Source organism: Balearica regulorum, chromosome Z (assembly GCF_011004875.1).
Source record: "Balearica regulorum gibbericeps isolate bBalReg1 chromosome Z, bBalReg1.pri, whole genome shotgun sequence".
Taxonomy (NCBI): Eukaryota; Metazoa; Chordata; class Aves; order Gruiformes; family Gruidae; genus Balearica; species Balearica regulorum.
The window spans coordinates 37,703,228-37,991,585 of NC_046220.1; the positions used below are offsets into that span (position 1 = coordinate 37,703,228).

General features: G+C 43.7%; 1 protein-coding gene and 3 long non-coding RNA genes across 6 annotated transcripts; 1 reads left to right on the forward strand and 3 right to left on the reverse strand.

The window, feature by feature from the left end:
* The first annotated feature begins 47,600 nt into the window (after positions 1-47,600).
* On the forward strand, positions 47,601-185,341 carry LOC142599521 (uncharacterized). Its single transcript, XR_012833082.1, has 3 exons — positions 47,601-47,742; positions 185,063-185,124; positions 185,215-185,341. It is a non-coding gene; the product is annotated as an uncharacterized LOC142599521 (long non-coding RNA).
* Positions 49,462-90,242, reverse strand: LOC142599522 (uncharacterized). 2 transcript variants are annotated; one of them, XR_012833085.1, is made up of 4 exons: positions 89,804-90,242; positions 85,024-85,146; positions 50,798-50,919; positions 49,462-49,588 (listed from the first exon to the last, which is right to left on the reverse strand). It is a non-coding gene; the product is annotated as an uncharacterized LOC142599522 (long non-coding RNA). The 2 variants fall into 2 exon arrangements; XR_012833083.1 differs by lacking the exon at positions 85,024-85,146.
* A 31,162-nt stretch (positions 185,342-216,503) lies between the features above and the next one.
* Positions 216,504-251,766, reverse strand: LOC142599591 (uncharacterized). Of its 2 annotated transcripts, none has more exons than XR_012833168.1 (3): positions 251,607-251,766; positions 250,350-250,474; positions 216,504-216,615 (listed from the first exon to the last, which is right to left on the reverse strand). It is a non-coding gene; the product is annotated as an uncharacterized LOC142599591 (long non-coding RNA). The 2 variants fall into 2 exon arrangements; XR_012833167.1 differs by lacking the exon at positions 216,504-216,615 and adding an exon at positions 246,040-249,488.
* A 3,619-nt stretch (positions 251,767-255,385) lies between these two features.
* GADD45G (growth arrest and DNA damage inducible gamma) lies at positions 255,386-257,144 on the reverse strand. The gene is made up of 4 exons (XM_075740402.1): positions 256,978-257,144; positions 256,756-256,857; positions 256,438-256,651; positions 255,386-256,060 (listed from the first exon to the last, which is right to left on the reverse strand). Exons 1-4 carry the CDS (start codon positions 257,127-257,129, stop codon positions 255,950-255,952), a joined length of 579 nt encoding a protein of 192 aa, XP_075596517.1. The 5' UTR covers positions 257,130-257,144; the 3' UTR covers positions 255,386-255,949.
* Between the last annotated feature and the right edge of the window lie 31,214 nt (positions 257,145-288,358).

A 288,358-nucleotide genomic window follows, 5' to 3' on the forward strand; every position in this document is an offset into this window, starting at 1 on the left:
CATAATGCATGTGTTAAGGGAAACAATATAACATGATAATTGTTCAGAGATCCTCAGGTGTACAAGGAGACTTTAAGTCAAGGAAGAGACTGAAACTGTGTCCTGAGATGTTCTTATCTAACAGTCACCCAGAAAAAATATCTAGGTGGTACCACAGCAGCTTTGCCTGTTGTTATGCCAGTGTTGGATATGCAATGCTTATGCAGCTGTCAATAGTGAAGCAACCTGTTACAGCTATTGGCAAACTCTGGGTTCTCATTACACTCACACAACTCTCTATGTTAAGTCCTCACAACAAGGGAAAGGCCTTCATTTTTATTATATTCAAAATGCATTTTGAAGTCTTTTCTCTTGTTGTGGTTAAACCACAGCTTCTGCAAGGTGGTCTTCAGTTCAGAGGATGTTAACTCGGATGCCAATACATGACAGAAACATACAATACGTGGTAATGCCAACACATGACAAAACATACATTTTGTATGCTAACAACATACAAAGCGAACAGGAAAGTACAAAATAATTCTTTTTAAAGATCAGGGATGTTGGAAGTACATGCATATCTGCACTCCTCTTCACATCCCAGCAGTGCTGGGAATCTGAGCAGGCACCTGCTGCTTCCCTCCACCTGTTCCCAGCTGAGTGTCTGCTGTGACTCAGGTCACTGCTTGCAGGGTTTCAACTGCAATAGAAATTTCCACAGTCTCGTACAATGCCCCATCAACACTCCTTGGCTGTTCCCTCCTTTTTAGAAATATAAGATCCAGAGATGCTCCTCTAATATGAAACTCCTCCATCTCGGGGCCATCCTGAACTAGTCCAGCTCACCAATGAGCCTCTTCTGGGGTCCTAATTTTACCCACTGACATGAAAATCAGTCTAAGCAGGGCCACTCACTTTCCTCTTTCCCTACGTCATGAAAGGCTTTCATCTTCACAAGCTGTCATCCTAACGATCTAGACTCAGAGCTCATTGACTCATTAATTGTGTTTAATAGGTTGTATCTAGTGTACTTCCTGCACCATTTGAGACAACAAAAATTAAAAATTAAAAAAAAAAAAACCAAACACCAAGTCATGTCCATGATTTTAACGGGTGATTTTAAAAATGTGAACATGAGATGACCTCTCAACTTTTTCCCCCTCAATGTGTTTTCAGCAAAACATTCAATCTATTTCAAACAGAATGTCAGAGTTCTTGATTTTAACCTGTATTTTGTTATTGTTGCTGTTAGAAAACCAGATATTTATTCCTGACAAATTTTATTCCAGTCACTATTAGGCTGTCTATTGAAGCACACCACAGATACTGCCCACACAGTACCTCTTCAGCAAGAAAATTAAGGCAAAAGCTTGTAATAACTTGCCTGACTATGAAAGTACATGGTGTGTCTGGATTAAAATCAAGTCCTTCTTAAGCAATTGACAAATTATAGCTAAATCCCAAGTTGATAGCTCCATTAAAAAGAAAGTTAGGCTTTAAGGATTTATAAACATCAAAAGTTAAAAAGAAAAGTAGTACACAGAAAGCTGAAATTTGAGAGAAACATGGCACTGTAGACAAATGTAAGTACAGTATCCACAAATTTTGCCTAGTGTTTGTCACCAACGGTTTCTAATCTAATTGCTAGTTTTAAAACACATAGGTCTAAAACATTTCCAGCGGTGTAATCTTTTCCATCCCATTCTGCCCCTGTGATCAGCAGTGCTACAGACAAATGTTATGGACACCGACAAGCAGCCAGGTCTGTTCCTTTGTCAGTAACACAGACAGTGGGATCAAGTGCACCTTCAGCAAGTTTACTGACGACACCAAGCTGTGTGGTGCAGTTGACACGCTGGAGGGAAGGGATGCCATCCAGAGGGACCTTGACAGGCTGGAGAGGTGGGCCTGTGCAAACCGCATGAAGTTCAACAAGGCCAAGTGCAAGGTCCTGCACGTGGGTTGGCGTAATCCCAAGCACGACTGTAGGCTGGACGAGGAATGGATTGAAAGCAGCCATGAGGAGAAGGACTTGGGGGTATTGATTGATGAGAAGCTCAACATGAGCCGGCAGTGTGCGCTTGCAGTCCAGAAAGCCAACCGTGTCCTGGGCTGCATCAAAAGAGGTGTGACCAGCACGTTGAGGGAGGTGATCCTGCCCCTCTACTCCACTCTTGTGAGACCCCACCTGGAGTACTGTGTCCAGCTCTGGGGGCCCCAGCACGAGAAAGACATGGAGCTGTTGGAGCGAGTCCAGAGGAGGGCCATGAAGCTGATCGGAGGGCTGGAGCACCTCTCTCATGAGGACAGGGTGAGAGAGTTGGGCTTGTTCAGCCTGGAGAAGAGAAGGCTCTGGGGGGATCTAATTGTGGCTTACCAGTACCTGAAGGGGCTTACAGGAAAGATGGTGAGGGACTGTTTATCAGGGAGTGTAGTGACAGGACAAGGGGTAATGTGTTTAAGCTGAAGGAGGGTCAATTTAGATTACATATTAGAAAGAAATTCTTTACTGTGAGGGTCGTGAGGCACTGGAACAGGTTGCCCAGAGAGGCTGTGGAGGCCCCATCCCTGGAAGTGTTCAAGGCCAGGTTGGATGGGGCTTTGGGCAACCTGGTCTAGTGGAGGGTGTCCCTGCCCATGGCAGGGGGGTTGGAACTAGATGATCTTTAAGGCCCCTTCCAACCCAAACCATTCTGTGATTCTATGATTCTTTGCTGCAGAGACTCTTTGCAGCATCAGAATCAATGAAGCTTGTGACTTGAAATCCACATTTAAAGCCACATTAACTACAGCTATTCAGACCACTTTTAAAACTGGTACTTGTCATTAACCTGTACCTGTCTCTAGATAAATTGTAAAACCAATCCCTTTTAATGCAACTGGTACTAAATGAGAGATGCTCAACGTCATGTGAAAACACTCTCTCCTACAAGGGTTCAACTCGTGTCTTGGCCAGCTGCATGAAGACATAACGTTAAAAAAGCTTAACTGAGCTTTTTCTGAACTTCAGGGTATGATCCTGGTTGGTGCAGATATCACCTGAACTCCGCTTTTCCTGTTTATCTATTTCTCTTAAACTGGTTTTACTGTCCTCAATTTCATGCAGCTCTGGTTATAAAATTATTTTTTTGCCTTTAATTCGGAGCAACACACTTGTAAAGAGAAAATATGCTAGTAAAGGAAAGTTTGGGGATATTAGGAAAGGCTAGCTGTTATTTCAATTGATTAGTTTCATTGCTCATGTCATTTATGTCCTTCGCTTTGCAGTGGGAGGTGTTTTATTTCCTTGTGCAATACTGAGGTGTGAGCTTATATTTCAGTGCCCTTTGAAATGCTAAATCAAGACACTGGTTTATGGGGCTTTACTTTGGTTGCCAGTTTTTTTCTGTGCTCTTTTCATAATAATACAACTCTGGAAAATATTTAATCTGTCCCTCCAGGATGGCTGGAGTAAACAAAACCCACTAGAAATGTGGATAGTACCATTGAAAACCAGTGACACACAGAGGAGCCCAGGAGGACATCTCCTAGGAGCACAAGAAATGCCATGCTGGAACAGACTGCCACCCATTCTGGTGCAGTCAGGAGGAGCAGTTTTATAAACCAGCAAAAAGTATATCTGATTGACATATATTGTCCTGCTCTCTGAAGTTTGGAAAAAGAGGAATCATCCTGAAGGTTTACCTCAGCTCACCATTAGTGAGCATGTTTTGAAACTCAAGAAGAGACAAACCTGTCCTTTCACCTCAAATAACAAATAGAGGAATATTCACTAAGTTCCATTTCTGCTCCTTTTTACACACTCAAGGCTTTACAGTAAATGTAGCTATATTTCATCTCTCCTTAAGCTACATATATTTAAAATCTAAAGTTTCATCTGGTCAGTTTCTGGGTTTATTGGTTACTCTCTATTTCAGTAAATATTCTATTCCTCTTCAAATTTTTTTTTTTTTTTTTTTTTTTTTTTTTTTTTTGAAGATGATATCTTCAGCAGCAGTCTGTGAAATTCAGTACCCTGCAGCAGTCATTTACCAGACACAGATTTTTCATTTAATGGATACTAAAAGTGGAATGACTGAGTCTAAAAGTCAGACTTACTGGTCAGGTGTTAATGACAGAGCAGCTCCAGGGAGCCCAGCAAGTTTGAATATCACTTTAGTTTATGTGCCTCATTACAAAACTAGGGGCTAGTAGCCTTAGGCACTCTGTTCAAAATACAGAAGCTAACATACATGATTGGTTCTCAGTGTTTTCACTTTAATGTCACCAAAAATTCACAGGTTTGAATAAAAATCACAAAGTACAGAAGGGTATTTCCAAAAAGTAATATCTCTTTCTGTCTCTTTTCTAGTCTGCATAGAAAATAATAGTATCTTTTATCTCTCAGTGTTAAAGTCTCCCAAACCCTCTTCATGCTTCCAAATTCTGACATAAGCTGAGCTGGTTCCTGATAAACTGACAGTCAAGAGGCCAGGACAAGGATCATGCTGTCATTGATCCTTTTCTCTAATGAAAAATGTAAAGAGTAAAAAAAAATGTGGTAAGAGATAGATTTTACTTTTCTTGCTTTTGCTACTGCTATAGTGACACCTGCTGTCCTATTCTAAAACATGATAAAAGTGGCAGCCTCACAATATAAGAACCTTCACATAATAATTCTAGTTAATCGTAATATTTCTCCAACGTACATTATGCAGTCTGTCTCACATAAACTGCCACATTTTCACGTTTCCTATCCGGACTGAGAAATTGTTGGGGAACGTAACAATAGCAGAGTGCTTTCCCTGCCTACCTGTGAGTCCCATGTATTGCTGAAAGCTGCACCCATGTTTACTGCAAGGTAAATGATACAGTAGATGCTATGGTTATAATATACAACTACTATGATTATGGCAGACACCTACACTGAGATATGGCTAAAATGAAAAATACTGTTTCACACAGATGCAATAAATAGCTCAGTTCCTCATCACGTTTGCTATGGTATCAGCCACAAGAAGATCCTCAAGAGTTTGCATCTTCTGCATCTTAAACTGAGTTAATATTCCTTTAACAGCCACTTTTATTGCAAAACCCCTAGAGCACTGGATGGTAGAAAACATGTACATCATTTTTATCACACTGGAGTACAGAAAAGAGTGAAGTAGTGGCCACATTAAAAACAAACAAACAGAAAAAGCAAACAAAAACTGACAAAAAAACACAAAACACAAAAAAAACCCCAAACCGAAACAAAACAAAAAAGTGCTGATGGCTGTATGAAGCCCAGAGTTAGCCTAATGAGCCTATATATCTAAATATGGAACCAAAACCCAAGGTCTCTACCAGTTTGACAAAATGAGTAGATTTTGGCTGCTACTCAAGCAACACAATATTGCATACTATCCGCATTTTTGAATCCTTCATGGCCTGATCATCACTGTTATACAACCCTAAATCAGACATGCTGAGTTGGCAGTTCAGGCTATAATGCCAGTTCAATTCATCTATGCGTTCCACATACCAATGGCAATATACTGCCACCTTCTACACTGAACTACATTAAGAACCATTTTAATTGTTTTAATGGAGTAGAAGATAAAAAAAACCAAACCCAGCAGATCCCAAGGGCAAGATAAATCCTCATCTACTTCTGTCATTTGGTAAGAGGCTTCACTTAAAGTGAGTGGGGAAAGGAGCAGACGGTTCTCCATTGTGGCAGTATGTAATCAGTACATATGCTGTAAGCATTCTGGTAATCTAATAGAAGAGGAAATGTGCAGGCACACAAACATATATTTATGCCATCAATTGGCTGAAGTGAGAATAATACCTCATGTCCTTGAGCAATGGCGTAACCCATTGAAGAGGGAAGGATGAGCATCCCTGGCAGTAAGACCCTGCCCAGATCTCTGGAGAACTGAAGTTCTATCAGAACAAAATTAAAAAAAAAAAAATTAACTGATGCTGAGTTTGAGACTTGCCAAGAGCAGAAGCAGAAGCCTACCCAGGGCTAGCATTTTAATGGACCATGGCCTTGAAGTCAGGCAGTCTCAGCAGCATTTAACAATGAAACTATGCAAAATTCATCACAAAAAACGTCCTGTAGTCACCTCCATCCTACGCAGAAGCATATGCCTCAATATGGCTGGGTCCTATGCTGATACCCAGTGGCTCTAGGGCCCAATGCCCACCCACTCCATCCGCCACCGCACACTGCCACCCCCAAAACTAGCATAACCCAACTACAGCAAGACGTCTGTCCCATGCGCACCTCTAGGCTTAGACAGAAAAACACCTGTGTAGCCTCAGGTGATGGACAGGTCTTCTAGGAGCCTGGAGAAGGGATGTCCCACCAGAGGCCACCCCATGCGGCTAGGCCCTTGCCCATGAGTCTGAGCAGGGGGCAGAACCATTAGGGCTGCTAAGTGCACCCAAGGTCCTGACATAGACTAGCTGTCAAGGAGGTCTTGCCTCAACACATAACATCACACATGTTCACTTCCACACCACCACCACTGAATCTCTTGAATGGGTATATGCCATATTCATGCACAGAGGGCAGATTTTGCACAGGCAGTCAGTTGTCCTTCCCCACTCAGCCAAGGAGATGCTGCAGACACAAGTATTGATGTACGAAGTTGAGGTAACTGTCAGCTTATTCTGTAATGTCAGATTTTGAACATGTAAATGACAGTAAGTTGAAAAATGGGTGATTTTTCAGGATTTCATAGAATGCAGTAAAGCCGTTCAGGTAGTGTATTGGGTCTGGCTGCGATGGAGTTAATTCTCCCCATAGCAGCCCTCACAGTGCTGTGCTGTGCACTGATAGCCAGCAAGGTGTTGGTAACACACCGGTGTTTTGGCCGCTGCCAAGCAGTGCTGGCACAGCACCAAGGCTGGCTCTCCAACATTCCCCCCTAACCATTGCTCACCCTCTTGGGGGTGGGCAAGATCCTGGGAAGGGACACAGCCAGGACAGCTGGTCCAAACTGACCAAAGGGATATTCCATACCATGTGACCTCTGCTCAGCAATAAAAGCTGAGAGAAAGGAGGAGGAGGGCTGGGCATTCATTATTTATGACATTTGTCTTCTGGAGCAACCATTACACGTACTGAAGCCCTACTTCCCAGGAAGTGGCTGGACATGGCCTGCTGATGGGAAGTAGAGAATAAATCTTTTAGTTTTCCTTTGCTTCTGAGTGTGGTCTTTGCTTTTGCTTTATTAAGCTGCCTTTATCTTGACCCATGAGGTTTTTTCCATCTTATTTTTCTCCCCACCCTGTCCTGCAGGGAGGGCAGTGATAGAGCAGCTTGGTGGGCACCTAGCCTCCAGCCAAGTCAATCCACCACAGATAGGTATTTGATTCATACAAAGCCCAACACACATTTTTGTACCCTTGATGAAGCAAGTTCACCATTCTCAGCACAATACTGAGCAGAATGAACGGCAACAGTTAGTAAGCTAAATAAACTCCAGGGGTAGCAAAGATTCCAACACTGAAAGGATTAAGTCTTAAAATTTAGCTATTTCAGATATTACTGAAGTCTCACTAACACAAAAACAAAAGAGAATTTGTGTTGTACTTTTCCTGAAAATTAATAAATTCAATTAGTTCCGATTCTAGTTCAGTATCTTTTTTGAATACAGACTAGAGACTGGTAAGACCTTATCTGAATTGAAGTTTCGGTGCAAGAGAATAGGAAATTAATCACTGGAAAGAAAAACATCAACAGGAGTCTAGAAATAAGTAAATGAGAAGAAAAAAAGACCCAATACTGAAAGCATTATAACAATTAACCTGGAACTATTAATGCTGCCTGAATATAAAATCTGATGTTCAGACATTAATTTTATACTTTTTAAATTTCATTTTGAAACTGTTTAATAAGTACCCAGCTATACAAATATATCAGCATTAACAAATAAACAATTTAAATGTTTTTAAAGATCTCATATAATGCACTTATATTCATTAAATATTTCATATTTAAAATTAGAATAGATATTTTAAAAAATCCAGGGAGACAAAGTCCAGGGACATGCACAGGGCACCTAGATCCTGATAGTGACAGTAATAATACACTGAAATGCATTGATACAAAATAGATGTGTTCCCAACACCGTGTAAAATGTACCTTCTGAAGTATCTTTACAGCACATGCAGTAATAGTCCAATTTTGTTAGGAAGTGTAGATGTTCCTTGCATGAGATCACAGCTACCTGAAAGATCCATCTTTAGAAGGGTGTGCTTTTTTAATAGTGTAGAGCATTCATTCTCCAGAAGAGAATGTCCCTTGCCTGCAGAATGTTATCCATATACAAAGAGATATACAGATATACTCTCCATTTGCATGGGAATAACAAATGCTGAAAACAATGGCTGAAGAAAGTGTTTTCTTTGTGAGGTGTTGCATCCACTGTGCCTGAACTCTCTCAGAAAATAAATTGCTTGGTTCTTTGAACTCCTTTTAATTAAGTAGAATTCCCTGAGGTTTGGCACATACTGAGATAAGCAGAACTCTCAGTTATATATGCTGCTGAATCTCTGGATAGGTTGTAAAATCACAAAGTGTTTCTGAAGACAACAGAAAATTCTAATAACTTAAACTTCCAGGGAAATACATAACACTGATGTTTTTATGCACTGTAAGTGGGAAAGTAATATTTATTCTCATTTTACAGATAAATATTTTTAAAGTGCCTCTAGTTGTATCCAAAGAATGAGTGACATGCTATGGTACAAAACCATTATCAAGTTAGAGTACAAGGAGGCTTGTTCTCATGGACATATCCCACCAAGATATTTGCTACCAAGTCCATCATTTGCACTGATATGTTAGGGTGACCTCTATAGAAAACTGGCAACACAGAGATCACGGACTTAACAGAACCTATATATATGATGCAATGTGCAGAGGTAAACATAAATATATTAGTTTTGTATCAATGGAGAAGGCAAGACTGGGCAAAGATATAATCCATTAAAATAAAGTATCTTTTAACCCAGAGACCCATGTGAAAAGGAACCGTTAGCATCATTTGTATAGCTCACATCTGCTGACTAATTTTGAGGTGAAGGGGGACACACAACTAGCTTCCAAAATATTTCAGTTATAGTAGAACCATAAAATCATCTGCATCTGTATACAAACACCAAAACTGTATGAAGAGGTAAATGGAAATGGCAACCGGCCAGAACCTAGGGCAAGGCTTGTTGGTACTGCTTGCAGACTCTGAGTCTGCTGTTAGCTATAAGCTAGAACTTTACGCTAGTTCTGTTTTTTCCTAATTCTTTAAGTAAAAGCTTGACCTCAAAAGGCCTTCAGAGCTGTTACATGAAGTTTTTCCTTCAGCAATGTTCAAACCTATCAGGAGCTGGGAGATGAAGTGAACCAGGCGAAGCTGAAAATGCTCTCTCTCTCTCTGCATCTCTGTAGAGGCAGCAGATTCAACCATTATGTGCAGTGACCTCTCAGTGACTTGGCCTTCTGGGCTTAGGGAGCACCTTTGCTGAATCTGCACCCACAAACTATCAATGTAGGGGATTGCCTTGGACAACACTGGGTCTGGATACTCTGATAAGCACAAATTAGTACAAGTTTTGTAAGAAGCAAAGGGAACTAACATCCTACAGGTCTGGGGAAACCCTTGGTATAACACATGCCAGAAGAAATAGATTCTAGGTCTTTTCTCACCATTTTGCAACAGGTGTCTCATTTGCAATCTCACTGGCAATCACGTAGTAACTTTGTCAACTGCAGCAATTTTGAAGGCATCAAAATAAAGGTACAGATTGTGTCTAGATTTCCCAGCTGTGGAACAATCTTTCTGAAGACATTAAGGAAATTCAAAGTCTTATGGTCAAACACTTTTCTTTGAGAAAGCATTTCCAATGATGCAAACATGACTTATTCTCAAATCTCTACCAATCTTCTCATGCCAGCACCCAAACAATGCAAACACAAAACCAGAATTTTACTTATGCTAATTTTTTAGCATAAGCCTTACTCTTACAGGCCAGTGTATCAACATACTGTTCTCATCTATTTCCAGTCTTTTCAGTGTGATATATTTAGCCTTTCTTGTTTAAAAATGTTACATGCAACCTTTGTTCGCTCCCTAGAAGAAGAACACCCACCTGTCATTTAAAACTGGAGGAGCAGGGGTACATAGGCATCTAGACTCTACTGAAATCAATGCTAGTTCAGTGCCTGTATACTCTTGTGCGTCTGACCACCTTCTTGTTCCTCCTTTCATTCACAGCTGAAAGTAAAATTGGGTGCAAAAGAATAAAAAGACTAAAGACAAAATTTCTTATTTGAATGATGGTGGAAGAATTTGAACTCTACAGAAAATCAGAAGTCTTGGGAGCTCAGGGTAGTTTGACAAGCAAGGCACACCTCGTAGCTACTAACTCTTCTCAGCTTTTCTGCCATACGAGATCATGCTCAATATGGAAATTATATGAAAAGTTGTGCCAGATGTGGATGTTTTTATGCTAAGCAACCTACTCACTCTCTTCCTTTCTTGGTATCAGCTCCACAAGAGCCACGTCTTTACAAATGGAAACAACTTAATATAAAAAAAAAGTTCTATCAGCAAGAAGTATCCACTTTTCTTCATATTCTTCATGGGGAAGCCAAGAAACTGGAGTGGCATTTTTACGGCCACCTAGTAGGAATCAAACTGTATGCTAGCACTTGACTACCCATCTTGAGGAACCCATTAGGCTACGGTATTTTTTGTGAATCACAGAAAAAGCCTTAAATAATTAGCACACCAAATATCTGACTTGGGGAATATCACTGGGGTGCATGAATTATATCTAAAGGCAGCAACAAGGTTCTACCAAGCAACAAGAAAGTGCAACAACAAAGGTGAGTAATGGCAGAGTGCACAATCAGTGCTTCAGTGGTGAACCCTCACACCAAAGGTAGAGAACTTAGACTAGTCTAAGACTTCTGCTTTATGCTCTTCACCTTCTTTATCTCATTGTATGACATGCGGGCAGTGTATCTCAAGCCCTGCTATCTCACAGAAATCCTTGAATAACATGCAGAACAGGAAAAACCATGTGACAAGAGGGAAATCTACTGAGAGCAGAGGAATACAGACATCACGGAAGGCTTCACAGCAGCACCAGGGACAGGATGAGCTCAGAAGTAATCTGGAACTTCAGAGTCTGGCAGGAACCACTTAGTGCCTGAGCCATAGCAGCATGTTGTCTGTAACGTCAGCTCTGTCAAAAACTTTGCTTGAGCCATGGAAAGGTACAGCTTCCCACATCTTATTTCCCCTGATAAATTAAATGGTTAACAAAACAAGATCGTTGATACATTGAAACGACCTAACAACAGTACGAACAGAGGCAAAGAACAAAATCCCACAGATTTCCTACTGCCAAAGTTGTAGCCATAGCTTAGAGCAACACATCAAAAGTAATATTAATGCAACTGAAAGACCATACCAAGCCTACCACCTGCTCTGTATTTCCCCAGGAAATGCAGGCTGGTGTTCATAGTTCTGAGCAAAGCTCCGAGTGGATGGAAAAGAAACAACTGAACAGATGTAAAATACATAAGATAACAAAAGAGCTCCTTGATCCACTGAAGGAGGGGGAGGAATATGCTTTATATCTGTAGATATAAAAAGCCCGTCCAGAGGGGTTACTTCTAAATTAAGTGCTGATATTTAATCAAATTATAAATCTGTTTTCAGTCTTTGTGAATCCCCTTCCATGGGGTCACCCACAGCTTGCTGAAGCTACCCAAGATCTAGGAAGGAGAACCAACATGCCATGTCGCAGCCTCTCTACTCATCAGCTGCAGCTGTGACTGGAAGAGTGATGCACAGTACTGCTAGTCAATTTCTCTCTTTTCTCCCCATCAGAAATGTAATCTTATGAGGGTTTTTTTGAAGTGTTTCAGTTTTTAACAAAACATGAAAGTGCTGGTGAACATCAAAATATTGTATTGCCCATTTCAATTGTTTTCACCTACATAGACCTACCCATTAGTATCTCCTGCAGAAATGTCCATTTCAACTAAATTTCTAGGCTTTTGCCAGAAAAAAATGTGAGCAGAAACGTTTTTAAACAAGTTATAAAGTATTGCTTTAGGACTTCAAGCTGTTCCCTTCACAAGCTGAAACTTGTATGTGGCTGCCAAGCTCTTCCTTTCCTGATTTCAGAGAGAGTCCTCTTTGTGCCTCTGCAGTCCTGATGACAATTAGTATTTTCCCTTCCAGACATTTTTACACAGAAGCTCAGTATTACTTTTGAATTCCTCCCACACAGTCAGGGCATCTGGAAAGGTGGAGATCAACCCTTTTTTCATCTAACTCTCAAGAATTTCCATTAAAACATATAGAGTAGTTAGCCAAAGAGAGCCTTTGATCTCTTGCTCTATCAGCTGCCTACCAAAGAGCCTCACTTTGGCAGGAAGGCATCAAGTGATTTGTCAAATATTATTTTACTGTTGGGTCTACATCAACAACAAAGGAATGTACAAAGTTAACCACCAATTCTATGACAAACACTTCTGCAGTGGGGTTTCTTTTCCTTAGGAGTGAAAAATATTTAAAACACTTTTCAGCTAGGAAAGATTCACTTCTGTAATACAAAGAATAAAATAGAATTAATGCCAAGTTTCCAACCTAAAATGAAGATCTGACTAGAACAAGGATAATTTTTAAATACTCTCTATTTTTATAAAGGCTGCAACAGGAAGTAAGATCTACTGTAAGAACAGGGATGGATGAGATTTTTTAAAACATTCAACTGGATGTTCAACATTGAAACATCAGCACAATATAGGTATTTCAGTCAATCGCAACAAGGGCATTTTGTAGGCTTTTAAAGGCAAGTCTGGAAGTATGGATAGAGATGTCAAATGCTTAAGCTACAGTGGAGACTGAGAGAGATCTGAAAGCAAGGTGGCTGGAAAATACTGTGCTGAACAGACACTGTGTTTCCTGACTTCATGTTCTCACAACAGTTTGGTAGTGCCTGGCAGTACCTAGAAATGTAATTACTGCTGGGAAGACATATTTTTTTTCTGGGAATCTGAATCACACACTCTTCAGTCAGCAATATTTCAGAAAGTAACCTGAAAAAAACACATCACTGCTGAGATATTATCAGCTGAGAAACAGTGATTTTCCTAGAGCACTGATGCAGTTATTACAGCTTCTGGAAACAGGAAGAGAGAATGAATGTTTTCTGGAAGCCGTGTGAGATAGATAGACTCAAGTTCTGCTGCTAGCATTATTACTAGGAAAGATTTTCTGTAAACAACAATGTGTTCAGATTAATAAGAAACTTCTAATCAACAAAATGGCTAATGATGTTCCACTTATGTTTTGGGTTTGGTAGAAGGGACCAAATACTCAGGGATTTGTCATTAGCAACTGTGATCCTCCCTCCCATCACCAACCCTCCCCTCATTTTTATCCAGCCTGTAGAAAAATGTCTGCTATGGGCTCCTAAAATGTCTGTGTGACATGAATGACTCCACTCCGGTTTATATTGTTATCACTGCTGTATTATTATCAGTTTCATACCAAGATACTTGATTTCCTTCTACCCACCCACTTTTCCTCATCATTTGTCATTCCTCAAGCTAAATATCTCGGTTTGTGACCTTGGAAAGCATTTGCCTCAAACTGCAACAGGTAAGCAGAAACAAACAGCAGTAACAGGGTTCAACCCTTAAAGATGCTGACACAGCCATCATAGAGAGTAAGCAGAAGCCTGAATTTCTTAAGACATGATGGGGATAAGGAATAACAGACATCTGGTCGTGCCACAGTAGAAGGTCAGCTTGAAATATGTCGTGCAAGTACTTCTATTAGGAGTCAGCAAATACATTAGCATCATTTCATCCTTCAGAGACCTGTAACAGAAGAAATTCCTTTTTTTTTATGAAGAACAACACACCATCTGACATAAAAAGCTATATTGTTTCTGTCTAAGGTTCTCACAGGAAAACAGTAACTATTCAGTTAATACAATGAAGAAAAAAAAGTTCAGTGATGCTTCTTGTGCTGTATAAGCTCCTGCTTTAATGAATATTGCCAAATTACGTATCTCCCTAAAGTCCTGTCTTTACCTCTGTCAGTTAAGACTGTTTGTAGATTTCACTTTCTAGTTTCTTGCAGATATTTTTAAACTTCTGTGTAATAAGCCTATGAGGAGGCAATGGGAATGTCCCTTTTAATCTGTAGGATGTGAGGCTTATCATGACATAACTGATGAAGACTCTATCATGAGCAGGATATATGGCCAAAGTGCAACAGGACAGGTTTTTTCTTATTTCACTCATCACATTCCCAAATTTATAACACTGAAGAAAACAGTCTAGTTGCAACAGTGCAACGGTATTTAAAGAACTAGCTTCCAAAATATTTCATCTACAATAGAACCAGCAAATTTTCTGCATCTGTATGCAAACACCAAAACAGTATGAAGAGGTAAGTAGAAATGGCAACTCTTCCTGCTCATTTGTCTGTTTCTTTTGAGAGAGATCAGCTTTAGGTTTTCAGATGTACTTATACGTATAGTCCTTTGAGTTTCCAGTTTTGAGAGTTTTTGAAAGATAACATGCCAGATGTCAAGTGATGCACCTGGAAAGCCTAAATAAACCCACAGGACACAATCCAAGAAGTGCTGAGGACTACCAACCCAGGATTATCTACAGATGCTCCATGTCTCAGAGACTTGCAACCCCTCTTTCCACATCTCCCTTCACTTGATCAGAGTGGTAACCCCACCTTGCGTACACTTTAGTTCCTCAGAAAAAAAACCAAACAGAATTGCATACAAGCTGGGAAGAAATGTAAGGTTTACTTTCTCGTTCTCCTTAGATCAAATATTCAAAGAAAATCAGTGCTGGAGTACTCCTTAACTACAAAGATCTCTTAAAGAAATTTAAGAGACTCAAAGATTTCTTAAAGAAATTTATCTTCATGCCAGAACCAAAGCCCAGCAAAGAAATTTAAGAGACTCAAAGATTTCTTAAAGAAATTTATCTTCATGCCAGAACCAAAGCCCAGCAATAAATCCGCAGCCATAGTGCCCGTAATCACTAGATGGCAGAAAAGCTCAAATGTTAAACCTACATGTGGTTCCTGCACTATAGAACAGGCAGAAAATACTGCTAATAAAATGCAGTATTCTGTGTGCATATTCCATGGACGCTGATTTCTCCCATACTGTTTGCTCTCAGTTCAGATGGATGACTGAAGAGTATTCATTTGCAGGGACATCTTATTTAAATTTCTGAAACAGTACCTGTTAGTGGCAAAGAGACCCAGGAATCTGAAAGAAATCAACAGCAGTGAGATATAGTGGACTGTTTCACAGAATAGTTAGCAAACTGCAGTAGCCACCAGTTTATTTTAAATCTGGATGAACATAGTGTCTTCACTGTTAAATCACTTAAGAAAAGACTGTCATATTATGATTGTATACCAGTGTTTTGACACAGTTTAGCGGCAATACAATGTCCCAGTGTCCTTGTCCAGCTTTACAGAAATGCTTCCACATCTCCCAAGATCTAAGTATAAAGTGAGATTCAGAAAGTAGGGTGTCACTGAATTCACCACAAGTAATACCTATATATACACACATAAATAACCAAAAGGTGTATCTCACAACCTTGTGTGCCTCTTCTCACAGTAGATTCCAAATTTAATCCCTTCTTATGCTGTGCTTCAGGCTTCTGCTTACTCTCTATGATGGCTGTGTCAGCATCTTTAAGGGTTGAACCCTGTTACTGCTGTTTGTTTCTGCTTACCTGTTGCAGTTTGAGGCAAATGCTTTCCAAGGTCACAAACCGAGATATTTAGCTTGAGGAATGACAAATGATGAGGAAAAGTGGGTGGGTAGAAGGAAATCAAGTATCTTGGTATGAAACTGATAATAATACAGCAGTGATAACAATATAAACTGGAGTGGAGTCATTCATGTCACACAGACATTTTAGGAGCCCATAGCAGACATTTTTCTACAGGCTGGATAAAAATGAGGGGAGGGTTGGTGTATGGGAGGGAGGGTTACATTTGCTAAAGAGTAGTAAACTTTCCAAATGCAAAAGCCTAGTTCTCCCATAGTGCCTGTCATAGCTGAGCTCTGTGTCAGTGACCATCTTCCCTTCTGGTAATGTTAAAAGCCAGTGCCAATGATACTCCCAGCTTGGATTTCCCAGCTCTCTACAAGCTGAGCCCTTCAGTCCAGGATGCAAAGTCTTCAGCAAGAGCCAAAGCAGGCTGCCTTCTTACCTTGTACATTGCATTAAACAAACCTAAAGTCTAGGAGTACAGTGTAGGTGTGATCACAAAAATCATGGGGCAAGGTCCTGTATGAGCAAACCCTGGGATGTCTTCTCCCCAGACTAGCAGTAAATGATAAGGGAGGGGTAAATGATGGAGGGAAGGGGATGGGGCATTCACCAACCAGCAGTCCCAGGGGACCTAAGACCAAAAAGCTGCAGTCGCAGAGGCCTCCAAGACATTTTGTTTTCATTTTGTCTAAACATTTCTAATAGAAAAGTCTAAACATTAGCAAATGTTCATGTTAGGAGACATAATACTCATATTTATGGATAGCAGTGAAGAATTTTAAATTTCCAGTTTCTAATTCTAATTCTAAAATACTGCCCTTTTATTGAATCAAATCACAGAGCCAGGCATACCCAGGATTTTGTGGGGCTCTTCCTGAGGGCAAGTAGACAGAGAGGTCCCTAACTTCTTCACCCGCCCGGCCACCCCCCCAGCACTGCTGGCGGGTCCCAGCGCCCGTCCCCGCCGGCCCGGGCAGGCAGCCAGCAGGCTGCAGCAGAGCCCAGGGTTGTCCCCGGGTTCCCTTGCTGCCTGGGCAGGGAGCCAGAAGGTGGAGACACTCCACCACGGTCACAGCCCCAACCCGCCTGCGGGGGCCGGGCAGCTGCAGCGCGGCTGGGGAGCGGCAGGGCTGTGAACGGGCACGGCGGTGTGCGGGGTGCGGAGGGGAGGGGGAGACACATGCACACACCGCACCCCCACCCCCCCCCCACACCACACACACACACTCTCTGCCCCCCCACACCTCCTACACAACACGCACCCCCACACCACACACACACCAGACACCACACACCCATACACACTACACACGACACACACCGCCCGCATCCCCCCCACCCTCCCCACACACGCCCCTACACACACACCCCAACGAACACACACACACGACACACACACCACCCGCATACACACACCTCCCCACATCCCTCCCCCACATGACACACATCACACACAGCCCCACACACCCCCAACACACACCACACACAACACACACACAACACACCCCCGCACCACACACAAAACCCAAAAACCCATACCACACACACACCACACACACACCACACATGCATCACACACCACACACCACCGACACCACCCACACGCATCACACACCACACACACAACCCACACATGCCACACACCCCCCACACCCCTACACACACACCCCCCCCACGACACACCACACACATCGCACACACACACCACCCACATACGCACACCTCCCCACATCCCTCCCCCCACATGACACACACCACATACACACCACACACACTATACACTCATACACACACACAAGACACGCACCATGCACACCACACACATGCACTCCACACAGGACTCATGCTTAAAAGCCAATAAATACACTTGATTAGCTATCAGTACAGAATAGAACTGAGAAAGTTATTCAGAATGCTCAATTTGTTCTGCAGTTTTCACTGCCTTTCTGTTTGTGAAAATAGTTCAGAACATCATTTACAGTTTCATCTTTCATGACCAAATGACTATGAATACTTACAAGAATTCACATGAAGTGATGGGTTTTTCTATCAATTGATTAAATAAGTTTTAGAAATTACAGTCTGAAGTTTAAATTACACATTCCACAACTAACCAGCAAACTGAAATTTACTTAATTTCAAGCTTGCTTTGAAGCTTTGAAATCTGCTTTTGGCGACTTAAGCTTAATTTTGCATAAACATTTCTTCTAAACAAGCACTCTTTGCAAATGAACCTAGAGATGAGCCAACACAGATGATAAAGACCCCATCTCGTGCATTTTCCTTCCACCTTGAACATAAAGCATGCCTGAGTCACCAGTCAGTAAGGTGGGGATATCTGTGCACACTGATCTTAAAGAGCAATATAAAACTCTTTCTGCAGATTCTGAACAGGCTTTAGGTAAAACTATTTTTTTCTGTAGCAATTTATTTTGCTTCCACCAGACTTACTCCTCTCAATTTGGCTCATGCTGCAGAAGTCGCAGAGATCATAAAGTGGGGCGAGAGGAGTGCCAGCGAGGGACACTACCAGGGTAGGCTGGCAACATCCAAGGGCTGGAAAGGGAAAGGGGGGGAAGCAGACGAATGTGCCCAAGGAAGGTGCTCCAGGGCTGTCGGTGGGGATCCGGAGGTGAAAACACAGACAGGCCGGTGCACCCCCCAGCACCAAGCCCTTCTGCGCTGGCACTCCTCACTACCTGGAAAGCAGCTGGTGGAGCTTAGCGGCATGAGGAACAGGCACTACCTTTTGCTGCTGTGTGCACTTTAATGATCCTGCCTTTTAAGGCCAGCAGCTTGCCTTCAGGAGCTTAGAGGAGGTTTTGAAAAGGGAAGAGAGTCCTGGATTATACTCTCACTGTCTCTGCTAAAAAGGTCAAACTGCTCTCACAATCTCAAAATTATTCCCAAAATTACCATCAGCCCCTGCTCTCTGGTATACAGGGCAAGGGGGGCAGGGGGGGGGGGCGGGCGGGAGAATTGTTTTTATAATAATTTTTCATTGATTGCTGCCTTAAAATGTGTGTATACATATAATCTATCAAACTGTCAGCAGCCTGCAATACAAATCATTGTATACTGTCCTCAGAAATATTTTCCACTAAATGTTCATCTACATTTGTTTACCTTTAGTACTATTTCTCTGCATTGTGATGATGCTGTTCAGCTACATATTGCAGCTGAAGGACTTAAAACAAAGAGGGTGGAGGAGAAGAAAGCATCTCAGATGGGAGAGCCAAGCCCATTAAAAGCATTTTTCTGAGACATCCGCATAATACTAATCAGTGTGGGGTTAGCTGGACAGAAAATGTACCTCTCTTGAAGACATTTCAATATTCACTTTAAAAAGACCCAGGCAATGAGAAGTGTGGAACAAAAGCATATTTGTCTGGGAACTTCAGCATTTTCTCCCAGCAATAATTGGAATAGATAGAAAATTACGTTACCAAAACTTTCTGTGCATGAGTCAAATGTTCACAGCTCCTTGTCAAAGGAACTGACATCACTTATTTGCAGAATGATAAAGCCATGCAGAAGTCAAAAGATTAATTTTCTTTTCATATCAGGCAAACTTTTGCTGCCAATTATACTAGAGTGAATGAAAGTAAAATCACTGCCCTTTTAGAAGTTATGCCACATTTGTCATGGTGAATGAAGGTCCTATGATGGCTTTTCTTTACTGACTGTTTAGCACCATCGATTCCATAATGAGCCAAATTTCTGCAAGTTCAGTCAATTCTGCTAGGTCTTGTAACTGAGGTATACTCAATGCCTGTGTGTTTTGTAAAATGTTAAGTCCAAAACAGAGGAAATAGCGAAGAATTTTCTTTAGGCAAGCAAAGTGCAGCTGGCAGACACAGGGGAGAGGCCCTGAATTATTCCTCTTCATTTTGAGGATGGTTTCCTTGGCTACTTAAAGGAATGTAACAACTTTTCTGGGCATATGCAAGGAACAAAGTGCCACTCCTGTTAGGAACCAGGCTCTTCCACCAACCGAAAACAAACCTTCTGACAATGAACAATGGAAACACGCTGCTTGTTTGAAATATCAAACTTTCCTAAATGATAGACCAGGGCATGCAGCGAGGTAATCCTCCTGCAGTCCCCAAAGGCATCGAAGTTGGTTGGTGTTCACATCAACTCCTCAAAAATGTATAATATTGTTTGCAAGCAAAAACTTCCACCAGCTATGTGATCCACTTGTTTAGGTGCTCTGGATTGCCCTGCCCTCCCTGTACAGTTCCCAGCAGTTGCTTGATGGTGATCAAAATGAAGCTTGCAAATGTTCACTGTTAAACTCACCGGCTGCTGCCTTTTCCAGACCACTCTGAAATTTTTTTTTATTATTATTATTATTTTTTATTCAATACAGCTTACAGGAGGCAAAAAGGGAGCCTGTAAGACGGGAGAGAGGGAGGACTGTAGTACAAGGCTACAGCCACACACATGTGCCTTCTAGTCACATCAATCTGATTGCAAGGTCCACTTGTACTGGCTGCAGCACAGCAGCCCCAGCTTTTATCTTTCTACAGGAGCCATGAATCAGGGATGGGATGTTGCTTCATTGCAGATCAGAACATGCAAACTGGTTTTGCCCCATGGATTAATACAGCAGAAAGGTGGAAACAGCGTTGACGGTCACTCAGTGTAAGCCTGGCTTCTGTAGGTCCCAACTCCAGGGCTTTACAAGTCCACCCCTACCTTGCTATTACACATGCTTTTAAGGCCCCAGTTGTTTGCCTGTTTCTGAACAATATAATTAAATTCATTACCCCAGTGCTCTGCATCACATCTGAATCAGATATATACCAGTTTTACCTGCACACAAGTAAAACCTATTTATGCAAAATGAGGGCATGGGGATTGTTTTATCAATTTTGTTTTGAAACATACTGTATGTACTCTATCCACATCCACACACAAGAAAAGCAATACAACTTGCAGCCCAGACTCAGGGTTTTGCACTGACTTAACTATCTCCATTTAGAAATAAACTGAACTGAGTCTATCCAGATGTCAGGTTTCTGTTGCCATTACACTGGTATATAAAATAGTTGTGTGTCAGGAAAAGGTACATCCAGGATAAAGCCTTTTACAATTTGTGCACAGAACAAGAGCAGCCTCTGTGACATAAGATGATGTACAAATATTCCAGATACCACCACTTAGGTAGCAAAAATATCTCTGTGGAAAGGAAGCATAAACGGGCTAACCATCTTTCAGCCTGAAGCACGCACTAATTTTGCCTGTTCGTATTCACTGGTTCTGCAGTCTGAGCAATGAGAGGAGAGGGAGAAACACGTACTGGAAGAACACAGGATTCACGCCAGAGGGAAAGTCTGCTCCACTCCAGCACAGGGACATTTCATCACTTTTTCAAAGTGTACCTGGTGGCTCAGCATCAGAAACAAGTGGTTTGTGAGCCAGGCACAAGTTAGCAAAGACAGCGGAGCCTGCTTTCCTCAGATGCCTCCTTTCTGCGTTCCCCTGAGACAGCCTGATGTGCAAACCTCTCCGGGTATTATTGTTGTGAGTCAGTCAAGCAGTCACTGCGTGTCATTCAGTGCACCAGCTGTCGCTGCACAATAGCATTCATTCCACTGAACAATAAATTAAATCTCCCCCGAGTGCTAGCTGTAGTCTGCTCTGAGGCTTACTATCACATAACACGTGTTACTCCGCTCTCCGCACACCGCACGCAGGAATTCAAGGCTGGTGCTGCAGACACAGGGATTCTCACTTGAAATCGCTCATGAAATGCAGGTTTCCTTCACCCCACTCCACTTTAAATAGCAAATTTGTTAGGACTCTGTGGTAGAGGATGAGCTTGCAGGCACATGGATGGAGAGGTGCAGAGCAAAGGTAACTCTGTTGAAAGTTCTTGCTGAAGCTGCTCTGCAGGAGGTGGTGACTGGCAGCTCTGCACTGTCTCTGCTTCCTGGGGACCTGTTAAGAAAAGAGCCACATTTTATGGGAGAAGCGATAGAGGCATATTTTCGCCTCATCCTTTGTTCTGCAAGGGAAAACTTCTTTCTTGCATCAAGGGCTGTGACATTTCTCACTTAAAAACCCCAACGGTGCTGAGAATTTTAAATGTCTGAGATGAAGCACAAAAGTATATATCTGGAGTGGTTAATCATCACTTCTAGGTGATTCTAAATGCTCACTGCCCTCTTCTCCACTCCTTTCTTCTTGCCAGGCCGTTTCTTACTACTTTTCCTGGACTTGTATGAGGCATCCAAAGCTCCACTCCGTTTTCTTAACCCAAAGCAAGCTCTCCGCTCTTCAGCCTTAGGCACCACTTTGGCCTCTTGAACTATGACTGGCTGCCCACGATTAGCATCTTCATCCCTAGATCACAAACTCTTTTATTCATATTTAGCATGGCTTGAAGATCCCCATGATTAGAAATTTGTTATGAGGCATCATCCAAAATTGGGAAACAGAAGACAACCACCAGGTAGCAATAGTCCTTTTGAGATATATTAAAAAAAAAAAAAAAAAAAAGAGAACTTTAAATTTTTGGGGGGAAAAAAAAGAGCAGCCACTGTTTTCAACTTTTTTTGTCTCAAAACAACAGGCACTGAAATAGCCAACATTCCTGTGGGATGGAAGTACAGTTTCTGATCAGCTCTGCAAGCCAGCAACCATCAGGAGCAACTATGCAGACTGTAAGAGGCCTCAGAAGGACCAGATTGTGTTCAGTTTCCTGCAAATTGTTTCACTTTTAGAGGTATTACTCAACTTTCTGTGTCTATTAGCCTTGAATTCAGCCTCCTCAAGAGCAACAAAACCATCCTCCTTTGTTCAGCACTTTACACTGTTTACTGGCTACTGTCCCAAACAATAACCAGAATGTTGAAATAATTAAGTTCATTGCAAAGTACTTGAAAAATTACCACAGGCCACTGTGCAAGTGATCACTGGCTGAAATCCGAGCTTTCCATGCATGCTTGCATATCTGATTCAAGACAAAACATGTTCAAGTAGGGCATATTGTGGTCTTATAAAAACACAACTCCTTGAGTTTGTGAAAAACAAAATCAAAACAAAAATAAACCAATCTGAGAATGTTCATGTGTCTGTTTTCTTTTATCCAAAACATGGTACTTCAGTTTAAGTTTTGGGGATTGGTTATTTCAATTAGTAAAAATCATTTGGAAGAGCTAGGACGATAAACTATTAATGCTATTAGACAGATCTGTTATCTAATCATCTGCAGGCATTTTGCTAGCTCTGCTGTTTAATAAAATATTTAACATGAAGCAATCCCTAACATGAGATAGAAACGTACAATAAATTAATCTGTTATTTCCAGCCGGTTTGAACTGTGAGAGAGGAAAAGTGAGCAATTTTTCAAAGACCCCATATTTTATATTTAAATTAACTATTACATGTAGGCCAGATCAATTTATTTTGCTGTAAGGGAAAGCTAGCCTCTAGCACCAGAAGTGGAACTGCTTCTGGGATTTGGATTTGTAAATCTGTTAAATCTTTTCAACATGGTATCTTGTATCATCCACTGCTCTTGAATTATTCCATCCCAACCTCCGGCACATCCTGTTCCGCTATCGCCAGAAGAATAAACCAGTATACTCCAGAGAGTTCAGGGGCATAGGCTTTTTTTTCCCCTTCCCTTTGTAAATGCTCCATATCGACACGTTACCAGACATGCTGCTGCATGTAAATCTGGAGGCTGGTTTGAAATTTATACTCCTCACCTTCAATACAGCTAAGTTAACTTTTATGATTGCTTTTCATGACTCCTCTGACAGGCTCAGCTAATTTGCCAGGCCCACAGCCCCAGAGAGCGTCAGAGGAGGAACGCTTTGCCCAAGGCAAGAGCAATGTGATGCAGTGACAGCCCAGCGAGGGTCCCTGGGGTCGTGGGACGATGCAGGCAGAGACGATGGAGCTGGGGCCGGCAACTGCTGCTGCTGGAGAGAAGAAGGGTGGTGCTGCCAGTCCCAGACAAGGTGGCACAAACCAAAGACAATTTCAGCAGCCTGGGTGCCCCATCTCCAGACAACTGTCTCTTTCCTCGCAGCCATGTGCTCTGTGTCAGCCTGAGCTGCGTGCTGCTTGATTACTCTCCTACCAGCAAGCACGTGGAGGGATTTTTGCGGGAGAGTAAGGACAATAAATAGGATGAAAGGGAGGATGTTGAAAACCCACTGGAAGCTGTGTCTTGGTATGATCAACACAATCAGCTGCCACATCAGGTTGCCAGGCTTGCCAAAACCCTCCCAGCGTGCTCCCGCTGCACACACAGCCCCTCTGAGCCTCCGGAAGGCCAAACCCTGCTGCAGCGGCGATGGGGGCTTCTGGGGCACTGTGAGATGGATGGCAGGAGCTTACCATCCTTCCAGAGCCCCTTTCCTTTTCCCTCTGGTTGGCAGGGCTCTCTCTGCAGCTCCAAGCTCAGCCCTGTCCCTGAGGCTCGGGGGTCTCCTTGCACCTAAGAGACCCCTGAGATTCCTGGCCCTCCCCATGCACAGGTGCAGCTCAATCCTCCCTTCCAGCCTGGCAGCCTGGGTAGGACTGCATGCCTGGAGACTTTCTGTGGGCAACCTCTGCTCCTTGAGACAGGTTCATAAATGGCCTTAGAGATGGACTTCAAAATACTCTTCAGAGGAAATTATGAAAGTAGCATGAACACCCATAGTTTAATCTACCAGTATGACTCTGATCACAGTGATTTTTTTTGTCAATGTATTGATAAGCCATTATCCAGCTTAGGCAGCTGATTGTCCAAAAGCTTATTTATAGAATACCCCTTAGAAGAGGCAATGAGAGAAACGCATACACTGCAGTCAGGGTGGTAAAACTGTGTCAGGTTAGTGCTAAGATTTTCACATTGGTGGGACCCATCAATAGATAGGAAAAGGAGTGGGAAGTGTCAGAATTTACTGGTATATAAGTTATTGTGTTTAAACAGAGTTACAGAAAATTGGCCAGAACTTCAGAAGGCTGCATCAAAGCTAAATATACAGACCACATAATGGCAGATGACATTTAGCACTGATGAATGTGAATTAATGCATATTGGAGGAAATGCTTTGCTCAGACTACTGAGTCCTAAGCTATTTGTAAAGATTCAGGGAAAAAAAAAATCTTCCCTTTCTATGGACAGTGCAACAGAGAGATTGTTAAAAAGATGGTAAAAATAAAATAAATTAAAAAATGGATTATAGTTTCATTATATTTCATCAGTGTGCCAAAATTTCACCTGAGGTAAAGTTTTGTTCCATCCATTAGGATTTTAACAAAAGCAAAACTTTCAAAGATACAAAAAAAATACTGAAATGCTTAGGATGATTTAGCTGGAAAAGAGATGAGCTGGAGGCCATTTAAGGGCATATGGTTGAGAAGTGTTTTCAAGGAGGTAATCCACATACATTTCCTACTTCTGCATTTCCAGGTAGAAGTAGAACTTCAGTTATTTACCTATTTTGCAAAAAAATGATGGGTTTGTTTGGGATTAGTTTTTTTTCTTCTTCTTTTTTCTTTTTTTCTGATGTTTCCATTATTCATTGCGATGAAGTCAAAACCTTCTGGAAAGCAAAAGTAACCAAGCTGAAAATATCCAGTCCTCTCATGGGTTGGTACAGGGACAGAGAAGATCTATGTGCAGAGGGCCAGTCCATTTAGCTGAAACCACAGGCCCCAGGCAAATCTTTTTTTCTAGCAATCCAGCAGTGTCAAGATAAATGATATCTCTCATTCTCTTTGGTTTTGACCAGAAATTTCTCATGGCACTTGAGAGACTTGTTCTGCTAAAACTGCCATGTCCCTTTCCCAAAATAAGGAAAGGGTTTTGACAGACTGATGTTGAGTGCTGTGATTTTTGCATCAAAAAATTCCTGACCAGATCTCATAACTACAAAAGAGAGAATGCCACATTGCTGTACTTGTAAGTGAATGCACTTAAAGGAAAATACTCCATTTGCATTTGGGGCCAGACTTTTCTCAATGGTGCCCAGTGACAGGACAAGCGGCAATGGGCACAAACGGGAACACAGGAAATTCCTTCTCAATATGAGGAAAAACTTCTTTATTCTGAGGGTGAAAGAGAGGTGGCAGAGTCTCCTTCCCTGGAGATATTCAAAACCCGCCTGGATGCGATCCTGTGCAACCTGCTCCAGTGCATTGGACTGGATGATCCCCAGAGGTCCCTTCCAACCCCTACCATTCTGTGATTCTGTGCATAATAAACTATTAGCCAAGGAAATTCTAGAAATACTTTCAAGACCAAGAGCTAAGGGGAAAGATGGTGTCCCTATTGACATGATCTGTACAGGTTCCAGGATATCAGAAATTGATATAAGATCTCCTCTACTCTCAGGTACCCAAGAGCTGCAGTCCTAGCACAGCTTTGTTCAGCAGTTTGGCATCAGAGGTTTGTAACTGCAGCTTCTCCCCATGTCAAAAAGCAGATTTTTACAGTTATTTAGAATTAGCTTCTTCCCTTGCTATGTTCTTCTTGCCTACTACTTCTGTGAGACAGCTTGCACTGAGTTGCAGCAGAGCACCACAGGCAAAGCTACATAATTAATACACTAGAAAATTAATTAACCTAGTGCTCAGTGAAGAGATTTGTTCTCGGTAACATGATTCTGAATAATCACTTATCTCTTGCTTTCATTGAGTGAGCAGTTTGCAAGCATCAGCAGCTATTGCAGGCAGTTACATCACTGATCTGTCATTCTTTCACGGCCATACCATATGGACAATAATAACTTAAATGGAGCCTAGCAGATGTTAAGGACACAGTGCATGGCTGGGAATGCACAGATAGGCCCAGTGTGTTTGCATTAATTGAGATGTTTTATGCTAAATACTAATACTAAAAAATATTTGTATATACCAACATATATGTAGTGAAAATCTGCGTTTATGCTTAGTTAGAGTGATGAAGAAAGCAGATGGCTCACAAAACAATATTTCTAAGGAGTTAATTGATTTTCTGAGACTGACTGCCTTTCTAAAACACAGGGAGAAAAATGATTAAAAAAAAATTTTGAATCAGTTAGATTAGCAAGAAGTTTTGTGTGTAGATACCCCAAAAGGGGGAAGAGATCCTGTTTAAACTCAAAGTACATAAAAATTAGAATATTTATTTTCCTGACCTCTGCAAAATATGTTCCATCATTTGTTTAGGGAACAGAAGAGACACTGGTCTGCTGCTCAATAAATATACACTGAGGAAAACAAGAAACTAACATTTGTTTAATGACTGTGATTTTTCAGTACTAGCATGCATGAGGAGGGGTGCCTGAGCACCTCCCTCAGTCACCAGAACTGTCCCCAAACAGCACCTTCTCCTCCTCCTTCTAGGGTCCTGGGAACAAGGGAAGTGCCACAAGAAAGACTGGGTCCACAGATCATCTCTTCAGTAACAGTGCAAACACCCCGTCCCTCTCCTTTCCTCTTGTTTACTCTATGAAATGTGGGGGAAAAAATAAAGATGGTGGCTGGGTGCTTCACAAAAGGAAGTGAAAACTTTCAAAAGCAAACAGGAAACTTCACGCTGCAATGAAGCCAGCACAATTTTACATATATGCACACACGCGCGCGCACACACACAAGCACCTTTCACAGCTCGCAAAGACTAGTGCTTGTCTGACTTGACCCTTGGGCTGGCCCAGTACCTCCATTTTTGTGACTAACACAAATTCAAGAGCGTTCTCTGAATTCTGAGAAAATTCTTCTGCCTGTGAACTTTTCCTCCTGGGCTAAAGTACTCTGCACAGTTACTCCATAGTGTCAGGGTTACGAGGGTTATTCTACTTCCTCATAAAGTTAAAAAGAGTTAGGGTAATTGTTCTATTTTCCACCTGCAAGCTCATTTTTACACTAGTTTCACCTGTTTCTCTTCATATTGAGAGCAGTGAAAAAAAAGCTTTTTTCTACTAAAGTTGAACTTGGCCATACAACCTGAAGTCAGTATAATAAATTTGCAATGCAGAAGCAGAAATTGTGTACATTAGTCAAAAAGGAAAAAAATGCTGTATTGGACCAGTGAAACTTTGGCAACAAAATAAAATGCTGAACTGTTCATCATGCAAAATATCAGGTTGAGTTGTGTGAGGAAGGAAGGAAGGAAGGAAGGAAGGAAGGAAGGAAGGAAGGAAGGAAGGAAGGAAGGAAGGAAGGAAGGAAGGAAGGAAGGAAGGAAGGAAGGAGCTACCACACTAAAACTGTTCCAAGATAACGCAAGTAGGAGGGAAAGCAAGAGCTTTTGCTGTACTGGCAAGGTTACAAATGCGGGGAGAAGGACTGCTACCACTCTGTCCATATGAGTGGGTTCTACATATCTTTGAGTTTGGTAAAATGGTTCACCAATGGAGTCCAAATACTAAAAACAGAGAAGTAGAGCATTTCAGAAAGCACTAAGGAGATGGGCTGGATAGAAGGCAATGACATCAGGTATTTTAAGTGAAGCAGCTACTGAAACCTGTTGAATATGTATTTTTACTAAAGTTTTGTATTGATTCCAAACCCCCCAAAACCCCAAAATACCCTGCTGCCTTGTGACACAGCGAAAATTCAGTACTTTTGAGAAGAATGTCTCGCACTTGTGGACAGACCTTGAGAGCACAAGCAATTGATTTCCCAGCACCAGAATGCAAGCAAAATGGGCCTCAAGGAAGGCATTTATGTCTTTAACAGTACCACTGTATCCTAAGAGTTGTTCATTTCCCTCCCCTCAAGTATAATCAAAATGTCAGTTCTCCCCAGGAAACCTACCCCTCTTTGGAAAGAAACCTGATCATTATAGGAGCCTGAAGTCATGTTGTACACATGAGGTCAGCAGTATAGTAACATGTGCTTCCCTTCATAGCTTCAGCTTTGAGCTAAACTCAAGAAATGCATATACACCAAAACACAGCTTTATCATTCCATCTCCATGGAGGCCAAAATAAACAGAAGGATATACTGCCGAAACCCCCAAGCACTGTCAATACACAAATATATTGCAGTCATACACAAATATACATATACAAGCAACCAACGTGTTGCCTAAACATAGCAGAATCAGTGCACTGGAGCTTCCCACAATTAAGCCAGCCAGTATGTCTCATAGCAAAAATTCACAAACATTAGTTGCCCCCACCCCACCTTGTGAAAATACATGTAACAAATCACTTTGTGATTTGCAAGTCAGGGAGAAAGAGTGATTATGTACAAAGTTCTGGCCTCAAATCTATGAGAGTTTGGAGCTGAGTGGTTTTACCTCTGAAAAGAGGCAGAGCGCCCACTTCCCACATCCCCAATCCGTAACCTAATGATCCAGGGCAAGCTTCAGCTGTATTTTTCTCACAGAAAGGTCTCCTAATTGCTCAGACCTGCTATCAACTTGGTACAGCACCATAAAGAATTACAACACAAATGTTGTTTCGAGCAAAACTGAAGAAACTCTTCTCCCTGTTTTTCTGCTTCCTCCACAGATCACAGTAGATATGTTCAAACCAGATCTATCCCTTCTCATTGTATCTTTGCCCTTTTCCACTGATTAAAAAGGTAGGGACACTCAGGCATTCAACTGAAGTCGGTAAGAGCAGAGTGTGGTTAATTTTCTCCCCAAGGGAGGACAGGAAGAGGAGTGGAAGGAGGGATGCCCCCTCATGCCTCTGTCACACCACTGCCCTGCAGCAGCATGACTAAGGGGCTGTGGGGGAGAACAGCAAAGTGATGCTGCTGTCTTCACTGGCTTGTTCATATTGTCCTCTTCCTTTTCCAGCCGGTGACTTGCAACCTGTAATTTTGTGAGCAATCTGGGTGTTCCCAGCTCTCTCCTCCATGTACTTTCAGGGTAATTAGTCAGCTGTTCCAGCCTTCCCTCTTCCCGGAGGATCAGCACTACCTAATGAGCTAAGAAGGAGGCAGAATACTGCACTAATGACATTTGCTGAGGATTTTAAGAAGAGAGGAGTTAAGGACGAGAAACAAGAGTATGAAAGCACTTACAGAGGCCCAATGTAAGTCATCATGACTCATCAGTACCTACATGAAAAGAGCAGTGGCAAACTGAAACACAGAAAAAGAGCATCTTCAGGTCAGAATCTGCTTCCCACTTGCAGCAAACAAACAGATGAAAAGACAGGAGGCTATCATTGATTTTAATTAAAGGCTCAGTTATGAGCAAAACATCAGGCCTTTATTAAATGAAACAGAAAGGCTGCTGCCTACCTGAGCAGATCTGTGCTCCTCTGTGCATCAAGAACGCAGTTCAGGGCTTTCAAAAGAACTCATCTTGTTGAGGACTGAGCTATTTTTGAAGAAAAAACCGCAAAATCCAGCTGTTACTAGTGCTGCTGAAGTTATCGCATGCTTTACAAAATGCTCTACAACTCATCAGAGTTGTGCAAGGATTAAAGAGAGTGCAGTGGAGATGCCATCGAAGTCTGTGATCCTTTCAGAGGAGGCTGCTGCCTCTCCTTGCAGGCCACAGGCCTACCCACACTGTTTCAGGAAAACTGCTGTTTCATGGTTTTTAAAGCCTGAAAGCTGAACTGTTATAAAGTCTAACCCCACAAAAAAGTGTGATCTGTTCCCCAACATTTTCCCTTTTCCAATATGCATCATGTTATGTCAAGACTCATAGAGAAAGTTAATTCCACTAGATAGCTCTGGTTCTATTTAGATACCCTTAACTAAAGCATATATGCAAAGAAGGAAACGTGGGTTTAAAACTGGGCAGATTGGGAGGTGTGGAGGTGGTAAGAAGAGTGCAGTGCTGTGATGTGGTAAGAACCTCCAGTTTTCACTTGTATCTCTAGAAGCACGATGAAATTATTCTACTTCATTTGGGTACTGGGAACCTGACAGACTCATTAGAAGAGTTCAAAACTCACTCAGAACCACATTTCTGCGCAATTGACTCGAATAGTTGGTAATGTAAAAAAAAGCAAGCAAAAGGCCACAAAAATGCTCACATAACCTATGACAAATGGCTACATAATTATTATCAGTTCCATGCCCTTCATTTTGTGTGTAACTGAAGATACATGTGCTACCTGTTGGTTTTACCTCTTTTACTCCCTACGTCCTCTGAGTCACATGAATTACTAGTTATTAAGTTGTCAAAACACCTTTTTAAAAATTGAGACTATTTTTAGAACTAGTTATGATTTTTCAAATGGCATGATAGGCATTTTTCAGCACAGCTTACAGTAAGAGACTCTGTCTAACTATATATAGGCCTTTGGCAAGTGTTTAAACCAGCAAACATAATCTGCAAAAGGTCTGAGTAGGAAGAAACATTCCAAGAAGCCTTGCTTAGAGCTAACAGTTTTAGAGGATTCAGGAAAGCTTTTGACAACAGGAAGTGGATTTGTAAGTCAAGTCTTATTTCCTCCACCATATAGGACAGGGACATCAAAGTAAGTCTCCACAGGAAAATCACATGGTTGATGTTAGAAGGAAAGTCTATCTTTTATCTATAGCTCTTTTCCTATGAGCTCCTTTCTTTTAGCTTTCATAGAAGGATTCAGTCAGCAGCATCACGCAGCATCCCACTGATTTCTCATAGAAAGCCAAATTGTGTTAGTTTGCAAAAGTCTTTACTGAAAGCATTTACCCTGTGGTCTTTCTTCAAAGCTATGGGAGATACTTCAACTCTTCCTTGCCATGAACTGTCCGGCCATTCTGCTCCATCACCAGGTACAGATTGGGTCAGCACTTTGATTTCTATCATTTGAGCTCTACAGCTCCAGCCCCACGCTGCGAACTCACGGAGTAGAATGTCTGACCAGCGGTTCTTGCCATGGTTTGATGCCAAATGGCTTTGCCTTTCCCTCTATTTGTTTTCAGTAAGTGTTTTGTGGTTTTTTGTTCATTTGCGGGAGGGAACAATGAGATTTTATGCCTAGTGAAGATAATTTCACAAGCTGTATGCCTTCATGGCAGGAAAGTTAAGAGCTCTCTGAAGGACACAACAAGCATGGTACATACTGGCTTAAAATATTGGATGCTCAGTTCCCATACAGCTAGAACAACAGCATCTACTGCTAGGTTACAGCCATGAAGGCAGTATTGCAAGAAAGACCTACGAACTTACATAGCAGTACAGGAAACCTCAGTCACTAACTGAACATCTTTGCCAAGTGATTTGTTAGCAAGCCTTAGCATCCCTGATGGGACAAGGAAGAGGTGGGGAGCTACCCATTGGCAAGGCTCCTTCCTTCCCAAGGTACCTGTCATTGTGACAAGGTGTCAAACCCAAGTTACACATTCCCTGAATGCCTGAACTTGGACACCAAGCAAGGTTATTCCCTGCTAGAGCCCCTGACCTGGTGACTATTGAGATAGCTGCCCAGAGTAATGGCCCTCCAGCTCCTCTCTGATGGTGGATCCAGGCATCAGCACCCCACTGCCCTTCACAGCTGTCTAGTGTGGTCCCCAGACTGGATTTTTTAAGAACAATATACTTGCGCCTCATAGTGTATGTGGGGCTTGGCTACTTGCCATAATTTCTGGGGGAAAAAAAAAAGACAATTCTGAATTTGTTATATTATTTTTAATATTGTGAATGAGGCACAATTTTCATCCAATTATATTTCTGTTATAAAAGTCAAAGTGGGAAAGTCAAAGTGCTCCCCCTTTCCCTTATCCTGGTAAATATTTATTATGCCTTAATAAATGTCAAGCCTGTGAAATGGAGTGAGATCAGGAGGCTTTTATTTCAAATATGTTTTAAGAGCTGCTGATTTCCCATTCTTGCTAAAAATCTCTCTCTTTAGCAATTGTATTTGGACCGATTCTGCAAGCATATAAGCACAACTGTAATGTGCAAACAAGGAGCTCCATCTTGTGCAGTACAGTGATCAATCCCACTGCTTGCTGGACTGCAGCCTTATTTTGTAGGTCAACAGCTCCACTTCAGAGACCTGTTTTTACTGCAGATTTCTCACGGGCACAACACACATGGGTTTCCTGTGCATGCCAGATGTGCACCCTATTAGAAGGGCAAATCCTACTTCTTTTTGTTTTTCCAGCCTATCTGTGCACAACTTAATTCTCACAGGTAACAGGCAGGCATATGCATTAAAAGAGAAAATCAGCTAGTGCTTAAAAAGTTCTCTGAAGATATTAATAAATAAATCATAACTAATATTTATGTGGAATGCAAATAGCTATAGCACTCAGGCTCCTTTCTCAGGTAAACACAAACTTTAGCTCTACACAATGTTCCTGAATTGTATTTTCATTGGGAATGGAGAGCTCCAAATTCTCTGCAGAGCAGGCCTTTCAGCAGCTAGTCTGAATTGCACAGGAATCGTTCTGCTGAGTGAGTTTTAAAAGAGTACAAGGTGCTGTTGAGATAAGCATCTGAACTTTCTGGTGATTCTTTGAAACCTATCCAAACTTCTTGAGATTATGAAACTAGACTGAAAATAGAGTAGCTACACAGTTTTTTGTGAGTTGTTTCTGTTTCTTCCTGCTTCAGGCAAAACCAGAAAACCCATGAAAACAACAATTATCTCAGGCAAGCCTGCCAAGTTTTCTGTTTTTCCCAGGAGCTTGCTGCTTTTTGTCCCTTTATATGGGTCTAGTGGAAACCCCAGCTACACGCTGCTGCTTCTAATGACAGGCTTTACAATTGGCATGGGAGGGCAGATGCAGCCATGATTCCACATGTGATCAGATAATGATTTCTGCACTCTGGAAAACAGCAATACATCACCACAACAGTCAAAGAGTTGCTGTCAGGTTCAAATTGGTCAAATTAATAAGAAACAGAACTTTTTATTTAGGGGATGTGAACCTGATTACTTTAGGGGATGTGAACCTGATTACTTTATGATTCTGTGAATACTATGCTTTTCTAAGCAAGTTTTCTTGTTTGAGTGGTTTCTTAATACTTTTGACTCCTGCGTCTCTGTGGGAAATATCTACACGGATTATTAAAATAGGAAAATTGACTTCCCTCCATATGAGGATAAGCAATTCCAAGCCAGGGAAGACAAAGGTCAACATAAAGGCAGCACAGACCATCTGGGGACACAGTCCTTGTGCTTTTAAAAACATAATTAAATAAAGAGCCTCTCATCTCAATGCTCTTTTCACTTCCAACCACAGATGAGGTAAAACAAAAGGCAGATAACTGTTGTTTAGTTTTGCTGCTGCTTCTTCATCTTAAGTGACTGTTTGAGATGGTCAGCTGACCAAACTAGTGTTAATGTTTTACCTCTGGTCAACCTGGGAAAGCCAATGCCCTGAGATTTTAATGTTGTCTGTTTGCTTTTAACTAGTGCTTGACTGAGGCTGAGAAGCCTAGAGATGTGTAAAATACTGTATTTCTGTGCCATGTGTCCTAAGAACACCATGTGTCTTTTTGAAAATCAGTAGAGTTTGACCTGACTGTTACCACGTCTGTGCAGAAACCAGGACTTCCCTTTCCCCAACCAGCCATTTTCTCTCTGAGTGCAAGATTGTGTTTGTGGCCAGGCTTGTGGTAAGATAAACCTGCTTTAGCAGGGGGGTTGGACTAAATGATCTCCAGCGGTCCCTTCCAACCCCTGCTGTTCTGTGATTCTGTGACTTGGGGTAATGATCTAGACACTTTGTCTTCTTTGGATGAGTATTTAAGGCTAGATTCACTCTAGCTCAACTAAATTGCTGATTTTCCTAAATTCTTGACTCTCACTTGAGCTTTTACTGCCCTTGGTAACATCACATCCATATCCAACGTTGTTGCAATGTGACCACTTGTTGCAGCAATGAAACTGCTGTTCACGTCTGTGCTGTTAGGTCTTACTCATAATACTAAGAAATAATACCAAAACCAGACTATCCTACAGCAGTCTGGAGAACGACAGCCAAAAAAATTTCTGGTATAGAAGAAGTGGCCTGTCAGGGAGGCACTCAGGAGTCAACTTTCTTAAGTAATAAATTCGGAACATGCATGCTAGGTTGTGGGTGTACAACCAAATGTAGCTTAGCAGATGGTTTAATAATTGAGCAGGTTGGTTACAATATAATTGCTTCAAGTTCCCTCTTTAAAATCAAGGTGAAAATGTTTTGATTCACAGCTGGTGCGTGCATGATGATGGCAACAAGCAGTAAGTCATTAAGCTACAGATACTTGGTTGTATTGATTGCCTGCGTCCTACTGCTCAGAGCCTGCGTGGAGGTGCAGTGAGATAGGGGAGTGAGTTTGCAGTGTCCTAGGTGGGTGCTCTGTACTGTTTCCCAGCTGCACATATATAGTGACCACCATGCCTGAATTTGTCAGAGTGCAGAGAAGTACTTCACACAAAGGCATATTTACCGCACCTTAATAGTATCTGTAAGCGATCCCAGAAGAGACTTGCTAAAAAAATTCAGTCTAGTATACTTAACATCGCTTCGCTTAGGAAAGGCTTCATACACTAAAGTAGCGACAACCTGCCGTTTGGAAAAGAGGGTAAATAAATATCATGTGCATTTGAACAATCTGAAAAAAACCCCATATGATCATAGTTGATATTAAGCATCATCCATAGGCAGTGTCTCAGTGAGATGCGTATGATATAGCTGCATTAATACTGATTCTTTTCTTGCGTTATGAGCAAAGCACATCATATGCACATATTCAGACCTCATCTCCAGTCAGGTTATTATCCTTAGGTTTTGATTGTGGATAAGAATGGCCAAACTCTTACCATTTTAATTTGTACTATGTATTCTCCTCTGTTCATCCCACATATAGTGCAAAAATAGCTGAAATATCAGATTTTAATGTGCATTTGTACCAACTCTCCCAGAAATTACTGAGCTTTTGTTCAAGATTACTTTGTCACTAATGAATATAAAATTGCATTGGAACATGGGAATACACAAGCATAGTCCCAGGTAGTGCAGAATGGTGTGGCTTTGAAAGGGTACAATATGATCCTTCTTCAGGAAAATGAGCTGAGCATGAAATCATATGTAGACTTCAACCATCTCCCTTCTGCCTCTTTCTTTGGAGTTTGTCTCTCATCACTTAACCTTGTAGTGATTCTGCATTCTCCAAGTGCAAGGACTGCATTTTTATCCAGTCATACCTCCAGGTTAAGGAAAGGGAATATTTATTCTACATGCTCACATCCATTTTAATATTTGTAAAGGATAACAACAATCTTTCTCTGAATTAATATTTTTAAATCTACCAAAGTACAAGCCTATTAAGTAGCTTCCCACAAATGAGGATGGCAAGCAGACAGATAGGCAGTTACCCCAGAGGAGGCTTGTCCTCAGTGTTACCAACATCTGCTCCTTTCCTAGAAAACAACCCACATACAACAAGAGCTCTAGCTCACCTGCCTGTGCTCACCAAGATCAACACAAATTCAGATGAGCAGGAACTCCTACATTTAAATACATAACCTTTAACTGTGAGCTAACTCATATCAGCAACCCAAATGCAGGTTTGGGAGACCCAGCTCTAGCAAAAAAAAAAAAAAAAAAGAAATCATCCTTCTCATTTCTACATTTCAGAAGCCCACATTCAGTATGATCTGCTCCACTACTCTGTGCAGCAATATTCACTTTAACACATATGCTATACTGGTGCTTTTCCTGAAGACCCACCTGATTCTTGTGAAATTATCATCAGAGGCAATTAACACATCCTGATAGCTGCCTGCACAGTGTGTTGGTTGTAGAGACTGAATTATCCATTCATCCTAGAAAGGGTCTTGCTGGGAGAGACCAAGGAGCAGTGACAAGGCAGCATGCAACAGCATGGAGTGTCAACCTGTTGTGCATCTTCTGTGGGCAGAGAGACTCCAGTCTCCACGATATTCAGTCCAGGGATTTTCAAGTACATTCAATGTACATTCAGATGAATACGGAATTAAAAATATTATGAAGATATGCCCATTAAGACTTTGTTTGAAGAGTCAATTTATTTTTTTTCTGAGAAGAATTCAAAGTCTACCATTCAACATAATGTCTCTTAAAAAGCATTAAGAAGGGTCTACCACAAAATATGCTGTCTACTAATACACACTGTGCCCCATTGCACTTAAGTATTGGATGTTTGCTCTTTGAGCATCAACTCAGTATGTCAAAGTCTTATTGTTCCCCAAATGTATTTTTCCTTTATTGAGTACATCTGTATTATTGATGTTTTTTATATATTTTGATAATACTGCCTCTGTGGTCAAGGGAGGTATTTATGTACTCCCACAGCACAGTGAGCAGCTTCCCAATGAATCACTTTCGTCCCTTCCTTTGAAATGCCAAAGAATGATTATGACAGCACTGGGAAGGTGATGAATTCAATTTATCCTTCCTGTTCAAGGCTGCACAGTAAATCGTGTTACAGTTAGTCACCATAGTGGGGAGCTGGTAAGCACGTGAGGATTTTATGCAATTACTACCTCTCTTTCATTGTACTTCATATCCTCTGAATGTCAGTATACTGTCTTTTCAAAAGAATTCAAGCCTTTTTAAAATACTTCCATCACTTCCTCTTCTTTTCACCCTGACGAAATTACTTTGCACTGATCATTTGTGTTTAGCATAGATTACACAGGCCCATATTATGAGAGGGTTTCTAATTAACCATGCTGTTACATTGTACAGCTTTATATTACTTCAAAAGATCCTTTTGTGCAGCATCATTACCTGTAAATCTCTGCAAAATAATCACTAAAAGATTTTAGTCTGTCATAGCATGGAAGGGGAACTCTTAATTTTTTAACAATCATGTTGGTATTTAACCTAAATATGAAGTAGGCAAGTCAAGCAGCTGAGATAACGCTTAGTAGAAATTGTTTCAAAGACAAGCAATTTCTACATTGCTTTTTAATTAATTGCATTTTCTTTAGGCTATCCCTTCCTATAGTCCTGTAACAATTTGTCCTGGTTTTCGACTAGGATAGAGTTAATTATCACAAGAAGCTGGGAGGACACACAGCCAGGACAGCTGATTGAAACTAGCGAAAGGGATGTTTGATACCATATGACATCATGCTCAGTATATAAGGGGAGGGAGCTGACTGGGGAGGAGGTGTCACTGCTTAGTGGGTGGAGAGCAGGGTTGGGGGGACCCGGGACTGGGCATCGTGTTCCAGGCAGTGAGCAAATTGCACCGTGTATCACCCACTTTGTATATTCTTTTCTAAGTACTACTGTTGTTATTTTTCTCTCCCTTTGCTGTCCCAGTAAACTGTCCTTATCCCAACCCATGAGTTTTACCCTTTTCTTCCGATTCTTCCCCCAGGAGGGGGGAGAAGTGAGCGAGTGGCCATGTGGTGCTCAGCTGCCGGCTGGGGCTAAACCATGACAGCCCTTTTTGGCACCAAATGTGGGGCACAAAGGGTTGAGATAACGACAGATCTGATCAGAGCATGTTAAAATAAATTTGTCATATGCATTTATTGTATTAGTTAAATAGTCACTGGTCACAATGGTATTTTGTTTGTTCACATGGCTGTGTTACGTAAATCCTCACTTGCTGTATGTGTTCCCTCTGCCTCTGGGAGAGGGGTCAGAATTCTCATTTTGCTGCACTGTGTAATATTGTCTTATGATATGATCACATCACTGGCCATGAGGTTAAGCTGGGGTGTGGCATTGCTGTCATGCCTGTACCTTGGATGACATCTCTCAGAATTTATTAATAATCACACCCAATCTATAGGAAAGATGGTGGGACACTTTCTCCCACTCTTTCACCTCCCCTTTTCCCTTTTGGCTGGTTACAGAAGCTTTTGAGAATTTTGAATACCCTTGGGATGTCCAGGCCAGCAACCTCCTATAGCTATGTCTCCTGAATGTGTTTCAGGTCTTGTTTAGGGTTACAAAAAATGGTTTTAAGAATACCACCCAGAGATCTGCTCTGAGGCTGGATAGTCATGGGTGGCATGGCATGTGGGAGAACATGGGCAGGTATCTAGAGAACTTCTCACACACAATGGTTTGGAACTTCACTCCCGAACAACTACAGGACCCTGACAAAGTGATAGAATATTTGAAAGGAAAATGTTGTGGCTGTTCCCAAGAGGCACAACTTACTGCACTGTGCTGGGCCCTGGCCAGAACCTACCAGACACTTCTCGAAAGTAGGCAGCACCCTCAGGGGGAGGAGAGGGAAAATAGCGACAGGCACTGTGGCTACTCCAACTCCAGCGACAGGCACTGTGGCTACTCAAACCCCGATGACTGGCACTGCAGCTGAACCAAAAAAAACAACCTGTGCTGATATCAGTCACCCCTGTATAGAAGAAGAAATACACAAAAAAATCAGTTTGCTTAGTAAGGGATGATGATGAACCAGGACCATCACGAGAACAGGAGGAAGAGGCAGAACCAGAGGTGATCACCTGATCCCTGTCCCTGAGTGAGCTGTGAGATAAATAAAAGGATTTCAGCCACTGTCCAGGTGAGCAAATCATCACCTGGCTACTCTGATGCTGGGATAGTGGGGCCAGTAGCCTGGAATCAGAAGGCAGGGAAGCCAAGCAGCTGGGATCCCTGTCTAGGGAAGGGGTCATTGACAAGGAGATTGGGAAAAAGACACAAGCCCTCAGCCTCTGGAGGTGACTTCTGTCAGGCCTGAGGGAAAGGTATCCCTTCAGTGAAGATGGTGTATGTCAGCCAGGCAAATGTACCAGCATGATGAGAGGTATCCAGTACATGAGGGAACTGGCCGTGCAGGAGATGGTTTATTATGACCCGGACAACACGCAGTTACCCACAGATCCAGATGAAGTCCAATGCACACAACCCATGTGGTGGAAGTTTGTAAGGAGCGCATCATTGTCGTACACCAACTCATTGGCAGTAATGGACTGGGAAGGCGAAGAGGCACTGACAGTGGATGAAGTGGCTGGCCGACTCTGGCAATACAAAGAAAGTCTTTCTTCCTCCCTCATCTCAGCTGTGGAGAAACTGCCCCAGAAGGTCCAGCAACTCAAAGAGAGTACGTCCTATTCCCAACCTGTATGGAGCTATTAGGAGTAAGTGTTCCCCTGCTCAACAGAGAGGATATAGAGGGTACACACCATGAGGCACCCTGTGGTTCTACCTGTATGATCACATAGAGGACATAAGGAAGTGGGATGGAAAAGCCACCTTGACTCCAGAGGCATGAGTACGTGAGATGCAAGGAAAAACAATCACAAAAGGGGATTCTTCCAGGAAAAATGCCACTCCAGTTTCCAGCAGGCAGTTTGCCAGAGCGAGTGGAGGGCTTGATCACACTTAGGAGCTTCTTGAAGGGACTTCTAAGTCATTTTTACAAGAAGTGAGTAATTAATACAGACCGTGAAAGTGAGGCCTCATGATCCTTCTGGCTTTTTGGGTTATAAGCATGTGGATCAGGCTGCTCAGATTGAAGTTGCTCAGGTGGTTCTGGACCGGCAACATAAGGGTGAATTATTTATAGTTCGGTGGGCCCATGACACCTCTGGCCATCAAGGAAGAGATGCAACGTATAGATGGGCTCATGATTGAGGGGTAGATTTAACCATGGGCACTATCGCACGGGTTATCTGTGAATGTGAAGCATGTGCTGCAATTAAACCCTCTCTGCTATGGAGGACAATGGCTGAAATATAAATACAGAGAGGCCTGGAAGACTGATTTTATCACACTCCCACAAACCCACCAAGGCAAGCGCCATGTGCTTACAATGGTGAAAGCAGCCACAGATGGCTCGAAACATATCCCATGCCACCGCCTGGAACACTATTCTGGGTCTTGAAAAGCAAGTCTTGTGGTGACACGGCACCCCAGAAAGAACTGAGTCAGACAAGACTCATTTCCGAAACAACCTCACAGACAGCTGGGCCAAAGAGTGTGGCACTGAGTGGGTGTATCGCATCCCCTGTTGTGCACGAGCCTCTGGGAAAATCGAACAATACAATGGACTGCTAAAGACTACACTGAGAGCAATGGGTGGTGGGACCCTCAAACATGGGGATACACATTTAGCAAAGGTCAGCTGGTTAGTTCAAACTAGGGGGTCTACCAACAGAGCTGGCCCTGCCCGATCAAAACTTCTACGTACTGTAGAAGGGGATAAAGTTCCTGTAGTGCACATGAAGACTATGTTGAGGAAGACGGTCTGGGTTATCCCTGCTTTGGGCAAAGGCAAACCCATCCATGGGATTGCTTTTGCTCAGGGACATGGGTGCACTTGGTGGGTGATGCAGAAGGATGGGGAAGTCTGATGTGTACCTCAAGGGGATCTGATTTTGGGTGAGAATAGCCAATAAATTAAATTCTATGAAGTCAATTGCTAAATAACCCTGCCATTCCATGTCATCACTACTTCAATTGCTATAGGCTGTATCAATGATATTACAGTAAGAATCACCCAAATTAATGAAGAATTACTTTGATGACACTGAGCAAGGTGCAGCAATGATGGAACTAGAACTGGTTTCAGCAACCGTGCCCAGCAACTTCCTTGAAATCAACATCTTCAACGCACATACTGTGGGCATGGGGCCACGCCAGACACACCAGCCACAAGCTCTGGATGCAGCGTGCAAGAATCCAGCAGCACACATGATTGTGCCTGCCCTGAGAGACTGTTATGACAGATGGAGCCCAAAGTCATGTTCTAAATGAACTCAATGAACATTTTAGAGGGATGGCCTGTAGAGTAAGGGAATGGGGGGTGTGTGGGGTGGGTGTGGCGGGGTGTGTGTGTGTGTGTGTCTCAAAGAGAGGAAAAGTGGTGGTGATTAATTGGACACTGTAGGATCTGGGCATGATGTAGATGGTATAGAATAAGGGGTGGGCGATGTCCTGGTTTTCAGCTAGGATAATTTTCACAAGAAGCTGGGAGGGGACACAGCCAGGACAGCTGACCCAAACTTGGCAAAGCGATATTCAATACCATATGACATCATGCTCAGTATATAAGTGGGGGGGGAGCTGGCTGGGGAGGAGAGGTCACTGCTGAGGGATGGGCTAGGCATCAGGTTTCAGGGCAGTGAGCAAATTGCATTGTGTATCACCTGCTTTGTATATTCCTTTATTAATATTGTTGTCTTCCTTTTCTGTCCTAGTAAACTGCCCTTATCCCAACCCATGTGTTTTACCTTTTTCTTCCAATTCTCATTCCCATCACATGGGGGGATTGGGGAGGAGTGAGTGAGCGGCCACATGGTGCTTAGCTGCAGGCTGGGTCTAAACCACGACACAATTCCAGGTAGTAACACTTTCAAAGTGATGTGCTAGGATGCAAGCTCCAACTTGTAGTTTCCGGAACAACCCAGAAACCATGAATGTCAGCATTCATGAGTAATTGTGAACCAACTGACATTGGGTATTGTGTCAAGTCTAAGACAAGGACAGTTGCCTCAGCTCCTATTTAGTAAAAATATTAATGATGACAATGATGATGTCAATGAAGAAGAAGAAGAAGAAAATGATGATGATGATGATGATGATTGATGATGATGCCTAGTGATCTAGAGTAGTAAATTCACAATTGAAATCCAAAACAGGCAGCAGGCTAATAAATCAAATTACATTGCAGAGAATTAAATGCCAGCAGCATAGCACAGCTCAGTGCAGATGAACAGGAAGCAGTGACCATTGATTTGGGATATACCGCAGGGATTCCTACATGAACTTTCTACTTTTGCAGCTGTGCTACCAATTAAAGTTCAACTGAGGAGAAGATACAGCACAGTGACCTTTTGCAGATGTGAAACATGCTGTGAGTGGTAATAAAGACTGAGGATAAGAGATCGTTATGGCAAATTGCTGAATTGAATGACATTGCATCACATTCATAATCCAAATATATATTGTGGAGGCAGAGTGCCAGAAGAAGATACTAATCCAAACCAGAAAACTCAATTTTGTAGTAAACACTTAGAAGATCTAAAAAAAGGAACTATAGAGGTCTATGACTTATTAGTGAACCTTTGAGGTAGACGAAGTCACATTACTGAAAGCTACGTAACATGTGCATGTTATTAATGATCAGTATTAAATACAAGGTGAGAAAAAAGCAGCTCAGTGAACCAAAGTTGATCGCTGAGCCAAGTTCACATATCAATATCCACACATACTTAAGTGGTCACTCAGACTCACATTTTTACCTCAGTGTTTTCCCTTAATACTGAAATATTAGTTATGTGCTGAAATCACTTCTTTAAGTTTATATTCAGTTTAAAAACTGGAATCACATATGTGCCAATATTGTATGTGCCTATAATCTGTATGGAATGTATGTGTTCAAAGTTGTCATGGTTTTACCCCAGCCAGCAGCTGAGCCCCATGCAGCCACTCGCTCACTCCTCCCAGCAGGATGGGGGAGACAATCGGAAGAGTGAGTGAGAAAACTCATGGGTTGAGATAAAGACAGTTTAATAAATAAACCAAAAGCCATGTGTGCAAGCAAAGCAAAACAAGGAATTCATTCACCACTTCCCATCAGCAGGCAGGTGTTCAGCCTTGAGTTGATGGACTGTGACCTGGGGATGAGTCCATGTGGGAGCAGAACACCCCAAAGCATCTGTGGTGGTGAATAAGTCCACATCAGAGCAGGTATATCTTGAAGCATTTGTGGCCATGGTTATGTCTGTGCCACAGCAGGTACACCTCTGGAGGGATCGTGGCCCAAGGATAAGTCCACACTGGAAAAGGTACACCTCAAAGCATCTGTAGCTGTGGATAAGTCCATTTGCAGCAGGCACACCTTGAAGCATCAGTGGCTGTGCATGAGGTCATGCCGAAGCACCTCAAAGCACATGGCCATGGATGAGCCAATGACAGAGCATGTTTATTTCTAGGGGTGGATAATGTCCTGGTTTCAGCTGAGATAATTTTCTTCATAGTAGCTACTATGGGGCTATGTTTTGGATTTGTGCTGAAAACAGTGTTGATAATATAGCGATGTTTTTGTTATGTAGGCATGTTTTTGCTACTGCTGAGCAGTGCTTACACAGAGCCAAGGCCTTTTCTGCTTCTCACCTCGCCCCACCAGTGGGATGGCTGGGGGTGCACAAGGTGTTGGGAGGGGACACAGCTGGGACAGCTACCCCAACTGACCAAAGGGATATTCCATACCATATGATGTTATGCTCAGCATATAAGGGGCTTGAGGAAGAGGAAGAAAGGAGGGGGGGGGCAGCATTTGGAGTGATGGCGTTTGTCTTCCCAAGTAACCATTACACGTGATGGAGCCCTGCTGTCCTGGAGATGGCTGAACGCCTGCCTGCCCATGGGAAGTGGGAAATTGATTCCTTGTTTTGCTTTGCTTGTGTGCACGGCTTTTGCTTTACTTATGCAACTGTCTTATCTCAACCCATGACTTTTCTCACTTTCACTCTTCCAGTTCTCTCCCCCATCCCGCCGGGGCGGGGAGTGAGTGAGCGGCTGCAGGGGGCTTAGCTGCTGGCTGGGGCAAAACCACAACAAAAGTAGACTGAAGAAGCTATGCAATGAGCATGAGTTCTTTTGATCTGATTTTTACTGTTGTAATGCTAAAATTGCAGTCTCATTCATGTTGAAAATCGACTGTCCAAACCAGTGCATAATACCGATATTTCTTTGTTTTGCTTTTTTCCCCCCTTTTTTTCTCTTTATTATAGAAATTCATTAAGGTTTCTAAGCAATTAGGGCAAGATTAGGTACTTCTTGATGTTACACTAATTCTTGCTTAACTATAAAAATGGTAATATATACATCTGTTTGCAATGTAAGAGGTTCAGGTAGCATTCTCAATAAAGCACAAACGTTGACTTTCTCTCTTTCTGCTCAAGAACTAGGTGGGAAGTTCTGTTTGGAAAAGAAGCCATACTTTGCCTAAAGTGATGGTATCCCCTAAAGGGACCTTGTTTATTTGAATCACAAGAGCATCTGGAGACAGGAACAAGGAAGAGTATGTGTCGTGGTTTTACCCCAGCCGGCAGCTGAGTACCACGCAGCCGCTCGTTCACTCCCCCCCATCAGGATGGGAAAGAGAATTGGAAGAGTTAAAGTGAGAAAACTCGTGGGTTGAGATAAAGACAGTTTAATAGGTAAAGCAAAAGCCGCGTGCACAAGCAAGGCAAAGCAAGGAATTCATTCACCACTTCCCATGGGCAGGCAGGTGTTCAGCCATCTCCAGGAAAGCAGGGCTCTGTCACGCGTAACGGTGACTTGGAAAGACAAACGCCGTTGCTCCGAACGCCGCCGCCCCCCCCCCTCCCCCCTTCCTCCAAGCTCCTTATAAACTGAGCATGACGTCATATAGTATGGAATACCCCTTTGGTCAGTTTGGGTCACCTGTCCTGTCTGTGTCTCCTCCCAACTTCTCATCCACCCCCAGCCATCCCGCTGGCAGGGCAGTGCAAGAAGCAGAAAAGGCCTTGGCCCCGTGTAAACACTGCTCAACAATAAGTCCATAGAACAAAAACATCTCTATATTATCAATGCTGTCTCCAGCACAAATCCAAAACGTATCCCCGCACTAGCTACTATGAAGAAAAATCAATCCTCTCAGCTGAAACCAGGACAGTATGCTAGTGCCTCAGCAGGCAGGGCCACTATACAGACTTTACTGCCTAGATTTTGCCATGGGCAGCAAGGAAGTGAGGCTCCACCACTAGCTGAAGCACGCTGAAATTTTGACAAAGTGCATTCCCAGAGGCCCTATCCCAGCACGAGCAGTCATCAGCTTTGCAGTGGTTTGCAAACTTTTGCAAAAGTTATTTTAATGGTGGGAATAAGTGGAAAGGTAGGTTACAACTCCATCATCAGCTATGGTTTCTCTTATTTTTGCAGCAGTCTAAGAGAAAGCAAGAGAAGGTGTTTGTGTGCCAAGTCTCTCCGATACGATGGCATTGCAGCCTGCCCATTTCATTCCTTGCAAGGAGTTTTCTTCATTTTTTGTTGCAGTGATAACTGATGAAGAGCTGTGGCAATGATCAAACAACTTGGCTCCTTTAATGATGAAATGCAGGCTCTTTCAGATCTGAGGGCTTCTCTCAGGTACGAAATCTGTGAGTATAGCTTGCCTGTTAGAAAAATCTCTCTGGAAACAGCCTTGCCCTGTCTCCCCATTGATTTGCCTGGGAGCTCAGGCAGAGTCATGAGTCAGATAAAACACCATACTAAATGTCTTCCAACTGACTCTGGAAAGTCTAGTATGGTAAGTTAATTCCAAAATAAAGCACTTCAGATTATCCTTTGGATGTTTTTGAAAGTAAATATGTTCCTACCTGCAATCATTGGCTTCATGATAAGTGCTTTTCTGGGGCTTGATACATTGTCCTGTCTTCTCTGGCTTCACAAATAAGCTTCAGATTAATACAGCTGAGGTAAAGAAGCTAGCATATATACTTGGGTATATCTGATGTCTGAACTGTTCTAGCTGATGTACACAGTTCATATTTTCTAAGATCATGTTTGTCAAATAGTGATGTTCACAAAAATGTATGAATCCATAGTCTTACTATTTCTTTTGTAATGAACAATAAATTACTGGAGAAAAAAGTGGGGGGTTTTGATTTCTATGGAGGACCATGAATGCAAATTCTTTCTCTGAAAGTATAATAGATGTTTTCATCTTTATCTCCTTTTTTTTTTAGATCAATTTCAATGAAATTGAAAGAGAAGGACAGCTAGGAAATCATACTAGTATGATTTATACACACACACACACACACACACATATATATATATATATAAAGTCCAGCTGTGGTGTGTGTGTATATATATATATATAAAGTTCAGCTGTGGAAAAGGAGGGGACAACATTACTTGAGTTCAATTGCTAGCTTCTGTTAATGCTAAAGGTGGTTGCAACTGTGACACAAACACAATGACTGCACTATGCGGATAGAATCAGCAACCTTATGTATACTGTCAAAACACTGCTGTATTGACAACGCTCAAATATCAAGTAGAAAATCTGCTTTTGGGGTTGACATCATTCCTGAAAATATTTACACATTGATGATTTGAATGTGCACAAATCACAGGGAACAAGCTCTCTCTGCCTCAGATCCCATCAAGAGTAACCTCCACTGAGGAGAAGGAATATATTTTCAAGTTTAAAGAGTCATTACATTTTGAGTGACAGATTTCAAAGCCAGCAACGAGTCATACAAAAATTTAAGTAAAGCTTAATTGGTTAGCATTTTTTTTAAGTCTTTGTAGATGTTGGTACTCATTGGTCTCAAATTCAGTAGCTCATTTTTCATGCTTTGGAGCAAAACCTTCTTCCAGTATTGGAGTTGCATCTTAAAAGGGGCAGACTCTGTGATGTTCAGTACTGAAAGCCACAGCCCCGTGTTAAGTGCATGGCTATATAAACCTAGAGAAACAGGTTTACAATGCTCCTGGATTTTTTCTGCTTTGATCCAATTGCTATCTAAAGCAGGTTTAGTGCAACCATATATGGAGCAAGGAGCTCGTGGTGGGCTCCACAGGAAGACATTCACCTACCGTTGTTCTGTGAAGATATTGGGGCATGAATCTCCTGGATTCAATGTTGTGTTGGGTTTGTGTGGCAAGGTTTTGGTAGTGGGTGGGGGCATGGGCTATAGGGGTGGCTCCTGTGAGGAGCTTCTAGAAGCTTCCACAGTGTCTGGTAGAGCCAATGCCAGCCAGCCCCAAGATGGGCCCGCCCCTGGCCAAGGCCAAGCCAATCAGCGCCTCTGTGATAACATATTTAAGAAGGTGGGAAGTTTTTTTACATCCGGAGGGGGAAGTGCGGAGATGTAACATCAAGGTCAGTGCAGGAGGAGGGGGGAGGAGGAGGCGCTCCAGACACCGGAGCAGAGATCCCCCTGCAGCCCGTGGTGAAAACCATGGTGAAGCAGGCTGTTCCCCTGCAGCCCATGGAGGACCGATGAGGGGGTGTAGAGATTCCACCTGCAGCCCGTGGAGGACCCTACGCTGGAGCAGGTGGAGGTACCCGAGGGAGGCTGTGGCCTGTGGGAAGCCTGGGCTGAAGCAAGTCCCTGGCCGGACCGGTAGACCCGTGAAGAGGGGAGCCCACGCCAGGGCAGGTTTTGGTGGCAGGACTTGTGACCCCGTGGGAGACCCATGCTGGAACAGTTTTCTCCTAAAGGTCTGCACCCCATGGAAGAGACCACGCCGGAGCAGTTCGGGAAGGACTGTAGCCCGTGGGAGAGACTCCATTTTGGAGCAGGGGAAGGATGAGAGGAGTCCTCCCGCCGAGGACAACGAAGCGGCAGAAACAACGTGCGCTGCACTGACCGCAACCCCCATCCCCCTCCCCCCATTCCCTTCCCCCCCCCCCGCCACTGAGGGGGGGGAGGAGGTTGAAGCCGGGAGTGAAGTTGAGCCCGGGAAGGGGGGAGGGGTGGGGGAGGTGTTTTAAGGCTTGATGTTACTTGTTTTTTTTTTCATTGCTCTATTCTGTTTAGTAATAAATTAGATGAATCCCTCTTTCTAAGTTCAGTTTTGTTTTGCTCGTGATGATAATTAGCTCTCCCTGTCCTTATCTCGACCCGAGCCTTTTGTTAACTTCTCCTCCCCATCATGCTGGGGAAGGAGTGAGTGAGCGGCCGCGTGGCGCTCAGCTGCCGGCTGGGCCTAAACCACGACAAATGTTCATTCAGTGTTATGTCCAAGCATTTTTTTGATGTCCAAGTTACTGAAGAGAGGATCTAGATCATTCCTGGGAAGGCAGGTGGGCATGGAAAATTACAGCAGGTCCAATTTCACTCAAGGCAAGGGGTCTGTAGTGAAAGGCAGCAGTATTATGGCAGGTCACCCACCTGGGTTCCCAGTTCCAATGTCAGGAAAGAGGCTGGGACAGTTCCCCCTACACCGTATTTTCTCTGATAAACAGAGATGACACACTATTGTTATTTTCCCAACTGAATTTTTCAGCATTACAGTGTTTACTGCTCCTCTTTACAAACATAACATGCAGGAAAGTAACTGAGAGGACCAATAGGGAAATTATAAGAAAAAGGTATGTTTTGAAAACTCTTCCAAGCAATATAACATGAACTTAGTATTTTTATGTTGGAAGAATTTAAGATAGACACAAAGTTTTTCCACAAAGAGGATGTTGAGTTTGGGAAAGGGTGGCTCTAGTCCTTGGTCATCACAAGAGATGCTAAATGCCTTAAGCAAATCACAGCACAGCATGTGGTTGTATAACCCAAGGGACGCCGGTATGCTGTTGCCACAAAGGCTCCACAGATCTGGGAATACATCAGACCATCTAAGGACCACTGTTGTTTCTATGGCCCTGACAATGTGGGAAGAGGCTGATAGGAGTTGACTTTGGTAGAGAATCACAAAAGCATCCTCCAAAACCAATGCTTAGAAAAAGTGTCAGATTTCTGAGTATGGTAAACAGTGATCTGGGTGGGACTGATCATCTAGGAAAGGAGCAGATGGCACTGGGGAATCCTGGCAGACACAAGATCACATGCTAATGAGTCTTTTAAAAACAAGAAGGGGACTGGGAATGGGCAGATGGAGCAGTCCAAAGACTGGGAGTAATATGGGCAAAGGGGGCTTCATTTTAATTACTAATTTTTTAATTGAGAGTATTACAAACATGAATCAGGTGGGACTGGGCAGCTGTGAAAAGACATCTGGGACAGGATAAAGGATGGCAGAGATTTGGGAAGAAAAAGAGGGGCACTGCTTTGTGAGGGCGCTTGACAGCACCACGTCGTATCTGCCCAGGTCTGGAAGCCAGCTGGGGACTTCTCTGTTTCGAAGACGCTTCGTTTATCCCCTGGGTGAGTATCCTGGGCCAAGTATAGATAGGGCCACTCAGACAATGCTTCTCTTCTGCATGTGTCACGGAGCCGTCAGTGCCATCCTCCATGCAAATGCTACGCACATGGTTTCCATGCGCTGCAGCCTCTGTAAAAAATGAGTACAGAAGCAAAGGTGAAGTTAGGATCATGTTCTCTTTATGCTTTTCAACTACTCATGTTAAAATATTGCATTCCAGATGTTATTTAAACATTTGAAAATGTTCTATTTTAACATCTTGTTTAATATTCAGTAGAAAAGACCTGTCATTATTTATATAGTACCTTTACTTCCCATGTTTATTTAGAGTTTTAAGCATTTTAAACCAAATATAGTGATCTGCTGTGTCAGCCACACTGACAGACATTAAAACTGAAACTAGTCATGTACTTAAAAAAACTGTAGGTTTGTTTTACGTGTGACTAGAGGATAATCTTCTTAAAAGACAGAAAATGAATCAGGTCAAAATATGTTGGCCATCATGGACAACAAAGGACTTTAATGTGATCTTTCATGAGTTCTTAATTGAAATATAAATGGCTCTAAAAATCAAGATGCTTGTTAATATATAGCATATTTCTGTAGAGTTACACCCTGCTGCTCATTTTAAGAGTGTATAATAAACACATTATAAAGATGGCAAATAATGTGGGGGGTTTTTTCTTAACCATATTCTTTTTCTCACTGCTCATAGTAAGTGTAAAATCAGAATAAGGTGATTTTTAGAACATCATTCTAACATGATTTCCATGAAGCAAAGTGTAGCCAGAGACTTCAGAACTCTGCAGTCGGCAGCAGTTGTGCTGCACAGGCTGATGCATCTATAGATTTTTTATAGACGTATATAGTTATGCACATACAGAAAGTAAGAGAGAGTACCCAGTTACTGTTACCTTCTGAAGGGAGCCTTATGAATCAGTTCAGACCACTTAAGCTGAAATTTTGACACGAGCAATTCCTTTTGCGCTCAAACAGTAGTGATAAACATTTTCAGCCATGCAGAGTAAAATGGTGCTGATCCTTTGACTATCAATAGATTCCTAACAGTTTATTGCAGCTAGGGACTATGCTTGTTGCTGATGCTATCACCTTTGGCGGTAATATAGCTTCTCTTTATTTAAAAAAATTTGCATTTATAACATATGCAGTAGGAAGTAGCAACTCAGTCACTGCAAGGTGACACAGAGTTTGTGTCCCAACCTGAAACTCCTTTATAAAATATTTAAGCAGTTGCACTTAAGAGGGATAAATTCTGGGCCTCCTTAATGAGAGATTTGCAAATTACTCCAGTGAGGTCACGATTTGCTCAAAACCTACCATTTGAACCATGTGGTCAAATGGATGCACTAAGTTCTCTGCTCTTCGATTTTGACTGAGTGTTGACATCTTGCTGTTCCATCACTTTCCAACCCATTAAGCTCAGGATGTTACAAAAAGGACTGAGAGCAGAAAAAGTGAGAAGTGTAAAGAAAGTTGATGTTCAGTTTTCTCTGGATTTTATAGTACATTTTGTGAAAAGGACAATGGGATCAATGCCTTCTAATAATTCCTGTTCCATCTTGACCCTTGAAAACTAAACATAAAACAACTAAGGACAGTTTTATTCACATAGATGCAGAGTACATGTGGTCCTGGAAGAACTGACACACACACGAGCTCATGGGCTCTCCAATTTCTTCTAGCTGGCTGTGGCATCCTACCTGCAACTTTGTCTTACACAAACACGTCGGGCATGGAGGATTCATGCCTAGTTAGGTCCTATGGCTTAACTGCAGTTTTCAGAAGGGGTCACAAAAATTAAAGTGGCAGCCATAATACCATCACGTGAGATGAAAGTGCATCAGCTGTTTGGCCCTGATGCTACAGGACGTACCACCGACTGCAATGGAAGTCATGTTTTTGTACAAGTCCTTCACCAATTACTCATACTATTTATGAATCTATGAATTTGTCTGGAGTCAAGGCCCAGTTACTGCAAACAAAAATGCAAATATGTCTACAACATTAAAAAAAAAAAAAAATCCTTCCCTAAGGTCACTCTTCATCAAAATGTTTAAAAAAAATCGTTTTCAAAAAATAAAAAAAAATCAAAAAAAAGGGAGCATCAGATGCCTTCTTAAAATCATACATGAAACTCTTAACAGTAGCAACAATCAACACAGATCTCTCAAATCCCACTTGGTCTTTCCTTTCATTTAGCAATTATTTTCTCTCACCAAAAAACTCCATTTTGGTTATGATCGCTCAAGTACTTCTGCATTTACCTGCAGTTCTGTGCAGATCACAACCCTCTAGCTTGCCTTTGGGATATTATGAGAGACAGTGTCAAAACTTGCACTTAGAGTCTGTCACGGTGTATTGGGTCTGGCTGAGATGGAGTAAATTTTCCCTATAGCAGCCCTCACAGCGCTGTGCTGTGCACTGGTAGCCAGCAAGGTGTTGATAACACACTGGTGTTTCAAGGTGTTGGTAACACACCGGTGTTTTGGCCGCTGCTGAGCAGTGCTGGCACAGCACCAAGGCTGGCTCTCCAACATTCCCCCTCACCAGTAGGCTGGGGGTGGGCAAGATCTTGGGAGGGGACACAGCTGGGAAAGCTGGCCCAAACTGACCAAAGGGATATTCCATACCACATGACATCTGCTCAGCAATAAAAGCTGAGAGAAAGGAGGAGGAAGGGGGAGCACCCGGTATTCACTACATTTGTCTTCTGGAGCAATCACTACGCATACTGAAGCCCTGCTTCCCAGGAAGCGGCCAGACATGGCCTGCTGATGGGAAGTAGAGAATAAATCTTTCGTTTTCCTTTGCTTCTGAGTGTGGCCTTTGCTTTTGCTTTATTAAGCTGCCTTTATCTTGACTGACAAGTTTTTTTCCGTCTTATTTTTCTCCCCTCTCTGTCCTGCTGAGGAGGGCAGTGATAGACCGGGTTGGTGGGCACCTAGCCTCCAGCCAAGTCAACCCACCACACACAGCTATAGGTTCTCACAAGCGCACAAGCCCCGTAACATATCACAATTTTGAAAATTTCATGCTATCTATTATTTATGACTTCATTATGTTATAGGTATTCCTGCGCTATTATTTGTTCCACTGCTTTTCAGAAAAAAACTTCTCTGGAAGTCTAGCCTTCAGTTTGTAAAGAACACTTTCAAATTGCCTCTTGCATTTATAAATATTAAATATGCAAAACCTGCAAGAAAATTAGTGGAAAGTTTATGGAAAACTAATAGCAAATCCTGATTTTATGGTGTTAGACTGCTCAACAATAACTCTTTCTAAGGATTAATTTCTTCAAAGCAGTCTTGTTATTTTTGTTTATATTACAGAAATTGGCTTATTAATTTTTTTTCAAGCAGAGACCAAGTTTATTTTTGCAATTACACAGCTGCCAACATAATGTTCTTTTGGTTAGGCAACTTTTTTTAGAACTGGATTTTATATGAAGCTGTTTTGGGTTTTTTCATGGTAATAGTTGTGTGTTCCTATTTTAAGCCAAATTTACTTTTCTAACCAAAGAAAGATCTCATCCATTTGAATTAGAGTCACCTCAGAGATGTTATAAGAATAAATAACATTAACTTTTATTCACAAGGAACAGCAAAATACACAGAGCAGCTACAGCAGGTAAATATGGTCTTTGGACTGCTTTTACAAAAAAATCTTTCTCTAAATAGGTGACAATACAAGGTAGATCCACATGCTATCTAGGTCACATGAGGTAAAGGGTTTGCTCAGTCATGCTCCACATCCCAAGTGAAGCAATAATGTGGAAATTCAATAAACCTTTTTTTGACAAGGCTGAGTTAATGTTGCCCTGACCAAACACAAGTGTCCCACTTTGGGGCAAAAGAATGCCTATCTCAGCAGCACTAAGCAAAAATGCATTAGGAATTAAAAACCTGTCAAGATGACATGAGAAGTTGCCTTTCATAGATAAAAAGGAAAAATGTGGGACTGATTTTATTTGGTTAAATTTCACTGGAGGAAATTCCTTTTTATTTCACTGCTCTCTGTGATTTCATAGAATCATAGAATGGTTTGGGTTGGAAGGGACCTTAAAGATCATTTGCTTTGAACCCCCTTGCCATGGGCAGGGACACCTTCCACTAGACCAGGTTGCTCAACGCCCCATCCAATTTACTTTCTAGATGAGGAGAAATTTACATGGACTCCAGTGAGAGTCTTTGTCTGATTTAAGTCACCTAGGGGCTTCACAGTGTATTTGCCTGATTTTTCCATCTTCTTCTCCCTTCCTCCATTCTATTACTATATTTCTTCTACAGTATAATGTCATGCACCAATAGCAATACAGTAATCAAGCTGCACAGTTCAGACCACTGTTTCTACTGAACCAGAGCTGTGCCTGGATGAAGACTCCAGGAAATCCTGAATCCTGACATTTTCTCAGCAGTAAATTTGCAGTGGCCTTTCTTAGACATCAGTTTCTTTAGTCCTGCTCTTGTCTGCCCTTCTCTACCGGATGCTTAGCTTTAAGGTACAAGGAAGTTCATTCTCTGGCTGTCTGGTCTTTTTGCAGGCTGCAGAAGGGAGCCCTACCAGGGGTGGTAGCGTCTGCCCGGAGGGAACAGTCTGTGATTGTGGGCACTTCAGAAATGCCACAGAAGACTCGGAGAGCATTGTGTCTCCTCCCCTACTAGGAACTGAGATCCTCTTTCACAAGAAGAGTACTAAGTATGTTCCCTCACTCAGCTGGCCCAGACACACAGCAGAACCAAACAAGAGGTTATGCTGCAGTCAACAGTCTAGAGACATAGCTGTTTAATGCTAAGTCATGTTTCTTTTGCTTTGCATTTTCAGCACAGCTCTTGTGGAAAAGTTCTCACTTGTGTCCTGGGACCTGTTTACCTTCTCACATAACACATGCATGAAATTGCATGAATTATTGGTTTTCCATATCTGTAATGATAGGTACATGTAGTGCAATTCTGAATACTGAAAAAAGGAGAGTGGTAAGTGGGAACACCATGCTCCAGGAAAGAGAAGGAGCAAAAAAGGCAATGGAAAAGAAAATTTGCTATCAGTATTTATCTGGCACCAAGTGCTGAATTCTAGTTGATAGCTATCATCTTTAATGACCATTGTCTTTAACTGTTGAAGAGAAACACGATGCTTTCATATTGTCTCAAACAGAAAAATGCATGAAAAGGACTAAACTGAGAAACTTGTCAGTATCTTATTTAACCATCAGTAGCAGCATCACTTGAATTATTTAACCTATTTTTAGATCCAGTGTAATATTAGTAAAATCAAATGCATTAAATTTGTGACTGCAAATAAGATTTTAAGAAGGAAAAAAGGTTTTGTGGGAGTAAGAAAAGTTTGGGTTTAGCGTAACTGATAGCAGCTGGCACAGGGCTCTTCTGCCATTCGCACTTGTCTCTCTTAAATCACTTCCCTATGATGGCTACAAAAGCATTAGTAATACGTGACTGAAAACAGTCCTATGGAAACCTCATGCTGGGCCCTGATACACTGTAGATTGTTGTCAAGTCCCCATGAGTCATCAGAGGTATGTAAACTCTCACTCTTTCAAGTGCAATTGTAATACATCCAAGTAATTCAAAGAACCTAAACATCAGAGCAGGTAACTTAAAATGTCCTACCAAAGCCTTCCTTTCAGAAATCAAGAGTGTATTGTGCAGAGGCACTATATTCATGAATTCAGCTAACATCTCAGCTGCACTCATGCCAGGTTCAACAGGAACTCCCCCGCACATTAATGGGAAGGTTACTATGACTTATCGTATAAGTTGTATTAAGGAGTAAATCGCTCTAGCGAGTGCTAGGCGATTATGCTGGGAGGGCAGTCAGTTTGTACATGCCAGAACACAATGCAGAGCTTTGCTTACAGCAAACCAAAGGTTGTCATCTGTATCAGATAAACACGTACGTGAGATTTTCTAAGCATTGAAATAAAAGCTCATCTTAAGTCTCTCTAAACCAGGTGAAAGACATCTGGTTACTCAGCTCAGAAAAAGAAAAGGCCTATGAACCAGTCAAATATTATCACAGCACAAACAGTATCTCTCACACCAAGCAGAGAATGGTCCCGATGCACACGGGAGGCTGCCACCTCCCCTTCCTTGCTCAGAATCCATCGTAACACACTCCTGACACACACCATGGCCTTTTTTGGGGTCACGAGTTTGTGAAGTGCTAAATTCCTATTACTCTAACTTGGCTTTGACATTGCCAGGCTGTTGATACACAATACCTGCTCCAGCACACTAGCTAGTCAGCATGGCACCGTCCTTATCATTGCTTGTTTACTATAATCCCGGGCAGGGTTTAGCTGGTTGCAAACATTTGTTTTCATAAAACATTGGACAGATATGTCTGCCTCTCTATATCTGTCTCTTTTAGGTTTTGGAAGTAAATTCTGCCTCCCTGGAAATTCAATTTATAAGCGACAAAGAGATTTTCTTGCTTGATCTGTCAAATTGGGCAGTTTCAGTTTCTCATTTTTTGGACTTTATGTCTCATGAGACTTTAAGATAGGTGATAATTTAAGGTTTATCTCTGCATAGAAAGACTCCTGGAATATATCAGCTGACCTGAATGAACTCACTCTCAGACACATGCAGGGGAATCTCACTTCCGGTAACACCATACAGAGGGATGCACGAAATGTGACAACATCTCTTTAATTTTACTATGAAAGATGACTTTATTGCATTACTAATGCCCAAGTATATCTTACTGACAAGCAGTAGCATCACACATAGTCATATATTTGACTAAGGAGATTGTAATTTATAAAATAATATTGCTACTGTGCCTTTAATATTTCTTCAAGTCCTCTGTTTTTGCCGCCAGTACTCAAATACTCCTGAAATGTCTGTGGTGGGATGATTTGCTATGCTTTGCCAGCGCAGGAAAAGAATTTGAAGAAGGCTTTTTGGCACAGATTCAAGATAAAAGCATGTTTCTTATATGCAGTGTCTCAATTCCTTGAATGATTAACAAACCACATTTAGCATATGCTTCTGATGCTTTGAATATCTTTCCAAAGATGTGGTCATAACATTTTTCATACTCTTAGGAAATAATGAAGGAATTAAATCTAGTGAAAACTGCTGTATTGGATTCCTTTATTTTCAACAAGATCGAACCTGCTCCCTTGCAATTTCAGATGTCTTGAAAAATGTAATTATGGCTATATATCTGAGAATAAGGCAAGACATTCTAAAGGCAATACTACTAATAGTATCATGTAAAACTTGCAGTGCTATTTTCAGTCACATTATGTATTGTAATAAATGGAACCATACATAGTACACCAGGATTTTTACTTTATAAAAAACCAGTGTGACTTCAAATCCAGCCAACTACAAAAATAAAGGAGGAAAAAATATTTTAAAACTCTGCATATACATAGATCCCTAAGCTTGCTGGTTTTGGGGTTTTTTTTTCCTTGTAAACTCCCCTTGGTAGGTATTAAATAGAATCAAGCATGTGCAAACCTTAAATTTAGCTCATCAGCTATCACAACAGCTGAACTGCTCCACAGATGGGCAGGTGCTGTTGACAATATACACATTTCTGTGCTCAGAGCTATGCTTGTGGAAAGCGTATACTGTACATTCCAGCTTCATGATGACACAGCTGTACCCCAGGATAAGCATTTCTGCACTGCGGATGTCCCTCATCTGTCAGGACTGCTGATGCCAGCGAGCCATGGTTAGAGCTGGCGTTGTCACCGGCAGAAACGCAAGATGGGGTGATACGTTCCCTTACAGGGGACTGGTGTTTCTACGCGCACAGCCTCGCCATTCCTGACAAACCGCAGGTCATAAAATCCATAAATGAATGGATAAAGTTCATAGAGATGTCCAGAATTTTCCATTATGGCCCTGGCATGAATTATGACAACTTTTCTCAGGCAGTTAGCTAAGCTTGCTGCTCTTCGCTGCTTAGGCTTGCCATATCTAAAACAGGAGACAAGAACATAAGTCATTTTATACAGGAAGAAGTGTACAGAGGAACAAATGGTAATTTTACAGGAGAGTCATGACAGCAGGAGGAAAAGGCGCACAAGTTCTGACATAGCAAAGCACAAGTGACACATGTCAGCTGGACATCTCTGCATGAGCTGCACTTCTGAACTGGCTGATGTCGTCAGCATATCATCACTATCATGACTGCTGCTCCACAGACATCTGGATGAATCTAGTCCTAGGTCTTCCAGCACTTCAAGGACCGAGTCATCTAGATAAAGGGTACACCCTCTCACCATGAGTCAGCTCACTTGCCCTTTCCAAGCCCTCAGCTTCTCAATTTGTCTTTGAGCAAAGTTAGTTTTGCCTCACCATAGTCCCAAGGAAGTGGATACCATTGTGCAGGAGTCTCCATCAGGAATTTAGGTCATCATGTCTCCACTAGGACTGGTCCCTCCTGCCAGAGCACACCTCTTGAGCCTGCCACCCTGTGGAGATGGCTCTCAGCTCTTCATTGCAGTAGTCATTTCACCTTCCAGTCAGCGGAAGGCAGGGAAAATCGCACTCTTAAAAGTGTTACATGACATCTGCCATGGCTGGTCATTATTTCCTTCTCATATCGGCTAAGTAAGGAGTCTTCTCCACTTAACACTCAAAAATTGTATCAGAGGAACATATTCAGTGGACAAAAAACAACAGCAGAAAGTTTCAAAGAGGCTGTGGGAAATGGACCATATGGAGAAGGGAAAAGGCCTTTTGGGTGAGTGGGAAGCAAGGAGGGAATGCTGCATGTGAGGAGGCTATCCCCATCGCAGAGCCAGTGCTCAGCAGCAGGAACAGCAGCAGTCTTGCCTGCTTAAGCAGGGTAGTCAAGGGAAAGAAACTCTGGATCCTGTTTACAGCTGAACCAGTTGCTACGAAGGACTTGATGTTCTTCATCCTGGCTCCAGGATATTAAAATAGTCTCACAGCTGTATTAAAAAAAAAGACTGACAAGACCTGAATATTGGAAAAATACAAGTTGGTCATGGGTTGTAGGGAGGAGAAGGGTGAGTTACATGAAGTTGTGGCTCCCAAGGTGTCTCCAGCATGGAGCACCCATGCAATGCTGTTCTCAAACACAGCTGGTCTGAGCAGCTGGGAGCTGGAAGAGGCTCCAAGAGGACAATAGTTAAGGTAGGAAACATTAAGTAGGAGTGCTGAAGGATTTTTTTTTTTTTTGGTTATGTGTTTGGAGGAGGTAGAGAGTGTCTGGTACTGAATAACCTCCATAGACCACTTAAACTGTCCAAGGCCTCCTCTAACAGGCAGTTCGTTCCTCTTTGCTTTGGCTTGATGTCTCCCAAGTTTCGGGTGCTTTTTCTTTCATTATAGCTTCTGGCAATAACACGCTCATTTGACAAAAGGGAAAAGAGTTCAGGGTGGTGTTTGACATCAGACAGTGAAATGGAAGAGAATAACCCTGAACTTAGAAACTGACTGTAAAGAAGGCAAATGTATTTACAAGGCTCTGGTTTGCACATACACCTGAGCCTGGTGCTGGAAAATTAGATATCAAAACAATTTTTTATTGTAGAATTGGCATTCAATCTCTAAATTGCTCCTCTAAAAACATCTCTCATAATCTAACATTTGGTGAAATGCAGCCAAACTGCAGGTAGTTTATCTTCCCTGTAGGTGAAATGAATAAATCATACAGAAATGTCTGCAGCATTACCTATGGGAAAAAAAATAAATCTGCTTTTCAAATAAGATAGGTTTATTCTTCTGTGGTAATCACAAAAATAAATTTCTGACCACACACACACACTCATTGAATTCAATGACACATCAAGATGGTGACTGCGCTATTGAGTGCAAAATGTCATGGGAACTGGAGCAAGTAAAAGTGCTAGATCATTTTACGTCTGAGATAACTCTACGCAATTGCAATCCAGCAGTATTACATTAACTCTACTGTACTTGGAATGGGTTATATCTTGGTTGTCTCTTCACACTGCTAACCCAAGTAGTAGCACAACTGTGCCCTACATTGAAGTCCAAAACTGACACTTAGTAGGGTTGCGGGGAGTTTAAGGCCATTTATTAGCTTTTATTGGAGGAAATTTTAAAATTAATCTTTTTTCACCAGTTCCACCCTTTCCTCACTTCTGCATTTCACTCAGTTCAAGTTGTGTCCTAGATCACTCCTAGCACTGAAGTCAAACAGAGTCTTCCTATTGCTGTTAACGGGCACTGCAACTGACCCTGCTAGTCAAGCAGTCACCATAAGGGGTGAGGACAGCCCAGGCAATAGGAAATCTTCCCTCTTTTGGTAGCCATTGGGCACATGGTGATGTTCACATGCTGCAGCACAGCCCCCCAGAAAAGCTGTTGGGGCTCTGCGGGAGCCTTGGGCAGCCTGAGCAGGGCCAAGGCTGGTGAGCTCAGGCTATTCAGGAAGACAAGGGCAGCAAGGAATGGGGTTTGCTGCCTCTCTGCCTCCCTGGTGGAGCTACTTGGCAGCAGGTGCAAGTCTCCTTTGAGACAAGCATTGGGAACAGACTACCTATGCAATCAAAGACAGCTACAGTTTTATCTACCCAAATGTCAAGATTTTTTCTCTGATGAGTATTGCATCCTATTTCTTTTCTAAATGCAATACCTAGGTAACTCTTACCAAGTGTTCCTCTTACTGTTGCTGTATAATTTCACAAAAATATTCATCCATTAGAAATTGCCAAAATATAGGTAATCCACAGGATGCTTTTCTTTAAATACAGGCACAAATACATCTGCACATACTTACATAAGCACAGTCCCAACAATTCTTTAAGTATACCTGAGGAACTTTGAACCCATGGTAACTAATCCGTTCTGGGATTTGCACTAGCACTATGGTACAAATTGCAATACCAGCCTAATCTCAGTGAGGTCCATAATCACTTTGAAAGAAGTTGTACATGTGTTGTATATGTCATGTGTTTTAAATTATAAGGGAGTTAAAAATGGAATAGAGAACATCCTGGACAATTGCTGATTTTTCATGCATGTGTTGACTGAATAACTTGCACTGGAAGAGCTAATAGGAAAATATTTGATTCTACACGGCTTAGTGGTTTACTGTTCTTCAGGAGCAAGAGAAGTTTAAGTGAGATCAATGTATCAGAATACTCTTTGCAGATTTATTTTATCTTTTAGTCTGAGACTGCAGTAAAAGAAGGCTGTTATTGGTGTGCTTTGGAAGATACTGTTTCAGAGGATCAGTTTTGGCCAAAGCAGTAGTACTTGACGCGTTAAAACAACCCCTAACAACTAAGCAGCTGGCTTTTCTGTAAATTTAGTTATTGATCCCTCAGTCTTAGCAAACTAGAACAGCTGTTGCAATAGTGGAATTGCAACATAAGTACTGCTGTGGTATGTGCTTCCAAAGCTGCTTTGCTCCACACTTAATTTTTATTAAGTAAGTAAACTGTTTCTTATGGAAGTTGATGTCAAGTTGAAAATATTGGAAAATTATTTTTATCCATGCCTACCTCCAGCAAAACACTTAGGCATATGCCTAACTATAAGCAAGTGGATAGTCTCACCAATTCCAATAAATGGGGTTGCTCAGTGAGCCTAAAGAACTTTGTGGATCAATTCTGTAGCTTGTGATAGGTATAACACTGCAATGTGTCCTATACTGCTGACAGTATATCGCAAATCAGAAATGAAGGGTCTGTGTGCAAGAGGGAAAGGGTATCTTACTTCTGTGTCAGGTAGGCATGGCAGCTGCTGTATGATTCCTGACATTCCACTGCACACTGGATAGAAACTTTAGATGCGCATGCACATACATCTCTATACTTGTTAGTTGCACAGGACCTGCATTTGCTTTCCTCCAACCAACCAGATCCAGAAGACAAGACCAGGACAGACTGAGAATGATTGAGCCCTTCAAGCTTTCCCTGCAGGTTGACTTGAGGCAGAATTACTCTACCTAGGAACAAGTCATGCAATACATGCAGTACACTCCAGAAATTATTTAAAACAGCTCACTGTCATTTCAAGAGGGTTTTGGTGTTCAGAAGACACCTGCCCAAATTTTACTCCCATTATTGCAATAAAGTGCCAAGGTCCCTCTCAGCATAAACATCCCTGCTGCACAGACCTTGCACAAAGGCAAGGCACATCTGGGAGTGCAGCAAGAGAAGGACAAACAAGAACAGGAGCGCAGTAATAGTATCACAGTATCAGAAAAAAACAGTGGTGGAAATACGGTCATGAGGTCATGCCACTATTCGTCCTCTCACTCTGTCCCAAGGCTGCCCCAAACATATGTAGACTATTCCTCACTGCTGTTTGTCCAACTCGTTCTGTAAAACCTCCAGATGAAGACACCACAGTCTCCCCAAGCGAGTTGTTCCAGTCCTGCGCTGTCCTGGACAGGGAAGACAGACCGTTCCCTTGTATTTTACAGCAGCCTTTTACGTATTTCAAGACCAGTTACATGTATTAGATTAGCCAAGAATCTTGATTCTGACTGAACTATTGGTTGGTGTTTCAGGCAGTTATTGATTGCTGGCTCATGTCCTGTTTATTTTCAAACACTCTCCTATCTTCTTTTAACTTGATGTGATCCCTGACTGTAGCCAAGGGTTCAGGACTTGCACATTCAACTCACCTAATTGCTCATACCCTTCTGTTCTCCCATATACACACATTCAGGCAGGAGCAGCAGCGTACGTGGAGCTGCCAGATGTCGGTCCAGAGGATCCACCAGGGTCCTCATCACCCATGGAGGGTCCAGAGGAAATTCAGCTCAACTTCAGACACCCATCCATTTACATTGATGCCTTTTCTTTTTCCTAAGCAATCCCACTGCAACGGGAGTCTTGGGAAACAGTCATTCTCCTTCTCGAAAGCCTGCAGAAAACTTCAACCATCACTTGGGCTGACACCAACGTCCGTATGAAGTCGGTGGGATACGGTAGGAGCACCGTGACTCTCAGACACCATTGGCAGGGTGCCAGAGCACCAAGACATTGAGACAGGAATAAGGAAAGCTGGGCCGGTTGGGACCCTCAGCTGCGGATCAGCCTTGGGGCCCAGCCTTTCATGTGCAGCCGCGGGGTTTACTGGTGAAGAGAAAAAGGGAAAAAAATGTATAATCTTAAAATATCTTAGGAAACAGTGGTTTTGTGTGACGTTCAGTAAAATATAGAGTTATGAAATGTTACTGCTGAGGTTAGGCACACAAGTACGTTCAAGGCTCTGTGCATTTGAGGTATGACGCAGTCGACCAGTTAAGCAAGTTCTTCTTTTTTCCCCAGGGAAATGAACAGAGAAAAAATAAAAATTAAAAAAAAAAAAAAGTTGGGTAAGAATCCCCAATACACTGACATTTCCTTACCTTCAAATAGTCAAGTGAAGAACCCTACATAGCAGTCTCTGAAGGTGTTTTCTTAAGGCAGTTTAGGTACGTATAACATTTCAAAAAGCTGCATTACAGAGGTTACACAGTTAAATCCAGACTTTGCTGGAACAATCTTTTACTTTTCAGATGATTGTTTTTAAGAATTTTCCAGTGACGGTTGATAATCTTCAGATACAATGCTGTCCAAAACCAGATCCTCAGGCAAAATATGATTAATGGGAAATTTTCTAGTGGCTTTATCAACACTTTTCAGGCCCCAGATGGAGAGGGTACACCTGCTGTTGTGCAGCCACATGCCAAACCTCAGATCATCCTCCACTGGCTCCTGCTTCCCTTCCATGAGGAGAAACATATTCCACAAGCCACTCCCACTTCTGCTGTCTCCTGCCTTCCTTCTTTCCCAGGATTCACACCTCACCTATCCCATCAGGAAATTTCCTCCTCTTCTTCAAAGGCAGCACCAGCAGAGGGAGCATTTAGAGCACCCAGCGACAAGCCCTCCCTGCTCTGGCCATGCCTTCAACTCATAGTAAGGAATCACACCTTGAAGCTTCAGGACAGAGCCTGGACGGTGCAATTCTGTCAAAAATTCATCAGCCAAACTAATCGTCACCATGTAGCTAAGCTTCGGAAAAAATTAGAGGAGACCTCATGAGATGCATCCCTGATACAAGGGGGGCCCTTGCTTTCACATAACTAATCTCTTCTCCAATGCGTAGTCTTGTCTACACTGGTAAGATTTTGATTCTATGTGGTAAAAATATACCTTCCCCATCTTATTCTGGGGAACAGCAACAACATTTTCAGTTGGAAATTATCTGAAAAGGAAGCCAAATTCAGCAAGGCATCTGTTTTGGAAAAGTTACTTCTTTCAATCAGAAATTGTGCAGATCCTAAAATTTCAACCCAAAGCGTGGCAAAACCATGGGTAACTAAGTTTCATGAAAGGAGCATGGACAGCGTCCTGTATAGGTGAACACTAGATTGTAATGGCACTCATTATCTCAAACAAAAGCCGGAAGAGAAGCCTGTTATTCTGCAGAACCCTGGCTTCAGCACTCAGAGGCTTTTTATATGTATCTTTTACATGTGCAGAAGATCTTCAGATGGTTTAAAGAGTTCTTTGGACCATCACTTATTCTGAATTGCACTGCATATATGTTGACCTGAGTGACCAACCAGATGGTAGTGATTTGCCACAGAAAACAGCATACACAAACCAGGTGATTATTCAGAGTGATCCCTTAAGAATTTAGAATGTAGAAACAAATAGCAAGCTATTTCCTTGCACACATTTTCCACAGTCACCACTTGAGCAGGTCAAAGCTGATCGGAGATGGCACATCTCTGTGCTCACACTCACCACCAGCTGCAGATTTTGCCATCTGGTTTCTACCACTCACTCTTGTGCATCGAGCAAGCTTGCTGCTTTCAGCCAGTCTCTGCTACGACACAGTCAGTGCTCTGACCTTTCCAAGGTCAACCAAGAAGCTATTGAGCAAAAATTGTGGCTTCCAGAGTTTTCACTTACTATTATTATTATTATTATTACTATTATTATTAAAAAGGGGATCATTTGTTGCTTTCCTTTAGCCTCCTTCAATGGAATAGTCTGTCAAATGAATGGAAACCACTAGGGCTTTACAGGATGATAATATTATAAAAGCTACTAAATAGAAGGCATAAAGGTCTATATTATGGATATAGGGAAATGATCAGTGTTCAGAAAACCTGAATTACTGCATTTGGAAATATCTAAAAAACACATGACAAGAACTAAAATGTGGTATGCAGTTGTTTTGGTCCTCTCTACAAAGTACGCATGAGCACACCTTCCACCTGCAATTGTCTCATATATATGTGCACCAAATAGACATCACAGGAATAGAGAAAATCCTATTCCTGTGCACAAATTAGTATGAAAAAAATGAGTAAAGGCATTAGTTGTTCTAAATTGAACGTATAACCCTTAAATTTATACAGCTGCTTTGCTTAATGTATAAAATTGCCTTTTAATGTAGCTGTTAGCTGAAGTCAGTGGTATTTTGATGCATTCAGGAAGTTAAATATCCATTTCCTTAAATTTCTGTATGTTTACCCAACAGCATAGCCATCTTCTCAAGTTCTATTTAAAACCGTGTATTCTTTATTTCTCTTTTTAACTGAATTATTTCAAACGCTGTGCATTGTGAAGTGCACAAACCGAGGAGGACTTCCTCCTCTCTCTCATGCTGAAGCTGGTAGAAGCTAAGATTTTTGAAAGGCAGTTCTTTGACTGGATGTGTGATACAGCTGTCTTTTTGACTATGCTGGCCTCTGGCCATTACTGGGAGAAAGTAGAACTGTGAGCCGAGTTCTTTGTAGTGAAATTTGCACCAAGGATAGCTGTCCACATGCATGCAGAACAATTCCAGGCTCAGCTGACGTACTTCTCTTCTATATTGTTTTGTACAAGCATGTTCTCAGACGTATATTACTTTGCTTTGTTATGTAGGACAAACTTTGCCTAACCTGGTACAACCCTGGGTCAAGTTTGCTATGCCAGCTGGCTTTCAATTTCAATGCTTGAATTAATGGTTCTTTAAACATTGACTGAGGGACTAGCACAGGAAAGAATATTTAACTCTATGGAGCAGCACATGATTATTATATGGACACTACCAGTTCAGTTCATCTGATATATAAGTCTGTGTAATGCAGCTACCATTGACAAGATAGGCGTTCATAGGCAAACCCTAGAACACTTCAGTACAACGAACTAAAAATAAATCTAGTGAATAAATTATAAACCACCTTAAGAAACCACCTCCTGAAATGTGCAGATAAATCTAAAACATACAGATGAAGAATACTTGAATCTTGACACAAATTAGACAAGTGGCGAATGTGTGCAATATTCATTACATATAATTACAATGACGTACTACTTCCCTGAAAAGTCAAAGCCAGGCGTACAAAACAAGACACAGGAAAGGCAGGCTGGGGACGGAAAATAGAAACCCAGGAAATTAGCTTTGATAATTCATACACATCTATGTTACATTATTATGGAATAACCAACTCCTTAAATAGCTCCAGGTTTCAGGAGCGCTCTGACGTGCCATCATTGTCAGCTCCCAGGGAAAACTGTGGTCTCAGGAAAGTGGGAGGTGGATGGCTGAGGCAGGCTGGATATCAGAGTAACTAAAGGAGCCTAGATTTAATACGTGGCTTATTCACTGCTGCCTTTGGTTTGACTGAAGAGTACATTTTTAATAAATGTGCAAGAACATAGTAATTTATCTTTGCAGATGATCTGGACAAACAGAGGTACGCTGTCATTTAAAATGTTCTTTAAAATCGATTATTACACCAATAACTTACCTCAGTACAAGGGGATATTGTATTAGTACTGGTAATTATCTGGAAATTTGGTGGAGGAAAAGAAAGCAGCCCAGTTCTTCTCTACCTTAAATTGGTTTAAAACAGCAATAACCGATCGAGATGGTCTTGTAGTGATGTAAAAGTGGTGTAATAATATGTACGAATGTGCAGCACAAAGGCAATCCATTTTGCTTAGGACTGTCATTCAAGGACAGGAAAAATAGAGCAGAATGGAACATTGTAACCAAAATTGTTAAGATAATCACCCTGCGATAACAGAAAACGTCTCCAAACTGAGCTCAAGCCAAGAATGAAAACTGTATTTCCAAGCTCGAAGGTGCTATAACACCCTGGCGATTTAAGACGCTCCATTTCGGGGGGGTGGGCAGGTACGACGGGTAAGAGAGGCGTGTCCCGGCTGCGGGACCATCCTCTCTTTGCCCCAGCAGCGCTCCTGCCCTTACCCCCCCTCCCCGCATGTGCCAGCAGCGGCGGGAGCCGGCCCGGGGCAGCGCGGCAGGGGCACGCCGCTGGCGGGAAGCCTCCTGGCCTGGCAGCGCGTCGGGGTTTCCCGGGCTGGCTTTACTGGAAGGGCGGCCTGCAGGGAGGGAGGGGGCGGCGGGGACCGGGGTTTCTGCGCGAAGGTCGCCTGGCTTCTCCGAAGGGCGCGTCCCGTCACCAGCCTTCGACGAATTCGGGATGGGGTTCGGCGAGGCGAGGAGGGCAGAAGGAGGAGCCGGGCCGGCGGGGGCGGAAGGAGGAAGCTGCGCGGCGTGTCGTGCGGCCTCGGAGAGAAAATGGTCAGCGGGGGCGCAGCGGAGGTGCGGAAGACCTGGCTTCACCGAGCACAGCAAGCCTCGGTGCCCCGGGGAGCAGGGAGAGCCTCGGCCACCAAAGAAAGGCACTGCAGAGAGCAGAGTGGCATGAAGACAGAATTTCGTCCCTGATGCATGAAGGAGATTTATTGGTGAGGACAGGCTGGCTTTAAACAAACGCATCCCTGAAAGAGGTCTCACAAAGGGAATGTTTCAATATTTAAAAGATTGCCAAGATGCATTTCCTGGCAGTGGTAGCTGGGGAAAGGATTCCCACAGTTCAGAGGCACCTGCACTCTTCATGGGGATCCTGCATGCAGCGGGGACCACAGGTGCCCTAACACACCTAGCAGCCCCGTGGCAAAGCTGGACACGTAGGGAACACCATGTGTGTGGCACATGCTTAGGAACGAAACAATGGCAAGGTCACGCATACCTCCTCGAGATCTGTGAGATCGTGGTGAAATACTGGAAGTACAAAACTAGTCTTAAGAGATGTGATTTCCAAGCAAGTGAATATTTTGTTAAGCAATGTGTGATGACAGCATTTCCCAAGTGGAATCAGGATGGTGCACACTTGCTTTTGGTCATTTTTTCTGTTACTTTAATTTTATAACTACTTTCTGCTTTTTAAAGTATTGCCAAAATATACCACCATTCAACCTTAAAGAGTTTATCTGCTTTTAATATTTGTGTTTCTGTGGTTGTGTGCACTTCACAGTAATGCAGAGTTATCAGCACACACTCAGCTGTACACCCTGTGACCACAAACCCACCCTGTTCTGTTCCCTCTGCAGAGTGGCAGGGTGCCTGTCCAGCCAGCGCAGGCTCCTGTCTGTCCCAGTGGGGCATCAGGACGTGGAAGGCAAGAAACCACCCAGGAAACAAATGCAGAAATACTTCCCAGTGCCTGAGCAGGAGCATTTGGGTGTGCGCTGGGCATCTCTCTCTCCTTGACTCCGAAGGGATCATGCCACTGGAATAGCAACTAGACTTGAAACGGTGACCAACATTGGGCTTAGACTAGACCACAGGCATTCATTTACTGTATAATAGAATGAAAAGCAGGCATAGAAGTATATTGGGGTTTATTGCTTTCTTAACAGGGTTACACTAACACTGATAAACATCAGTCCATTCATCTGAACAGGCAAACCAGGAAACCATCAAAAGAGGGACTCCAGCCTAATTCTTCTTTATGAAGACATATTCCTTCCCCCCCAGCCCTTTACATGCCCCACCGAGCGTGGACAAAACTTTTCAAAACGATGATAAAAGAATTTCAAGTTCTGTATCTGCTTTTATTTAGCAAATACTTACCAGGCTACTTCAGATATTTTGAAGAGGCATTTTTGTTTTCTTTTTTAGCAGACAAGTTGCAGAATCTACTAGTATAAATGTAGTGATCAGTGATTTGATACACCAGAAAACAGTCAATGCAGTTTAAACGTAAGCATAGAACTTAGGCAATTGTCTTAATCAATGTAAGTATCTATACGAGGTTTCTTGTTACTCTGAAGAACTGGAACTGGCACCTGCAGAAAAGATGAACCACGTCTGATTTACGCAAGACAGCATTCCAAGATTGCTATTCTGACTGCTGGCCCAAAACACTGCCTTTCCGATGATACGCTGTGGGCTCCATTGTTCAAGTTGCTAAAAGTACTTCCAGAGAGTATCTCTACTTGTACCAAAACCATTTTGATAGCAGAGTTGATAGTTGCAGACGATGATGCTGTGGTGTGCCTATGAGGGACTTTATCAGAGATATCCTCTGAGAAACCGACCAATGGAAATTGCAAGAAAGAGCTTATTTCCTTTGCACATTCTGGACTCATTTTGTCACAAAGGGACAAATAATGTTGGCTTGTACGGACACGGATAGATTCTGAGCTCTCTTCCCAAGACAGTTTTCCTCAACTGAACATGTTAATCCTAACTTAGAATTACAGCCGACAGAATAATTTATTATAATTAGCATTTTTTTTCCCCACGGCTGTAGTAACCCAGTTTCTGATTTTTTATATTAATTCTTTTTCCATAACACTTCCAGAGCAGATCCATGACTCTACATAAATAATTCTTGGCAAGCAGCGCTTACCACATACACAGTGTTTTCCCTGTTGTATAATCTATATTCTTAATACAAAAGTTGTTAATTTTCAGTGGACAAAAGCCATGATATTGTTTTCATATCCCAGTGAACATAACTCTAAAGAGATTATTTCGGATGTTGTGCACAGGCACGTTGCAAATAAGACAGGATTCAGACTTACGGCAAAAATACACGTTTAGACATCCGAAATGTGTTACACGTGAATATTCTCAAATTTGTTTAGAATGCGTTCTCCCCATTAGCACTGCTGCCAGGAAACTTGTTTGTTAGAATATTTGCAATGATATTACATAAAAGGAAGGCAAACACAGCCAAAACAAGTCTATTTTTATGTGATCAAATATTCATGGAAATTTTCTGCTGTGTTAATGAAAACCCCTTTATTCTGTTCTGAGACGATTTTCTAGATCCACACATATTATTTCTGCCAAGTCATGTTGTGTCCACCTGTAATACAGCAGTATGGAAGAAGCAGAGGAAAAGTCATGTTTATTTGCACTTTTGGTGCGACTCAGCCAGGTCTCCAAGGTAAGGTACCATCCCTCTACAGAGCAGCTTTGTACAAGTAATAAATGTTTACTAATGACAAACTATGACAGACCTGGCATGCATTTTGATAAATGATTAGATTTTCTAATTAAAAAAAAATGTTGCAAAATCTATTCTAGACATTAGGAGCATTCAGGATAGATCTATGCATTGAAGCTGAAGATGATAAAAATTAACAAAGTTACTATGAAGTTGCAAAAGCAGCTAGTTTTAGAAGACACAGCAATGGGGAAGGTTTGAAGGAGAATGACAATGCTGGAATTCCTTAAGAATTTTGGCACCACTCTTGTTTGAAACTTTCAATAATACTAATAATATTCAAAAATTAGGACTGTGTGGAGGAAACCTGATGATGACATAACTTGATGCAATGAGGTATGCTGTGATGATGACAGAAGGCATTGACAAGGCAGGTGAGAACCAGGATATCATACAGAAAGAACTTTTGAGAAGAAAAAATTGTAAAAGCAGGATGAAATTCAATAGGTGAAAATGGGAAGTCAGGCACAGGGGATTAATGACAGCATTGTGCTGCAATGTAATGACCTTTCATTGGAAATGATTCAGAAAGAGATGGGTACATCTTAGCCCACAGGAAGATTGCTGTGAGGCAGGCATAACACAGGCACAGACAAACAAGGTGGCACCAGGATGCACTAGATGTAGCATTACCACCAGAAACAGGGAAGGTCATGCCACTTTACAATTCCTTATCTGGGTTACAATGCATATCTGAGTCCCCCATGCTCAGGGGGAGTGAAGTGGGATAATGAGGGAAATTAGGAGTGTGTTGGGTTTGTGTGGCAAGGTTTTGGTAGTGGGTGGGGGCATGGGCTATAGGGGTGGCTCCTGTGAGGAGCTTCTAGAAGCTTCCACAGTGTCTGGTAGAGCCAATGCCAGCCAGCCCCAAGATGGGCCCGCCCCTGGCCAAGGCCAAGCCAATCAGCGCCTCTGTGATAACACATTTAAGAAGGTGGGAAGTTTTTTTACATCCGGAGGGGGAAGTGCGGAGATGTAACATCAAGGTCAGTGCAGGAGGAGGGGGGAGGAGGAGGAGGCGGAGGCGCTCCAGACACCGGAGCAGAGATCCCCCTGCAGCCCGTGGTGAAGACCATGGTGAAGCAGGCTGTTCCCCTGCAGCCCATGGAGGACCGGTGAGGGGGTGTAGAGATTCCACCTGCAGCCCGTGGAGGACCCTACGCTGGAGCAGGTGGAGGTACCCGAGGGAGGCTGTGGCCTGTGGGAAGCCCGGGCTGAAGCAAGTCCCTGGCCGGACCGGTAGACCCGTGGAGAGGGGAGCCCATGCCAGGGCAGGTTTTGGTGGCAGGACTTGTGACCCCGTGGGAGACCCATGCTGGAACAGTTTTCTCCTAAAGGTCTGCACCCCATGGAAGAGACCACGCCGGAGCAGTTCGGGAAGGACTGTAGCCCGTGGGAGAGACTCCATTTTGGAGCAGGGGAAGGATGAGAGGAGTCCTCCCGCCGAGGACAACGAAGCGGCAGAAACAACGTGCGCTGCACTGACCGCAACCCCCATCCCCCTCCCCCCATTCCCCCCCCCCCCCGCCACTGAGGGGGGGAGGAGGTTTGAAGCCGGGAGTGAAGTTGAGCCCGGGAAGGGGGGAGGGGTGGGGGAGGTGTTTTAAGGCTTGATGTTACTTGTTTTTTTTTCATTGCTCTATTCTGTTTAGTAATAAATTAGATGAATCCCTCTTTCTAAGTTCAGTTTGTTTTGCTCGTGATGATAATTAGCTCTCCCTGTCCTTATCTCGACCCGAGCCTTTTGTTAACTTCTCCTCCCCATCATGCTGGGGAAGGAGTGAGTGAGCGGCCGCGTGGCGCTCAGCTGCCGGCTGGGCCTAAACCACGACAAGGAGTCTCTGTTATCACCTGGCCCTAGAAAAGATTGGCTTTGCACATTATTGAAACAAAAGTTGAAGGGGGTTCTCTGGATTGTTCTCTGCAAATGCATGAGAAGGAGTACACTTGGCACAGGGACCACATTATGAATGATCAGACCCACTGGTTTATGGAACAACCTAGCAGCTCCAACAGGGCTGGGGTGTCTCTGATTCAGAGGACTTTTATCTTCCTATTTACATAGTGGCAAACTTCGCTCTTCTGTCAAAGTGTTCACACTGATGGTTTTCAACAGAAGCAATGCTGGTGTGCTGTTCAATGGTAGGGTGGCACATCACACCACCTATGTATTGGTTCCCTTTGGAATTTCCTGATGGGTCATGAGAAGAAGTGTTTGCTGGTTTGGGCAGTGGTCACTGCCTGCATAGCTATTCTGTTTCCAGTGGTGATCAGGAGGATGCTGGATGGATGGATCCAGCCCATGGACTGTGTTGAGTTAGTGCGCTATCAGAGTACCATATATACCCACTCCATACCCTTTACTGTGTTGTGTTGCATTCAAATGTGGGGAATCATTTGTATGAATAGAGCAGAAACCTAAGAATACACACAGTGAGGAATTAATACCTAAGAAATAGAAGAGAAGATGTACAGTTGACCAGCCAATGGCAGTTGTAGTGAGTCAGTGGCAATGTCATTAAATAATAGCTTCTGACAATTGGTAATAACCACACCACAGACCATGTGCATGTCTTGCCCGTTACAGCCATCCCGGGTTCTATGGCACACCTCTGCCCTCTCCCAGCCTCATCCCCCGTGTTGCCTCTCTGAATAGCATTAACAATGTCTCTCCAGCAGCTTGGGAGGCTCTAGAGCCTTCCCTCTTCCCAGGAAGCAGACAAGCTGGGCAGTGAAGCCAGGAGAGCAGTTTTCCAGTGAAGGGAAGCATGGCCATGCCTGCTGGCCATGGAGCCTCAGCAGCGGAGCTTGGGACAGGGTCTCAGGAGGACAGGGGACAGTGGCACACAGGAAGCTCTGCATGCCTATGTTCTTCACTGCTGTGTGGCTCACTCTTGCCATACTGCTTTTATTTTACCAGGAGAGGCATTTTACCATTTACCATTTTACCAGAGCTGCTTCATTCTTCAAGAGGCCATGCTCTGTAAGCATTCCTGCACAAGAGAAAAAAAATCTGGGAAAAACAAGTTGCCTTCTCTGCCACATATTTGAAGTTATCCAAAACATGAGGACGGGATTCTGGAAATGCACAACCAGGATGCAGCCAGAATATTGGACATTTTTTGGAAAGAAAGTCATGTGGCATGACATCCCTGGGATGTCACTGAGCCAGTGGAGCTGTCACCTGGCTAACACAGGACAAATGAATGCACGTTATAGCCCCAAAAGGATAGCTCACACATTCCAGGTTGTAATAGAAAGCTCAGCTTGCAAAAGTAATGCAGGAATCAAGTAGCTGGCAGCAGGTTCATCCCTCAGAGGTAGAAGAGTGAGAAATGGGTATAATTATGGACTGTAAGTGCTTACAAGAGGCAGGCAATTGCTAACAGCCTTTGCATGCTGGGAGGGCTAAGAGGTAAGCATTTATACCTCCACACAGTAATTACACCCAGTCCTTTCTGCCTTGCCATGAAGGAGCTGCGCCACAGCCAGCTCAGATCTCACCACATAAACCAAAATGCATTTTCGAAAAGGTTTGAGAAGAAGTGATTAGACACGTCACGCCTCTAAGCTGCCTTACCTTCTACCTTACCTCTACCCACCTGTAGAGGATGATGCTGCCTGTATTTTTGGATTTACCCTCAAGTGTTGTGCCATTTGTACAACCAGTCCACATAGCTTTTGCTGATGCTTTTTCCATTCCAATTTTCAGATGTCTTTTGGAATAGGGTGGGAGAAGTCCTTAAGAGCAAATTTTAAAATTTTCCTCAACACTTAAAAAGCCCTCCACATTTGTAAATACAAGCATAGGGATATTAAAGCATTTGGCTTTCCAGGCAAACATCACACAAATGTAGGTATTCCTGTCAGTGTTGTACGTACAGCTACCATTTACGAACCAGGTTAGGCATCAGCCACACAACACCACATCAGATACAGTTTTAGGAAGAGTTTTTGAACCCTTGACCTAAAAAAGAGCTGATGAATCTGTAAGATATTTACAGAAAGCAGTACAAACCAGAAGCTTTCTCTGAGCTCTTAAAAGCCATCCATGTTAGGGAATTCTGTCACAGATTTCTCTAAACTGGCTTCCTAAAAGCTCCTTGAAAAACCTACTTTTCCCCTTCTATCTCCATTTCATAGTTATATATATTTTATTCAAAAATATTTTTCTTGAAGATACAGCACTTTGTTAACACAAAGAGGTTTTGCAAGCTTGTATCAATATTGGTATCAGTTAAATGCTTTCTGACTCCAGGATGTAATTTCCATGGGGGGGGGGAAGCATGTGCCTGAACTGTTTTATGGAAAAGAACAACAAAAGCTAATGTAAACATCTCAAAAATCATTCCAAATTGCTCTTCTCAGGCAAGCTTTAGCAATTTCTCCAGCTCCCATCACCACAGCATTCACAAAAAACACTCCACCAGGATTCAGCTTTGCAAACAGATAAAGAAGCTGAACTAGGTCACATTTAGCAGCTCACCACCTTGACAGTGTCTCTTTATATTTAATCACTCAAGTCCCACATCCAACTTCTCACAACTACAAGAGTTTATTTACATGAAGCCAGCAAACAGTATCTCCATCACTGGTACACATGAGGCTGTGCCACTCATAAATGACTCTAAGGTAGAGAAGGTGACATATTTGCTTGAGAATAAGCATCACATTAATTAAAGATGCTCCCAAGGGAACAAAACATAAGCCACAGCAATTGAACTGAGCAGCCTGTGCCCCTGTTGTTCAGGAGTCTCTGGAGAAAAGCCAAATGAAGTATAATTAATATGCCTGGGAACTCATAAGCAAACAAGAGGGGCAGGGTAGGGAGTGGGATTTCTGTGTCCTTTACATGTAGGTTTATCTGAGTTGATAGCTAATAAATACTTTTGGGAGTGCTTATCTGTTGAAAATGATTTTTCCTTCTGCAGCAATGTTTCTCCAGAGACAAGTTGTGCCGTGCAAGAAGCAGAAGGATCTTTTTTTCTTAAAAGCAGTGGTGCCAAAAATATACTACCACAGACATTTTCAAGCTGAAATAAGGAAGGTTTACTGACTAAAGACTGAATGTGCCTGAAATGGAGATGTACTTTGTACTGAAGTCTTCCCAATGGTGGTTATAGCATTTATCAGTGCTAGAATAATGGGGAGATATTAAGTCACACAGTACAACACTCTATATACATATTATAAGGACTAGTGCACAGCACTCAGGTTTACAAGCCAATAAAGTATTCACAAATATTAATCCACAGCTGAACTGGAGCCTTACCAAGCCAAACTGTAACGTTATTTCTTATCCCCATCACATTACACAGCAGGCAAAGCCAGAAATAAATAGATGATAATTTGGAGTAGCTTCCTGTTTAACAGTCATTTAGCCCTGTCCTTCCAGCCAGGTGAATAGGAAGTATCTTGAGTCATTAGCATGAGACAGCAATCTCCCTAATTTCCCCTCTCCAGTTCCTTTCTCAAATCCTGCTGTTCTCCATGCTCTTGGAGAAGGATCTGTGACAAATTCAGTATCTACTGCAAATGTGATGGGGAGCCTGAATCTATAAGGAATTACATCTGTAAATCCCATTTGGTAAAGCCATACCATTGAGCCCATGAGCAGTCCCTGACGAGAGAGGGAGAGCATTAAAAGTGTACAAGTCCGTGCATATGTTTTTCAAGCCAGACCAGATAGGCAAAGGGATAGAGATGAGCAAGCTTTTCCTATCTGGTCTCTCACTTTGTGTTTCAAAACAAACCCTGACATCAGCCCTTTCAACAATGTAAAAACTAGTGAGTGAAAAAGTAGCTGCTTCATTTCAACCCTGGTGTGCAGGCACTTGCTTTTAAATCATAACATTTAGACAGCTGATTAGTAATTAATATTATTGTCATGCTACTAATATTTTAGTAAAGACAGTAACTGAATATGATGAAAGTAATAGTGTGTCCTGTATTGATTGAAAGTAATCATCTGATCAATTAAATAATTTGCCTAGCAGAAGACTTGCTTTTACAATCTGAGCTAGGATCAAATTCAAAATCAAAACTCATTCAAGTTAAATGACAGGCATTGTTGGTGGAAGAGGGAAGAAACATGGGAATAAAAGACAGCTGAGTGTGTTCTCCATTCTTAGGGTACAGCAATTGTTCCAAATATTCCTTTGAAGTTTGAGATCGAGTGTTGGTTGGCCAAAAAGACCTTCTCACCACAACTGGAACATAAAAGAATTTTATCTTTCAGTGTTACCTATTCCAAGTTTAATTAAACTTCATTCAGCTATGGTATGGCTTAACTCCCCTGTGTCTCAGCTCTGACAGTAATATGACAAAAATACCATTGTATCAGCACTAAATGGAAGAGAGTGAAGTGGCATCAAAGTTTCAGAACAAAGGAATAAGGGTGTCTAGTTTGTTGTATTTAAGCTGAGAAGTACCAGGACTGATCCTGCATCTACTGAGACTTGTATAATCACTGGTTTAGTGTCAGTGACATGATTAAAACAAACTGGTGGAGGACCGAAAACCACTATGGGACCCTAACTATGTTGCAGTCAGGACTGCAAAACGGAAAGCACAAAAATGTGCCAGGGGCTGTGAGTGCAGGATAAGATTGCTAGCGTGCATGCTAGTAACTTCCACCAAGCAGTTCCCAGTAGGGTAGGCAATATAAAATTTTCTACCACAAGGCTGAGGGCAAAGTAAATTTTCTTTGCAGTAGCAAAATCTAAATTTGCCAGTGTAGCAGAACTGCTGGTTCTGGAAGGAAGGAAATGGGTTTCAAGGTGGTTTGGAGACTGGTGGGTGGAAGGAGTCAGTAATGCTTTAATGACTGAAGATGGGGAGAGTGTAGTCAAGTGCAGGTTTGGGGGCTTTGAGAAGTGAGGAGTTTCGAATAGAGTAAGGAACTGGAAAAGATCAGTGGAATGTGAAGGGACTGGGAATGGGTTTCTCTCTGTGCTCTTTCATGAGCTGCCCCCTTCTTTAATCCCATCTGCCTCCATCCCAGCCCTAGCTGCTCCCTCCAGGCCCCCAAAAATGTTTTGGCCTGTGTCATCCCTGCTCCCACTGCCTCTGGGATATGTGCCCTTCCCTCTGCAGAAACTCCTGTTCAGCCACTGTAGGCCACTGACACACAAATGACTCATGAAGGTGTGATACAAGATGCTAAACATGAAGTCCTTAAACATTGCCAGCCAGGCACTCCTTATGAAGACACTTAATCCTTTTTCTGTCATGGATGTGAGCAACAAATTCAAGGCCTCAGGAAGAAGCTTTGCTGATACCCAGTAAATCCATGTCTATTTGGCGTAAGAATGATTGTGGAAATCACAAGGAAGAAGAAGCTGTCCTGTTTCTCCATACATGCATAGCATCGCACATGGAGCAAGAGAGCAACCCCAGCATGTCCAATGACTGACACCAGTGTCTGCACAATTTCTTCTGTGTCTTAAAATGCAGTGGGGAAGTCAAGAGTTACCTGGGCTAAACATCAGCCTTTAGAGCTCAGACAAGCAGAGGCTGAAGAAGAATAGAAAGAAAGCAGTTAAAGAAAACACTTGCAAGCCTGAGTGATGCAGAGAGAACACACGGAGGAGACAGAGGAGAGTAGGGAAAGGGATCTGCCTCAAAGGAGGGGTGAGAGAAAACAGTGGGGGACCCCCCACCTCTGCCCAGCACACACACACACACACCCCCCCCCACCAGGGACCAGCTGGAGCAGTTAAACAGACCCTCTGAGCGTGCTGAATATGCCCTTCACGCAGAAACGGGGTATTTCATTGCATGGGGCCAGTGGGCATTTATTATTTGTTTTCTGCCACGTAACCTACATCAGCTATGGTCTCACTGTGCACTGTGCTGCGCTGGCACTGAGGGGACAAGAGCCTGGCAAGACAGTTCAGCAGACAGCACCACTCTGTGTGCCAGTACTGGGTCCAGCCTTAGACTGATGGCAGGGATTTAGGCTACCACCAGACTATTACTGCATTTCTGCTTCAGCGAGTTCCTCCTGAGGGGTAAGGTCTTCAAGATCCCCATCAAGTCACCACAGTCTCTGTCTCTTAGATGTAAAGCTGTGCAAGCCTGAAGAGCACTATTAGAAAATTATGGGGCAATGCTATGCATGTGTACCTTTCCTTTTAAACATAAACAATGGTTCTTTTTATGCACACAAAAAATATTATATATGTTTAAAGAACAAAAAGGAACTCAGAAAATTATGTGCAAAAGCAAAGAAAATAGAAGAAAAATTCTGGAACAATAAACATTTTCACAGATTACCAACGGCAAATAGCCAATTTACATTTACAGTATTTGTGCATAAAGAGGTGAAAAAGTAGCAAAGGCAGAATAAATAAATTAACATTGCAGAGGAATGAAAACCACCTTTCTTAGTTCAAGCAGCTTGCCAAGGCCAGTCCCACACTTTGTGTTCCGGAGGACATGATCAACTGTTTAAAGCAGCAGTTTTACCTGAGAAAATGTCTGAATCACTTACGGTTTTGATTATAAGCTAAAACTTCTGGCTGGATGCTTCAGTTGAAGAAGAAAGAGCAGTGTCCTTCACACTACAAGGCATGAGGCCATTGTACGATGCTATTGTGTGTGAGGTGGCACAATATGCTTATGATATCTGTGGCCTGAAAATTGAAGGCCTATTTCAGAAGAACAGGTTATTTCCTATCTACTCTCCCAATAAGAATGTTAAGAAGAGAGTTTTGTTGTTATCAAAATTTCATGTGTATCCTGCAGAGTCTTGCACCTACTTTCCTATTAAGTTCCACAGAAACCTATTTAGCTTTAAATTGTGATGTATTATTCAAAGAAAAGGTATCATATGTTCTTTCCCTTGACCTTAGTATCTTCAGCAGAACAGAGAATAGATACTTCATCAAAAATTTGCTTCTCGTGAAATTGAACTAATAAATCAATTATTTGTAAACGTGCACCACTGTCTCCTTGCAATGAGTAATCTGTCACATATTTTGCAGTACCAAGCTCTCTCATTTCCCATTCGCTCAAGTGCACTAAAAGGGATTGTGACCATACTTTTTAATAAGAATTAATGGTAATGTTTTCTTTATATTCTGATATTATTTTCCTGTACTGTACTTATTCTGCACTAGTAAATGGTGCAGAAAGAAAAATCTGTATTTCCTATAAGACAAACTTTCCTATTTCTGGTCCTTTGGGGAATATAAAATGGTAGTTCTCTCACCCAAAAGTAGCTACCTAAGTACTCATGAAGAATTTTTAAAGGCAGTTCAAGAAAGATGGTACTAGTCCTTTAATTTGTTTCATTCGTTCCATTTAATTTGCTTTTCTGACAAATACTACAATTTTCCTTGAGTTACTGAATGCACTGATTTCCTGGTCAGCTATGCTTTCCACAGGCTTTTTGTCTCACTGAGTGAATAGCAAAAGTAGCACTTACTGCAGTAGTAAATACATAATTTAACATGTTTTCAGTGGCTGCTAAGCACTTAAATACCTTTGGAAATTCAAACTAATAACTAAATCTGACAGAAGGCTTTGACTCTGCCTATGCTGCACAATGAAAGTGGTGCAGAACTCCCCTCTTCAATGCATGGGCAGCTGTGCAAGGTTGCCAGAACAGGTCCAGATGCAAAGGAGCTGTACTTAGGAGATGTGGTGCCCAAGACAACAGACTCTGCAGAGAAGACTGTGTGAACACAGGTACCTGCTTCTAGATCTGAGCTAGCTCTGTCCAACCACAAGACCTTTCTCATCAGTGTCTCTGATATCATGAAAGGAATCAGACCTGCATGCAAAACCAGCTGCACGGTGTTTGCTTTTCCCATGTTGATACCCTCCCTGCAGACACAGAGGAATATGTCCCGAGGGCTGAAATTTCGATCCTGAAAACCTAGCCTCTACTGTTCCCCAATGCTGGGCACGTTTATCTGTTTGACTCAAAGTTCCCCAGGCACTAAGTGCATCTGAGGAGGAAAACCGCTCTGAGCATCTCTTTGTCTATCTCCTGTTCAACTCCAATGAAGAACCAAACCCCCAAGCAGATGTGCTTCAATGCTTCCAGGTAAGCCTTAAACACACGTTCCCCATACCCACCAACCTGGACTGCACCACTCAGAAAATGGAGTGAGGTTTTACAGGGAAAATAAAGATGATGTGATTCTGATCTTATAGCTAATGGTCCAGTATCTAGATTACCTGCCAAATTCCCTTGTTCCAGAGGAACAGCCCAACCATTGGGCTAAATAATAATGCTCTCAATTTGCCAGCCCAGTTAATCTTGTGTTCTTGCTGCAGAACGGCATTATTTCAACAGGGAAGACCTCTCCAAACAAAAATGTCCCACCAACTGTAAGTTGCCAGAGAGGAGCTGCTCTGGAGCCTGCCCGGCCCGCAGGGAGCGGCATATCGCGGCGCTCGGGGGTTTCCTCAGGTGTGGAAGCGCCGGGGAGCGGAGAGACCCGCCGGGAGCCGGCAGCTCTGGCGGGAGGCGCTGACGAGGCCCGGGCGTTGCCAGAGCAACCGCGCCCACCCCCCGCGCCTGCGCAAGGCCGCCCTCGGGCGCGCCGGGGTCTCACACGCTGCAAACGGAGGGCCCGGGCTCCCTCCCCGCTCAGGAGGTGAGTGCCGTCGGCGGTCATCACCCTCTCGGAAGGAGCTTCGCAGAAAGCTCCGTCCTCTGCGCTCGCCAGAACGGATGGGGCAACCCAGAGGGAGCTCCCACGAAAACATGCAGCCGCCCAGGTCTCAGGCTGCAGGGAGAGCCAGAGCCCGTCGGTGGGAATGGGTGGCAGTGGTGAGAACAGCTGTGTGAGGGGTGACCAGGCGGACGATCTGCTCGGGCTGGTGGCAGAGCTACCAGAGGAAGTGGACAGGTTAAGGAGCATCAGGGAGGCTGAGAAAGAGATAGACTGGTGGAGCTGTGCTCAGCCCTCTCCGAGACAAAAACAGGGGTGGCCACCAGACAAAACCCAAGATCAAGAGGACCCTGTATCCTCGCCCTGCCAGGATGAAGGCAGTAGCTTAAAGGAAAGGAGCTCAGGGCAGCAGGCAAACCTCCTCCTTGCCCACGTCGCCCTCCCAAGTGCCTCTGTACAACAGGTACGAGGCTCTGGATGTGGAAGGCCAGTCAGTGGGTGACAGTCCATGTACACCAGAGCCAAGGTCAGAAAGGCCCATCTCCCCCCTGTAACCTGACCACCTCCACGAGGAAGAAAAGGCAGGTTACAGTTGTAGGTGACTCCCTTCTGAGCAGAACAGAGGGTCCGATAGGCCAGGCAGACCCTCCTCTTGGGGAAGTCTGCTGCCTCCCTGGGGCCTGGCTGAAGGACAACACTAGGAAACTTCCTAGCCTGGTATGGCCCTTGGGCTATAACTCACTACTGCTCTTCCATGCGGCTGGTGATGAAGCCGCAATGTATAGTCCAAGAGCGATCAAAAGAGGCTTCAGGGCCTTGGGAAGGTTGGTGAGGGAATCGGGTGCACAGGTTATTTTTCCTCTCTCCTTCCAGTTGTGGGCAGTAACACTGGGAGAAACAGACAGACCCAGTCCATTAATACGTGACTCTGTGGCTGGTGTCATCACCATGATTTTGGGTTTTTCAATAATGGGATGGCCTACACGGCACCAAGCTTGCTGGCATCGGATGGGATTCACCTTTCTCAAAGGGGAAAGAGGGTCTTTGCCCAGGAGCTTGTGGGGCTTATTGACAGAGCTTTAAACTAGGCTTGCAGGGGAAGGGGAATAAAGTCAGGCTTGCCTGTGACAAGGTGTGGGATGAGATGCCAAGAGGTGCTAGTGAGGGCTCTCGGCCTGTTGCTCAGAGACGTGCTGGATACACTGCAGCACACTTGAAGTCTTACGGAGATGAGCCAGGTGCTCCTGAGGTAATAGGAGCCAGCAAGAAAACACTGTAAATACCTCAGAGGAATTTCAGCCACTCCAATCAGTAAGTCAGCTTCATTGGGGGGGGGCAACTGAAATGCCTCTGTGCAAATGCACATAGCGTGGGCAGTTAGAGGACTTAGAGACGTCCGCATGCCTGCAGGGCTATGACGTTATTGGCATTACGGAGATGTGGTGGGATGGCTCCTATGACTGGAGTGTTGGAGTGGAAGGATAAAGGCTTTTTAGGATGGACAGGCAGGGGAGACAAGGGGGGGGGGGTCTCGCCCTCTATGTCAATGACCAGCTGGAGTGCATGGAGCTCCACCTGGGGGTGGGTGAGGAGCCGACAAAGAGCTTATGGGTCAAGATTAATGGCGGGCAGGGACAGGGGACACTATAGTGGGGGTCTGATACAGGCCACCTGACCAGCAAGACCAAGTGGATGAGGCCATCTGTAGACAGATAAGAGCAGCCTCACGCTCACAACCCCTGGTCCTCATGGGGAACTTCAGCAACCCCAGTATCTGCTGGAGGGGCAAGACAGCCAGGCACAAGCAGTCCAGGAAGTTCCTGGAATGAGTTGATGATAACTTCCTACTCCAAGTGATTGAGAAGCCAATGAGGACAGGTGCCATGCTGGACCTTGTTCTCACCAACAAGGAGGAGCTGGTGCAGAACATGAAGCTCAAGGGCAGCCTTGGCTGCTATGACCATGAAATGGTGGAGTTCAAGATCCTCAGGGCAGCAGGGAGGGTGCACAGCAAGCTCGCTGCCCTGTACTTCAGGAGAGCAGGCTTTGGCCTCTTCAGGGACCTGCTTGGTAGAGTACCATGGGACCAAGTCCTGGAGGGAAGAGGGGCCCAAGATGGCTGGTTAATATTCAGAGATCATCTCCTCCAAGCTCTGGAGCGATGCATCCCAACAGAGGGGAAGTCAGGCAAAAACACCAGGAGGTCTGCATGGATGAACAAGGAGCTCTTGAATAAACTCAAACACAAGAAGGAAGCCTACAGAGGCTGAAAGCAAGGGCAGGTAGCCTGGGAGGAATTCTCCAAGCAGCCAGGGATCAGGTTAGGAAAGCTAAAGCCCTCATAGAAGTAAATCTGGCCAGTGACATCAAGGGCAACAAGAAAAGCTTGTATAGGTTCATCACATTAGTGATAAAAGGAAGACTAGGGAAAGTGTGGGCCCTCTCTGAAATGATATGGGAGACCTGGTTACCTGGGATATGGAAAAGGCTGAGGTACTCAACGACTTTTTTATCTCAGTCTTCACCAGCAAGTGGTCAAGCCACACCATCCAAGTCACAGAAGGCAAAGGACTGGGCAAGCGAGGAACCGCCCACTGTAGGAGAACATCAGGTTCGAGATCACCTAAGGAATATGAAGGTGCACAAGTCCATGGGACCTGATGAGATGCATCCACCGGTCCTGAGGGAACTGGTGGATGAACTTGTTAAGCCAGTCTCCACCGTATTTGAGAAGTTGTGGATGCCCCCTCCCTGGAAGTGTTCAAGGCTAGGTTGGATGGGGCTTAGAGCAACCTGGTGTAGTGGAGGGTGTCTCTTCTCATGGCAGCAGGGGTGGAACTAGATGATCTTTAAGGTCCCTTCCAGCCCAAACCATTCTGTGATTCTCTGATTTTAACTGATAGTTTGAACACTGTCCTGGCTGATGAGAAGATCAGTGTGGCTTTGGTTGGAAAGAGGAAATGAATGCAGGTCTCCCATTTTTAGACTAAATGTTTTAACTATCAGGGTAGTCTATAAATATTGAGTAATGATTTCCCACTTTGTTCTGCAAAGAAATAGTGGCCTCTGCTCAGTTGATTAAAATAATGGGTAAAGGTGATTACACATGGGAGGAGGCTCAGGTCTGTGAATCCCAAGATGACAAATGTGAACCAATTTCAGGGAGCTTCAAGCTACCCTTCCTTCCTTTAGTAAATCCCTAATGAGTTTGCAGGACTTTGAGAACCCCTTTTGAGGTATCCAGCTTTGCCCACAAGTGACCTACTTCAGGACCAAGCTCGTTCACCATTTCTTTCTTTCATACCCTCAGTAGCCCTGTACCACACTGATTATTCAGTAAGTAAGTAATAGTGTTAATTTAAGGGTGCAACTGTGCCACAGTGGGTGAGACCAGAGGCAATCACAGACAGCATCTGTCTTTGGCAATGGTCAGAAGAAGGTGCCTGTGGGGAAAGAAAGAGCAGACAAGGCGTGTATGGGGCTTTCCCCCCATACTCTCGCAGACTACAACACTGTGTGGCTTGGGTATTTATTGAAATAGAGCTGTTTCCTATGTATTTAGTAACTTGTGGTAGATTCACCTTCGTGAGTCTGTCCAGCGCCCCTTCAGTAGGGATGCCATATATTATAAACCAAAGTGCTCTATGGCTAGTGAAGTATATTCACTTGTTTTAAAGAGTTCAGAGAGCCCTGCTCTTCAAGTCTGGAGTGATGTGCACATTTAAAGGCACACCAGTCCAGACAAAATCTATGAAATCTGAGGTAAACTTCTCATACATTCATTATACTTTTTGTATAAAATGTTTAAGCCATGGAAGTCTGACACAGATCTGATAAAACTCAAGTATGTAAGTGCTGGAGACTTTTACAAAGCCCAAAAATGAGAGCACTTCTGTTGCTCTCTTCATCTGAAAACTGTTTACTTGCAAAGTCCTTTCTTGCCTTTGGTGGCATATTTGCTCCCTCTAGACTGCAGTAATCTGGGGGATTAGCTACACATGAAACACAGAAGACCTATTATGATTAGCTTGACATGTTGGTCTATATTCCCTGGACAAAAGTCATCATCTTTGATATTCTCTTGGATTTTCCTAAACTTTTGTCTTTCACATTAGAACTGGAGTAAAACTCAGCTGAAGGTTTCCATCCTTTTGGAGTCAATTATGTGTATACTGTTTCATTAACAAGATTTGTAAAAATAAACACAGGTCTTAAACAAGAATTCACTTTAGTCAGTTCCCTCTGAATAAAATTCTACAACTTAAATAAACGCTGTAGTCTCTGAAGACTGTAGACAGAGTATCAGAAGAGGTATTTGTTTAAGAGGGATGTTACTATCTTTGACTTTCTTCTGGAACAAACCTTCACACTGAACACCCAAGACGTTACCCCTGTTGGTAAAACATCACTAGGGGTGCTGAAGTAAAGAAGAATGAAGTGTGCTCTTAAAAATTAGCTGACTTGCTCTGGAAAAATATATATAATATCCTCTAAATCAAATCATAGTAACTTTCATGTATTGAGGGATTTTTTCCATCAAAATTAAACCCTAGAATTCCACAGTTTTTTAAATGATGCTTTCTTAGCAAACCAGCAGCATAACACAATAGCATCATTCATATGTGTCTGGTACGTTTAGCTTAAGCCTCATATGCAATTGCCTTATTAAATTACCTGGTGCTCTGTGGTATTTTGCTTAGCTTTGCCATAGTAGAGAACCAATGCAGCTGTTCCTTCAGTCTCAAAATTCATGCTTCTTTTTTTTTTTTCTTTTTTTAAGCTTTGCTGACTGCAAGCCTGGTGAGTGATACAAACAGTACAAACAATCAGACCAAGACTGTAAGAAACAAGTGCCTGAAAATTAGGCCTACATTTTCATCTACATGCTGGGCCTCACTTCAAATGTCCAGGAGCAAAGGCATTTGTGATTATATTTTTCATGACAACAAAATAAATCTAGGAAGCTGATGGCTACAGTGAAAATACGTTGTTTTCTTCCTCAAAGCAATAAAAAGCACATCTTTTTTTTTTTTTCCTAAAACATAAAAAGGTTTGAAGAATTATTATAGAAAAATAGTAGCTATGCTTTAAAAACACTGTCTACAGTATCTAATGAGGACTTGAATATATTTTCTGGTTTTTAGATTAATGCACGTACCAGCTTTAAGCAGATCTGTAACAGAAGCCACGAAGTTGTCCAGCAACATCCATGAATTTGGCTAGCAGAGGCAGGGTATAAGCAAAGGAATGACCTGCTATCAGGTAAGCAAGTTTATAGGTGAACGTCACTTCAGTTACTACAGAAAACCTCCCTGGTGCTTGCCCTAGCAGGCACAAATTACTTTGCAAGTTTATCTGAATTCCTGGTTGACCAGATGCGCAAGGCTTTCTTGGTTATCAGCTGCATGCCTCTTTCTGTGACTCATTTTGTTCGTATGCTACACGGCTCGCACACTGCAAGATGTGTAGGCAGTATTTTACTACAGCATGTATTTTGGCACACTGAGATGCTCCTAAAACAATCACTGTAGTTGACAGCCAGACACGTGCGCGAACTTCCCCCCTTCCCTGGTGCAGTGGCCAAAACGAACAAAGCCCTATGCTAGACCCAAGGACCTCTTGGAGAACAGGTGTGCCATGCGGGGCTATCCTGGCTGCCCATAAAAGGCGCCTCTTGGCCTGGCATTTGCCCCCTACATGGAGAAGCACAACATGTGTGGGTGATATCCAAACACACAGAAAGTGAGTTAATGCCACTATTATCCCAACAGATGGGCATAACTCCGAGCTGATCAGAGGCTGTGTTTGGACGTAGTTGCCAGCAGTAGTATGCCCAACTGGGAGAGTCAAAAGTGTCTGTCAGTTTTGAGCTTTCATGCTTCTAGTTAAAGACATGCCCTGCTGCTAATCTTGCTTTTTCCAAACTAGATTACATTTAAGGCATTCAAATGCCTCTCCCATGGCTTTGCAAAAACATTCCTTATCCCAGGCCTAAAACATCAGGCATAACAGTGCCAGGCCAATGTGTGATCACAGCCCCTGGGCCATCTTTTTATTCTTTTCTCCCCTCATAAGCTCAGCAGGATATGTAGCTGGGATGATCCTCAGTCTTCTCTACTAACAGAAATTGCAGGCCAGTTTGCCTAATACTTACATGGATGTGTACAGCAGAGTAGACTTGTTGGCATTCAAATGCCAAGGATGTGCCACACCTCTATACCTGACGAGAAGGTGGGATATAGCAGCATGACAGCAAAATGATAGACACGATTATATGACTGTTGATTGCTTTGGTGCTGCACAACAGAGTAATGAGATGCTTGTGATTCAAACTTCTGCAGTGTCCAGTTGGACACCTGCTTTGCCTGAGGTCTCATTCTGCAGCCAAAACACTGCTACATGTCCATCTCTGACTTCCAACATCCGTAGCTGGCCCAGGCAGTCATTTCTGCCAGCCTTGGTGATATGACCTCCGAAAGGTTGTAGCTCCCAGCAGAAAGAAAACTGATGGCACTTGACTGTACATAGAGCTGTGTGACATAATCTTCCCTTTCTGTTATGGATTTTGTCCATTGCTACTGTTTTTACACATCATTGGATTTTACCTTTGATCTTTTACCAGCAGCAGCTGCCCTTAAAGATGATTCATTAATGAAAACCTCTCTGAAGTAAATGTCACTCTTTTCCCTAGCGTGTGATAAAAAAATCATTGTCTCAGTCACAGAAGCCCCAGCCTACCCACAGGCCCCAATGACTCGATCCCAAATGACAAATCTAGGAGCCTGTCATCTTGTAGTTGTTTCCAGCTGTTTATTCCTGAATGGCTATTTTCCCTGAAACGTTTGTCATCTTTTCTATGAAAGTCATCTCCTTTTTAGCAGGGTCTTTTTTTGATTTGAAAGAAATTCTTTGAAAGATATTATAGCACGAAATTAAGAGCACGTATATACTTGGAAACATCTCGTAGTGACATCAGACTTTTTTTTTTTGCAGAAAGCTCTTGGCAGATGACATTCACTGCAATTAAAATTGTAGCTCAAATGTTTCATGCATTAAACTGAGTTGAAACAAACCTCCTTTATTTTAAGCAGAGCTTCTCTGTAAATTTACATTAACCGTGTGTACATTAGGCAATTTTACTGCTTTCAAAATATACTAGTTGTACTTCAAATTCATTCCCACTAGCACAAACCATTAAGTACTTTCCAATTAAAATGAGCAAAAGCTGAATCTAGCAATTCTCCCTAGCAAAAACAGCCAAAAAAGCAATAAAAATCTCATCTCTGGATGTAAAAAATACATGCTTTTTTCACCTAGTTGTGTTCACTACTGTCTTGATTTTTTTGTAACTTCCTACTAAATTACTCAATGGGGAAACTCAACACAGCCATTTTTGTGAGGACGGATCATAAAATGAAATCGTTCTGAGAGAAACACAGATTATACACAGGATTTGAGATAAAAACTTTTAAATAAACTGATAGCAAAAAGGAAGATAATATTTCCAGGTACAAAAATTATGGTGTTGAGGTTGCTGGTAAAGGAAGTCATTTCCAAACACTCCTAAATAACTGCTGAGGTGGGGGAAAAATAACCCAAAACAAAGCAAACAGCTATGGAAACAGGCTTACACCCTTTCTGAGTATCAATAAATGCTAGGGCCTAGTTTTTGCATAATTTAGTGCATGCTCTGCATTACAAACATCAGGTGCCCAGTCTGTGCCTGTGCCCCATGAAAGCCCAATATTCACTCATTTCATTTCAGAAAGGGAAGGAAAAAAGTTGAATTTTGGTCTCTGACAGCTGCATGTGAGGCATTTCAGCAGATACTGCAAGCATCCAGGAAACTGAAGGTGGGAGGAAAAGGCTTCAGAGGATCACAAAGGCTGTTCGCTGTCACTGCTGCAGAGCGATGCTGCAGCACGCCACTGTTCACACCATCAACCAGTCCTGGGGCATGTTCGCATGTCCTCTGAGTCGGTCAGTCCACATGCCCAGTCATCACAGCAGAGGAATCAGAGGATGGCTGCAGCAGCTGATATATAAGCAAGTCTCTAAAAGCTGACACAGAACCCAGTTATGTCAACGTAGCCAGAAAAAGGGGTTACCCTGTTTCCAATGGTGATTGAATTGCACACAGTTATTCTCTTCAGAGAACATTTAGCTAATCCATTGCTTTATTTTGAAGACCAATTATGTAAATATTCATGGAAATATAGTGATGGAGTTGGTTTTTTGCAGGCTTGAAAACTGGAGCTATAGATAATGAACCATCAAAACACTATAGTACAAAAGTCTGAATAACTAATAAATACTTTAAAATAATTCTAGAGTACTTGCTACATGTATATATTTCTATTTTGCAGTTATGGTGTGTATATACATAAAAGAATGCATGGTTCTTTCCAACATTGCTTTAGAATACACTCACACAAAATTTTACTAATATATGACAAAATTTTATAATGAACCACAAGCATCTGCATTGATTTAGATACATAGTCCAATAAAATTCCCCACATTCTTAAAAGGAGAATTAAATAGTGTGAAATCCATTCAAAGAGCGGAGTGCTCTTATCTCTATAGCTGGATTTACACATGCAGGAAACCTGTCTCTGACAAAAGGTCTGGAAGGGAATACCTGTTCGGAAAGGCCTGACATTAAACTTTCTGCAAGGATGGGGAGAGGGGCTGGCAGGTAGCTGAGTTAATCTGTAGCTAAGTAGTTTCCAGTTAATAAAAATATTCCCTTGCTGCTTCTTAGTGTTAACACCAGCCCCCAAGAGAGCTATCACTTCCATTCAGCCACAAGTCCCATCCGTGCTCTTCGCTCCCTCCTGCAAGAGCAAATACAGCCTGCTTTATCCCCTCCCTGCTAAATAGAGACATTGAAAGAGATCACTTCTGCCCATTTTTATTAAATAAGAACTCAGTTATAGAGGTCATACCCTTTTCCTCAAAATGCTAATCCCCCAGGCTCTTATCACCTTGTTAAATGTTTAATGTTGTGAGCGTGCCCTGGTGAAAGCTGGGTCAGGTCAGCAACCTCCCTTGTGGGGGAAGAGGCCAGTTTCAGAGATGTAATGTACATCCCCCAAAGACTGCAGGGGAGGAGGAGGAGGCAAAACAGCTGCTAATCTGCCATAGCAGGGTGACAGCACATTCTCCTGGTACATATTCATCTTCGTTTTCACAGTTCCACTCACTTTGTTTTCTTGTGTGTATGTACATCATTTGCTAACTTACCCCAAGAAAACTAAACAGGCAGCTCTATAGAATATAATGTGTTTGCCTTGTGTGTACAAGTAAGATCAGACTTTTGGCTCATAAATAGGCAAAAACTCACAGAGACACTGTCAGCACAACCCTGGTTTTGATGCTGAAAGGGACAGAGGATCTTTCAAAGAGCTGGAGTCCCCACGGTGTGGCTCTGGTCATACAAAGGCAAACTTACCTCAGGTTGCTGAGGGCCATGTTCAGTTGAGTTCTGAGTACTCCCAAGGATGAAGAGTCCGCAACCTGGGCAACATTTGCCAGTGTTTGTCCACCTTCATGGTGGGGGAAAAAACCCCAACATCTGATCAGAATTTTCCCTGTTGCAGCTTGTGTCTCTTGTCCCTTTTCCTAACACCGCACACCTTGGCTAACATGAGAGAAAAGAAAAAGCCCAGAGCCACACTGTGAATGAGACTGAAATGGGGCAGCCATAGGAAGTTAAGGCTGCAGAAGGAATTCTCCCATGAGGGATTTCCAGTCTGGGAAAACCTGCAGTGCCTCATCTGAGGCTCATCTGAAGGTTAGGGATTCATATGCCTTCTCCTACTAGTTTCCCAGGGAGTTGTTTACTTTTTTTTTTAATAGTCCAACTGCACCTCCTTCACTGACCTACGGAGAACAAATTATTTGTAACCTTCCTGACACAATGAAAAATGAAGCTACATTAACTAGAGGCAGTCACTATGTGATGACCACAATATTTACATTGGATTCTTTCATTGACCCTACTTTGTCAAAGGTACATTAATTACTTGAAACTTGCATCATATAAGTCAACATGAACATGCAGGTCAAGATAAAGCCTTGAGAATGTTATACTTCTTTCATGTTGCAATGTACTTCTATTCCTGGGAATTACTCTACAACACATTGTGGGGTAAAAAGCTAAGCTGCAGAAATCTACAATGCCAGTAGTGGAGTGTTTTATGAGAAGGCAATCTGAGTATCTTAAACACAAAGAACTCCATAATGCTATTGTCCAAACAGATCTTCAGGAAAGCAACAGAAGTGATATTTCAGATCAAGTCTGTGAAACAGTAACCAATTTAAACACTGATTAGAAATTAATGTGAAACATTTCTTTAAAAAAAAAATTGTCCAGGTTTGATGCTTGATTTTTCTTCATATTTCAGACATAGGTAAGGCAGAGCATGTCTGATGCAACAGCTTCTTAATGCAGAATCCAGAGTTCACTCTCCTGGAGGAAACATAACCAAATGTGTGTTCATTCGTAAGAACACAATAATGCCAATATAACCAGGTAATGTGACATAAGCTGATCTCACTTTATTAGTATATTATATTTAACTGTCACTGAAAACCGCTAGGCAGTGGGTTCCTGCACTGAAGATCAGAGGTCTGTTAGCCTCTAATCACTGCCACGGACTGTAACACACATATTTAATAGCCTGGGTTTAGTCTGGACATTGTTTAAATGAGAAATCTCAGCTCCGATGAGTCATCCTCTGCTGTGAGGATGCAGATGCTCCACCCCTTGTGCCACCTTGGCCTCTGGAAGCATGCTGCTATCAAACCAAACTCGCCAAGCCCATCAGCTCCGTGTTGGCACGTTCTGCAGTGGAACAGAGGATCGTGATTTACAGGGGCTTTCCTGAACTGGGAAAATGCCAGGGTCACAGAGACATCCACCAGCAGCTGGCAACAGTCACAAGAGTGGCTGACAAGAACTGCACGGGGCCTGGAGCTGTAGCAGGAGATGTAAATGTGGTGTAACTGCCACTGGAACAGAAGGCTCCAGGGAGACCTTATAGCAGCCTTCTAGGACCAAAAGGGAGCCTATAGAAAAGATGGGAAGAGACTCTCTATCAAGGAGTCTAGTGATAGGACAAGGGGTCACAGTTTTAAACTGTGACCTTTTTAGAATTAGGTTAGATAACTAGGAAAAAATTCTTTACTGTGAGAGTGGTGAGACACCCTCATCAGTTTTTCAGGCCCTTCCTTCTCAATGTGAAGCTAGATGGTTACTAGCTGTGCTGACCCATAAAGCATGAGAAACATAAGATACTCCCTTAGTCAGATATTTAATCTATAGTGCTGACTGCATGGTGAGAAAGAAGGCGATATCATCTGCAGATGCGGCCAAGCTCCTCTGCAATGTCCCAGGAGAGCTGCAATGCAACAGGCTTATCTCCAGCACAATTTACTTACTACCAGAAAAGGAGGAAACAGAGACAATTCAAGCCCTAAGTTACCACTATCTAAACTTCCTACTCACCAAATCTCTTTATTGCCTTTTGCTTAAGGAAGATCATATACTCATTATGGTGCCCTAAAACATTATTAAAGTGAATTATTTTGCACAGTGGGAAGAGCCTGGCATCATTGTAGGCAAGAGCTACTTTGGGAGGCAGAAAAGAGGCTGCAGTGGGTCATCACTGTGCTATACAGACACCAAAGAAAAACACCAAGAGCAGAAAGAAGTATTTAAACTAAAGGAAGAAACTAGTAGGGAGAAAGAAAAGGGGAATACAATCTATCCAGCAATAAAACTGAGGCTGACAACTCAAAGAAGCTGGCTAACCACAACAGCACTCACAACCTGAGGTGTAAGGGGGGGCAAAACCAATGATAATTCTACAGTTGGAACCAGATCAGTTCAGGAGAGGGTACTGCCTTGCACGCTTGCCTATGAACTTGATGGGCAGGGAGAGTTTCTTCCAGCCCCCTGTTCTATGCAGTATCCCTGGCATAAAAATATGTACAAATGACCATTTGTAAAGGTATTCTCTGCTTGCGGGATGCTGCATAGTAAAAGAATATTCTACATATGGGCTTTAATCACAGTGGCTAAATACTTCTATAGTGCATACGACCCTTTTATATCAAGGCTTACTGGATCCCAGCTTCTGGATTTTTTCCCTTCAAGCCACCTTCTACAAAGTTCTTGTTGGAAGTGCTTGTTTATGTATTCAGGTACCTCTTAGTAATCATAATCTGATTTCCAATCTTGTAAAATAGAAATTTCTGATTATCAAATGCATTTAGATAAGCATAAAAGGGCAATGTGACAAGCAAAGCAAATTGCAACAGAGCCAGGACAAGCACTTGTTCTGAGTAACCTGCACTGCTACTGCCAACAGGACAACATTTTGTACTAGGACATTACTGAAACCAGTCCAAGTTCCCCAGTTGTTCTAAGGGCAATTTGTTTAAGCAGGAAAGCAGTACATCAGGAATACTAGGGAGAGGAAAAATATTACAGCCTTAAGCTTCCAATATGAGAGGTCGACCAGTCTTTTCAGAGTCGACGGCACGTACTATCTATCTGAAGGGCATAAAATTGTAAGGTAGTACACCTTAATCAAAGGAAGGAGACAAAGTCTGAAAAGTTCAAACAGATCACGCAGTATCAGTTGAAATCATGCCACTGTTTTCTGATGGCCCAGGAGTCCAATAAAAAGTAGAACCAGATGTTTCCTGAAGAATCAAACTTTAAGAAACAGTATCCTCTCCCCACTCTATGCAGCTATCTTTGTTATTTTCAGGATGACATTACTCAGTCAAAACTTACTTTCTTTATTACTCCTTTTCTTATTTTAACCGAAACCAAGCCTGATTTCTGGCTACAAAGCTGTGCATTATTTTCCACATTTTTAAAATGGAGGAACAATTTATTTCCTTAATCCTCTTTGAAAACTTCAGTTACAGAAGAATCCTGAATAGTTATGAGAACTGCATGTATGGCAACTTTCCCAGTAGACAATATTGCTGATCCCCAAGGACCTGGACCTCAAATTCTATGCACATTTTTCCTTTGCAAAACTTCACTGAAATGTAGCAAGTGCTTGCAAATTACAGCAAGAATAACAATTGCCCATCCTCTGCATGGCACTATCACACAACAAACCTAAAAAATGTATCATTGTGATCACTGCACAACAATATCATAAAGATGTGAGGATGCCAATACATTGTTTCAGAGCCCCATTAAAAGTTATCAAACTCAAAGAGAAGATGATTATCAGAAAGGGCATAATGTTATTCCCAAAGAACGAATAAGAAAAGGTTCAAAGAACCAAGGAATGGTTGATGTTGGGAGGGCACTCTGGAAGCCACATTATCAGACATTGTTCATGCTCAAGCAGGGCCACAAAGAGCTGTTTGCAAAAGACCACGTCCAGGCAGCTTTGAAGATCTCCAAGAATGGAGGCTGCAGCAGCTCTCTGGGCGACCTGTGCCTGAGAAATGCCAGCGCCAAGGCTGCCTGTGGAAGAGTGGGAAGAAAGCCTGCGCTCGAGGGCAGCAGCATGGCCACCTTTCCCTGGCACTTTGGGCACCTCTCCCATTTGCCATGATCATGTAAAGATTATCGAGAGCGGCCTCACCATCACGTCAGCCATCTCCCTCAGCACTTGTGGGTGCATCCCCTCCGTGCCCGTGGACTTAGGTGCGTCTGCTTTGCTCTAACTGTCTCTGAGCTGGGCCTCTTCGACCAAGGGTGCATCTTCGTTGCTCCAAGACTGTCCCTGGGACCCGGGATTTCTCACGGCCAGTCTTGCTTGTGAAGACCAAGGCAAAGGTGCAATTCAGTACCTCAGCCTTTTCCATGTGCTGCATCAGCAGGTCTCCTGCCTCATTCAGCAATGGGCCCACATTTTCTCTTTGCTACTTGTGGATTCAGAGAAGCCCTTCTTGTTGCATTTGGCCTCCCTCCCCAGGTTCAGCTCCAGGTGGGCTTGCAAACCTTCTGGCAAGACTCCTGGGCAGCCCAGCACACCACTCGCCACCTTTGCCACAGGGGCACGGTGCTTCCACTTTCACTTCTGGGTCAGTGCCTGTGCGTTTACATCCATTGCCAATGGGATGTTACAACAGAAAAGGATAGGATAGGAATAGAGCAGAGCAGAGCAGAGCAGCTTAAAGCAGAGCTCAGCTCCACGCAGCCGCTCGCTCACTCCCCTCTGGCGGGAATCAGAAGAGTGAAAGTGAGGGAACTCGTGGGTTGAGATAAAGGCGGTTTAATAGGTAAAGCAAAAGCAGCGCACACGAGCAAAGCACAAGAAGGAATTCATTCACCACTTTGCACCGGCAGGCAGGTGTTCAGCCATCTCCAGGAAAGCAAGGCTCAACTAGACAAACCCCATGCCCCCGGCCGCTTGGCATCCATGTGCCCAGCATCTGCCAAAGAGGGGTCCTTTCCAAGCGGAGCAGAAGAAATGCCAGCGCCAAGGCTGCCTCTGGAAGAGCGGGAAGAAAGCCTGCGCTCCAGGGCAGCAGCAGCATGGCCACCTTTCCCTGGCTGCTTTCCAGCCGGGCAGCCCGCCGCATGTGCTGGGGCCTGGGCTCGTCCCTCCCCAGGGGCAGGACTTTGCGCTTCCCCTTGTTGAACCTCTTGGGGTGTAGAAGGGCCGACCCCTCCAGGTTCACATCCCACCCTCCCAGCAAGAAAGCCAAAAGGGGTGAGGAGAGCAACGCCACCTGCACCGTTAGCAACACGGAGACTTTTCCTGCAGTTTTCATGCTTTGCTTTTATTGGGATGTTTGGATTTGGGGGTCTGGAAGTCCCTGAGGGCTGGCGCAGGCCCCGGCTGAAGGCACAGTCCTGGTCTGGCCGTCCCACGAGGCACCCTCTGGGGTCACCGACGCGGTGCCGGCTTCTTGCTCTCTGGGGAGCCCGCCGAGCTGCCGGCCCTCCTCTTTGGGGGTCGCCGTGGCCCATCAGGGGAGCCTTCACTGCCCCGGCTGGAAGTGGAGGGCCTGGGCACAGCCAACTGCTCAGCCGGAGTGCGGGCACGAACCGGCTGGGTGAGGCCCGGCGCCCGGCTATAAGCAGCGAGGAGCGCCTGGTCACAATCCATCGCTAGGTGACATCACATTCCAACGCTTGGAGACATCTCGGTCCATCCCTCGGTGACATTAGAACCCCCTGGTTGCTCGGGGACTCGGTGAAATCAAAAGCCAATGTCCTCAGCCGCTCCTCATAGGACATGCCTTCCAGCCCTTCCACCAGCTTTGTTGCCGTCCTCTGGACGCATTCAAGCACCTTAACAACCTCCTTAAATTGTGGGGCCCAGAACCGCACACAACACTCAAGGTGAAGCTGCGCCAACACTGCATACTGCGGGATGCTCCCCTCTTTTGAGCAGCTGCTTATGCTGTGCTTGATGCACCCCAGGATGCAGTTTGCCCTCCCGGCTGCCAGGGCAGACTGCTGACGCACACTGAGCCTGGCGTCCCAGAGCCGCTTAGGCCCAGTCCCAGAGCTACGGCATCCATAAGTCGGCAGAAGTGAAAACTGGTGGGATGAGCCCTGTGACTGGTGTGCCAGGATGGACAGTTGTCGGCTCCTCAGGAGAGATAGGCAAGAGAGTTTTTGAATACCCGTATAAGGAAAAAGATTGCACAGGTCATCTGCCCAGTGCTGTACTTGGGCAGAGTGTCTCATCAACAGTCTCTTACTACAGCTATTAGAACAATGAGAGTCTAATCTGATGATCAGGGAAAACATTCTGAACAACCCACAAACCTGGAAAATGCCACAAGTATTCTTCCAGTTCCTTGGGCTTTTGACTAGCCACGGAACACCTTTTTCCCTGTTCCTATTTTAAATAAAAATTCTAAAAATTTTGTTTTCATCACAATAGTGTTTTCTGTGTTCTGAAATTTTGCTTAGACTATGCAGAATTTTAGGATAAAATGCTCTCTGTTAAGAAACCCAAATAAGCGGCAGTGTTGCTGACAGAGTGTTATTGAAAATATCGAAGTCACCATTCCACCATTATAGAGAGAGGAATCTACAGGACAGAAAGATAGAAATGGGAGCCAAGAGGCAGAATTTCCCAATCTAGAATAGAGAAAAGCACTATACTTAAAGATTATCAGCCTCAGTGAGAGTGAGATTTTTTTTTTAACGATGGGTATAGTGACAGACTATAATGCCAAGTGTAGGTAACATATGTCATTGGCACTTGATTGCGGTTTAAATCTTGAAAGAGAGAGAGAGAGAGAGAGAGAGATGACAATAAAAAAAACCAAAACACTTCATTTTGAGCAAATGTATTTATGTTTGGTTCCAACACATTTGACTTATTGTCTATAAATCAAGTGCACAGTAAGAATGCAGCAAGGACAAGAATTATCATCTAAAAACTGGTGTTTATGCATTACAGTTCCTGCATTTGTATCCTAGTGGCTTTATAGTGTTTCATAGCAATTAGCTCTTAATTTGCTTTTATGTTGATAGACAGTACAGGAACACCAGCAGCAAATACACAATATTCTAATCCTCAGCCTTTTTTTTTCTTTTTTGTCCAGAGTTAATCTCCGAAAAAATACTTTCTAGATAATGAAGTATCCACTGCAGACCCACAGTATTTCTGCTGAAATGGCCTCTTGTCTTAATTACATTTTATAAAATGGTTATAAGTCCTGTTATCTGGTGGCGTATCGTTTTAAAATAACACAGTGATTACTTTCAGGTAAAGCTTTGCAAAAGGCTTGTTCTCTGGTTATTGATAAAGCTTGTCAAAATGATTATCAGTCTAAGAGACAGTTAAAATAAGTTCACTCTCTGCTGGCGCTTCTTCTTGCCCCCAGCTCAGCAAGTTGTGTAAGCGTTGCCCCCGGGGTGGTGCCCCAGAGAAGGTGCCCTCTCGTGCAGCTGAGGCAGGAGGGAGGTCTGGCAGGGCAAGATGCAGAACCAAGCACGCAGCTCCTGCGGGAGAGGTGCCGTGGTCCAGTGCTGGGGAAGGTCCTTGGGCACACACTACCTAAGACCTCCTCTTTCATTTCAGACCTTTCCTCTGTCAAACACAGCCTAGGGCTTGCTGTGGCACTTGGCACCACAGTCTGGGTTGCACTAGCCTGAAAAATTTGAGAGAAAGACATGGTCTATCTGTGTCCAGCAGCCTGCAAAAGGTTACATTTAGGGGAAAAAAATTCACTTTTCTGTTCACTACAAAGAAGTCCTGTATGTTCACTTCTGCAGGATGCATTATTTACATTCAGAAACCAGCTGTCTTTCATGAAAGAAAAAATCATAATGATCACTATAGTGACCATTTATCTAAGACACTTAGATGTACAGACCCAAATGTTTTTCAAGACCTTCCTGCCTTTTGCAGCATTTGGGAATTACCCTGCAGCAGGTTTCTCTCCTCAACTTCTGCAGTGCCTGTCCTCCCAAACTGCTGCTTCTCTCTTCCGTATATCAGTGCTCACTGGTTTCCACACTAGTCCTGGAGTTTCAAAGGGCGTCCCATTTCCTAACTACCCTCTGTCTTTGAGTTTGCTTCTTGGAAAGCCCCTCAGCAGCAGGGCCAGATGAAATGCAGGCAGAGCAGGCAGATGCCTGGGGTAGCAAGCCGCCTGTTTTGCCCACCTGAGCAGGAGTGGGGAACAGCTGCCTGAGCAGTGTGAGTGTGTGTGCGGCACAGGGGAACCCAGCCCTGATGATTGCCCCCACAACATCAAGGGCTCTTGGCCCATGGCCGAGGGAGGGTGCAGGGGCGCAAGATGGCAGGGCACACCTGAAACCCCACTATTGCCCTTTTTGTTTCTCCTGGCCTGTAGCATGGGTGACCTGTCCCATGGCAGCCCAGCACTCCCTCTTTCCTTGTCCGGTGCAAATCTGGAGGTAGCAGCCTTCTCCCAGACAGCGCTCGCAGCAGCCGCCCAAGAGGTCCAGGGAGTTGGGAGGTCGCAGTGCATCTGTGGGAGGAAGATGGTGGTAAGCAGAAGCAGGAGGTGAGCAATTTCCAGTGGGGATGGGACAGGCAGCTGTGTGGGCTGGAGAAGAAATTTGCTGGGGATGATTTGAGAGATACTCTCCTACCCTCAGGCAGAAGTGCTCCAGCCCCTGCTGACCTGACAGCCTCCTCCCTTAGCGCCAAGCCAACTTTGCTGCTCTGCTGAAGGCTGGAGTGAGTTACTCTGGGCTCTTCCCCAGCAACCAAATTCAGCTGCACCTGCATGGCCCTGTCCCAGGGACGCCCTCTGTGTGCCACTCCCCCCGACATCTTTGGTGTTTGGCTGGGTAATTTTGACAGGAAGCTGGGAGGGGACACAGCCAGGACCGCTGACCCAAACTAGCCAAAGGGATATTGCATACCGTATGGTGTCACACTTGGTATATGGTGGGAGGGGAGCTTGCTGGGGAGGGGGCATTGCTGCTCAGGGACGGGCTGGACATCATGTTCCGGGTGATGAGCAAATTGCATTGTGTATCACACCCTTTGTACATTCGGTTGTAAGTATTGCTGTTGTTATTTTCCTCTTCCTTTGCTATCCTATTTTTAAACTTTCCTTGTCCCAATCCATGAGTTTTACCTTTTTCTTCTGATTTTCCTTCCCATCCCACCGGCAGGGGAGGAGTAAGCAAGCGACCGCATGGTGCTCAGCTGCCAGTTGGGGCTAAACCACGAGACCCAGCCATCACCTTTTGTACCTGACACAAAGATAAGCTCTAAAAGCAGGATTTTTAGATCTGTTATACTTGCTTTCTACCCGCTTCATCTCATGTTTCTCTTTCTCTCTCTGCTTACAAACAGGCTGCCCTTTCACTTATGGAAGTGGAATAATGCCACCAACATTTCTGGAGATACATGATCTATCCAGCCACGATTGTCCAATTGTTGTGGACTTGGTTGCCACTCAGTATTTCATTTGTACATAAGCTACATAGATAATTCAACTGATACAAAGTAGCAGGAAATAACAATAAAATATTCTTTGAAACATATTACAGAGCTATTGTCTGTGCCAACATCTTTAGAATTAGAGTCCCAAATAGATGTTTCCTGTTCTTTAACTTCAATTCTCATCACCATTTTGCAAGCATTTACCTGTAACAGGTTATTTTGCTTTATTACAGAAGATGGCAGTGATACAAGGAAAATTAAAACCCAAGATGATTCTATCTTCACACCAAGATAGAGCATTACAAAAACAGGAAAGAAGTAATCATGTTGGTGTTTGTTTCATTCTATAGCATGAATTATTTTGAAAATACACCAAAAAATGGCTACACCTTTTCCAGAAAAAACTCTCTTGATCATCAGCAAGATGTGTTGAATTCAACCTGTACCCTGAGCCCAGACAGCATAATCATATCAGTTGTGCATCTAGGGCTTCCACACACCTCTGAATCTTTTTGAAACTTTCTCCAAAGCTCTGAGGTCCCTGTGAGTTCATATCTCATGGCAGAGCCACCAGTCCCCCTCACTGGGTTGCCAGTTGCCTGTTCCTTCTCCAGGCTACAGAGATATTGCAACATCAGGAAAGCCTATGAGTCACCACTGGTACAGTGGGACCAGCTCCGGGGATGTTTGGCTGACCTGCTGGACCGCATGGCCACATCAAGATGACTGGGGTAGACTTTGGGATGGCACAGACCTCCCTGGGGTCCTTCTTTTGGGTGCTTTTGTCAGTAGTCAGATCTGGGGTGGAAGTGTTTGTCCTATTCCTGTCACTTTGGTAACAACTGCAGTACCACAAAAAAAAAAAAAAAGGTGTTTTATTTTTTTCTTTGGTCACCACCTTCTATAAGGACTTCTCGTCTGAGTGCCCTGTTGCAGCTGAAAGGTGGTTTGTTGCAACTCAAAACTTAAAAACCCACTCCAGTTTATCCCACTTATTCTCAAGATATTTGTTCTGTGTTCTTTACATTTATCTAAAATAAAGTAAATCTAAGCAAAAATAGCTATCTGCCAGCACAATGCAAATGAAGACTTAAGAGACACCTCTGCTGCGTTAACCGGCAGCTAGCCTGCTTCCTTCCCCATAATACCTTGCAGATTTTCTTTGATGTTGTCAGGTATTTGACTGAGATACAGAGCATATGTTTTATCCTGTTTTGTTGTTCTGCACACACTCTTGTGTTCATCCCCCCATCTTTTCATTTCCAGCTTATGGATAAACACAATCTGCTAAATATTTGCAAAACCAAAATACTTACATAATTAAAAGCTAAGTGCCTGTGACCTTTCTACTTTGTTTTCTCAAGTACTGTCAAGTGCTGTCACATTTTCATTGCTTTCTTCAAGGCCTTTTTAAAAATAGGACAAAACTCAGCTGCCAAGATGTGTTTCTAGGACACTTAGCAAGACATTATTGTTTTATACCTGACGTGTTACACTGCCTCTAGTTTTTCTATAGCATCCTTTCAGGCTGTTCCTTACACATTCTAAGGGATACCCATTCTGCCAAAACACTTACAATCAGAGCTAATTGGAAGACTAATTTGCTCTAGACAATTTTCAGTTGAACTCTATACAAGAATCCTCTCCTGTTATTTTTGGACCAGGTTTGTTAAATATTGGTTAAAAATGGAATCATTAGTTTGGAAAAACACTGTCAGACACATACTTTTCTCTAACAGCCTAAGTTTAGAAGCCCTATTAGAGTATTAAAGCCATTCTTTTCTGTTTGTACTTTCACCAAGTAGATCTAAGTTTGAAATACCAAGAAGCACACATATTATCTTGATTAGATCCTCAAAGTGATGGGGAATTAGACATTAAAAAGCATTTGAAGGTGTTGGTTAAAATGCCTTCTTCAGTAGATAATACAAATAGCTTCAATAGACTTAGGGCAGTAATACACTTTTCATCTGAAGCCATTTCCAATTTCATGTTATAGCAGATTTTATTGGTCATAAATTCATGGAGTTTACTCTGCACAGAGAGGCCTAACCTGGCTAGAGGGAGGTGAGAAAGTGAAGTAACAGAAGTCATGTCCTCAGGGCCCAAACGCATCCCTGTGTCCGCAGGCCAGTGTGCTGGGCTGCACCAGAGGTAAGCAGCCCCTTGGTGAGGCAAAAGGTTGGACACATCCTCCTTCATTTTGCCTCTCTGATGTATTATTTGCTACATAATCAGTATCCTGGATTTGCCAGAGAATAGTGCATCACTATTCATCTCACAGCAACACACACCCAAAAAGGACATTTTTTTCTGTTGAGTATATTTGTTGGAATATTAATATCACTGATGAGGAACAGCAACAAGCATTCTTCCCCTGTGGTTGCTCAAGGCAAATTCCTCCTGTATCTGTGAAAATTGGCTGAAGTAAGTTTTGTGTGTTGAAGAAAGACAAATCATAACAATTCATCACCAAGTAGGACATTTTCTAATAAAGTATGTTTTGCCGAGCTCTGCATCACTCTCTGTCTGGCAATCCTGCCATGAACAGCATGTGCCATCCAGGAGGAATGCAGTGCCCCTTCTCAGGGCACAAGGATTAACTTGCCACCTTGGGAAGTGGTGCTGAGCACTACTTATGGCATCGAACAGGAGGCTCCCAATTTAGACAGTATGGGAGTTGATCTGACAAAAATCTGAACTAATCTTGCATTTATCTTCCTATGTGTTACATTTTTAGTTTGGTAAATACCAAAATATTTTAATAGCTTTGACTATAAAAGCCAAGCAAAATGATGCAGTTACTGTAAATCAAAATGCAAGTATTCCTCATCTTGTTCAACTAAATCTGATCCAGTATTTTGCATGCTTATGCATAGCTGTGTTAGGTAGGGTTACTTATTTTTTCTTAATTCTTTCTTTTTGTTTTATCCAAAGTCCTCTATAAAGCTTCATTAGATTTGGTCAATGCCAGAAATTTTAATAAATGCAGACTGTTAAGTTTGCCAATGAGAAATAAATCTAAAATCACACTGTAATAGTGGTACCACGGGACCTTGGAAGGAACTGAAAAACAAAATTTCCCAAGGGCACACCTGTTGAGACACAGAGAGTTAAGCTTCCTAAGCAGGAACTGTTGACCGCTGGTGGGGGGTCTTCAAAGGCGAAAGTGCAGTAGCACTGCCAAAGCCAAGCGCAGTCTGGAAGTCAGACCTTTCTGCAACACACTGCACCAGGCCACTGCAACAGTTTGCTTCCCAATGATGCTGCAGGCAGTCCAAGTACCAGCTCAGGCCAAAGTATGGCTGGCTCTCTATGTGTATTTGAGTGTGAATAAACAGCCCCTGTCTGTATTTAAATTTGTAAATTAAAGTCTACAATAGATCATTCTTTCAGAAATATTATGTCAAGAATTTTTTTCTTGAAGGACTCGATCAAAGTATCTTGAAACACCTTCTGAAATCAATACTTCCTGTATGTTTCTTAACCCTGTGAAATACTGATACTGGCATATGGAAACAGATATTCTCATGACAGGAGCTGGTCTCTGTCCTTGTATATACAGTCATATACAGTCATATTTTCAGCTCTGCTGCATATTGAAAGCGCTGCTCTGCCTTCACTATGGTTGGCTTTAACTTTTTGAAGCATGCTCTTGCCCTGTTAACACTTTAATTTGCTACTCAATTTGCTACTTAGAGCTGAGACTAGGTATTGATTTTTTCTTTGGACTTTATTTGTTCTGAAGGATGTTTTGAACAAACCCAGACCTGGAAGGAAAAACCCAAAGTAGGTTTGGGTCCTGGGAACATCTCGCTGTCCCCCTCCTCTTCACATGCTTATGGAACAGCAGAGAAGTAGGGTACAGAGACAGAGAAGGAGAAAAACATACACTATACAAATTCAATTGGGCTTGTGTTTATATTCTGCCCTACTGAACAACTCCCAGCTCTGGTAACTCATTTCCTTCTTGAAGGGTGGAAATTACCCAGTAACAGCAAGAGTGAAAGGGTGGATCATTTTTTTACTGCCTCACAACAAGCCACTTGAGTGATTTGAAATTACTAGGTCACAGTCTCTGGACTGAAACACTCCAAGAATCCTGTCTTTTTGTTTGAAACAGGAATTAAAATCTCAGACAATTATTAAATCACGGGAATCCTGATCCCTCAGACAGTAGCTAAGCCACAGCATGCTAACTACAGAAAGCTGGATACAACCAATGTGAACATGAAACACTAGTTTTGTATCTATCAGTTCCTGTGTGGAGTCTATTTCTAGCTTTCTTTTATAGTGTTTTATATATTAACATTTTGCCTAAAAATAAACCAGCATATTGTTTTCAGGGGGTATATAGGGACACCAACTTTTTTCTTACAGTTACAGTGAAAAAAAAAAGAACATGAGTAACAATCATAGTCTAACAATAGCAATCGAAATCAGTAGCCAGTGATGTGTTGATATTTCAAGTTTGTTGATTCAGTGGATTCTATTTTGTCATTTGGTGAATGGGCTTTTTAATTGATATTGTTTGTTGCTCAAATAAAAGCTGCTTGTTATATGCGGCTTTGGCCTAAACGGCTTTGGAAGAAAAGAAATCAAGATTATTCACGTCACAAATTACACTTTCTTTTTGTCTTGGTTGTACAGTATATAGCAGGAACTGGCTGAAATATCTAATCTTTGTTATCAGAGGCAATAAGGTTATCTGCACTCCACAGTTAATCTCTTCTTTGCAGACCTCTCTCCAGTCACCATTGTCATGCTACAAATACCGGTCCTGATCCTCCCCAGGCTGTTTACTAACCTGTGCAGAAGGCTCTCCTGTCATTTAGCCTGTACTTATCTCTTTGTGCCCCCTATCACCCCTTCTTGATAGCCCAGATGTCCTTCAAGTCTCTAATAAGCTAAAAATGGCCTAAAATGCAATAGAGGAGTGATTCCAAAAGCAGGGGCAGATTTCTTCCTGTCTCCAAGTGTCCTCGAACTCAAGTTATGCCTCCCACTACAGAAAAGGAAAAAACAAAAAAAAAAAAAGGAAAAATCAGTTACATTTACAAATAATCTCACATGGCACTTTTTCATTGTTTCTTCTCATGAGCAGGACGGTGCGGCAAGACTCCTAAGTCCAAAGCCAAAAAGGGCAACATTCTCCTTTCAGATGTTCCCAAACCCACAGCTGAGAGAGCTCTCTCATGTGCAGATCTCCTGTGGACAGTAACAAGGGGTGCTTCACATGCAATAGGTGTAAAAACACACTGTCAGAATCACCTTATAGCTCAGACAAGAGTATCCTCCTGATTAACAGAAATATTTGCAGCAGCTGCACCTGAGTGCCTCTTGGGATCCTTAGCAATTACAGCATACCCAACCCACGACATGGATAACACAGATCGCAGATAAAGAGGAAATCAAACTTCGTTATAACTTAATGGGAAAACAGCTGGGGAGTTAAGAAGCACCCAAACATTTCTGCTCTACAGATGTGTGCTCTGGGCCCGCTGGTCCTACAGTGGCAACAACCCACTACAGCAACTTGCAAGTGATACGCTAACGATGGTGGCAGTGGTAAGCGAAAGTTATTTCAGTTTTTCCCCACTCCTATGGTCCAGTGCATGGGACATCAGCATACGGGAACTAGAGGAGGTCACCTAATTCTCCTGCAGGTAAGACAAGCCACAATCTTATCTGCGTACTGTAGTACAACTGAGACTCAAACTTCAGTGAGAAATACAGAAATGCACTATTCCCCGAGCTTGTTAAAGATTGTCACATATGCAAACACACGCTCTGCCTTCTTCTATCAGTCAGCTCATTTATTTTCCTGTTTCATAATTTGTACATACCAGACAGGATAAATTGACCTGCAAGTTTCCACAGACATAATGCATGACTATCTGATTCAGACTCATCTGGGACACCAATAAGGTCTGACTGAGGAAGTGATTATTTCTAACACTGAACCTGGTTTTTTTTCCTCCCCTTCCCTTTCATTGCAATGTGTTTTGCTTTTTTATTTAAAGAACACAGCTTGAAAGTGGGGCAAAGACAGATGAACGGTTCTGCATTAGAGTGGAGCTGTATTCAATAAGAAACTGTCCCTTATAAGAAGCTGTTGTGGGATAATCTTTCTTTCTAAGGAATCTTCAAAATATTTTTAACTTGAATGTCTGTTTTTTAAAGGAGTCCTGGAAAATTCAGAGAGTCAAGAATGCCCTGGTGTAACTGCACACGAGTGAGCAGATTTGTACTGGCAGCAAAGCTGACTGCTGGGCATAGTATATTTGGTATAGGTTGACAGATGAATTATGATCTAATTGACACTTTTTATTGGTGAATATTTAGTACTTATGTCTAGTGAAAGTACAGCTGCAACATATTAAGTGTCTCCATCCCTTTCAATAAATTTCTGTCACGGTGCAGGCATATTTATCCTATGGATAAATAAAAGGAAAGTACACAATAAGCCTAATCAATTTTAGAAAATGGTAAATTGCTGTGACTCCAGTATGAAAAGCAGGGATGCATTCACAATCAAGTATGTATGTAACGTATGAATAGTCTGTGTATACTGGAATAGCAGCAGTAACTATACATAAAGCCAACAATTAAGAGATTTATATCTCCAATCTATTCCAAAATGGGTCTCTATAAAGGGCTCAAGCACTTTTGCATAGTCACTGCAAAGAAGGAAATTGTGTTAAGAAGTCTTCAGTGGAAAAATTACTTAAATAAAATTGCAGGCATTTAAAAAAAAACAGTTTGCATTATCAGTGAGATAGATATCCTGAAAATATGAAGTATGGTACCTATATCTCAGAAGGGGAGGTAAACAACCTGAAAATCTATATGCCTGTTACCCCATCTTCACCAACATGCTACATTTTGAGATGAAAATGAAATGAAATAAGTGTAGAGGCATGGAAAATGGGGCAGGGAAAAAAATCATTAGGCCAAAGTTTCACCATGCCAGACTAACCTGATTTGTCTAACAAGATTAATGAGAATGCAGCAAGTCTAATGTACCTTGACTGTGTAAAACTTTTGTTATAAGAAAGCAGTTAAACTGAAGAAGACAGAGATGAGAAGAACTTGCACAGTAAGAGAGATTGAACTGAGCAATGGCAGCTGGTGATTTTGAACATACCAAGTTGCAAGTTGCAAGTTGAGTTTCTAAACGATGACTGAACCATCATATCCTATTTGTACTCTCAATGCCAATGAAAGAAACGATGCTGTTTGCACTCCCATCTCAAGTCCTTCTACACCCTCCTTCATAGAATCATAGAATGGTTTGGGTTGGAAGGCAAGTCCTGCTTGACTAATCTGATCTCCTTCTATGACAAGGTGACCCACTTAGTGGAAGAGGGAGAGGCTGTGGATGTTGTCTACCTGGACTTTAGTAAAGCCTTTGACACTGTTTCCTACAGCATTCTCCTAGAGAAACTGGCTGCTCATGGTTTGGGCAGGCATGCTCTTCGCTGGGTGAAAAACTGGCTGGATGGCTGGGCCCAAAGAGTTGTGGTGAATGGAGTTAAATGCAGTTGGTGGTGAATGGAGTTAAATCCACTTGGTGGCCAGTCACAAGTGGTGTTCCCCAGGGCTCAGTACTGGGGCCAGTTCTCTTTAATATCTTTATCAACGATCTGGACGAGGGGATTGAGTCCACCCTCACTAAATTTGCAGATGACACCAAGCTGGGTGGGAGTGTTGATCTGCTTGAGGGTAGGAAGGCTCTACAGAGGGATCTGGACAGGCTGAGGCCAACTCAATGAGCTTCAACAAGGCTCAGTGCCGGGTCCTGCACTTGGGTTACAACAACCCCATGCAGCGCTACAGGCTTGGGGAAGAGTGGCTGGAAAGCCGCCCAGTGGAAAAGGACCTGGGTGTATGTCGTGGTTTTACCCCAGCTGGCAGCTGAGCACCACGCAGCTGCTCGTTCACTCCCCCCCCATCGGGATGGGGGAGAGAATTGGAAAAGTTAAAGTGAGAAAACTCATGGGTTGAGATACAGACAGTTTCATAGGGAAAGCAAAAGCCATGTGCACAAGCAAAGCAAGGAATTCATTCACCACTTCCCATGGGCAGGCAGGTGTTCAGCCATCTCCAGGACAGCAGGGCTCCGTCACACGTAACGGTTACTTGGGAAGACAAACATCATCACTCCGAACGCTGCTGCCCCCCCCACCCCACCCCCGCCTCTTCCTCTTCCCCCCAAGCTCCTTATAAATTGAGCATGATGTCATATGTTATGGAATATCCCTTTGGTCAGTTTGCGTCACCTGTCCTGTCTGTGTCTCCTCCCAACTTCTTGTCCACCCCCAGCCATCCCGCTGGCAGGGCAGTGTGAGAAGCAGAAAAGGCCTTGGCTCTGTGTAAGCACTGCTCAACAATAAGTCCATAGAACAAAAACATCTCTATATTATCAATGCTGCTTCCAGCACAAATCCAAAACATATCCCCATACTAGCTACTATGAAGAAAATTAACCCTCTCAGCTGAAACCAGGACATTACGCTGGTTGACAGCCGGCTGAATATGAGCCAGCAGTGTGCCCATGTGGCCAAGAAGGCCAACAGCATCCTGGCTTGCATCAGAAACAGGGTGGCCAGCAGGACTAGGGAAGTGATTGTCCCCTGTACTCAGCACTGGTGAGGCTGCACCTTAAGTACTGTGTTCAGTTTTGGGCCCCTCAGTACCAGAAAAATATTCAGGTGCTGGAGCATGTCTAAAGAAGAGAAAGAAAGCTGATGAAGGGTCTTATGAGGAACAGCTGAGGGAACTGGAGTTGTTTAGCCTGGAGAAAAGGAGGCTGAGGGGAGACCTTATTGCTCTCTACAACTACCTGAAAGGAGGTTGTAGCCAGGTGGGTGTCAGTTTCTTCTCCCAGGTAACAAGTGATAGGACAAGAGGAAACAGCCTCAAGTTGTGCCAGGGGAGGTTTAGATCAGATATGAGGGAAAAATTTCCACCGAAAGCATTGTGAAGCGCTGGAACAGGCTGCCCAGGGAAGTGGTTGAGTCACCACCCCTGGAGGTTTTTAAAAGACATATAGATGTGATGCTTCAGGACATGGTGTAGTGGTGGACTTGGCAAGGTTAGGTTAACTTGGACTTGATGATCCAACCTAAACGATTCTGTGATTCTAAAGATGGATGTTCTTTGAAACTGTCAGGTTATGAATGGGAACTCACACACCATAGCATTAGGAACTGAATGAAGACCCAGAAAGTTAGATAGGCTAGTTATCATTTCCATTACTAAAAAATGGCTGATTAAATACATGTATTAGTACTGATATAAGAACTTGGCATTTACATAATAAAGTGAGAAAGGAAATATGGAGTCTGTTGCTTATGAACACAGAAAAATATTCCAGATAAATATAAATGCAGAAAAGTTAATCACTCACAGCAGAGAAAGTTTATTTTGTGATTTCACCACTCTGTTGTACAACATTCACAAAAAGAAGTGAGCAGATGTTATGCAGAATGTAATGACACCAACACGCCCAGAAATGGAAGGAAGCCAAAAATAAGACAAGGCCTCTGGATGTTTCATTCACCAACACTGCTATAAAATACTTTTTGAAAATAATTTCAAAACAGTACTAAGCCATGTCTAGAAGTTGGCATGGAAAGAGGCACATGATCAACAGAGAAACAGAATAGGAGCATCTGTTCCAATGTCTTCTACAACTGAAGTATTTCTGTGTTCTCCATCCAAGAGCTTGCCTTTCATCTAAGAAAAGCCCTCATTGCCATAGATTCTGTAATTGTTTTCCAGTGAGTAAGACAAGGTGCAGAAACTAAGTTACTTCTCTTGAATAAGCCCTTGGAGGACTCATTCCTAATCCTGCCAGGCCTGACTCTTCTCCAGTGCCACAAGGTCTACTGGAACCACTACTGAGGAAAGGTGTTTGATGGGCTCCAGAGCAACCCACTACCATGTTAGATGTTGAGATGTTAGTCAGGCATCCCAGAAACTTCAGATGGTCACACCAGAACAGACATTTACATTCCTTTCCTTTCATAGTACAATTTGATTCAGTACCTATCAGCAGACTTGCAACTGGTGTGCCAGTAGTGTGCACATATGTGACATTTGCATAACAGCGAACCTGTCAGATGTACAATAGGCAAGTGTGCATGGATCCTCAGAGCTGCACTCACAGTACAAAGTACTGAAATTCTACTCAGACTCCACACTGGAAGATCACCTGAGGTTCCTTCTCTATGCAGTCCTGTGCTGTCACTCTTACAGAGAAACTATCTTATAAAAAATGGGAGAAGGGGGTGTAATGTAGCTGATTAGTAAGCTTACTTTATATTATATACAGTTTGACAGGACATAGAAGAATCCGGATTCAACTGCCCAGTTTCTACATTCTTAAAAGCAGGTAACAAAAGAGAAAACCAGAAAGAGTCTTAGGTGAAACTAGACAATTTTGTATATCAAAAGGAGCACCAGTTTGCCCCACTTATTTCTGTGAGGACTATAATAACCCTAGCCCTTTCACCTCCAGCAGTGTTAAACCCTGAGATGCTGTCAGACTTATTAGCTGGCACTGTCAAATATTGTGAGCATTCAAGGACACACTCCAGAGAAATTGCTGACAACAGTACACACGTTCCAACAACAGCCAGGCTAGACATCTCTGCCGGGGATTACTCTGTGTTTAGGTGACTCACACACCCAGGAAAACCATAGCAATGAAAATACAACAAATAGTATCATAGAATCATATAATGGTTTGGGTTGGAAAGAACCTCAAAGATCATCTAGTTCCAACCCCCCTGCCATGGCCAGGGACACCCTCCACTAGACCACGTTGCCCAAAGACCCATCCAACCTGGTCTTGAACACTTCCAGGGAGAGGGCCTCCACAATCTCTCTGGGCAACCTATTCCAGTACCTCACCACTCTAACAGTAAAGAATTTCTTCCTAACATCTCATCTAAATCGACCCTCCTTCAGCTTAAACCCATTACCCCTTGTCCTGTCACTACACTCCCTGATAAACAGTCCCTCACCATCTTTCCTGTAGGCCCCTTCAGGTACTGGTAAGCCACAAGTAGATCTCCCCGGAGCCTTCTCTTCTCCAGGCTGAACAAGCCCAACTCTCTCAGCCTGTCCTCATAGGAGAGGTGCTCCAGCCCTCCGATCATCTTCATGGTCCTCCTCTGGACTCGCTCCAACAGCTCCATGTCTCTCCTGTACTGCGGCCCCCAGAGCTGGACACAGTACTCCAGGTGGAGTCTCACAAGAGTGGAGTAGAGGGGCAGGATCACCTCCCTCAACCTGCTGGTCACACCTCTTTTGAGGCAGCCAAGGATATGGCTTTCTGGGCTGCAAGCGCACACTGCCGGCTCATGTTGAGCTTCTCATCAATCAATACCCCCCAAATCCTTCTCCTCATGGCTGCTTTCAACCCATTCCTCGTCCAGCCTATAGTTGTGCTTGGGATTGCACTGACCCACATGCAAGACCTTGCACTTGGCCTTGTTGAACTTCATGCGGTTTGCATGGACCCACCTCTCCAGCCTGTCAAGGTCCCTCTGGATGGCATCCCTTCCCTCCAGCGTGTCGACCACACCACACAGCTTGGTGTCGTCGGCAAAGTTGCTGAGGGTGCACTTGATCCCACTGTCCATGTCACTGACAAAGATGTTAAACAGTGCCGGTCCCAGTACCGACCCCTGAGGAGCACCACTTGGCACTGTTCTCCACTTGGACATTGAACCATTGACCACCGAGTGGTCCATCCGTCAAATCCATGTCTCTCCAATTTAGAGACAAGGATGTTGTGCGGGACAGTGTCAAATGCCTTGCACAAGTCCAGGTAGATGACATCAGTTGCCCTTCCCTTATCCACCGATGCTGTAACCCCATCATAGAAGGCCACCAAGTTTGTCAGGCACGATTTGTCCTTACTGAAGCCATGTTGGCTGTCACCAATCACCTCCTTATTTTCCATGTGCCTGAGCACAGTCTCCAGGAGGGTCTGCTCCATAATCTTGCCAGGCACAGAGGTGAGACTGACTGGCCTATAGTTCCCTGGGTGTTCCTTTTTTCCCTTCTTAAAAATGGGGGTTATGTTTCCCCTTTTCCAGTCAGTGGGAAGTTCACCAGACTGCCAGGACTTCTCAAATATGATGGAGAGTGGCCTGGCCACTTCATCCGCCCATTTTCTCAAGACCCATGGATGCAATTCATCAGGTCCCATGGACTTGTGCACCTTCAGGTTCCTTAGATATTCTCGAACGTGATTTTCTTCTACAGCGGGCAGTTTTGCATCCTCGCAGTCTCTGCCTTTGCCTTCTGTGACCTGGGCAGTGTGGCTCAAGCACTTGCCAGTGAAGACTGAGGCAAAGAAGTCATTGAGTACCTCAGCCTTCTCCATATCCTGGGTAACCAGGTCACCCATTTCATTCCGGAAGGGACCCACATTCTCCCTCGTCCTCCTTTTCTCACTAACATACCTATAGAAGCTTTTCTTGTTGTCCTTGACATCCCTGGCCAGATTTATTTCTGTCAGGGCTTTGGCTTTCCTAACCTGCTTCCTGGCTGCTCGGACAGTTTCTCTGTATTCCTCCCAGGCTACCTGCCCTTGCTTCCGCCCTCTGTAGGCTTCCTTTTTTTTCTTTACTTTGCCCAGGAGCTCCTTGTTCATCCACGGGGGCCTCTTGGTGGTTTTAGCTTGACTTCCTCTTTGTTGGGATGCATCGCTCCTGAGCTTGGAGGAGGTGACCCTTGAATATTAGCCAGCTGTCTCAGGCCCCTCTTCCTTCCAGGGCTTTGTCCCATGGTATTCTACCAAGCAGATCCCTGAAGAGGCCAAAGTCTGCTCTCCTGAAGTCCAGAATAGCAAACTTGCTGTGCGCCCTCCTTGCTGCCCTGAGGATCCTGAACTCCACCATTTCGTGGTCACTGCAGCCAAGGCTGTCCTTGAGCTTCACATCCCCTACCAGGCCCTCCTTATTGGTGAGAATAAAGTCCAGCATGGCACCTCTCCTCGTGGGCTCCTCTATCACTTGGAGGAGAAAGTTGTCATCAACACATTCCAGGAACTTCCTGGATTGCTTGCACTCAGCTGTGTTGTCCCTCCAACAGATGTCGGGGTGGTTGAAGTCCCCCATAAGGACCAGGGCTTGTGAGCGTGAGGCTGCTCCTATCTGTCTATAGAGGGCTTCATCTGCTCGGTCGCCCTGGTCAGGTGGCCTGTAGCAGACCCCCACTATGATGTCCCCTGCCCCAGCCCTCCCTTTAATCCTGACCCATAGGCTCTCAGTTGGCTCCTCATCCATCCCCAGGTGGAGCTCCATGCACTCCAGCTGGTGACTGACATAGAGGGCGATGCCCCCTCCTCGCCTGTCCTGCCTGTCCTTCCTAAAGAGCCTGTACCCTTCTAACCCTACACTCCAGACATAGCAGCTGTCCCACCACATCTCTGTAATGCCAATAAGGTCATAGCCTTGCAGGCACACACAGGTCTCCAGCTCCTCTTGTTTATTCCCCATGCTCTGTGCGTTCACATAGGGGCATTTCAGTTGTGCCTCCCCATGAGGCTGACTTACTGGCTGGGGTGATGGGAATTCTTTTGATGTATACTCCCAGTGTTTCCCTGTTGGTTCCTGTTGTGTCTGGAGCCCCTGGCTCGTCTCCTCTAGGCTTCAAGCGTGCTGCAGTGCGTCCAGCACGTCTCTGAGCAGTAGGCCGAGGGCCCTCACCAGCTCCCCGTCGCTCCAACCTGGGCACATCATCCCACAACATGTCGCTGGCAATCCTGATGTTATCCCACTCCCCCTTCGAGCCTAGTTTAAAGCTCTGTCAATGAGCCCCGCTAGTTCCTGGGCAAAGATCCTCTTCCCCCTTTGAGAGAGGTGAATCCCATCAGAGGTCATCAAGCCTGGTACTGTGTAGGCCATCCCATTGTCAAAAAACCCAAAGTTGTGGCGTTGACACCAGCCACGGAGCCATGCGTTTATGGACTGTGTCTGCCTATTCCTCCCAACACTGCTGCCCTCAAGAGTACACATGCCTCTGTAAAGGTGGGTCAAAGCACAACAGCATGTGTTTGGAGACATCAAAATTAATCAAATGGTAAAAGAAATTTCTGTAGGGGGGAAAAATGTTACTAATGGACAAACCTACCAGGGATTTGGAGGAGGTGGTCTTTGGCACTAGCTAATGGGTAAGCAACAAAGGGCAGGGCTTAACTGTAGCTTGCCATGGAGGAGACATGTCAGGAGCAGGATCCAACCTGGGACCAGGTTATTCAACACTTTCAGCAAAAACCTAGAAAAGGCATTAAAATGGGTCATCTCTAAACAAACTACCAAACTCTTTGAAGTAGTGAAATGCCATCCCACTGGCAAGGAAGCCTGGAAAGACTTCACAAAACTGTACAAAAGTAAGATTAAATGAGCTTGAGTCTGAATAAACATAAAGCATCAAGGCAAAAATAACCTGAGTCATGTTGACCCCAAACTCACGTTGAACCCTGAGCTAGCAGTCAGGGCACAGAAAGGAGATGACAAGGTCACTGCTGACAGTACCCTGAAATGATCAGCTCTGCATACAGTGGCAATCAAAACAGATGATAAAATATTAGACGTCATTAGGAACAGTACTGAGAAAAGACAGAGAGTGTCATTTCTCCTCTATTTAAATGTCGGTTTGCCAAAGTAGCAAGTTGTTGGCCAACGTAAAGAGGAAGGGCATCTCCCCTGCGAGGAGACACTGGAAAGGCCAGGGCTTTGCAGTCCGGAGATGAGAAGACTAAAGGGGGTAAGCTAAGGCTTTGCAAGTCTATAAGTGCACTGAAAAATCTGAATGCAAAAATGCTGTTTGCTGGACCCTGTGCTGTAAGGAGGGCATTTGATGACCTTGGTGATCTCTCAAGGTCATTTCTGGCATGAGGGACTTTGCGACTCTGTGCCTCCATGGGCAGGCGTGCCCAACCCTCCACACCTACCATTGCCCAGGGATCTCCAACCTTTGTCCTCCTCTCCAGAACATGAACATCTACATCCCCATATATGTCACCTCATTTCTGCATGACTATTGTCTTGGAAATTAGTACGCATTCCATAAATACATGCAAGTAATAAAAATACACATTAACAAACGTGAAAAGTCTCTTCCAATTAATTTAATAAAGTATGTACATGTGGTTTCTATTCTATTACTTATTTTTCATTAATATTCAAGGTCTATACTTAGCCTTGCCATATGCAGTTTTCTAATAGATACATAATTCAGGGGTTTTTTTATAGCCATCGTGCTTCAGTGTTTGACAAAATGGAATCCTAATTAAATACAAAGAATTATGTAGCTAAACACTCACTATATTGCAAAAGACTTGGCTGGGCATTATTACAGTGCTAGACTTTGCAAGTTCCTTTGTAAAAGAAAAGGAAACATCCTCTTTAAAATACTGCATTCAGTGGCTTTGGCTTTGCAAAAAAGTATGTGATAACAAGTTCAAAGCCGTGTCAGTCAGAAGCAAAGTGCTACACTCTCATGAGGGAGAAAAGAAACAAGCTGGATAATGGCAATCCATTTTTTTGCGGTAAGCTTAATTTCATTTGCAAGAGCTTTTTTGCACACATTGACCAAGGCCATCTTTACAAGTATCCATGTACTCCATTGTCCTCAGTAATTGCAGTATTTCCTCTGAACTGACGGGGGGGCTACTTGTTAGAGGGTTTTTTATTTTTCATGTAACATCTGTCGTGGTTGAGCCCCAGCCAGCAGCGAAGTCCCATGCAGCCTCTCGCTCACTCCCCGCCCCAGTGCCATGGTGGAGAGAATCAGAAAGGTAAAAGTGAGAAAACTTGTGGGTTGAGATAAAGACAGTCTCATAGGTAAAGCAAAAGCTGCACATTCAAGCAAAGCAAGACAAGGAATTCATTCCCCACTTCCCATGGGCAGGCAGGTGTTCAGCCATCTCCAGGACAGCAGGGCTCCATCATGCGTAATGGTAATTTGGGAAGACTCTGAACGTCGTCCCCTCCTTCATTCTTCCCCCAGCTTTATAAGCTGAGCATGACATCATATGGTATGGGATATCCCTTTGGTCAGTTGGGGTTTGCTGTCCTGTCTGTGTCCCCTCCCAACTCCTTGTGCATCCCCAGCCTGCTCGCTGGTGGGGTGGGGTGAGAAGCAGAAAAGGCCTTGGCTCTGTGTAAGCACTGCTCAGCAATACTGAAAACATCTCTACATAACAAAAACATCTCTATATTATCAACACTGTTTTCCACACAAATCCAAAACATAGCCCCATATGAGCTGCTATGAAGAAAATTAACTCTATGTCAACTGAAACCAAGACAACATCTCATTATTCAATCAATGCAGGTGATGGTGGATGAGCAATAGCAATTTCCTATATGGTGTTTCAGCACTGGTGGACTTCTTAATATTGCATCTGACCAGTCATTCTATATTTAAAGCCTGCTTTTCTAAGGTTAGGGTATTAAATATTTTTGGATATGGCTATTAGATTTAGTTCCTTTGAGAAAGGACTAGTGGTTTCCCATCTGAAGTGCAGAAGTTTAAGCTGCTCCCAGGTGAGCAGAAGTGAGTACATCCCACGATACCCAAACCCTTACCTTGCACCAGGTAATGCTCCTAGCTGAGCTACAGCGCACTTCACTCCACCTCCCTGTAAATCTTTTCAATATTTGCAAAGTCTGTGGCACAGCAGCCTTCATTTTATTCTGAATTCGTACAGCACAAAGTGTGAGAAGTTCGTATGTGCCATGCAAAGGTTCCCAGATATTACAGTAAAGAAAACAGGCTACCTGCAGGAGACTGCAGCAGCTGTCACCATCAATAAAAGAGGGAGTTTCTTTTTCCTATTTTCTACAAGCTTATTTGATCCCCTGGAAGTCCCCTTTAAGGACATGAATATAATTTATCTATTTTTCCTCAACTCTTTCACTCATTCTTGAGTGCCTTCTGATTTGGCTCATAAGAGATCACCATTCCTGACCTGCAGGAAGATCCCTGTCATTTTTTGATGACAGTAAGCTATAGTTTGTGTTTCCATTTTTTTGAGTTTAGAAGACATGCAAGAGAAGCCATCTGCAGTATGGAGGAAGTGAGAAAAGAAGAGGTAAGTATGCTAAGAACTGTTTTTCATCCTACTTTCTGCTAATCTTACCTGATAAGATCTGGAGTTTCTGAACACCTGTGACACCATAGGTTTCAGCCTGTGGAAAAGTTTGTGGGTTCTGTTGTCATAAATTTCATATTACCATACATGCAAGGAGAAGCTTGTTATAGGGACATTTTGAAGAGTGCACACACAGATCCTTTAACATGAAAAAGTTGTGCTACAAGTGTTAATTGGGGAGCATGGATTAGCAGTACCTTTGAGTGTTTGAAAGCTGTGTTACAAAGATGAATCAGCTAAACAGCTCCACTGAACTGCTAATCTGATACCTGTCTCACATTCAGTATTACTGCATATGTAGGTTATGAAATTTTAATTGGGTCAAAATTGTTTGGGTGTTTTTGAAAGGCATTATAACTACCGATAGTCTAACTCTGTTGTTGGTGGGTTTTTTTAATGAAATGCTCATTTTGACTGTGTTCTAATAATTACTCCTGCCAAGAGGTATATTTTCAGGAAGCAGCAGAGTGGATCTCTGCCAGGTATGATATGAAGTATCATGCCCTCTGAAAGCTCCAGATTTCAGACCATTCAAAGCAAGTAAGCATCCAAAAGCTCCAAAAACTCCAAAAACTTTTTCAAAGCTCACCAGGCCTTTCTAAGGTCTCAGAATCTGGTAAGATTTCGTACAAGATCACCAAGCTATGAGTCTAATCCAGACTAGAAAGATCCTAAATGACCCAAAAGGCATGCTAAAACCATGGCCAGGAATAGTGGGGGAAGGAGGGAACATCAATAACGTGCATTACTGACAGCCTTGACTTTATCAACCTTCCTGTAAGGCCCCTGAATTCTAAGCAAGTTGAAAAATGCAACTAGTTTCAGTGCAAAACTGTTAAGTGTTTCAGGTCCCTGCAAAACTGTATTTTCCAGTTTCTCTTTGCACATACACTAAAACCAAAAGTGGATTTCCAGAAAGCTTCAAGATTTTGAGACTCTCAGGAAAACACCACATATTGCTAGATTCACGACAAAAATACTGAGAGGGGACAGCATTTGTGCTTGCAACTGCTGTTAGTATAAACACAACAGGCAACTCCAGGAGATTTTTGATAAGCTACCAAAGCAGCAAAACGCAATTGCATGGGATATGTCTCATAAGCAGCTGTATTGGGTTTGTGTGGCAAGGTTTTAGGAGCGAATGGGCTACAGGGGTGGCTAGAAGCTTCCCCTGTGTCTGATAGAGCCAATGCCAGCCGGCTCCAAGTCGGACATGCCACTGGCTGAGGCCGAGCCCATCAGCAATGGTGGTAGTGCCTCTGGGATCACAGAGTTAAGAAGGGGGAAAAAACCTAGCAGCAGCAATTGCAGCTGGAGAGAGGAGTTAGAAGATGTAAGAAACTCTGCAGACACCAAGGTCAGTGCAGAAGGAGGGGCAGGAGGTGCTCCAGGCACCAGAGCAGAGATTCCCCTGCAGCCTGTGGTGAAGACCATGTTGAAGCAGGCTGTCCCCCTGCAGCCCATGGAGGGAGGATGAGGGGGTGTAGAGATTCCACCTGCAGCCCGTGGAGGACCCCACGCCAGAGCAGGTGGAGATATCTATCAGAAGGAGGCTGTGGCCCCATGGGAAGGCCATGCTGGAGCAAGCTCCTGGCAGGACCTGTGGCCCCGTGGAGAGAGGAGCCCACGCCAGAGCAGGTTTGCTGGCAGGACTTGTGACCCCATGGGGGACCCACGCAGGAGCAGTCTGCTCCTGAAGGTCTGCACCCCATGGGAGAGACCCACGCTGGAGCAGTTCATGAAGAACTGCAGCCCGTGGGAAGGACTCATCTTGGAGAAGTTCATGGAGGCCTGTGTCCCATGAGAGGGACCCCAGGCTGGAGCAGGGGCAGAGTGTGAGGAGTCCTCCCCCTGAGGAGGAAGGAGCGGCAGAGGCAACGTGTGATGAACTGACCACAACCCCCATTCCCCGTCCCCCTGTGCTGCTGGGGGGAGGAGGGAGAGAAATTGGGAGTGAAGTTGAGCCCAGGGTGAAGGGAGGGGTGGGGGGAGGTGTTTTAAGATTTGGGTTTATTTCTCATTATTCTACTCTGTTTTGCTTGGTAATAAATTAGATTAATTTTTTCTAAGTCGAGTCGGTTCTGCCTGTGACAGTAATTGGTGAGTGATCTTTCCCTGCCCTTATCTCCACCCACGAGCCTTTTGTTGTATTTTCTCTCCCCTGTGCAGCTGAGGAGGGCAGTGATAGAGCGGCTTTGGGGGGCATCTGGCTTCCAGCCTGGGTCAACCCACCACAGCAGCTAAGTAGACACATTCATAGCAATATTCATATTGATAAATCTTGAAAGATACTTTTACAAATCTACACAATAACATTTTTGAGACCCATCCATTACTGCCAAAACTTCAGCCAAACATGACCAATAAAAAAAAATGCAAACAGAGTCTCTGAAATTGGCTTTACAAGGTAATGTGATACAATTTTCACACAGTGAGACCAACAGAAACAGATTTTCTAGAGCCCAGGATAGCTGAAAGGCTCACCAAGATTACTGAGAGTTCCCCATTTTGCTGCCCTCAGAGAACTTCACCCCATGTCTCAGCTCTTTGCTGCCTTTCCTAGCACCCTCAGCTCCTACTAGTCCCTCTCAGCCATACTCCTACCTCCACTTCTTGATTCATTTTGCTTATATTGCTGAGAAGCTTGACCCAGTTCTTGTCTCAAAGCCTTTGAAAATGGCCGAGCATCCATATTCATGTGAACAAGGGAAAAATTTTAACCATTCAAGGAGTATGAACCTCGAGTGAAATCTCACCATAGAAAATTGCTATTATGTTTAATCACCAGTGTAGTTCTTTGCTCTAACTTCACAAAAATGTTGGTATTCTAATTCATCAAGGGTTTGCTTTACTTCTTTAGTTCACTTTATATTCATATATAAACATATGCATATATATATTGCATACACATACATACATATGTGTATACAAAATTTGGGTATTCTGTACTGGATATTCCCTATATTTGGATATTTTTTACATTAGCTGCCCTCTGCACATTCAAACAGACCAAAACCACATTGGCAAGGAAGAACAAATCTGTTTTGTTTTTCTTTGCTCTGCTTTTTTTCTGGTATCATGGTACACAGAGCCTATAAAAAGAATGGTAAGTCAATATTATTACATAGACTGATAGATATTTTACAAAACAATGGAATTCACAATCATTTTTAAATTAGGAAGTTAAATTCAACATCATTTATTTCCCTGTGAAAAGTCAGTGCACTATGACTCATTTTTTATCTCCTTATGTATTAACAAGTATTAACAGCATTAACAGTATTAACAAGTCTTGAGATCCAGAAGCTCCTCACCAACCTTTCCAACAGATGTTTTAGGCAGTTTAAGGAAAAACTGTTTACAACATGTAATAAATAGAAAGTTCCCTTGAAGGCAGTGCATGACAATATTATGCTTCAACTTCACACTGTCTGCAGACTATGCTGGCTTGAGAGCTTATTCATTCACTAGGGCTACAGCATGTAAGAGCATGTGCTGCTGTTATCACAGCATTTACTAAAGCTGAGGTGAGGGTTTCAAATTATGACCCTGACATCATGCTTGGCTCGAGATGCTAACATGTGCCTCTATGAGATTACTGCTACACCGAGAAAGCACGCTTTTTGTGTGCAGCCGACTCTTAATTAAGCTCTCTGCCCAGAAGCACACCAGCATAGGGAGAAAGTTCACTTCAGACCATGGGAACATTTTGTTTATCCATGTTGGGACTGCTTTTGGAGTATAGCTTCAGCCAGCCTTCACCCAGCACTCACAGGCATCAGGGAACATTAACCTTTTGTAGACTGTAAACACAAACTGTGTACGCATGTCTTCCAAAGTATTCATTTGGCTCACAAGCTGGAAAATGCCATTGTGTTTAAATCATTGGCACTGATCTCATACAATCTAGGTATATACTGTCAGTTTGGATTGATTCTTCTCCTGACTGATTTGTGCATTTCACCTTCACAACATTTTGCCTACAACCATGCTGTTGAATATCAAATACCTCTTTTCTGGGTAGTCTGTCCAGTACACAAAGGCTCTCAGAGAAGGGAAAACAGAACCTTAAGAGATGAAGAGTGATTAACTCTGAAGACAGTTTTATACCTTAATATTTGTCTTGGAGGTTCACCTACTGAAATTATTTTCCACTTTATTATTCGATTACTGTGCAACACTTTATGGAGGCACAGAATCTAACTGTTCTTGTACATAAACAAGAACCAATAGTAACACAAGAGCTGACAAAATAATAATTGGGAAAAGACTGAAGTATTTTCCTTCTGCCAAAGAGCTGAGGAAAGGTAGTTGGAAGCGTACTGGACTCAAAATCAGGGTTGTAGCCATAATGTAAAATGAAGTCACTCAACAACTCCAAGGTAAAAAGTTAAAGATGCTTGGACCTTTCAGTATGTAGAAGCAGTAAATGTCCTTAAGTATCTGTTGCCTTTCTATGAAGTTGCAGATTGTCAGCTCTTCTAAAAGATCAGGCTCTCTGTAGTTAAGGATCTGAAAAGTGATATCAGAAAACTTAGTGGATGTCTGGACAATTTGCAAGAATCTCTATAGTAACTTTCTTGTTATATAACAGACAGACAGGAATCAAACTTGTAGCAGCATCATGAAGTCTCTAAGTGATAACACATAGTGAGATGGAAAATGCTATGTAATTGTTAATTGTTACTGGTAGCATTACATAGCTCAGAACAATACTTCAGCAGTCTGGTGGCATTTAACAGCATGCCCTGAAAAGTATGTCTATTGAAATGTTTCCCTCTCTTTTAAAAATATCTGCAGTGCCTGCAAAACCAAACACCATGTTGGAAAATGTTATCTACATCTCTGTGGACAACAGAAGGTGTGAGCTGAACAAAGACTGAACAAAGTAATTATAAGAAAAAAAGAAGCAACTAAACTTACAAGACCCTCAAAACATAATGAAGTTTGTTCAGGTTTGGAGGAGGACAAGACCAGAAAGGGGAACATAAAAAAAAAAAAGAATTAGATTGTTGCTTTATGTAATTTTATTATCTCTGGTTTATGAAAAAATAGGAAGTTTCAAAATGCAAAGCTTTGAAAAAGGTTGTATGTAAAGCCCTTATAAACAGCTGAAATTATTATGAGAAATTGCACATGAAATTCTTGTCCCATGAGATCTGCAATCAAGTTTCTCAATTAATTAATCCAGCCTTTGAATTTTCACTATTTTATCAATAGATACACTCAAAGTTTTCATCAATGTCTGAATGCATGACCCAAGCTCTTGATGTTCAAGATCTTGCAAATTCGTTCCACCAGGAGGAGAACTGGATGATGAATTAGGTATGGTTGCAATCTTATTTATTTGAAAAGAAGCTGTACAATCTGCAATTTCCTTCAGGGCACTAGAAATCCAAAAATAGAAAGCAGTTTCTTTGTCTGGAGTCTCAAGTGTTTTTCTGGTTGGTATCACACCCAAAACTTTCAACTTTTGCTCACTATGTTCTCTTTCTCTGCACTTTTGCGTGTTTCTTCATCTTTCGATTGTGCTTACGTCTCTCAGGCACACCCAAACACACACACAAACATGTACATATATGCACCTCCACATAAGCTCCCTCTGAAAATGCCAAATGTATGCATTCAGACCCAAAACCCTGCAGCTGCCCAGATGACTTCCCTCTCCAGCCTCCTCACAACCCATGTCTGAGACAGCACCTTCAGCTGCTGCAGCTGTTTATTTCAGGAAGGAGCTTGGTTTTCCTTTCGCCTGGGTTCAGAAGCAGGATAAGTACTGTAAGGTGCCACAGCAATGTGTGAGAGGTGGGGTGGGAATATGAGGAAGGTGAGACCAAGGCACAGCTGGGCAACGCGCGCTACAGGGCAGCAAGGAGCAGGGGAGGGGATGCAGGCTGGGCCCTCTCCTGTTCTACACACACCACCTGGGCTTGCCTTGCAAGCAACGTAGTTGTGCACACAAGTAGGTGACACACGTGCAAATCTCAGGCGCACACATTCATCTAAGTTCACTTCTACTGATTATTTATGAATTACTTACACAGCCCTCTGGAAAAAATTCTTGTGCAGTCTCTTCTGGTTTGTATGCAAAGTGTGTTTATCAGGTATCAGTCTCATTTGCAGCTTAAGTGTTATTGTGCCACCCCTACTGCCTCTTATTGTTCTGTACGTTATTGGAGTGTGCGGTGTGCATGCTTTATTTTGTGTATAAACCTGGTGCAATCAGATGGTAGAACCTATAAACACAGGATAAGAACAGCTTGCATGAAGCTGCCATAGCAAATACCTGTTGGAAATCAATAAGGCTCCTAGACAGCTCTAATTATGTGCTTTGAGCTCTTCTTATTTTGAACATCATTAAGATGCTTGCCTGACCAATGAAGCAACTCCAAATCCAGGCAAGCTCCTGAGTGTAATTGAATAGTTATGCAGGACTGCTGTTTATTAACATTTTATTTATTTTATTATTATTTTATTTATTTATTAAATAAAACTTTGCTACAGCAACTAGTTGAATTGAAGCAGCACTTTATAGCCAGATATATTGCACTGGATTTCTTATATCTAATTTTACCTTAAATGCTATTGACTGTCAGTTAAGCTTAACATTGCTTACAAAGCTATGTAATTTCTTCGCAAAACATTAAAAAAAAGAAAGAAAAAAAAAAGATAAGGTAGTATTTAGCTTGTCTACCAAAGCGACACAACTGCTGTAACCCGAGCAACAATCAAACTACCTAGAACATATCTGAAGGGAAGAGAAGAATCAAAATCCACAGAGTACAGCCAGTTTCTTTTTAAAAAAAAAAAAAAAAAAAAGTAAAATTACTTCACTGTATTACTATTCTCATTCTGTGATACAGCATTAGTCTTATGAATACAGCAGAAGCTAGTTAGCAAAGACAAAAGAAAAATACCTCAACACAGACACACTTAACAGGATAGATTTCCTAAGGGAGGTGAGGTAAATAGGATATAGCCCCTCCAATGGCATCTCCTTATTCCTATGCGTGTTGCAGATTTTCTGCAGGACAGGACAGGAGGGAGGCTGAATTTCTGCAAAACCCCTGTCACCCCTGTAGTTGCGTTCCCATCGCTCCCAGCTTTGGCCACATCCCCTCAGCTGCCAGGGCACCACACACTGTGTGTTATACAGCTTACTGAAATAGGTGCATTAAAAATCCTACCCAAGAGGTAGGATAGCAAACAAATTAATACAAAGACTGATTTCTGACATGCAGTCCCACGAATGCCTATTAGTTACAATGTTCATACTACTATTTAGCATCAAAAGTGGTTAAAGCTGGGCAATAATGCAATCCTCACAAAACAAAGAACTGACTATATTTAGCAATGAGAAAACCAAGCTGCACCTGGTGACTCTTTACCTGTGCTGCTCTAGAGAGATGAAGCTTATTAGTGCATTCTTATTTCATCTATTTATGAATTCTTCAGATTCATTATTTTACTTCGTATTACCTCAGCATCAACTGAACTACCTTCCCTGACGTCATGAACCACAACATTCAGAAAAAGCTGCTTTTATTTAATGTATTTATTGCTACCTTCAGGATTAGGAAATTTTCACATTACTACCCATGAGTCATTAGTAATCAGGCAATTTTAAAACCTACACAAAATATTGATTACCTCCCTTGAGTTTATTCTTTCCCCCTGCTGATCTTGCTAGCACTGACTGTACTTATTATACTCTCTCTAGCAGATCTCCCCAGAGGTTGCTTCCACCCCATCACGCTATCCTAGTCAATACAGAAAACATCTTTGGCAAACCCAAACACCCCCAGACCTTAGGAGGAATTAGTCTGTGACACAAAACGACATGCATTTTAAAGAGGAGAAAAGGAACGAGGTGAGGCAAGGTGAGGAGAGAAGAGCAGGCTCTGTAAGCTCTTTCACAGCCCTCCTTCCTTCTCTTTCCAAACAGAACCAGAAATCTTAGAATAGACGGAGAACACAAATTGTTCGATTCACTTGAAGGTGCTCATATATTAGTAATGGTAGAGGTGATGCACTGAGGTCTGGGGGGCCCTGGCAACATGCCATCGTTCACCTGGAGGACGGATCCCATTCCCTGCCATCAGACATCAGACCCGTACCTAAAAGCACCGCCTGCCAAGGAGCCAGCAATGCTTATTACGCATGCTGCATCCACCAATGCTTCAGACAGAAACACACTCACGAGGGCAGGACTGCTTGCATCTTTCTTGGTATTGATATGAGGACAGGTATCACGATGCTTTTGGCAAGTGTCCACGCATTTCTTTTGCAAATGGTGCGTGGCACCTCATTGTGTTGTAGGATGAGTGACGTTAGTTTACTCTTTGTTCCTCTCTGGAATAAATCAGCTAGCTTTTTTCTGATATCAAGTCCACATGTCACTGCGAAATGTTACCAGGACAGTCATGAACTTAAGTGGATGATACATTTTGTGTTTTACAAAGATAACGTATGAGGAAAGCAGTGAAGGAAGGCAGCCTAGTCATCATACTAGGCAGTAGTATGCAGCTAATGAACAGAGGCCAGAAAACCTGTGAAGTCAAGGTGGTTTCAGCTTCAGCAAAAACACAAAAATGAAGAAGCAGAATGCAGTGAAGCAGTATCCCCCAATCATCCCAGGAGATTTTTGGAAAGGTCTATGGTACTCCATGCAGGTATCATGTCTGAGCTACATGCAGTTTTATTAATGCACGCGGTGCATTCCCCTCCTCCCACTGTGGATATCCTCCTTAAGGGACAAATACCACTGACTGGCGATTCAGAAATAATGAGCTTTCCTGCAAGGCAACTGGAATGGTATAGCTTTAGGTTTGTCAGTCATTTGATGCTATAGCTTACATAATGCTGCTGTATATATACCAGGGTTATAGTCCCCACTGGATAACGTGAGAATGGTAAAAACAAGAGAGAACCTTCAATGGGCAAATGCAGTCAACATAAAACCTCAGAATCTGGGTTTTCATCATGCTTTACCTATCGGCTTTTGTACCCACAAATAACTAAGATATAATTCCTCTAATTTAAATGTCTGAGTACTTTGCCTGCAGGCACAATCACATATTTAGATGTCTAGCTAATGTCAAGCTCCTACAGTTCCTGATGCCTGCATTTGCTGCTGTAAAAACAGAGACCATTGTTTCAAATCTGCCTCTTAAAGTGTGCCTCCTCAATGAAAGGTAACATCTGTTCATAGCATGTGCCACTGTCAGACAAATAGGGAGGTCATGGGCAGATCTGCACCCATTTCTGCAGATTGAGATGGAATACGAACCCTTGAAAGACTGTTATGGGGGGTTTTTCCTTTCCTTTACTGATAAAAAAAGTTTTAGCTGCCTACTGCCTGCATCTCAAAAGATTTGAGACAGTACTCAAAGGAGATCTGAAGCAGGAAAAGACATAGTCACTCTCTGCTTAACCTATGCCCAGGGCTCACTGGAGCTGTGAAACAGTTCAAAGAGCACTTCCATCTTCTCCTTCTAGATAAATATTAATTGGCCCAACAGTTCACAAATATGTTTTAATGAACAACAGCTAAGCAAGAGTACAGGAGTTGGACTCAATGATCCTGTTGGGTCCCTTCCCCAAATCAGGATATTCTAAGAGCTCAGCAAACAGAAAACTGTGCTATCATGTGACAGGTCATGAGCAACCCTTGAGAGACAGACTTGCTTAATTATTTGTCTCAGAAAAAAATATTTTCCTTACTTGTCTTCATGTTTCCATACTGATAGCCCACTTCAAACTATTTTTGCTCTGCATTTTCTTGCTGTCCTGGTTTCAGCTGAGAGGATTGATTTTCTTCATAGTAGCTGGTATGGGGATATGTTTTGGATTTGTGCTGGAAACAGTGTTGATAATATAGAGATGTTTTTGTTCTATGGACCTATTGTTGAGCAGTGTTTACACGGGGCCAAGGCCTTTTCTGCTTCTCATACTGCCCTGCCAGCGGGATGGCTGGGGGTGGACAAGAAGTTGGGAGGAGACACAGACAGGACAGGTGACCCAAACTGACCAAAGGGGTATTCCATACCATATGATGTTATGCCCAGTTTATAAGGAGCTTGGGGGTGGGGGGTGGGGGGGGAGCGGCGGCGTTTGGAGCGATGGCGTTTGTCTTCCCAAGTAACCATTACACGTGATGGAGCCCTGCTGTCCTGGAGATGGCTGAACACCTGCCTGCCCATGGGAAGTGGGGAATTGATTCCTTGTTTTGCTTTGCTTGTATGCACGGCTTTTGCTTTACCTATTAAACTGTCTTTATCTCAACCCACGAGTTTTCTCACTTTCACTCTTCCAATTGTCTCCCCCATCCCAATGGGGGGGGAGTGAACGAGCAGCTGCGTGGTGCTCAGCTGCCAGCTGGGGTAAAATCACGACACTTGCATATCCTCATTTCAGTTCCTTTTCTTCCATTAAACATAAGGTGAACTGGAAGAGAAATTGGAGGGAGGCAGGAGATGACCAGCAGGTGTTTGAGGAGGCAGAGGCAGTAGTCACCAACAGGAACATAAGGAACAAAAGGAAAACAAGTTCTTATCAGAAAATGTATTTAGCTGTGGCTGAAGTATATGCAAGGCCTGGAACAGCAAGTTCACGGACTCATTCAGCTCAGGTTTCCCCAAACGAAAGCTGGAACAGCAGAAGTTGCAACTGGGAAAAGTCAAAGTGTCAGTTTGAAAGAAAGATGCTTCCTGACTACAACAGGCCAAGAGGCGCGATCTCAACGCTGACAAAGAAAGCCAAGCAATGTGGCAACCAGCTTCTCAACAGAAAAGGTCCTGCAGGGAAATCTGTGCTAGAAAACTGTCCCATCCTAAAGAGGATAGGCTGTGAAAGGTGCAGATGCCAACTCTTGTAGGCGTTGTGGGTCTGCAAAGAAAAAGCAGCACGTGGACAGAAATGGGAAAGGCCAGGGTTTGGAGGAGCAGCAGCCCCAGGTGGTGTCTTGAGAAGGACCCCAAGAGCTGCAGTACTGTCAGAGGGGCCCAAGGATGCATCTACTGCTGGTGGAAAAGCTGGGAAACCATCCCTCAGTGAGAGGGACCATCCTCGCAGAGCAGCGTCAGGTCAGGCAGGAGGACAGCTCCTATTTCAAACATCCTGGGTTAGCTCAGTGACCACCAGCTCCAGGAGGAACAGAATCACCCCGCTCTGCAATGCGCACTGCACGGCTGAGAGAACTTAAACATCAAATAAAACTGCCCACACCATGCTCCACCTGGTTCTCTGTGGGCTGTCATGGAGAAGCCTGCCAGCAGTAGCTCCAGGAGCTCCCAAACCACTGCCAGATTGCGTGCAGATGTAACCACAATTCTGTAAGGGATTACACATCTGGGTGAAAACTACGGACATCAAATCATCTACATGGCCTGCACAGCAACTTTCGGTATTGACACAGTAAGGACAAGGCCACCTTAGGTTCAGGAAATCCTGGCAGATATACTATTTGATGTATCACTTGAAAATTACTCTTTAATTATAATTAATTACACTAATTAACAGAGTGAAAGAGTAATAAGCCCAGACAGATAGGTGTGAGAATGCAGCTGCCTGCTACAAGTTTTATTTATGCAGGTTTCAGTATAATGCAAAGTGGCTAGGGGAGAAATAGGGTCATTTTTCCCACCTGTGACCAGGAGATAGGTTTACTAAATCCTATATAAACAGGTGAAAAGGTTCAACTTATACATGGGCCACAGAAATATTTTCAGTTAATGTCAGGATAACAATGTCTTGGAATTTATACTAGCTTTTGCAATAGGAGACTAGACATAAGATCTTGGTTTGATAACACCTAGAATGGTATTTATTTCAAATTACTTCAGGGCGGAGCTCTTAATTAAGTTATGAATTGGGTGTGAATATCAAATGTTGGCAAAAATAGAATCTTAAAAATAACTTTTAGGGAAACTGTGAGTAATTAAAAGCAGCTGTGAGAATTTCAGAGGCAGCTAGTGAAATGGGTCCCATTAATTTCTGAGAGCTGGAAAAGGGAGAAAACAAGAAATCTCTACATTCTAAACATGCCAGAGAAGTAATAGGAGCAGAAATAGTCACTTCATCAGCATGTCTCCAACAGATGTGATTGCAGAGAGTACTGTCAAACAGGGTTTCCCAGTCTGATCCTGTGTTGTGGTGGGTGACCCAGGCATCACCTGCAAGCCATACTGCGGTCCTGCTGGGTCCCTGGCTGCAAGCCCCACAGCAAAGCCAGCACACCAGAAGAAAAAGAAAGTCCTGCCTCCCAACCTAAGCAGTGAAATGAATGTGTGCAGTGCAGGCTTGCAGGCTGGCAGGTGACATACAGAGCCAAAGGGCAGAAACCCTTTTGCCACCCGCATGCAACCCTGATTTCAGGCCACCCATAATAGCCCCTGCCTACCACAGATTGCACAAGGACATTTATGACTGTAGTGTACTCACCTTCAGTCCTCAAAGACACCCATTGGACTTTCCCTGAATTAAGAAAGAGGCACACAAAAGCATTCAGACATGGTAGTGGAATATTGAATGTAGGTAACATCTCATAACAATGCATCACCCAATTACAATTATAACAATGAAATGTGATTTCCTCCTTCAGGAAAGCCGGTATATCACTGTGGGTGCTTAGAAGGCACGGCCTCTATAGAAAAGAAAACCGTGCACAAGATTTAGAGGCAGTAAGAGAGAAGGGGAAAAAAGAGGCTGTGGGTAAAGACTCTGAAAGTGCCTGAGGGGATGACCAATAGACATGGCCAGGAATTATTTTCAATAGAAAATACAGTTTTCATAAAATCAAAAATTTTCATAAACATCAACCACAGTGGGAGAGAAGGCCATTTTATGCCTGGGGAAATGCAAACTTACAGACAATTCAACTCACGGGAGAAAATAAGGGCACAAGACATGTGAATGGCAACTGCTGAGAGAAAACAATTCCTCTTGGGACCTATGGTTTAAATTTTGAAATTACTCAAAATGAAATGTGCCGGTACACTTTCAACAGACTAAACTGAAGCATTTTAATTATGAATCATTAATTCAGAACTTTTCATTTCACAATAAATATAATTTTTTTCAACTCTTTCCCTTTGTTTGCTATCGAAATGTATTCCTGTTTCATACAGGACAGAAATCTTTATTTTAACTATGTTTTATGCAGACTTCAAAACCCAATTTTCAACCATGCCCTCAGACAGAAGCCTTAACAATATGGCTTATATAAGCATTTAGGCCAGCAGAAAGGGAAGAGCAGCACCGGCGGAGACAGATGCAGGTGTACAGAAGAGCTCTCTTATTCAGGAAGAGTGCCCGCTTAAAGCAATAGTCAGACTTTGGCATTATTCTTAGAGAATTTTCAATGATTCTGGAGCTCCTAAACACTTATCTTCTGTTAAGTGGGGTAGGAGGGCAGTGCAGTGGGAGTGGGGGCCACAGTCCTCCTGCACCCCAGGATGTTCCCTGCCTCCAGGCTGCTGGCGTGAGAAGGGCCACGGAGTCAAACATTTTGCGAGACAGGTACCTGGTCCTGGATGTGAAGTGGAAAGAGCATTTGACATAGACAGGTATCCACACATATTTTAGGGATGTGGATACAGCAGAGGAGATTTTACAGTAAGGACAACACACAAACAGCCATGCACACCTTTGTTACACTGAGAAAGGGAAAGCAACATACGTGTTCCTAATACATCTGTTTACACCTGTCAGATGCAAGCTCACAAATGATGGCAATTCCTACATTATTACATGAAAGACTGGCCTAAAAATAGGCTGCGTGAACTTTGTATAGCATGACGAAGTCCTATGACTCCCCGCCCAAAGTCAGTCCCAGCAGTCATATGTACCAGTCTGACCCTGAAATGTCTGGCCCTGAAATGGAGCTTCGTGGGAAACCTTCTGCGTACTATATACAACTCAACTCTTCAAATGTGGTTATGCAACTTGTTATTGCCATGTACATAATGTATTTGAGAAGATCCACAAACCCAAGTAACTGAAAATGTTGGTCTGCAATTTACCCTTTCAAAGAAATGTATGCAATCCTGTCACCCCTGGGGCTACCCATCACAAACCACCCAGCAAATGGCACTTCATGTGATGTGTGACTGAATACCTTCTCCAGTAATCCCTTGGTTTAATCTCTTGATTGATGTCCTATATGTCACTTGGCCTCTTGAATGAGCAAGTCATACAGCTTCTGCCACATTTCTTTTCTTCTGGGACAAGCATCCATGTCTAACAGGGCTAAGGGGCCAGGGGGGTGGGGGGGTGGGATATGAAGAAGAAAAAGTTATAGAACAGTTTGTTGCTGCTGCAAGAAAATAACATGGCTTCTAACTTCAGCAGTTTTGATCTGTACCAAAAAGCACAAAGCCAGAAGCACTCACTATCAGGCTATCTGGAGAAAGCCAGTAAGCAAGCAAGAATGAAAACAGTCAGGGGAAGGGAGGTGGTAGAAATATCATCAAGTAGGATAGAAATACTTAGACATTTAAGGAATGTTTTCATCCACAGAAATGTTATGAATATTGTAATTAACTTGTTCTTGAGCTTTTACAATTCCCAGTCTTAAGATCTGGCCCTGTGGCAAACACAGGCATGGAAGACCTACCTAGCAAGCAGATCTTGGTTTTGGTTTGGTCTTTTTTTTTAGTGAGACATGGGAAGGCAGCAGTAGTGATACTGATCTCTCAGTGCTACAGGGCAGAGCATCTCCCCACTTCAGGCTGCTCATGACTGCACAATTGCCCAGTCACTCCAATGTCATCACCTCCCACGTCTTACAGCTTTGTCATCATACAATCTAGATCTTTGTTCTCTGCCAACCAACACAACTGCACCACAAAAAAAAAAGAAAAAAAAAGAAAAAAAAGCAGCAAGATTTCTACTATAATGTCTTGCCATTCAGAAACACGTGTTTCCTCTTGTTTAACATTCAGCAAATGCCAGCATAATTACATCAGGCTGCATCAGCTGTACAACCTGACATGAAGTTGCATAAGACAAAATGCCTCATGCAATTTGCTGCATCATCCAGGAAATCTGAAGACAAAAAAAAATCTGGGCCATTGGAGTTTTTTGCCTTGTGTTAAAGCTACTTTCAGATCCTTAGTCAGGAAACTAAACAACTCTCAAGTACACCTTTTAATCTACCACAGCCTCTGCATCAACTTCAGTAAAGCTGTCGCTGTCTCTTCACATGGTCCATTCCAGCAAAACAGCAACCCTCCTGTAACAAGCAGCATTTTTCACCAGCCACAATCTGGACCTCACTCTGGGGCTGATTCTGTCACTCGTATTCACAATGAGTGGTACCCCTCACTCAAGGGGCAACATCCCCAAATCTGACTGTACAATTACATTATATATTGGATGATTGGATCTCAGCAGTGCAGTAGTAATGTGTTATTGGTTATGCCACATACACATCTATCCCAAATGCTCTTTCCACTTTACATCCAGGACCATATACAGCCATGGTATGGACAAGTGAGCCATCCAGCTTCTGTTCGATCCTGGGAGCTGGTGCCCTTCCTAGTACTTAAGGCAGGGCCAGGATTTTAGTTTATATTGCTGCTCTGCAAAAATGATTAATCTCATGCTATGCATTTTACCAGAACCCAACAAAGTATATTTTCCAAACCAGCAGAAAAAGGATGCAGGCACATCTTCACATGAAAAGCTGTTTGTCAGATGTATGGCTATTTTTCCTCCTTGAGAACTAGATAAGCAAAACGAATTCCAGAACTAAAATGATCATGACTATCTTTGCATTCATTGCTTATTTTCCTCCTCTAAAATTTAACAAGTTCCAGCAAGACAATATGAAATGATTAACATTTCATCATGTTTTCTGCTCAAGAGCAGCAGAGAAATTTCCATTCTTTTTCACATAGCAAAAACCATAGCTGGCACACCCAGTCCCGGCAGAATTTTTTCCCAAGGAGAATGCAAGTCTTTTCCTTGCGAAGGCGGGTAGTATCTTTTGCACCATGCCAGAAATGGATGGAAACATCTTCCATATGAAAATTTCACTCTCCCCTCACTGTTATTTGCACATAAATGTGGCTTTCTATTTCTCAGAAGGAATAGACATACTAGTTTGTCTTCAAGGCAGGTTATTCTGCTTATGGCAAAAAAAAGGTGTCTGCCAATGCGATGACAAAACAGGCTGTCATGTAGCCCACATGAAGTGATTTAGAGCGTTCCATCCAGGTCCAGCAGAAACCTACCTATTTCAAAAAGTTTGTTCACTTTTCTACACCAATGGCAATAGTGCCAAAGGCAACATGCATGGAGATTATTCTTCTTCTGAGAACAAACTTTTCTAAATACTTCAGAATGGTTCTGTGGGGCAAGGGCCTGCCTATGTCCCACCTAACTTGAAAAATAAACCAATCCAAACAAACTGAGAACTTTCCAGATCGCAGTTCATTATCTTCTGTTTTGTGCCAGCACCTGTGCTCAGTGACTTCCAGAAGATGCAGTCACTCCTTGGAGCAACCTTTGAGCCCTGACTTCATTTTTTAACTTGGAAGTTCAGGTTTCCTCCGAAGTGCCTCCCTCTTCTCCAAGGTCGAGCCAGTCTTTCCATTCTGGCTATGTCCCTTTGGTGGACAGCCTCTCTCAGGAGGAAGGAAGGTGCTAGCCTCATTTGTCAAATAGGGTATGTGGATCTCTTGCTTAGCAGCAGGTGCTGCTTCTGCTTATTCATGTATCTGATCCCTTCAGGAGTCTTAATTTCTTTGACTTGTTTTCCTTTCTGGTATCTCCACTTCAACTGAATGCACGGCCATTGCTAACTCCGGGTTCAAGCTGCTTTGCAGGGGTCTCTCTGCTTCCTGGCCCTGAGCTAGCAACTGCTAGCCCTCACAAAGGCTACTGAATGTTAAAATATATATGAAAGCCAAAGATAACAAGCTGTTCTGTAAGCAGGAGAACAAGCAAAACCTGCTTTCCAGTGGATTTTGTCATGTCACTGTGGTCTCAAGGTCTAACCAGTGACAGCTCAGGCGCGAGCTTGTCCCATAGTTGCAGTGTCCCTAACCTTGCTGTCATCTGCCATTGCCTGCTAAGGGTTAATTAAGCTCATGCTGATGCTTTTTCTCAGTAAGAGTAACAATATGATCTTCTCTCCTTTGTCCTCTGCTTACCATGACCAAACATTTATACTTTCTAATGTCTCCAACAGCACTTCCAATCTTTAACATTAGCTCACTTACAGGTAGGTACCCAAGTGATTGATGGGGATGGATGGCACACACAGGTTGCAAGAACAAAAGCCTCATTTCCTTAAGAAAGCAGGATAAAAAACACCGGACTCATGGAGAATCACATGAAAGAGGCACAAAAGAACAAACCGACTTCACCAGTGCCATAAAACAGTAATAAAAATGTTACATAGCTCCTACAGAGATCATACGTAAAGCATGCCTTCCCTTTCAGAACAAGAACAAGGTTCACCATTGGAAGATAAGGTATGTCAGGATGGTTTTGCACATCAGAGGCAGCATCTTCAGACAATTAAAAAATGCATATCTTTTTCTGTCAAAAAATGAGATTTTGGTGACATATTCAGGCACTTTGACTCTCCAGGTTGAACAGCACTAGTTCAGAATAGCACTTTCTGAGCATGCAATTGTTGGGAAACCATTTTCCAAGCAGAAATTTCATACTGTGCTCCCTCGCATCTTGTTTTATCAATCTGTTCCCTTTGTTCTATTTAAAATGCAAACTCTTTCAGTCTATGTGCATCATTTTGTTTAATGTCTGTGTACTGCTTAACACAAAAAGGCTCAGGTTGCAGAGATCTGTATGGCACAAGCGTGAAAACAGCAATTGACTATAACTGCAAATAACAACTGTAGCAGCACTAGGATTTTATAGGAAAACAATATAGCTGAACATTCAAATTACTAATGTCATTGTCAGGAGAGCGGGTCAGCTACAGTGGCTGGTCCTGCATCTTGTCCTGTTCAAAACTTTCATTTACAACTTGCATGATGCAGTCCTACTGAGTGTTTGTCAAAGTTGCCAAAAACATGAGCACGGGAGGAATCTCAAGCTCTCTCAAGGACAGGATCAGAGATCAAGAAACAAAGGAGGTCATTTGAGATCAATGCGATAAAATTCAGCAAAGAGAAGTGCCAGGGGCTACAATGAAAGAAGCAAAAAGAAATGCACAAGTTTGAAAGAGAGAATAACTGGCTGGTCAGCAGTACACCAATAAAGGATCTGGAGTTACAGAAGGTAGAACTTAACTTAAACATGTGAAGCTGGTCATCAGCTCGTATGTGTGTCCACTGTGAGAACTACCAGGAAAAAATAGGCTTAAATTAGAGCAAGGAAGACTGGAGAAAGGGTCTTTTAATCTGTAAGTGTAGTGGCACACAGTGAACAAAGACTGCTTCAGTGAAGGGTTTTCTTTGAATAGGTTAGACATCTGTCAGGTTAGGCGTCAACCTGGATGACCCCTGCAGTTTTTTTCCTAGCCCTGCACTTTTCTGATTCAATAGAGTTCCTCAAGCTAGCGAAATTTATTGCTGTGTGAGCTGCAATCTCAAGGGCACGCCTTGGCAAAACCACTGTTTTATATTTCCTGTTTCACAAGTGAGCATAAGACAGAGCAAGAAGACTAGCGTGCAGATCCCTGTGGCTTATCTCCTTACTTGGCATGGATGAGAACTTCTACTTTGCCCTGTTTGGAAACCAAACTCTTTCCAGCTGTTACAGTGTGAGCCTTTACTTCTTTCATACTAATAGGACCTGGCCTAAGAAGGAAGGAGAGCTTTACTAAACATGGAGGTGTTCAGTTAGAAAATTAAGACTTAAAAGCAAACAAACAAGCTACTGCAATATAAACTGTGGTGGTAGTTCTCAGTGGCTTCACTATCTTGCAGTATGTGCGTGCTCCTGCCGTGCAACAGAGTTCACCAAACTTAAGGTCCTTCACCCGTACCTCTGAGCCATACACTTCCTAACATTTACTGTGTTGCAGGGCAGTCACCAAGGAGCAGCTGGTATACTGTAAATGCACACCTTAATTTACTTCACAGTAGCATGCTTGCTTACACCTTTAATCCAACAGTATATATATATTTTTTTAAAAAGGGACAAATGCTTTTGAAATGCACTTTGTGGAGTATGATTCTCTATAAGAACAAGTTATTCAATTATGTAATTAATATTTAGAGCTATTAATGGAATTTTCTTCTTGCAAAGTGCTGAACTGAGAGTTCTGACGCAGAAGGTCTTAGGTGTAAATAACTACCCAGAGATCCAATACCTTATTGTTGAGGCCGATCCGTCAATAACCAAAGGAACTATAGTTTTCAAATACATTTGAAGACATAAAAATCAGGACAAACAAAATCCTCTGACAGGTAAAGAATCCCATTTCTGACACAGAACTACTAATCTTTATTTTTAGACCTTTTTCTCATCATGTAAACAGCATTCTCACGGAGGGAACACTGACATGCCAATCTAAGCACTAGCCTATGTTGAAGTCTTTCCTCTTGTCCTACCATACACCCATCGATTGTTTTCCTTCTCCTACTGAAATCTAGCATTTCTTGGAGCAGAAGACTTTTGCCAGAAAGAAGCATCATAGTCTAGCTGTGATGTAGGTCGACATGGCTCAGTCCCAGGCAGTTACTGGTGCATCCCAGTCCCCTGCCAGAGAGCTGTATACTGGTTCTGCTTTCAGAGAAGGTTCGTACGGGAGCCCTTGGCAGCACTGTCTGCGCACCAGGAGGTCCCCAGGCACTTCCCACAGATGCACTGAGCCATCATGGTGCTTGGAGGCAGGACTACCTCTTCCCACCACCCACTGCTCACCACGGGATGTGCACTCTCTCTGCCTTGCAGACCCTCCTTGGTTTCAGAAGTGATTGCAGTGCTTCATGGGGAGGGGGGGCGGGGAATGACATATCCCTGAGGCAGTCTTGTCCCACCAGGAATAAAAGTGTTATATGCATCTAAATCACAGCCATACAATACAGCTGCTCATAGCTGTGAACCACTTCACCTTGTCCCTTTATACAGCCCCCTTTCATTGTTTAAGGCCTGAGTAAAGGATTCATAACTTTTTTTGCAAATGACAAACTCTTATCTCAGAAAAATCCAGAGGGACATGAATATTAATAAAGCAGACACTGAAAGTCCTCCCGCACATCCCTCCTCTCAGTAACACAATGTAGTTAAACAGCACAGCATCATACTGGACAGGCAGAGCTTTCAGCTTAGTCATTTGAATCTCAGTATCCCACAGAAGAAGGAGAAAACAAGTGTAAAGTGAAATTATTCCAAGAAGTAAAAGCTGCACAACACATGAGTCCAGAGGAGGATCACAGAGTTGATCAGAGGGCTGGAGCACCTCTCCTGTGAAGACAGGGTGAAAGAGCTGGGGTTTTCAACCAGCCTGGAGAAGAGAAGGCTCCGGGGAGATCTAATTGTGGTCTTCCAGTACTTAAAGGGGGCCTACAGAAAATCTGGAGAGGGACTGTATACAAGGTCATGTAGTGATAGGACAAGTGGTAATGGCTTTAAACGAAAAGAGGGTAGATTTAGATTAGATAAAAGGAAGAAATTCTTTACTATGGAGGTGGTGAGGCACTGGAAGAGCTTTCCCAGAGAGGCTGTGGATGCCCCCTCCCTTGAAGTGTTCAAGGCCAGGTTGGATGGGGCTTTGGGCAACCTGGTCTAGTGGAGGGTGTCCCTGGCCATGGCAGGGGGGTTGGAACTAGATGATCTTTGAGGTCCCTTCCAACCCAAACCATTCTGTGATTCTATGAAAAGTCACAAGTGTTACTTTACATAATGTTGGTAGGGCAGAGGACAACATTTCCTGGGATTATCTTCTCTGCAGACTCCTCTGGAAATGTATCACTGTTCATGACGGCTGGGATAAAGAAACTAAAAATAGATATTTTGGCATAATGGACCATTCACAAATCTAAAGGTGTGCACATGTTCATAACATTCAGTGAGATGCAGGATAACATAGACAATAGATAATTTCAGCCAGATAATGTTCTCTGCAAGAAAACACAAGACAAACACTCATTTCCTCTCATTTCTTCTGTGAAGTGGAGGGAGCTTTGCTTTCTGTTGTCTGTAGCATTCATTGCCTAGGAAACGTGGCTCACTAAGACCCTCAGGGGTTAAAGGCCATGAAGCAGCACTGTGGCTTTCAAAAGGCCAAAGTAAAAGAGTAATATAGCTACATGTAGGCACAACCTTATGTTCTGACTCAATCCATCTGCCTACTGGCCATGTGACTGTCTCAGGAATTATTTTCCCTGCATCACCTTCTGCAATCAAAAATGGATTATTTGTGAAAAGAATCAGAGACTCTTCTGTGAGCACCTCCACACAAGACAGAACAGTTTAACATGATAAACACCAAAATGTTTAGCGTTCCCAAGAATCTTATCTCCTGAAACTGCCAAGAAGAGCTGGGGAAAAAAAAACTACTATTTTTTTTCTGAACCAAAACCATACTTGTATACTCCCGCCATGTGCAGCCAGCGATATGACTGGTCATGCAGAGAAGCCAACACTCCCGACACCAAGAAGTCCCGAATACAAACTCTGGCTGTGCCACAGATGGGCCATGCAACCCTGGGTGCATCTCTGGCCCCCTCAGCCTCAGTTTCCTTGTCTGTAGAATGGGAACAGTGCTCATGGTTTTGTAATGTGAGAAGGATTAGATAAAACTCATGTCGTAAGCCTGCAAGTTTCTATCACTCTTAATTCATGGTTTATTATTCTTGTTACAGAAAATCTTCCTAATAATAATCTTTCTAATAAAGAATCAAATTCATTAAGGAATGAATTAATTTCCTTCATTCACAAAGGCAAAGAGGTCTGTGATGAAGTGCACTACTAGATGCTTTTGCCCTATTAATTTTTAATTACTTCACAAGTAATAGGTATTACAGTAAAACAAAGCTGGACATTTTACACAGCCATTATATACAAACTTATAAGGAGATTCTTATAAAACCCTAGTTTATTTCTGCCATGGACTTAATTTTTTTTTTCTCTTTTCAGTAGACAATTTCAGCCTTATTGCATGGCAGTGTTATAACATGTCTGAAAGCAACAGGGATACCTATTTTTTTTCCTCTTTTCACTGGACAGTTTCAGGCCTGTTGCATGGCAGTGTTATAACATGTCAGAAAGCAACAGAGGTACCAGCAAAGACAGGGAAGGGTCATTGCCCTCAGAATGGGCTGAACATCAGGGCAGAGGGGGAAGCAGTTTCCCCATGTAGTTCTTTTTATACATTAAAGATGAAGTAGCAGAAGAGAAATTAAAATTTTGTTCACTCCAGTTTAGTCCTTTTCCTTGAAAATGACCAGGAGAAACCAAATAAAATCTTTTAGGCCATCATCACCCCCATGACACCTTTATCTTTCTAGGAAAATATGAGGGAGGAGAGGGGGTGTGGAATTAAATCAGTCTTGACTTAATTTGAGTTATACAATCCAAATTACTGGACTTACACTGTAGGTCTAACTTGGGCTCTATAACCATCAAAGCTGAGCAATTCAGTAGCCTGTAATTTAAAAATCTGAATCTGCTTATCCTTACAATACTTGAACAAGGTAACAGCAATGCTATTACTCCTATTTAACACATGAGAAATGGAGGCACACAGAACTAAGGGTTTTACTTACTGCAACACTTAACTGTGTAATGCTGAACTGCAAACCAGAACCATGAAACTGCAGTTAATTCAGCACTGACTCTGAACTAGTAAATCCTGCTGAAAGCCAAGATGCTCTGTCTAAGGCTCAGCACAGGACCAAGAGGGTTGCCTGTTTCTGGCTGTTTCGGAGGCTGCAGGGGATCCCCACATCTGCTAGGGCAGGGGAAGAGTGATCTCACACCTCCTCAAGAACAGCCATGTAAACATTTGTGGTTTTGCAAACCTCTTGCGCTGGATGAAGGCAGCAGAAAATACACAGTTTGTGAAGCACCGCTAGACCTGGACATGATCAAGGATGTCAAGTTACTCAGCTGTGCCAAGACTTTGTTTCACTTACACCTGTCAGAGGAAATTCAAGCAACTACAGAGTTTGGCAGCAGCTGAGGCAGCGATTCTGGGATTGGCAGAGGTTTTGAAGACATCCAAAAGATGTCTCCATCTTTTTGTGAACTAAGGCAGAAGAGATTTGTCCAAGATTATCTAGGATATCTGTGAGAGAGACAGGGTATGAAAAGAGACCTCTGAAGCTCCAGGTCAGTGCCTACTCACTGCACTATCCACACTTTCACACATGTATCTGTAATTTCTTCCATCCTACTGAATTTCTTTTTCCCAAATCTGCAATTTGTGTCCTGTATGTTCCTGGCACACAGAAACTTCTTTTATACTCATAAACTCACTATCACTTAATACCTTTGCCCGCACACAGTGCCTTGTAGTTACAACACTTACTAAGGAAGAAAAGAAAATCATGGCTTGGGAGGTATATTTTCCTGTAGTTTTTGGTCATGTCTTGGTCCTTGGCATAAGAAACTGTTTAGCCAATCCCCAGATGGTCTGTGTCCACTTCCAGTTTCATGGCCAGATTTAATCAGAATCAAAAAAACTCCCTCTCTTGGCCAGTCATAAGTTGCCTACAGCGGCCTCTGTATATGATGGGCAGATGCGGGATTTCACATCTCACCAAAACATATCCAAGTATTATACAAACCCACTGACTGGGCACAACTTCGATCCTACCAAAAAATGGAGCTTTCTGTAAAGGAGTTGCAGATAATGCATAACCACCAACTTTTTACACCTGACAAAATAGTCTTAGTTCTTAAACTCAGCATTATATTTTGCATTGATCATACAGGAGTAAACTGTTACAACACTTCAATTTTCTGCCACTTAACAGTAAAACTGGCTAAAACACCGCGTAAAACCACCAATGAAAATAAAATGTCTTCATGAACGTGCCAATGTGCCAACTTTTTTTCTGGTTTCTTCTGAGTCAGTGTTGGAGAGGACACCTTTGGAAGCTTTACCGAGAGCTTTTGCAGTACAGCCAGATAGCCAGGAGGGTACAGAGAGAGACAGAGATGGTAAGCAAGCAAGCTTGAGCACGTGGATATGGAAGGATGTACGTAGACAAGAGGACATGGTAGTTGGAAAAGTATGAAGGGCAGGTTCAAGGAGAGGTAACAGAACAAGGTGCATAGATAATAGAATTGGATTTTTAAGGAAAATTATAAATCATGAACAGCAAATAGATAATAGGAACACTTTCCCTCCGAGTTCTGAGCCACTTTGAAATTAATGTTTCTGCCAAACTTACAGTCCTACTGTGTTTGTTTTCAGTAGATATAAGAAGATGTTTCTAGGAAATGCATGTGAAAGTGACAGAAATAAATACTGAGTGTACACTTAGAGAACCCAGGTTTAGATTTCTGAACATGAATGCAGCCTAGGAGCACTGGAAAGCACAGCATGGTGTGACAACCATCCCATCTGGTGCTGCTGAGCAGTCATCTCTTCAATTTCCAAGAAGTTAACAATATTTTCAGGAAACTATAATCAGCCAGAGAGAAAGAAAAAAGGGGCACAAAAGAGCAATCTGATTAACAGCGGAACCCTCTGTTATCCACTTGTCAGTACAGGTAACATGTTCTGACTCGCTTCAACTTCTTAATGTGAACTGAGCACTTTAGCACTTGAACTTATGTTGCACTCAGTTTGGATCTCTTCTAAAAAACTGATGGAAACTGCGTTATATTTTAACACTGTGAAGTCCCTACTTTCTTGGAAAGACAGGTGACCAAATCGTTGCTTCCTCTTAAAGTGATGACACAGGAGCATTTTTGAAGAAAGCAGAGTACACGGATGTTACAGGCAGTGCTCTTACCATCCCTGAGATCATCTCTGGGATCTTAACCAGCAGAGCTCATGAAAACCACTGTGTCATTTGTGAAGAGATCATACAGACAGAAAAGGGGATCCCACTTCCTACACACACACACACACGCACAGCTGGAACCGCACCAGTTATACAAAGTCATACTGTTTGGAGAAGAAACCTCATTCACTTTCTTGATGAGCCTCCAGGCTATATTCAAACATGGCCTTTCTTCCTATGTTGAAAAAAAATTTGTGTTAATATTCTGGAACACATAATTCACTATTTTTCTAAAATATTAGGTAACTCTCTTCTTCAGTTTCTCTTTTCCCCCCAATAAAGTTCCAGTAAATGAACTGGGATGATCCCCTAATGACAAATAACATCATATTACAGCTATACTCTCACCACAGGGGTTCTGCTTGCTCAAATATAAAAGATGGCAATGTGAAACTAGTAGCCAAGGCAATTGAACCATTTTTCTTACAGGTGTTGGAGAAATTCATGTTTTGCATCATGGAAGGCCTTTGTATGTCCCTCTGATGAGCTCCACACACCAAACAACTCATGTGCTACAGATGCATCTGTTCTGCTGAACATCCATATTTACTCATGACATATATGGCTCCAAAGACAAGTTGTGGTAGCTTATAACATACAACTTCCAGCTACTCAGTTTCTGAGCCAAGCCTGTGTACAAAGATTGCAATACATGACGTGTGAGTAAAATTTTAACATTACTTATGCGTGTGTAGGAGTGGGAGAAAGCATCAGATTAATAAACCTCTTAATAACAAAATGTCTTGTAAGATAGCTTCATTTATAAATACTGTTGTGATATAAAAATGCCTTGGAAAAGTCCCAAAAGATGTTTTTTAAAATGAAGAAAAATGTTGGTGTGACTAGTCCCTGAAGTGGTGAAAGCAATTAATTTTCTTCTGATTTCACAGAACCAGCTTAGCTGTAGGTATATGTGAAATACAAAAATGGATTTAAGGCCTCAGCTAATCATGACTAGTAAGAGATCAGCAGGTTGGACACTCAGGCAAGGTCGATAGTGTTTGAAGGAGAGACAACTGCACGATATAGAAACATGGGCACTTCTACCATAGGTTAAAGTCATCACCAGGGCAACATAGGAAAACACAAAGTACAGCTGGTTTTACTGTACCTGGTAAGGAGATTAAAGGAAAGAACCCTTTACTTTTTTGATGGGTTGACCCTGGCTGGAGGCCAGGTGCCCCCAAAGCTGCTCTATCACTGCCCTCCTCAGCTGCACAGGGGAGAGAAAATACAACAAAAGGCTCGTGGGTGGAGATAAGGGCAGGGAAAGATCACTCACCAATTACTGTCACGGGCAGAACAGACTCTACTTGGGGAAATTAGTTTAATATATTACCAAGCAAAACAGAGTAGAGTGGTGAGAAATAAACCCAAATCTTAAAACACCTCCCTCCACCACTCCCTTCACCCTGGGCTCAACTTCACTCCCAATTTCTCTCCCTCCTCCCCCCAGCAGCACAGGGGGACGGGGAATGGGGGTTGTGGTCAGTTCATCACACGTTGCCTCTGCCGCTCCTTCCTCCTCAGGGGGAGGACTCCTCACACTCTGCCCCTGCTCCAGCCTGGGGTCCCTCTCACGGGACACGGGCCTCCATGAACTTCTCCAAGATGAGTCCTTCCCACGGGCTGCAGTTCTTCATGAACTGCTCCAGTGTGGGTCTCTCCCATGAGGTGCAGACCTTCATGCTGCTTCAGGAGCAGACTGCTCCTGCGTGGGTCCCCCACGGGGTCACAAGTCCTGCCAGCAAACCTGCTCTGGCATGGGCTCCTCTCTCCACGGGGCCACAGGTCCTGCCAGGAGCTTGCTCCAGCATGGCCTTCCCATGGGGCCACAGCCTCCTTCTGATAGATATCTCCACCTGCTCCGGCATGGGGTCCTCCACGGGCTGCAGGTGGAATCTCTACACCCCCTCATCCTCCCTCTATGGGCTGCAGGGGAACAGCCTGCTTCAACATGGTCTTCACCACAGGCTGCAGGGGAATCTCTGCTCTGGTGCCTGGAGCACCTCCTGCCCCTCCTTCTGCACTGACCTTGGTGTGGGCAGTTATTTCTCACATATTCTCACTCCTCTGTCTGGCTGCACTTTCTCTTGGAGGTTTTCCCCCTTCTTAAATACCACCGTTGCTGATTGGCTTGGCCTTGGCCAGCGGTGGGTCCGACTTGGAGCCGGCTGGCCTTGGCTCTATCAGACACAGGGGAAGCTTCTGGCAGCTTCTCACAGAAGCCACCCCTGTAGCCCCCCTGCTCCCAAAACCTTGCCATGCAAACCCAATACAACTTTCCAGTGCTGCATGCAGCACTGGCTCTGATTGTTTTTAAAACAATTTGTAAAACTCTCCACCCTGCAATAAAGGAAAATAACTGATTCTTGTCCACAGTTACTGCAGTCTGCTTTGCTTTACAAACAGGCAGCACAACCCTAAGATAGTATGAATGAATAAAACAGCTGTATCCACAAACACCAGGAACATCACTCTTTTTAGTGCTACCCTTTCAGTTTTACACAGAATAGTGGTATGACCTATTTTCTCCACAGACCCACTCAACTTGCCACCTGATTGAGCCTGCAGGGCAGCTGAGTCCATGGAAATAACATCCCCCAGAGTATAATCTAATCTAAAGGAACAGATGGCCTGGCTTGTCATACAATAATGTTGCTGCTCTTCCTTACTGAACACCCTCTCATCCTATGCCAAAAGCATGCGCATCTGAAAGCCCCAGGGTTTTTTTGGGGGAGGGCAATTGTGTAACTTCTAGCTGAAGCAGTTGGGTTTTATTGGGTTTATAGTGCTGCGCAAGACAAAGTCAGTCTTGTGGCCTAGAGCAGAGGTGTGTAGAATAAATTCAGCATAGGGTTTTGTTTCTGCCAGTGATCATGCAGACCTTTACAAAGTCTAAGAGTCTAATACTAAAAAGGTGCAGTATAAAAAAATAGCTAGGTATATTGCTAGAGCTCAAGCAATGGGTATGTGCAGACTTGATGAGGGAAGCTCCAAGCCTGTATTATGTTCAGAGTCAAACTGCCTCTCTAGCTCATTTATGTTCTTCAGAAGGACAAGTTCTCTAAGTTCTCTGCTGACTGTTCTTCCTGGGCTAAAATAACTTTTTTGAATGCATGAACTATTTTCATGCAACAGAGGAGTCTCATGCATCCCACTGTAGGTATTCTCTAGCGCTGCTTGCTTCATCAGACCTTCATCTCCCAAATCCCATCCAAGCATTTCCAGAGCTGGTTCCTTTGGTCATTTACTCCAAAAGACAGGAGAGCAGAAAGGGCAGGAGCTCATATCAGTATACGCTTTTAAACACTCCCTGCGTGGAGAGTTGGAGTTGTTCCACTATGTACTGGTAACAACATGTTCATTAGGTTAGGAGGATTAAGGTGTTTTTCTGACTCCCAAGGACAGCCCGGTGGAGTTGTAGCGCCCATGACAACACAGAAACAAAGCAACTGAAGGGAGCTTTGGAGTGACTGATGCTATTCAGGACAAAAATGAGAAAATAACCATGTAGTGACAATTTTCCATTCTAAAACTTTTCTGCAAGAATAGGGAGCTGAAGACTCCTCACTTCCAGACTCTCTTTTCCCGAACCTATAAATGAATTAAATTAATCTTGGCCCTGTTCAAGTGGAAAAAAGGCTTGCAATGAAATGGGAGGATACTCATGGAAAGAAAGGACAATTCTATAAACTCATTGTATCTTTGAGAACTGGACCCATTATTTGTTTTGTTTTCCAAGTGTAGGGCTATGGGAAGAAAGAAGGTTTTAAGCCCAATCAAACAAACATAATTTGAGGGATGTTTTCTAAGCTTGACAGCATAACATTTCTAGATAGAAATTGCAAAGACTGAAGAAATCCCAAATTTGCTAAAAACTCTATCCATAGAGACCTATCCACGAAACCAGTGAGGCTCCCCGTTAGGAAACCACTGTCTTCCTGCACAGAAGTGATCACGTTTGCAAAGGCAGTAGCATAAACTATTTAATGATAATTATTTGGAAATAATAATGACGCATATTTTCCAAGGCACTTTTAATCTAAGTTGTCATGTGATTCAACTAAAATCTTACTTAAGAAACTTGTCGTAGTTACTTACATGTTTCTTTTATAGGTATTAACCGACATAAAGGAGGCACTGAAGGCTATGAGGAAGGCTCAAGGATTTTTAAACTTAGTACTCAATCAGATCTGAATATACTAGCATAACAACTTTTTTTTTAATGCAGACAAAGAAATACATCTGATTCCTAAACATCCATAAGTCTAAATGTTGTCATTGGCTTCATTTGTTCACTGAACTTGTCAGAACACTTTAGTACTGTGAGTCCAATACATGTTGCAGGCACATCACTTTTCCTGGGAAATAGCATGCGTCAGAGATGTTGAAACTCAGAAAGATGGGCAGCTGCCTGCTACTGTGGAGATGTGTGAGATTTCCCACATGCCTTTTCCTGTGTTATGTAGGGAAAACTCTGTAAATCATCATTTGTTCTGGAGTTCATGTGTTTGCATGTTAGTATAACTCTTGAATTCAGTCTTATCTTACCTACAGTATGACATTATTTCTATTCACCCTGTGCTAATACAATATATCCTTTCTGAAATGTCTTTGTTTCCTATTGGTAATGGACTGTAAGGCACTGAAAAGCTTCTCACTGCAAAGATGTATTTCTATTGAAGTATTCTTTCCATGGAAATCCAATTATACTGCTTTCAATAGAAAGCCTAGCATGACATTTGGTTAGAGAAATGAACCTTTTTAACTCACTGAGTCTCACAGAATTTCAATTTAAAAATACATTCCTAGGTAATGACAAATTTTTCCACTTCCATTTTGTATTTATCTAATTCTAAATCCCAGGCTGCAATTGACAAGATGAAAAACAACAAAATGGCAGGAGATGATCAAATCAAAGAAGCGATGCTTAGAAAACAACTTGATTGTACCATCTGAAAGCTCCTTAATTAAGTGCAGAGGAAAAAAACACACCAGGGAAAATTATAAATAATCATTGTTAAAATACCCAGAAAAAGGGAAATCTCACTGACTTGTGCAAACAGTGGTGTCTACCACTGGGCACGTCATCTCAGCATGACACCAAGCAGCAGGAAGGTGCTGTGGATTCAGCAAATGGGAAGCCCAGCATTGAGGTGGTGCTCCTGATGCCGGTCCCTGCAGATTTGGGGAGGGCCATGGCACCGCCACAGACAGCACACGGACCCCAGCGCCCACGCAGATCGGCACCAGCCATCGCCCTTCCCGGTTGCAATCATCATGTGCGTGCAGGATGGGAGGTGGAAAGCAAGCTCGCTCAGGGGTCAGCAGCCCCAGAGCAACCTTCACACATGACACGAACTGGAGCTGTGCTCTTCTCTCACGGCTGTTTAGCGTTATTTCTAATAACAGGTAATGCAACCGATAAAAAAATACATTTTACCAACAAGATCTATATTTAACCAGTCACTTTCTGCTACTCAGCACTACCCTAGAAATGCTAAAAAGATATCAACACAGCAAAAATAGCAAGCAAAGCAGAGTTTAAAATTAATTAGGACAAGAAAACCAAAGATGAAACCCTTGATGTCCAGCTGCAATACTACTGGGAGAGGCAAAAAAATCACGGAAAGATATGAACCAATGCAGAAGGAAATGACATTAAGTATTAGACAAGTTGCCACCACATTTGCTAAACCTAATGACAAGCAGAAATCAAAGCAAATACAGCACCAGAATAAAAGTGAGAATTTTATTTCCAAACACATCTTGGGGATACAGTTGCAGGAGCTGGAGGTCTGCCAGTGCATTGGACGGGAAACCAGGTGTCTCATGAAACAACCGCTTCCAAAAGCCCTGGGCAGAAAGCCTCTGTTATCAGTGAGGAGAGAGAGGTAGTTTGCCCATGCACACCGGAGTCTGAAAAAAAAGAGTTGTGAATATCTAGGCTCTCCATGTGTGATAAGTACCCAGGTACTGCTGTGGACATAAACCCGGTCAGCAGAGACCATCCTGGATGAGGAAGCAAGAGGAGGTAGGAGCAGTTCCTTTTCCCTCTTTTTATTCATCTTTGTGCTCTAAGGGGAGACTTTAAAAATCAAGAAGCCACAGACCTTCTTGTTGGTTTAAGCACTCAGTCACCAGCCGTTGGAGTGCAAAGCTTGTTACTAATAAGGAGCATCAACAGGTTTTTTTCTTAACAATTGTTAATGATTGCCTATATTTCAGGTAAAGACCCTGGGACAGAAGGCAATAGATCTACTTAGTTTTCCTTCACCATCTTCACCCCATTTAGAGTCCATTATTTGTGCAAAGTTTGAACAGGTCCAATAACAAAAAAAGGAAACCAAACCCAGTAAAGAGCAACCAAAAGCAGTGTGATCTCTGTAAACTCCAATGCAGGAAGCTGTTCGGAAACAAGGTTGGTCACATAATTTTCCTGGGAAAAACACATCATAAAAGGCCCCAGTTTCCCCCCACTGTGAAACAGAAAGAAAATGGGGGGGGGGAAAAAGAGACCAAGTAATCATCTGTATATGAGAAGAGTCTTGCACAGGTGTGGCTTATCAAGTAAAATTCACAGCAACAGCCAAAACAATCAGAGCAGTTATGAAACTGCTAAATTTGGCAGTGGCTTTCACCTGCTGGAAAAAAAAGGCATCTTTGAAATTGCTACAGGAAAACACCAAAAAGCAGTCTGCATTCAAATAGATGTAGTAGCACATCTTCCTCTGAGACCCTGTTTAACTGACAGAGTCATTTTTCACTATAAAAACTCAATGCCTCAAGTGGAGTTCCTTCAAATACTTTTTTCCTTTTCCAGCAGGATGCTGCAATAGCTAAATCGTAAAAGGTCTGTATAGGTCCAGCAAAACTGACACATACACAGCAATGTGGGTGCACACTTAACATTTCTGTGTTAAGAATTTCGTATCCTGCTGTTCCTCCCACAACTCAGAACACACTGGACAAGGGCAAGGCTCAGTCATCACCCATTTGGTAGAGAAATGTGGAGGTAAAGGTGAGGTAAAAGAGATTCCCTACACGGGAACCTGTGGGAACCCGGTTAGGGAGGTTTTCACTTCCCACAGAAGGGAGTTTGTTCTAGACGTCTGGAGGTGACACTGTGCTTTTAAATGCAAAGACAGTTTACATTAAGGATAAAAGAAAATAAATGCACCTGTAGATGGGTGCAACAGCTTCTTTATCGGTGGCTTTCTAGAGGAAAGGACAAAACCAGCTCATCCAGAAGAGCTTGAGACCTCCTACCAACGAATTAAACTCATTCATTAAATTCATTAAAGGAAGTTTTCAGAGATTAGCTATTACACAAAACACTGTAATGGTGAAAGGACTGTAGATTACCTGAAATGCCTCTGTGTTCTGGAGCTCCCTGGCTCACTGGAGAACAGTATGTTTTCATGCGGGTTAGCTAAAGAGAGACCAAGGCCTTGGGCTGCGTACAAGGTTGGATTCATTTCCACCTCTTTTCTTTCAGCTCTGAGATATCCCAAAACAACTTCCTCCACAGCTGTAGCTCTTTGGTCTTATTTTTTGTTAGGTCATATATTACAGATTGTTTTCCTTTAGCTGTATGTGTTTTCTCACTTCCTAGAAGAACTTTTGGTCTGAGAAGTGACTTGGATGCACAAGCTGTTCAAAAATCCTGCCATCTGCCCAGCAGAGAAGTTTCCAAGCAGTGTACAGGCAGGTTTAGGTAGACTATATTGGAGCTGTGCAAAGCTCCAATCTCAGTTAGTAAAGACTTTACCTTTAGGTTACTTGGCTGCATTTATTAAATGAGGACAAAAAGCTCTTCAGACAACACTTCCACTAATTGCTTGCACGCTGACTCTCAGCATACTAAGCCACTTCACCTTCTGGTCTCTGCGCAACGGTCTCTGCATCCTGGTGCAGAGCATTCGACAAAGCCATCAGCCTTTCCCAGTTCTATTAGCTCCTAAGAAAAGGCTTAATAAAATTAACAGCGGAGCCTCCGGCTTTCTCAGAGCTTACAAAAGGTATTAGAACCAAAAGAGATCGAGATGAGAGGCAATTACACACATCGGTCTCGCAAAGCAGCACAAAGGGATCATAACACAAGCCTTTCTGCACTGTTTCATAGTGGCACGCTACCACTGCACCCCTCCAGCACGCCACGCTCCCAGAAATGCCGTCCCATCCAGCGGGGCAAGGACATCTATGTAACACTCACTGAGTATAACTGAATGAAAAAAAAAAGATGAACTTTTGTCATGCTGGGTACAGTTTTTCAAAGTATTCACAGCCACAGGGTGGTTGGGAGGAGGTCCACAACCTGCGTGAGGAATTGAAGCAATCCCAGAGCCAGCAGAGACCCACTGCCCAGGCTGCTCGTGGGTGCCCGCCTGTATTTTCTGTTCAAGAAGAGCTTGGGAGACTGCCTGAGGTAAGAAAATACCTGGTGAATGATGTGATCCTTTCTGTAATACTTCCCATTCCAGCGTTGCCATGATTTAGCCCCAAAATGTATGTGTGTCACATGCTTGGAGCAGTCTAGACTTGAAAAAAACATTTTAGAGTAGACATCTGTATGTCTAGGCCACTTCTTGGTGATTTTCCAATACTCTGCAGACAATACACGCAGCTCACACAATTACATGACTATACTTACATAACACTGAGCACCCCACTGTCATCTCAAACACAGGAACAAATTGGAGTTTCTAGCATCCCTGACAAATCCTTGTAATAATCGTTTGGGTTTGTTTCTGTATGAAGCTTTCAGAGCAAAACAAAGTTTTGCACAAATACATTAACTTCAGTGAAGAAGGCGGAATACTTCTTTCAATCAGAACATAATGTAAAATTTGACTGAAAAATAACAGGAGGAAATGGCTCTTCAGAAGATCTAGCCCCTTCTACTTTGGAAATAGACAGATGCACTCCTCATGTAGGCATGTACACTGCTTTAGAAGGTCCCACCTCTCCTGTTATTTGCTTTGCAACCTAGCTGGCAAAAATTATTTGAAAGGACCAATGCCAGCAAAAGGAATCTCGGAAAAGTACTTGCAGTCACAACAAATACAGAAGTATGTACATGTAGAAATGCAGCCAGCGACTTCTATCTCTTTTTACAGGAGTCATTCAAACTCTACAAAAAAGTATTATCTAAACATAGCAAAGAAAAAAAATTATAATTAGTTACAAGATCTGTCCATTTCATAACTCATACAATTAATGTTTTTCTTAAACTTCAGTTGCAGATACACCTACTCCCATTACTACATGCAGAAAGCCTGTGGATAGCATTACTGTTAGCAAAATTTTAACAATTTGCTTGCCCTTTTTGCTTTTGCATACTTATCTGAACAAGCAGTAGCACCTAAGCAATAGATTGATTTAAAAAATTATTAAATGCTATAAAATGCTTGCAGCCATTGACTCTTGAGTCAGCCCAGCCATTAAGGGTCTGCAGCATCTTTCCAGGAACTCCTATTCACTCACCACACAGCAATATCTGTTTTCAAAAACTACCTGGGCAAGCATTGTGAATGTCAAGCATTATCACAGTTACTAGGAATTTAAGAGGAAGACTTTTGTTAGTGCAGATAATAGCAGTTGAAAGCATTTTCTCCTCTATTTTACATATGGAAGAAAAATTACATTAATTTGTTATGTGAAATTCACAGAAGCCTTTCACAGGACATCTGAAAAGTCAGTCACAAGTGACAGAAAAGGGATATAGCTGAAAAGGCAAAAAAACCTAGCCAGGTAGCAGAAGTTGTTTTCCTCCTGAAGTAGTCAGGAGAAGGTATCCTGTTCTTTGGCAGAGCAGAAGGGGGTCCCAGACAGGGCTATGCACCCAGGTACAGCAGACTTTTTTCCCTTCGACAGACCCACACCGCTCTCTCTCCTTGGCCCCACTGCCTCTACTCTGGGTCTGCATGGGTCCTCCCCACAACACAGCCCCTCCAGTCCCAGTATGCCCACCTGGGCACAAAACAAACACTCAAAGAAAAATGTCGAGTTCATCAATCTGAGTAAAAAAGGCCATTAAAGTTACTGAAAGTCTTTTCTATGTGTGCATCTTGTCAGTTCTCCCCCCTCAGCTGTCATACGCCTGACTCCTCTTTGAGTGACAAGAATAGCTGATTTCTCCCAATGTCCACACCCAGGAAAGGGACCTATGGATCCCATACTTCTTCCCCATGGGAGTACAGTATGTACGGGACAGCCTCCAAACTGAACAGCACCTTGTCAATCTGAAAGGAGAGTTTTGACTTCATTCCAGAAGCAGGGGGAACTGAGCGGTGGCATCTGGATTTTCAGGAGTTGCTTGGTGCCAGAAAAACGAAGAGGAGCTGCACTGCAAATATTGGTTGGTTCTTGCAGCCTGGAGCTTGTGATACAGCAGGGGTTTATTTTTCATTTTTAGTTCAACTGCAGCTGATTTGTACAACCGTGTTATTTCCTTTCCCTGTTGCAAAGGAACGAACAATTCCAGTGAATTCAATGAATCTGTGCAGATCCATTCCCTCTGAAAAGGCAAGTTAATTAGGCTCCATCTTCCCCGATTTTCTGTATGCGTTCCCTAAGATGTACCCAACTGTAATGATCATAATTTTTAAAGAAGAGACTAAAAATATGATAATCCCCCACTAGTGCAGGTGCCCAGCCCTTCAGTCACCGAGGATCGGTTCACACAGCTGCTGCCACTAGCACAGCACAAGCCGAGTGACATCTGGACTGTGAACACTGCTACAGATCCAGCCTCAGACACTCGGGAGAGAGACAGCAGAGTTTTTATACATTGCAGACTCACTCCTTGCTCGTGGTCATAGCATAAGTTAACATCATGGACTGTATACTGCAGAACACGATGTGGGGGCAGCCGGGTGAAAACTCCTCTGCCCTGTGTGCTCTCAGGGTACCCCCAGGTTCGAAGCTGCGGGCGGGGGTACACAAGGAGTAAGTATCTTCCTGCAGCAATTTTCTTCTCAGGCAGCTCAGGCAGCACCTACAAAGATTTAAGCTGCTTTCCCATCCAGTTACTTCAACAGAAATAAAATCTGAAGCACTACATTTCTACCATATCTCACTGTCTTATCAAACAGCCCTTATGCAAACTAGTGGGCGTCTGACTGTCATACAGTAGTCACTGATGCCCAGCAATGATTGGCAATGTGGAAAAGGTCTAATACATGACCTCTTAACCACTACTGAAACAGTATGTGTACCCTTTGCCATTTTGAGATGGCATGTGTAACCCTTTGCCATTAATTCAGATACTAATGAATGAAAGGCCTTGGTAAAAAACACTACAGAGTTAACAAATGTCAAGGAAATTTTGCGATCGCAGAAACCACAAGTCTCATCTCACTTCCACATTCATTTTACAGAAAGTTCACTAGAATTACTCGTAATTTGCAGCTGAAATGAGAATCAGAGACAGCAATATCACAATCTGGTATAAAGGGTTTGCAGAAAAGTTTGTTTTAAAGATAGGCTTCTCAAGCACAGGAAGTGATAAAAATAATTTTGGTGTGTTATGTGTCCATCTGTCTTAGGAGGGAAATTTCAGGGTCCCCCTGCATTTCAACAGACTCCTCCTTTTATTCATTTGCTGTACTTCACATCTCTTTATTGAGTCCCTTCGACACTCCACTGGCTTTTTCTGTAGCTTTCTCCCATAACAATAGGACATTTATAATAGTTAATATTTCAGATTTTTTTAATTAAGTACTTATTCTAAAATCTCTACATTCATTAAAGGAAGTGTTCCCATTGAAGTAAATGGCAAAATTCCATAGCAAGTAGCACCATGTCCAAATCAATGTTCCGATGCCATTTTCTATTTTTAAATGTTAATAATGGAAAGATTTTGTACATCTCAAATATAAAAGCAATACCCTCATTATCTAAGTTTAGTTTAATTTAACTGTGAAACTGTTAAAAAGAAAACACCATCTCTATCCACGTTGAGTCCCTTTCAACAACATCTGTTGAAAACAAATCCAATTACTTCTTCCTCCTCTCCCTCCATTCAGTACAATGTGGTGTCATTATTTCAACCTACACAAAGAATATTTTTAATCAGTGTCTAAGATGATACAACTTTGGTAACTGCTGAGGCAACTCCTACATTCCTAAAATTGATATCCTGCTGTGGTCTGGTTTTCATTTCTGCTAGCCATCAGGAGCACGGCCAAGGATTTCGGCTCTGGGCCGACCCTGCCACACAGGAGCCTAAGCCCAGCGGTGCAGCCGCAGCCCAGACGCTTGGGTGGGGGGAGCGTCCAGGATGCTGTGCTTTCAGCAGAGATGCTTTACCCGCTCACACGTGCAGCATGGGCTTACCTGCGGGCTACAAACTGCAACGTACATTTCCAGAGCAGGCAAGGTGTCCTCACCAAGGCAGACCTATGTGGGCTAAATATCTCCTCAGATCTCGTCGCTCATTCTCCTCCGACAGGGCAGTCTCCTGCTTCCTTTCATTTTGTGCAATTTCTTTCTTAGCTTTCCAATGTCTTTGGGAAGGAGGAAGCGCACACCAGGAGTATTGCTTCAATTGCTCCAGTTTATGATTTCATTCCAGCTGATTAAGTTCGGATTTCCTAAATATCAAACATGCTCATCTCCAAAGCTTTGACCTATACCTGCCTGCAAATGAGGAGGTCACAAAGAAGCGTCAAGTGAAAATGTCATGGTCATAACACAGGATACCTCTTGGAGAGGTACACAGGAACAAAGCTCTTGTTGAGATGACCTTCTAACTGACATCCAGCATATTTTTATCTCCTTCCTCTCTTCTTATGTAATGAAATGTTATAACTTCTCCAGACACTGCATGGGCAATTACAATTAAATAATGCTGTAATTCCTAGCTTCTGTTTTATTAAGGAAAGGGATATATTGCTCATATCGAAGTGCTGAACTATCTGAACTACCACCAGGTACTGGAGATCATGTTTCCCCTAACTGGGTCACAGCACGCTCGGTAAGACAAGAGTCACCTGCAAAGCCTAAACATCCTGCACATTATGACCTACTTGTGCTGCTCAACAGGCATAGATAATTCTTCTAACCCTTTACACAATAGACTGCTTACAGCCTTAACATAAGCCACTGTTCTGAAAACCCCAATATTTTCAGTTTGCTCTTATTTCTTCCCAACGGTGACCCAGTTTTGGAGTAGAACAGCACTTTTCTGAACTTGGCTGAGATTTTTTGAACCAAGATCGTGAGTCCTTAGGAAGACACCAACAGAAACTGCAAGACAGCATCTGAGGAGGGCTGCGCCTGCACCAGAGTGGGAGGCAGAATCCCACCTGGTGCGCCTGGTTCGCACACCAGCCCACCTGGCAACCGCATCTCACCGGCCACAGCAGCTGCCCCACAGGCTCACCTCAAGGAGGGCAATCCTGCTTTCCAAAGCATGCAGAGTTCACCCCTCCCACCCCCAGAAAACACCAGCAGAAGTGAGGGGTCTGCTGGAAAGGGCCAGCAGACCCTGCAGTCACGACTGTTGCACCAGGAATGGCTTTGGGAAAGGAGTGCTGGAGATGCTGTAATACCAGCTAAGGGAGAGCCATACACGCCACCGGCACGCACACATTGTCGACAAAACCCTTCTGAGAGCAGGAATAACTCTTGACCACGCGGCAGACCTTCATTTCCTGTGAAGAGTAGGCACACTGCTGGTTTGAAAGACCACTCACCAGTTAGGCAAGGTGAAGATCTGGCCTTAACCATCTGCAGCAGCTTTTTTTTTTTTTTTTCCCCCACTGATGCCAGTGACAATAGGAGCTTTTATATGTGGTATACGCACAGGAAATTGAAATTGAAAACAAGAAGAAAGTGTTCCTCTGGAAAAAAATTTCATGGTTGCCAGAACACAGCAATTGTCTCCTAGTTTTCTGAGCAGTTTCACCAGTCTCTCTAGACTGTTTTTCATAAAAGGTATTTACTAAATTTCCACACATTTCCAAATTGGTAACCCTATGCTATTACCCATATGCTGAGCATCAGACTGCGGCAGCTGTTTGGAAAAACGTGTAATCTCTTTCAGACAACTTAAAAACCACATTTTATAGTTGTATGAAGGTACAGCCAGGCAAGATGTCATCAAAAAGTTAACTTCAAGGCAAATGGGATCTCAGATGCCATCACAAACTCCTCAAGTTTCCAGGACACACTCCAAGGAAATCCCTTGTTTGTTTGATGTCATTCCATACCAGAGCATATTGGCACCAGGGCACCTCATGTGAAATGTGAGCCCCCTCCAAAGTACTTCCTGGAAAAAGCTGTGCTCCTTCTCAAGTTGATGAGAATATCATACAGCATATGCAGTGATTAACGGATTGATCACAGAAAGTCAATGCAGTCTGGCAGCAAACGGCTAGAGACCACCCAAAGGCAGAAGGAGGACTGCTGGTCTTGCAGGAGGCCCAGACTGAAAGGCTGAATTACTACCATAACACTTGTTCTTCGTGCAGCTAAATTATTCCATTTCAAAGGCAGTGTCCAGGGTGGGACTGGCTTTAGTTTATCTACTTTCTCTAGCCTTTATATTCAACACTTGCCTTGCTAGAGAAGAAGAGTTCATTCCAGCTTCTCCTTTTGGTGGCAGCTATTAGCAAGAGCTTCAGAAGATGTGCAAGAATTCCCACAGCCGGTAGTCTGATAGACCTTGCTTATATGAAAACTTATTCTTCAGTATCAAGCACCTAGAATTTGGCTTATTACAGGGTTTGTTTTTTGACGACCCCAAAAAACCTCAGTTAAAATCCTCGTTGTTGTCCATCTTATTTATAACAAGTTCCCCCCTCATTTGTACTCTTCACACTCAAACTTTGTCTCCAGTCCATCCAAAACTAAAGTGATTTTTTTTTTTTTCCTTCATCTTTGAATCTCTGGATTCTCCCTTCGAGTTCCCTTTCCCTAGCGGAATTCTAAAATGTTGCATTGTGTAACTCTCCTGCTCCCTCTTGCAGAATTTCATGCCCTACATGCTATTAAAATCATGAACAACTAAATTTTCCAGTAACACCACTGCATGCCAATTTCACTCACATTTTGAAACCTTAGAAAATGTGCTGGACAAAAACAGAAGCAGAGGTTAAAACCTTGAAAAGTTCATGAACTAATAGTGTGGAAAATACACCAAAATAGAGCAATTAAAAATTATCTTATGTTTTATTCACAAAATGTGTTTTATTTTGAAGGATCTCACTTTTCAATTACATCTTAACAAAAGTTTCAAAATATGTCATTTATAAAGTGTAAAAACCATATGCTTTAAAAGGCTCTTAGCTTTTAAAAAAAAAATTAAACATTTTAAACACACAGATCATCAGAACAAAGCTGTCCTTGAAAGCAATTTCATTTTCCAAAAAGAGCCTTCTCTGGTGAAAGAAGTCAGCATTTCTCTTTTTCAAGTTTACCAGACTTGGCTCTCCCTCCTCCAGCTTGGCAAGCTATTAATGGTTTCAAAAATACTTAGTCTTTTTCTATTTACAAATGTTATCCATCACTTATCTATCATTTTATCTATCATATTAAGTCTTTCCAAGCCACTATGGCTTAACCTTGTCCAGGTGAATGATGTCTATGAATATACTTCTGAAACTTGCATCCTTCATCCCCACCTTACGATTTTCCTCCAGTTGCTATGGCTGATATTTAGGTTGGAAGCTCTTTGCAGGGAGACTAGCCTTCCTGTCCGGGATCAACCCAGCCTCGCTGAGGGAGCTGCACAGGCTCGCCATGGCCACCACCTCCTCGTGCACCTGCCAGTGGTACTGGGGATGCAGCCCACCCCTTACACAGCCTTAGTAAATGTGTGTCTGATATTGCGCGTAAAGTGTCAATGTTTCCTCTCAGCCCTGTAAAATGGCAAAATACTGTTCTTACAGTATCTTACAAAGATAATATACTTCAGATGATTCTTTGAACTTTATTGTTATATTCTCCTGGATAACCTCCAAAATAATTGTGGAATTGTGATTTTCTTTCCATTTGAAGATTTCACACTTCCTTTTCTCCCCTTTAAAAAACTCTTTCAGGACACATGTTTGCTATTGCTCCTTTCAGCCTGCACCCAGCCTACTCCTTCCACAGCCTGAAGTCCTTCAAGTTCTTCATTCTCTCCCTGGACTTCCCCAAACTGCTGCAAGAACTATAGTGCAAACTAACATTAAAAGGAAAACAGATTAACCACATCAGCCTGGAGCTCCCACCATGCCATCTGCTCTTTCAGAGTCCCACAGCTCTTGGAGGGAATTAACTTTTGAGTGGATTGAGCACCGATGATTCGTGAGACACTTTTTGGTTTTCCCAGCCCTGACAGCCCAGCCCGGGTATGCGTGAACTTGGTGATGTACAGGGATGATGACTTGGAGCTGCAGAAGGGCTAGACCTGGGGCTGATGCTCAGCCCTGCCATCCCCATGCAGAAGATACTGCACAGCATGACTCAGCTCAGTCCTGCTCTCCTTCAGCACGTGCCATTGTTACATCTCCAGGCTCATGTGATCCTGATGCAATTCCAATTACATCACCCACATCATGTAACAGCTCAGCAAAATGACCAAAGATAACAGTAAATAGACTTAAAACTAAAAAGCAGATTTCCGTTTTTAGTCATCCATAAGGAACTTTTGAGGTTAACTTAAAATTTACCAGGACAACTCTCTTGTGCAAGCCAGGCTGTGTGATTGCTTTATGATAGTAAGGATACGCAACTATTAACCTCCACTCCTACTGACATATTCTTTGGCTTGTATTCTTTATTTTTCAGTTTAAACTTATCTGAGGGGAGGTTGGGGAGATAAGAGTGGTTTAGGATTAACCCCACTGCTGCAGTCCCCATGCTGCAGCAGGACCGACTCCTTCCATGGTCTGTTCAGAACTGAACTATAATCACCTGGAATGGGAAGCAGCTCGGGTTAGGGCTCTCTCTAGATCATGAAAGCAAAGTACTTCATGAAAAGTCCTTGCAGTACAGATTAATTCTCTTTGAGAATGTTCATGCTCTTGTTTGCATACCCTTTTTTTCGTTTTGTTTTTGGCTGTAAGCCACAAGTCAATGCTATAAATGAACCTCTTTTGATCACTGGGCTTTGGACCAGGCTTGATAACAAGTTAAAATCAGGAAGGGCAAACTTGCTGCATGTTTTAAATCCATCTCAAGAACACAACATCTAGGTGTCCTAGACCAAATATTGTTCATTTTACTCATAATGGCAAGGCCATGAATTTCAAAGCAATTAATTGCACCAATAAAATTCACAGGCTTTGACCAGAAAGGTTGGTCAATGAATGACAACTTAGACCAAACTCTCCCTGAGTTTGCTGCATCTCATGCTGCAATTGCACCTAAGATAAATTATCTCACTTAGCTAATATACATGTCTCATTACTATGCCTGAGGCAAAACCAGAAACTTTACCCATGCACGAGGCCACACCGACCCTGAGCATCCATATGACTGCACAGTATGCAATGGCTTGTAAATAAAACCATAGCCATCCTCAAGACATTAAACAAGTTTATTGGGTTGACAGGAAATGCATCTTTAGAACAACTTTACTTGACAACAGTCTTCATGGAACTAATTAGCTATTCTTTCCACTAGAAAAGTAACTATTCCCTTGCAAATTTTCTGATTAAATCTGCAGCTGTTTGGAAGAGTATTAGCACAGCAAAGATTTCCTCTAAGCAAGCCTACTGGGAGCCTGCCAGTGACCTTACCCTGGTTGTCAGCTGAACCAAGGACTATGTAACACATTATGCAATTCAGGCAAAATCACCCTCGTGGCTGCTCACAAGGAAGCACAAGCCCTGATGAGGGTAAAAGTCAGCAAGAAAACACCTGCAGTTCCTTACTGGGTAATAGAGCCTTTTCTATCCTTTTCCTAAGAAAAGAAAGAGATGCAGGAAAAACATCAGACTTGTAACAGACAGGAACTTGTTGTTTTTACACATAGAAGCTAGCTGAAATTTAAATTCAGCATAAATAAGCATGGCCTTGCTCACTCTGATCTCCCAGCTCCTTGGCAACAGCCAGAGGTGGGAGAAGCCATTGCAGGTGTAGCACATCTTGGAAAACAGGCTGAGTCAGTCTCAAGATTTTGTCCACTAATAAAGGAAGAAAAATAAATGTACTCAGCTGTCTCAGCCTAGTGCATGTCTCTGTGCACAACCAAAACCATACAAATCAGATAGCATAAGCAACCAGACTAGTTTCAGAATTAATGCTCTGATAGCCTAAGAAAGATTGACCCCTGCTTTTATCTAGGGCTTTTAATCACTAGACCTGCAAACCCCACAGTGTTTTGATGATTTGGGTAGAAAACACAGGAACTTTTTGAAGATGTTAGCCTACAGTTGGCACCTTTTCTATGCATGCTTTTTTTGCTGAAAATTAGGGATAATGTGGCAACATAACTATTAATAGCTGTATCTAGAGGTATAGTGAAATTTCTGGTTCATCTTAAAGATGAGAGTAACTGAAAATATATTAATGAGGAAATTTACTATTCACAGCTCTGAGCACACATTATGGTATACATATTATCTTATTCACATCTTTCTGTAGGTATACATAAAGCAGTAGACTCTGTTGTACTGTACCCTGCAGTTAGAAGGGAACCTCAAGCAAACCACCCATGAGATTGCAGAGTTCAAATTCTCATACTTGTGTGGTGCCCATATAGTCCTCACAGAAGGAAAGAAGAACCATTAAATAGATAAATAAAAGACCTCTGCACAAGCTTCTATCTGTTTTATTTTTCTTAGGAGCCATAGGGTAGGAAAATTCTTAGCATAGGAAAAAGGACTGCAAGGGATGTCAAAAAATGTGGGCAGTGAGGAGGGCCATAAATAATGTAGAAAGTGTGTATATTGATCTGCGAATCTACAGCTGTCATCTCCAGTACATAGTTTTCTTTCATTTGTTTGAAAAGTAGTAATGCCTGGGGATCCTGCAGACCGTCTCCTCTCTTTTTCCGGGGGCAAAGATATTTGTAACATTCTTAAATACCCTGAGTGATGCCTCAGCCCTCTCAAGATGTTAGTATGCTCAGCTAATTGTCTCATACTCTCCTAGCAGTAAGACTTCCCTAGTAGTTGCTGCTTTCAAGTACTTATTACAATTTTAGCTCATTTTCTAGCAAAAGTAGGCTGAAAGAACAGATTAATTCCTTCTTTTCTGAAGTAACCTTCTATGTGTTTGAGGATTGTTATCAGGTCTCCCTTCAGTCTTCTTTCCCTCTCAACTAAACCACTCCAGCTTTTTAAATGTGTCCTCACAGGTGATATTTGTAGATCTTTGATCCTTCTCATTGCTTTACTTTGGATTTTGTACAGATAGTTAGCTATTTCTGGAAATCCAGTGTTCCAAGCGGGACACAGCACCCCAGCTGCAGGTTGAACACAGCTGTCATGCGCCTTGCAGATGGCAGACCCAGTCAGATATCTCCATGTGATGTTTACCTTTTACACAACAGAATTACTTTGCTGACTCGTCTTCAGTGTGCGACCTACTATAATTGCTAGGACCTTTCCCACAGATTTGCTTTTAACTTTGGTTTTACCCATCCTAGATTTATTCCATGTGATTACTCCCACATCCTTACTGACCACAGTGCCCTTACTGAATTGCATCTTATTTTTCAAATCTGTATCCAGTTTGCCATGATCATGTCAGGCTCTAATCCTGTCCTTCAGTGCAACTCTGGCTCTTCTCAGTGGAGTGCCACGTGAACATACCCAGCATACTGTCTAACTGCACTTTACAAGTAATTCAGAGAAATACTGAATAGAGCACGAAGCAGGGCGGGCTGCGGTAAAATCAAACCCTTCTGGCTCAACACGAAGCAGCTCATCAGTACATTTTGAGCCTGGTTTCCCCGCAGCTGAGCACTCACTTTGGAGTAGTTTTGCCAGATTCTGTCCCCTCAGCTTGTCTATTGGGATGTCACCTGGGTGTCAAGCAGCCCTACCAAGATCGAGAAAGTTGACTGCTGTGCACAAGGCCCATCACGCTGTCAGGGCAGGATATTAGACAGACTTTGAATAGTTTGTCCTGAGCAAATTCATTTTGACTGTTACTCATGTCCATATTTATTATCTTCTTGGCATTTTCAAACAGTTAGAGTATTTGTTCCAGTACTTTTCTGGGAATTGAAGTTATAGTTAGGGCTGATAATGCCAGTCTCCTCCTCTTTCTCTTTTTTAAAGCTTTGCACTATTGTTACCTGTTACAGTCCCCTGCCTTCAGACAGTCCCAAAGGTGACGGCTCTGCGCTGGCCTCAGCTAGTCATCCAGGTTCAGGTCAGGTCCAGACAAACTGGAAATCTCTGCCTTAGCTAAACATTCTCTATTCTAGTCTGTCCTCAACTCTTACTTCTCTATGCTGAGCCAGCTGGTAAAGAGTGAAGCATAACAAGCATCGAACATTTAGCTTTCTCAGCACCATCTAGCTTTTCCTTCCCACTCAGTGACAGATTAGATCTTCTCTCATTTTGCCTCTTATTAGCACTGCCCTTACAGAAGGCTGCTCAATACTGTCTCCTATCTTGGTCCACAGCTTGACCATCTTTAATTCACCCCTACCTCTTCATACTTTTTCCCTCATACCCATTCTTAGCAGACTGAACAAGTTTGGCCCTCTTATATATCCCCTTTTATATTAAAGATTTAGATGATCTATTTGCTACACATTCCAACCTCCCATACTGGCATAGGTTGAACCTGCACCTTCAACATACTTATCTTACAGGACTGTCAGCTCTCCTGAATATTTCTTTTTTCCCTTTTAAACACATTTCCTATCAGATCTTTTTTGTATGTATTCCAAGCTCACTATATGCATGGAGCTCCACCCAGGGATGGATGAGGAGCTGACCGAGAGCTTATGGGTCAGCATTAAAGGGAGGGCAGGGACAGGGTACAATATAGTGGGGGGTCTGATACAGGCCACCCAACCGAGTGGATAAGGCCCTCTACAGGCAGATAGATGCAGGCTCATGTTCACCAGCCCTGGTCCTCACGGGGAACTTCAATAACCCTGATATCTGTTGGAGAGACAACACAGCAGGGCATAAGCAATCCAGGAGGTACCTGGAATATGTTGATGATAACTTCCTTCTCTAAAAGTGATAGAGCCAATGAGGAGAGGTGCCATGCTGGACCTTGTTCTCACCAACAAGGAGGGGCTGGGGGGGAATGTGAATCTGAAGGGCAGCCTTGGCTGCAGTGATCATGAAATCGTGGGAGTCAAGATAATTAGGGCAGGGCAGTGAGGAGGGCGCACAGCAAGCTTGCTACTCTGGACTTCAGGAGAGCAGACTTTGGCCTCTTCAGGGACTTGCCAGATAGAGTACCATGGGATAAAGCCGTGGAGGGAAAAGCTCTGGAGGGCCCAAGATAGCTGGCTAGTATTCGAGGAGGACTTCCTCCAAGCTCAGGAGAGATGCATCTCAGCAAAGAAAAAGGTAGGTAAAAACATCCAGAGGCCTTCATGGATGAAGAAAGAGCTCCTGGACAAACTCAAACACAAAAAGGAAGCATGCAGAGGGTAGGTAGCCTGGGAGGAATACAGAGAAATTCTCTGAGCAGCCAGGAAGCAGGTTAGGAAAGCCAAAGCCCTGATTGATAGAAATAAATCTGGCCACGGATGTCAAGGACAACAAGAAAAGCTTCTATAGGTACATCAGCAACAAAAGGAAGACTAGGGAAAATGTGAGCCTGTTCCGAAATGAAACAGGTGACCTGGTTTCCTGCGATATGGAGAAGGCTGAGGTACTCAATGACTTCTTTGCCTCAGTCTTCACTGGCAAGTGCTTGAGCCACACTGCCCAGGTCACAGAAGGCAGGGACTGGGAGAACAAAGAACTGCCCACTGCAGGAGAAGATCAGATTCAAGACAATCTAAGGAACCTGAAGGTGCACAAGTCCATGGGACCTGATGAGATGCATCTGTGGATCCTGAGGGAACTAGTGGATGAAGTGGCCAGGCCACTCTCCATCATATTTGAGAAGTCCTGGCAGTCTGGTGAACTTCCCACTGACTGGAAAAGGGGAAACATAACCCCCATTTTTAAGAAGGGTAAAAAGGAAGACCCAGGGAACTACAGGCTGGTCAGTCTCACTCTCTGTACCTGGCAAGATCATGGAGCAGACCCTCCTGGAGACTGTGCTCAGGCACATGGAAAATAAGGAGGTGATTGGTGACAGCCAACATGGCTACACTAAGGGCAAATTGTGCCTAACCAATTTGGTGGAATTCTGTAACAGGGTTACAGCATCGGTGGACAAGGGGAGAGTGACTGACGTCGTCTACCTGGACTTGTGCAAAGCATTTGACACTATCCTGCATGACATCCTTGTCTCTAAATTGGAGAGACATGGATTTGACGGATGGGCCACTCGGTGGATAAGGAATTGGCTGGATGTTCACACTCAAAGACTTGTGGTCAACATCTTGATGTCCCAGTAGAAACAAGTGATGAGTGATATTCCTCAGGGGTGGGTACTGGGACTGACACTGTTTAACATCTTTGTCAGTGACACAGACAGTGGGATCGAGTGCACCCTCAGCAAGTTCGCTGACAACACCAAGCTGTGCGGTGGGGTCGACACGCTGGAGGGAAGGGATACCATCCAGAGGGACCTCGACACGCTGGAGAGGTGGGTCCATGCAAACTGCATGAAGTTCAACAAGGCCAAGTGCAAGGTCCTGCATGTGGGTGGGGGCAACCCCAAGCACAACTGTAGGCTGGGCAGAGAATGGATTGAAAGCAGCCATGAGGAGAAGAACTTGGGGGGGTGTTGGTGGACAAGAAGCTCAAAGTGACCTGGCAATGTGTGCTTGCCACCCAGAAAGCCAACTATATCCTGGGCTGCATCAAAAGTGTGACCAGCAGGTCGAGGGAGGTGATCCTGCCCCTCTACTCCACTCTTGTGAGACTCCACCTGGAGTACTGTGTCCAGCTCTGGGGGCCCCAGTACAAGAAAGACATGGAGCTGTTGGAGAGAGTCCAGAGGAGGGCCATGAAGCTGATCAGAGGACTGGAGCACCTCTCCTGTGAGGACAGGCTGAGAGAGTTGGGGTTGTTCAGCCTGGAGAAGAGAAGGCTCCAGGGAGATCTAATTGCGGCCTTCCAGTACTTAAAGGGGGCCTGTAGGAAATCTGGAGAGGGACTGTATATCAGGGCATGTAGTGCTAGGACAAGGGGTAATGGCTTTAAACTAAAAGAGAGTAGATTTGGATTAGATATAAGGAAGAAATTCTTCACTGTGAGGGTCATGAGGCACTGGAACAGACTGCCCAAAGAAGTTGTGGATGTCCCACCAGTGTAAGTGTTCAAGGCCAGGTTGGATGGAGCTTTGGGCAACGTGGTCTAGTGGAGGATGTCCCTGCCCATGGCAGGGGGGGTTGGAACTGCATGATCTTTGAGGTTCCTTCCAACCCAAACCTGTCTATGATTCTATGGTTCTATGATTCTATTGTCTGATTTTCTGAAAGTCTGTTGGTTTTGCATTCTTGTTCTACCTCTCTCATAAGTCAGGTTTTTGCCGATCTTTCTCACCCAAAATGCTGGCATGTTCCTGTTCTCCAATAGTTCCTCACTCTAGATTGCAATCACATCTGAAAGAGCCATCCCTTTGGGTGCTTTTTCTTTCACATCAGAGAGTCCTCAGGCATGGAATACAGTTAATGATGCTATAACCTATACCCCACCATACTTGAGTGAATTGGTTCTTATCCCTCCCACATCAGCCCCCACTCACCCCACAGCCCACACCACACAAAAGGCCTTTCAGCATCTCTCCATGCAAAAATCTCCCCATTAACTTCAGGACCGTTCCAAAAACATATTAGTCTGAGATAGCCAAATTAGCCTCATGACATTTTTGTTTGTTACACATACCTACTGACCCAAATTTGGCTATTTTTTACACCAACACTGAGATAAATACCTTTGCCTTCAAAGGCATTGAGCTACAGGTGCCAAAAACACAAGCAGATATTGGAGTCATATTTGGCACACCTGTACCCCTTTGGCACAGCCATGGCTCTCTTGGTCACGTGCATCTCACGTAAGCGCTAGAGCCTGTGTACATGTATTTCCTCTCCTTCTGATGTGGTTACGAGCTTTAAAGCTGTGCCCTCTGACTGTCTCTTTAAAGCATTAGTCAATTGGAAACAGGCCTGATGCTGCAAAGTGAGTTCTCATTTGCAAACCTCAGTCCAACTGAGGTGGATTGCGCTTTCTTAGGAGAGTGGTAGATAAACAGACATCAAACACAGACTGAGAACAGCTCTGGTGCGCTTCTGAAAAGAAGCAAATTGATATCTCCTACCTCCCCACAAATGGGGAAATAAAGTTGCAGGAACAGAAATTGCAAATTCATATGCTGTGGTAAGACTTCAAGGAATATATTTCTATGGTCATTTTTTCTTCAGTATAAAAAGTGGTGGGGCTTTGGCTAATAAAGAGAAAATATGAAATTATTCCAATTTGTGTATTTTCATACTTCAGAAAACCCAGTCTGCCATTTCTATTTTTTATTAGTACTGGTCTGCACATGTGCTAAAATTTACCATCTAGCTCTAACATCACAGCGCACCTCATGAGGAAAAACAGTGTAGTCACCAAGAGCGGGTGAGCTTTGTGAGATTACTCTAAACTCAAAAAGAAGTAAATTGATTTTTTGTCACCTTGTTTAGATTTACAAGAGGACCTACTTATAACGACTCGCTCACGCACCACAAATTGACTTTTATCAGATAATGACTTTCATGTCCTTCTGTTAGTTATATTTAGTTCTCATGCATTCATTTCCTGAATAATCTTAAAACAAAGGCCGCTTGTTTGTAGCCGTTCCTCTTCGGGCTATAGAAAAATTGACAGGCTGAGCAAAATATCAAGACTGACAAATATCTCAGTTTGTTTAAATGCCCCCTCAGAAAGGTAGAAAATTGTATCTCTAGAAGTGCCAGGTACAGTAGCCGGCTGTTCCCAGGAGGCAGCTGGTCCAGCATCCCTGGAAACTGAATGGAAACATCACGCCCACACCTCAGAAACTCCGCTAGCGAACCGAAGCATCCAACGCCTCAGAAACGGGGCGAAGGAGCAGCTTCTCCCTGGAAGGCACCAGCCGGGCTGGCTGTGGCGTACGGGTAACACGTGGCAGGCTTGTCCTCAGCATCACCATCTGGGGTCACGCAGCAGCAGGGGAATTTAGACAATTAATGAATGAAAACTTCCTTTAAAGGTTCCTGTAGTGCTTTTTTCTTCTCCAGCCAAACTAAGTTTATTAACTCCAGCAACCTGGCCAGACGCCAGTTTGGAAACTACCCTGTCATCTGACTGAATGAACAGTGTGCAGAAAACTTCTTCATTTCGTGCTCTACACCCTGACCCCGGAAAGATACCTGCCTATGCAGATGCAGACATTGCACGGGGAACTAATGAGGTAAACTGAGCGTGGCACAGCTGCGAGAACCCACAAGGGCTGGGTTTCTTTCAGAGGTAGGCTATGTGGCTGCTGCATGAGGCACCTATGCCATGTTCCCTTTAGTGGTCATCTTCTGTCCTCAGAAGTACTGCATTTCATTGCTGGGTAAGTTGATTCCTTTGCAATAATCCTGAAAAACGTCCCTTTGAATCAGGGGCAGCATCACCTTTTCTTTGGCAATGTGGTACTAAACACACTGCTGTACTTACACTGACTACACATTCTTCAAGACAAAAGATTTTACATCCAAAAATTGATGTGTTACCTTCTGTTAATACAACAACCCTAACTCCTGCACATTAGGATTGATGTCAGTTTAGAGAGCTGTTACTTTTTGACTATGTCAGTTCAATTCTACGCTCAAAACTTGTTGGCACTTCCATAATTTTGCTATTGGTTTATCACGTGGCTTCAGAGATTGCATTCAACAAAACTTATCTGGTATGTTTTTACTGACTGCACAGAGCAGCATGACAATACATTTTGCCTCCATTTCAAGTGCAAACACTTCAAACTATATAGAACTCGACATAATAGTTTGCAGAAAAGATGTGTGCCGGCTTGCTTTCTGAGGATGAAGTTTGCACTCAAAATTCTGCAAGTACCAATCAAAACAAACACACATTACTGTGACAATAACTTTCCTTTAGGAGTGGAGCTATTAAAGTTTGTCCAGACGTTGTGCCTTAGTAATGAAACCCTGGATCCAGGTCCCAGCAGTGTACTTGAGACTGATGGGATGTCCCAGAAGCTGCCCTGCCACACACCCACCCGTGGAGGGGGGCAATTCGCCTCCTTCCACCCCTGCAGCACGTGGCCATGGGAAATGCTTTGCCACTCAGGCAAAAAACACACGTAGAGAACGAAACCTCACTGCAGGCTGCAGAAATAAGTAAAACCCGACTTTGATTTGAGCTTATTTATTCTCTAAAGCCTGCTGCTCCTGAAAGTGAACTCCGGGACGGGTCCAGCTGCTCCAGCTGGCCTGGACAATCTGCCAGGGCACTCGCCTCTGAAGGGCATGCTGTCACCCTGTCCTGCTGTCACCCTATTCCTTCACGCCTCCTTCTCAGAGAGTACCAGCAATGCACATGCAAATACGGAGCATGAAGACATGTCACTTGAACACTAGCTGAAATAGCCAAGCTCCTTCAAACGTTCAAATAATAGAAATAAAGCTATTTGGCTGCAGATCACAGTGCTTAGTGAATAGAAGACCTTTTGGGCAACCATCACCTGATCACAAAGCGAAGTCAGTGGTCTGTAAATGATGGTTTATGATCCAGGGTGTTCTAGCCGGCAAATAGCATACTTATATTTTAAGCACTTAAAACTGTATGCTTACTTGACATAAAAATTAGTATTCCACATCAAAGGAAAACAAATACTATAATTCTGTAGTCGTCTGTCTCACTGCAGAGAGGAAAAGTTACTTTTGCAAAGCAACAGCATATGTCATAGTCCCAGTTCAAAAAAAAAAAAAAAAAAGCATGCAGCAGCAGTCGGTGCGGTTTACTACATGGAGCTGCAGTTCATCACATGCATGACCATCATGTGCAGGGAGTGCACAAACGTGTATGCAGAGATACACGATCATGTTACCGCGCCAAATACTCAGCTAGCAACTGGGCGTCCCAGGAGCGATGTTCTGAACTCAGCGTTCTCCCCATTTCACTGCAGCTCCAGGTCCTGGGCGCCCCTAGGGACCAGGGCAGACTTTCCCAAGCTTGCAACATAACAAGCCAGGAGCCAGTACAAGGAGTGTTGCTTTAGAGGCCCACGTATCTGAGATGTTCCTGTGGGTCACTCTGATCGTTGACCATCAGAGTAAGGGAATCACCAGTGAAATCAATGCTGCAGAACACAGGTGTCATGCAGGCAAAAGAGAATGCATACACAGGCACTTTGTACAAACGCTGTAAGCTAAGAAAACATTCCTACTACTCATACTTACACACTTCATAGTAAAATACCGAAGCTTTGGACAGAAAAGCCAGTATTATTCTTCTTCCCAGGTTGGGACTCCACAAGAAAGAAAGATTTTGACAGCTGCAGATTTCACACGTGTCAAAGGCACAAGCCCTGCTCTTACAGATGGATTTCACAGAAACATGCCTGTTGTTAAAAAGCAGAAAATTAAAAGAGCATTTAATCATGCAAAACCTCTGACAGGCTTCTTAGCCCATGGCTAATACCTTGAGTCCATGTTCTGCAATAATTCCTGGACTCATACATTGGCTTATAGCAGGTGACCGCAGAGATCTCAGGCAGAGGAAGGGCATTAGCATAGTGGGGCCAACTATCTAGTTTAGTTTAATAACAAGACACATGTTAATATTCTTCCTCACCACAGAAGATTTACAGTAGCAATGGAAGCACACATTCATAACTAATTTCAATTGCTGCATAAATAATCCCTTTGCAGCTCTATCTGAAATTGTATTTTGAAATTTTTCTTTTAATTTTAAGGGCTAAACCATCAGCTATTTTTCATCTTCATAAAATAAATCAGCTCTAAAAGTCTTTTTAAGATGAACATTTATTGGCAGCAACTTCCAACTACAAAGATCAGTCACCTAGAGATGATCAAAGAATTTTGTATTATTTTGTAAAACTGCCCTTCCCAGATTGGTAGATTGGTTAGATGTTTTGAATGCTTTTAAAAATGTGGGTCCTGTCAACTTTAGACAGTATGAGCAGGAGTAAATATATCTTTGTCTCCTCTTTGCAAATTTGCCCCTTACAACTCTGTAGATTGACTTTTATTCTCAGAGCTTGTTTTTGAAGTTTAGTACATAACTGCAAGAACAAGGAAATCCCCATTCAAAAGAAAAGAAAAATAAACTGGAAAGAAACCTTCTGCACAGGTTAAGCAAGTACTCATAAACATTAAAAATAACAAAAAGGAAATAATTAGGCCTCACATGTTTTTATCTAAAAACTAAAACCACCACTGCTTCCATTTGAAAAGAGTTATTAAGAAATATTTGTGTGATGCTAAACTATCTGCAGTTACTAATGTAAAGCAGGCAGCCACATATACCACATCGTATAATCTCATGCAAGTGCCTGTCTCTTCTTACAAACACAATAAAAATGAATGCAGGGCCTTCAGTTTTTGTTCATATTCCTCTGCACAGTACATCAGCAGTGATTTTAGGCATGGCGTTAGGAAAAGAAACCCTATACCCTAAATTTCACATCCTAGAGTCAAATCAATCACAAGTGTGTAGGCTCCAAGATGCCAATGTTTTCATTTTAAATTAGCGCATGACACACTTCGAACACAGCCCTTGTTTACTGCAGCAGATGTCAGCTAGTAGCGGTGTTGCATTTACATTTCAGAGGGGCCTTTTCCATCGCCTGTTTAGCAGAAGTCCTTGCAGATATCGGGGCGACAGGTTAGTTTGGGGTTTTGCCTTCCCTAAATGCACGTGCAGCCAGAGATAGTGTTTGTCAGGCCAGAGATTTCCCCCAGCAGCCCTTTCTTTCCTTCAGCCCTACCAAGGTTTTTTCTCAACACCTCCTAGTGCTTTGAATCAGAAATAAAAACCCTCTCCAGGATTTCCCTCCCCAAACAAACAAACAAAAAAAACCCCAAACCCCAAAACAACACCAACCAAAACAAAAACAAAAAACCAAACCAAACCAAAAATTAAATTCCCAAGCAGCCTTTTATGCGGAGGCTTTGGTGGCAACTTCTGACCAGACGGGAAGCCGGGACGGTGCTCAGCAGGCAGCTGCTGATCCCTGTACCTGCAGGTCTGCAGGCGTCGGGTTGCAGCCCCTGCCAGGTACACCACGCTTTTCCCCGCTTCCTGCCACTTCAAACGGGGCCGTCGCCTGTTTGACAAGCAACATCAAACGTGGCAGGTGAGTTTCCCCAAGCCACTTGCTTTGATAACCTCCTCTGAATGCTTTCTGGCTCTGTATCCCCAATGAATGCTCCTTTTCTGCAGCGTGCAAAAACAATTTTGACTTCACCTTTGGAGTCTAAATGTTCCTACCAGCTTTTTTCATTTTTTTTTTTCTTTTTTCAAGTCTCAGAGGGTCAAGGCCAAAAGGAAATTAAGATAACAGTAACAATTGTTTCCTGCTGCTGAGATCTAAGGGTCTGAGTGCTCCCACGGAAATCAGTGCAAGCACTGGGACTGGGAACTTCAGTGGGAACAACTCCAGCTTCGTCACTAATGGGCTGGTCTGTATCCACTTGCTTTCCTCATGTAACATCACTGACTATTAGAGAAAAAAGTTGTGCGTGAAGAGACTGGAGGAAGCTGCCAGGTGATTTCAAAGCAATTACAACAGCATGTGTGCTTAATTCAGGTGCTTTCCTGGAGTTACACAAGCACTCGTAGCAATCTGACCCTCCGCATCCTGCAGGAAGCCAGAAAGCTTTGGTCGGGAGGCCAAACAGGAATGGCAACATGCCCAGACGGCCGTGTTTATAGAAGCCCTGGAGAGCTGTTGACCTAGTGCACATGACTCCAAAAGCTGCCCTGCTGATCATCGTGCCTCTGCCACGGAGGAAACGGCGTGCGACAGAACAGGCTCGTAAAAACGAAGACGGTGCCTGCACTCCATACGTAGAACACGACTGCGCAGACGACATTTTCCATGCCTGTCTTGGGTGAGCCACGCAGGTAACGAGGTCAGAGGCTGGTATTCATTCAGGGCCAGAAGGGCAGTGCCACGACACTGTCAGGTTTGTATTCCCCGTCACTTGGCACAACTAAAAAGGACGAGCACTTGTCACTGCTGTACAAGGAATTTTTGAAGTTATTCCTCACCCCATGGTCAGGCTAGTGATAAAAACACAGTCTTGCTGCAAGACAGCCACCAAACCACTGCTGCTCCCACCATACTTGGAAATACCTGATGTCACTTTGACAACAGAGTCCAAGCTGATCAGAAGGAAGAACTGCTTTTCCATCGTCATCAAAATCATTAAAATTGGGTCTTCATTTAGGTACCTGTGTAGAAAAGGGGAATCTAGCCCTGACAGTTCATTACAGATAAATCTTATGGGCAGCAAAGACCCCTAAAGGAAAACTGGGGCAAGGGCTGAAAGCAACAGGATGTTTCCATGTGACCCCTCAAAGCTGTTATTAAATCTTTCCTAATGCTTCTTGAAAAGCTTCAGGAGTTTGGGACTTTCCCTACATTTCAGTGAAAACACTGCATATGTGCAGTTCATTTTATACAGGGAGAAGGCACTAAATAAGCATCAAATGGCAGGTGAAACATCTAACTCATTTAAACAAAAGTAATTCATTACCTACTGTAACAGGTATCTTAATGAGAAATCTGTGTGGTTTGAATCATTCTCCTGTTTAATCTCATAAAATCAAATATTTCATAACATGCAAAGGGCAAAAATACACCATGGGTTGCTTTATTTTGCTAATTAAAGGCAGTAGCATAGTTCCCAAATCAAACACCAGCATAAACTAGCCATGTGTTGTTCGCAAGGCAGCAAGCCTCCACAGAAGTCACCAGTGGGGCTAATTTAAGCACAGCAGCACTAGAAGACAGCGTTGTGTCCCTTCACAGGGAGCCTTGGGGGGGGGGGGGCGGGAGGGCAGGGAGAACTGCACCTTGCAAATCCAGAGGCCAGAGGAGAGGACCCCCATGGCTCCTGGGCAGTCCCTGGGCTTTGCAGCGGGGATACGTGCTGCAGACAGAGCTCCCCTCCTGCCGCAGGTCCCAGCCCGGCAGCAGCTGTCCCGGCTGGTGGCTGCACAGCCGCAAGGCTGAGTGAGCAAAATTCCCTCTTGCTTACGCCCTGCGGTGATGCCCTGGGGCGCTGGATTCAGTGGCAACGCTTCAGACCGTGGCACGCAAGGACGAGAACTGCTTCTCTCAGCTGAAATCAAATCAAGGTAACTGTAGTGTTTGTGGCAACCATCTGGATATATCTCCCTGACACCTGTTTCTCTGGAAGTCCCAGATCTGGAGGTATTGTAAGTGATTAAAAAAACCCACTTGCTACTTTTCTGGGACGTATTATATGGTATAATTTAGAAGCAAAATGCAAATGTTTAGAGGAATCACAGATCAATGAAAATTCAAACGCGTTCATGTTACATGTTGCCTTCTGTCTCCCTAGACTTGCTCCACCTCTTAGTACCAATATATTTTTTATATTCACAGCATCTCAAAAACTGACCTCAGGCTCCCATAGCACCTGGCCTCCCACATCCTCTTGTAATTTGCTAACCACCATGCACCAAAGATGTCAGTATCTTTCTTTTACCCCAAATCATTTAAAGAGGACTCATCACCTGCATTTTTTAATTGCTTGCAATGAATAAAATAGGATGTATAGAAAATCTGCATTTTCTACATGCAGTTGAGAACCAACAATATCTACTTGTCCACTGCTTTTCTATGAGGGAGAAAACTAATTATTCCTTCAACATTTAATTTAGGGATTAAAAATTCCTTACAGGTTGTAGAACCATGGGGCCAAGGATGCTCCTAGCGCCACAGCACCAATTCAAGTCAGGCCCTGCTGAGGGAAATGTGTGTGGTAAGTCAGGCTTAGATACTGTGGCAGTGAAGCCTGGGCTGCTTTTCTTCTTCCTTTTGCCCCTTCTGCAGTATGAATTTCTTCCCTTCTTTTCTAACGTGATGGTCACTGTGGAGCACCCTGCCAATGGTTGAGTGGTTCTCATTCCTCTGGCAGAGCGGGGATGCCCCTGAGATTGTGAAGATTTCTTCCCAAGGTCAGAAGAGCTGGTAACTCTTTGGAAACATTCTTTACTTTGATACTCACCCATGTCTTCAAAAAAAATTCATTTACGCTGTCATTTTTACATCAATAATGCATAACATTATCCTGAGTTAAAAATCCATGGTGATTAGTTAGCTACCTACTTTTGTCCGGCTGTCCCATTTTCACCTCTTTTAAAAGCAAATCTGAACTGCATGGTGATAACACCAAGACAGTTGTGAAAAGAAGAAAACAATTATGAAAATGTTAATTTTGGATGTGTGTGTCGTGGTTTTGCCCCAGCCAGCAGCTAAGCCCCACGCAGCCGCTCGCTCACTCCTCTCTGGTGGAATGGGGGAGAGAATTGGAAGAGTAAATCTCCTGGGTTGAGACAAAGACAGTTTAATGGGTAAAGTGAAAGCTGCACACACAAGCAAAGCAAAGCAAGGAATTCATTCCCCACTTCCCACCAGCAGGCAGGTGCAGCCATCTCCAGGAAAACAGGGCTCCATCATCCATAATGACGACTTGGGAAGACAAATGCCATCACTCCCAACACCACTGTCCCCCATTGTCCTCTTCCTCCTTCTATGCTCAGCATGACACCATACGGTATGGAATATCCCTTTGGTCAGTTGGGGTCAGCTGTCCTGTCTGTGTCCCCTCCCAACTCCTTGTGCACCCCCAGCCTGCTCACTGGTAGGGTGGTGTGAGAAGCAGAAAAGGCCTTGGCTCTGTGTAAGCACTGCTCAGTGAAAACATCTCTACATAACAAAAACATCTCTCTATATTATCCACACTGTTTCCAGCACAAATCCAAAACAGCCCTGTACTAGCTACTGTGAAGAAAATTAATTCTATTTCAGCTGAAACCAGGACAGTGTGCTAAGGAAATAATTTCCCAGTTGTGTCTCTGCAACATTGCTCAGCACGTATTTGCACCATAGCTGATAAAGCAGAAATGCATCCCTTTTGTAACAATGGGGCCCATTGATAGCGGTTGCACCAAAGGAAAACGCTATGTATATTCCTGTCTCTTCTAACAGGTGGCTAAGAAGCAATGCCATTAGCATGGTGGAATATTAGCAGCACTTGGAACTGGAACAAATGGCTTGATTAGCAAAGGGTAGTCACTTCAGACTTCTTTGTGTTCTTCACTGAAATTAGAGATTTTGATCCCTTGGAAAGCCAAACACACTGCTGGAAATTAAATGGCCATTGTAATTCTATACCCAAGCCTTAAACACCAACTCAGTCCTGCTGTCAACACAGACTGTTTTGCCACAAGATAAGAGGGAGCAGGTATGCTTGAGGATGGGTCATAGACTGCAGACCTTCTTCCACAAAGCTTGTGCCCCTGCCTTCTCATAAACTTGAAATGAGAAGTTCAGCAGGTTAAATCAGCTGAACTAATCCACTTGTCCAGCTATAAAGGGGATGAAATACTTTATACACTATTTGTATATGAAGGCATGACAGATGACATTAGCTACCTCTAGTAAATTCTCTAATTTAGTGTAACTAACACAGAAAAGTATCCATTTTTGCCTGTTTGTTATACTGTTAGTGTACTGTTTGCTCCTTCAAAAGTCTAATGCATGCCCACTCTGCAGTGCTGATCACCCTTCCTTATAAAAACCAATGTACTATTGTACCAAATCATTTTCATAGTTGTAATGAGCATCAAGTTCTATAGGGCAGGATGACCATTTTCTTCAGGAGTCTCTTAATCCTAAATTGATAATCAGCAATCCCATTTCTAGGCAATAGAACACAAATCTGGAGTAAAGCAGGAATCATTTTCCGCTCTTTCTGTCTGTATACTCCCTCAGGAATCAAGGGAACAGAGATTTGCATGTGAGAGAGTGACATAAGGGTCTGGAGGAGGGTAAAGGTTGCCATAAGCATGCGCACCAAATGGAAAAAAAAGTGCTGCACCAGCACTTCAGTTAGGACATGTAATTGAGGCGTAATCCACTGTATTTGCTGAGGAATGCGGGACCTCTGAGGTGTGGCAGCAACGCTTATTTTTATTGAGATTACCCTCCTGATGTACATTTAGCAGTTACCATCTTAAACGGATTCCCACTTGATTTTGCATTCTGTAGTTTTTATGTTTTTCCTGTACGCGCACACAAATAAGCCAATGTTGCATAGGGTCACTGGCACAGCATGACGAATGCATTTTCATCCTGGCAATGGGCTCCCGTAAGCTACAGTCTAAAGGCAGGTGGGATTTACTACCCCAGTCAGATGCATCACATACTGGGAGGAGAATAATTGTGAATATCACACTACATTTATGAAGTTCTCATTCTGTCAGCTTTTCTTTTGTCATAATTAAAAGGTAAGAAGAAAAGTGTTGGTGAGGAGTCATGCAGACTGTAGAAGAGAAACCCACATAAGATATCAGAGATAAGATTTCTCAGCTCTGCTTCAAAAGAAACTATTCATGTGACATTTACGGATCATGCAAAGTACCTGGGTAGTGATTGATCACTGGGCAAGCTGCCTTGCAGATTTTTTAATTATAATTTATTTTATGTTAATAATGTTTTGCCTGTCCTCATGAAGTTTCTCAGGATTTTGCATATTCGTTAAATTACAGCAGAAAACACTGCTGCCAGCTGTTTTTTCCCATCGTTCTTCCCAAAATGACTGTTGGATTTTGTGACATTCAGATTTGATACAACTGGTCGGAGGAAAACAAAAGTTATTTTCGAAGTAATTATAGGTTGTAAGGACTTCCATAACTCCATTCCTACCACCATGATACAGGCACTCTGCAAGGGAGTCTCCTCATTCAACTGGCCTCAAAAGGATAAATAATTTTTTTCTACTGCTAATTGCAAATTTGCGTTATAATAGAAGGAAAAAAAAAAGAGATAATAGATTTCAGAAGTAAAAATTTTCTCAGCTGTGGAGGTAAAGTGGTGCATTCATTTGTATTTGAAAGTATTTTATAATAAGTATTTTACTGAAAGTATTTTGTTGGTTTTGAAAGTATTTTATTGTTGCAAACAATTTTTAAGTGTGAAAATTAACTTCCCCTGTGGCAAGTCCACATTCATGACGTGCTTGCCTAACAGGGCCTGTGAGCGTGAGCATGTGCATATGCAGTGAATTTGCATTTGTGCATAAAAAATGCAGTACAGGCACTAAGTTCAAGTGCATATACAGTAAATTGCTCATTTCTCATGGCTCTGTGTACACAAGGACATGTGAACTCATGTTCAAACTCCAGAAAGCAGCTTGCACACTCTGGGTGGGATACTGTCGCAGAAACGTAATCACCTAATATTTTCTTTTAGGTTTTGGAGGGTACCTGAGACATCTGAATAGAGCTGACAGATGGTGCAAGACCTCTGTGCCCTGCTGGAGAACCAACTGGGAGGCCCTCAGGCAAGGTTCGTTAGCACCTCAGATAGCACAGCATGCCTGCATGGAGGGAATGAAATCCCAACTGCTGCATCCACCCATCAAAATCCAGCTCACTTGCAACTGGGCTTCTCCTTTTTGACCTCTGATGACCCAGGAGCATTGAGCCAGAGCTGAAGGACAGAGTGTTGGCGCTCCGTATCATGGCCCACGGGCTTGGAAAGGAGCCATTCCTGAGACGGAGAGCTTTCCGATCACACTGTATTTACAGGGAAGTTAATCCTGGAAGCCTAAATTATGTAAACAAGCATTTCTAATGAACCTTCTCTCTTTTCCAGAGCAAAACCTCTAGATAAGCCCTTAACTTTAATTTTGCCTGTTACACAACTCAGAGTAAAATTCAAATCAATTAAATTTCTCCAGTTATGAACATTTCCTGTTAAACTCTGAAGATGAACAGGTTTAAACCCCTGACAGCAACCCAAGAATTGGAACCTGCTCTCTCTGAAGCCTCCAGACTGCCTGCTAGCAAGATAATACATCCCTCCTCTCTGTACAGTAAGAGGCCAGCCAAGACTGTAAGATGTCATTTATTGCATGCAGGGATCAAGGGAAAAAAAGGAAAGAGGACACTTTATGTAAGCATAGCAAAGCCTCAAAACATAATTGCTTGAATTGGTTAGGAAAGCCGGTAGAGTTTAAAAGCCATCTTTTTTCTTATCCACGTATGTCCGTATGGTATGGCATGGAAGCATATTTAGCACTCTTTAAAACAGAAAAGAAACTATGTGAACCATATGTCATCTCGTAGAGATGGCTGAATGTCTTCCATTGAAAACTTTAACTGCCAACAAATTACGGAGACTTTCCAGAGAAACCCTGTTACTACTGTTATTTTAGCATTAAGAACTGGATTACCTAGGACTGAACCAGAATACCAGTGTACTACACACACAAAAGTAGACCTCTGTTCATTAAGGAGTGCAACATAATAACCATGCACGCTCAGATCCAGCCTGTTGGGGAGCAGACATATGCAGGAGCAATGCCATGGTCCTTCTTGATGCACTCTGAATTCTCAGCAGCCTTTAACAGAGGATACAGAGCAACCAATAGCAGGCACTGAGGTTACCATTTCATTGTTGCAGGCAGCTAGCCTGCTATGATTCCCATAAACAACTTCATAGGGATGAACCTTGCCACAGTAAATAATCAGTAATGCCATGTACAGTAAGCTTACTGAAACAAACCCTAACCCAGAGGAACTGTATACTGAATTAAGACCACTCTACTTGCATAAACGTGTTAGAGTCAGCCTTAGGGACAGTTAAAGTAGGCAATCCAAGTTTACAAACTTTAGGGCAAAATTAAAATGGCTCAGTGCTGAAGTCCTATCTACTACGATACCAGTTTCTGACTTTCTGCCCAGCAGGGGTTTTGATGAAATTAGGATGGTGAAGAGCAGCTGCAGCAGGCACCCTGGAGGACCAAACAAAATGTATATTCAGGGTTTGGCCCTACCATGCAACACTGAATGTGCTCCATGTCACAAGAAGGTGACCCTCAACCACCACGGATCCTTGGAACACTCTGGCTCCAAGAAGAGTTACCTCCATTTTACCCTTAGGCGTCTGAACAGGCATTTCTAGCTTCGCCCAGGCAGGGCACACCAAACTCCTTAGAACATAAATGAGCCAGATACATGCCAGTCATTTCACTCATCAGTTAATAGGGCTGGAAAGGCTTTCAGTAAGTCTGTAAGGTAACAGGAGTGTGGTGTTCAGCACAGCATGGCATGCTAGTCCGCAAACTGCAAAACCTTACATTTTACCTTACTGTCACGTCTCATATGTGTGCACATCCAGGAGGACACAGGAGAAAGGAAACAGATAGCCATTATGTAGGCTTACATTAACAAAATAAACCCATCTTTGTATCCTTTTCTCAGATTTTTAAGCTATCAGATTTCCTACCATTCTGATTTCTGACCACCGTGCCAACTGCAATTTCATACAAATCTTGCATCATTGTTTAGCAGGCTATACTTTTTTGGTGTACTCTACTGTGGTTAATCACTGCATCTGAAATTCAGTTTTTCCTCTTCTGCCACCTGCAGGGAGGTGTTACAGAAAGCCATCTTTTTTGCACACAGCTCTCATTAGAAATCTGATGAAACACTAGCAGAGAAAATGTTGCTCTCTGATTGAGTCATTTGCACTGGATGTAATAGTTCACGTTTTATTAAAACAAATAAGTCATGAAATCCATGGCAATGTTATAGGAGCTGAAAAAAAAAAGATGACTAACCTTGTTGTTTAGATTCAGAAGCTCTTTGTGTAAGGTCACTATGGATTCAAATGATAAATGATCAAGCGTTGGCAAAGGCACACGAAAATTTCGCTTTCCTGCACTGCCAGGAACACACTACTTATTTGATGGGAACTGACCCGGAGAGCAGGCAACCAGTATTTCCAGTGCCACGTTTGCTCAAATTCAGAGAGGAAAGGCTGAGGGGTTTGAATGGGTTATATCTGGCTGATACACATACCTGACAAGGTCTGCTGTTGGAGCCATACTGGCTTTCTAGTGCAGATGAGAGGGCAGCCACACTGCTTTGGTGTAACCCTGCCTATAGCTGAACCTACAGCTGAACCTACAGCTGAACCTACAGCCACCTGGGGCTCTCTGCCAACAAATAGGATCTAATACCCTTTCCTGGAAGTCCGCTTCAATTAGAAGCGTAGAACCTAGACTATCCTTTCTTATGCCTCAGTCACGTTTGATAAGGAACGTACCTTTAAGAAACAAGTGTCTTTTTTAATGGTACTTATTTCACCAAAAATTTTGCTCAGAAATGGAAAACAGGTACAGCTCAGCTAGCTCTTTTGAAAGTACTTTAACATCATCACACAGCAGCAATGCAGAGACCTGGCAACAGCACAAGTCTCTAAATTGCTCTTTGTTTTCTTAACTCTCAAAGAGTTTTTTAATCATCTGAAGCTTCTCAGTTAATGAAAATTAAATCCAAAAGAATACATAAAGGACATGCTATCATAAAATAACATTATTTTTTCCCCAGCATCATTTTAATCTCTCTAACAGTGATGTTGCATGTACACTATCTGGTTTCTATGGTGCTTTGTAGAGGCAGAAGCCATACAGGACAGGAACGTATTAATTGGCCAGTCAGATGTTTCCTGTTGTAATTTTCTGAACACTGAACTCATGTGTATCAAAGCACAGCAGCTCAGTAAATCAGCAGTAATACTAGCATGTGTAATGCTCCCTACGCTCAACGTGATATGTGAAAGATACCTTCCCTGATCTCTATCCCACCGAAGTCTGAAATTATTTATTACGCCATAACACAAACAGATCTAATGACAGCCCACTCTCCCCCGGTCTCATGTTATCTACATGAAGTCCTTAGAGAAGCAGCATCTCAGGCCACACCACATGCCCGGGGACGTGCCTGACAAACAGAGGAGGGCTCCTGGGGACACGTTGGTCAGGTGCTGCAGGCTGGGGAGGCACGGCAGGCGCTTTCAAGCTGCTGGGATCACCCAAAACAGCAGCACCCATGCACAGGGCTGGCCTCTCCTGCCAGCCGCGTCTCACGGAGACAGTTTCATTGCAGCTGCAGCAGTGTAAATAGGGAAACATTCTACCAAGTGCCATGTATTTAGTATCACTCACCCTCTTCATTTTTTAAATAAATATTACCTGGGGGGATTGGGGAGATTTGGCAGTAGGAGAGAGTTGTGCTAAATAATTTTCTGCATTTAACTGTACTGATGCATTACACAAGACTAAGGTGAATTTGCTACTATTCCCATAGGAAGGGGAGAAAAGTCAGGATATTTGTGTGTGTTTTAGCCCGTTTGCAGCACAGCATGTTAGTTTAAGCTGTTGATCTAAGGGGGTTGTGCAGCCATGTTGCCCTTGAAGCTTGAAACAGCTGCACACCCTACCTGACACCCCTGCAGAGGAGGTGGTGAAGGCTGCTGGAAGGATGTGGTGAGCAGCTGGGAGCAGTGATTGCTAGAACTACTCAGGCTGTCCTGCCTTAGAGACTGCAGAGACTCCTGAAAACTAGTCCACTGCATTTAAACGCCTAATTCAAGGCCATCTAGTTTGAAAACTCGTGCCTAAAATTAAAATTTTAAGTAGGTTTGATTAATATAACAGTCAGAGCCACACAGAAGAAAGTATGTTTGCAAATGTCTGTTCACAACTGTTAAACTACAGCTAGTCAGAGGCAGGCAAGATCAATCTGTGATGTAAGCAGACTAAATATCCTATGATCTCATTAGTGAGGGTCAAGAAATATATGGCATGAAATACATTGCATAGCATTTTCCCAATTAAGCAGCTGAGCTGTTTATCAGGATGTCAGTTAAGGTGATCTTTCCTTCTTCTCCATACATGTGCTCAGATATTCGTCTGACCCCACACTGGAAACTACATTTGAAATCCCAGATGAAATAAACAGGTAAGTCATAGTGGAAAGGCTGAATGTAAAGTAAATTCCAGCTATACTACAAATTTTGAGTAATTTGGTGAAAATTGTTTTAGAAGACTGATTACTTTTTTCCTTACTTTTCATGACTTTTTGCCGTCCTCCTTTCTTCAGGTTTGCACCTTTTGCACTGGTACCAACAACTCTCTGCCAAGCAATTCCCATAATTATGTCACTACTAAATCATTCAGCCCCATGAACTCCTGAGGCTGCTGTTTAGTGACTCACTGTAATATCATACCTCAAAGTAATTTAACTTCCTCCTATCAAACCTGCTAAGAATTTTTGGAAGGGTGAATGAGAAGACATCCTCTCCATTAATTAAGCTTCATAATATTTATCACCCTCATAGGAAGAGTTTTATTGTTATTCTAATGCTTGAAATGAGTGTAAAGTGAGTATCAAAGACCAGCATCAGTAACTTGTATGGCAGCAAGTAGCACTGAAATAGAATCCAAAAACCTACTTCTAGACCATTTGTTGTCATTATTTTTAAAGACCTGTGCAACAATCTTGCAGTGCCACTGAAAAGCCTTTGTGCCACGCAACAATGCTAAGAGCCTGTGGGCTTCAGCTAGATCTTCATGGGTATTAGATACCCAGCTTTGCATGATTTCCGTGGAACCTACAAACTTCAAAAGGACTTAGATTTTTTAAAAGTCTTTAAAGATCTGGGCCTCCTGAACTAAATACAAGAGAAAAAGGCAGATATGGAGTTGAGAACAGTGAATATTGCAGTTATTTTTTTCAAACAGATCACGCACAGACACTAACTCAAAAGTGGTCAGCACTGATTTAAACATTCAACTAAGTGATGTCAGAAGTACCATTTTGTTTCAATGGCCCTTGAATTAGATTAGCATAGGGAATTTTTTAAAAATCAGTTACATTATTGTGAAATAGTCTGTGGCAGAAATATGAACTGAACCTAGAGCTCAGAGGAGTGGAAAGATCAGTAGACTGATAAAGACCTTTAACAAAGGTTCATCATGTTTTTTTCTTTTGGTTGTTTTCAATCTATCACTAAAGCTTTGCTTTTTTCATTTCTCAATTTAAAATGTACTAACTCCAGTAGTGAAAGCAAAAATATCATTAAATGGCTTATGCAATAATAACAAGGTTGCTTGGTACCCTCAAAATTTTCTGGGACTCTTGAAAGGAAAGATTGCAATCATTTTTTTCATTTTGATTCCATTAGGTAGTTTTGCTTGTTTGACCAATATATTCCCCTTTTATTTAAAACAAATATTCATAGTGTTGAATGAGCTCATGAAACTGTACATTTTTAACCGGAATGTTCTTTGTACAGGGTACATTTTGCAGAGTTTTGCATGAAAAAGTCCCAAGTATGAATCACAAGTGATCAGTGTGAGGCATAAGAGAGGTGCTGTCAGTCATCTCAGTGGGCTCAACAGAGAACACATCTTTATTAACATCTGTCTTGTTTGACCTTCTGTTAATAAGCACTACAATTCTCCTTGTGCTGGAGACACAGTAAAACCCATTAACTGTGTTGCGCTAGAAATACCTTGCAGTTTTGTCAAGTTGGAGACCATTTTTCATATAAATAAAGCTTCTGCAGGAAAATTTATGGCTGCTATTCAGCTTCTTCATGGCCTGCGTTACTGACAGAAAACCAGAGTGCATCCATTGCAGTGTTACGTGTTGGCTATAATCGAGAGCTTATCCAATAAGAATGTCGTTGCAAAATTAATATTTGTGGCTCCGCAGGGATAGTTTGTTTCATTATGTAACTTAATTCAAATGCATCACCTGTTTTAAACATGGGTAGAATTATGTAAATATCATTGCCTCTGTTATGTAATTCTGTGTGATTTAATTTCAATGGACAAACAAGAAACATCGGAGATTATTATTTCAATTCCACGGACAGCTTTGTTGCAGTACAGTGGCCTACGGTCTTCTTTAAGCTCTTTCGTGATTCAACTTAAAATTCTTTGTGTTATGCGCCCTGACACTTTTCCATATCATCATTAACATTATATCAGAAATCAAAACAAACTTGTTACAGTGTCCTCCTTTGGATTTTTGGACCTGATTTTCCTCCAGTCAGATAAAACCTGGAATCTCTTAAAACCTATCCATAAAAGATATCTAGGAGCTAAACACTGCAGAAGCCAAAAACCTCACAAAAGAATCATGTGTACTTTCATTACAGATAGATTAATCTTGGTTCGAAAATCTAGTATAATAATGAACTGTCATCAAAATAGTGCAAGGATCAGCAATATCATCAAAAAGCACCAGGACTGTATTTCAAGCTCTCTTCTTAAAATAACGAGCAATTACATCACAGTCCGTCGGAGCACGTTTTATAGCATGATGCTAGGACTTGCCATGATGAGTCCATACTATCCATCTGGAGGGATTCCACAGCAAACTATCCCACTAGGAAAGATAAAGAGCAGAACCGGGAAGTTTGAATCAAAGAAAGAGCAAGACAAACTGACATTGCAGACACCTGGGATGAGCCAAGTAGATTCCTTGGCACAAAACCACAAGTTTCACTACCAAAGTCCCCACAGGAAAGCACCATGCTTGGTACCACATGGGCATGAGCCATTAGGCTCTGTTAAACCTAAGGGACACAGAGAACTTTTTATGCAGAGAACAAACCTGGTACTCACATAGCCAGACTAGCCGTTCCCTCTTCCTTTGGCTTCACGTCTCACTTAATTGTCCACTTGTCCTGGTTTCATCTGAGATAAGAGTTAATTGGGGGCAGCAGTGTTTGGAGCGATGGCGTTTGTCTTCCCAAGTCACCGTTACGTGTGATGGAGCCCTGCTGTCCTGGAGATGGCTGAACACCTGCCTGCCCATGGGAAGTGGGGAATGAATTCCTTCTCTCGCTTTGCTTGTGTGCACGGCTTTTGCTTTACCTGTGAAACTGTCTTTATCTCAAACCACAAGTTTTCTCACTTTTACCATTCCGATTGTCTCCCCCATCCCACCGTGGGGGGAGTGAGCGAGCAGCTTCATGGGGCTTAGTTGCCATCTGGGGCTAAACCATGACAGACCTTTTTGGCGTCCAGCATGGGGCACTGTGTTGGGTTTGCGTGGCAAGGTTTTGGTAGCAGGGGGCTACAGGGGTGACTTCTGTGAGAAGCTGCTAGAAGCTTCCCCTGTGTCTGACAGAGCCAATGCCAGCCGGCTCCAAGACGGACCCACCGCTGGCCAAGGCCAAGCCAATCAGTGCCTCTGTGATAACATATTTAAGAAGGAAAAAAAACAGTTAGGGAGAGCTTTTGCAGCCAGAGAGAGGAGTGAGAAGATGTAAGGAACTCTGCAGACACCAAGGTCAGTGCAGAAGGAGGGGCAGGAGGTGCTCCAGGTGCCGGAGCAGAGATTCCCCTGCAGCCCGTGGTGAAGACCATGTTGAAGCAGGCTGTCCTGCTGCAGCCCATGGAGGAAGGATGAGGGGGTGTAGAGATTCCACCTGCAGCCCGTGGAGGGCCCCACGCTGGAGCAGGTGGAGGCACCTGAAGGAGGCTGTGGCCCCATGGGAAGCCCAGGCTGGAGCAAGCTCCTGGCAGACCTGTGGACCCATGGAGAGAGGACCCCATGCCAGAGCAGGTTTGCTGGCAGGACTTGTGACCCCCTGGGGGACCCCATGCTGGAGCAGTTTGCTCCTGAAGGTCTGCACCCCGTGGAAGAGACCCACGCTGGAGCAGTTTGTGAAGGACTGTAGCCTGTGGGAGAGACTCACGTTGGAGAAGTTCATGGAGGCCTGTGTCCCATGAGAGGGACTCCATGCTGGAGCAGGGGAACGATGAGAGGCGTCCTCCCCCTGAGGATGAAGAAGCAGCAGAAACAACATGTGATGAACTGACCGTAACCCCCATTCCCCGTCCCCCTGTGCCGCTGAGGGGGGGGGCGGAGGTTGAAGCCAGGAGTGAAGTTGAGCCCGGGAAGATGGGAAGGGTGGGGGGAGATGTTTTAAGATTTGATTTTATTTCTCACTCCTCTACTTTGTTTTGCTTAGGAATAAATTAGATGAATTCCTTCTCTAAGTTCAGTCTGTTTTGCTCATGACGATAATTAGTGAATGATCTCTCCCTGTCCTTATCTTGACTCATAAGTTTTTTTTGGTTGTACTTTTTTCTCCCCTGTCTAATGAAGGAGGGCAGTGATAGAGCGGCTCTGGTGGGCACCTGGCCCCCAGCCAGGGTCAACCCACCACAGGCACAAAGAGTTTGAGATAACAACAGGTTTGATTGGAATGTGCTAGATTGAATTTATAGCTGTTATTGCAGTTTAGCTATTAATTGGCAGGCTAAACCATAACACAGCTCAAAGCTTCATAAAGCTCTTGATAGCTCTTTTGCTATCAACTAATGTAAAACTACACAATATTTGTGTATATGCATGGTCCTACACAGTAGCCTAAAATTACTTCGCTTGACTGCTGAAGAAATGGTGTGATATGCACTGACATCAGGAACCTGTAGAGAGAATATGTCTTCACTTCAAGCTTGGATACATCTGCCAGTGATCCACAGATGAAGGGATAGCTGCACCACTCATCCTAAGAAAGCATTTACACAGAGATTCAAGGAGCCTTTTTTAAGAGGCATGAGCATCTGCTGTTCACATTTAAGGCTCCCAACATTCAAAAGTTTATATGGAGAAGCTTAGTGGAAGTTCATAATATGTGTCCTTTAGACATCTAATTTAGATACCTGTATCAGCAGTTAGAACTCCCTAGACATGCAATGGAGAAAGAGCTGCTTCCTAACCTAACATAGTAGAAGTAGCAGTACTAAGTCAGGTCAGAATTTTGTGTAGCAGAATATCATCTTCCCACTTGTGGTCATTATTTTATAAAGGATGGTCATGAGTACCAGTGAACACAGACATCCCAGATTCTAACACAGACCCTCATGGAACTCCGTTGCTGTTCCTGCTCCAACATGAAAGCTGACCATTCCCCATCACCACCCTCAGTGTCTACCTTTCAGCTTATTATTTATCTGTGCCTTCCCTTGTACACCTAAACTGTTTATCTAGTGTACTTAAAAGCCTTTGGTGAAGGAACCTTGCCAAAAGCCTTTCAGAAATCCAGGTAGTCCGTATCAAATGGTCTCTCATAGCTAACATGTTTTGGCAAACCACTTCAAAGAACAAGTAAGTTAGTGAGGTAGGGCTTCCCTTTACACAAACTACAATTAACTCTTTCCAAACACATCATATTTATCTGTGTGTTCACTATTTCCATTTTTTCTTACCATTTCTACCAGTTTTCCTAGTATGGACATTATTCTCACATGCCTGTAGCTCCCCAGGACTTCAGCTGGAATGCATTTTAAAGTCTGGTGTCACATTTACCAGCTATCAAAGCAGTGTAAAGCAATGGGTTACACACCAATGTTAATCATTCAGACATTTCACCCCTGAATTCCTCTAAAACTCTTAAATTAATACCATCTGCTTCTAGCGCTGTGTTACTGTTCATTTACTGCTCTATAATTTTTTAAGCCAGTTCAATTTTGGGCTGATGTTCTGATGAGCCCCTCACAAAGAAAAGCTCCAAGATGGGAATCTCCCTGGCTCATTCTACTCTGCAAAGACTTTATTTACTTGCTCTGCAACAGCTTTATCTTACCTGAGTGATCCTTTGATACCTGTGTCATCTATTGGCCCTACAAGCTCTCTGGCAGGCTTCCTGTTCTTGATGTATTTGAAGAAAGATTTATTACTTCTGTTAGCTGTTCCTCAAACTCCTTTTTGGACAGTTAAGTTATATTTATACATTTAATCTGCCAGGGTTTATGATCCTTTTCATTTTCTTCATTTGGATAGCACTTCAGCCTTTTGAAGGATTACCATTAACACGGCATAAGTTTTCTCTCCCTGCTCTACAAAACTTGGCTTCCTTTTTCCCTCAGACCTTTCTTAGTAGGTGGTGACCTTGGCTCTGTGCATTCAGTATGGGTCTGCAGAAACCCTCCATGCAGTCTGAAAAAGATTTAAATTTAAAAAGCTCAGTTGCTTTGGAAGCCCCACTGACATACAGATTTAACTTAACATCTAACTTCCAACTTGTAGTGCCTAAAGTTTGACAGCATCAACTTTCCCTTAAAGGATAACGAAGAAGAACCAACCAATCCTTTAAGAGAAAGGCTGTAACAAACTGCGACAGGATTTACAATTGAAAGACTTGGATGTTCTTAACCACATGTTTACTAATATGGTATTAATGAATGAATGAATGAATAAGTATTACAGAGGTAGAATGCACCCGTAAGAATAAACACTTGAGGATCAGCTCTCAGAAATGCTAGGCACACTTCGTGAATTAGATTTGTTTGACTTTTACTGTCCTCTTCTGAAGGTACAAAGCAGACAGAGTCCCTTTTCCTCTGCAGCAGATGTTTTTTGATGTGGACAAGCCAAGGATCCAGCAACTTAAATGCGCTTCTTGAAAGAGTAAGGTTTGACTCCCTGCAATTAAAAGTAGTGAGTTAGCCTGTGGAATGAAGTATTACAATATCGTAGCTAGGATTGCATTATGCTTCAAACTTTCAACAGCAGATTCATTCAAGAACAGAGCCAGTCATAACCTTTGAATTTCTTGTCTTTGAAGATGTTGATCAATGGAACTTTTTTTCTAACAAACATCTTTGAGATTTTATTAATACAGGTCATTGAAAAGTTTACTATCCTACTAAGTACAGAGGAGGGAAATTCCTCCTAGCTGTACATCTGCAAATATACAGCACCCTCAAGGCAGCTCCCAAAAGACCAGGCCTCCTTTTATTTTTCATAGCAAAGTACCTTTTAGTTCCAGGGATCTATGAAACAAAGAAATTCTACTTACTTGTCCTTGAACACTGAATTAAGAAGAACAAGTCAAATTTCATGACCATGGCAAAATGCCAGCTAACATCTCAAGGCCCTACAGACTATGAAGCAAAGGGCTGCAATAAGAATCTTCCCACAAAATATATTTTTAGCTAATTTGTAAAAAGGACAAGTGCTTCATCTCTTTGACATTCTCCTAATACTTGAAAGAGCAGTGTACACTTCTTAATGCAGCTGCTTTCTTTTATAGGCATCTCTTACATTTGCCTGGAGGCATGTTAATCTGACACAGCAGCTAGCTGCTGATGGGCATCTGCCATCACTAAGCACAGGTAATATAATCCTGGAGCAAGGTGCCAATACTCTACTTCTGAATGGCACGGGGGGGCGGGGGGGGGGCGCACAAGGAGAAGTGCCATATTTTAGCACTGTTCAGCTGAAAAAATCTACATGACCGAGCCCAGTGTTTGCAAAAAACAGGGGATTCACTGCTTGGAGTCATGCAGGCTTGGCAGATGTCACCCATGCTTTAATGCAGCATGCACTATAGATTTTGTTTGACCCCTGCAACATCTTCCACTGTTTCAGTTAAAGCTACTGGCTCTCAGTCCTGCAAACAACTGTGGCATGAGGACATCTGCAACGGGACCAGAGCAACCCTCATCTTTTGACAGACAAAAGTCACATAGGAGAATGCAGGACTTGCCACAGTGCTGGGCACAGGCCTGACCTGCTCCAGCTGCACTCTGGACCGCAGTTTCTAGCTAAGGAAGGAGTAAAATTTAAATAAAACCACAGCAGCAGGTAGGATAGGAAGACCAGCCAAGCAGGACAAGATACTTGCACAGATCAGCAAGCGCAGAAATCCCCTAACCTCACTTCTCCTACTCCTTCATAGGGGACGCATCGAAGCGGTGTCACCCTGAAACCTGGTCCCCTTCTGAGTGCTGGGGTGGCACAGAGGTCCTGGGGAAGCCAAGCACTGTCTAAAGGACTTTGTTACATTATCATGCCCTGAAGACCATAGCCCGCTCTCCGAGCAGGTCACTTTAATTTGCCTCAGGGTTGAGGCTCCAGCGAAGAAGCCATCTGAGGACTCACAGGAGCTGAGGCCTAACTGGCCCCTTGCTGCTCTCATACTCCTCGGCTTTGTAACTTCTGAGAAGGTGAGGTACCAGGGATGCAGGTTATAGGGATGACTCTTCTGCCTGGGACCATCATTTCACAAATGAAACCGATTCACTCCATTAACAAAAAAGAAAAATATCTCTGATTTACACGAAGCCGACCACTTCACAGAAACGGGGAATGGACTAATCCATGCAACCCATACAGCGTAAAAGAAAGAACATACAGAAATCCTGACCAGTCTGCAAACGCTATTTTTAAGAAATTATGTTTGCAAGGAATAACTTGACTCCAACAGCACACAGCAATACACAGTTTGGGAGTGGGAATGCGGTCCTAGCTTGATCAAAGTTTGTGTGCTTCTGCCAGGACTTTTCCTTTGAAAAGAAACTATATAAATAATTTTATGTGCTAAGAAGCATAAGTGTTAATGGAAGTCAAATAAATCTCTGGGGTGCACAAAAATGCAAGTGCACGTAAGCAGACACCGAGCAGCACAGTAAACAAATCAACATGGCACCACAGCAGTTTCTGTGGAGCTTTAGAAGGTTTCGTGTACTTGCTCCGGCTTTCTTCCCAAAATACAGACATTTTTTTGTAGGACAATTAACCAAATAAATCCCAGAATTTGCAGCTCACTTGACCCCTATGCCCAAATGAACTTCCTCAGACTGCAATTTTAAGGTCAGTTTAACATCATGACAACACTTTCCAGAGCTTAAGTAGTTTCATTTTATTTATTTTAAGGAAATTAGGAGAAAATTAAACAGTATTTTCAACTCGTAGCATAGCCTGGAATTTCCACATTTAAGACAATCTGCCAGTGATGCACCTGAGTTAACTTCCTCTTGCCTTTGATGTTCTTTATTTCTCACACAAGCCTCTTCTTAGTTATAAGAAAGCTAGTTAGAAAAGATTCTAGAGTCTCTTTTATCATAGACCAGAAAAAGAAAGTTAAAAGCAGAACACTGTGTTTTCTAAACCACCTGCAAGCTCATGAAAAAGCCTCAGACTTAAAAGAAAAAAAACTTAGAGAGGTGCTTAACGAAAACAGGTTGAGTATCTATTGAAAAACCACAAGAAAAATTCCCCTCTTATGTGGGAAGATTACTCAGAAGGACTAAATATTAGTGGAGTTTTGTGGGTTTTATTACAAATATCAAAGAGGAGCTTGCTACATTAGAAAAAATAAATGAAGGTGACTCAGTGAGAAGCAAAAGTTTGCAGGATGTTATTCATTTGTGAAACTTGATCACATTTTGAATTTTTAACTAGTATTTTACTATGCATGCAAACATTTCACAAGAAAAACAGTATCATCACAATAGTTTCATGTAAGAAGTGTTGTTGACATTGAAATTCTTCCAAAGTAGGCATTAATTTGCACAAAAAAATAGCCCCCCAACACACTTTATTCAAAATCTTAAATTGCAGTGGATAAATTCTAATCACAGGTGTATCTGCAAATTATTTGCCCCATCAAAAATCTTTTTGCTTGACCCACTTGGAAAGGCTGCATTTTAAAATGGAAGCAGTATTCCCACAAATATGCAACTGGCCCTTGCAGTCGAAACTGTTGCATGTTTCCTTAGATCCTGGATAAGCACAGCAAATCGCAAAGTGCAGCCAGCTTGCTGGGCACTGTTTTTTACCTGTTCGGGCATGTAACAGAATCAATAGGTAGAAAGAGGAGAATGCAGGGGTTTGCTTTTGTTTCATCCCACAACATTGTTTAACAAAAGCACATCTAGAGATAAAGGTTACCCTGTATAGAGGGCGTGACAGTGATTTATTCTATCAGCAATGCTTGGATAACCTGTGCAGACACCGCTAAGCTTTCACGCTGTCTGCTGCACCCCGCTCCCCTAAAAATAATGCTGTTTTCTCCGGATTGAAAGTCCAGCCTTCTGCAGGTTTTAAATCAGTCCCGCAACAAAAGAAATAAGCTACATATTTCCCGCTGGTGCTAACACTGGTGCAGTTCTTCTGACAGGGACCAAGACATGAGCTATTGTTCGGGTCGGCACTCAGCTTTTTGCAATGCCACATCAATTAGATCTGCCGCTTGCGTCCTCTGAGCTCCAGCTTCCCAGCTGGTTCTCTTTTGTCTCCTACAGGCAGCAAGCTCCTTCTTTGATATTTGCAGTAACCCCCTCCTTCTCATCTTTGTAAACTTGCCAGCTCTTTGAGTGATTTTTCCCGGATGAGAGGGAAATAGATATATTGTGGTGGTTTTTTCAACACACGTTGCCCAATAGATGGACTTTGAGACAACGGCTCTCCTCCCCTCCTCCACAAATGCTGGCAATCTATGCACACAGCAGCTCCTGAAATTAACACTTAGATGAAATTAAACTGACAACCAAGAGGGCAACCTTGGGAAATATTTAGCTTACTTCATATGGTTCCTGGATAGTTTGATTCTTATCTTGTCTGGTTTTTGACATGTCAGGAATAACTTATGTAAGAAGATAACCAGACCAAAGATGTTAATAAAGAAGGGGAGGGGGAAATTACAAGGAGCTAAAGAGAAAAATTATTACGGAATTAAAAAAAGCTAAGTGGAAACTTCTTTTTTTCCCTAAAAGATGCTCTAAGGTGTGAAGTTCCCATACAGTTTTGTGAAAAAAAATGTCATCTAATTTTGTCACCCTGGAGATAATTTGTCTGATTACATTCCTACACATTTGTGCAACACCAGCAAAAAGTTAGCTGCAGTGGGGTAGCCAGTTCAGCTCTCAGCAGAGCGAAGGGCAGGAGAATTTTAGGCAATTCACCTGCAAAACAACGTCACCTGTTGAAGACTTACAGACTGAAAGCTGGCAAGACGACGCTGACTTCTGCTGTTGCCTGCCACCAGGCTAGGAGCAAGCCCCAGCTGCAGTGGAAGGAAGCTGCTGCTACTGGAAGTGCGCTGGGTCCTGTCCTTCTTGTGGAATATTTTGTACAAGATTTACAGCTGCTGTCTCACATACCTGGGATAAAAACCCTGCCAGTCTCGAACATACAAACCCCAGCATTTGCATTGCTGCTCCCAGGGAGGATGCTAGGGTGCCAGGGTGAGCAGGGGCTGCCCAGGGGATGCTGCCTCCGGCAGGTCCTCCCTTCCCAGGGGCAGACCTGCATCCTCAGAGGATTTGCCGTGACGCGAGGCCACCAGCAGCCAGGGCCTGGTTGTGGTCCCAGCTCCTTTCCACCACCCAACCACTTCTAAGGGAGCAGAAGGGATGTTGTAGCATACTGCCTTTAAACAATTTTGGGAATGAGAAAGCTTTTCATATGCCCTTACTCTACCAGTCAAGACCAGCACACAACCCAGCTCTGAGGGCTATTTTTCTTCATCTTAACCCCAAAACTGCGTAACAGTGTGTAGATGGAAGGGGAAGGCAATGTTCAGTATCCCGGCTGCTTGCAGTGATATATATGAGGCCTGTCCTTGATCTGCCAAATTTAAGACATAACAGGGTTGGAAGGTGGCACATGGACCCTAACCTAGCAGCTGAACAAACTTTGCAGCCGTAAATTATGAAAACACACAAAGAGAAAGGTCAGGAGGAAATGCTTCCTCATCGTGGCCAAGTGACAGATTCTCACTCCCAATGTGAGCGCTGCCCATATGAGCTGCACCGGCCGGGCAGCTAAGGAAAAGCAGCTGGGGAGAGACGGAGGATGTGGTTACTGCTTGGGGGACTTTGAATTCAAACAAGGCTTTTTTTCCCTTCCCCCACCCCTTCTTTTTTTTTTTTAATGCTTCCTTCAAAGACTTTTCCAGTCCATAAAATCTGCCCTCTAAGTGGGTCCTGTGCACTGCCATATCTTCTTGCAGGAACTGCTACTTCTTACACCTACCTTTTAATTTTCAGCTTTTCTCCCAGCTGATGCTGTTTTTCTTTTTCCTCTATTTGCCACATATCCTGTTTGGGTTTTTAGTATCACTGCACCTGGAGCAGAGGCTTTCAGGGCCTTATCATGCTCTCTCCCTTATCCACTCCTGGAGTGGCTACAAATAGCTTGAAATCTGTGCACTGAGAGAAAATGCTCCCTTTCACCATCTTTCCGCTTCCTCTGCTCAAGGGTAAGTGCACTAGTCCTTGAGCACTATTCTCTGTCCCCAAGTTTAGGGGGACACGCCGATAAGACAAACTCTCAGCCTCACGGTTTCCCTGCACTCTTCATGGAGCACCCCAACACTGGGACACCAGCCTGCACATCGCGATGCTTGAAATGGAGGGAAAGGCACCGTGCCTTTGAGTGGCTGCCTCCAGAGGTGCTCCTCCAGAGATGCTGGACAAGGAGGACCGATGTCCCTTCGTGAGCTGGTCCCTCAAGGATGGTAAGGAGGTAGCGTGAAGGGAATTTCCTTGAATAACCCGCTGCACTGCAGAGAGAAAAAGAGATAGGAAAATATTACCAAGAAAAATGCTACAGGAGAATTCTGAAAAGTCATTAGTAGGTTATTACGTTTTCATCCAAAAAGCTTTTAGTGAGCTATGAATAAATACCCTCTGGAATAGCAGACTAATATATTTATCATATTTTTCAAAAGCCTTCAAACAGTTTTACTTAGAACATAGCTGTCAACAAACAAATGAAAGCATGTTTGTTTTAGGGGAAAAAAAAACCAAACCCAAAACATTGCTCCAGTTATTTGTAACATGACACCCTGAGTGAGCTTTCTGCTTGCGGCTGTCCTTGACCGTACTATGTCGATGGCCGGTGAAGGTGTATGGTACTGAATCTGGATTCCCAGAATGGACTGGTTAACTCTCTATCTGCACTAGATGACCTCAATAGCTAAACGTTAAGTGGGTACACCCTGAGTCACTGTTTGGATGACATGTTTGTCAGCGCTTCAGCAGAACGTACGCTGCCGATGGAGTGATGCCCACATTAGGAAGGCCACTGCTTGACAGGGCACACTGAGGTCTATGAAAATGAAGCAAGGGGAGGAAAAACATCCCCACAGTTATCCGCAGTCCCTATACCAGTGACGTCCACAAGACAACCACTGAAGACCAGAGTTTGGTGCTGGGAATGGCAGTAAGAAAGAAAAAATTCTGTGTTTTAAAATTGTCTGAAGAATGAAAAAGAGAAAAGAAAAGAAATTAAGAAAAAGGAGAGAAAAGCAATAGGTTAGGTCCAATAAATCCTTTTATGAAAAATCAGACTGCAGTAAACCAGTGAGTTGGAAGGTACCCTCTTTCAGTCCATATGAGAGAAGGTCCACATTCCCTTCTGTCCTAAGAAGGAATCTTCACACGCTATTGTTCCCAGCAGAGTTTATTTGTAATGTTCTCTAACTTGCAGGAGATTGAGTATTTCTATAGGTAGGAAAATTCAGATAACTGTGACAAAACAGAAAAAACAATCACCCACTGTGAAAAGTATATTAGCATAGTAAATTGTTCTAACAGATGTGGTGGGTTTTTTTAAATCAGGTTCTGTCAAAACTTACTGATGCTTTTCTCCATTTCCAAGCACACTGAAACACTTTAACAAACAGTAAGTAACCAATTAATTATGATGAAGGTGTTCTTACATGAAGAATATGTTCCTGGAACAAAGTATTACAGAAAAGCAAGGGTTTACACTTATATTAAAGTGTAAAAATCATGATGTGTTAAACATACATCTCTAATTATGATAAGATTTATGTACTGGGGAACAAACAGCCGACAACTGCAAGAGCTTTGCAACTCAAACTATTGCTTATGTTTACAAACTTTATGAAAGTAAATTTAACTCAGGACTTTTTTTTCCCCTGTCATTTATATACAGAGCTGTGATACTGCCAAAAGCAATTTGACTTAAATAGCTCAACCTCCAAAAAGTTAGATTGGCACAAACATGCATCTCACAGAAAACCCCTTCATTTTTTGCAGATATTTTGTTTGTTTGTTTTGGATAGGAAGTGAGAAGGCTGTTTATTTTTCAAGTCATAGTGGAATACCCAAAGCAGTCTTCTGCTTCGTTTTTCATAGCCTCTCAAACAAAATGCAAATATTGTAAATTGAATTCTAACCGTGAGGCATACCACTCATTGCTGCATTACTCCTGATGTCACTCCTTTCATTATTACACCAGTTATACACTCTGTAATGGACAGGACACAAATAAAAACCATCCAAACTGAAGGACTGTGCCGTTTAGTTCTTCAGCACTTTCATGTATTTATCGCTGTACAATGAATTTCTACAAGGTGGAGGGTTTTCACCAGTGCTCACATTTCATTTGGAAACTGATGAGAGTATAATTCATGCACAGATCCTCAATCCTCTGCTGAGCAAGAGAAAACCTAGAAGAAAGGCATTTCACCCACGGGAAACAGTTTGATTAACATGTTCGGAAGAGGATACAGAATGATGGTCTGCAACAACGTTAATTAAGGCAGACTCACTACGACCGCATGGAGTAATGCACCCATCAGAGGCTACTGCCAACAAATCGGCAGCGGAAGAGCACAAGGAGGAAAGACAGTCAGTCCACCCACACGCAGGGAGCCAGGTAGCACACTCATGGGAAACACTGGTGATGGCAGGATGCAATTAGAGCTCCCTGGCATTCCCATTCCCCCTGCTGGGTGTCCATCACAGCAATAGTCCGCTTTAATGCAATTATCCCGCCTGCTTTATTCCCTTGGCTGTGCACTGCCACCGTGCTCTGGCATGCCAGCACGGTGAGCCCCACGGCAAGGTGGGGCTGCACATAGGGCCCGTGGGGCTGCTCCTCAGCAGGGCATCTCCTGCATCTGCCGAGGGTCTGCTGCGCCCCACCAGGTCCCGTGGCAATGGCCGCAGTGACTCAAAAGGTAACAAACATTTCCCTATTACCACCCGCTGTTTATGTGTAAAGTTTATTTTGGATTTTATGAGGAAGTTAAGCTGCTTTTCCTTAATCTCACTGACTAATTAGAGAGCTGTGGTACATGCACTCCTGCTAAGGAATCTGCTACAGGAGGAGGCATCAGACCTCCTGACTCACTCTGCCAGCTTGTAGCTTCCCCGTCCATCAGGAAAGGGCAAAAGACAGTAGTCGCAGCTACTTGAGTAAATCGAGCATGTGAATGACTGTTCTTTGGCACAGAGGGCAGCTGGCACGGAGTAGCCTGGAGCCATACTATTAAACCTCTCTGCTCTCCAGAAGAAGATGGCTGGATGCAAACTGCCTGATGCATGCGAACTTCCAAATAAGTGCCTGGCAATTGTCTAGTTGGCAGGGGCCGAAACTGCAAGTGGGACTGTTTTAACAATTTAAGAGGATAGATAGCCAGGATCCAGTGCCTGGGAACATTCCTTACACTGTATAGCTCACAAATACAGACACAGCCAGCGCGCATAGCTATGCACTGCCCTCACCCCCATGTGAGCAGGGTTTGGCAGTGAGGGAAAGGACGAGCTAGAGCTCCGGGCTATGCTCTGCAAGGCACAGGGCATCACAGCTGAATCATTGCTGATTCATTGCTGATCTTAATTACACACATTTTATTTTAAAATGCCTCCCTCCAAAGCTAAAAACTAATTCTTTTTTCCTCTAATATCGGACAAGGAGGACAGTATGACCACAGGTCTCTTGTTCAGCTGGGGTGGGAAATAGCAACAAATTAGTTTTTACTTCAGTGTCACAGGGACACAACCTAGACTAGGTATTGAAGAGTGTGCAGGTATTTCTGGAAGAGACTTGAAATATAACATACAAATAGTACAGGCAGCTTGATGAATCAGTGTAAAAAGAAGAAGAGAGCTAAAATTGAAAATGTGATCATTATAAATTATTTATTACATACCATAAAGATCACTAGAAACCATGCAGTAACAGTACCAAGAGGCATAAGCATCAAAACACCAGTCATTTCCCAAAAAGCAGAAAATAAACTAAAACCATGAGACTTTTAATAATATTAAAAGAGAAAGATTAGGGGGGTTGAGGGATATTATTATTGTTGTTGTTTTGCTGTTATTATTATTATTTCTGAAGCTTCCTTTCTCCTCCCCCATATCAAGATCTCACAGCAACAAAACAGTACGAGGAAGCCAACAGCCACCTACCTTCTTCAGAGGGCTGCATGCAAGGTGAGGAGTCTCATCCCCGTCCTGTTTGAGATGCCCCAACAAGGAGCACCATCTCCCTCAGCTCTTTCTGCAGGCAAGGGTGGAGAAGGTCCCTCAGAGGCCAAGCTGGCTCGCAGCTGTCCTCCTCCAAAGCAGCAGAGCCCCCGGGTATGAAACCTATCAAATACTGACATATCAGAACAGAAATGGTCCTCAGGAGGAGATCCTATTTCACTCTCTTCCTGTAGAGAGTGAGACTTTTAACCAACCTCTGATAAGATAAAATACCATATATTGAACTCCATGTCAGGGTTCAGAAAACAAAGGAGGTAGCAGGAAGCTACTTGGAATTGGTATTTCAAAAAAGGGCAAGAGCACATACGGTCTGGCACCACCACAGCCACCCATTTCCTACAGTAAGGTTCATTACCATGGCAGGTAGGTTTGTTACCTCTACCCAGTGGGCAGGAGGATTCAACTGATGGCTAAAAGCAAATGGATTACATTTCAGGTGTTAGAAAAAAACTTTGAGCTCTAACGCTGCCCAGAGCAAAAGCTCCTTCTTAAATACAGATGTCTGTATTACAGAGAAAGAAAACAGATGTGAACAGGTACCTTCAAGCAGAAGAAGCAGATAGAGAATCTCAAATGCAATGTCATCTCCAAGGGAAGATTTTAAACAAGCCTCAAGTATTCAGCTAGCTGCAATAACACGACAGAAAATCTGTCCATCATTTTTCACCCTTCTGGAAAGTCCCCATAAAATGTGCTTGAATCATATTAGACTTACTGCCCCCTCCCTGGAAGTGTTCAAGGCCAGGCTGGATGGGGCTTTGAGCAACCTGGTCTAGTGGAGGGTGTCCCTGCCCATGGCAGAGGGGTTGGAACTAGATGAGCTTTGAGGTCCCTTCCAACCCAAACCATCCTATGATTCTATGCTGTCCCTGATCCAGTAATGGGCGGGGGGATCTGGTCTCCCAGATATTTTCTGAAAAGACCACGTTTTTCATATTCAAGGCAGATCTCAGACATAGTTTTCTATGCCCATAATAGGAAATAACAAATAAGCTAAGGCCATCTAAGTTTTTCCTTCTTCCATGACATAATCTCGCACTAAGCATTGCATCACCAATTCTGTGGTGAATACACAGCACAGCACTACTTCCCAGCTCAGATTTACGTATGCTGTACAGAAAAAAATTAATTAAATTATTTTTCTGAAACATAAAACTTTATACAGCAGGTGGGACAAATGACTACAGTTGTCATTTAACCACTTAAGAATAATTAATTGCCTTTATCTGACAGCTGGATCCAGTAAAATTAGTAGAAATCTGACAGCTGCCAGAGCTAGGGTCTGACTTGCTTCACTGTGATACAAACTGATCTACTGCTTCACACAGACAGCGGGCGAGGGAAACAAAGGCCAGGTTTACACTCTGCATCAAAACTTTTTCCAGTGCCATCGTGTCAGCAAGGGGAGTGATTTGTGATGATGACCCTGTAATAGGAAAAGACCTGGTTTGTTACAGTTAGATGCTGCCAGAAAGGTGCTTGGCCACTGTAGGTTTTTTCCCCATTTAAGCTATACGAGTAATGTACTTTTGAACATGTACTCAATTAAGGGAACCTGCAGATATAGCTATCCAGGCAAATCTTTTCAACACAGACCACAACAAAATAAAATAATCCATATTTTCAGCAACTCTAGGAATTTCAATCCAGATACCTTCAATAAATGTAAGTCAACATCACTCCAGTGACTTTCATACCACTGCAGTTTATACCACTGAGAAACTACATTTTTCCAGATCTGAAGACAAAAGGTAAAATAGTCAAAGAGGACTTGCTAGGTTCCAAGGGCAACACCACACTTAAGTAGGCATTTATTCCCAGAAACCATTTAAAAGATTTAAAACTTACTTCTTCGTGTCATGAGAAGAATCTCATTCTTCTTCCCTCTTTTGATTTAAAAGACATGTCAATCAGAACAAAGGTTGTCATGTTAGCCAGGAAACTCAGCCCTCAGCAAAATGGGCCTGAAGCACAGTATATCACTGGGATATACTCAGCCCAGGTCCCAGCCCTGCTGCTGGAAGAGAAATGTTGTCCCTAACGCACAGATGCCACCTCTGCTTGGCCGTCCTCACCAGCAGCGGTGGTTTGCAGAGGCCAAATTCACACCGAGCCAGATCTGACACTGGCTTTGTAACCTTGGGCGAGTCACTTGACCTCACAATCATTTTCTTCTGCTGCAGTATTACTGACTGCCAGGATAAGAGGATTTACTAATCGTGGTGTATAAAATTTCAAGACAGTTGAGGGAAATCAATTAAAACTGAGACAAGCCCCTGGAAAAGCCCCTAGGAAAGAGACAATCATAGAAAACGGCATTCGTCAAATTGCGAAGTCGCAAGGACTTTGTGCCACAGGTCTGCTCTGGCTTTTGCCAGCACGTTGGAAGCACGAAAGGGTGGGATGGGCGCCCGAAGCTTTGGGAATGCCACGAACTGTGCACCGCTTCCCAAAGGCAGGTCATGCGGGATGGGATGGAATGGGATGGGACAGGGACAGGGTGGGGTGGGATGGGATGGGGTTGGATGGGGTGGGATGCCAGGCTGCTCACTGAGTGGGACAGTGGACAGGCACAGCACCCAGAGCAGGAGCACCCATGGGAGGGAGCATTGTGTGCTCCCAGTTGTACTGCTGGCTGCACCACCTGCCCCCCAGTCCTCTCATGTTAAAGAAATGAGCCCACAGTACCCTCCCACACAGAAGATATCATCTCAGCATGTTCCCCTGCAGACCCCTAAAACCTCTCGCCAAGTACTCTACACTGCCTGCATGGTTTGTGTCTATCAAATGTCACCATGATGAGGGAGAAAGTGAATTAAGATACAACACAAAAAGGCATTTGAAAATGCTCTCAGCCCAATATAAAATCAGTATTTTAACTTATGAGAAAAGCACTACCCAGATATATTTTTTTTGTTTTAAATGCAAATATCCACAAGTCATTTACATGCAAAATGTGAATGCACAAACCCTACTCTAAATATAGACAGGATTACCATCAAGCATTTAAACATTTCATCTGCAAGTGCAAATATATATTAATGAATGCCAAAGGCACTGCACATCCCAAAAGATCGTCTCCATAGTAGGTAGAGCTTGTACCAGTTATGTTTGAAAACGTCATTAGAGTAGGCACTACACCCTAGAGGGAGACCCAATCAAAGTATTACTTGAACTACATTCTACCATGGTTCATAATAAGTGACTTCACAAAAACTACTTCTCCCCAGAATCAAAGAGTTATGTAAATTTTTCCCAGATTTGAATTTCTCAAACCAGAACAAAAGGTGCAGGGGGGAACCTGAAGAAGAACAAATGTTGCGTTGTTGATTTACACAGTGCAGCTAGTTATATCGAAAAGAAACCTATTTGAGAAAAAAAAATGTAGATACCTGTTATGTAAAGTCAAGCATGGTAACTATGTGTGTGATGAAGAAAATTGAAAAAATAACAGTGTACTAACATTATTTGTGTGTTTATTTCTATAATCTCTGAATCTTACTGGGGAGTTTAGTCTTGTTTTGCTCATTCGTACAAAAAAACCTCTTTTTTCTGTCCTTCAGACAAGATTTCTGGGTCTATAACATTTTTATTTGGATGTGCAAGAGAAAGTGTTATTTGATTTGTTTAACTGATGAACACCTCTGCCCAGCTATTCCACTGTGACTACATTATGATTGGTATGTTCTGACTGATTCTCTAACCTTCATTCCACTGTTTGTGTCTGGAATAGCAAAAAATACAAGACAAAAATGGAATTGACAAGTTGTTTACTTAACATTCTGTTTGTCTTAAATTTTTGAGGTTGTTTGAAAACAATTTAGTTGAGCTGAAACTCGCATGTCACACAAACAGAAACTATCAATCTATATTAAATCTGTTAGAGTCTGCAGAAATTTTCTATAGAAAATTATGTCTGGTGTGGATATTCAGTCTCTGTGTCCCAAACAACATTTTTGAAGGTTTTGCTTCTGTATCTGAGCTCAGATGTTCCTCCAGCTTTAGATGGGACCGTGGCGTGTCCCTGAGTTTTATGGAGCACGTCTGGGTGTTAGTGCTAGTAAGGAAAAAACCCCACAAAATCTGTTTCCAATGAGTTATATTCAGAGACTGCAATGTCCCATGCTACTGTTTTTAAAACTGTCTGTTAGCAAAGCAAAACCCATACTGCAAGACTGCCAGCCTGAAACTACAGACCCATTTGGTCCTGCTCTCTGGGGATGATGCAGAAAAGCCACTTCTGGAAATCTTGCATCCATACTCCTCTCTTCTCTCCTCCTCCACAGCATTCATATGTTCAGTAAAGCACTACTTTGAATTCCTGTGTCCTGCCCAAGCAAACCACTAAATCCATGGCAAAGAGTGCCTTCCTAACAGCTGTGGACACACGAGCCAAAGGAATTGATTTTTACAGAACAGAGAAATCTGAGAAAGTTTACATAGCCCTAATATAGCCACAGCTATTTTCAGCTTAAAAAAAAAAAGGTAAATCCCCCAGCCAAATGCACTTCACAAGTCAGTGATTAACACAAAACACAACTTTCTACCTGATCTGCATAAATTGTGCCCACTGTGGAAACAGCTGCAGAGCACAGCATGGTTCATTGCAGTAGTACTACTGAGTTTACACCAGTCCCCAGCCCAGGCAAGCAACCCCGGAAAGATTTAATGTGCTGCTTTCCTTTCACATTCAGTTAACACTAATAAACATAGCACAACTCTCATTTTCAGAGAGGGACTGTCCCAAGACCGCAGAAAGGGCAAAGAGAAGCACGCAGATACTACAGAGATGAGCGCAGCATGAGAAGTGCCCCAGCGAGATGCCGTTCCGCTCGGCGAAATGGTAAAGCCAGCCTATCACCGAACACGCCGATCCCAGGCTCTCTACTCTTCTGCTGTTATCTCTCATCAGGTTTCTAGCAACACCACTTCCTGCTCTTCCCCAGCCATCGGACCAGAGGTTTCTTCATTTCATGCATTTCCTTTTGTGTGGGGAACCAGCACTTACGCAAGGGCAAAGTTTACAGATGGGGAAACTTAAGTCCTTTTTCCCTAGAAGAGGTACCCTACGGAGAGCTGCTGCTTCAGACACAGGCGGTGTGCCACACTCCCTCACGGTACAGCTCATCCCCAGTGCCGCTTTTACCCTCAGTCTCTTTGTGGGTGGCTCTCTCCCGTTACTTGGCTTGAGTGACAAGTATAGAGAGAACCAGCCAAGGGAACTATGCCGATTCACTCCAGCTGAGGGTCAGCTTCTCCCTCTGTCTGTGCTACAAGAAATCCAGAGATGCCTATAGGTATTTTTTCAGGCAAACCTCAAAGGCTGGTTACAGAAGAAGCTGAAATTCTGAGTGGCTGGTGAAAGAGCTGAGAAAAGTCTCAGGAGAAGAGCTAATCAAGGAAGGCATGGGAAAAAAAAAAAAAAAAAAAAATCCATTTGCAGGGTCAGACAAGCAGGGACCTTGGCAAAGGCAGAAACAGAAATTGTTTGTGCCTGAGTCTGTGCTACGGGGTATGCACACCAGCTGTTGAAGTGAAACTCACCCAGGCCTCCTACGGCAAGGGGCTGCCAAAATCTGCAAAATGCTGTTGCTGTAGCAGCCACTGGTGGAAGTCCTTTCCAGCAGGCAAGTCTGGGGTAGAGACCCTCGTGCTGATCACACCGATCCCTCCAGGAAGGGATGGGCTGTCATCTGCAGCCCTTCTCTGCAGTCGCCTGTCCTGGCAGTGGGTTCGGATCCCCCCGTCCCCTGCCCCAGAACTATCTCTCAGACTAACCTTTACAGCCTCTTTAACAGCAAAGCAAAGGACAGGAACAGGTTATCAGTCCCCTTCATCACGGGTTTTAAGGCTGAGGTGGGGTACAGTGCTCTTTCATCAATGCTACTTCTTCGGCTCTCTTTCCTGCACGAAAACTCAAACACAGCACAAAACTCAAGCATGCCCTCGAGGAGGAGATGAGCATGTTTTCTTTCGCAAGACGGTTCACTTCTCCTGCTTCAGTTTGCTCATCAGCAAGTAAACTATTCCCAGACAGACCACTCGAGGAGAGGGAATAGACATGACCAAGCTGTCTGTTGGCAGGAGTTATGTGATGAACCGTATGATGCACCTCTTATTTTCTCATTAGTGTTACTTATCATTTCTAACGATTACATCGAGTTAAGAGCTGATAATTTTTTTTCCCTACCCTTACAGGAGACATTAAATTGTTCCCTTCCTTCTTTCCTTTAATGGTTGGAAACCTTTGCCCTTCACATAAGAGTCTGTAATACTTCTCTCTAGTGAAATCTGAGTTAAAGCTGCCATACTTTTGGCCTTCGAAAATATACTTTAATAACTGAAGATGTCACCAGGTTGTCTCACAGTGTGGCTGGTGGGCATAAATTAACAGGAACCCTCAGCAGCCACAAGCAGTCACAGGTACTTCTTCAGGACATGAAAGAAACAATATATTAAGCAAGGCACCATGTTCCAGGCCCTGCAGATCTTAGCCAAGGTCAAACACTTCAACCCCTATACACCACAAGCTGGTTTTGCAAGCAGACAAGGAATGTTTTGCAACAAGCAAGCAACAAAAAATTATCTGTCTGTGGAGAGATACTTCATTGAAAGTTTTTAACTTCTCTTTTGCAGGGACCCTGGCTGTCAGCAGCACGCTGCTGCTTTTCACATCAGCTTCTCCACTACCTACCCAGGAAACTAGGGGTCATAGCAAAGCATCCCAGCACCTGAGCATCCCGCAGACGATGGCCCTACCACCTAAATACCTCCTGGGGAGTCCCTGTAACCTCCAGTTGCAGTCAGGGAGGCTGCACCAGGAAAACACAAATGCTTTGCACACAAGCATGCTTCTGGTCTTTTGTGGAGCCAGGCCCTAAAAGAACAGCCCACAGATTTTGGGCTTAATATGCATAAAAATTAAGCTATACGGCAATATATTGCATGCAATTTAAATTCTCTCAGATGAAGAAAAATCACACAGGATCTTTTTTTTTTCCTGATTTCTGGTGATTATTGAGCACTGTTTCCCTATTTCATGAAATGCAAGTAGAAATGGGCTTCAAGCAAATAAGACAGACCAGCCTGGGCACTTTCAGCTCCAAGAGAAAAACTTAATGCAAAGGAAGTGGAAACTCCCAGGAAACCAGCAGTTGCTGGAACACAGCAATGCTTCTGCTGGTCGTCCTCATTCTGGAGCAACACAGATGAACCAACAGAAAAGAGCATACACTTGCTCAAAGATAAAATGATTTTTAAAGAAAACTGAGATTTTGCAGGGATGCTCAGTGACTAACACGTTTTGTCCCCGTGGTTCTCTACATCTGTGTCAAATGTCAAGCCCAGAAAAAATGGTATTTATATAACTACATGTGAGAGAATCACACGCACGAAGGATAGAGTATGTCAGAATTTAGACTGAGCATTGAGAAGGGCAGGAAAGTGGGATTAAAATACTAGTCCCGCACTGCTCCAGAAGCAGACCCTGATAACTTGCAGAGAGGTTCACCTGGAGCTCTGCTCGCAAAACACACTGCCTCCAACCCAACTCCACGAGGCTGGCGGGGAGAAACTATCCTCCAGTCTGTACCCAGCAGTGGGATCAAGAGCACTGCTATTGATAGAACAGCAGTTTAACTTGTGATCGCAAAATTAACTAGGTCTTCATTTGCACCATTATGCAGGAAGTCACATTCCAGTGGGTGTGTGGACATTTAACCTGTCAGTATCACAGTCAAAATCTGAATTCAAAGGTAGCGTGTAAACATAACGCCAGGCGGATTTTCTTTATAAACTAACACTTCATTGATAATCAAATATTATAATCTAACAATTGTATTAGAACAGTAATTGTACATTTACTTGAAATCAGTTATGTAATCATTTGGGGTATCTGTATTTGGAGTATCTGTGACACACTTGTGAATAAATCTGGAAAAGAGTCATGGAATAGCTTCCCAGGCAACCCCTAACAATATCTTCATATCATATTATCCAGGCATTTGAAAAAAGTAGATAAAGGCCAAGCATAGCCTGGCCCACCTCAGATGGAAGGTAGTGCAGATACCACTGTACAAAGCCTATAAAACAAAGTGAAAGGGAGTTGCATGGAAAAACATGTGAGTGGAGAAGAGAATAAAAAGCTTTAATGCAGCAAGCCGCTTCAAGCCTGACCTATGTCAGAATTTTTTGCAATGGTAATAATATCACACTTCCAACACAGATCCACGCACTGCAAGAGTTAAAAAAAAAAACCCAACCAAAAAACAGAGTTAATACCTCTTCTGCTTACACCACTGTTACGGATTTTGGAATGTTTTTGCAGAAGAGAGCTGGTCATGATGACATTGTTGATCAAAACAAAGGCACACGTGAATTTTGCTTCCATGTATCTGCACATTCCTAAGGCCTGCAGTAAGCTAATTCACTGGAAAAACACTGGTGATGTTTTTCTAATAGACAACATATTCTACTATGGAAGCTAGGCTTTCACTTAAATAAAGCTACTTCCCCAATCTCTGGGCTTTATAGACAGCTTTAAGGGAAGAAGAGGGTGCAAACCAATACTGCAGTTACGGTCAGGTCTGTAAACAACCTGTAAAAACAGCTTGAGAGATGTGCGCTCCTATGATTCATGTAAGTGAACTCTTACCTCAAACCATTAGCAGGTGTTCAAAGAAAGGAAATGGGAGCCCTGTTACTGAAATTTTTTCCATTTTCTCTGAAATGCAGAATTTAAAACCTCATGCAAGGATACACCTGGTAGCTTTTGAGATCCCTTCAAATATATGTATTTATTATTTGTTGCGAATTCAATCTCAGTGCTACCACACAGCACCTTTCTTTTTTTTATGGGTGATGACTGGAGTGTCCACAGAATAATGAAGTCCATGATTCTACGCTGATAGCCTGCTGCTCTACCACTGCAGGGGAAAAAAGGTGTCCTTCTAAAGACATATTAATTAACCTCTTCAAATCATCACTCAGCTGGCCTCCTAGGAATTTTTATTGGTTTTGCTCTGAGTTATAGTTAAGACTCCCACATAGGTACATTTTAAGGTAAGCCTGAATCTTGAACAAAGCAGCTCAAAATGACCTTTAGCACATCTGGAATATTTTGCATCACTGAACTGAGCGCCCTTTAATACTGAAGACAATACTCCAGTGTTGTCTAGTGTGGATAAAAGCTTAGTCTTCAGCTGGAACCCATAGTTTCCTCTTATTAAAGTAATTACATAAGAAACTATGTCTTAAAATCAGTTCTTTGACCGACATTTCTTAGCACTGAACATTCAGTTCACTCTTAAATGTTTCATCAAGCCATCGCTTGCATAACAGTAGAAGTTTATTTATTTGTGTTATTCTAAGTCTATAGTGACTTTGTAAAATATTGGCTACAATCAAGCATACCTATGCATGCAGCATTTGTTTATTTTTACACCTATAGTATATGGAAACAAGGAAGATTAAGAAATACTAACTTTGAAAAAGGTAGGAAGTTGTTGATGGAAAACAGTATTTCACCCAAGTATTCTGGAGAAAATTACGGTGCTTTTTAGAATTTGACCACAGGGACCTTTATTTATTATTAAATCGCTAGTGCTTCCAGCTATAACTAATAATACTGTGGGGTAAACCTAGATAATGAATATTTGGCTGTTGGAGGTCTGACTCGAACTGGCATTTTGCTTAAAAAAATGTTCTTGTTGTACTAACATTTTGGGGCACAAAGCAGAGGAGTCTACCTGCTTTATTAATGTCCTTGTACCAGTGCTGGTGAATTGGTAAGATGAGGATGTGATCAAACTGGGACCACTGCTTGCCAACCATGCTCTCTTTCTTGAGGCTAATTTATGACTAATATACAAGCTAACAGAGGGCTGTGCCGGATGCTCAAGTCATGCTGCTGCCTCAGAGCACGTGACAGCTGGCAAAGCAATCTATACACTGGAGATTAAACAAGTTTGTCCTCATCTGCTTTAAAAAAAAAATGTACTATTGCATTAACACATGAACAGCCATAAACTGCACAGAAAACTACAAAGTTTCTGCTGCCAGTGAAGCTGCTTTCAGCAACTCTGAACATAGACTGTTATCTTATCCCACACACAACTTTCCCCTCATTGTTTTATTTTCACAGGAATTTGCAGAGCCCAAGACTTGCGTGGAGGATGCCTTGAGGTTATCAAACTGCCCTGCTGGTGTAAAGCAGATCTCTCTCTGAAAGATAAACTGGAGACTACACCACCCTACCACTCAAATGAATTGCTTGACAGAATTACAACAACAACAAAAAAAAAAACTCCTGTACTCTGACATACAGAGGCCAGGGCAGAGTCTGGGAGGGATTTGGGCTCTCTGGCAGGCCATGGCCATGGCCCCAGACTCTCCATCCCCAGTGCATCGCATCTACACTGCACATTCAACCTCCTTGTGCCATGGAAGCAAGTTTGGGGTGCTCCAGGGTGGACAGACAGATGGTCAGGGATTTCCCCCCTCCATTCATCCCAGGCACACAGCCACCCTCCAGGAGGGGAAGCCCCATAGGAACCAGTTCCCCAGAGCAGTGGGGCAGCCCTGACCCGGAGGGGAGATGCCAAGGTCATGGCAAATGCTGTCTGTGTGGGATTAGGAAAGCTTTGCTGTCATCTATCATTGCTGTGGTGATGACTCATTAACCTGCCTCACCCTTCCTTTCCAAACCTCTCTCTAATGTCTTCCCTGAGGGCTCTGGCCACTGCTGTAACCTTAACAGGTAAATGCAAGGACCTCCCCATCACACTGCTGATAAGCCTGTCATCCAGACACTTCTTCTTCCCCATCTCCATCACGGACCTCTATGGCCACTCAGACGTCCACATCCCCTGTGCGTCCCTCTGTGGAAGAAGACAGATGCTGTGGTCATTTTCCTTACCCACCGCCAAACAGCATGACACCCTTCTATCTTATGCAACTCCTTTTATCTACCCATGACCTCCACCTTTCCACTATTAAAGCTCAAAGTTTATGTTTTTCCATGCGGGCTGTGGATAGCTCTGTCCCTTCTCCATCTCCCACTGTGATCCCTCTTGTTGGGACAGTACTGGTCACCACCCTCACAATGGTTTAGAGTTCACTGCAGAAATGGGAAGGCTCAGGAGTAGTAAATAAATCAGCGAGAAGAGGGAAATTTCTGCATTGTCCAAATTAGACATGGAAAAGTCTCCTTGCTTGTGCATGCCCACAGCTGCTCCACTGGTACTCCACTGCTTTTTGACTAATGTCCCTGCCCTTGCCCTATGAGGCTATAACCCACCATCCCTCACTATTCCTTCCTCTCACAGTCCATCTCCTCAAGCCTTTCTTCAGTCTTCTAGTCAGTTCACCATGGGTAAACACAAAGTGTTTGGGAACAGTATCGTTACACACGATACAAGCTGCTTTAAAATCCAGACCAAGTTTGGAGTTCTCTGACTCACTGCTCTGAGTATCTTCACAGAAGCAAATGCAACCCAGACCAAACCATCGCTTTTTGGGTCCTGCTGCCCTCACTCATGACACTTGCAAAAAGGAGGCACAAGCTGCCCGTGCACACCCAGGGCAGCAGATGTGCTCCTTACCATGCTCTGCAGCCTCCATCCCAGGGCTCAGCACTAGGCCAGCTGAAGCTCCTTGGCATCCCCAGTTTTCCCTGCAACTGGTCCTCCTCTTCAGGGGACCAGCAGGGTGGCTACAAACTCCTCTCTTGTCTACATGGGCCAGGATTCAGGTCCCTCTGTCAGTAAATCCGAGCACATCCAAGATCCTACCTGATAGCCTGACAGCGGGCGTTGCATCTCCACAGGGATGACTCACCTGCATCGACACCTCGAGAGCAGAGCTCCAGCCACAGGGTTTTGGTCCAAGCATGAACCTTCACCTAGTTTCAGTCCTAGTGTCTCCGGAAAGTGACTAAGAAAAACTCTGCACTAACAGGTCTTCCCCCACCCACTCTGGAAAACGGCAGCCCCTGAGAAAAGCTCTAAAGCTAACCTGGAAATCCCAGCAGAGCCTGGTGAGAACTGGCATTACTCATATTTAAAGGGGGATACAACTGAGCTAAAAAATAGCAGATCATCCAATTGTAGAAAATAATTGGGAACAGAAACATCAATGTGCTGACCCCCAGCAATGGGGCAGGCTTGCACCCACTGCCTAGTGAGAGCCCAAGCTGCAATTTCTGATGTGCACAAATTATTGTGATATCATTGGTGTCCCGAGGAACACAGAAAGTGCTGCAGCGTCAGGAGGTGCTGTTCAAGGACTCCAGCTTCGACCATCCCCACTGGACTAGACGGGGTGCGGTGTGCTACAGAAGCAGCTAATGCAACCCATCACAGAGAGCACCACCCAACAACCTGCAAACCCCTGCAAGGTCTGAGGCTCTGGAGAGCTACCTTGCTCAACCAGTCAGAGCTATTGCCAAACAAGACTTTCAAGTTGATAGAAAAGTACATGGAGCAACCAAAGGAGGGACACGCTGAGTTGGTGAAGGAAATGTCGGTACAGCTCTGGAGAAAAGAGGGAATTCCCAGATACTTACAGTCAGTCATTCTTAAAACAAAGATTGCTAACATTGAAGCGAAATTGGCTAAGTGGTCTGTAATGGTAATTAATGATAAATCATTACTCATGTTGGTTTAAGGCATAATGTATTTATGTGGTTGTATTCAGATAATGTTGCAGCTTCTCCACCTGACATTCCCCAAGCACTTTACCAAGTCTATGCATGCGATCTCCCTTCCCCACCACCACTGTTTCTCCGGACTTTCTGTTCTTCCACTCTTCCAGGATGTATACAGGCATCACGACAGCGCCTCAGGGTATGCACCCCCATCCTCACAATGGCCTGTGTTACCCTTCCTTCCTCCGGTATCTAGCCAGGACTGGCACCACAGCCCCGGGGCAGCAAGGTGGCTCCCAGAACAGGTGCTCCGGCCTCGTTAACCGTAATTCTCATTGGGCTAAACCCAGCAGCAGGCTAAAGCATTTCTGCAGAGTGCAGGTATAAGCCAGCACACACTGTAGGCAAAGGGCATTTGATGAATCAGAGCCAGGGAGGCGGCACGGTGCATGAGGTCAGACAGCAGCAAAGCAAGGCTCTCGGCGAGTGCCGGTGGGGTGCCGTAACCACAGCACCTTCCCCCTTCCTTCCTTCCTCTGCTCAGCTGCAGGCACCTCCTCACTAAACACATACACACTCTGCCTGCGTGCGTACATGTGTCCATAACATTAGGAACAAAAAAGGAAGCATTTAGAGTCCAACTGCACCAGGGAGACATGCAAGAATAAGGAAGGGACAAAACTGTTGCCGACGCATAAAACGTGATATGCAGCCGATGTGCTTGGTCACTGGGGCCCTCTGCAAATGACAGGATCATCAGTGCCAGGTCCAAACTGGCCAGGACAGTGTTTGTGTCTTTTCTTCTGTACTTTGCCCATCTTCGCTTTTCCTCTCCATCACTTACCCCTCAATTCATGCAGTAATGTACAGTTTCTCCCAGTTGCACTTAACCTTCTGCAAGGGGGAAAAAAAAAAAAAAAAAAGACGAGGCAAAACCCAACACTGCAACACGGTTGGGACAATGCAGACAAAAGTTCTTGCCTCTGACAAAACCAGCAAGACGAGAAATTTCATTCCAAGCATTGCAGAGGTTGGGAGAGCTCTGTACTGGGCTTTTTTTTTTTTCTTCTTCTTCTTTTTTACCCTGGTTTCTGGAGAAATGAGAGCAAGCAAGGAAGAAAACCTTTAATTTGATGCTTACATTGTCAATATTTGCCTCTAAAAAGCTTTGAAATTGACCTGGGGCAGGGGCAGTGGGAAATCAGGATATGCACGTGTGTATATATTTATTAGGACATGCATTCAGAGAAAACGAAGCTAGAAAATCCTAGGCAAGGGTTTGTCCCTTCCCATGGGAAGCCCCTTGAGCCCATGCCAAGCACCCAGGCTCACCCAAGGAGTCAGGTTTAACTTGGGGTAGAAATCAGGTTTTTCGAGCAGCTGTATGTGGAGCTAACTCAGTCACCAGCCACAGCACGCACAGTACGCCCGAGGCCTCACGTTGTTCACACTCACAAGAGAAAGGATCCCGATGCGCTTTAGAAGATGCAGAGAATGTGTGGGAAACCAACTCCCTTTCTCCAGCACGAGAGAGTGATGAAAACTATTTCTTTGGTGTTTCCCAGTATGTTTCATCCACGTTTGAGAGCTGTGGATTACACAGTTATTTTCTTTATCACAACTGTAAATTGCTTTTTTCCTACCTCCTCTTAAACTCCCTTATTCAAAACCCTAGCAGTGCAGCCCAGTGGTGTGTCTCATATACAACCTTTCATATATGTAAACGTCACAGTAAATTTTAGACATACAAATTTCCTAAAGATTCTGGCAAACACACCTGAGGGAAAACTTGTTATCTGAGTCAGAATTAGAATTCTGTCACCAAAGACTGTTAGTTTTTCAAATCAGTTTCATTGAGCCACCACAGCAGCTTGCCATACTAGAGTATGCCTGGGGTACAATACTGCTATCACTAAATACATAGGGACAGGAGGTTAGGCATTACTAGAAAAATCTATTTATTCTTACAAGAAACTAAAATGTGGCTCAGTTTAGGCTGAAATAAAAACAAACAGCTCTAAATGGATGCATATGGACTGTCACATGTATTAGTGCTACTCTTTAAGCAGAGATATTGTATTTTTTCAATATTAAGATTCAAATATTAATTGAAACCATCTTCTGTTATATCGTAAGCATCGTATTTACGGGTATTGCCACGGATAAGACTTTTTGCAAGGTGACATTCTCCCACACATCCTTCTATCTGCTTTTGACTTTCTAGAGCTCTCTTTAAGTACTTTTGCTTTCATTATCTCCAGGATCAGCCTTGTGGGCTGATCATTTCCCGTTACAGCCTGGGTGTTCCTCCTCAGACTGATAAAATTAAGGTGTCTTTCAGTTCACCAAGCTGTCAGGGGCATTCCCAACATGTCTTTAAGTTCATGCTGTGAACCATGCTACCAGGGCCATCCCCAGTCAGTGGCTCAGCCTAAGTATGTGACGGCAGCTCTGAGGCTAGGATAACTAACAAGAAACCTATACTCTCACTCCAGTGGCGTTTCTCCCGCCCACACAGCATGATTTTCCTCCTGTCCAGAGTGTCTCCAGAGCTCAGAAATAATTCATGCCCGCAACTACTCAAAGCAGTTACCTCTCCTTGTTGAAAACGTGAGGGATTTCAAGACTTTTGCACACTTTCAGTTCTTTGACAAAAGCGTGTCACAAATGTCACCTGGGGAATTCCTGCCAACACAAATGTTTGCTATAGTTGGGAACAAAGAAATAAGGCAATCCAGTGCCTGCTTTTTTCCTGTACTGAAAGGCAGAGTGCCCAGAGATTATTCTCACATTACCGTAAGATGTATAAACCTATGCTATATGATCCAGAAGTAGAAAACTTAGTTCTTTAGACCTGAGTATTGAATATAGGCTTTTTTTTCCATGATCATATAGTAACTGGGTTTTATTGTGGGGAAACTCGCACAAAGCTTAATGCATGCCTCACCCAGAATGCTTTATCTTCCATGCACAGTAGCTGTGCATGTGTTATGCATATGCAAACTGGCATTCGGTTTTTACAGGCTGAGTGCTGTTCGCTGTGTTTTGCCTCTGAGGGTTGGTTTTGGGGTTTTTTTCCTTATCCATGACTGAGTAGAGGTAGGTAGTTCTACCTGTGGCAAGTTCAAGCAGATACTACACATATAATGATGCTTATCACAGTTCCAACAGTTAGTTAGCTAGTTTCCACTGAAACTGAGTCACCGGAGCTCCTCTGCAGTCACTGACAAAGTGTTACTGTCAGTGGGTGTTCAAAGCACAGGATCCGTGCTTCACAATCCGGAGCGCTTGACTAAGTTTGCAGTTCACAAGCACGCACTGCAACAGCGTGGCAGCGGTCTGGTGGGCGGCCGCGGGACTGGGGCTGTCCTGTGCCGGCCCTCACCCTGTGCCCTCCGCTGCCCTGGGAGTACCAAGATGTGGTAGGCAGCATCATGCCCTCAGGGTTGGTTTGCTCTGGCCCCGGACCAAACTCTGGCTTCCAGACATTTAAAGACAGAAGCTACCAGTGTTAAAATGCACAGTAACATTTGATGTCAAGTAACACACATGTCAGCATCCAGTAGATGCAGCATGGGGGGGAATGTGCTCGCCTGCTCCCAGGGTCTCCACTCACCATCTGTTCCCTCCCCGCAGAAGAATGGACAGTCTGATGCCATTCATCGTACATGGCCACGCACATGTAATTAACATTGCAGATAAGAAGTCTTACCACCTACCCTTCTGCACTCTTTCCTGTTTCCTACGCTGGACAATATAACACCAGGCTAGATTTATTGTAAGGTTGAGACTTTCTGTTCTGCACGGACTGATTCGAACATTCGCTGCTCTCCCGTCATGAGGACAAGCCCTGCTGTACAAAACATGCCATCCCAAACATGCACAAATCCAGCTGGAGAACAAAATAATTTTCACTGCCAATAACACACATGTTGCAATTTGCATTCCTACCATAGTCCTCCTTTCTGACTTTCCTGTTGTCCTCAAGCTGGAAAGAACAAGGGTAGCATGCAAGGATCTTCACAGATGTGGTCATCATAACTACCCACACAGTACCAAGGGAAGTCCACATAATGATGCATACTGTCACATTATGTGACATCTATTAAGACACAAAAGTCAGGGAAGACCACTCATTAAGTAATTCTCACTGCCTTGGCAGCCCCCATTGAAGGATATAGTGTTTATGGCCCTAGCCCTATCAAACGCTCAGCCCAAGGCTGCAAGTATTTGCAAGCATGAATAATATGAATCAGTGGGACTCCCCTGAAAGGTCTGTACATGTGCGTGCAATTGTTTTCCCACAGCTCTCCAGAGCTTGGAGCTAAAATGTAGGTGAGGAGCAATACACTTTGGGTTACGCTTGCCCAAATCAGCAAGGCAAACAAGTGCATTGCTGCCCAGCCCTGTGAGCTGTGCCTCCCAGAAGACCAGCCCTGGAGGTCGAGCAGATTGAACCAGCTGATATTCACCTGCTAGCCAAGTGAGACAGAAAGAGGCAGAAAGAAAACAAATGGGACCCCATCACTGCTGAACTGATGTTATCTGCAGGCAGCTGTGCCTTTTGTGCAAGGAGCACACAGTGCCACAATTTACAAATGTCACTGATGAATTGCTGCTGTCTCTGCAGTGCATTGTAAAGGTCTGCTCTTAATTACCAGGACTTTGGCTTTTTGCAGCAGAAATGCAGTAATGTCATCCAGTAATGAGTAAACCTAGTCCACAAGAAAATTAACTTCACATTGAACAAAGCCTTCCCTATGTTTTTCACATACTAGCATATGGAGGAAAAATTGTATGGTGATTGCAGTTTTCACCTCAGACTCCTTAAATCTGAAGGTGATATGCATGGAGTGTATGAGTATCATTAGAGAAGGAAAAATAAAAGTTAAGGATTCCACAGTACCTTTGAAGATATCAGAACAGAGGTTGTGCTGCAGATCATCATAGGATGATGATCGGCCTTTGGAACAAAGCAAAGTGATCTAGGGACTCAAGGCTCATATTTCAAAGAGAGTTAAGTAGCTGAACACACTTCTGGAGATGAGCCACAAAACCTAGCTGCACAACATGTCTATCAGTTCCAGTTCCCAACTTGAAAACCCTCATCTTGGACACTGTTCTTCTTCTAAAGAGAACACTTAAGAGTCAGTCGTTCTAATTAGACTCCATTTTTCACTTATCATCATCTTTCCCTGCTGAATACGGGATGCTGGTACTGAGGATGTAACTTGATCAGTTGTTTACAGATAGCCGGTAAGAACAGCATCCCCCTCATTCCTGTTTCAGAAACAAATTGTTCTGAAGGTTTTGGCTTTGGCCTTGCATTTCATGCCCCTCCACATTGTACAAAGGGAACAGTTTCAAGTTGTGCAGTTGAATGACACTGTCTCATAAAATCCAGTAAGTGAGCAGTGAAAAGATGCTGCCTTATGAACTGGTATCACCACTTGCTCTTCTGGTTTAGAAACAGTTGTATTATCACTGTTTCCCCTCTAAATGGCAAGAGAGAGACTTGATAAATGCCAGGAATGTTTGTTATTCTACATGCTATTCTCAGCAAATTCTTAACTTAGTTTTTTTTGCTGTGATCAGATAGAGCTGATGTGGCTGGGACAGAAGGTGCCAGACAGGAGTCCTTCTTCAGATCAGAACAAGCCGCCAGGTGAACTGTATTTTTCACGTTCACCGCTAAATCAGATCATTATCACAAGGCACCATACCCTCAGTCCTTTCTGCAGCTTGCAGTGTTTTTTGCAGGTCTTTTTGCTCTTCCTAATGCTTTGCAGAAGACTAGCCGCTGCTTCAAGCTTTTGAGAAGTTGCCCATCTGTACTTTGAACAGGCTAGCACATGAATGCTGTGTAAACACCAGGGAGAGCACAGTACAGCCTCAGCCCTTGCTGGATAGGCAGGACACTGACACAGCTAGTGAGCTCAGTATTTCCCTAGGTTAACATCATGAAGATTAACCTCGTAATTTCTTGAGCTATTGAAACTTCTTTAACTACTTTTGTTTGTTTGTTTGAAACTATAGATTATGTGCCCTTCCTCCCTATGACATACTTGTGATTTTGGCAAACTAGCAAGGATTAATTTGACACCCGTGCTGTATGCCCAAGAGTGATTTAAGTTTTACTGCACAGTGACTGTGGCCCAGACTGTCATTTTAGACCTGTTTTACATTGGATTGTTTCCACCACCATCACTGGTGTCTCACCAGCTGTAATTTTTGGGCCAAAGAGAAGACTGTGCTGTATAATTATCAAAGCACATTCTTGCATCTCTAGTTCAAACAAGATCAAAATGTATATCCTTACATTAACAGTGTTTCCCAGTGCAGCATTTTTTCATCCTTTGTACATTTTGTCTGTGCTCTATATTATATTTTTCAGACATGGTCCCATGTTGTTTTTCTTCTGTCCTTGTTTTCTGGGGAGAAGAGCATAATTCTTAGCTAGAATATGGTTCCTCTGATATGTTAGCATCAATCCAACTTTCTACCTTCAGACAAGTTCAAAATCATTCAGAAAAAAATGGCATAATCCTAGTGAAAATAAATGTATGTGGTTTTATTGAGTTGATTCTTTTCATATATTGAATCTTTTCCCAGAAAACTGGAAAAAAGTCTAAAATGCAACTACAGCAGCTTGAATGTAGACTGTAAATGAAATTAATGCTTCTATTTAATAAGTAAAAAGGTGCCAGTAATCCCATGAAACAAAAATACATTTTTATCCTCATATATAGGATTTTTCAACATGATATACAAGATTCTTACCCCTCTGCCAGTACTTTCTATACATTCCAGGCAGGGCTGGAATCCTGTTCTAAATGGTAACTGCAAAAATGTCTGCCTTGAAGGTATCACACTATATCACACTGATGATCATCCAACATCCACTATTAAAAGGGGATCAGTGTGATCCAACCAGTTCAAACCAGTCTGCATCTCACCCAGTGTCCTCTTCCCCAGTGAGGGCAGAAAATGACTGTTGGGGCAGGGTGGGCTGTCCAGGGAGCCAAAACTTCCTCTGTGCATGGCACAACCCAGAGCCAAGGAGCTGCCCCTGCCAGCAACCAGCCCATGAACACGGGCCACGAACTGGAATCCCACCCCAGTTCAGCCGCTCTTTTGTACTCAAAGCACCACAGACCTCTTCAAGCAAATGACCTCAGCTGCCTGGAGCTGTGCCAATGACTAAAGGGGCATCACCAGCCACTGCCACGCTGTCTTTTTTCCTACTGCTTTTGTCAATTTGCGAAGTCATCTTAAGAGTATAAAGCACCCATAAATTGCCCACCATTTTTGTCCTTTTGCCGTTTGGCCCACATTCTTCAAATTCCCCTCCCTCATAGGCAGCATAATCTGCTTCAGTTACTTCCTTCTTTGACTACAACATGATCCATCACAAAGTCAACCACATAACAGTTTTGCCACTGAATTGTGCAAAACCTGCTGACTCCGTTGCAAAAAGCTTTAGTGTCACTGCAGAGATTTACCTTAAAAGAAGATCTGAACCACAGTCCCCAAAAATTCAGTAAACATATACTTGCAGATTTCAGAGTGGCATTCAAGCACCATCCTGCTCAAAAGCAGCACGGGGGAGGAGAGTGAAGGTAAACCTCACCGAGTGGGTATCTGACAATTTTTACTGACTATCTGGGACCTTCTGGAAAAGGACTATATTCGTATTTATTTGCCAATTAAATATTTATTAATGTTAATATCTAACACAGAATTTCTATACCTTGACCTTGGGAAGAAACAGGGGTGATGTTCTAAGAGGTCTTTTCTATGTGAACTCATCTCCACTCCCTAAGTGACTTTTTTTTTCTTTTTTCTTTTTTTTTTTTTTTTCCCCAAGACAGACATATTAATAAAATCTTTGAGTAGCCCTCCCTGGTGGGGATTTTCACAAGCAGTATCTGGGGCAGTGATTTCATGGGGAGGCACATCACCAGCATGCTCAGCATGGCTCTGCTGACTTGTGATGTGAGCGGTCTTGTCATTTCTCAAGCAGGTGCACCTCATAGTAATTTCAAACAAACTGCTCCAACTGTACCAACAAACTAGATTTCAGCTTGAGGCCAGCAGCCTGGCAAAATGCCACAGTAGATAGATACATACGCACACACATACGTGGATGCTCTTTCTGTATCCCTTTTTGTGGAGAATAGCTGTTGCATAAACTTTTAATAGCAGTGCATGGATTTACTTCCCCCTCTGGTCTGCGGCACACTTTTCTCCTGTTCTGTGATGTACTTTGACTAATCATTTCTTAGTCCTCTAGGTGCAGACCTTTAAAAACACTAGGAGCTCTCAGTCCCCCTTTTCAGTTGCAAACGATTCATTTTTGGTGAAGTGTGGCCTCCCTATTCTTCTGCAAGCCGTTGTGTTTGTGAAAGGACCGTCTCAAATTTCTTGTGCGGGAGCAGCTGTTGCTGCACCGACGCAGCCTTTTCAGAGCCCCGTCGCAGCCTCTTTTCACTTCTCCTCCTCCTCCTCTCCTTCCTCCCTCCTTTTGTCTCCCCCAAAGCAAGAGCCCCTCTGACCCTTCGCCTCCCTCCAGCCTACCTCCTTTGTCGGCCGCTGCAGACAAGTTCCACCCTAAATCAAGCATTGTCTCCATCTCCAGAAGCCAGCACGTGCCCACATCCCCCTAATCTTTTAATTTCCCCCCAGGAAAAGGCAGCTGTTAGCAATACACGCAATGCACAGCTGTCAGCTGGGGCCTGCTGCCTGCCCACACAACACAATGAGGAAGGCAGCGCCGGGGCCGAGGAGAAGTAATATCCACATATATGTGCCTTTGGCAACAGTTGGCAGCACGTGCTCTGAAATGCGGCATTGTCAGAAAACCCACCCCTGCCTTCCCCCACCGCAGCTCTGCACACGTATGAGCTTGAACTTTGGCTGATTTCAGAACAAAACACCCGGCTTCAAAGGGCAGGACTCCCCGGATAGCTGCATTATACCTTCCCTGTTGAAACAATCCTCTGCAAAATTACAGGGTATGAAAGGGACAGGCTTCCAGTAGTCCGGCGCGTGGTGCGCGCGTTCCCCTTTTACACACCAGTCATCTGAAAGTTTTGTCCTGGAGGGAGAGCAGCGTAAACAATCTGGAGTGGGAGAAAAGACCTACACATCATCATTTTACCTTTTTCCCTGGGTGGTGAGAGGGGGGACAGCATTTTAAAGTAAAGCAGGGATGTCCATGAGTACATGCAGCTAGGCTGTTGATCTCTCTACACTAATGTACAAGGGGCAATGGCTTCACAGAAAGATGAAGAAAAAGCTGGTTATTTAGGACCAGAAAAAGGCAAGGCATAATTGCATCTGCGCAAACATATGCACATTTGCATGCCAAATTTGTACCTGCAACAATGGCAGGTGTGCACACAAATGAGAAATTGCAAAACACCACGGTTACTTGCCAGCACAGTTGCCGAAAGTGAGCTTGCAAACACAGTAGCTATAGAGCCCAATTAGTCATGTAAATGTGTTTGCCTCTTCTCATGTACCATGGTGCATGGAACTTTACAGAAATCACACCTCTTTGCTCCATATTAGCGCCTGCCGGAACACAGAGGAGTTTTTTAAGGAAATTCACTTTGCAAACTCATGTCTTGTGGTGAGGATATGTAAAAACCTCATACATTTAAAACTGTTTCATTTCCTTTTCCCATGTAGATTATTTTAAAGTATGCATGTATTCTTCTCACCAGCCTTCTGGCTAATCATTAAATGGGAATTTGATGGATTTCTATATGCAGTGGTTCCCAAAGACTAAGCATTTAAAAAGTGACTGTCTCATCTGTTGCTTTTGCAGAGGTCTGTTGCATAGTTTCCTCTCTAAGCAGTGTAACAAACAAGCCTCCCTCCCAAACCTGCCGTTGCCATAACCTTTCTGTGGCCAAGCGGACAATTCTGGGTTTACTTCACCACTCTCAGTCATTTTACGTAAGGAACAACGTCTGTGTTATTAGTGTATATTCCCCAGTTTGCTCCATACATGTGCTTTTACTTGTTTTATATCACCTCGCCTGTAATTTAAAGGATTTAAAAGACATACTACGCTAAGTGTACCATATGGCATATGGCACACCTGCCCCATGCTTAGCACCTGCTGAGCGCACTATGGGTGTCAGGCTGCTTGATACAGCACTCCTGGCCAGAGGGCAAAAACATTTCCACGCATTTGCATGCTGGACGGAGGCCACGTGCCTGGGCTGTGAGTGGATCTGACACAGCAGCATGTCAGTGCTGTCAAGATTAGCAAATCTGTAGAAAGCAACGGATTTAACCAACAAAGGAGATGCCACATTGCAGAGACCTACACAAATACAGACACCTCAGGGATCCTAATAACCTTGTAGTGATGAACCAGGATCTTCAATAAATGGTAGCCTGCTTCGGGTGCAGAATGTCAGCGTTAATCATTTGGATGCAGTCAGAGTTTTCCTAAAGTACTCACAGAAATCACAAAAAGATATGGTTTTCTATCAGTTAGGCAAATAGAAATGCCTTCCTGACTTACTTACCCCCATGCAGAGCCACCAAGGGCTCAGGCAGGAAGCAACATGCAGTCAAAACCAGGCGTCTCAAAATAAAAATAGTAGGCATCAAGTAGAAAGAAAATGGATAAAATTTTAACACTCATAAAGGTTTAGCAAGCATGTTCCTCAAGAGTGGCCTGCGAGATCTGCCCTTTCCTTGCTGGTTCTGCTGGCCCATGCCTCACTCTCCCCATACCCAAATTGGTCCAGGAAGCCTACATTTTTGGTGCAAAGTTCAGTGAGATTTATGGAGGGGGAATGGGACACAGAAGTATTAAGAGATGCTACGATTAGGTGATTTGTGACTCCTCCTGGTAGCAGCAGCAGCCTTTGTCGAAGCACTGCAGGTATCCAGCTAGGCAGGAGACATCTTAGTGGCCCGTGCTGGAGCTGTGGCATCTAACACTGGGCAGCTGGACAAACACAAAAAATGGAGCAGCCAAAGGGATCTGACTCTCTTACACCACTCAGGGAAGAAAACTTATCAGGCATGTGATTGTCAAAGGGGCGCTTGGGACAGACAGGGTGGCAGGGCCCTGGTGGTGTCCCAAGCAGCGTCTGGCAGGCTGCGGAAGAGCCCGGTTTTGCACCAACACCAGAACTGGACCGGGTGCAGGGTTAGCACTAGCTGCAATGCCACTGCCACCGGAGGGGATACTGCAGGGTTTCTCTTTTTCAGGCATTCTCCAACACTCTAGAATTGTGCAGTTTAGAAGATTTTCATTTTCTGATGTGATGCCTACCAACAGTATGCCTTGATTAACCTAGCTGGAATAAATCTGGCAGTGATCTTTCTGTCCTCATGTTGGAACGTTACCAAGCAAAACACAGAGCTAGTCTCTTCTAGCATTTGTAGCTGTCTCTTCTGTTACTGTAAAGAAAAATTCCCTGGCTGGGTGTTGTCAGGCTGGTACTGCCTTTATCTTCATTGCTAGAAGGATCCTATGATTGCTTAGGCCTGGGGACACCTGTGACCCTGTAACAAGGACGTGTTTTTCCTGGTGTATCTGCAAACCTACCGAGAGTACCAGAGCCAAACTGCAGCCCCGGCGGACAGGCTGTTCTTCAGAGCACCCCTGAGGCTCGCCGTCAGGGCGTTCTCCGAGCCATGAAAGAGATTCCCTTCCCACGGCTTTTAGCCAGCCCGTCAGGTTGGGGGCTAGGGGAGAGAGCAAAGCACCGCCAACTGGGAAGCCGTGAGCATCCCGCCAAGCGCAGGGCTGGGATACAGGTGGGCTCCCCTGCCCGGTGCGGAGGCAGCTCCGCGCAGGGCCCAGCCAGGAGGTGCTTCTCCTGCCCTGCTCCTCCGTATGGTAATCTGTGGCGAATTGAGCTATCAGCGAGTGCCCCGGGCCTCAGTCTAGCCTCAGACTACCCCGGTCCCATCTGTCACCCTATCTGGGGCATCTTTGCCGCATGATTGGCACAGGGCTTGAAAAGGCTGCACAAGACGGGCCATGTGGCAACCCTGCTGATGGGGAGGGGGCGGCGGGGGAGCGGGATGAAATATTGTGACAGGACACTTCAAGCCCCAGCTAATCACAGCTGCTGAGGGCTGAAGAGTGCTATACATCCCCTCATATCAGCCAGTGCATTCCTGGCAACATTATTAATTCAGTGGGGTCCCTTTAATTTGAAGCAGAGATTAAGACTTTCCCCGGTTGGCCTCTCGGCGGCTGTAAAGGCAACAGGCAGGGCTATTGTAAGGCCATTAGGGAAGAACAATAGGACGCTGAAAGGGGGGTGCGGGTGAATAGGGGAACGAGAGCTGGCTTGTGCCAGAGGCCGGCTCGGCTCATTACGGGAGCAGCAGATGGAGCGTGGCCGGGTTGCTGGGCAGAGTCGGGGCTGGCAGCTGGCGGCGGCTCCCCCGCACCGCACCGCATCTCCCCGGCATCCTCTGTCCGCACCGCATCCCCACCGCAACGCATCCCCACCGCACCCGCACCACAGCCTGCGACCCGCCCGAGAAACAACAGGTGGATGGAGACTGCCGCCCTTCCCAGCAAAAGCGAAAAACAAAACAAAAAAGTCTTCCCTTTTCCCCCTCCTGCCTCGTCCTCGCTGCGAGACTTTCTCAAGCATCCCTGAACTCTGCCGAGCAGAAATGCCAAGGGCATCGGGATGGTGTGGGAAGCACACTCTGTTTTCCTATGCATGGTCATGCCTGTCTATGCAGGCATCACATCCTTCTCAACAGGGCTGAATGACTGCTGAAACCTGATGGCTGTGTAGGAGATGGTGTTTTGCAGTCAGAGTATTAGACACAGTTAGGCACCTAACTGATTCATCTAACTTCTCACTGGATTTTTAAAAGTGCCTGGCTTTACCGGCTGCAGGGGAAATTCCCTATCTTCTACTAACCAAGGTTTTTCTTTTCCTTTATATGCTTGAACTCATACACATGTCGTGCCTGAGAGGAGTGGCTAAGGCACAGGCAAAAGTCCAACCTTGCAATCTACCAGGTGCTGTGGCATGCACCATCCCCCAGCAAACCGACCTCTGTGGCTCCTGACAGCCCCAGCCACCCACTGCCTCAGCTCCCTCTCCTTCTGGGGAGCAGGAGAGCAGTGTGGACAAGGGTTCTGCCTAAAAAGCACTGGAAACCATCACAGAGCAGTTGGTGTTTTTTTTAACTGAGTTGGGGAAAAAGTAATTTTCTTCTTCCAGTTTTGCCATTTCTTTGATTCCCAGAGGTTGTGAAGTAATGGTTCTGGCAATCAGGGCTGGTGGCTGGGGCACTGAGAGCTGCCAGGAGAGGTAGGCACTGTTCCTTCTCCCCAGATGTGGCACAGGGGCAGCTGGATGGAGAAACCTGTTTGAATTTGTCATTCCCCTGGCACTCTGGGGGAGGTCAGCCAGAAGATGTTGTTGAACATCTCAACAGAAGTCATAATTTTTTTAAGCAGGTGTCGTTTTATGGTTGGTTCTCAAAGTCATGTACACTGCTGTTGTGCAGTTCTAAGTTGTTCTTTCATTGGAAGAGAAACTCCCATGACCTGAAGTGAGCTTGTGGCTGAGCAACTTGGCATGGTCCCAAGTGAGTGCAGGACACCCAGACCAGGCGCTCTGCCTTTAACAACCTGATATCTGACATCCTCTTGTCTTTATGATCTGTGTTCCCTTCCAGTTCATGGTCATGCATGTAATTGCTGATCAAACAGCAACTGCAGTTTCTTCCATGGAAAAATAATTTTAGGAAATATGGAGAGTATTTTTAGTTACAGAGGTGGAAACAAGGAGAAGGAGCCAGCAGCCTGTGATCAGGTCACTTTGTGCAGACCATCATCAGGCACTCTTCGGACTACTCTCCACAAAATGCTCTTTGGGAGCATTGGGGTTATTAAAGGTGACAGCTGCAACACAGTGTGCAGAAAATGGTCTCAATATTCAAAGCAACACTGTTTATGCCTTCTTCTTCTTTAAACAGCTTTTCCTTCGCTGCACCATAGCACTTGCACCTTATTTCTTTCATCTTACCTGATTTTTTTATTCATACCCTATTTATCACAATATATGATACTAAGTTTATTGAGGGTGCAATTCTGTTTTCCACACAAATAATGCATTGGAAGTGATTATGTAAATTAATTTGATTCCTTTTATTTTTGCCACTGCTGAACTATTGTTTTTATTTTAATTTCTTGTGGGTCCAATGAAGATCAGTCCACTCCTCCAGCACAGAGTGCTCACTCCCAAGTAGCTGCAGCTGCACAACTGGTAATGAGCTGTTGGAGTGTGGCACAAAGTGGCTAGTGGCAAAAACAGTGAGGGTAGGGACTGATGTCTGCCTACAGTGGTTTTGCCATTGAAGAGACCACAGCTGAATGAGGCTTACTGACCGGGTAAGCCACGAACACCATCTGGAGTCTGAACTCACATACCAGTCATGACGTGCATCTCTGAGTCAGATAGATTTGTACAGATACAGGGACGGTGAGCTCTAACCTTCCATTTGCAAACACAATTATTCTTCACCTACAGAAGCAGACAATGGAGAGGCTTAATGCTCAAATATAAAATTCTGAGAGCTGAGAGACCTCACTATGTATGAAGTTGCTGACAGCCACGTACCTTTTCCAAGGAAAGACAAAAAGTCCTTTCTAGTTTTCTGGGCAGAGGCAGCTGATCATTCAGTTCATCCTTAGGTAGCACGGTAATTAAAAGAAGTGTAAATACCTGTGCAAACAGGCAGATTTCATTTCAGAATCAGATGCAGTGTAGGAAAGTATAGCAAAGCTTTCATACCAGGAGCTGCAGAGGGTTTGCACTGTGCCAGGATCAGTGGCATTCACCTGTCCTAGTGGTTTTGAAATCTGCTGCAAAGCCTGTCTAAAAATCAAGAGAAAAAAACATAATATCAGTGAGAAGTCTTGCTCTACAACCAGGTGACACTCCAGGCATGGGGACTGCAGTTTTCTGTAAGAAACACAAAGTTTGTGCAAGGAAGGATCTAGCTGTCAAAGGGAGTTAACCCTGCTCCAGAAAGCTGGGTAATTTAACAAGTAGAGTCAGAAATTGCTGCACTTTTTTCACAGGAGAATTTTTGACTGCACATTTGCAGCAATCCACTTGGTTGGTTTCAAGTGTGCTTGAGACAGGTCTTTGAAGGTCCTTCCATCTCTCTGTTGTGAAATCAGGGCATTTATTGCTGCCCATAGTAACTTGGAGAGCCAAACCATCACTGTGGGCTCCTTAGACTGGCCATTTAGTAACAGCCTTGTACCCACATTCCCCCATCTTATCATTTCATGTCAACATTAATTCCCTGAATAGTGCGATTGGAAGGCCCGAAGGGCAAACACTTTGATTGCCAGTGGAAACTCGCAGCACATGGGGAATAGTGAAAAAATAACCGTCTGGCTCTGACACGGTGTTCCCGGCGTGGGGCTCGCTGACTGTCCTTCACTGCAGGCGAGTTCACGGCTCCGATGACAGCAGCTTTGCACTCTGACCCCGCAGCAGATTCCCAAATGCCAGCAAACACAAGAGGTAGGACAAAGTCAAAGCACACACAGGTGGTGTCAATAGAGAGCCCTTCTCCAAGGAGGACACATGAGCCATAGGGTTATGCTGCTCTTTCACTGAGCGAATTTTAGCCTGTGAGCTCTGACAGAGGCACTGGCTGCCACGGGTGCAATACTATAGCTATATGGATATACTGTACACCACTCTATGGAGAGCAAGGGGCAAAGAACACTGATGATGTAAGAAAGGAGTTACATCTCTCAGCTCTGCAATTTCTCTTTAAAAACATGGAATAAGGTCAAGGACCACATGCACATGTGTTTGTGCACAGAAGCATGTAGCATACCTTAAAAACCCTGAGAAGTGTTTGAGATCATACTGTTTTTACACCCTTAAAAGCTTCTATCAAGATTTCATGTTTTGATTCACAGAAATTAAGTTCTACAGAGAACTGCCCACCAAAGTAGCCATAGTTTTATCTGCTAATTAAGTGTTCCTAGAGACAAATCCCTGTTTGCAGCCTTCATTTGTACATATAAATGATTTGCACTTGTATCTCTGCGAGCACTGGCTGCAAATGAAGGCACAGCTTCCACATGTGCTCTTGTTTATGGGACTTTGTGTTCATTTTTGAAAATACAGTCCTAGGTCACTGCACTGAAGGAGATCAGCCATTGCACATGGCTTTAAAGTGTGTTTTGTCAAAAAGGTTACTTTGACCCACTGTGGTCATTAATAAGGCAACAGGATCAACATAAGCGTCAGTCCTGTAGTGTTTTTTCATGAGGCTCTTCACAGGGTAAATAAGGTCCACTTCATTTCTACCTACGGTAATTAGTCCATAAAGCCAGAAATACCACCTTACTATGCAAAATCTCATTTGAGACGGTTGTTGCCATGTTCTTGCTTTTCAGCCCCTTTAAGTGAGATAAAAGAAAAAAGGTATATGTATATATTCTGACCATAGTCTCCAAATGACACCTAGTATCCTACCATCTTCCTGGAGCAAAAGTCACGTGTACTCAACCCATTTCCAGGATGTGTAGACTACTCATTTCCAAGAAAAGAAGTTCCTATGAATCTACACAGTTTGCAGGAATCAAACCATTTTCTAAAGGATATGTACTTGGACTTTTTCTGCAGGACAATCTGTGGATCTCTACAGGAAGTACCATGCATTTGTTCCTCTGTGGTTGAGAACAGAGTCTGGCCCATAATCCTAGTGCGATTTGTAGCACTACATTTTCAAGAAGTTTTCTGCATGTACCTTTGAAAAGAATCATTGCATGAACACTTGCTGCTTTTCACAATACCTGCAGGCAATCTTTAAATAATCTCACATCTGTAAGTATGCCTGTGTGTGCAGCCATAAAATCAGCTTGTGCACCTGCACGCTAGTGTACATCATGATACAGGTTATGAGGACTCCTTGCAAAACATATTTTATGCAGGCAAAAGATTTATGCTGGTAAAGCCCTAGAAGTTGATCGATCACCTATTTGGATTTGTTAGAGAGTACTGGCTAAACTGTCAGGTTACAATTCATTATTTTTTTCTGTTAGAGTATATTTGGTAAATTCAAGGACTACATAAGTATAGTCAAGCCTAAGAGATCTTTGCCTGCATGAAGATCCTTGAAAATGGTTCTGATTTCCTCCTACTTGTTTTCCCCAAGCAGGGTTGAGATAGGAGGGCCGTGGGTGTCTCCCGTTTCCACTGACCTGGTCCGATAAGCTTCGGGTGGGCACAAGGACCACGGACAAACAATTCCAGTTCAACCTGGAGTTAACAGTTAATACTGCGGAACTGCAACAGGGTGTTACTGTACCTATTGAGGGATTAACTGCCAAATTCCCATCTACAAACGGCTCACCAGTGCACGGTAATCATACAACTTACCCAGTGGGTTCTGCACCTACTGCACAATGCCAGGGTGCTAAACTGAGAAGGCTTGAAAGCAGAAAACAAATACTCAGAGACAGTCCTTTGTATGCTGGATTCCGGCTCTTGCAATGCATTTAGTGCCTGATAAGTGATCACTAGAAACAATTATTGGGAAGTGAATAATGATGGCCCTACTGCCACAGCACCCCAAGCTGCACAGTTTCTGTGGCCAACGTCTTCTGTAATTGCAGAGGGTTGTTTTGCAGAGAGCATGTTACAAAACAAATGCCAGCTTCCTTGGGTGCCTACGGAAAGGGAAACCAAGATTGATTTTCTTCCTCTCATGATCATCAGTAGACACTGCTTTCACAGGGATCTCGAGTAAAGGGACAAACAGCAGTGCAAATTGTGCAATTTTCACAGTATTCCTTCTGTCGTTCCCCTCAGCTGCCCGAAACCCCTTTTGCTCTAAAGAGAAAGCAACAACACAGGACAGTTTGTACATAAACAGGGCTATGCAACATTAGATGAGCAAAAGCCGAGGTGAATTTCATAACTAGATGCCATCCTAGTCATCAGTTCGTGTGGAGGTGGGAAGCTGTTTTCTCTCTGCAAGCATTGCTGCTGTTGTGAATTTATTTATAAACACTCTTTATCAGGGCATAAGAAGCTGCTCTTGGAAAGAACTGTTACGGTCCTCTAGCTATCAGGATACTGCCCTAAGTTAGCTTCCCCCACCTCCCCCCAGCCCCCGCCACCAGCACACCACACTCCTCCCCTGGCCACAGCATTTTCCTGGAGGGATTTTTGGCACTGACCCAGCGAGAGCCTTTTTAAGACTTCACCGGAGTAAAAGGGAGTGGTGCAACTCTCTACATGCCAACAGGTATATTCAGCTCCAAACCTTTTCCAAATTAGTGGAGACTAATAAATGTAAATGTGATTTCTCTGGGCCCTTCACAAATGCTGAATACGCTCAATATGATTAAGTGATAAACAACAATGTTGGAGAGTTTGCATTTGGTCTGCTGTAGCAATAACATGATGTCCTGCCAGCAGCAGCACAGAATGCAATGCTGGGAGAGCAGGAAGCTAGTGGGAAAGAAAAAAAAAAAATATGCAAGCCTTGTCCTTTACGCTTTGCTGATGGGGAAAAATAAATAAAAAGCATAACCTTTCACAAAGGGCTGACTCTGGGATCACTCTGAAGAACTGGGCCATGCATGAGGCAGTAAAGCAAGAGGAGAAAGCACAAGAGGTGTCTTTCTCAGTTGCTTCACTGAAAGTAGTCCCTCAGCAAAATGGACACAGTACTTTATCTTTTCCTTACTAATCCTGCCACATAGATCTGATATCATAATAATCCCTTCCCTTCTTTTCTGTCTTAATCCCTTCCTCACCCTCCAATCTGTAATAAAAGTATATTGGCCAAAAGGAAGGGAAACTAGATTTGGCCTAAAGAGCTCACTAGCATTATGAGCAGGCTCTGATTTCCTAGATGGTGTAGCATCCTTCCCCTCTGTAGAGTTGTTTCTGCTTTATGTCAGTAAAAGCAAGAGTGGAAGCAAGCATGAGTGCTCAGTGCTGAGTCTGGGCTTTTCTATTTTTAAACAATTGCTCCTGAGTGACCAACTGGTTTGTGGCTAATTCTCTGCACCCAGAGGTCAAGGACAAGTGAAAAAAGTTGTTACATGGCTTGCCTGAGGCCATGGGACAGTAGGAAAAGGAGGGTGGAGAGTGAGGGGAGGTGGGCAGTGCACTGCAGGAGAGGAGCAGCACTGCTGGGCTGCAGGTGTGCAAAGCACTTCTCAGTGGTATCCCGCAGGCAGATAACACCTCGGGGATCTTGGAGAGGACACATGCCAGCATCAGTTTCACACTTCCCTGCAGGCCAACAGTGCAATGCCTGAATCAGTTATTTTTTACGCTGTGGCAGGAGAAAAGACTCTCCCTGGGATCAGACCAAAGCAGTGGTACTGTTTCTCAGCACTGCTCTCAAGACGTTGGGAAATTTGTCCTGTGAATCTGCATAGTCATGCACTCACTGCATTTGAGTAAACACTGTTCTTTTCTTACTTGGATTAGCTCTGCTCACCACATCCCCTTTTTATGCTGGCTGCTTATACTGTAAACTAACCCAGAGATTTTAAAAAAAAAAACCTTGAGGTCCTTTATTCAGTAGTCTGCTAGTTATTTTCTTCTTCCCTATTACAATATGAATTGATGATAATCTCATGTAAGAAACTAATACAGAACTTTCATTTTCTTTTTTGTCTTTCTTCTCTGACACTCTTTAACGCGTGGCATCTCTGCTTATGCTTTCTAACACATATGTTACTGCAGCATCCAGCTACCTCCCCCTCTCAAAATGGCCATAATAGCTCTCCCTCCCTTGTCTACTAGCAACTGCATTCATGCTTCACTCTAGCACTACCGGCATAGCACGTACCTCTCTTTCTGTGTGGTGAACCCATTTGAACACGCACGTGCTATCACCACCTCTCTGGCTGCCATCGAGGCGTGCGGTGGTGACAAGGGCGTACAGGAGCAGTGATGTTTCCTTGCAACCTGACGGCCAGACCCTCTGTCGCTATACTCTATGGGCTGCCATTCACACTCGTTCAAAGTGAGTTAGACATCAGGGACACCCTCGCCTCCTGATACAGTTCCAGACTTGCACACCGTAAGTGACCATACAAGCTGAGAGAAGTCCAGCACTCAGAGGTGGCAGCCAAGCGGGAACAGTCAGTGAGACTGTGGCACTAGAAGTGTCATAAAATTTGTGCTCTTCTGTGTAAGGAAATACCAATCTAATTTGCTACCCAACAGGGTTTTCATGACCCATAGCAAGACATACGTTTAAGTGGCAAATTTTCTTTGTCTCTTCAGGTAAGTATGGCTAAGTGAGTCTTTCTTGGCTCAGAGAGCCAGTAAACTGGCTTGTTTTTCTGTCACTTAAAAACACACTTCAAGCACACAAAACATAAGTTATAACAATGATCTGTTCCTCAGCAACAACCAAAAATGCCTTAAGGCAAAACTCCTGCCAGCAAAAGTCAGCACATTGCTATTTACCAGACTTATCAAAGGACAAGTTGTACACATAACAAATGCTACACTGCCTCCATAAATAGTCAGGTAACAGCTGTGGAGACCACAGGAATGGTTGCATGATGGAAAAATCAGCCTTTGTCCCAAGCCTTGAGGAGAAGAGCTTGCTAATGTTTTTTCACATGTACCCAGGGAGTTCATGTATGGATGAGAGGGGTGCAGCTTCTGTGTAGCTGGGAACGTGGCAAAGGCTGTGTTAGCAATCTTCGTGCTAGGTCATTTGTAAAGGCAAATCTCTGTGGTAATAGTTAGAAGCTGCAAGTAGGTGACAGGATGCAAAATACATAGGTATTTTGCTCTGAGTCTAATTACTGGGGTTGTACAAAGAGGTTAAAGGAAGAATTGCATCTGCACACAGCTGAAAATGAGGTGGGGTCTAACATGAATGAACCAGCAGTCTGCCGTGTTACCTACCCTGCAAGTATGGTCACTCAGTCTACACCAGGAAAAGATGCATCAGGCTCAGTGCAGTACCTGAAGGGGCCTTCAGGAGAGCTGGAGAAGGACTGTTTACAAGGGCATGTAGTTACAGGATGAGGGGTAATGGCTTTAAACTAAAAGAGGGTCGATTTAGATTAGATAAAATGAAGAAATTCTTCACTGTGAGGGTGGTGAGGCACTGGAACGGGTTGCCCAGAGAAGCTGTGGATGCCCCATCCCTGGAAGTGTTCAAGGCCAGGCTGGATGGGGCTTTGGGCAACCTGGTCTAGTGGAGGGTGTCCCTGCCCATGGCAGGGGGGTTGGAACTAGAGGAACTTTGAGGTCCCTTCCAACCCAAACCATTCTATGATTCTATGGTTCTGTGACAGTCTCTCTGCTTTCTCCTCCAAGTGCTGTTACATGCTTTCACATTGCTTGAAGATTGCATGACATTGTCAGGCTCTGTTCATTAAAGGCACCAAATCAAAGGAGTTCAATGGTCCTCCTGCAACTATGTAAGATAACCAGAAATCCTGAAAATGAAATCTAATTTAAAATAACTGACAAAATTCTTGTGATCAGTGATGCTGTAAATCTCAGGTGATACTAGATATTAAAATAGTTGTGAAGATGATTTCTTTAGAACTCACAACTGGTTTAGTTAGCCTTTACCACCCTCCATTTCAGAATATAAAATCACAAATGCAACAACTATAGTGTCAGGAGGAAGGAAGGGAAATAAAGCTAATAAATTTTACCCAGTCTGAATAATCAGACAATTGTCAGACAGACGCAGCTGAAACCTCTTCACTTCAGACTTGTACAAGCATCATCACTACAGAACAAAATTGCAGCTACTGCTGGACTATATTTACGCTGGTTCATAAAAGTGCGCTTATAGCAGAGCACTAGTTCCATGTATTTGGGTTTCCTCTGTGATGAAATCTGTTTTGGGAAATCTTTTTGTCCAGTAGTGAACTTTATCAAATGGGGTATGCACTCTTCTGTGAGTGTCTCAGGTTGAATCAGCCTAACTTTCATATATGTTAGACAAAGGCTGTATACTAGTTGAAGGCATTGCCTGATGCTGGTAATTGAGATGTGAGAGGAAAGAAGGATCTGTTAGTTTCAACCAAAGACAGATATGAGGAAATGAATTAATGTTACTTTGCATTATGTGGCTGACCTGCAAAGAGCTTGTTTTGCCTGGAGCTAGGTAAAGTAAAAAATTTAGAATATGTTAGTCAATGGCTAAAAAGAATTGATGGTCCAGTCTTAGCCCATAGATGACTGCCCCAACATAGAACAGAAAAAGTTGGGCAACTTGTGAGAGATACTCAACTAAGAGCTGAATTGCACTGCAAAAGCATATTTCTCTTTTGCCAGCAGCTAAAGAGTAGCTGAGGGAAGGCACTCTCGCTGGGTATATCAGGAGAGGTGGAGGGTGTCAAGCTCTGATGGCTCACAATGAGCCAAACAGACCTTGCAGCAAGTCCAGAGTGCATAATGTTTAACAATCCAGCCATTGTTTTGACACCAAAGAGACCAGAATGGGGATGCTGAAAAGTGAAGTTGGTAACACCAGTTCATGGCAGAAGCTGGGCAATGACTCCCAGCAGCACCCACACCACCCACTCGAGCAAGAGAGTGAATTCCCTCTTCTTTGCACCTTGTTTCTCAAGATTATGTCAGTGGACTACTTGGCTGAAAGGGACATTTTCAGAATCTGTGAATTTTTGAGGTGCGTATTAGCAAAACATGCGTTCAAAGTTAGTAAAGATAACCAGTTACAGTGGAAACCAAATTGTAATTTACACCATTTCTCTTGATAGAAAGTAGTGGCAGTGTTATCCCAATCAAAACTGGACAACACTGCTTGTACTCCAAAAGAGATGAGCAGAGTAAGTACCACTCTTTATGAAATAGAGAGTATGACACACCTTTCACCTTGAGCAGTTTACAAAGAAAGGCTTTGACCTTCAAATAAGTGAGCACACATTTAACCTCTGTCACTTCGAGCAAGGGGAGCCAGCGGGGTTTGTGAATGTGCCGGATGTAGTCATGGACTGTACTAAGACTGGGGTTTAAAGTCCTAATCCTGCAAATACTTCCCTGTGTGTGAAGACATGGTGAAACCAGTGACACCTCTCATCCTGCCAGAGCTGAATAGCTGACCAAAAAATACGCCTTTGCCTCATGCCAGGGGGTGTAAAGTGCTATATCAGTTAACTGCATGTAGCCACTGATGGACTTTGTGATGTACTGATTGAGCTCACTTAGTGAAAGTTTGGGTATCTTTGCTTAACATGTTTCTCTAGCTGTGCAGACTGACCTGTCGATCTGCATTTTCTGCCAGCAAGTGACTGTAATAATGTCAGTCTTTCACTACAATGCCTTTCTAAATCCTTTTAATAATCATTGGATCAAATGGATAACCAAAAGTACACAGTGTGTGGAGACTGTTGATTTCTAACCAGCATTATGTTGTGATCCTGAAACACTGTGTACCTTAGAGACTAAGGCTTTGAATGTGTAGCAAACAGAGCATGCATATAAGAGCTGCATGCAAGAGAAACTGGAGTTTGATGGTAGAGACTGAGACAGCCTCCTGAAGAATAGCCCATAGTACACTGAATAGAGTATTCACTGGGGACATGGGAGATGCAAGTCCACGCTGCTTTTGTGAATAATTTCTAGACGTTCATTTATGTGCTCACATTAGAAGTTCGCCAAGTGGGGATGGTACATGATACATGTTTTGGGTCAGGATATGTTTCTGGCTTGACCTAGAAGATAGATTTTTTGGGGTTTCATTTCTGCAAGAAAAGTAAAATGCAGTTTCACTTTGGGTCAGTCTTGAGTTTCTCTGGCAATTTAATAACTGAACCAAAAAATCAAATATTCAGACAAGAAAACTATTGGTCTCCAGTAAACAGATAAGTGATAAAAGTAACTGTTTTAGGAAAATGTACTGAATATCTACTTAGATGTCATTATGTTTCCATGAAGTATGCAATTCTTTTTTTGTTTATGTTCCCACATAGTAAGTGGTATTTGGGTGCTTGCTGTTCCCACCAGCACCAAGCCTGAAGTCCAGGAAGCAAACAGTTAAGCTTCTGCAAAATAAAAGTCTGAGCAGCCATGTATGTACCATATTGATGGATCAATTGTCTCAATTACTCATTGTGCTCATTCTCCATGCTATAATGAAAATAACACCCATTGTCTCCCCTTTTGCATTTTTTTTTCCCCCTTGTTGTCTTTACTTTTATCTAAACCTTACTTCTAAAGATCACCTTCACCTCCTCTGGGCCGAGATGACCTTCTGCAAAGGCATCAACCTTTAGGAACCGATCAGCACACTGCTGGAGTTGTTTCCACACCCTGCTACACCCGGAGACAAAATGCAGGAGAAGAAGCCTGGGAAATTAACCTGCTCCTAGCTCCAGTGGTAGGCCAGGGTCCTGTCCCTCAGACTTGTTTTTGTGGGCCAATCAAATGTATGCTGAAGGCTCCCAGTCTGCATTCCCTTCAGCAGGCTTTTGGCATAGGCAGGATGCCTGGAAGAGGAGGTGACTGTAGGTATGACTCAATGTCTGCTAGAGTCACTGGGAGCTTTTCCAAGTTGACTATAATGGGGATTATACTTGAAGACACTTGCCCAGACAGTATATCCCCAGTAAGCCACCACAAGTGAATCTAGATGGGTGTGCAGGCTCCCTAACTAGCTGGTGGGCAAGTTTCCATCGACACTAAGGTCTAAAACCTGCAGACAGCCGTCCCGCATTGCCAGGCTCCCCCCAGCACCCCCCACCAGACCTCCTCAAGGTGAGGGTCTTCCTGGGGGCTTTTGTCTGTGTCATCTGCAGCCGCTGCTGTGCCGGCAGCACAGGGACGATGGGGCTGCGTCCTCCGCGTGGGCAGCCATACGAGCAGCTGCTTTGCTGCCCCTCGCGTCTGTGTGCAGCCGGGCTGGCGCGTAGCAAGGGTAGGCTTCACCCCCTCCTCCAGCAGTGTGCTCCAGCCCTTCTGTTGGGGTTGTAAAGAGCTGTAAAGAGGTCAGATGTGTCATGCTCTGTGGGTTACAGGGAAAGGTACTAATTAATGCTTGGATATGTATAAGATCTTGAATTTAGCAGAAGGCACACTTACAATAAAGCTAATCCCACTGCAAACAGACTCTAAAGAGAAGAAATAGGGTGTCTGTTGGTGAAGTCCTTGGTGGATATCCAGTTGGCCTTGTCCTCAAGCTACTTTAGCAGCACCATGCTATCCTTCGCACAAAGCAGAAGCTCTGCTCTTGCATGTGCTGGGAAGGGGGCAGCGCTGAGCATTCCTGCAGGATGCAGAGTGGCTTTCTAAGCAACTGGGAGGACTGGGGCAGCACAAAGGGCTGAGGGAAGCAAAGACAAATAGACAAATGACTCTGAAACTTGCCTGGCACCGCCCCACACACACACATCCAGCTGCAGTGCCCTGACAGCAGTAGCTCAGGGATGGAGCGGGGGGCATGCAGGGTCTGTCCCAACCCCAGCTGCCTCACCAGGATCTGGGACTTTCTGCAAATAGGGCTCTATTCCCCTTGCACTGGGCCCTTGCTTGCCTTGTTTTGTGTCCTCACTTGGCACAAACCCTTCACAGCCACTTTCCAAAACCTTCTGTAAAGATATTATTAGAAGCAAGTAGACTTGGAGCTCTTTAAAGGAGTGTGCAAGGCCAGGTTGGCCAAGCCTGAGTATCCTGTGGTGGCTGGCACTGGCCGGGGACCCCGGGCAAGTCTCAGTGCGAGGCGCAGTGGTGTGGGCACGCAGCCCTCTCGATGGAGCCGACATTGGCCCCATGTTCTGACCCCGGCTCAGCTCCGTGCTGCCCACAGCCCCTGGGCCAGCAGGCACACCTGTGTGCTCGGGCCCCCGGGCCAGCCCATCCCCAGCACTGCCAGCTGCTGCAGGCTGCATCCAAAAACTGTTTGCACCAGTGTCCTGTTGAGCAATGTTTCACAGCCATGAGTCTGGCTGCAGTGCACACGTGGTGACACATCCCCTTGAATACATTTCAAAGGGGAAGAAGGATTTGGGACTTTAAAAAAAAAAAAAAAAAGGCTTTCTGCCTGCAAAGTAAGATGATCTCAGTGAAATCTAGGCACCAAATGTATCTCTCCTGGAAATACCAGGTTACATTCTGGGTTCTGTTAGAGGCTTTTTGAAATGTAAGGTTTTTGAAATACAAGTTATGGGAGGTGTTTTTTACAACCAAGGCCAAGGAAATCACAAAGCAAGACAAAACTGATAGGAGATACAGTTACCTTCACAAAAGCAAATTTGACAAGGAAAGGAGGAAAGTTTGTGTCCTGGCACTTCTGATACAAACAGAAAATGGTTCGCAAATATTTACTATGCATCTCTAGCTCAAACACCCTGTTGACACCAATGAGTGTGAACCTGTGTATGTGCTTTACTGTTGAAAGATTCAGCCATCACATCTCAGACACCCATTTGAAGGGAAAGTTCCTCAGGAAAAGCAGCCAGGGCTGAAATAACAACATCAAGGAGGAGAAACTGGCAGCTCTCCATAAAGCTTGCTTCAGCTTACCACTTGTTCCAAGACGCCAGCCTGATGACTGATTGCGGGAATGCTGAGGACGCGTAGTCCAAATGGAGCTGCCACCAACTCCCTGGCCGAGAGACGGAAAAAATAACCGAGCTACCAGTCCGGCTTTGCTCTAATACGTATTTATGCTCAGCTTTGGGGATGGGAGTCAGCTAAATAATTGCAGACCTTGTTTATGCATTGTTCTGTCCATGTGACTGCCTGGATCCAGCCTTTTTATTGCTGAAAATAAAAGGAACCGCTCCGCTCTCGCTGCAGTGTTTGCCGCCAGCCAAGGTGCATGCCTGCCCGTGCAAGAGGCTGTGCTGCTGCTGCATGAGGGGAGGCCTCGGCAGGACTGGCTTTGGGGCAGCTTCCCTGGGGCAATGGAGCAGGTCTGCACTCCCCAGCAGCCCGCGCACTCGGAACAGACAGCGTGCATGTGGAAACATGTTCCTACTTGTCCCACAGACAATCCCAGCAGGAAGCAGGAAAAAGGAGGGAGCCTCCTCCAGAGTATCGCTTTCCACATCCCACACTTTTTCACCTCTGACCCAAAGATGGGTCAGCGCTGACACAACAGCAAGACAGAAAAGCCAGTTCAGTGTTACGCCAGAAATCCTCCCTTTGGCCTCCACTTCTGCATGCTTACAACTTGTAGAGGATCAGCTTTATGTTTGTGCATCACTTTAATGACAATTAAATAATTTCTTTAAAGAGTTTAAGCAGAATGCAAATCTTGAATAAACTTCTGCTGGCCACCTGAACAGAGTAAATCTCACTTTTAAGACACAATCCTTTATTTTCTTGCAAGCCTCACAGCCACAGCATTACAATATTACTCATACTCCTGCATAGGCTCAAGCTGCATAAAGTAGGATGCAGAGAGCATAGTCCAGAACTGCAAAGAAATCTGTTTTCTGATGCTCCTGCCAGCAGGGATTTTCTCCTGCGCCTGCCAACATGCAAGCGCTGTCACGTCATACTTCTGTATGTGCCATTCTCGCTCTTAGGATTACTAGCAGGGAGAGAAAAAAATGCTGAACAGTGCTGGAGAACTGGAAATCAAAGCTGCGGAGTTTCCAGCATGACATGCTACTCTAGAAACCTGAAATAGTTTTTGATAACTAGGAAATGGGGGCATATTTGGAAATATGAGAGTGAGCGATCATACAAGGATATAGTCTGAACTCCCATAGCTTACTATAAACCAAACAGCAGATTAATCCATAAATAGGCAGCAGCAGTGAGCAAAACGCAGTAGCCTGCCACAGAGGAATAACATTAAATCGATGATTTTGCTGTGGTTTTGTTTGCCTCTACAGATATGTTCTTCACCAAGCTGGGCAGATTGCATTTTACTGTCAGTAAAGTGTGTTGTAAGTTTAGCGGTTTGCCCTGTTCATGAATTGGATTTCTCTTCTTGCAACATCTTAGTAATTCAGAAGTATTTGGTAAAGGGTTCACATGACCAAGCCTTAGCCTTTCATTGGCTCAGAGATTATTTACATCAACTATTTACTATAGCATATAGTCGCCTCAAACATGTGGACTGTCTTTGTTCGATGATTACATGATTGCTAATTTTTAAAGAGGAGCACAGCCATAGAGAATAACACGGCACCTGTTCAAAGAATCATGGACGCAGGGAGAACACTGCAAGACACGTATCTGTCTGGCTGACATTTGAGAACTGCAGATATTTTTGTGAACTATGCCAAAACACTTATGGAAAAATAATATGTCTGTGAGTTTATTCACAAAAATATTTACAAATCACTTTCTCGCTGCTGAAAAAGTGAATAATCTGAGCTCGTTTATCACAAATTACCTATGGATAAGTGCAGAGAAGTACAATTGAGTCTAGTGTTGTAATGAGCCAAAGAAAAACTGTTGTAATGGACCAGTGTGGTTCAAGAAGGCAATGTGTGTTTTCCCACGGAGCAATTTTTTGAGTGCATTTTGGGAACACCCAGTCTATAGCACATAACATGAATGTCACTGTACTGTCTGGGACTGAGAGCACCATGAAAATTTAGGAAAAAAACCAGAAAAAATTAGAAGCATTTAGGGGTAAGGCGTTCTGCATTGTGCAAGAGGGGAAAGAAAAAGAAAGGTGGAGTTGAGGCGTTGCCAAATCTGTGTCTGCATTTGCAGGGGCTCTGCCAAGTAAAGCGGGTCCTGGAGCCAGCTGAGCATTGGCAGGAGCTGGCATCAGGGGACAATGGTGAGGCAGAGGGGAGGAAGCCCTGACCAAAACAGTGTTGAGTGAATATGGGTTTCATGTGAGGCCAAGATGTCTTTTAATCAGGCAGGATTGCTGAGGGCACAAACGGCTTTTAACGGCTTTCACACACGCAGTCCCACGCGCTGGCTGCAGCGGGAGGCGAGAGGAGTGCTCTGTGGACATCTGCAGACCAGGCACTGCAGCCTCCTCACCAGAAGCACTCTCCAGTCACCCAGCAGGTGAGCATGTGCCAGGAGCAGCATATCCTTCATGGGTACATGCCTGAAATAATTTTTAAAACAGCTACTTCTATCAGCAGGCTCACCTTAACATACTTGGGGACACTGAGGGCTGATTTGTGTTTCTCTGGACTTAAATCTGTCCATACAAGCCAGCTGGCAACTAAGATGTGAGAGGGTGAATTAACTCATGGCAGCCCCAGGTGATCCGTAAAGGAGGATGTGATCTAATGATGTTTTCCTCCTCCCTCCGCTCTAAGGGGCGACCGGACAGCTTAGTCTTTCTTCAAGATCAAGGCCTAGAAATAAGCATGGCCTGAGAGTACCTGCAGAATAGGAAGGAATCACGGGATAATTTAGGTTGGAAAAGATGTCTGGAAGCCATCTAGTCCACCCTCACACTCAAAACGGGGCTAACTAACTCCAAAGTGAGACCAGGACTGTTTTCTGTCAAGCTTTAAGTATCTCCAGGGATGGGGATGCCCAGCCTGCTCCAGTGTTTGACCCCCTCAGGGAAAAAATGTTTTCCTTTATATCTTTCCCTTGCTGAAATTTCCAATCGTTTGCCTATCATCCTTTTGCCGTGCAAGGCCTGGCGGAGCTTGGCTCCCATCTTTCCTACAGCCACCTATTAGGGAGTTGACGACAGCAATAGATCAAGCGCTCCAGCCCCCTCAACACCTGGACTCGCTCCAAGTCATTGGTATCTTTTTTGTGCCAGACACAGGACTCCAGCTGCAGCCTCACCAGTGCTGAGCAGAGAGAAAAAAGTCACGTCCAGGGCACATTTTGCTTGCTGGCTGGCATGCTCAACATGGTGGCCACCAGGACCCTCACCACCTCTTCTTCACAGGCGCTGCTTTGGCCAAGCAGCCCCCAGCCCGAACTCTTGCATGGGGTTATTCCATTCTAACTGACAGATGTTACGTTTATTGCCATCAGGGGTTTCCTGTTAACTCCAGCTTGCTGAGGGGACCCTGAGCGGCAGAGCTTCCCTCCTGGGTAAAGACCATTCCTCAGCAGTCCGTCGTCAGACTCAGTCAGGATGCTCTTGTGCCGGCATCCCGCATGTTGCCAAGACTGGGACAAATGGCAAAATCCTTGGATGGTGGAAATCAGACCAGCTACACTTATCCCATTGGCTTCATATGTCACTTCAATATGCAACAAATGTGGACCATCCCCTCCTTCGAAGGCAAAGGAGAGGGGAATTTTTGCATAATAAAGTTACTTTTCTCACTTACAAGAAATGCTTTATGGAGTCTTTTCCTAAACATGGCAGGGGGTTTCCCAAGTGAACATTTTTGGACCCATTTCTGGTAAGTTCACAATGCTTTCAACTTTCATTGTTAGTGGTTTTATTATTTATGCATTTTTTACTAGTAAAAAATTCCTAGAAATTATTTGTTGTCAGTTTTATAAATTGACTTCATACTCTCTGAGGATTTTCACTACACACAGAATTAAAATCTTCCTTTAAAATTCTCCCTAGTAAAATGCAAATTAATTGTTCACCGTTCTTCTTTCCTTCGAGGCACAGCAACTCAAGAGCAGAAGTGGTTTTCTGTTGGCTGATTTCCTTCAGTGTTGCACAGTTATTTTTAGCATCTCTGATTTTTTAGCAATTAGTTTCTCTATAGCTATGCCCACATGATTACAATTTATTTTTGCAAAGAAATTTTACAGTTATATTATAGATACTGTAGACCTGCAATTTTAGGGACAGGCATTCTGGATCTAACTTTGGCTTTCTTTCTAAGGTGAAGTGAACCCATAACCAAAATTAATTTCTATTTACAATCCCAATAGTGCTTTTTTCCCCACAAACTAGTTTAAAACCTTAAGATGTCATGCACCTCAGCATGTGAAAGACAGAACGTGAAGAAGGTCTTTTCCTCATTTCTCCTTCCTTAAGATGAAATATTGAATCAGGTCCATCCTTAAAATAGCTGCATACCCACCGCTCTCTTCTTTAAGGCAATTTTTTTTTTTTTTTTCCTCAAAGTGTAGTTACTGAAGGGTATCAGGTTCTGCAAGCATGCTTGTGCTCTGAAATGCTGTCTCCAGTTTAGCTGATGCAAAGCTTCAAACCCAGAGATAAAAAAATCACAATGAGCTCCAGATCTTGACCTGCAGGCAACATCGACTAAGCAGCCAGTTTTGTAAGAAAGGTTACTTGGACTTAAGCTTCAGCTTAGCCAAAAGAGAAAATGGCCAGTGGTTTTGGCCCACAGAATTCTGTTTCTGTGGTGACCCAGGGATTTGTCGGGAATGCTCAGAAAGCCAAAGTCAACCTGGGCACAGAAGTTGTCTTCACAGCATCCACGCTCTTTTGGCAAGCCAAGTACGAGTGCCATTCACTACAATTCTCTTCCAAGGCACTAGAGAAAGATATCATATCCAGTCTTTCATAGGGAAAAAAATAATACAGAAGTATCCTTAGGAAAACACAATGATGGAATTAAAATTATCTACAATTTACTAAGACTTGCCAGGACGTTGCCCCCTTGCCAGATCCTGTAAAACCTTTGGAGGACAAAGTCCTTTCTGTTGGAGTAAAATATCCCTCTGTACACAGCTAATAAGTAACACCGGGGCCAGATTCTGCTCAGGGGACAAATAATAATAATGAACTTTGCAAGCATTTCCAGCACGCCCCAATTTAGAGAGATCTAAACTAAGAAGCATCACCTCGCAGCCCAGGGGTTCAGCCCAGCTGTCAGGCTCCACCGGCCGCCCTTGGCATCCCTTGCAGCCTGTGCTCATCCTTGGCCCTCAGACCTCACACTGCGTGCAGCACACAGGGCAAGTCTACGCAAGACTTTTCTTTTGTGAAGAGTAAATAGTCCCTAAGTTTATAGATAGATAGCTTCCCAAACTCAGTGGTTGGTTGAGTCGTAGTGATTCTTGCAGGGATCACATCTGTTAAAGAGCTTGCAGGCTCTTTGAAGGAAGTTGTGAACTGCAATCACATACACAATGGCTATGTTTCAGTTTTATGTCTCTTCCCTGATTCATTTTTAATTTTGGCTGCATTACTGCCATGCCAGCAAACATGCCTTTGTCTTTTTCAGCCTGCATGACTGTGTGTGTGGGTGAGTGTGCATAGTTGGAGCGACAACCCACATGCCTACAAGATAGATACGCTTGTTGGCTAATCACCCTTGCTGAGGAGAGGGAGAGAGAGAGGACAGCGGCTGAGGTAACTGTGCAGGAATGCAGAGTACCCAGCACTGGTGCCATGCTGAGTTTCAGTCCCCCACGTATGCTCGAAAAACTGTAAGAGAGCACAGTGAAATCCTCATTAAGGTAGAAATGGTAGACTGTACGTCTTGGAAGAGCAGTATTCCTTTTCCTACAGAAAGGTCTGTGTGGGTCCAGCTGTAGAATCAGAAACCCACTTCCCTATTTCCTCTTTCACACATTGTGCAGAAAAATGAGCAGTTGCCAGTGAAGGTGAGGGGTTTTGTTCTGCTTTGTTTTTTGAAGTGGTCTGCACACAATGCTTCCATAAAGAAATCCAATTTTTCAACATTAAGACCTAGGTGTTGTCTCTACTTAAAAGTACATAGTACATAGCAAAAGAAACAGTTTCTAGGAAGAGTAGAAGCTAAGTAAAGCTGAAGACAACTAAACCATAAGGTAACATACTGTGAGATTTTTTATCCTACCCAATAAACAGGGACATTTCTTGGCTACACCATGCCCACACCTTGCAAAAGGATATCCAGCTAACCATAGGTACCAGGTGTTTCAGATCTTCAGTGACATGGACTGAACTGCCATGATGCTTATAAAGCAGTCTGGAGGTTGCAGTTCTCATTATCATACAAATAGCAGGGGAAGTCAAGGATGGGATAAATCCCTCAGGACTGTGAAGCATTTGTGCAGCCTTCCAAGGGGGGCAGTCATAAGATGCCAAATTTAGTTTTCATCTCATCCCATTGAATTGGACAGAGCTACCACCAAGGTTGTTTTGCCCAATGTTTACAGCTCCCTATTAAAGCTAAGCACAGCATCGCTCCTTTTTCGGCAGCAGCACACTCTCTGTGAATTACGTAAGGGTGGCAGTTTGCAAAACTGCTTTCAGTGGCTGCTATTTCTTTCTGAGTTTTCACTCTGTAACAATATCCTGTTATATAAATACATCCATAAACAGAAGCCCCCTGATTCCTTTAGCTTCTGCAAAATTTAATATTTCTGCAGTGTCATTACATGTTCCTGATAATGAGCAGTACCATATGCAGAGGGAAGGTTCTTATCTGTGCTGGATTTCTGTTCCTCTCAGGGGGATGCAAAAGTCAGTGGTTTTAATGTCCGGACCTGTCCTGCTTACGCCTGAAAAATAATGGTCATGAAATGAAGTCTCCCTGGAGAAATGGCAAGACTGTTTCTGTTTGGGAGAATTTGTGACAACAAGGTACTTGCAGAAAGGGCCAACTTAGAGTTAACTCTTGTGCAGTTACATCCACATCTCACTTCAAGACATATAGGCATGACTAATATGACTAGTGTTCATGTACACGTAAAGTGATAGGGCCAAAAATAATCTTGCCTCTGTTGTATGATTTGGGTGGGAGGAAAAATCCCTTCAGGTTTACTCAGCTTCATTTGATGTAATGTTGTCGGCTGTTGGCTCCTCAGCTTGGGACTCCTGAATACTCAGGGCTCCCTGCTTACTTACCAACACCTGGGCTGTATAAAATAACACTGTCTTAGCCAAACACCTAAAGATGAAAGCATTTCTTGGGAACTAATAGAGATGGCACTTTGTTGCAGGTAACCCTTAATTTTGGTTTCAGACAATGGCTGCCTTCCCCCGTCTTTGCTTGGGTCCACATGTTCAGTTCAGTATTCAGGAAACAAGTTGCAGCCTTTGCCTTTAAAGTCTCCCCTGACCTCTGTTGTATCATTTATCAGAGGTCCAAATGCTTGTCTGGATACAACCGTATTGGGACTGTTCACTAGGCACAGTGGGCTGAGAGCCAGCCTGGTTGGCCACCTTGCCGAAGTGACTTTCAGGTATTGTAAAACTTGCATCTCTGGGGCTCTTCAGCCCATATAAGCTAGAACAAGCCTCCAGCCGATGAAATAAAGCACCTGGGACTGGCATATCACTGTGTTGGATGTAAGGGAGAGCATGGGGAGAACAGTCTCACAGGAAGGGAAGGAAATGCTGCCCCCTCAAGAACCAACATCTCTTATTTTTGTTCAATTTTCAAATTGCAAGGAATTTATACCTCTTCTCTGAATGCGCCCACATCCTGGTCATAGTATACAGTTTTTCACAGAGACCTCTTCCTGTCCAATCATACCATAAGGTTTAGTGGTGGACTTGGTGGTGTTAGGGTAACAGTTGGACTCAATGATTGTAAGGGTCTTTTCCAACCTAAACGATTCCATGATTTCCATGATTCTATACATAACCTCTTTCTGACCCACATGCAGAACTTCGCTTTCAGTGTCTGTGACGAGTTGCTGGTTATAATTTCTACTTTCATGGAATATGTTCCTCAAAATAAAGTTAATTTGTCTCTTTTCCTGTATTTTAAGACACAGCAAAGTGTTCTTGCATTAATCAGATACCGCTGAACCTTATTACTCATCTTTGGCAGTAATGAGGCTTTTATGTTTGCCTTTTTTGACTTCAGTGGCAATAGTAGGCATTAAATAATTATCAAAGTACAACTATCAAATGCATACGCTGAACTGCAATCATTTTTCCTTAGTACACAGTATAGTCCTCTCTGAGTTCTAAAATATGGCTGTAATAAAAGGCCTTCCTTCCAGACAAAATTAACAGTGATGCTTGCGCTTCCCTCATGGAACAGGCATACTCATAGGCGTGATCACTGGACCCTTGCAGTGATACCTCTGCCTTCAAAAGCAAACAGAGTATGTGGCTTCCCCTTCCACTTTTCTAATGAGGAGAGGATCTATGGAATCAGACTGCAGGGAGCTGAACAACCGCCTTCTCAGACATCTTCACATACTTCACCTCTAAATTTCTATTTCTGTACTTCTGGGGGTACAGTCCTTCTTCAGGGATCTTTTTGTTAGGCTTTTGACCTGCCTGTGCTTTTGCCGTATACCTACTGCCAGTACCTGAATTTCAAGCATTTAGCCTCTAAGCACTGTATATTGAAAATATATATTGGTGCCACAGCGCTAGGCACAGAAAGTCCCAGGACTGCAGGTTTCTTAAAAGCATCAGATAGAGGAAGGATCGCTATGTGCTTGCCCTTTTCTGGTACTCTTCTCTAGACATCTGCTCTTGGCTACTGAAAGAAAAAAGATATTAAGACTGGATTGACCTTTGTCCTGAACCTCTATGATTACGCATTTTGCTGAACTTTGTCTAAAAATCAAGCTACGTTGCTCGCTGTTTGCATATGTGTATACTGAAAGACATATTTTTGAATGATCTGAATGACATATTTTTGAATGATAATGTATTGCTACAACATTATCTGCTAGGAAGAAAGCAGTGATAACATCTAAATGAAACCACAAAGTCAGTAGTGACAAAGATGTGTTACACTATCTAATCCATCCTGCCAATGCATGGTATACCCTATGATTTTTTTGTGATTTTTTTCAAATTTACTTTTAAAAATTGTTGTAAAGCAGCACAGCAGAGTCCAGCATTGGTACATGTAACTGGTATCTTAGAAAAAGAAGAAACATAAAAGACCTTTTAAAAAATAAAAATATACTCCAAGCAACTGTAAGTAACTGGAAGGACAATTAATCTTCCAGGAATAGGTCACATTTCAGAAATAACATTATCTTTTTTCTCCTTTTTTTAGTGTTTGGGGTTTTTGGGGTTTGTTGTTTGTTGGTTTTTTGGGTTTGGGTTTTGTTTTTTTCTTTTTTTTTTTTTTTTAAATAACAGCTTAGGCCCTAATAACAGCATCAATGAAGGGCTTCAGATAATGAAATCCTATGTTCTTCAACATTACTTGTGTTTTCTAAATGTGTGGAGCCCATCTCTGGTACTTGGAAGCAGAAAGTTGGTAAGGAGACACTCTGAAAAAACGTGAAGGGCTGGCATTAGCACACTTTTAACAGGGATGCTTATTACAGGCAATTAGGCTACATAATTGCCCTAGGAGAGGAAATTATCTGCTGCTAAGAAACAAAGAAACCTCAGTTTCTAGTAGCAGCCCCTACCAGCTGATGTGCTATTGCACTGAAAGGCTTTATATAAGTGTATTTGGTAATCTGAACTGTGGGCTACATTCAGTTTTCATTTCAGTAAACAATATGCCCATGGCAGATTAGAATATTACTGTGAAAGCTGAATCAGGTGGCTGCTTTCTTCTGCACTTACCACAAAAAGAAATTTTTACGTCCAGCTTGTGGAAAGAACTGCAGCTTCTTAAGTTTTCCTCTAGTCTTCTGGTTTCCCCTGTGCCTTCAGACAGTGGTGGGGATCCTGTCCGTGTTATGCTCTCAGCAGGTAAGCGGTTGTCTCAGTGTAGATAAATCAGCTGGGTGATGGGGAGCTCTGTGAGGCTGGAGCAGGAGAGCAGGTGGCCTGGGTGGCGTGGCCACCTTGGGATCCCCGAGGCTGAAACACACCTGCAGCCACTGCACGCTGGACATCTCCAAGAGCGACAGCCAGTGACATATTTGCTACCTTGTCCTGCTTTTACTTCAACGCCTGTCAAAGAGGCACTGCCCTTTTCCCTGCAGAAACCTAAAGATGGTAACCAAACCATCTTTAGACAGATGGTCCAAAGACATAGACGGGCCCCCAGAAAGCCTGGAGCACCCCACTCCTGCAGGAGGAAGCTGCACAGATACATCTGCAGCTGTGGGCTCTGCAGAGGCAGCAATACAGGATGTGGGCCTAAGGGGCAGAAATGCAGGTTTGGGAGGTGGGGAACCAGTTCTTGCAAAATGGCCTTAACCAGCCAAGGCTTGACCGGTAACGTCAGCACTTCTGGGAGCAGAGCGTGCTCCAGCATCTTCTGCACAGGGTCCTCCTGGATCTGGCCTGCATGGGTTTATTATCATAATTAACACTGCAATTTGCTTTAAACAACACACCACAGTAAGTTATTAGTAATGCAGGTGAAGGTAAGGCGAGGCCAGTCAAATGTTTACTTCGTAAACAAAGCATCATATTAGCCGTCAGTTCCATGCGGACGATCACCTGTAACTTACGTGATGCAGCAGGGCTGTTACAACGTCCACAAGCTCTGGAGCCTGGTTTCCTCTGGATGTGTATCTTAACAGCTGATCGTGCATGCTGACACTGTTTCTACAGCTGAAGCATTTAGAAATCCTTTCTCCAAACAGGATTTTCTGGAGTCTGTAATAAGTTATGAGCATACATGGCAGGCTTGGCATCAGTCAGGGCACCGAGTTACTCTGATCTATCTGGTCACCAATTTTTTACAAATCTTGTAGCGCTTAGTTATTTTCAAGAGCTCCAGTCCTGTGGCCAGCTGGTTCAACAATTCAGTGTGGAGCTCTGTATGAGGGGTTCAGTGCTGCAACTGTAGGTATAGGACACCTCGTCCTGCCACCAGACTTCAGTGACCATTTCCACACCTGATGCCTTCCACTCAGCCCTATGTCTCAGTTTCTGCTTCCTCAAAAGACAGTTTCTACTGCTTCCACACTCAGACTAGGTAAAGCACTACTGAGCTTCTCTGGCAAACCAGGTGCAGAGCAGCATGTATTTATTATTGGTTATATATGGAATAATTAGGATGTTAAAACTATATTATACTATTGCTTTAAAAAGCACCACGCTGCACGGCCTTTAACTGCTTTGCAAGACAAGCTCTTGCACAACTCACTCCCTTCTTGCTTGAATAAAGTCAGTGCTACCTCATCAGCTCCTGCACCTCAGATGCCAAGTCATGAGCCCTTGATACCAGTGAATTGACAATTATTGAGAAGTGTAGCACGAGACAAGTCTTTCTTTGAAAACACAGCCCAGAACCCATGGGAGAAGTAGGGGTAGAGGAGATACAAGAGTTCAGAAACCCTTCACATAGTTTTCTGAGTGTTTTCCACTAAGTGACCTGCCCCCTGGGAAGTGTGTAAAACAGCTAGACCTTCATAGCACAATATCAAGTTTGTTTGTTGCTTTGTTTTTTCTATTAAAAAAAGGCCAGCTTGCAGAAAGTGGCAAGCCAGGAATTCCATTCTGCAGCAGTGTTCCAGTGGTAATTTATCTTCTGACAAAAGATGGAGCAGAGCACAGAGAGACAAAATACAATCCCATTTATATAGTGTCATTCTGCATCTCCTTCCTGTGTATATATGCAGTGATGCTTAAGGGTGAGACGCTCTTTTGTATATACACCATGAAGATACGTGTACTCTGTTTAGGTAAATGCATTGTGTCTTTTCTGGAAATATGTCTGAATTATTTTATGACTACAACTATCATGATTCATTGCTAGCATTATTTATCTGTTCATTGAATTTAGCCACTCAGCTCCTATAGTGCTTCTCAGGACTTATCTCTAAATTAGGAAATTTTTTACATATTGCACATATCTTCAAGTGAAGAAAACCTTGTAAAATCCAAAAAGTACCTTAACATAGGGATAAAAACATGACATCCTTCCCAATTAAACAAAAATTTCACGTCTTACAGGCCATGCAGAATGACTATGCATCCGAAAGCTGTTTTACATATTATAAAAACAAACAAACAGCACTTTTAAAAATTTACTTCAATCAAGAAACCAGATTCTGGATTGGAAAATGACTCTTTCCAGAACGCAACACAGTCTACCTTTGCTTTAAATTAGACTTGCTAGCTAGGTGGTTAAGGAGACCTGGAACAACTTTTGTCATCACATTTAATAGGCAGAGAGCATGCTTCTATTACCCATGGCCCCGAAGGACAACCAAGCACCTGTGTTTTTAAACTTGTGCGATTCAGTCTGACTCGGCGAGGCAGTGACGGATGCAAGGCTGAGCTTGGCATCAGTGGGGCTGAGCAGTTCCCACCCCAGACAGGACAGGCTGTGCACAGCCCATCTGTTGTTCCTCTGCAGCTCTCCAGGAGGGGTAGCATCCCAGTAACACAGTCATTTAGTACAAACCATGCAGTGCTTGTTATTGCTTACTTCTTCTGCATTTTACTTGAAGGACTTCATAGCGCTACGAAAACAGAGCAGTATGTAAGACAGACAACATCTGTGTTAGTGAAGGATACAACTGATACTTTGGAAAAAGTGAAGCACTTTACCATCCTTCTATTTTTAACTGCATCCAACTAGCTTGCACTTCATTGCTCATTTTCCATAAACGTGCCTTCAACAGCATGAAACCACCTATAATGACAGTATGCATTTTTTTGATGCATTAACACTTACATGCAGAAAACCAGCCTACAACAGTTTGTTTTTAACATAGGCAAATTTAAAGCACAGAAAAGTTGTACAACAGCAATAGACATTGGCACTGGTGTAAGATTTCAGAGTCTCCCATTCAGTAGCTATCATCTCCTACGATGCAAGAAGATGCATCACCTTGCGCTTATCTACATTAAAAAAGTGTTTTGTGACACTGGAACAATTTAGTCCAGTGATTCAGATCTCAATGTAATATTTTCTCTTGGGGTACAGTCCTATTCATCCTTACATCATCTGGAAATCATCTGCAAGTACTGCGTACCATTGTATGAAGAAGGTCCGGCTGCATAATGAGTGGCAACTGAAGATGACAAGTTCCACACTGGGGACAGCCCCTGCTTTGGCCAGCACAGGACTACACGGTGCCCTGGCTGCCCTACAGGCTGGCATGGCAATGGGGCAGGATCACCATGCATGGCCCATGGAGCCACCTGCTCCTCAGGCACAAAGGCACTGGGCCAGGCAAAGCTGTCCCGACGCTGCCAGTTGAGCAGTGCTGGTCTATTACCAAAAAAAAAAAAAAAAAATCTTTGGCAACCACTTCCAGAAATAGTCCCATTCATCGTTCTTGCCTCAGAAACAATTAAGTTCAGCAAGCTGCTGCCAAAGCAGATTTTTAACCCTGTTAATTCAAGAGCATGCAATTGTTTAAAACAAATTGATATGTGCATTACACTAAAATCTCTTCTTTTTTGAAAAGTAGGGCAATGTATTTATCTTGCTTTATTGCCAAGACTTGCCTATTTATTCTTAATCAGCAAATAATTGTGCTGTATGTACGTCAAGTGTGGTCCCATGAACTGAATGCCCAACAGCAGCTGGAAAACATTAGCAGGTCCCTTGGAGTATGTCTTCTGGCTTGGTTTCTTCCAAGAGAAATCCTGTTTGCATGTTCCAACTCTGTTCTGCCATGTGAACCAAAGCAGGTTAGCAGGCGAAGATGCACAGATTCATTTCAGCCACTTAACTGTGCCCTACGCTACACGCTCTTAAGCAGAAGAGTAAAAGCCTGAAGGCTGGTATGTAAGTTTATGGCTATACAGCTAAATAAGCTGATTGGTTGGAGAGTTTTGACTCTGGGCTCCCAGCTGAGCATATAGGTATCTCAATGTATCTGGTAGGTATCTAATTCAGGTGCCTTGTTTCTGGAAGCCACATTTGAAACTTTGGGTCTTAGTTACTTGTTTAGGGATTTAAACAGAAATTACTAAGTGCCATTGCTTCCTACTGGTTTCAGTAGGATGTGAAAGCCAGGCTGCAATAGCTGAGGAGCCCCAAAACAGGGAGTAGGAAGCAAACCTTAGATTCACCGCTCTGAAAATTCTTAACTTCATGGTGTGGTGGGACAGTAAAAATTGCTTCCGATATTGAAATTAATCTTGGGTATTCTTTGTTAAATTTTATCACTATTTCTGCAATGGATTCTAGCACACGGGACTTTCTACACAGAGTTACAACAGCTCTTCTTGAAAAAAGGGTGGGTTTTTTCTCATCAGTTGTAGCACGCAGGAAATATTAAATCAGTCAGTAAACCTCTTGTTATATCTCTATAGCTATCTCTCCAACACAGAACCAAAAAAAAAATAGTTGCACAAACTACTTTTGAATCAGCAGTGTGCACTCATACTAACTTTTCAAAGTCATGATTTCAAACTAAAGTCAGCTCTACAGAGAGGATTAGACACACAGAATAAAATAATTTTATGTTCTTTCCATGCATAAAAATCAGAAAATAAGTATGGCAAAATAATCATATGCCATTGCAGTGGGAGATTGGAGGCGATTTTATAGCCACTACAACTGTCATGTCTAGGATCCGATTATACTTTTAAAGATGCCGATACATTAATATTAATACTTCACATACACTCTAATATTCTGAATGCTGTGTTATAAGGATATCTTACTGCAGGACAATGAAGAATAATAGGAGTATTCACTCATTCAGTATGAAATAATTATACATGAAGTATTAAGTCAGCTTTTCCAATATCCTATCATTGCATGTTCAGACTTTACAAAGTGAGCAAATCATACCTGCCATGATGAAATGGATAAGGAATGAGTAGGAATGAGACACAGGTTTCATAAAAATCTGTAGAAAGAATGGTTCTGGTAAGGCGTATGTACTGCCTGTACAGCTCCATCCCTCTGCCAGTCTCGGTTTCTGCCACTGCTGCTCTACAATGAATGAGGTCCTGTGGATGCATAGTCATGAGCACAGCTGTCCACAATGTGTGTCCCCACAAGGAATACAATATTCACACGTCCTTCTCCACACATCTCTCTTGCTCACGCATGTGATGTTTGCTTGCACTAGTAATGTACTGCCTGTATACTTGCCAAGGTTTAACCTGGACGCACGCTGCTCTCTCCTCCTGATGGCAGGGGATCTGAGAGCTGGAGTTCATAGATTTGTTGACAGAGCCCAGGTTTTCCCTTATGTGCCAGACAGTGGTGCTATGGCATGTTTCTGCCACTAGCATTTTTGCAAAGATTGTCTCCTTGCAGAACATACGTTAATTCCAACAGCCTCCACTTACAACTAAAACTCCACCAGTTTACAGAACTCTAAGGCTTCAGAGAGGGCACGTCAGTGCTCCTTCCCTGAGCATCCAGCACTATAAATGCTGCTTGAGCAGATCGTCTAGCGTGCGCACAGATTTTATACAAACATTGTTCTGTGCAGCAGTTTGCCTGCCTCTTTCTAATATACTTTCTATTATCTTCCTTTTTGTATTTCCTACTCAACAGCAAAGAGAAAGCATTATTTACAACTGTGTCCTGTGTGCCAGTATGCATGTACACATCCTGACAAGACGATAAGGCAGTTGACTCAATGTAGCATATACTAAAAGAATCAGGCATCTGAAGAGAAGATCACCATCTATAACCACAAAAGAGCAAAAAGTAAAGTGATGCACAGAAGTGTAACAGGAAAAAAAAAAACAGCATTAAGAGAAGGAAACAGCATACAAGGGGAAATTCCTGCCAGTCAGTACCATTAGATGGTGAAATAGATACCCAGGCACAGAAACGTAAACCCAAAAAATTTTAAATGAAACTTTATACATCACTTCATTTAAAAAATGTACTTAAACATATAGACAGCACAACACAAATGTCTATGATTATAATATTTAAATATGCAGTTTTGATCACCTAGTGGCACACAAGCGAAGGGTGTGATGGAAAACAGACCTTCAGAACCAGAACCAGAAGGACTACCACTCTGTGACTCCCCCTCTGTGTCCTACACCTCCTGCTGTGTCACCAGGCTGGCTCATGTTCTGGAGAACCACCTTTATGATTAACCTCAATCTCCTTCCCAGAGCCCCTGACGTAACTCGCCGTGGCACAAAGCAAGCCAGCCCGTGAAGGCCGCGCAGCACAGCAGGGATGTAGGCACTGCAGCAGAGGTCCCAGCACTCCTTGCCTCCTGCAAACCCGTAGTGCCCCTGTCCTGGGCACTCCTGTTTCCTGGGATGGAGAGGTACGCAGGGCACGCTGCTCACAGACGCAAGAGGTTGGTGTCCCCTCCATCCAGCTCCCCCAGATACCTGACAAAACACCCTGGGCATCTGGTGAGCCAGCCAACACCTCCCGACCAGCTGTCCCCATCACAGCCAGTAACACCCAAGTCCACTGTCTATCTTTAACAACTGTCTAGTTGCTCCTTGCACAGTTATATATCTGAGCATGTAAAGATGAAGCCTACTTGTATCAGTAGATACCAGCCGCTGAATTTTTGCTACATTAAGTAGTGTTGATCACTACAGATATTTGCAGCAGCACATAACTTGCAAGTTACAGCTGCCTTTAGTTGCAACGCCGTATTAATAACATTTGCAGGCTAACTCAGATTAATACTATTCATGCTACAGTGTATTTGCATTGAGCCAGAAGGGATTTCAGGAGAATTGTATGGGTCACTAAAATAAGGAACGGTGTACCTCTCATGAGGCACAGCTTACAGCTTCACAAGACTACCGGGGAGGTGAAGGTCAGCCTCCCGTCTTCTAAGGGACTAGAGGCAACATCCTAACAAGGGTATTTGTGTATTGCCTCATTAATTTCACTATTATTTGCTGCACAGCCATTCCTCACATAAGAGCTGGAAAGTTAAACTTCCTACCAGGTGCAACTATCTATACCTACTGTCTCAGCCAACAAATGATTGGTTGTACTTCTCTGCTATGATTTAATTGCATATGTAATTGTATACGTGCTTGAGAATTTCCTTCGATCTTCTCAGGCTTTTGTTTAAACCAGTCAAGGCTGTAAAGTACTGCTTACACTTTACATAAAAGTTGATTTCAGGACAGTTCACTTTAATCTGTTCTTGGCTCTGAGTACTGATTAGGCCCCAAGCAAAGAACAGAAATATGCTTCTCAGCTGTAAAACCATTGAAGAAACCTGCATTTGCTAAGGGAAAAATATAAAAATGTGTAATAAAGCTTCCAGACTTGATATTTTCTATGTATCAAGGCAATTGCCTTAAAGGCAGTTTCTGTTACCACAGCTGCCAAAGCTGTTTATTCTCTTAGGTCCTCAGCGTGACTTTTCTCATAGTCCTAGAGCTGACACCAGTTGAGTGCAGGTTAAGTAGAAAAACAGGCTGCACAGCAACTCCTGTATCTTAAGTGCAAGAAGGCATACTCGCAGAGGTTTGAGGCCCCTATAGTTTTTGCTTCAGCCTAAACTCTGGTGATGTTGCCATCCTACAAACCCTCATAACACAGTGCTACATACCTTCTGTAGAAGGGAGCATATTCCAGGAATGCTGGAGCTGCATTTGAACTTCCCCTATCAGGAACAACGAAACCGAGAGCAAGCAGCTTCCCAGAAACTGCAACTTCACAAGACACCCGATGTAGAAATCACCACTTTTCAGCAAGTGCTACTGTCAATCAGTGCAAGCCAGCCTAGAGGAAATGTAATTCTGATAACTGAGTATTTTTAGTGTCTGTAGAGGAAGCAAGTAGTTTAGCTTTCTTGCTCTGTGCAGGAGGAATCATTTCTATGCCATTTTAATGTCAAGTGCTGGAGCATACATATAGATCATGCACAGAAATAGGGAGGGGGGGATATTTTCCCTTTCAACATAGAGTCAAATCAGCCCACCCATATTAACTTTCCATGACAGGACCTTTAAAAAAAGGCCACACCATCCTTAAATTGTTTTGGACTTAATTTGGAGATGTCGTGCAATTACATTTTGCAAAATTGGCTTCTGGAGTGACAGCTTCTATTGTTACAGCATATGGCAATCAGAGCAGCTTGTGGCAGATGTGATGTTTATTCACTATTAGCTAGTTTCAGATTTAACGATGTCTTTCTAATCAAAGCAAATGTGAGATGTATTTGACATCTACAGAGTTTTGTCGCCCTCCCCCTCCCAATTGCATTTAAGCTGCTTCTGTCAAGTGGGAACACTGCAGCTCTGAATGAGTCTAAGTTATATTTAAGAACTAATGATGTAATTTACTAGAGGTCTCTATTCCAAAAATCTATGTTTCTAACAAGTATTGTGTTCCTTCAGTAGACTACAAAGACCACCTATTACAATAAGTGAGCTCATTAAGCATGCAGGTCCTCAGTCTTGCAAGCTGTTGCGATAAGCAGCTGTTGCAAGAGGGTGAAAGGTTGAATTATCAACTTGGACAGCACAGCTCTTCACTCAGCTGGCCCAGAGAGAAAGTGAGCAATAACTCCATTACTGTGGAATATACCTTTGACTACAGCACACAAGCAAAACATCAGTGGCATTTCGGTGACATGCTTCCCCACCCAGTAAGCAAGACACTCCCAGATATTAATTGTCAAAAGATTTATTATGAAAGCTTCAATAGCAGCAAATAGTTTAATAAAAATTATTGCATTATTAAACCAGTTCTGCAGAGTGACCCAAGAGGACTGTTGAGGTCTGTCTGCTTTGGAGTCTCTGTATTTGTCTTAGTAACCAGTCCCTAGTAGTCCATCAAATATTGAAACTTTCTTCTCTGTTTTAGACAGCATCAACAGTTCCTAATTTCCTTGAGTTACTCTGTCCAGTCCTCCCAGAAAGTTTTGGCCCACTTCCCCCAAACTTCCTCTCTGCCTTCTGAAACAGCTCCGCTTGACCAGGAAACTTGCAATACTTCTTTCAGTTCCATGGTATGTCAGCCTCTCCACGGTTGCAGCCTACTGAGGCTCACTGGTGAGGCGAGCTGTTCTTTCTCCTCAGTAAGAACGCACTGCATGCCAGTCTGAGTGACTTTAATCCAGTCTCTTGACCAGGCTAATCCATGGAATCAGCAGCTTGTTGCACACTTCGGTGAACCCACGCCACGTTGAGAATGTAACAAAAGTTTCAGCCTCCCCAAAGTACCGGTCACCATCACTCAGGCAGGGTGATGGTTGGCACCCAGTCATTGACATTTCGGCTCTCTTCACAAAATGAGTTCAGTGTTTCAAGAGCTGGGTCCTTCCAGCCATCTTCACTTGGGTTCTGCCAGAAAGAAAAAAGTTGCACACCATGAGTGCTGCCTGCCAGCTGAAGTAATCACAATATTTACAGAAGCATTGGCTTAGGAAACAAGGCATTTTCAGGTGGTTTCTGTCCTGACACAAACCAGGAAGCAGAACTGTTACCCTTGTGGGCAGCAGCAATCCACAGTTACAAGAACCGTAGCCTACTACTACTACTCAGCTGACTTGTTGTACAGTGTGTGCCAAGCCTCCTTTCTTTGCCCAGAAGAGGATCTGACTACCAACACGAGATGGGGCCACCCTAAAAGCCTCTAATTGTCCCACGCAGAAACTGGTAGCATAAGCACAGTCCCAGAGGACAGCACACAGAGCACCGCTCACCCACAGGACACTCACCGTGATGACAATGCAGTGGAGGTCCCGTGGCTCCCCAGACTCCTCGTTGGGCCCCACGATGGCAGCCAGCTTGGCAACATCAGTCACCCGCACAATGTCAATGTCATTCTCGCAACAGAAGGCCTGGATCAGGGTGAAGTGGATCTGCAGAGCAATATCCCCCTCGTCCTCCTCGTCCGTGGCCAGCACGCAGAAAGCTACGTTGTCGGGATCGCTGCAAGAGGGGAGCGGTGCATTGAGCCTCGCAGTCGGCGCCGGCCGGCCCCGAAGCCCCTGCGCCCCGCCGGGCGGTCCCCGGCCCCCGCCCGCCGTACTTACACATTCATCAGCTTGGCCGACTCGTAGACGCCGGCGGTGAGGCAGCCGCGGCGCTGCGCCGACACCAGCAGCTTGTGGAGGGCCTTGCCGGCGCCGTGCATCCTGCGGGCCGGGAGGGAACAGAGTCAGCGCGGCGCCGCAACCGTCCCCAACGGCCACCCTGCTTCCCTCGTCCCCCACCACAGGCCCAGCCCGCCCGCACCAGCCGCCGCTCGGACCTACCAGTTCTGACCCGCAGGCATAGGCTCCTGTCCGTGGCTCTCCTCCAGAGTCATAGCAGCGTGTCCCCACAGCGCGGCTGCCAGCGGCGGCTCCCGAAGCTGCTCACCACGCACTCCCCGAGCGCTCTGAGGCAGCAGCCCGCATGCCGCCATATTTATAGCCCACGCGGCTGACGGCGCCGGCAGCTGGCAGCGCCTCCTGGGTTCCCATTGGCCGGCGGGGGAGAAAGGGGGGGCATTATTATGCTAATCGGCGCGCGCCGGCGAGGAAAGGAGGGGGAGCAGAAGGAACGGGCGGCTCGTGCCTGGAGGCCACGTGGGGAGGGAGGGGGGGTGGGGGCGGGGCGCAGGCACACGCCGCTCCGCTCCGCCCCGCCCCGCCCCGCCGGAGGCTGCCCTGCCGGTGGCGGGCTGCGCTCGCTCTGCCTGCGCGCTGCCTGCGCGCTGCCTGCTCGCCAAGCGCGAGCTGGGCTCTGGTCAGCTGCTGTCGCTCCCCGTCCCGGTAGGTTTAGCCAGTGGAAAGGACCGGGGCGATTTCTGTCTGCGGCTCGGAACTGTAAATGCAAATGGTGCAGCAAAACTAGTAGAAAAAAGGTTTTATCGATATGATTTCAGTAAACGGAGATGCCAAGTCCCGCTCCCGGGAAGCCACTCGGGGTGGGGAGCAGCTCTGTGGAGGAGACTGTGGGACCATGGTGGGCAGCGAGCTGGGCATGGCCAGAAGCGGCCCTGGCTGCAACGAAGACCCACCATGTCGTGGGCTGCATGCACAGGAGCATGGCCAGTCGGTCGAGGGAAGTGATAATCCCCCTCTGCTCAGGACTCGTGAGATAACAGCTATGTAGTTTGTCCGGTTTTGGCACGGTTTGGCACGGTTGTTTCCCGGTAGAGGAAACACATCAGTAAACTGGAGCAGGTTCAGATGGGGGCACCGGGGGCACCGAGGTGTCCAGGGCTGCAGCACTGTCCTGCCCTGCAGGCTGGGGGACCAGGGCTGGCTCAGCCTGGAGAAGGCACAGTTCGGGGGGGCCAAACAGCAGCCCCCTAAAACCTGTGGGGCTGTCATCGAGAAGACAGGGCCAGGGTCTACACAGCAATGCTGCGTGGGGCGACGAGAGACAACGGGCATAGGTTGAATGGAGAGCCTCAGCCAGGACGTAAGGAAAAACCTTTTACCCCCGAGGACAGTCAGGCAGCAGAGCAGGCTGCCCAGGGGAGCTGTGCAGGCTCCGTCCTTGCAGGGCTGCAAACCCCTGTGGGGCAAAGCCCTGAGAGACCCGGTCTGAGCTCCCCAGGGACCCTGCTGCAAGCAGGAGAGCTCCTGAGGTCCCTTCTGGGCTCTATTGTCCTATGATCCTACCATTTTAAGGTTTTTTTTTTCCAGAAAATAGGGATTTTTTTTCAGTTGAGCTTTATTAAAAGTAGATCTAATTTGGACAGTAACGTGAGTTTGAGAGTATCCTTTAAAATTAATTCAGTGCGAAATGCGTCTGATTGCTGAACTCACATCTGAACCTGTTTGTCAGCAAACCAAGCAATAGTAAAACAAATTTTCCCACTGTGGATGAGTATGGTCTGAATATTAAAGGATCAATCACTTCCCAAGTCCTTTCAATCTCTGACATCTCAACTTAGGCTGCTAGTTAGTATTTGTCCAGCGAGTAAACGCTTCAGACCAGCACCAAGTCATTTCATAGAGGGTGTGGAGAGCCACCTTGAGGTAGACCCATGTCTGTTGCAAACCTGAGCCTGACCGAGTCCAGCAGGTTGCAGAGACCGAGCTGTGCAACCTGTCACCCTCGCTGCTCCCCCGCCTCCGGTCACATCGTCACCTTTCAAATCTGTTTAAACCCAGACCTTGGGGATGTCCTTTCCAGTACTTCACTGGGAGTCCTACATCAAGCACGGCTCGTGTGTCACTCTGTGTACGGTGTACACTGTCTGCTCAGCAGTTTCAGCCTCTCTGAGCACCATAATTTCAAGAAGTGCCCCTCAAGGTGAGCCACTTCAATGTCTTGCTGTGTTTCCGCTTCCAGTTGTTTCTAGTTAATGTCCTTGGCATTACTACTGATGACAGCATTGGACCCTGCAGTAATCCCTGCAGTAAGCTTCCATTTTAAACCGATGACAACAGCAGGGTCTGTCACACACATCCAATCTCTCTGAGAACATTCTCAGGTGATACCTACAGAGCTCTCGGGACTGGGGAGACAACTCTGTTGTAACCACCAATTCTCAAGCCTAATGTCCCTTTTCACCCTACTAATGTGCAAAGGCATTCTTGATTTGTGAACCCGTGCCAGTGACTGGGCACACTGAATTTGCTTGAGCAGGGCATAAATTCTTAGTTTGCTTTCTTTAAAAATTATGTAAGGAGTTTTCAGGAAGTTATCTCCCAGTCTGTACTCATGAAACGGCAATTGTGTGCACTTGTTGGAATGAGCATAGTCTACGTAGCATGTAACGTTCATTCTCAAAAGGTAAAAATCCTTCAAATGTCTGCCTCTTTTTTTTTCCTCTAAATATATAAATGGGGAGGAATGCAGAAGAGCAGCGTACATCTCTTAGAAGTATTGAAGGGCCTGTTTCTGATGTACTATAGTTTCAGTGTACAATGAAACTGGAAAATTCAGGACTGACTCAGAGCTTTGAAAGATGCTGATATTAACTATAGCTTCAATGAGTTTCCCATTACAATGGAAATTAAAGTTACCTAAAATGGGTCAAAATTAGTAGGCCAAAGTAACTTATAGTGGATAACACTGCATAGTAGTAGTATAACTTATGTAAGTACCTAAATACTAAACTGATGTATGGAACCATATTAACACATTAATCCTTTCACATGGAAGCTGCCAATCTTGCCTTAATGACACAGCACCCTGGAGTCAGAGCTTCTTGTTATCACACTTTTCGGTTTGCCCCATTATTCCTGGGTCTCCTAGCACAGATGGTGCTGAAGGCCACAAAGCATCACCAGACACCTGATACAGCTTATTTTGAACCACAGTGTCCTCCAATGCAGAAGAGGAGGTGCAGGAAGGACAGCTGTGCCTCCCTCAGGTTCTGTCCCTGTTTTGAAGGCAACAGCTCCACAGACATGTTAGCTTCAATGTCTAATAAGCAAACCGAACTTAAGTGGAGGTTGAGCTCAACTGCTTGCTTTCTTGGTATTTTCCTCACGTGTTTTTAATACAAACATGAAAGAAAAGAAAGAAAAAGGAAAAAAAAAAGGAATGAGATATCCTTTCTGTTTTTCAGCATTCCTGCCCGTGAACAGCAGAGTAAGGGTGCTTACTGAATGTTTCCATCTGAAAGTGGAAGTTACACCCTCCATTGCCACAGGACATTTAAGCACACTTAAGCATACTTAAGTGTCCTCAATATGCTGAACAATAAAATTCACTTCTGTAAACGCAGCTCAGTATAATCTACACATTTGATGGACAAAATGGTGGGCACCAAACCTCTGGAGGATCAGCTGTTGAGTGCTTGAAGCCATTCTGTAGATCGAGGTGGGAACATCACATGGCAACAGTACTTAGACATAAATAAGTAGATTTTGCCATTATATTTGACAGCAATCGTATAATGCCTGTGCCACTTATGCATGAGGCTCACCTGCAAAGCCTTTTTTTTTTTTTTTAACTGGCTCCTTTAGCACACGACCAAACGCCTGAACAAAACATGATGCTGCGTTCACAGTAAAGCTGTGACCTCTGGTGGACATCTGCAGTATTGCTGCTACAAAAACCCATTTACAGCCCACTGGCAAACGGGACCTACACTCCGTTCCTGTTTTTGTATCCTTAACGTTTTTAGTGAAAATTTAGGGGAAAAAAAAGTAGACATTTGCGTTTCCTACATGAAGAAAACCCCTAAACCAGCCCCCTAATCTTATGAAAAGTCAAATGCAGAGTAACAGGGAAATAAAAGTATATTCAATTGCAACAAAGGCAAGTAACTGAGAGGAACATCACAGATAAAACTGGAGACAGATTACACCCCTGTACAGCTGGTAACAAACACGATTTTGTCGTTTTGTGAGGAAAACAATAATATATCTCCAACTGAAGAGCAGCAGACACAGACACCACTATTTGGCGTGAGAGGAGACTCCAGCCTTCCACGCCAGAAAAGGCATGCAAGCAGTGGTAGCAGCCAGTCCAGCCATGGGGCTCTCACGTTTCCCCGACCTGCCTGCTGCTTTCCTGGCTCGTGCTGCATTCCTGGAGTTCCCATCAGAAAGACCCTTTTTACTAAGATATAACAGCCCTTTCAGTTTAGATGGAGTATCCCCAACCTCAACTCTTTCCAAATCTGTCAGGAATTCTCCTCATCCCATTCCAGTCCTCCATCCAGTCCTCCGCCTGTTTTCCTCACCCAGCAAGCTTCCTTCTCCAGATATGGCATCTCACACAATAAAAATCAAACCAAAAAACTCTCTACAAAACCTAAAAGTTTTAGGAGTCAGACCTGTAGTCCCAGCATCCTCTACAAATCCTCCAGCTATGATCAAGTTGGGTTTGTGTTTCCATCAGACCAACAGGTCACCCGGTCTTTGTATTATTTCCTTGCACTGAACTTGACACAGATGCTGCTGATCCTGTGCTTAGTAAACCAGACAGCTCGTGCTGTTCATACACCTTGTTGTGTGGCACTTTTGCCAGGACCAAACATCCATGATCTGTAGGCAGCAGGGACATTTAACTTTCTGAGAAAGCAGTGAAGTAAGACTTTTTGCAGCATCTTCTTTTTCTAAAACAAAACAAAACAAAACAAACAACAAAAACCAAACCAAAACAAACAAAAAACCAAAAAAAACCCCTGCCTATTACAAGTCTCAGTTGAAAATGATGTTGTGGGAACAGAAGAAGTATTCATCTGAATTAAGTGTTTTACTGTTTTGTTTAACAAATTGGGCATTCCCACAAATATAACTGAAGTGCTATAGGATGGACAACACTTAATTGGCTGTGTAGACCTGATTATTACAGAACGCAGTGCAGATGAGCACAGAGTCCTCATTTCTGTTATCTTTTCAGAACATAACAGGGGGGGAAAAAAAGGCCCTAAAAGGGCCTAAAAAGGGCAAAAGCACCTCTTGCATTAATTTTGGTTGGTTGAGTTTTTGTGCAGACAATAGCACGCTGCAGCAAGTAGCCAAATGAGTTTGTTTGTAAGTGTTGCTGAATTAACACTGGTAGTGCATTTTCCCTGCTGCAGATCCTATTCTTAAAGCAAGAAACTAGAAATGTCGATCTAGTAATAGAGAAGCATCATTCTAATAACAGATGAATGTTTCTCTCCTGTTTTAAGAAAGAAAGAGAAAAAAAAATGCTTTAGAAGTTTTACAAAGATGGCTATTTTTAGTCAACTCTTTATACAGGTGGGAGGTTGAAAGAATTAATTTTGAAAATACAGACTTGGAGCTGGTGAGAGCTCTCATAGAGGAACAGCCAAAGGATGGGGAGAAATACTGCACCAAACAACTACTCTGCCTTGTGTTGCTTCAATAGATGGCAGCCCCTACCTGGCAATGTAGATGGATATGGCTATCTACGACACCTTGTAATTTGACATCAGCTAAAAGCATCAGCTAGCCAATGCAACTGAGTGGGATCAGGACACAACTGGCCATCCTTGAAACTGGTTGTTTGAAAAGGCTCCTTCTCACCTCAAAACACAGTGCTATTTTCCCCAGCAGGTTTGCTTTCATTGGCACACTTAAACGGAAGTATTCCGCAAGTTCAAGCACTTTTTCCTCTTCACAAATGATTTATTTACACAGCTGTTGAGATTCCTGTACTGCATTTATCTAGCCACATGATGCCTCAGTTAAAGATAGTCACATATAGAATCATAGAATGGTTTGGTCTGGAAGGGACCTCAAAGATCATCTAGTTCCAACCCCCCTGCCATGGGCAGGGACACCCTCCACTAGACCAGGTTGCCCAAAGCCCCATCCAACCTGGCCTTGAACACTTCCAGGGATGGGGCATCCACAACCTCTCTGGGCAACCTGTTCCAGTACCTCAGCACCCTCACAGTAAATAATTTCTTTCTAACATCTAATCTAAATTGACCCTCCTTCAACTTAAACCCATTACCCCTTGTCCTGTCACTACACTCCCTGATAAACAGTCCCTCACCATCTTTCCTGTAGGCCCCTTCAGGTACTGGTAAGCCACAATTAGATCTCCCCGGAGCCTTCTCTTCTCCAGGCTGAACAAGCCCAACTCTCTCAGCCTGTCCTCACAGGAGAGGTGCTCCAGCCCTCTGATCAGCTTCGTGGCCCTCCTCTGGACTCGCTCCAACAGCTCCATGTCTCTCCTGTACTGGGGCCCCCAGAGCTGGAGGCAGTACTCCAGGTGGGGTCTCACAAGAGCAGAGTAGAGGGGCAGGATCACCTCCCTCGACCTGCTGGTCACACCTCTTTTGATGCAGCCCAGGACACAGTTGGCTTTCTGGACTGCAAGCGCACACTGCCGGCTCATGTTGAGCTTCTCATCAATCAATACCCCCAAGTCCTTCTCCTCAGGGCTGCTTTCAACCCATTCCTCGCCCAGCCTACAGTCGTGCTTGGGATTGCGCTGACCCACATGCAGGACCTTGCACTTGGCCTTGTTGAACTTCATGCGGTTCGCACAGGCCCACCTCTCCAGCCTGTCAAGGTCCCTCTGGATGGCATCCCTTCCCTCCAGCGTGTCGACCACACCACACAGCTTGGTGTCGTCGGCAAAGTTGCTGAGGGTGCACTCGATCTGACTGCCCATGTCACCGACAGATGTTAAACAGTGCTGGTCCCAGTACTGACACCCGAGGGACACCGCTCATCACCGTTCTCCACTTGGACATTGAGCCGTTGACCACAACTCTTTGACTGTGACCATCCAGCCAATTCCTTATCCACCGCATGGTCCATCCATCGAATCCATGTCTCTCCAATTTAGAGACAAGGATGTCATGCAGGACAGTGTCAAATGCTTTGCACAAGTCCAGGTAGGTGACGTCAGTTGCCCTTCCCTTATCCACAGACACTGTAACCCCATCATAGGAGGCCACCAAGTTTGTCAGGCACGATTTGTCCTTACTGAAGCCATGTTGGCTGTCACCAGTCTCCTTATTTTCCATGTGCCTGAGCACAGTCTCCAGGAGGGTCTGCTCCATAATCTTGCCAGGCACAGAGATGAGACTGGCCGGCCCGTAGTTCCCTGGGTCTTCCTTTTTTCCCTTCTTAAAAATGGGGGTTATGTTTCCGCCTTTCCAGTTGGTGGGAACTTGGTCGGACTGCTAGGACTTCTCAAATATGATGGAGAGTGGCCTGGCCACTTCATCCGCCAGTTCCCTCAAGACTCACGGATGCACCTCATCAGGTCCCATATAATATTTTCAACATAATATTGCATATTTGGGTTTCATATTTTAAACAAAAGATACATCCCTTACCCATCTCTGTTCACCAAGAGTGACTAATAGAGTTACAGAGAGAAAAAGTTTTTCTTTTCATGCTTATCTTCAACGTGATAGTACTACACCAAGTTGTGCTCCTGAGAGACTCCCCCTAGTGTGCATCTCCAAAAAAAAAAAAAAAAAAAAAAAGGCCAAAAATCCAATAAACCTGCATTGCCCGTTCTGTATTTAGACTGTGGTGAGCTGCAAGTGTGCAAAGAATATGTGTCGAGGATGGCCAGCTCCCCCCTCTCCCCAAACCCGTGCCAAAATCTGCACAATTCACATCCTACTGGGAGCTGGGAAAGGCAGTTGGAAGCAGCTTATGGAGGGTAGCTGATAACATGGTCAGGGAACCTTCTGCTACACCCCAGCTCAGTAGTCCCTCAAAAACACTGTGAGGCATGATGATTTTTCCTTTTCCTTTTCCTTTTCCTTTTTGCTTTTGTTTTGTTGTTTTTTGGATGTTTGGGTTTTTTGGTTTGGTTTGGTTTGGGTTTTTTTTGTTTTTTAATTAAGAACTGCTGAAAGCCAGGTTTTCTTGGCAATACTTGCTTTTTTTCAGACCAGAATTTGATCAGGGCAAATTTTTCAGGATCATCTCCTGGGATTTCTCTGTGTCTGTAGGTCCAGCAACTGAAACCTTATTGTGCATTCACAGCAGCTCTGACTGGCTGCTGTACAACTGGAAATCCTAGACACATTCACAGCCCATATGCACCACGGCTGCATAACACCCAGATCACTAAATCCTATGTTTTCAGGCCAAATTGGACAGATTGTGCATGCATGTTCAATTGAAGTCTGTGTGCCAGAAAGTCTGCAGTGTCAGATTTACTATCCTTGAGCACACACCTTTGTCCAGGAATGCCTGGAAACCTTACTTAGGAATATGACTTCAGACAGACATTCAAGGTTAGAAAACTACATAAGTGACACTAAAAATTATATTTGCTAATAATTCAAGCCAGAAGACCAGAGACAAATCCAAGCATCAAAAATCAGGTTCTGACTCTCCATCCGCTTAGCACTGCAGACCTCCGGCTGCTGCCAGTAACAGTCTCAAGTGAGGCTTGGTTACAAACAGAACTGAGAATTTCTTGTGATATAGCTGGTTTTCATCCCCACTTACGTTAGTTTCTTCACGTATTTTTTCTACTGTATCTGTTATTGTGCTGTACAGAGGCCCCTCTCCTTCAGCAGAATAAAACTACTGAAAAACAGTCTTGTTTTGCTAGTTCTCCAGTTCAACCAGATGACATTAAAGACTGCTTTGAATGATGACGTTGGCTTTCCTATGTTGATGGCTCCATATGATGCCAAAGGGAATTTTTGAACAGCTGAACATAATTTGATCAGCATAACATTAAAGAATCTGATTTTTATTTTGTTCTGTACTGAGCTTTCTTAGAGATTCCAACAAAAGCTAAAAATCAAATGCGTAAGATCACTGAGCAGCTGTCTGTGTGTTATAATAAAAGAAGAACGGAGTCTTTCCTTAGCCCAGATGCTGCCAGAATTATTCATTTCACTGGGTAATTCTGCAGCATGAAGAAATAAAATTCACAAAGAAGGCAGATGTGTTGCCCTATGTCAAGTGCTTCTCGTATCTCAGCAGAAGACTGTCTAATGGAACTTTTATTGCAGAGATGTACCTAGCTGAGTTAAGTAATCTGATCCTTCATTAGTTCTTTGGTGTCTTCTCTCTTAGGTGTAAGAGAACAAACAACATCAGAACGAAAACTCAGAAGGTCACCCTAGACCTTAAATATGTAACTCTTGAGTTTTTCCATGTGCATTTTCCTGCCTTTAAAAAAATTCTATGAGACTGGCTTATATCTAAACAGGTTAGACATGAGATCTGATGGTGATGGGGTTACTTTACCTTGACCCTTTTCTTTAAAACCAACTGAAAGGTAAGAATAGCAAAAACCTTTATTGACCTCAGTTATTTGCTGAGACTCCTCTGCAGATGCCAATTTTTCTTGATCACAAGCAACATCAAATCAGACCATTTGTATCATCCCATCTTTATGACAGTAAAAAGACAACCAGCTTAAAGCCAGAAAATGGACGCATTCTCTCTTTCCTTTTCACCCATGCAAGACAGAGACATTTTCTTTAGATATAAAGAAGTACATGAATTAAGGTACTATGTAATGGTATCTAGAAGTTCAGATTTCCTCTTTGAAGTCTTGGTAATCAAGTACTCCAAACATCATAGTGAGAAGTGAGCCATGAATGACCCCCATAAAGTGAAATCTACTTGCACTCTTTGATGCATAAGGTTACAAAAAGCAAGCGATGACAGCTGATAAATGTGCAGAAATATAACCTAACATCTAGATGCAGTTTAGCACTCTATAGGAGAAGGCCACTGGGAGCTATTGATTATGAAATTACTGCAACAGGACTATTATTCCTGGCTATCGCATTCTACTAGTGAAGAGTTTTAGTCAGTTCATCTTGAAATTCACTCAGATAGATAGTTTTAACTAATTTCATTAAAATACGTGCATGCCAGCTGGCTAAGTTGTCATTGTTTCTCTGCTGCTTTTTACTTTTTAGCCTTTCCATTTTCCTATCTGTAATTCCTTGTCATTTTCTGATGTAGACCTATACCTCAGTCACTGAGTATGGGATTTTGAACGAAACACATAAATCACAGGTTTCCCCCTACATCTGGAGGGAGGAAGGGGTGGGCAGGGACACAGATGGTTGTACGTAAGAAGAGGGGTGGCAGGTAGCCTTCCCTTGAAGCACTTGTTGTGACCAGTTACTATCTGGGTGCATGGGTATGACACTGTTTTCAGAAAATGTGGATACCTAAAACCTCTCGGACACCAGTCAGTTTGTGTGTGACCCTGGATATGACAGAGGGGCAGCACAGTAGCACTGGTAGATGCTCTTATTGATGATTAAAAATTCCCTGTCCACACCAACAGCGTAAGCTCCATCAGCTATGATTTATGCCTGGCCCCTCACACCTGCTCTGAGGATCGCATATGTTGTTTTTAATAAACAAGCCTTAAATGAAAGAGGCAGGGGTCCTCCATATGGGGACCAGAACGTAGTTTTTCCCTGGTCCCAGCTACCTTCCCTAAGCAGCAGGCAGCAGAGTCTCTGAGCAGGACTCTCTCAAGCCCAACATACGGTGGGGTTAGGGGGGAGCGGGGCTGCTTGCTGCCTGCTGGCGCTGGGTGTCGAGCACTGCCCATGCCAGTGTGGCGGGTAGTCTGAACCAAAGGCATGCCCAGGAAGAGCTTCTGGCAGTCCTGGAAATGCAAACTGGGAAGTACGAGACCATCAAGCAAAGCCTTTTTTTGTGCAGCTGAATAAACAGGGGCAGCAGCCACAGATCTGCCACCGGCCCTGGTTTTGCCTGGGGAGAAGATACATGTGGTGCTGAATCTGGTTTTAAAGGTACAGGCTGTGCACCCTGGGCTCTCAGGGCTTAGTTACAGGAGGCAGATTTGGCTGAGCTGTGGGGAAGCAGCACTGAAAGTCTGAAATTGCTCTAGATATTCATGCAGGCAAGAATTCAGTTTTGGGAACGTCTCTAGCAACAGCCAAGGCACACACGCAGAGAGGCTGGAGCAGTTTGTCCTTCAACGTGCCCTTCAACTCGCACCCACCCAGTCTTCCTGCAGTTGCGTACCCAAAGCTGCGTGCAACATCCTCACCCGGGAAGGCAGTGGTTCTTCAAAGTCCCAGACAAGTTTATTGAACAGTGACTCCTCTCCTCATGACTCCGCATTCAGTAATTCATTTTAGGTCAGAGTATCTCGTTTCCCAGTACGCAGCTCTGCCTCTGTAATTTGTCTAATATCGATAAGAGAGGCCATTAGCAAGCTCCTTTGGCTTGTGCCTTCAAAATTTCTGAGAAAAAGATAAGGATGCTAAAGCGATCTTTCATGAGTTATCTTGCACAGTGACTTCATCGTCTCTATTTAGGGGTGAGGAATGAGTAAAATTACCAGCAGCCACACACTGATCTAGTTTCTTGTTTAGTATTCTTCAGTATTCAGCTGAACAGACGGGTGTTGAAAAGAAGAAACAAAGATCTAGCTGCTACTACAAGAAACGGCAGAAACTGAGAAATACATGTTATCATTCAGGGTGGCATTCTCACACTAGTCACTTAAAATAGTTTAGATATTTGTTATCGTATGCAACAGCTTAAAATTTTGGTACTAATACTCTACTTTTCTATACTGTGGAAAGGACTTGTGTGAAACGGACCTCTAGTGGTTAAACTGGGCATTTCTTCAAATCCTTACTGCTCCGCGAAGTCCCACACCCCACGTTTTCAGGGAAATCCACCATTCAGGATCCTGGCTGAATATTTCAAAATCTAAGAACGGCATAAAATTTTTAGCAATATAATTCCGCTTGGCTCCAGCTTGTGTGGATACAAGAGGAGGAAAATGTGAATATCACTTACCAGTTATTCAACGTAATTCTGTTTCTATTCAGTGTTCAGGATATACACACATTTTGAGATGTGTCCCACTCAAGGCTGATTAAGGAAGCCTGGAGATATTGGTACCAACATTTAGATGACAATAATAAGGCTGAATTTGCAACAGAGATCTTCTTCCACTGCACAGTGCTGTGCAACAAGCAGTTATTATTCAGAATACAAAAGCAACTGTAACATCTCCCCTGAAAATGACAATTACTGAAGGAGGGAAGTCCAGAAATTACACATGCAGCTTGACATATGCTAGCACGGATTAGAGAGGGTGCTGGCCAAGTAATCTTGTATTGCGATGCAAAATGGGGACTTGGCTATACAATTTGGTCATCTCTGTTCTTCAGAAGACTTGTTTGCTTATCTGGGCATCAGGGCATCTAACTCTGTCCAACATGATACATAAACCTGGGCAAAATAGTAAATCTCTCTGGGCCTGGCCTAGTTCCACATGTGCAAAACAGTATTAGCAGACAGGCTGAATCTCAGCATGTTTTCTGTCATTTTACATCTCTCCAGTTCTTGGATTCATGCTAGTGAAGGGAAGCTTTTGAGTTTTTTAATTAAAGCTTTCTGACTCTCACAGCTTGAGAGAAAAGCTAGAAGTGAATGAACCACAGAGATTGACATTAAAATTTAAAAAAAAAAAAAAACACCAAAAAACCCAACCCAAAACAAACCCAAACACCACAATAAAAAGGATCTGCTAATTAAAAATTAAGTTTAAACCACACTTCATGACTTTTTTTGTGGGCCTGACTCACGGTTTATTTATTATCACTTCAGGTTGAAAGAGCCTGCAATAATGTTGCCTTTCTAAAAGTGTTTCTTGGCCTTGTCTAGTTAATTTGTCATACCTTTGGACAGAGACAGACTCTTACAATACAACCACAGTTTCCCTTGTACTGTGATGCCCTGCTCTTAACTGATGCCTTCAGGTGCAGCCACAATGTGAATGGTAATAATGTACAACTTTAAACCAAAGGAGTCAAATAGAATAATATTTTTCTTTTTCCGTAACAAGGTTATAACGTAATGGTGGCTGCCAAGTTCAGAGTAAATCTCAGCCTTCATTTGCTAAGCTCAGTTGCTCAACTTCTGCGTAAAAAGAAGCAGTCACTCCATGAAATTAAATTTTCTTCTGGAAAAATCTAAAAAAAATCTAAATATGCCCTCACACTGTCTCCACTTATTTTTACTATAAGCCTACATTAAAAGTTATTCACTTTTTAAGTAGAGTTGAGGGTTTGATTTTGGCTTTATTTTTCTTGTTCTGGGCCTTGAAAAATCAAGCAGGCTGTATCTTCTTTCTTTTTCAGATATTATCAATAAGAAGAAGAAATCAAGCTTCTTGGTCGCTCTTCTGCAACCCTGTTGTTAACAGAAGAACATCAAAACCTTAAGGCAACCTCTATAATCTCACAAGTTAAATCCAATTGGGATCATTGAATACCACCAGCAGCAGCGACTATTCCTTGGATCTTTTCTGCAGAATCACAGAATCACAATGTGGTTGAGGTTGGAAAGCACCTCTGGAGGTCATCTGGTCCAACACCCTGCTCAAGCAGGCTGCCCAGGACCGTGTCTAGATAGCTTTTGCGTATCTCCCAAGGATGGAGACTCCCGCAGCTCTCCGGGCAACCAGTGCCCCATCACCCTCACAGTAAATGAGTGTTTCCTGATGTTCAGGAAAAGCTCCCGTGTTTCAGTTTGTGCCCGTTGCCCCTGGTCCTGTCACTGGGCGCCACTGGAAAGAGCCTGGCTCCATCCTCATTGCGCCTGCCTTCAGGTGTTTACACACACTCATAAGGTCCCCGTGAGCCTTCCCCTCTCCTGGCTGAACGGTCCCAGCTTGCGCAGCCGTTCCTCGTATGTTTCAGCAAAATGGATATGCTATCCGGTAAAAATAGCTGAACATGTCAAGTTTGGGTTTTTTTCCAGCAGTGGAAAACTCTGAACACCAGAGCCCAACAGCTATGCACTGCTTTTGCTGCACGCCATCGGCTTCGACTTTAAACGATTACATTATCGGCGCCTCTGTTTGGCGTGATTTACAAGTGAGGAGAGTTTTGCTGACTAACGGTATAAAAATACACTAAAATATATATATATATATATTTGTAAAACAGAGCACGTATCTGCCCTTGCCAATACAGGCAGGTGTCCGCATTGCGAAAGCAGGCTGCCGGATGTTGTCACGGGGGCGGAGCCGGGTCCCGCCGGCTGGCACGGCAGCGTTTTCTCCCTCCTCATGAGCTCACGGTGCGGGGGAGGGCTAGACGTGCTGCTCGTCACACGCGGCCTCGTTTTCGCCAGTGGTGTGTCGTCCCTCCCCTCGTGGCGGGTTGGGCAATTACGAAAAAGAGGCGGTCGTGCTCCCGCAATGCTCGGTCTTAGGTGACGTGCAGATTAAGTTAATTTCACGGTAATGAGTTCGACAGCGCTGCTCACCAGGTGTCACTCACGGATTACGCTCTGGCAGACGTGCTGGACAAAGCTGCTAGAGCGGCTTGAGTAAACCTGTGGTGATCCTTCCGTCAGTGTTGGGCTTTCTCTGACAGCCACGGCTGGGCAGGTCATCCACGTCTTAGGCTGAAACAAGGCTGAACGTGTGCTTACTGGTCATGGCTACCCTGAGCACACCTAAAAAGTTTCCGTTGTCAGCACTTTCTGAAATATGAATTACGTACCTTTCTTTTTTATGCCTATTAATTTAGCATCTGCATACAAAGTGGCCAAAATAGGGTAGATTTTGCATACCTGAGCCTAGTACAATGCTTTGCAGAACCTGGAGGAAATAGGGAATCAGATTCCCTGTTGCACCTATAAAGCCCCTGACTTTCAGAGAGCAACACCTATGCTGAGGATACCTCTGGCAACCACCTACAAGAAAGTATTAGTTTTAAAAGTTGAAAGTAACCAGGAGTTTGGAAGCATGAAGGGAACCGTGACTTGGAATGAACGTGCTATGGCAGCAAACGGGGCAGCAAATGGCACGTGACATACGCTATCCTACTGTCACAATTCAGAATTGAAGGTAGTTAGTATTCCAGCACTTGAAGCCCTGCATATATTGTAATGTGGTGTATTAAAGCTATCGTTACTTTTTGGGATACTGCTTCTTCAGCCATTTCTCTTTATGGGTTAGGTTATACATTAAAGTAACTTGAAAGTCCTGTTGCAACAGGACTGTTTGCAAATGCATCAGCCTAAGCGTGGATTAAATTCTTGCAGACTCAGGACCTAAATGTTCCATCACACAGGTTTGGAGTGTGTTTAGCACTGCCCTGACAATCTTCTACACATCCGTAACAGACAGAAAGAGGTTAATAGCATCCCATCGGCAGTCAGACAGTCTCAGATCCTTGCAATTAGATAGTATCATTGCATTTGTGCTTGTAAAATGTCTGAAGGATCCTATGATTTCATTCATTTGCAAACCCACAAGTCTGGTTAAAATTATACTAGAGTAAAAGCTGAATAAATATTTGTAATTTTACACAACAGTTAGATGATGGTGATGATAATAATAATAATAATTAACAAAGTTGAAGCTTTTACATGCTGCTCTTTTTCCCAGTGTCAAAACCCAGGAAAGGAACATCTGCTACACTTGAAACGAAAGCAGAAAAAATAAGTTTCACACTGTATGACTTGTGCACTCTTCCCCCACTCCCTTGGGTCTCCCACTCTTCCTTCCGCCTCTGCTCGCACCAGTTCCCCCCGGCACACACAGAGACGTCAGCCTTGTCCACGGGTCACCACGCTCTTACTGGAGTCACTCTGCTCCCTAGAGAAACACCGTAATACTCTTCCCCCTGATTTCCTTGGTAAACTCATGGCCTGCACGTCTCTACTCCTGCCCACACAGCTGGCTGACACAATGTAAATCCTCCACTTGTAAAACACAGACCTTACATCAGCATTCAGGAAATTGAGAATGAATTAGTGGCTTGAACAAAAATAATAATAATAATAATAAAAAAAAAGAACCAAAACCCAAGGGGAAAAAAAAGCATTTGATGTTAATAATGTGAAGACTTGGGTTCTGCTTTCTCATTTGGGGCTCTCAGGAAGCAAAACAGAAAGAAAATATTTAGAACCTCTTTTTGCAGACTTGAGGCCACCTTTTGACAGCATAGCCATGTCTGCACGACAGAACGTGCCCTGGCTCCTGTCATTTATTCGACGTACAGTATATCCCAGAGTCCACACACTGCCCTGCTGGCTGCGTGCAGGTCCTGTGGAACATCTCTGGCATATGGCGTAGGACCAAAAAATAACACCATTAATGCACTAACATACCTTAAAATTTCACACCATTATTTTGCAAAGAAACCTCCAGAAGGCTGCAAGAAATCACCATTAATTCTTCAGGTCAAGTTTGCTGCTGCACCAAAAGCTGTAATGCTTTTTTTGCACCACATTTCTAATGCAAAAGGATCAAACCTTGCAATAACTTGCAGGATTCTGAAGGATGCTTGTGACCTGGAAAAGCCTCTTGCATTGCTGAGCTGCAAGAGTGCATTGCTTTGCCTCCATTCCTCCTGCCACTGTCCTAGGCAGTGCCGGTCATCAGGGCAACGTTGGAGGAGAAGAACGGGGCTGGCCATGGCCTATTCTGCGTCCCTGCATCCGCTGCAGTCCCCTGCTGACAAACAAAAAGCAAGAGCCAATTCCTCAGTCACCCATCTAACTTAACGTCTGCAGCTGGACGGTACAAAATGGACACTGCACGCACACGGACTGGCTTTGCCTGTTGGGGGGGGTTGGGGGCCATTAGATGGGAATGTAAGAGATGTTGAGTTTATTTTAGGCAACGCAGGGCTGGAAGTCTGGTCCCTTGTGTCACTTAACAAGGAGCAGTGCTCACAGTCTCCAGGATGTAACAGCCTTCATGGAACATTTCAACTCATCGTCTTATAATGAATTTGGATAATTCTGTTAAACTAGAATTGCAGACAGCCCAAGGACATACACTAAACCTGAAAATAATTTGCAAGAGTCTGACTTAACCATTTTGTAGCTGCTTGGGCCAGCTCAAGACAAGGAAAGCATGCGCATAGCAAAGAGAGAAAGACAGCTTCTGAGGAAGACACGTATAACCAAACCGCCTGGAACCCAAACTCAACACTATCCCTGGAAATGAGTGTTCATCTTTTTATGATATAGCAAAGGGCAAATAAAAATCCATACTTTGTCTGAGGCGTAACTCGCAGGGTTGTTCAGCGTTGATTTTTAATTTGCTGTTGCTCTTGAATCTGTAGCAGGAATAGCACCATGGGAATAAACAAATTACTCTCCTAACCCAATTTAAAGCAGTTTTGGCTGATTCACATAGAGTAATATTTAGTGCATACGAGCAACTATGTAGTTCTAAAAATGCACAAGATACATGCTTACGTGTGGAGCAGTGGGAGACAGGACGCAATTGCACTAGTTTTCTGCTTAATGCATGAGACCAGGCAGGCTTGTATATACAAATGTAATGCCTTATATCTCTGAGGAACGTATTTGGTACCCTAAGCAGAGCATGGTGCAGGGTGCCTATGCACAATTAGGCTTATTCACAGAGCTCCCCGGCTCTTTCAGGAACCGCAGTGGTCCTCAATGTTCAGCCTCACCCGGGGCCTATATTCTTTGTTTCAAGATCTGCCAGTTGGTTGAAATACACGTTTCAGAGACAGATAAACAGCCTAGCTCAGCATATTTAACTGACCTGTTCCCATCACAGCGTATCGTTACACCAAGCGCTGAAGTCAGCCCCCCATTTCACTTGCGATGATTTCAGGTTTCCTTTCAGAGAAAGATCCTGTTGAAGGGCACCATGCATTCCGCGGATCGTTCTTAGGTTCGGCTGCAAAATACTCCCAATAGACAACAGCTCCCCATGTACAGTCACTTTTTGTGCTCCCCAATTACCCAGTTCTTAATTCATTCAGTAGGAGGCTGCAGTCATTCTGTATAATGCTGATTATTATTGGGTTTTAATCATCATGTAGTGGAGGCTAAGACCCTACACTCTGCCAGTTGCATCCTGTAACAGCCACTCCATTTCCTCCCGTGATAGATGTCAGGATCAGGAACATTTAGTGCCCTACTCATCCCATTTACCCTTTTAAAAGATTGGCTTTTTTCCAACACTTTTCAATTTCTCCACTGCTCCATTTTTTATTTTCATTGTGTCAACACTAATGGTTCAGAGAGCTCTTTGACCAATTCCTGGAAGTTATCCAATCCTGCAGGGTTTTAAATGTTTAAGTTTAATATCTGCCATTTAATATCCTCCCTAGTCACTTGCTAATGGAATAGAAGGTAATCATCACCATATTCCTATACCTTTCACACATCCATCAACGACTAAAACGCCTCCTCCACAGAGAAGCGGTTTCAGATCCCTTGTCTCCGTTGGTGGCCCTCCCCGTCACAGCTGGGTGCCTGAGGCAGCATGAAGGCAGGGCTGAGGCCATCTCAAACTGCCACCTTCACGTCACGTAGGAGAGGAGCCCTTAAGCTCCAAACTGACTTTTTTCACTTTTTTCTTGTACTATATCCTGCATCCCCTTATCTTGCCACAGGGCCTCCTTGCTATCCAGGGAGGGATGCACGCGTCGCTCATGCAGCTGTAAGGAAAGCAGCCCTGCTTCTGCCATTACCACCAGGGAGCAAGCCAACGCCCTTGCAGGCTCTCTCCCTTGGCTGGGATTTTCCCGATTGCCTTGCCATCTCCTCCAGGAGCCCACTCAACGGATCCAGGAAGCATCACACTAAGCACTGGATTAGGAGGGGAGTGTGGTCCCTGCCCCAAGGGAGAGCAGCAGACCCCACCTGGGTCTGATCGAGCAGCCTCGCTGCCATGGTCGCCCACAGACAAGAGCAGCGGCCCCGAGGAACTCAGCCTGGTCAAAAGCAGCCTGGGGGCAGCAAGGGACAATACGTCAAAGCAGCAGGTCAAAATCACATGGCGCATAGTCTGCGTAAACCCACAGCCCAAAGTTGCATTTGACACTTCTTCCTCCTTCGTGAGCGTCTGCAGTGTCTACTTCCCCCAAAAACGTCGAACACACAAAACACCATTTTTTAAAAAAGATGAACTTATATCGGACATGGGCTGAAACTAGCCGTGCCCTCAAATGAACCCTGGCTTCTGTCACCGAGGTATAGACACACTTCGAAAAACAGCGTTGGAAACAAGGGGATTTGTAGTTGAAGCTGGTTCCCCAAAGCTACAAAAATTCTGATTCTCTGAAGCTATAAAGAAATGCCATTGCTCTCAGACAATAAGAAACAATTATCTCTAACTCTGGATAGTGGTTTTCATCAGTGGATCTAAATGGCCTTTACAAAGGAGATAAGCATTATCGTTATTGCTGTTTCACAGAGGGACAAACTACAGTACAGAGAGGCTGGGAGGAGCATTTGGCCAGCGATGGAGATTGTAATCTGATTTCCAGTCAGATGTTCTGGCCACTAACCTATCTACAGAAGTAACGTTTATTTATGGAAACTTGTTTCCTGGTTAACAGTTCATGATCACACAAATGGGTAACCAACAAACAGAGGAGATGGTAACTTTTTTTTTTTTAAACGCAGTTCATTTGTGTCTTTCTCTCTGCGCAAAGGTCTATGAGATCTGGGACAATTTAATGCAGAGGATTTAAACAACCATCAAAGATCCTCACAGAGACCTATGGATTTTCCAGTAGTGTCTGACTATCCATTTAATTCAGCTTACTTGTGAAACAGAGACGAGCCTTTACTGTTAGTTACACTAACTTCAGGCCTGCTGACACACATTTTCATAGCTGTTTGTAGCAGAAAAATCCCAAAGCTGGGTCTGATCATGAGGCAGAGACATGACAGCATATTGCTAACACACAGTATGAGGAGCTGATGGTGGTAAAATACATTCACTTCCACAGAGCAGCTTGAAGATTGCACTTTGTCCTGATGGTACTGGAGCTGGTTAGGGAATGGTGCTTGCTGCTGACACTCCTGATGGCGGGGCGTCCATCAGCATCACAATTCGTGCTCTCACAGAGCAAATGGAGTACTCCAGCTCTGCGTGCTACGTATCTCTGCCGTCCCTGGGGATGGCAGTAGTGATCATAACCAACCTTGCAGGCATGAAACTGTCAGTGACTTGAGCAGAAATCCATCTCCCCATTCCTAAAACACAGATTACGGTTATCTTACATTTCTACACTGAGGCCACACTTTGCTAGAAAACACCCGAAATGAAGCAATAGTGGAAATAAAAGTTTCCTCCAAATGCCTCAGACCTTTAAGCAGGACACAGAAATACAAATACGTAAGGCAAGGAACACGTAGCTTTGTGGGCAATTTTTCCCTTTCATACTTTGATGCAAATTGAAAATTATGTTCTTGATATCAGTTCATGCTTCAGTGGTGTAACTAGGAGCAAACTTAGTGGACTATTAAGAATTATACATCAAACTTTATAAACACACTTTTTGGTTGAAACTGTCTGAACGGGCCATGTTCTTTCCCCTGTGGCATGAACGCACAGCCCTGGACTCCAGCAGAGCTGTACTGCAGGAAATACACCTAATCTGGTGCTTTGCGATTACCTAATCCTGTGCGAACTGGAAAACTGGCACCTACAGAAGAGTGAGCGTTTTCCCAAGTCCATTTCAACTCAGGTTTGTTTACCAAATGGCTGTAACTGTAGGAATAATTTCATGTTTTATTTAATATTTTATATAACAAATTAAATTGTTCTCTGCAAACCGTAAATTTGCAGAGGCACTGGGCTAGATTCAGCAAAGACATGCAAAGAACTTAAGTGCTGTGAAGATTTTCAAATACTTGATCCTTGGAAAAGGATCAATAGGTTTATGTCTTGTCCTGCAGCTGCTGACACAGTATTCTGGAAGGTCTTGCTGCCTCAGACTGGCAATGCAAAACACCTGCATCATGGAGCCACAAAAAGCAAGTGCTGAGTGCCAAAAACATATGAAATCTCATCCCACTCCAGAGGCTCAACCTGGGTCAGGGTTGCCAGAATCCACCATTCCAAATCCTCTTCTGAAGGAAAGTCTCTTGGTGATATATTGAGATTATGTGCAGTACCGAAAGCAATGCAAGACCTAAACCTAGGAATAAAACCTGAGAAACTGAAACCCTGAGCTTTAGATCTTGCTGCAGAGGATGTTTCCATGTATGGGATAAGAGAAGTTAAGCACAAGATCAAGATCTGGAGCTGCCTGGTTCCCTTACTGGTAGGCTAGTGTTATGCCCGCTTTTGAATTCCCTCCCTGTTATTCTTGTTCTGGTTTAGATATTGATGTCAAAGGACTTTTGGTACAGAAAACAACTTTTTCATCTCAGTCAGAGTCAATTCATTGCCAGAGCCAAAACTGGGGCAAAGAGCGGGGGAAACCAGTGATTGTAGAGAAACTGCAGTTTCCCTGTGGCTGACCTGGACACGCCTGGCAGGGGAACCGCAGCCTGCTCTGGGCTCTGAAGCCGACGGCTGTTCTGCCGGTGTACGCAACTGCTCCTGTGCAGGTAGCTGGGATGCCTCAGAGAGCCAGGTAGCTCTGTCTGCTGACACATCCCATGACATGCCTGTGATGTCAGCTGAATGCAGAACTGCAGTCAGAGAAACCGATTTCAGAGAAGCAGAGCATTCAGTAATTACAAATAATACCGGATTAGCTACATATGTTTGCTGCAGAACTTGAAAAGGACACGGTCTGGAGGCAAGAAGAGAAGAAATCAGATTTCACAAACAGGCCTTGCATTTTACAAAGCAGTGAGCAGCCCAGTCATGGGACTTGCCGCATTTAATAGGTAAAATTAAAGAGACCTGTTTAGTAAGACTTTGTACAGCAGCGCTCTCAAATAATTACACAGTACTCCTGGGAGCCAGAAAGATGTGTTTTAACTTGTACTTTGGCTTCTCTCGCACAGCGTGTTTGTGTACTTTTGTCTTGACAAGCTCTCCTGCTTTACTGTCTTGGAGCCAAATCAATGTGTGGTGCAAGCAGGTTCAATTCCAGATCAGCCATCGCAGCGATGGATTTGGCATCCAGCACTCAAAACTCTTCTTTTCTCAGGCCCGCTCTTGCACAGCCCTGAGCACTGACTTCTCAGTGATTGTAATGCAAGTTGAAAATCCTCAGCCTTTTTTAGGATCAGGCTTGAACTAATTAAGATGATCTTGAAACCACCAACCCAACCTGATGAGTAGGGTTCCTCCTCCTGATTTCAGGCTTGGATATTAACTTTTTGCTGATGATCAGATTATTGACTCTGTTAGTAAGACTTTCCATGATCCTGGGTATACGAACAAACCAGTTATGGTTCTGGAAGACATAATTAAAGGTTGTCGCAGGTGTTATAAAACTAAAAAATTTTGCATTTTAGACATAAGTATATAAGAATATGTTTTATTATAGGAAAGGTTATCAAAAAGGTTTTATTATAGGAAAGGGTTCCTGTAATAATGCAATACCAGGTGCAATCAACTTCTGGCAGTGGTTGTATCCATCCGGTAGTCTGAAATGTTTGAAATGTGTGGAGATGCTTATAGAATAAAATGTTCCTATAAGATCGCAGTCACGTCAAGCTGTCTTTCGCATGCATTTGCTGGCTTCATTTCTGCCAACTGCATGGAAGTGGCAGTATAATAATATACCTGTAATAGAAACCAGTATGCTTACAGTATGCTAAGTACATTTAGAGCTCATGTGGATAACTGCTTTCCTGAGAGATCTGACACCTCACACCAAGACAGGAAACAAGCAGATACACTGCTAAGCACTTGGCTTTGGCGGAAAGACAATTTAATGGATAGTAATAAAAATATTAAAGGTATACTTTTTTGTACCATGTAACTTTCATAATTTTCATGCAATTGTTTGGTGATGAGAAAATAACTGAAAAAATAGCTGGCCAATACTTTTCTCTCTACATGTCTGACAAGTCTACAAGTTACTGCGGGTAAATAGTACACTAAAGCAAGCTTTATCTGATGCCAATGGGACACCACTGTAGGTACCAAAATTAACAGGGAGAGTGGGAAAAAGTGGCTAGGTTTCTTTTTTTATCCATATCAGGAATCTGTATAAATTAAACTGCGATTTGCTGTAGGTTCATATACCACCAAACCCAAAAACTAAACAGAACAAAACAAAAAACTTCAAAACAGACAGGAAAGAGGATCACTTTGCATTACTCTCACGGTACTAAAAGCTTGGAAGGCTGCCGTAAAAGAAGCAGCGGAGAATTTCTGGTGAGCGTACAACTGGCACGATGACTGCGTGCTACCCGCCTCTCTGGACTTTCTTCTGCTAGGGGGCACATTAGAATAGGGGAAGAGATGAGAGGAGGTATTTCCAGATTCCCAGATACATTGCATTACAGGCAATTGACTTCTGTGAGAAACGGGTATTTCGAAGCATTGAAAGGAAGCGTCTGCGTGTGACATTTCAAGGCACCCCTCCAGGTTATTCCTAAACTGGAGAGCCCTGTGAAAACTGGAATCTGCTGCACTGGGAAGAGCTCCAAATGGTGAGCACGGAAGCAGCTCTGCAGAATTCCCTGCAGTTACGGTGCAGACCTGTGCCGGCACCGCGCGGTTAAAGCTCAGCCCGCTGCAGTGGCTAGTGCCCACTGCTCACTTGCCTTACTGCTCACATACTCGAATGTCAAAAGCACCAGTGGGCCAGAACGAGCGTCCATCCCGGAGGTGTAAAACAGTTGCTAAGCGTGTCCAGACACCCCAGGCCCTGGTGAGGGCAGAGGAAATCGTGATGATTTCAGGACCTGAAAATCAATACAGGAGGGCAGACGGCCCTTTCGCATGGTGCCTGTGTCCCAGCCGGGGACAGACTGCTCTCCCAGGCCCCGCGGCCACACCAGCTGCAGGATGCTCAGCCAGGCCATCAAGCCCCAACCCGCTGCCGCTGCAGCGCTGCCCTCCAGCCTCACCACGTCCTGCCCTGCCGGGGCGGGTGTGCCATGCCAGCCTGCCGGCCACGGAAAGCCCCACCAATGCAGACCATAAATCAGCACAGCGCCAGGGAAGAAACCGCTGCCACACCGCCCACTTCATCCGGCTGCGGGGGGTGGGGGGGTCAGGTCCAGCCGGTGGCAATGACCCCCCCCGCACCAACTTCAGCACAGCCACCTCCACCCCAGCGGGACCACCGGGACAGAGAGAGCTGGAAAAACCACGATGGAAAAGCCGTCTGAAGGTTGTGCGAGCCCTGCTCCCTTGGCACATTCTCCCTGCAGGGCAAAGAGCAGGTTTCCTATGAGGTCTAACCCAGCTGTAGGCACGACGTAGTCTTTCAAAGTCATCATGATGGTCCATTACTTAAATCTGGATGTTGACATGTGGGACATACATTGCATGTGAACAAAACCACACCCTTTCCCTGGCTGCTAAATACCCAAATGTGTACTGTGCTCATATATAAACATGTATGTCACTGTATGCCTAGTAAGTGTCAAAACCAGGTTGGAACAGAGGAGATTTTAATTTTTTTTCTCTGCATTATAAACCTTTAATGACTGATAATTCAGCACTGAAATCAAGTAAAAGCTTGCTTTTTTACTTTGTCAATTACGACATGGGGACACAGAACGAGTACAGCCAGCAGGTAGACTCCCAGCTCTGAATCCCATTTCTTGCTAGCAGACCATGTTATTAATCACTGTTATCAACACAGATAACCATAGGAGGGACAGCACAAGGTAGGGCTGCACTCCTCATGCAACTCAGCTCCTCTGGGATGCTCCGGAGGCAAGTATATCGCATGTTCCCTTCAGAAAACCAACCACTCGTGACAGAGTGGGGGTGTGTGACAATGATAGATGCTCTTATCACTGTCATTAGCAGCTTCAAGAAAGGTAGATCTGTATCAGTCTTAGCTAAAATAGACACACATATTTTATCCTGACAGACACCCCTTCGTCTGGGCCAGCAGTCTTTGAAGTCACTGGAAAGACTGGGGACCAGCTGGGGCTCCTGGTCTGGCCTCTGTGATCTCAGCAGCTCTGTCACATGATAAGCCCACGCATGATTTGTGTCTCCCAGATTTTCAACGCTTTCCACAGCCACTCACACGAAAGCACACCAGGTGACCTCCACCGCATTCCCCTCCCTTCAGCAGCACCTCTGAGCCCAGCGGCGCTGGGGGGATCTCAGCAGTGATGATGAGCTCCGCACCATCCTTGCAAGAACGAGGACGAACGCTGCCCTTCAAGGAGCAAAATTCACCTTTAGGGTGGCCAGGTCTACCACCCTCCTGCTGGGTGCTGCTGGGAGATGATCTGGTGGACCTCTGCCACTGGTGCTTTGCAAACTATTTTTATGTTCCCAGTCCTCACACTCTTACCTTCATAGACTGCCCGCTGCCACCAGCTGTCTTTTCAGTTACTGTTTGTTTTCTGATGCCATTTCCCATTCCGGGGGTCTTGACGGCTTAGCTGGGGCTGAGCTAAAGCCCTGCCCTGAAAGGGGGAGGAGGGAGGGGATGCAGGATGCGATGGTTTCAGGAAGGAAGGTTGGGGGGAGATGAGACCTGCAAGGGAGGGCTGCCCCAAGTGGGCAGCAAACAAAAATGTCTGCACGTCCTCCCCATCGATGCCCCAAGCCTGCTCTGGACCCCTTTACCTGCTGTGCCTCCCTGCAGTTCGGGTCCCTCATCCGCAGCAGGACAGGTCCCACCCAGTAAACATTGCTGTCAAGTGATTTTCTGAGGCCGTGCCTCCTTCCAGGAGGCCATGGCCCCTTTTACGGTGATTATGCAGTGCTGCAGTGAAGCCTGCTGAACTTTTCACCTCCTTGGTCACTCATTTTTACAAATCATGGCACCAGTGCACTTCTGCATATTGCACAACCAGGGATCTGACCAAGAGGCTTGCTTCCAGCATCAGGGAAAATACAAAGAGAAATCAATATTCTAAAGGTTAAAACAGTCCTCAGAGGTCAGATGCTCAGCAGACACAACGCAGCAGCATTCACTACAAGAAAGCTTACATCGGTTTAGGATCTGGCCCGAAAACAATTCAAATCATAGAATTGCAGCAACGAGATGGAAAAGAATGATTAGATCATCTCCTCCATCCCTCGAGGCAGGGCCATCAGGCTATACTGAGTGCTTTGTGCTGCGGTCAGTAAAGCTGTAGCTGGTTCAGGCTCTGCTAAGGCTTTGCACTTCTGTTTTCCTATTTCTTCTGTTCTCTGACAAATGTATTTTGAGTGAATAATTTATGCTTGGGATATTTAAAGAACAGAAACCTAAATCCTCCATTTACTGAATTCAAGCAGAGCTAGCCTAGAAAGAAACAGCTGTAACGCCTCATTTCCCATTGCCTCCTCTCTGCTGACCTTCACCCAAACCCAGGGAGAGCATCGTCTCCAGGCAAAGCAGTTATTGGAAGAGTAGCCAAAATCAGTCATAAATGACCGTGATAAAAATGGATTGCTTAACGTGCTAGGGGTCCACGTGTGCTACAATGTGTTTTGATTCCTTGCATGTTTTATGACGAAGATGAAAGACATGCCATATCCTCAAAAAAAGACCAGAACTCTTCCTGGTAAGTTCACATTATCAGCTCAAGCCTTGCCTCTCTTTTGAGTATGGACTCCAAATTATGCTGTCTGATGCCATCTGGTGAATCCACAGGGGATGAGTAAACAATACCAAACTGATTTCCCTGCATACCAAAGGAACTTGGCTTGCATTCACATTCCCTTGGAGGTAAATCATTATTATTCTGATTGCTAGCTCAGATTCCACTAAGAGCAGAAGGAAAGGAAGCAAAGTGATAAAGGGACCTCCTCTTGCAGCATGGATGCAGTGGAGATCACGGAGACAAGGTGCACTAATAAAAGCGACAAGATAGGGGCTGCTCTTTTGATGTGCCAGTGAATCACAAGGCTTGATTTAAGCAAATAGGTCTGCATCTGCTCTGCAGATAAGCAAAGGAAGAAAAGTATGGGTGAAAAATCTACTTATTTTTAATAAGGGTAGGCAGCCTGAGGTACATTTTGTTCTCACTTAAATTGCCACATAGTAAAGAACAAATAAAACAAAACAGACAAACTTGAAAATTAGGTACAGTAGATCTAGAAATGTATAACATTGGGGGAGATGATAGATTTCATTTAACACATACCATATATTCATATTATTTCCTTTTGTAATTAGATCTCTGTGAAAATATCTACCAAAGTGATGCGACAATTTTATAGTGAGAGAGTTTTGGTCCTGCAGAGATCTAATAGTCCATAGAGATAGGCATGTCCATCGATGTCCCATCGTGTAAGTGAGCAGCTGGAGAGTTTTCAGAAGATAACACAGAGCCCAAGTATTGGACCACAGTCATGCACAAGGTGATGGAGTCAGAAGGATGGACAGAAACAAGTTCTTTATACCATACGCATTTTCAGGTGGGGTCACGTCTGATTTTTATTTGCTCTGTGGTTTAAGCCATTAGTGCAGTGCTGAGGGGTGAGGTTCTCTTCCAGGGCCTGCTGCAGACTTCCCAAGCAGTTTGGCACATCACTTGGCTCGTGCACCTTGTTTCCTGTCCATACTAATTACCTCTCCCTGACAGACCCACCGATGCTGGCAAGTCTGAAAGCAGTAGCTCCAGCATGTCCCACACCTGACTGGCTGCATCTCCCCAGCAAGGTCAGCATATCCCAGACAGACCAGAAACGTGCACGAGCAGGAGGGCTCTGCACACGCGGCAGACCCTATGTAGGGTACGGCCCAACAGTTGCACACCACCAGCCTTGCTCTCAGCGTGTGCAAGAGCACTTCTTCAGGACGGCTGCCCAAAGTAGCAGATGACAGATTGCTGCTTAGCACAGTCGTCTGTTGTCAGAAGGAGAACGGTTGTCAGGCCTGTCCTACTTAGGGGATGAAAAATGCACCACCTATAGACACAGGGACTGTATGAGTCATTATGACAGATGTAGAAGGAAACAAAAATAATGCTCCTTAAACTTACTGCCCTATCATGGGGAAAATGGGGGGGGGGGGAAGTAAGTTCACAATGCCCTTGTAGGGACCATGCAAGTGTCTACAGAACTATGTTGGGGAAAAAGACAATTGGCATCATCCTGGAGAGCAAACTCCTGGCAGTTGTGGCGTCAGTGAGTAAAGTGTTGGGAAAAGGGCATTTCCTCAGTGTGTGAAAAGAAAGCATTCAGAATGTGGGACTTTTTGAGCTAACCCAGTGGATAACAGTAATAACATAGATGGGGGAAAAAAAGAGCATTTGGAGGCAGGAATGAGGAATGTCCCTTAGAGGACTGCAGGGCTAACATCCAGGAGGAACCAAAAAAGGTGAATGTGCTAAATCACCCAGGCAGCAGATGCCAGGGAAAGAAAGAACACTTCGGATCTTCCCTCCAGCACTCACCTGCACCTCGGGTGGTGGCAGAGAAGGAATGGGCGAAGACAGGCCAGGTGTCTGCGCTCCCACGTCTGAGGGGGATGGAGGAGAGGGACTGGGATGCGGCTCCCTCCCCTCTGCCCGGCCGTGGGGAGCTGCTGCAGGCAGGGATTTGGCAGCCTGTCCAGGCAGGTCCTGAGAAGGGAAAGGAGAGTTTTTCTGCTTCATGCTGGGTTTTTGTTTGTTTTTAAACACCAACAGTATTTCCCAGTGATTACACTCATGTTTGCACTCATTAGCAGCAGTTAATACAGTTAATAATATCTTTGCCGTTGATATTGTGGATTCGTAACTCGTCAGTACGACAGAAGCTTCCTTAGCCGTAGGGTGTTTGGTTTGCGCAATTCGTTTTAGGAAATCTCCCTGGATTTTCCCAGCTTTTGTATACATTTAGTTTTATTGGTGGTTGCGCTCAGCACGTCAAACCCCTCTTGGCTTTTGATATGTTTTCGCGGCTCTGCTCCATGGTACTTAAAGGACAGCTGGGAAACAAAAGGAACCTCTGAGATCAAAAAGCTTTCAGCTAACACACCAGCTAACATGTGACTCAGCCCTGCGATAGCCTTTGAGAAAAAAATCTGTGCCTGAGATTCTTTTAAGGAGAATTAAGTGGTTAAGGATGTAGCCTATATTTGCCTTTTTTTTTTTTTTACCCCCCTCCCCCCACGTGTTGACAGCCTTATTTTTAGAATGGCTCTTCCAATTAGAAGAACACGTGTTAGCTAGGCTTGATTAAGTTTAAGCTCAGGACGTCACCACGACCTGCTAACATCTTCTTAAGCATAACTATCCTAGGTTATACTTGTGGATTCACATCTGATTATCCGTTATGTCATATTTTAATTTTAGTTAAAACATTTAATAGACGTCGGGTCGATACGTTTCCTAACGCAACGCTTCCCCACCCCTTCTCCCCAATATGACATTTACATAGTTAGGAAGGCTTTTCAGTTAATTCTTTCAAAAAGAGCAAAAGCAAAACCCACGCTTCTGCCAAGGCTATATCGGTGCGGTCTGTCTGGCTGCACAACAAAGGCAGGCAGCGGGCTACTATGTAAAAATAAATTACAGGCAGGCATGGCTCAAATATAGACGTGTCTTTCCCCGTCCTGCTGTCGCTCACCCGACCTGCCCCCGGCCCGCTCCGCCGCATCCCCGCGGGCTCCGGCCGCCGGCGGGCGGGAGGGCACGGCGCGACGGGACGGCGCTCGGGGCGGCGGGAAGGACGGCGGCAAGGAAAAGAGGGGAGTTTTCCCCGACCTGCAGGCAAGGGGGTATCCCCTCCTCCACTGCAACGTGCTCTGGGAGTTCGGGCTGTACCTGAAAGATTGGGTAAATCGGTACCTAATTTCAAAGGCAAGAATTTGGTGCAGAATGTGCATAACCATTAACCTAAAGTGCCAGGGAAAACTGCCTTTTCACATGCAAGCAGGAAGGTAACACACAGCTCCAGGTATATGTCAATTGCCCTCTTATAAAGGGGGGAGGAAGTCACTGCTACCAGCCTCTCCCCTCCTTTTTCATAACTGAAAGTTAAGCTCTGATGCTTACACAAGCCATAGCCCCAGAAGATTTTTGGCCACCAGATCCCTCATAGCATTGTCTAGTCTAAAAGCTTCATTAAAATTCAGGCTGTTATTTTTACCTGATTATTCCAGCAGCAATCAGCAGGACGTCTAACAAGAGCCAGGCAGGTGGTAATCCCTGTCAGTACCAGGTAACACATTTGTGTTTCCACGCTGCCTTTTTGGAAAATGGCCAAGATCAGAACCAATAGCACCAAAATTCAGAAAATAACAAATGTAACAAAAGATATTTTGGAAAAAACAAAACAAAACCCCAAAACCAGAAGCGACGACCTTCAGACAACGCAGAAGCTCACAAAAGCAATTCCGAGGGGCTTTCTGGGCAATCCACATGCTGAAAGTGCCACAAGTCTCACTTGTCCCTGCAGGTTGATCTCTTGCCGAGATTAGGTTCTTGGAGGGAAACAGGAAATCTTTCTACCCTTCTCCACAGACTACATATGCATCTGCATGGCAGCCAGACCAACAACGTAGTGCACGACGTAGTGCACATCTGTCTTGGAGATGTTTCTTTCTCATTTTGGCTAAAAAGGAAACGTGTTTCACAAATGAAAGGGCACTTCACCAGGCTGACAGAGCATCTCTGTGGAAATTCAAAGCTCCTATGTTAAACCGTTGTTCCAAAAAGAAAACCCTCAAAACCAAAATGTTATACTTTTTAAATGGTAGGAAAAGCTACTTTTTTTGCCACATCCTTCCTTCATGAAAATGGCAAAGCCAAGAGCAGTATTTTCCACATACTGCAGTGCCTCCTTCTTTAACTATCCAAGCTTCATGTAAAAACATTTTCTTTCTCTGTAACTGATGCTAGAATCAAGCATGTAACAAATTAAAAATACAATTATTTATCAATGAATAATCATATCCGTTCATAAGGAACACAGTTATGGGCCTCCTCTGCAAGGGTTAAAGCTTTTTGGCTGCTTACCGCTTACTAGCAATTTGCGTAGTTAACTCCATGGGGACTGAGGAGTCAGGCTGGGAGCTGCTCTATGTTTGCAGTGCACATGTAGGACGGAAGCTTGACACTGTATAAAGTAAATGAAGATGGAGTAATGCAGAACGATTACTTTAAGTAAGAACTTTATCCCTTTTGAGCAAAAAGTATCAACAATGTGTGTAAATAAACTAGGAGAGCAAATATTTTAGACTCCACGGCAACAAGCTAGCAATAAACAGATTTCTGTCATGTTAATTATGGCTTAAGCAGTAATTGTACACATATGCATGCTGAGGACAATTAAATTATACCAAAATACTTTGTGCAGGGACAAGTCATTCTTATCATTTTATGGTGCTGCATAAATAGTAAGTAATGTCATAACGTAACTGCTTTCTACAAAACCTGATCACACATCATTTCCCCCAATTTATCATCATGCTGGTTCATACCAACGAGTTCCCAAAAGAGGAGCACAGTTAGCAGC

Coding starts and splice junctions, on each gene's coding strand:
- GADD45G (XM_075740402.1), bottom strand. CDS start 257,129: ATGGCGGCATGCGGGCTGCTGCCTCAGAGCGCTCGGGGAGTGCGTGGT. Junction 256,858..256,977: donor ATGCCTGCGGGTCAGAACTG/GTAGGTCCGAGC, acceptor CCCGGCCCGCAG/GATGCACGGCGCCGGCAAGG. Junction 256,061..256,437: donor TCCACTGCATTGTCATCACG/GTGAGTGTCCTG, acceptor TCTTTCTGGCAG/AACCCAAGTGAAGATGGCTG.